Source organism: Phalacrocorax aristotelis, chromosome Z (genome assembly GCF_949628215.1).
Source record: "Phalacrocorax aristotelis chromosome Z, bGulAri2.1, whole genome shotgun sequence".
NCBI lineage: Eukaryota > Metazoa > Chordata > Aves > Suliformes > Phalacrocoracidae > Phalacrocorax > Phalacrocorax aristotelis.
Genome location: NC_134311.1, coordinates 65,982,642 through 66,204,400, shown reverse-complemented (window position 1 = coordinate 66,204,400; position 221,759 = coordinate 65,982,642). Strand labels below are relative to the sequence as shown.

At 40.5% G+C, this 221,759-nt stretch overlaps 5 protein-coding genes and 2 long non-coding RNA genes across 14 annotated transcripts; 3 read left to right on the top strand and 4 right to left on the bottom strand.

Annotated features, from left to right (window-relative positions):
• Positions 1 to 4,396: 4,396 nt before the first annotated feature.
• On the bottom strand, positions 4,397 to 16,966 carry LOC142050636 (uncharacterized). The gene is made up of 3 exons (XR_012658080.1): positions 16,025 to 16,966; positions 11,032 to 11,126; positions 4,397 to 7,196 (listed from the first exon to the last, which is right to left on the bottom strand). It is a non-coding gene; the product is annotated as an uncharacterized LOC142050636 (long non-coding RNA).
• A 537-nt stretch (positions 16,967 to 17,503) lies between these two features.
• On the bottom strand, positions 17,504 to 21,960 carry LOC142050635 (uncharacterized). The gene is made up of 2 exons (XM_075079532.1): positions 20,981 to 21,960; positions 17,504 to 20,798 (listed from the first exon to the last, which is right to left on the bottom strand). The coding sequence occupies exon 2, from the start codon at positions 18,894 to 18,896 to the stop codon at positions 17,892 to 17,894; it is 1,005 nt and encodes a 334-aa protein (XP_074935633.1). The 5' UTR covers positions 18,897 to 20,798; positions 20,981 to 21,960; the 3' UTR covers positions 17,504 to 17,891.
• On the top strand, positions 21,706 to 152,914 carry GHR (growth hormone receptor). 3 transcript variants are annotated; one of them, XM_075079530.1, is made up of 10 exons: positions 21,706 to 21,963; positions 65,197 to 65,282; positions 82,489 to 82,568; positions 135,787 to 135,916; positions 138,392 to 138,552; positions 139,570 to 139,748; positions 144,705 to 144,876; positions 146,945 to 147,035; positions 149,777 to 149,846; positions 150,103 to 152,914. In XM_075079530.1, the coding sequence occupies exons 3-10, from the start codon at positions 82,499 to 82,501 to the stop codon at positions 151,063 to 151,065; spliced, it is 1,836 nt and encodes a 611-aa protein (XP_074935631.1). In that variant the 5' UTR covers positions 21,706 to 21,963; positions 65,197 to 65,282; positions 82,489 to 82,498; the 3' UTR covers positions 151,066 to 152,914. The 3 variants fall into 3 exon arrangements, with proteins under 3 accessions (XP_074935631.1, XP_074935632.1, XP_074935630.1); XM_075079531.1 differs by lacking the exon at positions 65,197 to 65,282; XM_075079529.1 differs by lacking the exons at positions 21,706 to 21,963; positions 65,197 to 65,282; positions 82,489 to 82,568 and adding an exon at positions 134,812 to 134,926.
• An 8,437-nt stretch (positions 152,915 to 161,351) lies between these two features.
• CCDC152 (coiled-coil domain containing 152) lies at positions 161,352 to 178,927 on the top strand. Of its 2 annotated transcripts, none has more exons than XM_075079658.1 (10): positions 161,352 to 161,589; positions 163,176 to 163,331; positions 164,104 to 164,220; positions 165,163 to 165,268; positions 172,843 to 172,911; positions 173,972 to 174,036; positions 175,509 to 175,611; positions 176,317 to 176,444; positions 177,415 to 177,501; positions 178,015 to 178,927. In XM_075079658.1, exons 3-10 carry the CDS (start codon positions 164,134 to 164,136, stop codon positions 178,135 to 178,137), a joined length of 768 nt encoding a protein of 255 aa, XP_074935759.1. In that variant the 5' UTR covers positions 161,352 to 161,589; positions 163,176 to 163,331; positions 164,104 to 164,133; the 3' UTR covers positions 178,138 to 178,927. The 2 variants fall into 2 exon arrangements, with proteins under 2 accessions (XP_074935759.1, XP_074935758.1); XM_075079657.1 differs by having other exon boundaries at positions 163,155 to 163,331.
• SELENOP (selenoprotein P) lies at positions 178,228 to 186,022 on the bottom strand. Its single transcript, XM_075079656.1, has 5 exons — positions 185,747 to 186,022; positions 184,093 to 184,296; positions 182,567 to 182,779; positions 180,924 to 181,041; positions 178,228 to 180,038 (listed from the first exon to the last, which is right to left on the bottom strand). The coding sequence occupies exons 2-5, from the start codon at positions 184,281 to 184,283 to the stop codon at positions 179,550 to 179,552; spliced, it is 1,011 nt and encodes a 336-aa protein (XP_074935757.1). The 5' UTR covers positions 184,284 to 184,296; positions 185,747 to 186,022; the 3' UTR covers positions 178,228 to 179,549.
• A 625-nt stretch (positions 186,023 to 186,647) lies between these two features.
• Positions 186,648 to 196,117, bottom strand: LOC142050683 (uncharacterized). 2 transcript variants are annotated; one of them, XR_012658086.1, is made up of 3 exons: positions 194,270 to 196,117; positions 193,088 to 193,292; positions 186,648 to 187,551 (listed from the first exon to the last, which is right to left on the bottom strand). It is a non-coding gene; the product is annotated as an uncharacterized LOC142050683 (long non-coding RNA). The 2 variants fall into 2 exon arrangements; XR_012658087.1 differs by having other exon boundaries at positions 194,288 to 196,117.
• Positions 196,118 to 198,185: 2,068 nt separating this feature from the next.
• ZNF131 (zinc finger protein 131) lies at positions 198,186 to 220,609 on the top strand. Of its 4 annotated transcripts, none has more exons than XM_075079650.1 (8): positions 198,237 to 198,353; positions 201,885 to 202,023; positions 203,435 to 203,536; positions 207,380 to 207,524; positions 210,475 to 210,838; positions 210,941 to 211,163; positions 215,637 to 215,767; positions 218,299 to 220,609. In XM_075079650.1, exons 2-8 carry the CDS (start codon positions 201,900 to 201,902, stop codon positions 218,956 to 218,958), a joined length of 1,749 nt encoding a protein of 582 aa, XP_074935751.1. In that variant the 5' UTR covers positions 198,237 to 198,353; positions 201,885 to 201,899; the 3' UTR covers positions 218,959 to 220,609. The 4 variants fall into 4 exon arrangements, with proteins under 4 accessions (XP_074935752.1, XP_074935751.1, XP_074935749.1 ...); XM_075079648.1 differs by adding an exon at positions 201,131 to 201,250 and having other exon boundaries at positions 198,242 to 198,353; positions 210,475 to 211,163; XM_075079649.1 differs by lacking the exon at positions 198,237 to 198,353 and adding exons at positions 199,997 to 200,128; positions 201,131 to 201,250 and having other exon boundaries at positions 210,475 to 211,163.
• Positions 220,610 to 221,759: the final 1,150 nt, after the last annotated feature.

Genomic DNA, 221,759 nt, shown 5'->3' with positions numbered 1-221,759 from the left:
CTGCTGTATGCAAACCCAGGTTATGGCCTAGTTTCAGTGTGGTACAATTTGAATGGCAAATATTGTCTTCTTGATGATAAATGTTAAGCAATTGGTTTTCAAGGTGTGCCGGAGGTTGCCTGTGACTTTAACCTCTAGTCCTCAGCTGGTGTTTTAGGGTCAGCTTGTCTTTGCAAATTTTGTCTTTATATTTATTTGTCCATTTCCAGTTAGTCATTGATTTATAATGACAGTGGGAGTAACTGTCCCTCATTGCCAAGTGCTTCTTGTTTACCTGGAGCCCAATGAATTATAAAAAACCAAACAAACAAACGCAGCAAAATCACAATCGTCCTTTCTCAAATGATGCACTGATAGTCCTTCTAACTTCTTTTGGAATGAGCTCCACCTTTTTGGCTTTTTACCAATACATGCAAGGGAAAATAAGTGTTTCTTCAGAGCACAAAATATGTCAGCTGCCTCTTGAAACCAAGATTTTTTTTTCTCCTTTGCCTGAAAGAGAAGGTGGAAATACTAATAGGAAAAACTACCGAACACCTTCAGTACTACCTTGGGCTGTGAAATACTCATGTCCAATTCCCTGAATCACTAACTACTTCCTCTGTGGTTTTCAGTGAGAAATCTGGGGTGATCTAACTCATGTTTAGATGTTCTAGTTTCTGCAGTTATCAAGGGTCCCCCCACAGGCGGTGGGGATAGACAAACGTGCCCAGAGGGTGAACCTTTTTAACACTCACCCTCTGGAGGTCTCAGTTCCCATCTACAACCAGGAATAAAGCACATTGCTGCATCAGAAATGTATTCTGAGGATAAATGCATTGAAGAATGTGAGGCATTTGCACTTTGACATTACAGCTGTGTCAGCGCTGGAGACAGACCATGTTACTGAGGCTTTGCAACAGAAATGCTCAGAAAACTTACTGTGCCAGGGTAACTGTGTGATAGGAAATGGAGTTTGGCTTGGCCTGTGCTTCTACATTTCCTTAGGCATTTGTGATGACTGAAGATACAGAGTATCTGTACACTTACTGTACTTATGCTGTACAGTCAGTGTAAGTAATTCTCCTTCAGCCAGAGAAAACCTGAAAGCATATTTTTGCTCAGAGATGAGCAAAGTTCTCAAAGGCAGATGAATTCAGACAGAACACTAAAAGGGAAAAAAGAATGGTGGTGCCAACTGATCATAGTCACTAATGAGGGTTTACAGCAATAAGTAAGCTGAGTAGAAAACAAGCATTACTGTAGAGCAAACAACAGCTCTTCTCTACAAAGGCAAATACATCCAAGTGTTAACAGCCTGACTTTCAGAGGAAACTGGAGGGAATGTGGTTTTTGAAGATTGACTAAGAAATCAGTGTTCAAAGCTCACAGGCTGATGTAATCAAAGTAACTCACCCATTAACACCTGCTGCATGTCCCAAGTGCTTTGTATCTCACAGCATCTCTCCTCTCCGGACACAGAAGAAAATTATTTTCTCTATAATTTTGTTAGTGATGAGTGATCTTATACCAAAAATACCATCAGAAAGCCATTTATGCCTCACTTTTATGCTGGTGTATGCTTTTTTTAGTGGGTTATGGGTTCTGCTTTGTTTCTTTCTTTTTCTTCAAGTTGAGGATAAGATCTGTGTTATGGACCCTTGTGTTCATTCCATTTCCTGTTCTGCTTCACTTTCTGAACCACGATCCAGGGCTTCTCCTCACCATGGCAGGATTCACATACCTATCTGTTCAGGGAGGGTGGACTGCTCTGCACTGGCAGAGCAATGGGGCACTGAATAACAGCATCCTACAGTGAAACCCTGTATTTTTCCTAGAGCTTAGACACTGATGAAATATAGCTGGCCACTGTGAAATGATATTGGAGGAGATGTGGGACATGAGTGTGATAGGACACACCTCCTGGGTTACCTAACCCTTGGGAAAGGAGGAATGATCAACCAAATCACTCAGATTGGCAGAGACAAATGCAAACATGAAGTTTGTTAAGGTTAAAGAGCTCACCCCACCCTACTGAGGACTTCTGCTTTGCCAGGGGAAATAACTGTATTCGCCATTCCCTCACAGTAAGTGTCAGAGATGCTGTAGAACCATCATGTAGAACAGCTTCTAGTAGGGAAAAATAGGGAGATAATCAACAAGTGGCTAGTTGGAGAAGTAAGGACCTTGTTTGAATGACCTTCAGCTGCTATGAGTCTGGCAGAGCCACATTCATGCTACTCCCAGTCAATGCCCAGACCTCCGGGTCATGCCACAAACCCTGCTGACCTGGGAGCTCTGCTGGTATTTATCACTCAAGCAAACAGTACACTTTCCAGCCCAATGAATTAGGTAGCCCTGGGGTGAAATTGCAACACATGAGACTCATTACCTTATTGTGAAATAAGCAGAATGTTATGAGATAGCACAGATTATCAGAAAAGGATACACAGGACCAACATCCCCTTTGACCCTGCAGGGATTATCATCAGGTCATGACATAACTTTAGCAAGTCTTGTTACTTCCAACACTACAGGTACATAATTGCTCTAATCACCTTATTGTTTAACTAGTTTTGAGGTCCTGATTTGCTTGAGCCTAGTGGTAGAGCCAATTTTTTATGCTTACAGAATAAAGAAAAGAATGAGTACTGTGATGGTTACAGCACCACTTAATTTCTGTTTTTCCAAGCTGCATTTCACTTTCAATACAAACTTATTGGGTTCTGCTTTTAAAGTAGAAGATGGGAACCCCATCCTTCTCAAGGATGAAGGTCTGGTTTATAATGAAAAATCTACATTAACAGGTGGAAATCAGCTGTTCTGCACTCTTGTCTGCCTATAAATGACGAGGACACTGATAAATAAATAGCTGTCATTTCCAGAAATTAGGGAATTGTTTCTTTCAATAGCTCAAGACATTAAAAAATGTGTTGTCAGGCTAGGTTATGGGCAGAAGAATAGCTGGATACTTTAAAACGGAGTTGAAAAGCAGTAAGAGGTACAATAGCATAGCAAAGGATGTCCAGGGGGACTTCCATAATGTCTGCAGACACCTAAGTATTTGGCAGAGAAAACATAGTAACCATGAATGGAGTTGGCAGCATTCAGAGGCAGAAAGAACACAAGCATGCTCTAGAGAAGGTAAACAAGACCTTAATATTAAAAATGGGATGAAAGATACTGAGCATAATAAATCTGTACTTCGGAGTGTAGTGATTCAACACTTACAGGATAAATGATGAGTGGCATATGTCTGAATGCTGCAAAGAGTCTAAGAAATACAGAGGAAAAGTGATCATCCTTACTGAGAGGCAGATTGACCATCTCATCTTTGAGCAACATTAAGATGATCCAGCTTATTTTTGCTGGAGAAAAGACTAAGTGATTCAGTGCATCTACTCTAGTGTTATCAGTAAGAATCAAGTCATTCTCATCTGTTGTAATCAAATGTAATTAGGTAAAAAATGAGCAAGTGAGTATACTTCAGGCTTAGCCTGCCAGCATTGGATTTTGATTTAGACTTGGTTCTGCTGTTTTATCAGCTTCACATGCCTTGAAAGAGGCCATTTCAGTTTGTGACCCAGGATGCTCTGCAGCTGTTTATCATTCCCATTTTAGCAAAAACACAAGGTCTACAAATAAAACAGCAAGAGAAAACAGGAAGCAAAACTGTGACTAACAGCAATCATTAGTTCATTCTGCTGTTAATGAAAGCACAGTTTAACAGTAATATTTGTTTTTTTGTTTAGTTCAATGACAAGTATTCCCATTAGACTCAACTTTTACTTTTGTAACAATGATCATGATCTTCATGTTGCTGGAAAACGGAGTGTGATTATTACCACCCAATGGGGCCAGATGGGAATTAGACTCTGCTATATACAGTATTATGTATATTTGTAAACTTAGCTCTTCTCTTTGAATAATTCATGACCAAACTGACTTGGAGACTTCATAGACATTATGCAAATGGGACTGGCGCAAAAGTTTTTGTTTGTTTCTTTTCCCTCTTGTCCAATTGCCCTGTGATTCCAGAGCTCACCAGGGTTCCCAGCCCTGCTTTTGTTATCAGACACCAAGTCCATTCTTGGAGTTGGTGCTCTCAGACCAGACTCAATAGGTTGTAGACAAGGATCAAAAATGTTGGCAAGCAAGGAGCCCTGTAATTATTTACCTTATTAAGTAAATGTCTTCGTGCTTAGTGTTATATCTTCATCTAGAGGCCTTTATGCCTGAATTCAGGTACTGCGTTTCTTGCTGCAGCTTCTGTGGCCAGCAAAGCTCTCGTGAGTATGTGAACGGTCATGCCCTGTGGTGCAGCCATTATTTGAGACAGGCAAGAAAAACCAGTGAATATTTCAAACAACAGAGTTCAGAACAGTATCCACCTCCAAGCATTAAGAATTCACTGATTTTATTTTAATGATATAGATGAGTCAATTCAGAATAGCATTAAACCTTTGTTTCTGACAAATATCTTCACTGTCTCCTTTCCTTTAACATAGTTATTCAAATGGATCTTTCAATCATATATCTGTAAGAAACTTGCAAAAAAAAAATCTTGAGAATGGGAAAAGGAAGATACTTTCCTCACCATGCAATAGGGAAGGGGTTAACTGACTTGTGATAGCAGAAAGGTCCCTGAGTCCAAGGTATTGCAGTCAAGGGTGCAGAGACAAATAATCAATTCAGTGACCAGGTAAGAGACTTTTCCTGCAGCAAATCTTTGAGATTTATAGTTTAATTACAGGAGTGAGCTGGGAATGATAATAAGGAGCCTCAGCCTCCCAGGAAATAGTATGCTGAACTGAAGCAGAGTTGTGCAGTTGACAATGGAGAAGAAGAGAGGTGGGACCTGAAAATGCTGGCAAAGGTTTGAAAAAAAATATTTATATAAATAAGCATTAATGTTTTTCTTTTACGTGGAACCAACTCCAGAAAGTGAAGCTTCATGCAAGATGCAGCAGCTGAAAGGGGCAGCTGAGACAATGAGGACAGCTGCTCTAGTAATTTTAATTCCAGCTGTGTACTTCTGAACTGTAATCTCCAGAAGCTGTGTCTGGGTGGGGGGCAGGGGAGTTGTGGCTCGAGATCACCAGCTGGGAGGAAAACTCTCAGAAGTTTACACAAAGCACCATTTAAAAGCTGAGTGCACTGGCTCAAAGCAAGCTTTTTGGGTGGGTTACATAGACAGAAACCTGGAAGTTGTTTGGAAAGAGTATAATAAAAAACCCCTTGTTTTTACCCTACTGAGTTTTAAATTATGGAAATTAATTAGAGACAGCCCAAGGAGGCAGATGACCATGGCTACATCTGTACTACTAAATGAAACAGAACCAGTCACACATGGCCAATGCCCACACTACATAGCTTTTGGCCATGGGTTTCCTCCGGGCCCCCATCCAGCACTTGTATAGCATAATGATTATTTCTGTGTGGTGGCTAAAATTGTGTGAAGGCTCAGGTTTCAGTCTGCCAGACCACTGTTTTCATAGCGTGAAACTGAGGGCATGCGTTGCGTACGCCTGATGCGTACCATGCTGCGTACCTGGGGATTCAGACGGTGCTGGGATAGTGCTGAAGGACTGTGTGAGAGCAAGGAGCTGGCCCCGGTGGTTTAGGCATCTCCACACAGTCTACTGGAAGCAGTCCCCAGCAAGTGTTATCCCCCCTGGCATTACTTAGGACTTATTGACTCATGTCAAAATTATGCCAAGGAGCGTGTTAAGTGATGTGTGTGATTTAGGGTTCAGTGGGTGAGCTCATTGCATCATCCTGTTTATTTAGTAATACAGTGGAAATATTTTCATTAAAATAGAGAAGATGTGATTTAGTACAAGATGAAAATGGGAATGCAGAACTAATGATTGGAAGTGGCTTTGTCAGCTATGTTTAGGGAATCAGGGTGCATGCATGCTTATACTCCTGTTAGGACCTCCAAATGCACTGCCTGTCCTGCTCCTTATATGGTTTGGCTTCTCTTCTTCCCTAGTAGCAGTGGCCTCTTTCCCCAGCAACCACCAGCTCCATCCAGCACTGCAGTGACTGTAGCTTGCTTTAAAGGAGGGACTATGGGCAGGGAGATGTATCAGATGAGATTTTGTATGGAGATAGTATTAATAAGACAAAAAAGATAATCCACTGAATGCTGAAGTGTGTGATCTGAACTGTGCAGGCTCTGAGGAGCCTCAGCAGAACCCAAGGCAGAGTTGAATTTCTGGCAGCATCCTAGAAACCAGACACTTTGCTCACAGTAGGTTCAGCAGACAGATCACACCAGGACTGATGCTCTGTGACTGGGATTTCGGATTCTGTGACTCCAGGACAGCCAGATCCAATACATGGGAGCAAAGCACCTGAGTTTCCCCCCTCCAGCCAAAGCCACAGCTTGGGACCTTGGGCAGTGAAACTAAGATGACAACAGATATTCACATGGAAAGATTTTGAATGACATTATCAGAAATTCAGTTCACTGGAAATTTCAAAATGTCTGCATTTTGGTCAAAATCAAAACAAAGCAAACCAAAAAAACAGTAAAAAATAAAAGTACTTCCATCAAACTGGAAATTCTCCTTTTGGTCAGCACAGCAGCAGGATTATTAGAAAAAATGAAATACAAAGCACAGTCAGGGGAATCTCCATTCCTACTAGAATCAACCATTGTGGCAGCCTCCTCCCTGAGAGGAGACTAAACCAGTTTGATAAAAGCAAAGTGAAAGCTGAGGTAAGAAAGTAACTACCAATAAACCGAGGGAAAGCACTGGGAATGAAGTGAGTAGTTTTAGGTAAAGAACAATTCTGACACACAAAGAAAACAATTTTTCAGTCCATAAATAAATTTTAAGCTGACATGAGACAAATACTCATAACTTTAGAGAAGCTGAGTTCTGATGCCCCAAACTCAACCTCATGTTGCTTAATACAGAGTTTGAGAGAGTTCAAGATGTTTATATGACACAATGGCTGGAAATATAGTGGACTAGACCCCTGCAGTTCAGATGCATCATCCTTCCCTCTCTGCCATGAAAGCAAGCAGCTGGGCGTCAGTGGTGAGTACATGTATCTCATGTCACCCAGCTGTCAGGATGTATGTAGGCTATATACCTGATCCTATAGGTTGGGGATGTCTGTGTTTCACTTTTCAGCAGTTATTAAAAACTTTCCTCCCATTTCTGGTTTTGTTGTCTCTGTAAACTTGATTAAAATTGGCAGATCTGGGGAAAAAATAAATATGGGTCAGTCCCAATGTGGGAGTAGATTTACAGCCACAACAATATTTTGTTGGAACCACTGAAATATGTACATACCAAAATATAGTAGTCTTACCATCATAATCCTCATTCCACCTGCCTCAGCCCATCCTACCCAGCTGTACTTTACTCTGAATTTCTCCACTGCAGATAAAGGGAGGGGGCTTGGACGTCAAAGTCCTTTAGGCAGCTATGAAATCTCAGCATTGAGGTTCAATTTCTGTAGGGTGTCAGAAACAGTGTCTCTCTTCCATGAATAACAGAAGCTATACTTTCTCATGTGATACGTTTCCAGAATTACAAACTTCCCTTACATTTCCCTGCTCTTGGGAAAGTTAATATTTGTTTCATATTTTAAATTAAACTTGAATAACCTAACAGGAATATTCCAGTGGCTCTTCTGTGCAGAGGTTTTGGCCAGGCACAAATTGATCTGGGAGTGAAGGCAGAGGCAAACAGACCTTTAACCCTTGCCGTGTGATGGAGGCCCAGCCCTGGCTGCTGACCTCTTTGTCGTGTCAGGTCTACGTCTGCCCCAGGGGTAATAGCTGAAAACTACTTAAAAGATTTAATTTACAAAAATGGGAAACAGCAATCTTGTGACAGTTTTTGACTAGATAAAGTACAAGTAAACATGTCATGAAGTGAGTATATAATATAGCACACATGAAGTCATGAGCAAAATTGCTGGGGTGAAGGTCGGTGGTGTTCTTGCTAAACAGCATGCATGCAAGCAGCACAAGTCTCTTAATATTACAGGGGACTCTTCTTGGCTGTGCCAAATATTTTATGTGATTATTTCTGTACAGGCTATTTCTAGATGTGGCCTGTCAGAGTTTTCGGCTGGCTGGATATCTAAGCATCTGTTTACAAGTGTCAGTATGGATGGAATGTTATCAAGTACAGTCAGAGAGAACAGGAAAGGGCACATCTGCTGGTGTTTCACTTAGGTAGGGGCTACCACTGTTCTGATTAAAAATAAAATTAAGAACCACACTAGGTAAATGTCACTGCCATTGTGTGGAGCCATTTAAACATTGCATTTGCAAATTACTTCAGGGTTGATATCTAAAGTGCACTGGGCTCAAGTCAACAATGACAAATAAAAACACAATTCAGCTCCATCACCACAGAGAAGAGAAACATGGGACTGGTATAGAAGTTAAAAAAGACCTCTTTTCTGTTTGGCTTTTTGCTCTTTCTGTTCTTTCTGCTCATGCTGTCAATATTATAAAAATCCCTTAAAAATAATCTTCAAAGAACAGGGAAAAAGTGACATGCTTACATTTAATTTTTTATATCGTGTGTCCCACTGTATGTATGCGGTCACTTCAAATGCATAAATTATACCTGAACAAAATTTAATTAAAAAAAGACAAATGTGCAGATTGGAGAGGATTGCAACAAGCCAAGTTAAAATATGAAAGAATGCAAGAAATCAACAAGAGGAGTAAGGACACCTACAGCATGGCCAGAAAACTGACCTTGTAAGCAAAACACAGACTTTTGAGTATGATAATTCCTATAATAGGACTGTGTAATTGCAAAGGCTATAGCTCTACACTGATCCTGACTGGAGTAGTCAGGGGAGGAGGTCAGACTTGTTGAAAGCCTCTGGGTGATGGTGAAACAAGAGGAAGACAAGACTGCTACTGTTGTTAGACCAAAACACCTGAATAGGGAGTATCTTCTATGGAATAATTTTTTATGAAAAACATGACAAATGATTCAACGCACAGGACCAGAGAGTCACAACAGAGTTTAACTGTCCAAAGAATGGTCAGGAAAGGAAAACATCAGGACAGAGATGCATTAGCAAGCTGTAAACTGAAAAGCATTTGTCACCATTTCTGGTGAAGTAGAAAAAACAGACAGAGGAGGGGCTCTCCTGGATGTGGTTCTAACCAGTGAAGTGTAGTTGTTTGGGAATAGGACAAAGAAATGCAACTTGCAGACAGTGAGTATGAAATTACAAAGTTTGCAATCCTAAGAAAGAAAATAGGGGGAAAGGAGAAAACCATGGATTTGAAGCAGGCAAACTTCCATCAGCTTAAGTTGACAACAAAGTCAAAGGAAAATGTAATTAAGTTGTTGTGGCAGAAAACATAAGCTATTCCTACAAGAAGGGGGAAGTACTGAGAGATGAGTTTAGGTAAGCCAGAAGCTTTTAATTGATCTCAAGCTCACAAAGCTCCACCTGGGAAGTGGAAATCAGATCAAACTCTAAAACATATAAAATAACAGCATATATGTATAAAACTCAATCAGAAATCTAGGGCACAAACCCAACATACAGCTCGAAAACACTTCAAAAATTAATGTGCATTAATAATAAGAAGCAGCAAGGATTGTTGATTGTTTTTTCTGTCCATTTGGGGGAGTAGAGGGGCACGGCGATGAAATAACTGATAATCCCAAGAAGGTCAGATATTTAAAACCTTTTTTGCATGTCAGCTGCAGGCACATGACTAGCATAATTAAAATTTATGACAAAGGGTTAAGACTCAATCTAAACCAGAGAAGAAATAGGACAGGACAGTGTTACAAAATGTTCTCAAGTCAGCCAGAGCAGATAGACTACGGCCTGGGATATTTTAAGAATGAGGTGAATTAGCCAGATTAGCTATTACTTGAGAATTTGTGAAAGATGGCTAAGAGAGGTAAGACTGGGAAAGGAAAAAAATAACAGCTACCTTTTAAAGGAAGAGGGGAGAAAGCAGAGGAAGATGAGCCTGGAAATAAGAAACGAATCAATTTAACTTCAACTCACAGAAATATAATATCTAGTATCAATTAAACTATTTGCAAACAGTTGAAAGATAGCAGAAAAAGTAATAGAACAAAAAATAATTTGCTAATGCATATTTTTTAAACCCATTTACTTTACTTTGATACTGTCATATCACAAAATTAGGTTTTTACAAGGAACTTTATTCAAATTTATATTAACAATCTGGATAGCAGTCTTATTAAAGTTGCAGCTGAGACAGAGTTGGAAAGAAGTGCAAATATAAATGTGTTGGAAGACATAATTCAAATTCAGAATTATCTTCAGAAATTGCAGCAGTGGAATGAAAAATGGATGAAATGCAACAGGGATGATATACTGCAATTAAGTGGGAATAATTTAAAAAAAATTTAAAATCCAGGCCAGGGAATGACTTTTTAAGAACTAATTTTTCAGAGAACTACCTGGGAGTAATAGGTCACAAATTGAAGGTGTATCAAAACTAACTATTGCAAATGCAAGACACAATTAATATGTTGTGTTCTATTAACAGCAGTATAGCCCTCAAGCCTACTGTGAGGGTCTTGGGTAGAGGACTTGGTCCCTTTGCAGCACTACTCTTCAGAAAAGACATGGGCCAACTAGAGAAAGCGGAAAACAGTGCAAGTGATTAGAGGTAAACAGAATGCAATCTATGATGAAAGATTTTTAAAATAGAGATTATTTGACCTAAGACAGAGAAAAGACTGAAGTGTAGACGACAATTCTTTTAAAACACAGAAGAGAACAATCTGACCACCAGAATTCAGAAATTTAAACTGTAGCAAGAATAAGGGTTAGGCATTATGGAAAACATTCTAATAATAAACTTGTGAATTTCTGATGTAGGTGCCTTTGGTAGGTAGAGGGGTCTTTACCACCGACAGTTGTTAGAAAAGTTAGTCAAGAAGATACCAAGAACTAGGTAGGGACAGTTAATCCTTCTCTGGGACACATGAATGAACTACATCAGGAGTAGGTAACCTGTAGGTTTCAGCTGTATTTGGCTCCTCAGTAATTCAAATTGCTTACCGTGTCAACATGATGACACATCAAACATGTCAAGTACCTGGGGAGCAGGTGGTCTGTTCTGGTATGGGAACTACTGCTCAGTCTTGAGTCTCCACCTATGAAAAGAAGTAGTCATCAGGTCCTATTAGAGGGAGGTAATCTATTTTCCTGGAACCCAGCTTTATGTTCAGCTTGCCCCTCATCCCATGATGGAGCTCTGGAGTCCTGTAAGAACGTTGTTGTTCATAGAACTCCTGTTTCTTGGCCTCCCTAAGACATGTGGTGTGCATCGCATGGCTTCTGTCCAAGGTAAAACATTGTTATGCAGCTCCATTAATCAGAAAGGCTGGACACTCCCTGAACTGGATGACACTTGAGGTCATTTCTCTGTCAGCTGACTTTTGCCCTCCCTGCCTTTCAGTACTGTTATGAGTAAGTGCTGAGAATCGTTAAAGTACAAGCATGCAGGATGAAACTCGTTTGAAATAGCCTTGTGCAGCAATTTCACTGAGGCAGTGGCTGGGAGCCAAAGGACAAGAGATCGTGTGGATGGACAGCCAAACATTTTTCTCCATGGCAGAATCCCATGGGCCTGTTGAGCAAAAAAAAAAAAAAAAGGTCCAGAGATCTGCATTTTGACTGTCAGGTTGTTATGGCTCAGTTACGATTTCTGAAGGGAGAAGTATCAGTGTAATCCCATCAGCAAAATGGGCTCTGTAAGAGGGAAAGCTGGGAACTACAGACCAGTGGGTCTGATTTTTCAGCTCATTAGATGGATGATAGAATATAGGGTTGGAAAGCACACAAATGAACATGGTCCTTTGGGAGAATCAAAGTGTTATCTCACATCATCTTATGAACTTCCACACATATAACAATATTCTACTTTGAAAGACACTACTCTGCAGAGAAGTTGAATAATACTCTAACAAAATAATACTAAGGCAAGATTTTCCACTACTGATGTTATGTTTTTCTCAAAACAGTGAGTTGATGTAGAAAACCAAGCTCTTCAGAAAAAGGTTGATGTCATCCTCAATAGAAAGTGTATCAGTTATGTACAGAAGGCAACAACATGCATTCTGTCAGCCTGTCTGTCTTGACTCCCTTGCCATCACATGCACTTAAGACCTGTCAATTATAGACTTCAGGCTGAATCATAAATTAAAGGATGGTAGTGTTCGTGGAACTAGCAGACTTATAAAAACAACAAAGTTACTCTGTGGTTTTGTTTTCATTCTTCAACTAGACCAAGAAATTTAAATCTCCTGCTTTATACACTTGGTCAAATTCTATTTTGTTGTCTTTTGCATGGTAATACTAGTGTTTTAGCTTACGGTGAATTTGAGTAGCCAAACAATCAAACACAGTCTCTGTTCTAGATTCTGTGATCTTTTTTCCATCCAAGTCTGTCAGACAAAAGAACCTGGGGACAAGGGGGGAAACATGCAGCAAAAGTTGCAGAAAAATGCTCATAAAATGTGGGAGACAAGAAGTTCATGATCTGAGCAATAAAATGTAAAATACACTAAAAAGTGAACCAGTTAGGCCTCTACCATATTGGAATTTAGGAATTCAAGTGCAAGAAAGCAATCCAAGAAAACCTTGTTTAATGTGCTTAAACCTTTGAGACACTTTAGACATTAGCATTCTAATTCTAATTCTAAGGCAGAACCTTCAGTGGACAGCTAAACTTGTGCTGTTGGTGGAAGGAAACAGAGGACAATGTGGACACATAGGTGTGGGAAGTGGTCTCGGGCTCTGCGTATCAGTTTTGCAGTAAGTGCCTGGCCGCAATCTTCAATAAGCACTGGAAAGACTAAGGATGGGATTCAGTTAAGATCCACAGGGCAACACTTCCACATTACTTATTTTAAAACTGATTTATGATTTTCATTGTTTATTTGCAGTAGTTCTGCTGGCTAATGTACCTGTAGGATGCCTATGTAGTGCTGGAAGCAGGCCAGGACACTAGGTTTGAAATTCCTTGCCTTAAAAAAAAGGGCACTGAACATACTGGCTGAAGCAAAACCTCACCTCTACTCTCCTCCATCTCCCTCTTCAGAAACAGAGCAAGCAGAATGCCTCCATTGTCACTCTTCTCTTCTCAGAGAACCAGAAAGTCAATGTATTAATTACATAGTCTGATAGGTTTTCTTTTTATATTAACTGTAGGTAAAGACATAATGGATACCTTATAAACAGCGAGAGCAAGAGACTGCAGGCTGGTGTGATGTTCCCTCATTTTCCTTGCTCACTTTCCCTGTGCCTTCCTCTCCTGTATGCATGTCCATATTGGCTCCTTGGAGATTAGTTCCTTAAAGAAAATTTTCTGTTTCCACAGGTATTTGTTGGTTAGGTAATTATTCTGCTTTCATGTAAAGTATTCAGGGGAGCTTTGCTCTGTAGCTTTAAAGGAAGTAACCCAGACAACCCACAACCTAAAATTTTCCACATATTCAGAGGCTGAGAGCAGAGCAGCTATTAAATATTGTTTTTATTTTTGCATACAGCAAGCACTGTGCATTCCCAGCTCTTGGTACAAGTCTGATCATGGTTGGAATATGCATTTTATTAGTGTGGTTTCTTTTCATGGCAAGCAATTGTGTGCCATAACAAAATAATCTAAATGGTACTTTTTTCTGCAATTAAATTTATGATGGAAATTTAGATTTAAAAGTACTTCTTTCAGCTATTCTTATATCTTAGATGAATAGAGAAAATTAAGAAGGTAAAGTGAGGAAAGAGGAGGCATTCACCTACCCACCACACAGAATTTTGACTTGCTTCTATCCTATGAACAGAAATTTTAATGAAACACATATTATGCACTTAAAAGATTGATTTGCTCCCTATAGAGGTTATCACTTAAGTTTCACACAGCACCAATGAACTTTTTTTTTTATTTTCTCAAGTTTTCTAAAGTCATGACATAAAAAGGGAAACACATATTTACATGAATTATTCTCTATCTTATCTATAAAAGATTAATATGTTCCTTTTACATCCTCCACTTTTTTTTTTTTTTTTGTTACCATCTAAATAAGATCAGTGGGCATCACTTGGAGAAAGGTGTTCTATTACTGAAAAAGTACAAATTTGTGGCTCCTGTGCCTGGAGCCAGTAACAAACGGAGTACTATAGGATTTGTACTTGTCCTGTTTAACGTCTGTACCAATGACATGGAGGAGGTAATGAGCACTCTCATCAAGTCTACAGATAACACCAAATAGGAGGAGCCAGTCAATACACTCAAGGCAGGGCTGTCTTCCAGCAGAACCTCGACAGGCTGGAGGAATGGGCTGATGGGAACTGTGTGAAATTCTGCCAGGACGAATGCAAAATCCTGCCATGTGAAGACAGAAGCCTGTGCAGTAATACAAGCTGAGGACTGACTGTGTGGGGAGCAGTCCTGCTGAGAAGGACCTGGTGGGCTTGGTAAGCTGCCATGTGCTCCAGCAGTGAAGGCCAACAGAATCATGGGCTGTGTGACCAGGAGCACATCCAAGAGATCAAGACAAGTGACAGTCCCCCTTCACTTGGCAGTCATGAGATGACTGGAACAGGCTGCCCAGGGAGGTTATGGTGTCTCCTTCTGTGGAAATATTCAAAACCTGCCTGGACGTGGTCCTGTGCCCCCTGCTCTGGGTGTGCCTGCTCAAGCAGGGGGCTTGGACAAGTTGATCTCCAGAGCTCCCTTCCAACCCCTGCCATTCTGTGATTCTGTGACATCTTGCACACTGCATCCAGTTTTTCCCCCCTCTCTACAAGAGAGACATTGCCAAACTGGAGTGAGCCCAGTGGAGGGCCACCAGGATGGTTCAGGGGCTGGAGCATCAGCCCTGTGAGGGGAGCCTGAGTGATGGGGCTGCTTCTGCCTGGAGAAGGGAAGGCGTTCGGGGCATCTCAGAGAAGCTTCCCCCTTTCCCCTTGCTACAGGCAGGTCAATGAGAAGACAGAGCCAGGCTTTCTACAGCTGTGTATGGTGGCAGGAGAGACAATGAATGTAAGTTGAAATGAGAAGTTCAGACTGGAGAAGAAAGGAAACCTTTTTCCCCACAAGGACAGTGTGGCAGTGGAACAGGTTGCCCCAAGATGTTGTGCAGTCTCCATCCCTGGAAGTTTCTGAAACCTGAGTAAAGCCCTGAGCAACAAGGTTTGACCCAGCATTGAGCAGGAGGTTGGATTAGGGAGCTCCTGAAGTCCCTTCCAAGCTGAATTTTCCTGTGATTCTATGCTTGATAAACACAAAGCAAAGAAAATAGATTAAAACATAGATTTAAGCTGCAAGTAAGATTATGGAATATGAACTATGTTGTGATTTAATTTCAGTCTCCTGCAGTTTTTCATGCAGTTTTGAAAAATAAAAACTTTTTGTAATTTAATGTAAGTAGTTCCTCACTCAAGAGAAACACATTCATTTCCACTTAAATGGGAGTTTCAGACTACTCAGACTAGAGCTCAGAATCTCAGGCCTTGTCTAAAAGCTCAGCAGGTAGAGCAATATCAATTAAGAGTGCATTTTGCAATATTGTATTGGCAATATGCTCAGCAACAAAATAGTCACTTTGTTTCCTTCCAGTATAAACTCTACCAGCCAAAGAAACCCTTTTTTTTCAAGCATGGACCCTTCATGTGGACCCCATTATATTGATCTAGAAACGTATATATTAACATAGCTTTTGCTGAGTGTAGGAACTACTGCCTGCTAAATCAAGCACCCAGAGTTTGATGGGCGTAAATCCACCTGTGGTAGATTTTACCAATACAGCTACCTTTATGCTGCACAAGCACCATCAGCCAGTGCTTACAATAGGCATTCACAGCTAGTCTTGCAGAAATTACTGCCAATCGTAATATAACATGCACTGGCTGTGGCCACTTTAAAGGGAAGGAACCTCTTCCACATGAAGAACTATTATGAATTGAGCAGCTGGAATTCTATCTGACATGCTGTTAATAAACATTGCATTATATAGTAACATAAACAGAGAGCAAAACCAGATTCAGCCACCATTTTGTCTTCTGGGCCTGGCTCCAGAGCATCACACTCAGAAAGCAGAGGACTTTCAATATGCTGTTTGGAATGGACAAAAACGGGAACCACCGGTACAGCAAAAAGAGTGTTTACATTAGCTGGTGTTGGTATTACTGGGTATTATGTTAGAACAAATGGTCAGAATTCAGCTACCCTTAATAAGTGTATTTAAGCCAGACTTGTATTTCTAGGCTTTTTAAGTGGGTTGAAGGGAAACTGGAAGAGTGATAATACAGTGTAAATTAAAAAGGGAAATAGATAGGCATACATGAAATTATACATAGTTTGAAAGGTCGATGTTTCCTAACAGATGTATAAAAAAATGTAATCAATTCCTATATTGTTGCTGTGGTAAATTTAAGATTAGTGCTCCATAAGATATCAAACTCAGATATTTTGAAGCTAATTTTTGTTGATTAATAAAATACTACCACAGACTAGAGGCATAGAACAAGAGTATTATAATATCCCCCCAAATGTTCCAATGAAACTGAGTATACTCATTCTTAAAAAAAAGACAGATTTTTTTTTTTTTTAAATAAAATACAAACCAAGAGACCATTGACCATTTATTATGCAATTTGGTTGTATTGCAGCAATGAAGAAAATCCGAAATATTTGTCCTACAGATGCATAACACTTGCCCTTGTACTTTTGCAGCCCCAGGACTAGCTGTAGACAGTGTGGAGACTTGAAACCTAATTTAGGGGTGAAGTCCTGATTACAAAAAGAAAAAAAAAAATCAAATGATCTTGTTTTCCAACTTCAGAGAACCTATTTCACAAACTTTCAAGCCGCTCCTATCTGTATACTGATCCCCTTCACCACTCCAAAGCCCTTCTGCCACCCCAAGCCAGGACCCCAAACTAGACCCTATCTACACTCCTATCAGTCTCCTGGCTTCCCAGCCCCACCCATACCCCCGCAAGCTCTCCGACTGAAAACTACTTTGGCTGCTTTTGCCTAAATCAGGTCTCGTTGGCAGGGGACTGTGTTTGACATTAATCCCTGAAATTAAAACACCTATGACATGAATAAGTAAAGCACATTATCTAGTATGCAGAAAATGTGGGGAGGTGTAAGTCCAGAATATATAAATCTACTGATTTATTATTATCTATGCTTATTCATACATATAATGAGGGAGCAGTAAAGGATTTACAGAGCACGTGCGGGACAACCAGGGGATCGGGCTCAGCCAGCACGGGTTTATGAAAGGGAGGTCCTGCCTCACTAACCTGGTCTCCTTCTATGATAAGGTGACCTGCTTAGTGGATGAGAGGAAGGCTGTGGATGTTGTCTACTTGGACTTCAGTAAGGCCTTTGACACTGTCTCCCACAGCATTCTCCCGGAGAAGCTGGCTGCTCATGGCTTGGACAAGTGCACTCTGCGCTGGGTTAAAAACTGGCTGGACGGCCGAGCCCAGAGTGGTGGTGAATGGAGTCAAATCCAGTTCTTGGCTGGTCACGAGTGGTGTTTCCCAGGGCTCAGTGTTGGGGATGGTCCTGTTCAATATCTTTGTTGATGGTCTGGATGAGGGGATTGGGTGCATTTGTTTAATACAACTTTCCTGTAACAAAATAAGATCTGAGATTATTAAAAACTATTTTGTATTGGCCAAGTAGCAGTGAGAGTTGAACATCTAAAATACCACATAGATAAACCGGGAAAATAGAATCATAGAATAGTTAAGGTTGGAAAAGACCCTCAAGATCATTGAGTCCAACCACTAACCTATCACTGCCAAGTCCACCACTAAACCATATCCTCAAGCACCACATCTACTCTTCTTTTAAATACCTCCAGGGCTGGAGACTCCACCACCTCCCTGGGCAGCCTGTTTCAATGTTTGACAACCCTTTCAGTGAAGAAGTTTTTCCTAATATCCAACCTAAACTTCCCCTGGCGCAGCTTGAGGCCATTTCCTCTCGTCCTATCGCTTGTTACTAGGGAGAAGAGACCGACCCCCACCTCGCTACAGCCTCCTTTCAGGTAGTTGTAGAGAGCGATAAGGTCTCCCCTCAGCCGCCTCTTCTCCAGGCTAAACAACACCAGCTCCCTCAGCCGCTCCTTATAGGACTTGTTCTCTAGATCCTTCACCAACTTTGTTGCCCTCCTCTGGACACGCTCCAGCACCTCAATGTCCTTCTTGTAGTGAGGGGCCCAAAACTGAACACAGCATTTGTGGTGCGGCCTCACCGGTGCCGAGTACAGGGGCACTATCACCTCCCTGCTCCTGCTGGCCACACTGTTCCGGATACAAGCCAGGATGCTGTTGGCCTTCTTGGCCGCCTGAGCACACTGCTGGCTCGTGTTCAGCCAGCTGCCAGCCAACACCCCCAGGTCCTTTTCCTCCAGGCAGCTCTCCAGCCACTCCTCCCCAGGCCTGTAGCATTGCATGGGGTTGTTGTGACCCAAGCGCAGGACTCGACATTTAGCCTTGTTGAATCTCATACCGTTGGCTCTGGCCCAACGATCCAGCCTGTCCAGGTCCCTCTGTAGGGCCTTCCTGCCCCACAGCAGATCAACACTTCCACCCAGCTTGGTGTCATCTGCAAACTTGCTGAGGGTGCACTCAATCCCCTCATCCAGACCATCAACAAAGATATTGAACAGGACCAGCCCCAACACTGAGCCCTGGGGAACACCACTCGTGACCAGCCAACAACTGGATTTGACTCCATTCACCACCACTCTGGGCTTGGCCGTCCAGCCAGTTTTTAACCCAGCGCAGAGTGCACTTGTCCAAGCCATGAGCAGCCAGCTTCTCCAGGAGAATGCTGTGAGAGACAGTGTCAAAGGCCTTACTGAAGTCCAAGTAGACAACATCCACAGCCTTCCTCTCATCCACTAAGCAGGTCACCTTATCATAGAAGGAGACCAGGTTAGTGAGGCAGGACCTCCCTTTCATAAACCCATGCTGGCTGAGCCCGATCCCCTGGTTGTCCCGCACGTGCTGCGTAATGGCATTCAAGACCATCTGCTCCATGACCTTTCCCAGCACCGAGGTCAGGTGACAGGCCTGTAGTTCCCCAGATCCTCCTTCCGACCCTCCTTGTAGAGGGGCGTCACATTCGCTAGTTTCCAGTCGTCTGGGACCTTCCCGGTTGACCAGGACTGCTGATAAATGATGGAGGGTGGCTTGGCGAGCTCCTCTGCCAGCTCCCTCAGTATCCTCGGGTGGATCCCATCCGGCCCCATGGACTTGTGAACATCCAAGTGAAGCAGCAGGTCGGTGACTGCCACGTCTTCAACAACTGGGACTTCATTCTGCATACTAGCTCCATCTCCCAGCACAGGGGCCTGACAACCCCGAGGATGACCAGTCTGACTACTAAAGACTGAGGCAAAGAAAGCAATAAGTACCTCAGCCTTCTCCTCGTCTTTCGTGGCAAGGTTATCTTCTGCATCCAACAAAGGAGGGAGATTCTCCCTGGCCCTCCCTGTGTCACTGGTGTATTTATAAAAACATTTTTTGTTATCTTTAACGGTGGCAGCCAGTTTAAGTTCCAGCTGGGCCTTCGCCTTCCTAATCTTTTCCCTGCATAACCTCACAACATCCTTGTAGTCCTCCTGAGTCACCTGCCCCTTCTTCCAAAGGCGGTAAGCTCTCCTTTTTTTCTTGAGGTCCAGCCAAAGCTCACTATTCAGCCAAGCCGGTCTTCTCCCCCGCCTGCTCAACTTACGGCACAAGGGGATAGCCTGCTCCTGTGCCTTTGAGACTTCCTTCTTTACAAACATCAGCCTTCCTGGACTCCTTTGCCCTTCAGGGCTGCCTCCCAAGGGACTCTGTTAACCAGACGCCTTAACAGTCCAGAGTCTGTCCTTCTGAAGTCCAGGGCAGGGGTTTTGCTGACACCCTTCCTTACTTCTCCAAGAATCAAAAACTCTATCATGTCATGCTCGCTGAGCCCAAGACAGCCTCCAACCACCACATCACCCATCAGGCCTTCTCTGTTCATAAACAGCAGGTCCAGCGGGGCACCTCCCCTGGTTGGCTCGCTTACCACCTGCGTCAGGAAGTTATCTCCCACACACTCCAGGAACCTCCGAGACTGCTTTCTCTCTGCTGTGTTGTATTTCCAGCAGATGTCTGGTAAGTTGAAGTCTCCCATGAGAATAAGAGCTAGAGATTGTGAGACTTCAGCCAACTGCTTGTAGAGTACTTCATCTGTCTCCTCATCCTGGTTGGGTGGTCTATAACAGACTTCCACCAGGATGTCTGCCTTATTGGCCTTCCCCCTGATCCTCACCCATAAGCACTCAACCTTATCATTGCTGTCGTTCAGTTCTAGACAGTCAAAACACCCTCTAACATACAAGGCTACCCCTCCACCTCTCCTTCCTTGCCTGTCCCTTCTAAAGTGCTTGTAGCCATCCATTTCAGCGCTCCAGTTGTGCGAGTCATCCCACCATGTTTCTGTGATGGCGACCACATCATAGTTTCCCTGACGTGTTCATCAAACAGCAGCAGGGAACTCGGGTGAGCTACAATTTTCTTCTGTTCTGGGTTAATTTCAGAAAGGACTCTGCATTATGGCTTACCAAATGATTGTGAAACTCTCACAACACTGACTTGCGCGGCTTTGGTCCCACCTCTGTTGTACGATGAAGCCAGATGCTGAGCCAGCATCTCCTAGGCAGGGGCGGGGGGTGCATGGCAAGGGTCTTAGAGATCAGAATGTCACTGCTGAAGTCAGCTTTGCACATGTGGGTCCCTCTCTGGTACTTTGTCAATGCAAACGATGCCTAAATAAAACAAACCAATGGCGCTGTGCTCATTTTGACAGTTTTCTTTCCTAAGGTGTCTCTCAAAAGAGAAATCTGTATTATTGTAAGAAAAGACGCAGCAGTCGTTCTCCCTCTTGCTGCAGCTGGTGTCTATGCTCAGGCTGCTCAGCCCCGCGTGTGCCCTGCCCTGACAGACACACCTGGCCGGGGACGGTGCGCCCCGCTGCGCCTTCGGCCGTTCGAAACCACGTCGTTCCTACCTGCCGGCCGCAGGCGGACACCCCCTTCCTCCCTGAGACGGGGCTCACCGGCCGCCTCCTTGGGAATAAACGAGGGCGTCAGCCCTGCCCTCACCGCCGCGGGCCGGGGCCGGGACCCCAGCCGCGGCCGCCCCGGGGGAGCGGGACACCCTCCCGGCGCAGCCCCCGGGCGTCCCGGGAGGGCCCATCACCCCACGAGCCACGGCCGGGGGACGCGCTGCAGTGGCCGCCGCCTTCCCCTAGACGGAGCCCCGCGGCGCAGTGAAAGTGACAGGCGCCGGCCGGGGCTGCGGGGCGGCCGGGCGGGGAGCCGCGCTCCCGGGGACGCGCGAGCCGGGCCGGGCCGGGCCGGGCCGGGCCGCCCCCGCGCCGCCGGCCATGTTTCCCCGGCGCGCCGCCGGTCCCACGCCCTGACCCCCTCCTCCCGCGGCGGGCGGGCAGCCAGCTGCCGAGCGGGGCGCGGCGGCCATGCGGAGAGGAGGAGGAGGAGAAGGAGGAGAAGGAGGAAGAAGAGGCGGCGGCGGCCGCTGAGCGCCCCGCGCCCAGGCGGGCAGGCGCGGAGCAAGCTGTGGGTGGGCGGCCAGCCAAGTGAGTGCTGCTGGTGGCGAGGGGAGGGAGTATTGGGGTCCCCGCCATCCCCCTCCCCTCCTGGCCGCCCCGCCCCACTCCGCCCCGCCCCGCCCCGCGGGAGGGGTGCGGGATCAGCCCCGAGCCCGGCCGCCCTCGCTCGCTGTTTTGGGTCGTTGTCGCTTCACAAGTCGGGGCCGGCCCCGGGCGGAGGGAGTGCGATGCCCGGCAGTGCCGGTGCCGCCGCGGCGGGCGCTCGCTGAGGCGCTCCCATGGTGCCGGCGCCCGCCGGGGGGGGCCGCGCCCGCCGCCGCCGCCGCCCGCCGAGACCCGGGGGAAGTTTCTTGAGCGAGTCGGTGAGTACCGGGCGGCGGCTCTGCGCCTCTCCCAACCGACCGCGTCCCGCGTGGGGCGGTCGCGGGGCGGATTCCTCGCCCCCAGCCCCTGCCAGCGGGCCGGGGTCCGGCTCCTCCCGGGCTTCGCCTCCCGCCCGGGCGTGGCGGGGGCGGGTGGTCGTGAACAGCCCCCGCGGCCCCGCGCGGTGTCGGAGCCCCTCCGGGAGCGGGGGGCGCCCGGCGTGTCCCGCCGGCGTGGGCGCCGGCACGGGCAGTGGCAACGGACCCGCGGCTGGCGGGGTGCAGGCCTGGGGGCGGAAAGTTGCGTGACCCCGCGGGTGGTGGGTGATGCCGGGGGCGGCGCGGCGGGGAGCGGGGCACGGCCTCGGCGGTCTGGAGAAGTGCTGTTCTTCCGAAAAAACTCCTTTTCTGCGTGGACTTGGGTTTAAAACGCGGAGCGAGAGCGGTGGATGAGCTGCCAGCGTCTCGCTCTTCCCTGCTGCAATGGACCTCGTCCGAGTGTCTCTTCTGTGGGGCTTTATTCCTGTTTATACAGTGTCGTCTGTCTCCCCCCCTTTTTTTTTCTTTAACTTTTCACGCCGTTAATAATGGATTGTATTTGTTAGTGTGCGGTCTGCTGTAAGTATTGCACGGGAGAAAAGCTGAAGAGAATATTTTTAAAAACAAATACCACAAACACTCTGAGCAGAAGTATACAAAACAGGGTGTTACTGCAGAGGAATAACTAGTGTTTTCTCACAGCGGCATCTTCAGTGATATTTGTTGCAAACTCTCATGGGGCTAATTCTGGAGATCAAGTGTGTGGATGTGCATTGGTTACTCATCTTTTCAGCAGCTTATATCTCATTAAGAAATCAATGTATTATTAACTTAGTGTATTTAATCACAGCTTTACTTTCCTCTTTGTGTACCAACTACAAAAGGCCCGCAGCTGGTCATATTTCTGTTGGTGGTTAAATCAGAAGTAAGAACCGAGCAATTAAAAAACTGTGGCCCACTGCTTTACTTGAATCCCATTTTGTAAATGCTTCCAACAAGTGTTTACTGATGGGAAAAACTGAAGTTATTTACCAGGTAAAGAGGTGCTTAACTTAAATCTGAGAGACTCTTAGCTATAATATAGACTTCGTTGCTCATATATGTGATGAAAATGTAGTTGGGAATAGAATCGATACAAGAAGACTTGGTAAGATTTATTTAAATACCAGCATGTATTTAAAAGGTTCTATTTTAAATATTGAAATTAGAGTAGATTGCAGCTGAGATGTTTTGTGGCTCTGGGTGATGCATGTAAGTATTACGGAAAGTTATTCAGGCAGCTTGAAATGTTTAAATAGGAATGTGGTGTCTTTCATCTCCATCACATCTCAGTCTCACGTTGCTAGAATTGCTACCGGCTGTGTTAATTCAGGACGTTAGCATGTTTTAGTAACTGTAAAGGATGGACAAACAAGATAGCTTGCAATGCTTTTGAAGAGTAGTTTCTGAAATTGCCTCTAAATGTCGGTGGTACTTCTATTAAATGCATGAAAGTAACTGCTGAAACTTACTGTAATGTATAGAGAAGTCATAGACACCCCTCAGGTATTTTGGAGGCAAATTCTTTGAGTGTGGTCAAGCATTGTTTTCATTACTTTGAGCTGTTTCATTGTCTCCCGGTGTTGACGTATCTGCACAGCACAGTGCAGCGCCATGCAAATATATAAACTTGGGGGCTCTACAGAGGGGTTAACTTTCTGTCACACCGTGCAGCGTGGCAGCACTGCTCCCAGTGTCTGTGCCACGCTGCGTGTGTTGGGGAGATGTACAAAGCTCATTTCTGCACGTTTTTACTGACTAAAGTAGTATGTGCTACTGTATGTGACCTCTTGGGCCCATTTCCAGTAGCTCAAATAGCTCAAATAAATCTCCGATGGCAATTCTCCTGTTTCTGGGTTGGTACTGTTCTTTTCTGTGATCTGGAGGCTGAGGAGACATCATATATATTGGCCCTTTTAGGGTATAACTTACCCTTGACTATGTGTACATTTCTGTTAATGTGTATATAAACTAGAGTTAGGCCTTGCTCCTATCAAATGAAGCTTCCTTGTGCTGCAGAAATTGTTTTTTTATCAAAGCTAGTATTTATCTTGTGCTACTAATGGGAGCATTGAGCTGAATAAATATAACACTGTGTATCTTATTTGAAATACCAGATTTCCATGGACAAAATAGAATCTGTAAATATTTGTCAGTAAGAAAGCAATGTAGGCAGAGATGCTTTGATTTTTTTTTTCTGATTTGAAAAAAAAATGTTATCAGTAAAACAGCACTTGCATTCAGTCCAGCTGAAGCTCTTGAAATATTAAGGTAGGTGTCAAAATATTTTCAAACCATTGCAAATAGATAAAAATGGTAGGAGTAACAAGAAGAGGGGATAAAGCTGGTGGGGAAAGGAAAAGCAAGGATACCAGCAGTGCAGTAATGAGTACCCTCAATCCATACGGGCGTCCATATGGGAGTCCCTAAACAATGGGTTCACTAGAGAGTCAGGTTCCCTTTAACTAAAACGATCTTCCTTATTTTTTCACCAGATATTGATCTGATGGAAAGATGAATCTTTGGCCCAGCAGAGCTGGGATGGTAATTCTGGGAAGAGGGCAGTGTGAGGAGAGCAGGCAGGGAGGCGGTGGGGCTGCCACTACGGTTGTAGTGAAGGCAGAAGGCTGACGCAATGAGATACTAGCTTGGCAGGAACAGATTAATGTCAGGACTTGAAGGAACACTTTGTGCTCAAATTGTTTATTGCAAGGGATATCTTTCTTTATTGTATATGAATCCCAATTTAAGTTCTTTGAGTGAGGTGGATGTTTATTTACGCATCATTTTAATTTGTGAGAGATAGAACAAGCACCTTCTTACCAAAGAGCTGTCTCTCAATGTATGAGAAACAATTTTTCCCAGTAAATTATAAAGGCTGTTTCCTGACAGAGATGGATGTTGTCCATATTGCATTTACTGCAGATTATGAACTGAAAATACATTTAAGCATGATATTTTATTTACATTTTGAAAGCAGGTATTCGATTGAAAGGAAAGCCATCACCAGAAACTTTATATTTTTTATTAATCAGTTAATATGGTCTTCAAAAACACTTCCTGGAAGCAGGGTGGTTTGCAATAGGGTGAGACTTAATGTCTTAGCTAAACAAGGTCATGTTCCTTACTGTTTGCTGAGCATTTCAGAAGTACAATGTTGTGGGGATGTAACAGACAATTACAGTTATTTTTACTGAAGGAATAACTGCTGGTAAACGCCCTTGTCCGGTCTTCTGCTTCAAGCAGTAATGGTCACTAGTGCATGAGATACTGTATGAAATATGTGGGTGCACACACGCTTCCTTCAGAGTACCTTTCAGGTGCAAGGTTGTCCCACTTTATTTGTTATCCATGTAGTCAGTAGCTCAAGGATTACAGCAGTAATCAAGCATTTATGAGTTTTAGAACTCCGTCTGCCATGCTATTCGTAATTATCACGCTAATCACATTTATGTTAGTCTTTTGACTTTCCAAAAAATCCATGGGCTGTGATGCAGACATCCGTATCTTCTAAATCATGCTTATCTTTATAACTTTGAGTTATTAAGGTACTCCTATGTGTAGTGACACGGTCTGCAACATAGCCTGTTATGTGTCTGAATTATCAGTTACAGTTTGTGGAAGGGATCCGCTGTGTGGGGTTGTGGTCGTACGGGGGAAGGTCATACAGGGCTGTATGGAGGAGGTTGGAGATGTGGTGGAGACAATGAATTCTGCACTGAGAATGCTGGTGGAAGGATATGGAGCTCTCGTAAATTTAGCAGAAGATTTTAACCTCTCTGCGTTAAAAGAGTAAACATAGAACCCATTCTTCTGGTATGGAAGGAGTTATGCTTTCCCATCTCTCCTTTACTGTGGCCATTTAGAGAGACGTGCAGTGTTAGGGTAGCACAGCGCTAGACCTGCTAGGCCTGTGCATCAAGCATAGGTGAATAACTGGGGTGGGTGCATAATGTGGGAAACTGAACTCAGAATGTGCAAAGAGAAGATGCCTCACCACCTTTACACTGACTAAGGCAGAAGATTTCTGTCTCTGATCACTTAATAAGCTTACTGCTCAAAATCCTAGAATAAAGATGATCTATGAAGACATAAATATGAATAATCAGTTGCATTTGGGTGCCATTTAAACACTGGGCAATAATATGGGTGGAGAAAATGAATGTTTAGAGCTTCAAAAGTTGTTTAAATACTATCATAAATCCATTACAGTGTTCAAACTCAGTTTATAAGTAGTCAGTCCAAACATAAATATTTCAGATGCTCTACAGAGAAATTTTGTGCAGTATGGATTTTTCAGCAGCTAACACACAACAACTCTGAGGGGTACTTAAAAAGCATTAGGTTCTTAATAACAACCGTCATGTTGTATCATTCAAGTGCTTAAATTGAGGTTGAAGTTTTACCGCCTCCGGAGAAAATAAGAATGGTAAAACTTGGTCCTTCAGTAGGAGGAAAATAAAATCCTGACCCATTATCAGCAGCTGTTCCAGCACCGTGCTCACTGGTTGTTGGCTTGCGCTCCAGGCTGTCGCGGCATTGCAGTCCTGGGCAGCCTGGTATAATCACTCAGTACTCCAGCTTTAGCAGTGGTGCTGGTTCAGGTCTGGCCAGCCTAGAATTTTGGGAGAATAGAATTATTTTTGCCTGCTCTTTTCCAGGTAGGGACATCCAAAAGCCTTGAAAGTCTGCTGCACCTATAAAATGCTGGGTTCATTTGAATCCCAGTGGGCTAGCTCCATATGCCAGTAGATGTCTAGGATGCAATGACAGTACCCTGCAGGTAGAACCATACCTGTGTTAGTTCTGTGAACAGATGTCAGTGTGCCTACAGCAGCTTTGGGTTTTAGTCTGTATGTTCGTCTCTGCAACGTTATTGGTAGAGCCAAACAACTCCTCCTGTACCTGTTGGAGTTTGGGGACTGGGTAGTGATAGTCTGACCATGAAAGAGAGTCTGTAAGCCAGGAAAAACAGACTGAATGAACCAACAAATTTTATTTCAGCTATCTTGGTTAAATGAGCATGCTTGTCAGTTTTTGCTTCACTTCACAAACCGCGTGCCTTATTCCCAGCTGCTCTCAAATGTTCAGCTAGCAGCCTGATTTCTGCTATATTTCATGGTGGTTTTCTTTTTTTGCCTGCCTTTTCCAGACACACAGAGAGGAATTTATGTCAGTGTTACCTTGAGAATGGATTGGTGCAGTGGGCTCTCCTTTACCGCATTGCTGCAAATATTGTTTGATATTTGGTACCAAGTGCTTATTAAATTGTGCTTGCTCAAAAACCATGTTATGAACCAGCTTTATAATTGTTTTGAGTGATGCCTTGTATACAGTTTTAATCAAAAAAGCTTGAACTGTTTGGTGTTTTGACTGTTAATGAGATTGCTAGTGGCTTTATGTGATGCTCTAAAAAGAGTGAAAAGAAAGCAGGATTCAGAGGTAGTGGTTCTTGTCCCTTCCTTCACATAGGTTGAAGAGGACTGATTGTGGTTACACTTGGGACCAAGCTTTATCTGTTCTGCCTAGACTAAGGAGGGTCTGGGATGAGGATTGAGAGGAGAAAAGCAATTAGAAGCAGTGAGCTTCTGTATCTTTGGATTTGATTACTTTTTATGGCTGAGCCTAGTAAGGTGTGTCTGGGGAATGCTATGGAACTTTAACTTAGAAAGAAACCCCCAAGAAAACCACCACTTTTGTAATGGCTTTGACAGTTTGAACTCAGCCACAGAGCAGCTCGAAGGACTAAGTCAGATGTTAAGTAAACAGGGCAGAATACAGCGCAGTCAGGACTCCATGAGCCCATCTGTACTTCACAGTATGTCCAGACCAAGCCCAGTGAGCTGTGCTTATACTGGGGCTTCGGCCTTCCAGGGTGAGTCCTGTCTTTTGTAGGGCACATACTAGGGCCATGCTTTCCACAGTGAGTTGGGCCACTAGAAGGAATGATTTGCAGTGTGCAGTGGGAAATCCTGCTCTGCATCCGAATCTGTTTGCAGTTTTTCACTCGTCCACACATGTAAGTGAAACACATGCAGCTAAAACTTTTTGGACTTGGCTTGTGCTTGTTCCAAACAGTGCCAACCTGCTGGTCCAGTACATGTGGATGAGCTGTTCTTACTTGTGACCGCAACATTACTGCAATAGGATCAGAGTGAGCACTTTCAGCTTTTCGGCTGTGATTTCTGACCTTTGGAGAGTGGCAGTGAGTCTCTGGGTCTGATCATCCTGGGTAGGGGTAACAAACGCTGCACAGGAGAGACACTTGTTATGTGATACGGTCACTGCTGGCCTCCTGTATGCCAGCCAGTTCTCCTGGTGCAGGACAGCGTGTACGGCATGGAGGGACTGCAGCCTGGGACGGGGAGAAATAGCCCCTCGGCCTCCCTGTGAGTCAGGCTATTTTTGTGGAATTGTATGATGAGCTCTGCCATCTTCCAGCACTAAGGTGCATTTAATAAGCGTGGCCATACCAATTCAGAAACTGTTTCAGAAAAAGCAGTCACTGTTGTAAAGCACTCTGTGCCTCATTACTGCAGGTTCTTAGTTGAGCATTTTGCTTGAATAGCTAATTTCCTTTGAATAATAGCTAGCTTTGAGAGAACAAATTTCTTTGATTGGACTGGGTCCAGACACACTCTTTTCACTTGCATGTAATTTATCCACCACAAGGCACACACAAGTGTGTTAACTACAGTGGATACCGCTTGATCATTCTTAAGGTTTTCGGCTGGCCACAGCAATGCCAGTGGTGACATTAAGGAAGGATGGCATTCATCTGTTTAAGTGGTGTGAGGGGCCTGCCTAATTTCCATCAAGGAAAGGAGGAGAACAAGAATACTTGCATGAAGATGCTTTATACATCATTGCTTTTTCAGGCTTATTGTGTATAACTGTGTAGAACCAGTATCTGACGTACAAGAGAAATAAGCAATACATTGTGCCTATGTATCTTTGATCTTGCTTGTGGCACAGATGAATGCTCTTAATGCCATGATGGAAAAAGTAATGCTGTTTACTGTTGCACCCATGCATTTGTTGTAGACTGTTCTATTGCTTTTTTCCAATTATAAAAAAGTTAATGTTTTATTAAAGTAAACAAAAGTATTGTGAAAATCATTGCAGGTCCCTTTTCCTTTCTGGTTCTACTACTGCAGGTAGAGGGCTTTCTCTGTAAGAGCCCAAGGGATCTTTAGGGATGCAGTGGGAATGTCTGTCAAAAAAAGAACGTAGGATTTAGGAAGAGAGACTCCTCCTGTCTAATTGGTCACGTTGATGTTGAACAATATAATGGAAATCTTCATAGAGAAGCTTCTGTAGTCATACTCCTGTTTTGTATGCTGAGGTATGAATTTCAGTTATAATTAATTTTTTTAAGAATTTTTGCCTATCGTTTGAATGTTATTTCAAGCCTAAGGAATCCAAGAGCCTGGTTAACCGCAGGACATCTCAGAGTAAAGATGGAAGAAGTTTTCCACAGTGGGCGAACATGTTCTACAGGTGTTTCAGTTTGCTAAATCATGCAGAAAGGGAGAGGAGGTTTTATGGTGTGAGGGGTAAAAAGCCAGGGATTGCATATAGATTGTGGATCGTTTCTGAAACAAAATGGAATATGTGTGAGTAGAAAGACCAGGATGTGAAAGCCTGAGGAATTGTTGGCTGGTACTGGCAAGACAGAATTTACAGACTCTGAACTACTTGGTTGCACTATCTTAAGGTGAAAACAGGATGTTATGTGACCAGTAATCAAAAGGACATGTTTAAGTGTAACAATTTGTTTAAGAATGTTTGAGATGGCTGGACTAAAACACAGAAAAAACAGACCCTCAAGATGATTTAAAATTTTAAATGTAACTTGAATTGCACCCAGAAGTATGTTTTCATACTGTTTTTTTTTTTTTTAAATTGTTATAATAATGATTATGCCACTTTATGGGTAGATCTGCGTGGTAAGAGTAAAAATGTTTTGGTAGTGTAGGACTTGTTTTGCCAGTGGCTTGCGTTGCTTTGCTTTCCAAATGGCGTACTGGTTGCAGTATTTTGCAGGAGCCTGTCAGTGTAGCAGCTCGTAACAAAACACAGGGAATGGAAAGATGGTGTTTTTGCATCAAAAAACTGATGTCTGTCACCAACTCATTTTATATGTGAGCAGTTGGTACACATACTGTTTATTGTATTGCAGTGTTTGTTTTATTTACTGATGCTGAAGTGTGAAAAAAAAAAAGTAAGATGTCAATAAAAACGACTGGCACCATTTGTTGTTAGGGCTGAAACAGAAGAGGTACCTCTCACTAGTTAGTTATTTGTCTGGATTTTTTAAACTGATTTTAAAAGGTTCCTGCCAAGGAACCTGCTCTGACAAGAGTCTGTGGCTTGGTAACCCTGTTTGTATGAAGCAGCAATGTGCTTCGCTCCTGGGCAAACGAAGAATTGTCCCTCCCACCCTCTGCGCCTCGGACACCTGTACTGGCCAGATATTTCGAAAATTGTCACAAGAAATACATTCACTCCTGTTCGGATTGAACAGTACTACAGCGCAGCGACCTCAGCTGTGGCTTCTGGATCAGTAGGTCACACAGCTGTCTGTTCTTGGGGGTTTTCGTTTGCTCCATTGGAGGTAGCCAGGCTCCTCTGCCCCAGCAGCCATGTGCCAAAACCTTCACTCAGCTGAGAGAGTGAGCTGAATAGACTTAGTCAAATAATTTTTTAGAATTATTTAGTTTTGAACCCTTAAACACTTTCTAGCAGGGTACAAATAATTTTAGAAATTTCTTATGTTTATATTACAGTATGTATAAACAGTCATTATGTTGTAATTTTTTATATGCTTTCTAGGTTGAAAGCCTCTGTAACCTACTAGGGTCACACTCGTTAGAGTTACTGACTCCTTTTCTGGGGAAAAGTTACCATGACCCGGCCTCCCACAGAGGGTGCAGTGGCAGATGGAGGGGGGAGGGAGGAATATTTTTAAGCTCTGCTGTGTCAATGTCAGTACTGGCCGTGAGGGAGAAGGCAGCAGATAACTTGCAGAGGCTTCTGTAGGAAGCTTTCTTCTTTTCTCCTGAGTGTTTTTAAGGGGTCATCTTAAATAATTGACAAAGCCAAATACCAGAATGGTGATCCACAGCTTACTGGACCTATAGTCAAATTTCAGCACATCTTTAACAGAACAATCCATAAAGAAGAAAATGCATCCAGATTATTGAACGGTGTGTTTCCTTTTTGTATGCGATCTGTGTTGAGCCTCATGTTATCGTTATATTTAACAGACTGAGCAAAGTTATTTCCTTTGCTTTATTCCAGCTCTTGTGACTGAAAGTTGGCTTTCAGTTTTGGGTAAGATTTTCTGAATTGCACGGCTTAAGAGCAAAAGTGTGGAAGGACTGACAGAAGCTTCTTTTACAGGACAAATGAGCAATCTTTGTCTCTTGCCACTTCATTGTGCTTTGGCAGGGTGGCTCTGGTGGGCATGGGCAAACCCCTGTGTTTGTGGTATTGCTTCATATCCTTGTAGATTGGCATTTTCCGGATGCTCTGATTACTGCCTACCTTAACAATACAGATAGGTGCTCTTAAAAAATGTTATTAAAATTCTCAGTCAGAGCAGCACAGTTGTTCACAAGCTGTGGCTTGTGGAGCACTTCCAGGCAACACAGATTGAAGCCAGCTCGGGGAAAGTGCTGAGCTGTGCTCGGCTGGAGGAGACGGCAGCCGGGGCTTCAATTGCGCATTCAGCAGCCTGTGAGCACAGCTGCCTGTGCGCCATCCCGCGTTCCGCCCCGTCCGCTCTCCCTGGGCCTCTGCTGAGCAGAAATGGGAGCCTCCCTGAGTTTGTGCTAATGTATGTAAACTCAGTGATTGGTTTCTTCTGATACCACTGCAGGAGAAGCAGCAGATGATAAAGCCCATGTGTTTATGTGCCCCTAAAGAGTAGAGCTGCAGAAGCTGGTGGACGTTTGCCACTCGTGGAAACTTGCTGATAGAGAATGGCGGGAAGCCTGAATGAACAACCGTGTTCATTATGGCAATTACTGGACAGAAATAAGGCATCTTCTGGGGTAAAATGGATGTTAATCTGCGTTTTGTTCTGTTGGTGTAGTTCGTAGCACAGCTGGCAGGCAATCATTTGTAGGTGCTGTAATCATGCAAACAAAAATGGAGGAATTCAGGCATTTGAAAAGCGACAACAAAACAGCATCAAAAGCACAATGGGCTACCATTGATTCTTTACCTAGCATAAGTTTTCTGGGATGTATTAAGAGTCTGAGACATGAAGGGTAGGCAATAATCCTAACACTGTAGATCAAGGATAAAGGGTATGTACTTCTAAGTGAACAGTGTGGACATTTTTGGATGTTCTACATTACAAATAGTTGCTGATCAACAGCTCTGGCTTTGGGCCTTTGACTTTTGACCCCTACTTCTCTTACCATTCATTCCTTTGTCTTTGTCTTAGCAGAGCACTTCAGTTAGTACAGAAAATGACTAATGCCATTTATTATGTTGTTTGGTTTTACTCTTTTGAATGACAAAACAGAACCATTCATATTTCCTCGTTTTTCTTCGCAGACTCATGTTTGTCTGGTGGGTGAGGAATGATGCTTTCAAAACTGTCCTGGTAACTCCATTCTGAGGAGTGACATGGGACATTTACAGGGCCATAGGTAAGGAACTTTCTGCAGACAGCATCACAAACTTTGAATGTATTTTATGTAGGGTTAGTATTCTGGCCATTGTTTGTCTCAAAGGCATATCCATGGACAATAAATGCTGGCTGCTCTTCTTACCCGTATTACCATTAAGTCACTGTGTAGAACACAGTCATGTAATTGTAGTAAATTTAAGCAAATGTTGAAATGGTAAAGAAGTGCTACATGGATCACTAGAAATAATTATCATGGGATCAAGAAGACTGACAACAGTAGTGTTTCATCTTCAGCTATTATTAATACAGTTGGGCACTGAGAAGTTGTGAAGGAAATTCAAAACAATCTCTCCAAGTTTTGCCAAGATTACTCAGTGGAATCACTTGTTGCCAGATGCTGATGCTGAATGAGACCAGTCACCACTGGGGGGATTAGTTTTCCAAAATTATGCAAAGTCAATTAGCAGTCTAGTTGTTGTAGGGGTTTATTAATACTCTATGGACTATCCTGCAGTTTGAATGACAAGCGAGCAGGTAGGTGTCTCACCTATCCTGTTAGCTCTGGGAATGCATACAGCATCTTTTATTTGGGATTTTAATGTAGCTGTGAAAAAGGGATTGTAGGATAGATTGTAGGATCAGAGTGAAAGATTTGGTCTACATTTCCCAAGCAGTAGCTCCTGGAAGCAATATACAGCTTGTGGCTAGGAACAGGGCCATATCCCTGGCTGTGACTGCAAGAGAGGCTCTGCAGTGAGCTCAGAAAGACCTCCCCCAGACGTAAGCCTTCAGAGCCTGCGCTTGTGGCACTGGTTTCCACAGGACCGCTACAGCTGTTCTCCCCCTCCTTGGAACAGGGGAATACTTGGTTTAGTGTTTGGATGTTGCTTGAACGTACTGTGCTCTTAGTTGTTAGGCAGTCTTGGAATTAGTATTAAGTGAGGTGCTGCTTGTATTTCACGGGTGATACATCCAATGTAAGACTCTAGGGAACCTAAAACCAGACTATTCGTTTTCTTTAAGCCATTCTCTATGGTAGTATTATGATGTCCTGGTTTCAGCTGGGATAGAGTTAATTTTCTTCATAGTATGATAGTATAGGGCTATGTTTTGCATTTGTGCTAAAAACAATATTGATAACGCGGAGATGTTTTAGTTGTTGCTAAGTAGTGCTTACACTAGTCAAGGACTTTTCAAGCTCCCCGTGCTCTGCTGGGTGCACAAGGAGCTGGGAGGGGACACAGCTGGCACAGCTGACCCCAACTGACCAAAGGAACATTGCATACCATAGGACGTCATGCTCAGTACATAAGGCTGCAGGAAGAAGAAGGAAGGGGGGAATGTTTGGGCGATAGTGTTTGTCTTCCCAAGTAATGGTTATGCGTGATGGAGCTGGGCTGTCCTGGAGATGTCTGAACACCTGCCTGCCCATGGAAAGGAGCGAGTGAATTCCTTGTTTTGCTTTGCTTGTGTGCGCAGTTTTGCTTTACCTGTTAAACTGTCTTTATCTCAATCCATGAGCTTTGTCCCTTTCACTCTTCCGATTCTCTCCCCCATCCCAGCGCAGGGGAGTGAGCGAGCCGCTGTGTGGGGCTTAACTGCCTGTTGGGTTAAACCACAACACATGAGCTGAAAGGTTTACATGAATTAAAGATTCATGGCTGAGTATGAAGTCAGGCCATTAAAGTTATCTGCTGATCAGACCCTCTTGAGCAGTTGGTTAATAAAGAAGTGAAAATCCAGCATTATCATGACTAAATATATGTAACTGCTTCAATTGTAAGTGCTGCTGGGAGGAATCTAGCATCCTTTATGGTCTCTGTTTTGTTGGTTATTGTACGACCCAGTTGGCAGCAAGCCTGTCTTGTGAAGCACAGGACAATAATATCCTTCACAGCTACTTTTGCTAAGTAATTGAAATACAATGCCAAGATTATTTTGGACAGATATGTATTCACGAACCTATCGCTGCCAAGTTGCATGATAAAAAGAACAACTTTTTTCCATCATAAAACTTTCTTTTATTGTTCATCAGCAAGCTGAGCCTGAGGAACTCTGTTTCTGATAAGACTACAGGGAGAGTTTCTAGTCAAGGTGTCAACAGGCACGTCCTTTCGCTCACCAGCAGATCTGCTCATTCTGAAGTTTTCTATACCATACTAGAAATGTACGCATTTGCTCAAAATGCAGCATACTTTCAGAAAATTCAGATTGTGGTGTCAAATTTATTTAAGAGTTACTTACATAAATGCAGAAAAATTTAACAAAACACCACCAGCAGGTATCCTCTTAGATAATCTTAATTTTGAACTCTGGTCTCTGCCATGTGATGTCCTATCTGCAGGCCACGAGCACCTCTTCACCAATCTCAGAATGGCTAAAAGCTCGCTTTTTAAGCAAAAATGGGAATCTGGCAGGCCCCAAGTGCAAACCAGTCTCTGTGGAGACTTAGCTGCAGGCCCTCTGATATACTTGTTCTTCCTCTGCAGAGTTAATGTAACACTTGGTGTAGTGAGTCTGATCTTCTTTCCTCTGTTCGCATTTCTGTTGTCTGAACTCTGCCTGAAAAGTAGATTGGCACATGTTTTGTTATTTTTCAAATTACTTATGCCAGCTATGCATAAAAGAGCTGCAGCAAAAGCATTCCATATCCATTGTTAAGTGTTTTATTTTCCAGACTAAAAACTGAATACTTGGAGCTCACATGTCATTATATGCTTGTCATTCCTAATTACTCTCTGGCATGTTCCTGAGTGTTTTGTAGACAGGAAAATATATTTGATTTTTTTTTTAAATACACACTGAAACGTGTCTGTAAGTAAGCCAATAAAAAAACCCTCAAAATACTCTGAGAGGTGGAAAACTATTGGGAGAAATAAGTGTGTAGACATATTAACATGTTCCTTTCCAAAAGAGTAACTTGCTTGGTCTCTTATTATCAATAAGCATTTTGTCCTGAAGGAATGAGACTGTTACATTTCATAGCAGGAAATTAGTCATCAAGCGTATTTGATTATTTTCAGAGCAGGTAAGTGTGTGATTTTTCCCTGCAGGTATTCTGTATACTGCAGCATGTTTTAACAAAGGAAAATGTGGTGTCTGCATACCAGATTTTGTACACACAAATTCATAAATGCACGTGTGCACAGAAGCAGATTTGCAGTTCTGACCCTTGAGGTACGCCACCAGTGAGCTGCAGTAACACCTCTGAGGCTAATGGTAGATAGAAACCACATCAGGGCAAAAAATGAGAGTTTCCCAGCTGGCATTCCCTTTGCTTCTTGGGATTTTATTCTCTTGACTGTCAGTTGACAGCTTGACTACCCTGGCAATGTCCTGGAGTATCAGAAGCCTGTTATGTCCCACAAGAGCTGCAGTTCCTGAGTGTGAAGGTAAATCTTCAGAATCGCCGCAATTGAAGAGTTGATGCAGCTTTGTGAAGCACGTATCAATTCACAAGCTACTTAAAGATAGATTTAGATGTGAAACACATTTGAAGGCAAATATATTCTGTGTAAGACTGATTAACTGGGGAGGCTGTCCTTTCTCTGCTGTGGGGCCTGCAGCTTGCACTGTGGTGTAGGGTGCCCAAGCTGCATCCCTGGTTGGGAGTAGGGTTTTCACGGGCCTGATGCAGCTTGTCCCACAGGTGTCTGGTAGCAGGAGAGGGAAGCAACCCATGGCAGGGGTCTGCCTTGTCATCAGGAAGGGCTAGTCAGCTCCTTTTGGCAGCAACCCACAGTCAGGTTGGTTTTGGCCAGGCATGAAGCTGCCTTTCAACAGCCCCAGGTACCAGATGCTGCCAGCCTTGTTGCAGGCCTGGAACTAGGGGCAGCCTTGGGACAGCTGGAGCCCTGGGCAAAGGGGGGCATTGGGATCTGCTCTCAGTCACCTGCAAGGTGTCCCGCATTCTTCATGTGACCCAAAGGCTTGTGTATCCAGGGGCAAGGGATCCGAGAGCTCTAAAGCCAGGGCATTGCAGTCAAAGACAAATCGTGGTCAGACAGGGGTGGGCAGGGTTTAGCTGTAGCGGCGGATGAGAAACGTGACCTAACGGTGGCTGGTCTGTCTGGGCGATATCTTTGAGTTTATTAAAGTAGCTGAAGAGTACTCACGTGATGTAATATTAAATATCTGCACTAGATAGCTGAATTATTCACCTTCTGTAAAGACTCCACTGACTACGATAGGCCGAGGACCTTAATTCAGCCATCTCATCTTAGTGCTTGCTCTTCAATGGTATGTGCAGAATTTCCCTGGAATGCACTGTCAGCTGTGATAAACAGGAGCAAAGACTCTTGCTTCAGGTGACAATAATTTATTACTAATAAAGTGCCGTAGCCATAGTTTGCAATTCAGTCAACTGTGCTAAACAAATATGACGATATCTTCCCTGGAGAACTGGCAGGCGGCATTCAGAAATGGCAGGATAATTTACTGTGCCGAATGAAACAAACACAGTCACATGTGGCTGAGCTGCGTGCTGATTCCTTGTGCTTTTAATATGTTTTCTGTTGGCCATATGCCTGCTGAAATCTGACACTCCCCAATATTAATTGCCTCTCTGTGCCTTGCTAAAATAGCTGCAGGAAAATATTTTTTCTGAAGTCTGAGGTTTTAAGGGATTTTTGAATATAGCCTGATGAGGCATGACAGTGAAGGAATCCTTGAATATTTAATTCAGAGTGAAGATAATTAGTCTCTTCTGTGCAATAAAGTATATAAGCTTTTCATTATAAGCTTGCCCCTGACTGGATGAAATAAAGTAGTAATTTTGGTGTAAAACCAGAGTTTTCAAGAAACCAAGCCAGTTAAAAGTTTTGGGTAGTACCGGACTAATAGTTTTATCTCTTAGAAGTACTGGGACTATATAACTCAAAATGTGGACTGGTTAAACATATTTTAAATAAAAATAAATTTTTTTGACTGGAGCATGATTTTAATGAGTTGAAAAGAGCTAAACAAAAGTAATTTCAAATACATTCCAATAATGACTTCAAATACCTTTCAAGTGTATTCACATAAATAACTTTTGATTTTGTATTCATATGACAATACGAATTGACTGGAAATAAAAATTTCAGTCCTCCTGTCTAATTATATATCAATATGAATGGAGCCAGTTTTTTCATCACACCAAAAGAGTCTGTTACTGAACTGTTTTTTGCTATTAGGCTAACTGCTGTCAGTTTTCTTTTATTGAGAAGCCAGTGTTTTTATGATGTTCATGAAGATATTAAAATGCCTTGAAACAGAATTTTATGAAATTATTATTTACTGATGCCAAGTACTGATTGTGCAGGATAATAATCTCAGGTAAGGTTTACGATGGACATGACGCTGCTGCTGCTGATAGTGTGGTAGGCACTGAATGGACACATGTCCATGTCCCTGAAGAGTTTGCAGTGTGGATAGGAAAGCTGGCACCCCTCATGTGGACAGGACTGCAGAGCACCAGAGCGTCTCTGGGTGAGCTCCACAGGGTCTGCGGAGGCTCCCCAGTACTGCAGGGTTGTTGCGTTTCTTGATTACCTAGCTGGAAAGTTACTAAAAGAAACCTTCTGTGCTTGTGATAGCACGTCAGCCGCGGCGAGCTGCTGATCACTGCTTCCTCTGTAACAGCCTCTCCAGGCTTGAAAGGCTTTGTGCTTGCCTCTTGCCTCCTGCTCCCCCAAACGTCTCTTCTGTAGGCCAAATGGCACTCTCTAAACCTTTCTCCCCTGGTCAGGTTTTCTGAACTTCGGATCTTCATTGCCCTCTTCTGTGGACTCTTTGGTTTGACAACAACATTGGAAAGGAAGAGCCCAAAGGGAAGGTGGTATTTAGTAGCACCCAGGAGTGGGGCAACTATCACCCCTCTCATATGTGCTGCTCCCATTAATGCGCTACAGAATTTCTGGTGCCTGTGAGACAATGGCATTTTGTCACTGACTCACACTCAGTTTGTGGTTTACCCCAACCACCTCTTCCTGGTTCTTTTTTTTTCTCCTTTAAAACTGCTATCTAGCCTGTTACTCCTTAATTACATTGGTCAGTGGTAGAATGTGACACTCTGACATTTAATCTTGTAATAAAGCAATGAGAAGACTGTCTTAAGTCATGGGAAATCCCTAGATGCAATCACTTTTTTGTTATGTTTTTTTTTTGTTTGGTTGATTTTTGTTTAAACACTGCCCAAAATAAATGTGTGTTAGAAGAAGCTTCAGACTGAAAAATGCTTTTGTGAAATACACAAAATCCATCTTTATTTCCAGGTTAGGGGTGGGTGTAACAGGTTTTGCTGTGGGTCTGGACAGGTCCCATGGCTGCATTGGCATGGCATTGGTGCCCTGCTGCTGACACTGTCCTGTGTCAGAGCAAACGCTCAAAGTCCTGTTTGGTGTGTGGTCAGTAAAGATCCTGGTACTGCTTTTTTGATGGGTTAAGGTGATAACTGCGGTGGCCAGACTAAGCTTCTGATAGAATAGTTTCCCCTTTGGCCCTTATAAAACTTTGCAAATACAGCTTCTAAGCTGGAAGGCTGGTTTTCTTCAGCTAGAGGGTGAGCCCTTCGAAGAGCTTTTCCTCTCCCTGAGGTTTATTGCAAAATGAGAATGTTCCCTTTGTCTCTGGCATCAACTCAGGTTTGTAAACTTTGTTAACCAACAAAATACTGAGTTCATATTCCAGAATACTTGGAATCTGGTTGTTGACTTTTGGGTACACAGGGCTGTTGCTCTCACTCAGCACAGTTTTGCCCTTAAACTTGCAGATGATCCCTGTACACATTTTCTTGTTTATTCCCTTTTCTGTCAGAGGGCTTGTTCCTGGAAAATCAAACGTGAGCAGAGTTTCCAAATTGTGCTGAGGGTGATCATTCTCTTTTGCTGTGAGAGTGCGTGGTGGGACAGATAGTGGACATTTTTCACGTTACTGATTTTTTAGCACTGCAGATGGGAATATTTGAGCTACCAGAGACAATGAATGGATGGAGTGCATACCTAGAGAGGGAGATTGGCAGGTAGGATGTGGGTGTGGGGCTTAGCTGGGAGTTTCTGCCTGTAGGGTAAGTGGGAAGGGGTGGTAGCTGCGAGGGGCTGCAGCAGGCAATTCTTGCTAGTAGTGATCTCCTGACCTTCACCCGCTCTCCTTGGCACAGCTTGCCCCCCTGTCCTCCAGCCCGCCTCCTTCTCTTGGACATCACAGCTTCTTTCTTCCTTTAAAGTTAACCCTGGCTGCATGTGTGCCAAAAGGTGAGCTCCCATCGAACAGTCTGCTGCTTTGTCTTGGCTGGGCTCCCAATCCGGGTGCTGGGTTATTTTATCTTTTAATTGTTATTTTCTTGGTTTTGGGGGGATGGGTAGGACAGAAGGCAGTGCCAGAGTATAAGGACTGGTTTACAGAGACTTTGAAGGCAGAGCTGTTCAGTATTGAGGAATAATGTTTTTCCTTTGTACAGCATTAATCAATTTGTATTCCATTTTTGCTGTGATAGCTCAGGTATAATTACTCCACACCATGGGCTACTTAAATGAGTACTGTATATTCAAGTGAACTTTTCAACCTGCTAAATTAATCACACAGAGGAAGTTAATGCTATTTATATTTAATTAAAAATTTGCAAATGAGGCAGGAGGGAAGAGCGTACACAAAAGCAATGTTACCCTTTACGTTCAAGCTAGTCGAGGGAAGCCTGGTGTCTTTTTGAGAGATGATGAGTATGAGCTCCTACTGTATGAGCTACGGCCAATTGACTGTAAAAAAGGGGTTGATTTTTAAAATGGACACTGTCCACTTGAATATTGTGAAGCTCAGTAATATTAAAAAAAATGCCTGATTGGGGGTATAGTCTCTCTCTTCTGTTTAGTCCTGCTTATTTCTTGATAATGTTATCTTCAGAGGGTCGGGGGCGGGGCTGAAAAGAGGTGATTACATATGGCAAGGTTCATTCTGTCTGTTTTACTGCCAGTATACCTCCCTGTCTATTTAGCACCTTGCTAGAGATTTGATCTTTCACATGGTTCTATGAAATGCCTGGAAACGTTAATTTTTAAAGAGGTGCAGTATGCCTTCTCTTGCTTTTAATGAAAGTTTATAGCCTTTCTTGTTGTCTACAGAATTCTACAAATATGAATCCTAAAGGCCAAGGCCCCAGAAGAAATAAGAAAGCTCATTCTTAAGTACATTTTAAGCCAACCTCATGAATGTTGAATGCCTGTGGTAAGCTTGGCAAGTCAAGTATCTTCTTAAATACAGTCCCATTCACTGTTTTTGATGTATGAATGCCTCAGCTACTTAAACCAAGGGACTAGAAACAACGTCTTCGTGTACATCTTTCTCAACCTGTGAGCAAGCTGATGTACAGATATACACGTTGTGTATTAGTTGCTCTCTCTATGTGGACGCTACTTAGGACCCAATCATGCAGTGAGATTTCTTAGCAGAAGCCACCGTTAAAATCACTGGTGCAGGATGACAAGGCATATATCTCTCTGAAAAGGGCTTGTTTCATGTCTGGGCAGTGCTGAGGGAGAGCAGCAAGGCATGTTTTAGCTTGGAAATGTTGGACAGCCTGTTTCAAGTGCAGGGAAGGGACAGGAAGTTCTTAGTAGTAAAACTACTGTGTAGGACTGAGTCACACTTGTTTATATATAAAAATGAGTTTTCTTGTTAAAATAGCAGTTGTGTTTGCTTGCTGGAATTATCTCAGTTAAATCATTATTTTGAGAGAAAGAGTGTGCTTCTGACTAATAGGAGGTTACCCAAAGCACTTCGCAAAGTACAGGAATTTCAGAGCATTTCAAAGTTAAGCAGCTTCTAAAAGTGAAGAAATCATCTTGCCCTCTCTTCTTTCTACTGTTCCCTTAGGTAACAGTTAAACCATCCAGCTCTCAATGCCACTTATCATTGGAGAGATCTGAGTACAGAGCTGGAAAACAGTTTTGCCCTTTGCAATTTATAGGCACCTTCAAGTTGTTGATAAATAGCCTCCATTAAAAAGAGAAAAAAAAAATGTTTAATTGTTTGCAGTGAAGGGGCTTTTGCCTTTTTAATTGTACCACCTACGATGTTTTTCCTCCTTAAAGAGATGGAAATATTAATTTGCATGGTTTTTCCAAGTCTTAGTGCAAATGCTAGCAGCATTCTACTTTCACAGGGAATGGTGCCATTTATCTCCTTGTTACCTGTAGCTCTCATTCTTGGTCCCAAAAGCAAATCCTTTGTGTCCTGATTACCCAAAACAGAGGTTTGGTTTCTTACTGTGCAGACCATCAGCACTGGTAGCTAATAGGCTCCCTTTGTGCGTTTGAATTCAATGCAGCTACAGCGAAGCAGTGATATTCCTGTGGTTTTGTAACTTGCATGCTCTGTAATAATCAAAATATCAAGACAACCTTTTGGAAAGTACAGCTGATTTAATAAATATGTTTCTGATGTTTGTATCTACTGGAAGAGGCATTTGGAGAAGGGAGGGGAAGGAGTTATTGAGAAGGAAAGAAACGACTCATCAGAAATATTGTCCTCTTTCCCGTGTTTGGCTGTTTTGGAAACTGTGGAGTGGTTGATGCCTGTCTGAGTGTGATTGAGGATGCGAGATAGCTTTCAGAAGGTGAAATATTTTGCAGTTTTTAAGCTCCTTCATTCCTTTGCTACATTTAAACATGCTAAAGGCTGACAAAGTTTAGTAACTGTGAACAATGTTTGTCTAGTTTACACTAATTCTTTATGACATCCTGCCTTTTTTTTAAAGAAAAGAAGAAAAATGAACAGTGTTTTGTCTCATTTCTGAAATTGCTAATGTGAATGTGTATATCCCATGCTAGATGATGAAGATGTTGCTTTCCATTAGTGGAGAGGACTGCATGGCACTTAATGAAGCAGCACTTAGCTTTGCTAACGTTGCTCTGGAGCAATACAGAGGTTCTTTTAACACATGAGTGGATTCCCAGAACTCTTGCTTTGTAAATAAGGTCTGTTCCCAGCAAGTCCTAATTGATAACGACAGTTAATGTAATACCTGCTGGCTAGACCTGGCCTTTACTAAAAGAGTTCTTTGAAACTTATTTGCTGATTGCTACAATCAATTTAGTTAAAAAAAAAAATTGGCCTCAGTTTTTTGATAATTTTTTTTTCTTTGTTTGATTTGAGTGCATGAGATTAAAGTCTCAAAACCCTTGTCTGCCTTTTTAGTTGTAAAGCATTTGGTGGTTTTGATTTTACATGTGATCATGTCCCCAGGAATTACTGTTATAAAGGTATTAAATAAATGTAATTTCCTGTTCAGGTTGACCAAAGGCTGTCCAGAAATAGAGACACAGAATTTGCCTAACTCTCTGTATCATCAGTTCTTCATAAACTAATTATCGTTTACTTACCTGTGCAGAAAATGGGGCTTAGCTGCAAGGCAGAGATGGCATTCCCCTCTGTTCTCAGAGTCATCAGTACTTTATATTTGCGTGGTACTGCACTGACATCAAGTAATGAACCCTTGTCCCATGGTACTGACCTTGGCCAGCTCTGCTGCTGTCTACAAAAGTGGTGGCAGTTGTGCTTTGATCCTTCTTACCTCTGATATTCTCCTAAAAGTCAGTTTGATTTCATTGCCATTATCAGAGAACGGATAATTTTAGACTTCAATCATCCAGCAGTGACATTCACCTCATGTGAATCACCTCATGTCTCCCTCTGCATACATTTCAGCGACTGGATTCTTAGTGCTGAATTACTTAATGGTTGGAAAGTAATCAGCTTTTGAAGGGATAACTCTTTTATTTTTTTTCTCCTCTGTGTATTTTTACTTCAAAAGTGATGTAGTTACCATTTTGTACGACTGTCACTAGACACCTAGGAATGCTCACTGGAATATGAGATTTGTTACAAACGACCTGAAAAATGGTAGTTCCTAAAATAATGCATGAAAAAGATTTAATTAAGAAATAATCGTTATTCTCTTTGTATTGCTGGATGTTGTTTGCTCTGTGCTTTTTGATTGCATTTTAGTATCATTTTTAGTATGTATGGCACAGTTTTATCTAGGACTATGCCAAGGGAGACTAATACACTATGGAAAACTAGGAAAAATAGCTATACAATTTAGCAGGATATTTTAGTTGGGGTTACTTAAGTTTGTAACACCTTTTAGTGAACTAGATTCTGATTTTAATGCATCCCCTTAAGAAGGGGTCATTTGCTCTGCCTTGGAGGCTGGTTTGTGCCCTTATTCACTCTGCACATCCCAGTTTTACCTTGGCAGGACAGTTGTACTCTGAACCTTTTGTTAGAAGCTTATCAGCTAGTTGGAATCATCTGTCAGTCCTGGGATTAGAGTGGTTCAGAATTTATAGCTAAACATGCACTTTACAAGTGACTAATCCAACCAATGGAGGGATGCTGTAGTTATAAATGTTCTAAGGCACAAGAACTGCAATAAAATAATTCAGCCTGCAGCCAGTCCATTAAAAATTAAACATCAGTTTAGTATAGAAGTCTTGTCCTGGCATATGTAGTCATAAAACCAGCAGAACAAATTACACAATGCGCTTTTATTTTACCATTGCTGTGTACAAATGATAACCATTATTAAGCATTTCTCTCCCAGAGGTTTTTACAGACCAATATACTAGTCTGTAATATATTTGGTGAGAAATATGACTAATAAAAAAATCCCCTCCTTTACAGAAAAGTACTTCAAATACATTAGAAAATTGTAAACATTTTGTAGCTCTTTTGTACATCCAATGGTATGGTAAACAGAGTTTGAATTTAGGGATTTTATAGACTGTTAAAAGTCCTTTAATGTTTATCATGCTCAAAATTTTGCATTTTGCATATTCTGTGGTCTGCTGCTCCCACCATGCCCTCTTATGGATCTCCACAGTTTTAGTCTTTTTTAATATTAATGGGTCTGCACCTCTGCTGAAAATGGCTTGACAGATAGTGTGATTGACAGTATTCAAAACTGGTAGAGATTTTGCATTTTTCTCCTGATGTTAAAAATTATTTTTGTCTCTTCCACACTGCAATTCCCCAACACTTCACTAGAATGCCCTCTTGACAGCATGGGATTGTGCTGATGTTAAGCAGGGCCAGGCAGTACTGTATGGTCGTGCATCCTGCCATGCCAGAAATATGTTCAACAAGTGCTTTTGCTGAAGACTAGCTCTTGGTTTTTCTTTTTGTCCTTTCTGCATGGGAGCCTCCTTGGGTGATGTATTTTCGGGAGCCACAGGATTATTGGGAGTGGGGGCTGAGAGAGGGAAGGCACGGCTATAGCATTCCTGCCGTCTTACCACAGCCCCTTAAAATGGCATCGCAGCATCCCCCTGAGATTGGTGTCTCCAGTGGGTGGGAGTGGCTGCCTGGGAGATAAGTACTGGTACCTTAAGCACGCCTGGGACTGTTCCTGCCATAGGAACCAGCTGGTGCAGAATGGCTGCCTCTTTACTATCAAAATGTTTTGCTCTTAAGTCGTGCTTAAGAATTGTTTTTAACTCTGGTGATTGACCCAAGGCAAGGGTCTGCCAGGGGTCATGGTAACAGTTTAGCTCTAGAGATAACCAAACTGCATGGGAACCAGGCAAATGCTTGTCCAGGGACAATGTGCCTGGGAACATTTCCATGCACTATTATTTAATTTGGACCCAGACTGGTTTTAGACCCAGCCCAGATGGGCAGATGTGTCCTTTTGCTCCTCTTCCAGCTTTCCATACGGAGGTCAGCATGGCTTCAGCAAGCCAGTGGTCAAGACGTGGACAGGCCTCTGACATTCTGAGTGAAGAGCAGCAATCATCGTGAGTCCCAGTGATGTCTTGTCTGAATCATTGGCTGTGGTTTAATCTATGGGGCAGGGACCTGCAGTGGAGACATGTGGGGGGGTTGGTGCCAGTTTGTACTGCTCACATCACCTGATCAATGCTGTGTGAGAGTACACTGAAGAAATGGGGGTTTATATTTAGAAACTACGTAATTGGAGTACACGTGCCTAATATTCTTACTAATTCTGTGTGTCCACTTCCTTTTATTTAAATTTCTCATATTGTTTTTCAAAGGTTTGCTATAGGAACTTTTTCCACCTGAAATCTGGATCCTGCTGTCCCTGCTAAATTTTTTTTTGCTTAATTTAAAAAATTAGATTGACTTCCACAGCCCTTCATTTTACAAATTTTGAAGTTAAGCAGATTATATGGGAAAATCTACTGATTTCCAGTGACATCCTGACAGCAAATAGTTGAACTTGAGAGTTCTTGATTTCCTAGTATCTGTAGGCATCAAAAGAAAATTAGCTTTTTGTATATACTTCAAATGTTGATTTAAATTAACTCAGTGTTCAGTGAATCCACTGATCACCTGCAAGAAATAAGATTCCCCCTGCCCCCTCCACTGATGTATAATTTGGCTTCTAAATTTTTTTGCCCTTGCCTAAACCTGGAGGTGAGCCACAGCTAAATAGTGTTACATTAGGTGTACTGCAGAAGTATCTGGGTGGCTGCTTGATGTGTCTTGCTCAATATTAGGGTTAGGCTAATGAGGGAGCTATTGGAGAAGAAGGATGTTATAGCATGTTGTGACTGTCTAGGCATTTTCACCTAATACCTAATTTAACCTAATTTTCACCCTGTCTTTGCAGTTCCATTATCACATCTACACTCCTCCTCTTGATCAAGCTAAAAATTCCAAGTTTATAGAAAGCTGCCTAGATTCCTTTTACAGTGATTTCAAACATCTTGCCCTCAAAATGTATTTTTCTGTAATGCTAAGGCATAGCTCAGTGTGCTTTTACAAAGTATTGCCACTTATGTAGGGCTTGTAAAGAACGTGGTTATGGTCCAAGAAGCTTCCTTTTTGTAGTAACCTGGAAACTTACCTGCAGTTTTTTAAGTAAGGTGTTGTACAACAATTTCATAATCACAAAAACTGCTGCTTTTAATGTCTTTCCAATAGAGACATCACCCAAGGTTTTTATTTTTATTGTCTTGTGCTTATTATATTGTATAATTGGTTTCTGGTACTCTCAGACCACTAGGAAATCCCTTTCAGTAATGTAATTAATCTCCAAATATTACAACACAGTCTTATTAAGGTCTGCTTTCCCAGAGCCTCATATTTAGCAACGAGACGCTTTGAATTGTGTGTGCACTTTGGTGTTGTGCTGTAGTTTTGGCCCTTGATGCAGTAACGTGTTCAAATCGGAATACCTAGTGCTTGCTCCACTTCTGCTTTTGATTACCAGCACTCTGTCACTGGGCAGTACTTATATCTAGAGTTATAGATCGTAACAGGATTCAAAAGCATATAAATAAATAGCAGCTTCATCAGGACATTTGTGGACAGTCCAACTTAAAAATAAAACAGCATCCAAACTAAAAATCTCCACGCTTTGCTTTAATGGTCCAGGATTTCAGTACATGAACTATAATTGCTTTTATGCCTATTATAGGCAGTAACTATATAGCAGTAACTACTGCTACTAATAGAATATGCATATGTAGCATCTATATGAAAAAAACCTTTGACATATGTTGAACCTAACAGGTTGCTCCTTAAAACATCATGACTGGGTTAAGTGCAAGCTGTATTCAGCAGCATGAGTTTGGAGTGGGAAAATACATTAAATCAATCAAGTTTTTGGAGCATACCTATCAAAACTCATTGGAAAATTGTGAAGAAACCTTACTGGGACTCATATCCTTATGCACTGTGTGTAGGCCACTTGCTGTGGAAGCTGACAACACTCTTGATGTCTTCTCTGGCACCTGATACAAGTGTTGTCTCCATGTATGGACCAGGGCTGCCAGCACCTTCCCCCAGTGCAGTTTAGGGAGAGATCACTGTGCCCTGGGGCAGGTAGTGCAATACTGAATTTTGCTCGTAAGTGATTCAGAGGATGGAGCAGCAGTAAAGAAATCGTGCAGTTCTTGTTGGAGTGTTGGAGCTATTTGGTTATCACAAGCCTCGTCTCTGGAAATGGTGATAGATCTCTGCCTTTCAGTAAGCAAGTACAAGTTGCACAGAAGGTAAATACAAGAGATGAAAGCTATAAGTGGATTCATTCTGAAGACTCACACTTAAAGAACATTTCTCTGTTTAAATAGAAAGGGGTTTTTTTGGTCTCTCTTCAGCTCAGTTGAATTGAAAATGAATTTGTGCTTTTCTGTAAGTAGTGTTTCATTTCTAAAGCCGGCAACTAGCAAGTAATTCACTTTCAAAGCAGGATGGCATAAATGGAAAGGACTATCTAAACAAAAAAAACTGATTTGTATTAATATAATATTGAAATATTAGGGGTTTTTGAGGGAGTAGAATAGACCTGAAAATAATTGTGGCTAATATTAAACCAAAGGACAAGAATTTGCATCCCTGTGGAATGCTTTTCATATGCTTTTGAAATACCTGAAATACATGATCTCAGCAAAGGATGAGTACCAGGAGGTTCTTCAAAATTTGGGCTAGAAATAACAAGCCCAAGAATTGCAAGTGTTACTGTAGAAAACCACTGATAGTTCTGTGGGTATTAAACCTTTGTCTCCAGAAGCCTAACAATGTTTGTTTATTATTTGTCAGGTTCTTGAGCTGCACCTAAGCTGCATAATGCGTATGATTGTGAGACGTTCTCCTCTTTAATATTATATACTCTTATTTTTACCTGAAGACTGTCTAAGTAGATCATGGGTCCCTGATACTCTCATTCAGAATAAAATAAGTATATGACACATATAGAAGAACAAGAAAAGACCAACTCAGTTCACACACTTTATGGCCTGATCCTGTTCATCTTAGACCTCTGCTTTATCTTAAGCCACTGTGGTAGCTTCAGCCTTCCCCTTTTTTTTGTAACTGGAAGAACAAATGCCACTTTCTAATTAGGGGGACAGTGGATAACTCTTTCAAAAGTGGGATAATAGATTATTTCAACCTCACAGAAAGTTCAGTACAGTGATACAATTCCTTAAAAATCTGTTAATTCAGAAACGCAATCTTTCTGCTCATTCATATTATCTGATTTGCTTCCAATACATAATTTTCTGTCTGTGCCTTTGCTGACAAGTCCTAGAAGATGCTAGGCCTGTGCAGCAGAGTTCGAATTTATAGTGCTATGTAACTTGATGTTTTTCATGGTCATGCAGATTGTTGGCTTTTTGTTTTTGTTTTTTTGGTGCAGGCTTTTTTTGAGTCTGGAATTACAGTAATTCAGTCTGACCACCTTAAAAGCAACGGCTAGAGAAATGTAACCCAGGGGTCTTTGTGCTATGCTTTTGATGTGTTTTTTATGGCTGCAGTGTGTCAAGCACCACATGTTCAGCATCAGGGATAGCAAGCCTCGGCACACTCAGGACAGGCAGGACAGACTAGACACAGGAGAAAAGGGACGTGCAGGTGAGGGGGCCAATGGCTCAGTGTGACACAAGAGGTCATGACAGATTCAGTCCACAGATGAGCCAATGTCAGCTTGGGTGAATGGCCAGTGTGCTACACTGCTGCAGGCCAAGGAGCATTGTGGGTTTGAGATGTCTTTCTGATAAGATGCTCACAACTCCTGATACTCAGATAAACTTTGCCAGTAACCATGTTAAATTGTTAGTCTGTATTGTTTATTTTTTAATGTAGAAACATTTTATTCTGTAATTTGTCAGACAGTTTTAAATATATTTTACTACATGCTACTTCTGGTAGCTTCTGAGGTAGAACTTGTACTTCTGTGGTTATAGTAGATTTTATAAGCAGTTAAACTCATTTATAATAAGGGAAAGAACAGTCATGTGCACTCATGCCGAGTGACCATCTTCACATTTCTTACCTGCAGCAGAAGTGCAAGGGGTATGTTCATCTTTTGTTAAGAAAAGGCAAGGCTTACCTTCATCATTAGACCTTTTTCTGAATGGTGGGAGTATTGTGGTTCTTTTTCCCATATTGACTTCATTTTTTTAAACTTTACATTCATGTAAACTTCTTAAGTATTTATTTTCTCTGAAGTTTAAATATATAAAGGAAATTTACTTGAATTCTTCATGCTTCACTTGAAGACTGTTGTAGCAAAGCCAGCTAGGTTTGTATGATGTTTTGTGTCTCTGTTATAATTTCAGCTGAGTAGAGATCTAGTCACAACACATTCACCCTCTACTGTAAACCCAACTGTTTCGGGCTTCTCATGCACTTAAAGCCAAACTGAGTATCTGTTGATGCTTTGAAAGACAGCAGTACTCTCTAAATGAGCACTGTGTTTCTGATAGTGGTGGTTTCAAGTACCAGTTTGATTTTTGTGGCAGACTGCCCTGCTCACGCAGCCATCAGCATCAGGGAGGTGGTTGAAGAGGCTGGCACTGCTCACGTGATAACCTCTCATGGCAGTGAGGTAACTGCTCTTGAGTGTTTGTAGTTTATTTAATTAGAAGGCAATTTTTCAAGAAATAGAGTTGCTGCTGCATTTAAGTAGTAGCTAATAGCGATCCTGTTTGTAAAATGCTCATTTTACTGCAAGACACATTTCTGCAATTTAAGCTGTGTAAGGACTGTTGGTCTGGGCTGACCCCTTAATGCTTTAGGCAGACGTAGCTTGGGAGTAACAAGAGCAAGCTGCAAGGATGGCTGGATGAAATGTCAAGCCCAGAGTAAAGTAGCAAATATACCTCTGAGGAGTTGGTGTCTCTCCAGGGTCAGAACCACAGTAGGACAAACCTGATTGTGAAGGCAGGAAGGATCTGAGCAGTGAGGGAAGATCTACATACAATAGTCAGCTCACTTTTCACCCACAGCTATGCGGGACAGTGTAAACATGGCTGATTGTGTGCCAGCGTTGTGATGCCATTTTAGGGTTCCCCTTGCTTATATAGGAAAGGATCTGATTTCTCTGAACCGTCAACTTTCTTCACTGAAATTCTTAAATCTGTTGTTCATTAAACATCCAAATTCCTTAGTAAAACTGCTGGGTGACCCCACGTTTTCCTTTATTTTACAGAGTAAATACTGATAGGCTGTTCACTTGGTGTGATTCATTACTTTCTCCCTCAAGGTGATGCATAAAGCAAGCTTTCTTCTGCATCCCTCTTGCTGTGTGTAATACCACAGTGCACAGGAATTAAGTCATGTTTATTGTGATGTTCTGTATGCTTTGTGTCAGCCACATGTCAGTAATGTGGAATTAACTTATTAACGTTGCTGAAAAATCTCTCCACAAAAATGAACGTAATATAAGCGTAAAAAAAGAATTCTCTTTTACAGTTCTGGCTGATTCATCACACATGCACTAAAAGGTGATCTTGCCATAATTCACAAACCTAACTTGGGAAAGAAGCAGGTATCTGGCTGGTGTTAGCTTTGGCAGTAGGAGTCTTTGTAGCTTAGAATATTAAAGTTTTAAGGGCCTGAGAGATTACTTAAACATCTGTGCAATTATCTTAGTATTCAGGAATTTTATGTATTTATTTTTAAAGACTCTTCTTTTCTAGGACTGAAATGGGAAAGAGTGGATTGCCATAAAAATTTCTAAAATTATATTTCTACATTAAATAAGTATTATGATAAAGGACTTCTTACTGGGGCTCATCTTAGGAATTATATTCAGAATATTGTTCCTGTTGCTATTCCCTGCTGAATTTCTCCATCTGGTAATATTACTGTTTAGGAAGTGATAACATATGCATGTAACAAGTTAATTGTAAAAGCCCCAAATGGGTAATTTGATTATGCTACTAAAACAATAGTAGTCAAGTACTCTGGTCTGCGGTTGCCAGCTTTAAATTATCACGATTGTTGTAAATCATGCAAGGGGATTATGGGAAATAGAGCTTTCAGCTTTTCATTACAAATCCCCCATTTTCTGTCCAGTGATCTAAAGGAGAACAACATGCAGCCATCTGTCTAATAGACTGCAATGGTGCTTTACAGCCCATTACTCTCAGCGCTCCAGGGAAATAAGAGTGGGAAGAAGAAACATGCCTGAATATTGCAGTATCTTTGGGATCGTAGTGCTTCTTACTACACAGATACGTAGCTAAAAATTTAGTCCACCTCTCTATGTAACTTGCATAAAGGGGCACTGGCAGTTTTCCTTGTAGGAACTGTGCATATGTTGCACATATGCATAATTAGCTAGTCAGCCCTGGAAATGAGAAGAGCATTTTATATGTGTTCTTCTTTGCTGTATGAGAGACATTTCTCCTTTTTACCTTTCAGAAGTCAAATCCAACTCCAGCATACCCCAACTAATGTATTCCCTGCCCTTGTGTAAGTACACATGTGTACAGTCATCGGTGGGTGGAACAGGACCCCAGAGCTACCTGTATAAACACTTTGGAGAATCAGGAAGGGAAAATGTTCTGCTCTAAAGACTTCAAGCAGTGTATAGAGGGAAATAAGTTTTAATTTAAAAATGAAGTCTTAATACCTTCCATTTTCAAACTTTTCATTTTACATTTTCAGACATTATCTATGTAGTTATCCATAGGATAAAGCACAGGCTCTTCCCTGGAAGTCCTGCTCCTATTGTAGGTACTCTGCCCTTGCTGTACAGTGACTTTGGGGGTTTCACACTGCTTCCTGGGGCTGGTTTCCTCCTGGGGTGTTTAACAAAGTAGCACCAGAAGATAATTATTCTTGATTAATGAGTTCTGAGCTAAGAAGAAGGAATAATTTAGTTGTCAAGTGACTGAATTGCTGGCTCAATGTCGAGCCCTACTACATTGTTTCCCCTGTCTGAAAATGAGGGAAGGTTATATGAGTAATGTCAAAATCTATTCCACATGGTATTTGGGTTAGTGTCCTTTGCCAGTTATAAGACATTACTAATTCTTAACTCTGCCCTGATCCTTCCTGTGACATTTGTACTACTTGAGAACATCATATGGCCATGACGTGTACGTGTTAGAGTTGAGATTCTGAGAGGCTGGTGTCTACATCTGTTGCAAATACATGAAATGTTCTGGGGTTCCTACTCTCTTGTTTCTGCCTACCACACATCACTGGCTCTACTTTGTGCTGTACTCTGTCTTCTTTTCTTAAAAGAAAAAGAGATTGAAGATTTTTAAAAAGAAAATCCATATTAAATGGTACTCTGCAGGAATTTATATCTGCCTAAGTACATGGCATGGAAACATGTTCATCTCAGAGGAAAAAATACAGCAGTCATTCTTAGAGTAAGTACGAATTATTATGAAAACAAGGCAACTGCAATTTTATATTCATAAATCCATATTTAGAAATAGCTTCCAAAGAAGCTATAACTTGCTTCAGTAAACAGTACAGTAATTGATAAGTTTTGATTAATCAGGAGCTAGTGTGATTTTGTTCTTAGTGAGGAGAAGGCTGATATCTTGTAAAAACGTTATCTGTTTATGCCTAATCAAAGTATAAGCAGTGGTGGTAAAATCCCTTCTGATTGCCCTGACTTACTGTTATTTTGGCATCAAATAAAAGTAACAAAATAACTTTCAATAAAGAAGTCTTTATTTCAGGTGGAGACTCTTCAAATTGATACTGTCTCTGATATGATACCAACCAAATTTGCCTTGTTGTTCTTCTGTGTTAACGTGGTAGTAAAAAAAAAAAAAAAGAATTCTGAATTGCTTGAATTATAAAAAGGGGGGGATTAATTTAAATTTTCTTTGGCCTTTAAATGTTATCTTTGACTTTCAAGTGTCCTTGAACCATTAAAAATAAGGTTTAGGTAAAATTTAAAATACAAAAAATGTCTTTAAGCAAAACATTGCCTTTTTTTTAATAACATTGGAGTAGGTACTAAGTTCAGGGGGAAGAAAGAAAAGTTCTTTGCAGACATTTTTATGTCTTGGTTCTGTGAAATTCAATTTGAATTTACAGTTATTTTTTACTTATCCCAAACTCTATTTTGCAGTATGACAAGAGAAATGGATTTGGAATAAGAAGTAGGAGGAGCATCCTCAGCCAGAGAATTTTGCATATCAGTGAAGATGGTCTTTCTGGGTGAGATTTCTGAAAGATAAGGGAGAAGGAGGGAGCACTGTGAGTGGAGAAGTGAGAAGCTCCATGGAAGCAGTCACAGAAAACAAGATTTTGGGACTGCAGTCGGAAGAGTGAGAGAATGATACCGAGGGTGGAGTCCAGATTCTGAGTTTTGTCCAAAAACAGATCTTGAGAAATTTTATTGAGATGTAAAAGATCCATCCTTCAGAGTCAGGACCCAAACTGGAAGGTTAGACCTCCAGAGAGGTAAAGCACTGTTTGAGTGTGAGGTAGAAGTTGTGGAAGGACTCATTATAGTTCTGGGCTGAGAGGCCAGAGGATTTTGTAAGATTGGAAATACTGAGCACATCTGTAATGGGGGTGGAGAGGCAGAACATAGTGGAAGGTCAGAAGAAAGCCAGAAGGAGAGGAAAAGAGGAGTAGTAGGACAGAAAGCAAGAGAAGAGCGCAAGAGTAAACAAGAAAAATATGTGCAGCCACTTAATACTTGAGAGAAATCTTTAGATTGTTTCAGCATTAATCCACTCCTTTTTTTCCTTCCTCAAGAATAAAAGAAAGCAGAATTCATCATTCTTAGATTAATTCTTCCAGCTGGTGACTTCATGGCCACATTGGGACAGTTGCCTGTCTAGAAAAGCTGTTAGGCAGCTCCCTAGTATCTTTTATCTGTGCTGCTCGGAGATCTTTCAGTAAGCAGAAGAATGATGTGGCCCAAAATTACCTTCTTTTTCCAGGGCTCTGCCTTAGAATAGCTTGAATATTGGGACGTAAAGTGAACAACAAGTTGATTCAGTGCTCTGCCTAATGCCCCTGAAGCACTTTTTGGATACCTAGGAAAGAAGCCGGGCCTCTTGTGGGCTTGCCTGGCAAAGGAGGTGTCCTTACCTTTTGGCAGAGCAGCACCACCCATTCTGTCTGAATGATGCTGCCCTTGAGTCATTGCCCCCGTGGGGATAGCCAGCCTGTGGGTAGGCCTGGAGATGGGCTGTTGATTGGTACAGACTGCGCTGTCCTGCAAATTTTGTTGCTCTGTTTTGGATCTTTCTTGGTTATTTTGAAGATTTTACCATAGACTTTCTGCTTGCGCATGGTGAATGAGACGTGCAAATTTTGGTACATGACATCCAGCCTTCTCACTGATGTTTCCACCCTATCAAGCTTTTCTTGTCTTCCCTTTCACCCTGCCTGTGTAGTCATCCTTGTCTCTTTGAACTAAATGTTCATAGTGAATAATGTTTTACTAATCTTCTAATTTCTCTCCACATGTTTCATTCCAGCCTCTTCCTGGGCTGTTTTAGACCTCCACTCTTAATTTTTCTAAAGCATAGTAAGTGTCATTTGAGCTCATTCTTGCACTGCAGCTTAATCCGTGCTCATTTAATTATGTCCTTATTCATGCACTACTTTCCTATTGACAGTATAGCTCTCGGAAATGCGATAGGTCCCTACTCACCAAGTCCTATTCATCCAGTGGCTGAAAGATGCTTAGGAGCCATTCATCAAGAGTATGAACTCATTTTGAAAGACAGGACTGAGGGGCATGACATTTAAAGGTATCTGCTAATCTTGACATTGTACAGTCATTGTGGCAGCTGGGACACACTGAAGGAGAGTGCCTGTGGTATGCTTAGGGAAAAAGAGGATGTGCTGTTAGCCTGGTGCTTGAAAATTGCTTGCTTATGTAAATTATCAAAGGAATTCTGTTCTTTGTTGGAGGAAAACTCTTCTGATTTCTCTTGATGGTTCTCATTTCAGCTGTGGTTGCAGGATTGGATTGCTTCTGGCAGGAAAAACTAGCACAGGGAAAATCTCATTCTACTTCATATTCTGTGAACTGGCTTTCATAGGTGGATTGGTATAGCTGACTCGATTTCTCTGCTGGGCTTTGTGTAGCAGTCTAATACTCAGAATCAACAGATTCATGGCACGGTAACTACAGCTTGCTTTGGTATTTGAATCTGACTTTGTGATAATTTTCATAGAAAAATCATGAGCTTGAACAAAAGCACTCACTGCAGTGAGAAGCACTGTTAGCTTCTTACACTGTTGCAACCCAAGTCGCTGGAGACAGTTTCTTTCTTTTTTTAGATCTCTGAGTAATAAGCTACCAAAGTAAGATGTATTTCATAAAAAGGTCAAATCATTGATCTCTCAAAAGTTACAAGTCATAAAATTACCAAAACATTCTGATATCAACATGTGGTCTGAGGACTTAGTGCTACTTTAGAAGGAAACAAAGCACCATGCAGATTGCACAAATCTTAGCTTATCTACGCATTTTTTCCAGATCTGTGACCAAATGCTGAAATGATACTTTTATCTTTATAACCATTGCTGTGAGTTTTCAGTCTGACAGTGACCGATTGAATAACTCATGCTGCCCTGGCAATCTAACTGCTGTCCACTGTTCTGATTCATTATTTTTGGCAAGGCAAGGTAGCATGCACCAGAGTTACGCAGAACAAGTTGAATTGAAGTTTGTTTGAAATATGCTTTTTTTTTTTGTTAAAGCAATGTTTCTTTTCAGTATAACTTATTTTTTGTTTATCTGTATAGATCATTCATGTTTTTATTCTGAGTTTGGTATTTTGTTTTTAAAAATCATGTTCAGGTTTTATTTCCAGAAAATAGACTATTTTTTTTTATGTCCAGTATGAAACTGCTCACAGAAATAAGTGCTTGTCGGTAATCTTTTCAAAGACTCCCAGCGTAACAAAATGAAACCCTTGATCCCTTAGACTAGATTCTTAAACACTGACAAGATAAGTCAGAAGTCCATTAAATTAATGATTCAATAATTAAAAAGGAGGATTCAGAGGAAAGGCTTAGAAGAATGGATGAAATATAAATGAACGCTGCATTAAACTTCCCGTTAAGCGGAAGAACAATGAATCATAAATTGTATCTCTATAAATGCACACACTTCTGTGGGGAGACAGTAATTATTAAGCCTAGGAGCATTCTCTGTAACATCTCCCACTCAGTTACTGTCAGCATCAATTAGTCCATTAGGATGAAAACTTCTGAAATCATCTGAAGTTAAACAGAAATGAAAACCCCAAATCTCTTTGCTTTAGTTTTTTTTCCTGTTGTAAATAGTTGGGAGGCACTGATAACTTGCAGCTCTCTTTTATACAGAGGCAATTAAATTTAAAAACACACTGGTAAACATACCTTAGAAGTGCAAGAAAACTGCAAATCCCTTCATTTTTTAATGATGCCATTTACCATCAAGTTATAAGTGTTTCATAAGGAAGCTGTTAGAGTTTATCTGATTTGGCTTATGGTGATGTCTTCAGGGATTCCTGGTGATATCTGCATTCTGCAATGGGAAGAGGAAGCACTCTACATTTCATTTAAAGCGTTGAGTGCATCTGATTCTCTTTCGCAATTACTCAGCATTTCTGTCATGTACCATATAATCAAACATGAGAGAACTGCTAAGAAATACTTAAATGTGTTATTACCTAAGTGTATATATGTACATACATAAGTACGTTTATATTCCTAATATAGTCTCTTATTGGCTACAGGCTGGAAGCTGTTTGAATCCTGCCATCAGTGGTGCTCCTGCCAATCCCTGAAAATAGGCCTCTTTGAATTCCTGAGTCTGATTTAAGATTGTTGATTTAATATTTTTAGAAGAGAAAACAAGCCTAAATCAGCAGAGAAGTAATTGGCTGAAAATGTGAATTGCACAAGAAACATGTTCTCAGTTGGCACCTCAGGGAAAACACGCTCTGGAGGACTTCTCCACCCCACTCCTGTGTTAATTTTGACCACCCCACCCCCCAGAAAATTCCTGCCACAGATACTTTCTGTTCCCTAGTTAGCCACAAGTAAAGAAACCTTAATTTTTGATACAGATGGTCTTATAGTTGGACTCTTGTTTTGCATCAGATGGACAGCATGTTGTCTTGCACCTTTCCTGAGGTGTATCAAAAAAACTTCAATCTAAAGAGGCAGTGTGGATGCAAAATACACACGAAAATCAGAAACAGGACTTAAGAGAAAGTAAATGACAACCATGACAAGAACCACACATTAAACAGATGTGTGATACAAACACATATCGTATGCATAAATCCTATAGTTTAAATGTATACATATATGCAAGCCCAGGCAGTCTTACGAAAGATGGGTGGAGGGGTATGGAGTAAATGCTTAGATTCCTCACTGTGCCTCATTGTGATTTACTTGCAGGGAGGTACTCTAGAGCTGTGTTCCTTTTTTTTATTGATTTGACTATTAGCCAAAAGCAAATGGTGACTGCTTTTAAAATAGCACTGAAAAAAAAAAATACAAAAGCACCTATATAGTGTCATTGCTGTATAGGGGCCAAAATCTGTGGCATGGGAAATCTCTTCTGGGTCTCTATTTCCTTGGGTGTTATAGGCCAGTAATGCCATGTATAATCTTCATTGAGATAGGGAGTGGGTTTGAGATGAAATATTTGACTCTGAAATAAAATGCTGAGTGCCTCCAGCTGAGCACTTTAAAAGATTTGATTTTTTTTCTGATCTAGTAGCTTTTTTCTTTTAGGGTCATTCTTCAGATTCAGATTTTAGAAACTAGAAGTATTTGAAAGCGTGAAAAGGAAGACTGAAATCAACAAGAGATGTTTCTACTTAAGCAATTTATAGAGTTTGGAAAAGTGCTATTAAAAGTCATAGTGTATATGGCTCCCAAGGCTTTGTTAAACAGAGAGCTCTCTAACATTAAGGCTCTTTGTTATCCAAAATTGTGGAGGAGAGCCAGAGAGAAATATATTTAGGGTATGAAAATACACAAAGTACATGTGTGGCTTGCAAATAATTAATCACAGAAAACTAACAGAAGGCAATGAAAAGCCACAATGAAGATGTAAATTTTAGTGATTCTTTTTGCCTTTTATGAGATCTCATTAGGGATTGACGATGAACAAAAGATCAATATTTGATATTAATGTTTATTTTTAACATTATTATTGCATTCACTCATATTTTAGTAGTATATGAAGCCACAAGTAGCTCTGCATGTTGCAGGAACAGCCCATGGCTGGGGATCTGGAGTGGTTGGAGGGGCTACGTCTTAGCCGTTCAGCCCTGTGTGCATATGTGCCTCCCAGCTGCACTTTTCACTCCTGTTGACTTCAGCATCTTCCGTAGAAAACTTCTGTAAATCCCTTTCTTTAATGCTTAATCCCTGTATTTAATGCTTAACTAGTCATGCTGACCTTCAACCTCTACGCTCAGAGGTCTAGGTTTCAGGTATTGCTCTGCATAGTCAAGTGATGTCCAGATTCGCTGACTCTGCAGAAGGGCTGAGGATGTGCAGTTCAGGACTGCAAAGCTTAGAACCATCTAACTTCAAAAGTACAGAGAGGAGAAGAGAGTCTGTTTTGCACATAATTTTGGGTGCTCATGATGAGTTTTATTTTCTTTTTGTTTTGGGGAAAGCTGACCCCTGCTAAACTGAAAGTGAACCTATACAATGATAACCATTGGCTTTTTGGGGAAACAAAGTGACAGAGCATTCAGTGAACCTTCAGTGAGGCAGGAAGTGGAGTACCTGTTTTGGGATGTAACAACAAACTCAGCTTTTTGGATTTGCTGTTGAGTGACAAGAAGGTTGAAGAAAGTGTCCACCATCTTAGTTCACTGGTAGTGCTTTTTTGAATGTGAGCCATCTGTGGAATTTGTAAAGCCAGTCATTTAAAAATGAAGACCTTTAATAATGCTTAGGATGGCAGCTGCAACACTTAATGGCCAAATTAAACTCAAATGTAGCAGTGATGGAGATTAGGTAAATTTGCTGCTACCCATTAAATTTCTCTCCTTTGTCCTTGAGAGCACTGTACTAAGTGTAGATTATGCGAATTCCAAAAATGGGGAAGAAATTAGAGCAATGGAGGTTTTAACTTTGCCCAAGCTACATACCAAGGCACCAGTAAGCCTAAAACAAAACGTCTATCTCTGAATTTTAAGCCCTGTACTTTAAAGCATTGAACTGTTCACCTGTTGTTCTGACTAGTCATGAGCTTTTTTGATCCAGTAAATTTTGTTTGTATGTTTCTGTATCAACAGTTTCCCAAATTGTCCCATATGCTGTGTTTTTTCTTAGAGCAGTGACAGTTTTGGCAACATGCATTTAATAGTTGGTTTTCTTAATATTCTGTATCTCCTTTTAGAAAAAATGTTTTCTTCTACTTTCTTACAGTCCGATTTCCTTGAACCACAGTTTTTATCCTTGCAGTAGTTTTAGTCTTTAGTTAAAATTAACAGCTTTGTTTTCCCATATCCTGTTATATTTTATTTGCATGTTTAGAAATGTTTAATCAAAAAGGAGTGGGAGATGATGAGAGGAGAGGGAATCATGTTATTCAAAAGCCAGACTTTCCACTTTTGCAGAAAATCATCTGGAGCTGGCTGATCATGAGTCAACAATGCCATCCTCTTATAAAAAGACAGACCTGAGGTAATCTTTTCAGCTTAGCTTGATAAAGCTTCAGATAGACAGCTCTTTCAGACTTGGGCTAAGAGAAGTGAGTCCAGAGGAAAGCTATGAGAATGGTCAGTGATCCAGAAAACTTAGCTGAAATATTTTTTTTATTGCATCGAGAGAGGAAGGGAAATATAACAGTCTTCAGGTAAGTAAAAGACTGGAAAAAGAGTAGGGAATAACCTATTCTTCATACTTATGGGGTGCGGGGAGGGGAGAGTAGAGCAACTGAATTACATCAAGGGAGACTTGAGGAGCATACTAGAATAACCTTTCTAGTGGCAAGAGTAGTCATGTATTGGGATAGATTGCCTGGGGAGGTTGCAAAATCTTTGCAGGTCGTCGTTGGTCTTTACAACCCAGCAGGCAGAGATAGGAGTCAAGCAAGAATTAATTGTTCTGGCTGTGTAGAACGCAAGTGGGTCAGATGATGTCTGACAGTCCTGCCCAGCCATATTTTCTGTAGTTCTGGTACACAGGTTGCCAGTTACTCGTACCCAGTAATCTGTTTTGCTTGAAAAGCAAGTTGAAGTGATGGAGATTTTTTTTTTTAGTTCCACCTCTAGTAAATTCCGATTTTCACTCTATTTCAGCCTTGTAAAAGATTTTTTTTCCTCCTTATTTCTTTTGATTTCTCAGTATCTCTTCTACTTTATTAAAGAGCAATATAGTGTTTATAGCTTCTTCCCCTTATGGGTTATTACCACATACAGCTGAGTAATCCATTACATATTCTTCTCAAATAAACTAGAGCTATTATCTTGATTATAAAAAGATGCCCCAGACTTTGAATAACACCTGTAGGTCCTTGCTGTTTTGAAGTTTGTTAGTCTCGTAAGTGTGGACATGAGAACTGGCTACAATAATCCAGTAATACATCTATCTTCTCAGCTTATACTTGGTATTTCCCTGTTAATTTATCAAGAAAATTTTCCTTTTAAGTTATTATTATGTCAGCAGCAGTAGAGTTCTCAATTTTCAGCTGCCCAGATCTCAAAATACTTTACATGAACATTGACTAGACTATTCTTCATAACATTCCTCCAGCTTAAGTAGATAATTAACTGTAGCTGGAAATATGGCATGTTTCACTCATGGAAGACAGCCGGAATTCCTGGATACCGCAAGAACTAACTTGCTGTGAAATTGCTACCTAGTTAGAAAGTTTGGACTTCTTGTTTGTTTGCATCCTTTACAATGCTGATGGTTTCTTTTATAACCCAAAGAGGTGTTACATGTGGCCTTGGGCTGCAGTGCAGACCTCCTGAGCTGTCCTGTCCACAGATATACTTGTAAGTGTAATGCAGTGGAAAACATAAATTAAGCTTTCATCCCTACTGCAAGTGCCAAAACAAATACCAGTTGTAACTCAGCTTAGTGCTGCTAAGAGAATGATCCGGTTATTATTATGTCAAAGAGGCAAAGGTGACCAAATCTGTAAGAACACAAATGTGGTTTAGTGAAGTGTTTAAAACATGACGAGCAAGATCTATTGTTAGATTCCTAAGGATATGAAGAGATTGAGAGGGGAAAAAAAAGGGCTCTGATTTGGAACTAGAATGTGACCCCTTGTCCAGGGTATGCTGGTGAGGCAAGTGGAAGGGTTAAAGGAGGAAAACAGGTTAAAAACGTTAGCTATCTGAATAGAGGGAAAAAGGGAAGGATGATGGAAGGTTCTGATGGGTTTTGAAAGAATTTAGGGAATTGAGGGAATTCCTGTGCGGAGAAAAAAAGTTGGTAGGAGAATTTAAAGAGGGAGCTCACAGTTGAAAAATGGTATTTCAGCTAAGGATGTAAAACCTCATTATATTAGAGAAGTAGAGTTTGAAGGTAAGAATTTTGAACCTTAGAAGGATCATAGAATACCTCAAGTTGGAAGGGATCCATAAGGATCATCAAGTCTAACTCCCTGCTCCTTGCAGGGCTACCTAAAACTAAACCATATGACTGAGCGCCTCATCCAGATGCTCCTTGAACCCTGACAGGCTTAGTGCCCTCATCACCTCCCTGAGGAGCCAGTCCCAGGGACCAACCATTCTTCCAGTGAAGAACCTTTCCCTGATGTCCAACCTGAACTTCCCCTGATGCAGCTTCATTCCATCTCCTTGTGTCCTTTTGCTGGTTACCAGAGAGAGAAGAACAGCACCGTCACCTCCGCTTTTCAGTTCTGTATCTAAACATACAGAATCATGGAATCACAGGATTGTTGAGGTTGGAAGGGATGCTTGGGATCATCTAGTCCAACCCCCAGAGTGGGGTTTCAGTAATGCAGTTGCTGTGGGTCGTGTCAAGCTGGGTTTTGAGTATCTCCAGACTCCACAACACTCTAGGCAACCTGTTCACTGATCATGTCTTCATGGAAAAAGGTCGTTAATGAAAATATTAAACAGTATTTACCCTTGGGCTGCTTCATTAGTGACTAGCCCTCAGCTGGTCTTTGTGCCACTGATTGAAACCCTTTCAGCCAGGCATTTCAGCCAGTTTTCAGTCTACTTCACTGTCTACTTTTCTAGTTTGCACTTCAGCAATTTGTCAATGAAGATTTTACATGGGACGGTGTCAAAAGCCTTTCTAATTTTTTTTCAGTACTGGGACGTTGCTTTGATGCTCTTTTGAAGACCAGAATATTTTTTGGCACATTTGTGTCCATCTCATCTTCTCCAGTTTATTATTTCATGGTAGGTTAGCATGGGACAGACTGAGAAGATACAATGGGCGCAGATCCTCATATCCTAATCAAGGGAGTGATGAGTCTGAGTCTGTTTCTTAGTTTGCAAAGCAAACTAGTCCTGGGTGGGCCCTATCCTAAGTCAGTGCTGCAATACTTTTGTTTGCCACGTGGGCTAGAACAATCAGAAGTGTTTCTAAGAATATGTCTTTGAAATGTGTCTCTGAAAAAGCCTCACCTCTATAGTTTGTTCACACAAACCTATGTTCTCCTTTTGCTGAGCTTGCATTTTTTCCAAGAATTATTTAAAAAGTGGCTGTTTGGCATTTAAACATCTAGCTTGGTACCTTATGTGTTGTAGTGCCTCTTTTTCACACAGAGTGAAGTGTCAGAGCCAAGTGCAAATGTAACTTTCTTCATGCCTGTGTGGCTTGTTCTAAACTGCAGTACTGCAAATAAACAGTGTCACTGCATGCAGTCTTTGTGCTATCACCACTTGCTACCAAGAGTGAAACAAAATGTTCTGAGTACGATTAGGTAATCAGAAGTTAGGACATTTCCCTTTTGTTGCCCAAAAAGTAGCTAAGTGATCTCTTCTGCTGTTGAGCAGGATTGCAAAATATTTTGGAAAGACTCCTGGAACAATTTTCCCTGTCCTATTGTAGTAGGATTCTGACTTTGTGACATGGAGATCATTTCCACTTGCTGATACCCTAGCAAGCGTTTTGAAACAGGAATTAGTCAGTAGTCCTTGGTAGCTCACTTCAGTCAACAGCTGCCTTAGGCTTTACAACTTTGCTTCAGTCTAAGCTGTCCCTTTATTTTTGGAAAAGAGAGAGTTGTGGCTCACTGGTCAATTACTGTCTCTGAAATTAAGAGTTCTTTTGAAAATCAGCAATTAAATCAACATACGACTCCTTCTAGAACTATATATAAAAGGGACACACAAGCAGTTTAAATGTGAGCAGGCTCTTTCTGAAAAGTGGCATAGTAGAACTTGGCTGTGGATATTATGGGGTAGATTAGGTAAAGACTGACCACATATGGACCTGTCTAGTCCTCTTGTGAACCAGGAGAGAACCCTGCTTATAGGTTTCACTTCAGCTAATCACACATAAGATAATTTATTTTAACCTTGATTGCTATTGTGTATTATTATTGCTTTTGCATGGAAAATGCCGTTTATTATTTTCAAATGTCTGTTTAATTTTTCTCTCTGTTCAGTTGAAGGATTATCCCTTTTGGTAGTTGGGGGCGTTGCTTTGTTTTATTTTTTTGATATAAATACAGATGTGACACATAGCATTTTACGTATTGCACTGAAGAAGGATTCCTGAGAAATATGATGAAATTTTCACTCACAATCATGTTTTTCTTTCAGTTATTTGTTGTTTAGGGTTCTATCCATACATTAAGATGATACACATAAAAGGAAGAAAATCCTATTGGTACAAATCAATTGGCTCTTTCTTAAGCCAATGCTAGTACTCCGTCAAGGAAAACTCTCTTTTAAAACATTACTTCTTGTTAAGGCTAGGGCAGTGTGGTCTTAGGCATTCAGTCTAAATTTGTACAGCATTTTTCAAAGAGTTATTTGTGGGATTTTGCAGACTGCTTTCTTTCCCTGGTTATTTAAAGGGCCTGATACTGTGAAATCCAGTCTTCTTTTCATGATCCCCCCCACTAGAAACCAAATTATTTTGAATTATTCAATTAATGTGGGCACCAGGCTTAAAGCAGCTGACTTGCATCCTTGGGAAGAAGTAACCTTCCATGTAGAATTAATGTTATTTTTCTTTAAATATAGAAGTACTACTAATTCAAAACTGCTTTAGATGCTGCTGCTGTGCCAGATATCAATGGAGTGATAATGTGCTTAGGACTTCTGAGCATAACAAATTATGTACTACCTTTTTTTTTTAACAGCATGCATCTTCCTGAGTTACACACTGTCCTTTTAGAGAAAAATGAAATGTTACTTTCTTAAATTTACCAGTTTATAGGTTACTGCACGGTAATTTATTGTCTAAAATTGTAGTAGTGAGATACTACTCATCAACACCCTCTTCTTGGTGATTCAGAGTTTACGCCCAGTCCAGCTGATTTCCGCTGTGGATGTGCGTTGAAAATGAATCTTGATCAGTCACCCTGACTTTTCTTTGCCATTTAAATCTGTGTTCATGCATTTTAATGCCAAGGTTAGCGTGGGATCCTGTGGCTTGGCAGCCCCCAGTGACACAAGGGGTTTCAGGCAGCTGCTGCTGTTTGAGTGAGAAGCCCAGGTGCTCTGCTCATGGTTGTTGTGGAGACTGCCCAGCTGGTGGCCTTCCCTGAAGGACAGTGGGGCCAGGATGCCCATTTGGGTTTTGTTATGTCGCTTTCCTGCTGCCAGTGACCTTTGCTGTTCCAGAATTCATCCCTTGTCTCTGATTCCCTTGATTTTGTCTAGGTGCTGGGATGGCTGGAGAAGGTCACGATTTGCAGTTGAGCTGAGGGAGGTGTTGAAGCATCATCCATCCCCTGCTGACATTTGAGGTAGTGTGATAACTTTTATCTTACCTGCAAGTGACTTTATTGTGAATGTTGGCTAAGCAGAGGGATCAATAGTATCCTGTAGTGCTCTGCAGATAATTCTCACAGATGCCATGGTCCATTTGTACAGAATGTGATAATGATAATATGCAATATACAGAATTCTCACTGAGATCCAGTCGTCATATTTTATTACAATAAATCAATCAAACAATAGAGATATTTCAATTAAGGCTGTTAATTTCAATCCTGATGTAAATTGATGGCTTCAAGCCCATTTTTACCAATCTCTAGTGGCCAGCATTTGAGACTAAGGGCTTGTAACTGATAGAAGTGCTTAAAAGCTATTTTTCCTTGTTAGAGAAAAATTATTATACTGTATTTTAATGAGTCATTTCTCATTTCTAATGTTACTTAAAGTATTAATTGCCTGACTTTTTAAATGCACAATGAAACAAATGGAGAAGAAAAATTGGTGGTTTTCCAGGGAGAGAGAATGTGAAAATGCATATCAGAACATTGTAGATACAAATCCTGGTTTATATTACACTTAAATGACATCTAGTTTGAATGTATGTATTGGGTCTAATTCATACCTGGAGTGTATTACTGAAAGCTTAATCAGATTAGAGTGCAGTAAATTTGAATCAAACATCACAGAAATACACTGTGGTATAAGATATTTAGACCTATGATTGCTCAAGCTGTGGAACTGGAAAGCTGTTATCTGGTGTTAAATGGCTGCATGAGACTTTACAGCTGCTATCTGTGTACTATAGCAGTTTTATGAAACTTAACTGGCTATTCCTGTCTAAGTGTACACAAACATAATGTCATCGAACAGAAAAGAAAATCTAGACACTTTTTGCTCTGGTTTTTACAACAATAGGTAAAACTTGCCACCTTATGTCCATGTTTTTAATGTTTCTGAAACCAGATGGTGGACCTCTAGATGCATTTATGGCACCATGGATCTCTGCTTGGGAGACTTGTCTAGGGATATACCAATTCTACTAAGTAAATAAGAAGGTCAGAACACTGAAAAGTTACTTGTAAAAATGCTTGTAAAGTAGATGTAACTTGGAGTCATTAGGGACCTTCTCAACCAAAGTTGCCTTTGTTGTGGTTACTGTGCCTTCTCATACAGAGTTAAGCACACCTGAACAACAATTTATTAATGACTTCTCTCATTTTATAGCTGAAGCATGGCAACGCAACCATACAGAAAGCTGCGTCTGTGCTTTGTTTTCGTGGCTTTCCATGCCAAGCGAGCCAGTCGATCCCTAGCTAAGCTGCCCATTCCCAGTTCCTCTGCAAGAAGCGGTGCAAAAAGCATGCCCGGCACTGGGAGCATACAGCTTGAATGCAGGGTCTGGCCTCACTTCTGAGATCCACTGTGGGCTCACTCAGGGGTTCTGCCACACTCTGTAACCTCATTGTGTTTCAGTTCCCTATTTGTAAATGAAGGCTAATGATTCTTAACTTCTGGAAGGGACCAAAGCATCCTGATCCTTCGGAAATGCTGTCACTCACACAGCGCTGGTCATATTTGATGTGCTATTGACACTGCATTCAGGGAAAGTACAAATGCTTTGCATTTAAATGTGACTCTGGGCTTAGAAATTGGTAGTGGATCCCTGGGTGATAAAAATAATTTCTGTGGTGCTTTCTTGCTTGGTATTTTCCACTCACTAGAGATAAAGAACATTTTGGCACAAAGAAGAGCAACTAACTTAGACCAAGGATAACGTGACCATAAGGGGGGTGGGGGGGGAGATTTCGCTGACCAGATATCTTGAAAATGACATGTCTGTAATTTATATTACTTATGCCAAGGTAGTTTTAGATTAAGAACTGGAAATGTGGTAACTGTCACCATGTAGATCAATTAATGGCTTAGCAATTATATATTTGCCTTTCAGTACATGTTTGGCAATACCAGCCCCAGACTCAGTCATCTGGAGGCAAGGTTCAGCTCTTTCATGAAATTGAGACATTTGATGCATTATGCACAGTGGGAAATGCTTATCTGCACATTTTCTAGGCTGCGATTAATAAAGTAAGGTTTTTGGTTATTCAAAATGAACATGTTGCATTTTTTCCTTAAAAATTAAACAGATACATTCTTATTTCAGGTCCGGGGTACTTAAAGTGACCCATAGATGTGACAAAAGTCGTTTGTGCCTCATTGACATTTACAGTCCCAACAGAAGATAACACATGAGGCACAGCTTTAACTAGATTTTGACAGTGCTTGTAGTTTTGCTGAATATTCTGGAAAAAAAAAAAATACCTGGCCAAAAGTTAAATAAATTTTTTGTTAAATAACTGCTGTAAAATATTAAAGTAATCATAATTTCTTTAACTGTTAATACTTATCCAGCTACCAGGTCAACACACCTCTCTGTCCTTTAAATAAAGCTCTGTTAAGTTCCTTGCTGTGGAATACATTGTACAGAGTACGGAAGCCATTTCTGATGCTGTGAGAACCTAAGAAAAGCTAAGAGCATGGAAATAAATTGACTGTTCCTCTACAGTTTGGAAAAAAATTACATGAATACAGGGCTTTTGAACAGCCTTCTAAATTCAGGGAAGGACTTGCCTACACTGAAAATGTCAATAGCACAATAAATGTATCCATCACTTTAATATCAATGTGCTCTAATACTTTTCTCACTAGGCAACTTGTTTGGTGGCTACCACAAACTAGGTATCTACCATGTGTGGGTTATGTCCACTAGTTTGTGACTGGGATCAGATCCAAATCCTTCGATCAACAGTGTTATGAAGGGATCAGAGACATACATACTTAAATTAAAAAAAAAACAACAACAAAACACTTTTTTTTTTAAACTTTATGACTATTCCTCATACTTTTGCTTTGTCAGTTCATCATGCAATTTGAAGGGTTTGCTTTTTAGCATTTAATGATACAGTCATCAGTAGGACAGTTTAAAATAAATTGAGCTGAATTCTGCTGTTGAGCCATATGTTACTGCAGATTTAAAATCAAAGTTAAGATTCAGTTTGAACAAGTCTGGCAATGTCAGGTATTATGTCCTGGCACAGGGCTACAGGCAGTCATATTTTATTAACTACTGTGCATAAAATAAAAAGTAAACTAGGAACGTCAACATTAAAATATACTGCACAAAGTATTTACTTAATGGTCTTTTATCTTTTAAAGACAATACTCTGCACTCATTGGTAGCCACTTTTATTCTGGGTCTTGCTTCTGAGTAAAGTATCTCACAAATATGCTGTTTGAGAATTATTTGTCAAAATAGATTTTCCAGACTAAATATACTGTACTGAACCAGTGAGAACGATCAGATTAGATAAATGTGTGGAAACCTATCCTCCCACACATGGCTCAGTGTGCTTTAAAAATGCACTCCATCAAATCAAGTCTTACAGTGTAGATACTATTGTAGGGTTTATTATGCGTGAGCAGTAAAAATATGTCCAAATGATCCTATCTTTGCAGTAATATGTGGGAAGTAAATCTGGATTTTGGAAAGGCTAAGAGGAATATTCCCACTTAGCTGCAGGGATCCCGCTGTTAGTTCAGCAGCATCAGACTTTCTTATCCCATTCACCCTCTGTGCCCTCTCCCAGGGGAAGCAGCTCATCCTTTTCACCACGCTTTGCAAGCAGCTCTCCTCTCCCCATCTCTTTTCCTCATGAAGGCAGTTGCCCTTCTAATTCCATCACTACCAGACCTCAAGAAATAGGGAAAAGGAAAGGAGGGGAGTAAGTGGCTTGTAAAGTGCAGCTGCCTATATCACCCTGCAGCAATGGCAGCAGGAGGAAGCCAAGCTCTCCTTTGGGCTGTGGCTGCCAAAAAAAACCAAAAAAGCTGGGGGGTTTAGGCAGCCTTCATGGCTTTAAAGGCCATTTCTCATCTCCAGGCAGAATTGACACAGGCTCGATGGCGTCGTTTCATGGGCTAGATCTGGTTTATGAACTACGTGCCATAAATAAAAGTGTACTAAAAAAATACAATTTTTGTCAAAGAAATGCTAGTCCTCTTTTTCAGATGTTCCTCTGTAAAGCTGTACCACCATCTCTGTTAATTTTTGGTACAGCTCCTAGTAACAGCTTCTTGTTACCATATCAGATGACTTTCAGCCACACCAGTAAATAAAATGTACTGCTCCCATCAGGACAAATTATTCTTGGAAAAAAAAAAGCTTTTGGGTTGTTTCAAATAGTTGCTTAAAAAAAATTCACATATTGCATGATATGTGATTCTAACACATGTGAATTCCTAACATTTCTGTAGATGATACTTCAATTTTTCAGGCTCGACAATGTTCTCTAGATTCTTTATCAAACATGCTTGTAGGTATACATAGTAGTATCTGTAGCAAGATCTAGAACAAGTATCTATATCAAAGGAATGCACATATTTTAATTAAGACTTAAAATCTTTAAAAAAACCCAACTAACAAAACTCTTTAATATAGAACAAGAAGACATGGGGAATTTAAAACACAACTGCAAGCTCTGCATTTTGCGGACTTCCCTACTCTGCAAGGGTACAGCTGTTAAGTACCTTCCTACCAGCTGAGCTATTCAGGAGAAACCTGGCTGACCCACAGTATGTGCTTTTTCTGTGAGTTTTATATGTCTACCATAGAGCATGTCTAAAACTGGAAGAAAGCACGCTCTCCTAGGAAGATAAAACCTCAATTCCAGGCCAGCCAAAACCAGACCCTTTTTAGCCAAGAAACTAATTTATAGACCACCGAGTAATCCTGCAATTCATTGTTCTCTGCAGCCCATAGAACAGCTGACATCTGGATTCACTTTCTAAGCTATGAAAGGACTACAGTCTTTGAGGGGCTTAGTTTTTTTTTTTATATGTGATTAAAGCATCCTGTATCGATTTTTATTCAGAGCTAACTGGTTGGTAAACTGTCAGAAATCTTTGCAGAATATAACTTTTAAAATCTTTGAAAGCAGCAACAGAAAAATACCTTCCATGAATGAACTATACCAAATCATTATTCTTTTTAGTGTAAGAGTCCAGTCACCCCTTATCAAGTCTGATTGCTGAAAAAAAACTTGTATGGAATAGGTGAACTTGTAAATGAATGAACAAGTAGAACTCAGGACTAATTTATGGTTCAGGGCAGTTCAAAACTCAAAGCTCCATCTGCTGTGATATTCCACAGTTTCGGTAATGTTGGGAAAAATTGTAACCTATGCGGAGTGATTTGTCTAATTCTGCTGTGCACTTTGTAGTAAACCTAAGAGCAATCAGTCTCATCATGCTCACTGTGAATATAGTTGCTTACACAGGATTCAAGTGTGATTAATGTCATACATATTTTAGGAGCAGATGATATAATCATTAATGACTTCTTAAAAAGAAAAAAATATTTTTATATGGTAAGGTTTTACTGAAAATAGAAGCCTTTTATCTCTCCAAAAATAAAGTTCCCTGTGATACTGAAGTTATTCAGTGTGAGAACCACAAAAAGGAACAGTCTCTTTATCTTCTACAGAGAGTTTCAACACATGGTCACACAGGTGAGAGTACAAAAACCGCAGTTTAGTCCACACGGCCCAATATTGAGTGTGATGATTACTGATGCACTGATTAAAGGGAGATAGACAGTTGCTAAGACTTTTGCTGACAGGCTCCTGTGCAAGCAGCCTTCCTCCCTATTTCAGTATTAAAATGGGTACTGAGGCAAGACTGCTAGTCAGGCTTCAGAGAAATTGGGTATCGTGCTAGACCAGGAGAGCCCCCAGCAGGCTTTTACAAAACTCTTTGTGGCTACAGTACAAAGTTCTCCGCTTGCGTCTGCTCATTTTTATTGTATTGTGTGTCTAATGTAAGTCGTGAGATCTAGCTTGCTATGGGATTTATTTTTGTGACTAGCCCTCACGAAATGGGTTTGAGTCTGAGCAATACTTGTGGTAATGGTGGGTGAAGGCTCAGGCTCTCAGCTGCTCCTCAGGGCAGATATCTTGCGAATTTTTTCTGTAAACATCTATTTCCTCATGGCCTTGTGTAAAATAGCAATAACAGCAATAGAGAAATGTGAATGCACTAGCCTGTTTTAATAAAAAACAGTTGAATCTGCTCAAAGTTTCACTTTCTTAATCAGATAGTTGGTAATGTAATGGAGTTCCTGCAGGGGAGTGAGTCTTAACATTAGTGGAGGTGGACATGCTCTCCGTCGGCCAGCCAGCTAGCCTTGCACTGAGCAGCTCTGCTGTTTGTAGCACCCATTGCAGAGCATCCCATTTTGAGTTGATCAGTTCGGAGTTCATGTATTTTATCTGTGATCTCTAAAAGCAAAGGTTGCAGTGTAGAACTGTGGTTGGTTTAGTCTCTGACATTTTAGGAGTGGTAAATGTGAAGGGAGAGGTTTATATCCCCTACACTGGGGTTACCATAGCTAAAGAGCTTGGTTCATTCCTATTGTTTGTAAAATAGAGCTACACACTTACTAAGAAGGTTTTGCTAGTTGCTTGAGTATTTCAGATGAGCTGGTCTTTCTCTTAATTGTAATTCTTTCTCTCTTAATGCAAACTATCAGTTTGTTGGTTTGGGGATTTTTTAATCCACTACAGCTTTGTTTTGTGACGCTAAGACAGCTGGCAATAAATCCACAAGACTCTAATGTTCTGTGGTACGTAAGATATTGGAGAGGGTTGCTGTTCATGCCTTACTCTGCTGTTAGGCTGTGGTATAAATGCAGGCAAGCTGTTCCTCCTCCCAGTGTCTCCATCTCCCGGACTGTGAAATGGGTAATGTCACTGACCCCACTGCAGATTGCTTCAGGATTTGCTGGTTCAAAACATTGGCAGCGTTAAAAGAGCTCTTTAGAAATAGATTTGGCAAATCATCTTTAAAATTAATATGGCTGTTTCTATTGCTTATTTTACAGACACTTCTTAATTTCTTTGTTGGTAGGGTTTTCTTAGAGGAAGTGTTGGGCATTGGGACTGACTGAGCTCTTTCTAATGTGAATTTCTAATTGCAACCTGGCATCTCCTTTTACCTTGCTTATTCTAGAAGATAGCCTTCCTTGTAGTGCTATGCCAGCTGCAGCTGCCCACTTGGAGATTAACTGGGCAATTTTCATCTTCACTAAACTAGTAACTATTCAATGGTCACTAACTATAAAAATTATAGCTGGCTGTTCAGTTATTCCCCTTAAAAGTCAGGTTGGCTTGATTACCCACCGTGCAATCCACTTGTTTCCACTACCTTAATAATTACTCTCATCTGCAATCCAATCTCCAAGCCTGTCCAGGATCCTGTGTCACATATCCTCTGACCTCTCCAGTGAGGAAAAGGCATCCTTCAAGGCTTCACGTACTACTTCCTCATCAGATCTTTTGTACCCTGCCCTGTGCTCACCTGCCTCGTGGGGTGGCACCTCCCTCTTTCATGGTAATACAAATAATCAGCTGAATACCAGTAAAGTTATGCCTTCACATTTCAGCAAAACACTCATGCATGTGTGCCTGTGTTCAGTGTGTGCAAGAGCATACACAAAAATGAAACCCCACTTCTGTTTCTTCCCTGTGAAGAATTGTTTCAGGACCTGTGATAATTGAAAGAGTAGGAATAATGCCATGGTATGATTCAAAATGTGATCTGGAAGAAGAGTTGCTTGAAGTCCTTAAAAAATAAAGCAATGTACCCAGTATATACATTACATTGGCTTCAAAAAAATTCAGTTAGTAAAATGAGCTGATTTGTCTCCCTGTGTTTGGAAATACTGGACACACTAACCTTGAAAAAATCTCTGAGTAAAACAATAACTCAACCTTTTAAGTTAATTCCTCATTGGAGAATTGATCTAACATCCCTCCTGTGGCTCTTTGCCTAAAGGTGTCATCAACAGCTGTATCGTAAAAATGTGTATCAGAAGTGATTGGTTCATTACCAAGGTGTTAGAGATCCTGTTTGGATGATATATAAAAATGCTGATGTGTTTTTAAGCCACTTAGATAAATGTGGGCATAGTCTATTTTTGCATGTGAGATGCTTCATCAAAACATACTTTAAACTTAAAATTTGGGTTTCTTAATTTCAGATCTTACCAATGCACGTGGAGGGAGAAATTATCTGATTTTTTTAAGAGTTAATGAAAGGCTTGAACAGAGATCAACTTTTCTTCACAAGTTATTACTTACCTTATAAAAACTTCTTTTGGCAATAGTGCATTTAAAAATCTCTTAAATCTCTTTCAACTTTGTGCTGATTTACACAATTAAGGACCTAGCTCAAAATCTTTGTCTATGGCTATACAAAGCAATTTATGCAGTTGTTAAATGCAGTATGCTACTTTTTGGTAGGTGCCCACAGCTTATATATTCAGATTTGTATGGACTTCAAGCACCAGATCAGTGGAGAATAGGGCCAGGGAACAATGCTGGTATGATCTTACAGAGAACACATGGAAAGCAGTTGCAATAATACTGTTTCTTTTTAACAGAGAACTTCTTAAACAGAGAATTTTACTTGCAATTATTTTGAAAAACAGTTGTTCTGAATAGATGTGCTCATACGCTAACTCTACATCAGTTTAAATGAGATTTAAAGTTAGCTTCAATTTCTAAATTACAGATGCAAATTAAGTAAATATTAATAATATCTTAAACTGATACAAACTCAGGACATACAAAATTGCACCAATTTAAAATGCACTGTTTACTGTTATTAATCTTTGTATGTTGACCAAGTGATAGTAAATATGTGAGTACTTGGAGTCATGAGTGGCCATCCAGAAATGCTGCTCAAGTCCTTTGTCATTTACCAGCTTTCACTTAATCCACTATTTAAGTTAATTACTTCCTAAATGCCATACAGGCTTTGTTATGTAGTCTTTAATCTGATTAGGAGCACATGAATAATTTAGCATGCAATTAAACCCTGTAATTAATTTGTCCCATGGTAATGGACTGTTAAGTGGTTCCATTAGTCTAGGATAAATATCAGGGTCTTGAACTTAAATTTTACAACTTCTTGAAGATGTTTTTCCTGGAAGAAATGTTTTTTAATATACAAACCCTACTTGAAATGAAAACCCTGTTCCCCCTGATTTCCTGAAATTGCTCTTTGAGGTCTGAAAGACATGTTTGGGTTCAAGGTGAGTGGAAGAAATGGAGGATGCTTTGTCCAAAAACAGTTGGCTATAACCAAGCCGTGTTTCAAAATGACCTCATGTTACAGAAAAGCTCCAAGAGATCAGATGCAGATTTGTGTATAATGTGTGCTGAAGCCTAACTGACTATATTTGCCCAAGTACTAGGTAGTACGCTGTTTAATTCAAGTGGTACGCAGATACTAGCACTTAGGAGAAGCCTTGCAAAGACAATGCCAACTGGAACAGTGGAACTCACCTGCTGTGCAGTGGCAATCCAGCAGCACATATGAAAAAGTTATTTAATATTAAGCATATCAATAATCCTCTTTTTTTTTTCCCTCATGTTCCAGCCTCAACTCCTGGTAAAGTCACATAGGTTACATTCCACCATGACTCCTGTGCTTCATCATTTCTTCCTAACTTCTGTGAGGTGCTAAGCACTCTGGCTGTGCTAGGGGAATTACTTAGCCATGTTAAATATATAACTGTCCTGTTTTCAGCTGAGATAAAGTTAATTTTCCTCCTAGTAGTTGGTGCAGTGCTGTGCTCTGGATTTAGTATGAGAATAATGTTGATAACACATTGATGTTTTAGTTGTTGCTAAGTAGTGCATACACTAGTCAAGGACTTTTCAGCTTCCCATGCTCTGCCAGGTGCACAACAAGCTGGGCGGGAGCACCGCCAGGACAGCTGACCCAAACTGGCCAAAGGGATATTTCATACCATATGACGACATGCTCAGTATATAAGCTGAGGGGAGTTGGCCAGGGGGCGGCCATCACTGTTCGGTGACAGGCAGGGCATCGGTCAGCAGGTGGTGAGCAATTGTATCGTGCATCACTTGCTTTGATTCTGATTACTATTATTACTATTGCTACCACTACTACCGTTTTACTTTATTTCCATTATTAAACTGTTCTTATCTCAATTGGTGAGTTTTCTCACTGCTCTTCTGCGTCTCTCCCCCAACCCACCTGGTGGGGGGAAGTGAGTAAGCAGCTGGGTGACGCTTAGTTGCTGGCTGGGATTTAACCACAACAGTAACCTTGCCTGCTTAAAGCCAGATGTCTTTAACTGCTTTGCTGGATTAGGGCCACACTGCTGAGTCCCGACAGGTTTTAAACTTTAATGCTAGCAAGACACTGAAGAGTTTCGGGTTTGTTTTTTTTAACACTGGCACAGAAATGTTTTACAGCACTGGAAATATAATTTAATCTCTTTATGTAAAGTGTGAATAATTATTTCAGTGAAATGTTTTTCTTTGAGTAAAACTACTTTTTTTGATACAGTTTACTGGGGTTTAGTTCTCGATACAGACTCAGACAATTCTTTTTTCTTATGATATTTGACATTAAATTGATGCATTGTACTTCAAACAAACTGGAATATACTTTCTGCTCATACAGAGGAATTCTCTCACTTTTTTTTGTGGTTAATTGTACAAATAACAAAGCAAAGAGCTGAACTTCACCTTTTGGATGATTGTTATCTAAGCATTAATAATAAAAAAAAAAAAAAGAAGAAAAAGCCTAGGAAAAATTAGCACTGTAGTTGAGAAAAGTGTTTATAGCCTGAAAAAATTACCACTGTGATAAACAGTCCTGGATCCTCATCCTTAATGATAAAAGTATATGTAAAGCTGCGTATCAGCTCAGCAGCTCGCATCTGCACAATAGCATCTAAATGTTGCAATTTATTTCAGCTGAGATGCATGTATTTTGCTGCTTTAATGTGTTTTGGGGGCTGAAAGGCAAACAAAGCAATTAAGTCTTTTCCAGTTACAAAATTTTCTATCTATGCAGTAGACAGAAACTTAGGACTGTAAGTTCAGTTTTCTTCTGGCAACTGTCTTCTGACAGAAATGCTCTGCTAGTCTTAGATATAAGATTCTCCCTCTGCATATCTAGTCTGTTCGGTTACTGCTGTCAATGGACAATAGATTTTATTATACATAAAGATTTCACACATCATATGCCACAGCCATCCTTGGACGTCGTAGCCCAGTTCTTGGGATGTGACTTTATAAATGGATTAACCTAGAACAGCTTTCAGTACAAGCCCCGAGCAGTGTCCAAATTCTGGATTCACTGAAGGGCTCCTTAACCACATCCAAGAACAGATAACCATTTGGCCTGTGTTGTGGTTTAACCCCAGCTGGCAACTCAGCCCCACGTGGGCACTCACTCCCCCTGGTGGGATGGGGGAGAGGATCAGAAGAGTAAAAGTGACAAAGCTTGCACGTTGAGATAAAGGTAGTTTAATAAGCCCAGGAGAGCACGGCTCCATCATGCATAACAGTGACTTGGGAAGACAAACACCATCACTCCAAACGTCCCCCCTTCCCCCTTCTTCCCCCAGCTTTATGTGCTGAGCATGTTGTGATATGGTATAGAATTGGTTGTGGTATGGTATGGTATTGGTCAGTTGGGGTCAGCTGTCCCGGCTGTGTCCCCTCCCAGCTCCTTGTGCACCCCCAGCCGCTCACTAGTGGGGTGGGGTGAGGGGCAGAAAAGGCCTTGACTCTGTGTAAGCCCCGCTCAGCAACAGCTAAAACATCCCTGTACTATCAACACTGTTTTTAGCACAAATGCAAAACGTTGCCCCGTACTAGCTACTGTGAAGAAAATTAACTCTCCCCCAGCCAAAACCACCACAACCTGCTACCAGTTTATATGCAGTTTAAATCAGAGTAATAACTGACACATCTATCCATGGGAAAACAAAATCAGCTCTGGCAAAAGTATTGAAGGTGCCTATTACAATAGAGATACAAATAAATTCAGTGTTAAAATGAAGCTTTCATATAGCCTCTATTCCAAAATTTAAAATTTGTTTAGGAAAAAGAACGAATCAATTTTTCTAAATCCAAAGTGAGCGCTTATTTTAATGGATTCCATTTTCAATTTTAATACTTTTTTTAGTTCATGGTAATGATGTACCTTTTAATAATCCTCAAATTTGTATCAAACCATGCATAATAAATGCAGCTTTATGCCAGAATCCTTCATTCTTTTCTAGTGGTACTGTCTTGTGGTTTTGGGTCTTTTGGTTTTTGTTTTTTTTTTTCCTAAAACGCAGTCCTTTGTGAGATACTGTTTTTTTTAATTTACAGTACATAATTTGTGCTTCTATGGTTTTATTTCTTTTTTTTTTTTTCATATACCAGATAACTACACACCCTAGGTGAATGGTATGTTATTCATATCAACTCTGGCAATTTGTTATTTCTGTTTCTTAACATGGCGGAGTATGTAGCCTTGACAAGGGTTCTATAAAAACAGGCATTCACCCAAGTGCTGCTGATGACTCAATCAAGCTGTAATATCAGCAAGCAAGGAAAGAAGTCTTTAGGTCCGTGGCAGTTTTGGACTGTGTTGATTGGAAGGGCTGTAACTCATTTCATCTGCAGAACGGCATTCAGGGGAATGAGGGTAAGCAGGCAAAGTGCTTTCAGCTATGCATGATCAGCCAAACTGGTGTGAATGTTTTTATGCGAGCACAGAAAGAAGATTTCCTCTTGATTTCACTAATCTTGCCATGAGATAGATTGTAAGAAATACCTGCACTATGTAAAATAAAGGCCTTTCACCCAGAAAAATTCTGGAAGGGTATGTATGTACGTATTGGTAGTTGCATAAACAAGATTCAGGACAGATCTGGAAAGCATAGAGTTACATTTTCTCCTCAGCACTTGTTGTTACTTGGTGGTGCATGTATTGGTGTGTGCTCATCTGCATTGCATATTCTTGTGTCGTTGCCGGTTTACGGTCTGATGGAATGACGAAACAGAGCAATGTACAGAAAGGCTCCTCAGATTAATCCTTCACTCTGTAATTTTGTGGTTCAGTTTGCAGCAGAGGCCACCTTTGTTCTGGATTAGCTGCACGTGTACTGCTTTGGCAAGCAATGCTAAACTGGACTAGGTTACAGGGGGAAAAACTCTCATATCTGGAGTACAGTTAGTTAATGGACATGGCAAAAGCAGAAGTCCTTTCACAGCCGCAGTTTAATGAAGTGTTACGTCCTTCTTCCTCCAGGTTCTTTCAGGTTCAGGAGTTATCTAAATGTAAACATCTTACTTCAAACAACAGTTTTGTTTATAAGCAAAACTCCTTATCGTTTACTCTGAGCATTAACATTGTTACCTGACCAGAGTAGATGCAAACCACTTGGTATGCTGTGAATAAGCTATTTCTTTTCTCAGGGGTTTTCTTAGCCTCGTTTTGCCTGTTTATGCTGACTATGTTCACATCCCACTGGAGAGATGTCATGTTTAAATTCACTTGTGATTGACCTTACTCCAACATCACTATAGAAAAGGGCCAAGAATTTTTTTTATCCTTTTTATAGCTCCTGGCTCCCTTTCTGTACTGAACCAATTAGCCTGAGCTGACCTTTAGCCAAATGTTCCTGTGGTCAAGTTTCAGCTGGCTTGAGGACAGTCAGCTGCTGTATTTTTTTTTTCTGGTTTTAGCTCACTTCATTCTTCCAAACTGCTGGAGATGGGTAAGATACAGACTATTATTCCTTAGAATAGTGTATATTACAGACACTGAATTTTTTTATCTGTTAAATAACAAGGACTTTATTATCATAGAATCATAGCATAGTTTGAGTTGGAAGGGACTTTTTAAAGGTCATCTCATCCACCCCCCTGTAATGAGCAGGGACATCTTCAACTAGATCAGGTTGCTCAGAGCACTCTCCAACCTGATCTTGAATGTTTCCAGGGATCGGGCATCTACCACCTCTCTGGGAAACCTGTTGCAGTGTCTCACCACAAAAATTTCTGCCTTATATCTAGTCCAAAAGTTTGTCCTCATCTTTCTTATAAGCCCCCTTTAAGTACTGAAGGGCTGCAGCAAGGTCTCCCCGCAGCCTTCTCTTCTCCAGGCCGAACAGCCCCAACTCTCTCAGCCTGTCCTCACAGCAGAGGTGCTCCAGCCCTTGGATCATTTTTGTGCCCTCCTCTGGACCCGCTCCAACAGGCCCCTGTCCTTCCTGTGCTGAGGGCTCCAGAGCTGGACGCAGCACTGCAGGTGGGGTCTCACCAGAGTGGAGTGGATGGGGAGAATCACCTCGCTCGACCTGCTGGCCACGCTGCTTTTGATGCAGCCCAGGGCATGGCTGGCTTTCTGGGCTGCAAGCGCACATTGTTGGCTCATGTCCAGCTTTTCATCCACCAGTGTCCCAAGTCCTTCTCTGCAGGGCTACTCTCAATCCCTTCATCCCCCAGCCTGTATTGATACTGGGGGTTGTCCTGACCCAGGTGCAAGACCTTGCACATGGCTTTGTTGAGCCTCATGAGGTTCACATGGGCCCAGTTCTCAAGCTTGTCCAGGTCCCTCTGAAAGGCATGTGTCCCTCTGGTGTGTCAAATGCACTGCTCAGCTTGGTGTCATCTGCAAACTAGTGGCATTTGTCTTTCATATGTGTACAGGGCTGGATGTTGGAAGGTAGATATTACTATATTGTAAAAAGTCAGTTTTGTCCTAAAGCTGACACAGAAGCTGTCTCTTGCTAGATTAACACTGCACACTCTGAACAATACTGTTCTTGTTGGCAGTGAACTTTCAAGAGCCTTTTAGAGGAACAGTGGCGGGTGGTAACAAGACAGATCTGTGAGAACTTTCTGCAAGGCAGTAATTGTCTGATGGTGGGGCAGATGGTGCTTCAGAGGACTCTTCTCTCAGAAATCTTATTCTGTACTACCAAAAGCGGTATGATGATGGGGCAGCTTCTACTTTGCACCAGATTTTCTCCCACGAGACTGGAGCTGGGGCAGTGTAGCTGCTCTCCCTTGGCCTCCAATACCTCTAGAAGTGGTAGTCGTGCCTGCGTTAGCCTGTGATTTGCTTTATGAACTTTTTCCCAGCCCTGTGCACTACAGCAGCTGCAGCCTTCACTGCTTTTGGTCCTGCTCGCCTGGCTGCCTCACCCTCATATCTCCCCAAATCCTCACTAATGTGCCTCCAGCCTCACCATACCCCTTCCTTCCTGCCTGCCCACTTGAGAACAGTGGAATCACCTTTGGAGAGACCCATGTCTCCGTGGCATGGGGAAAGCCCTGCCCTGCCCTGCACCTGGCAGGCCCCCAGAGCTCCTCCAGCTTTCCTCTCTGTGCAGCTGCCCCATGGCCACTCAGACTGGCCTCAGGGTGCCTGGATGGTGCAGCTGGGCATCACCACAGTGGTGTGGGTGTGGTGGCGACCATCTCCTGGCTTGCCTTTGCAGATCTGGGTTAGATTCTGATAGCCTAGAGCAGTTGGAATAAATGCCTCCTGTACTGAGCCTGAAGCTTGAGAATTACTGAGCAGTTGTGTTGATGAGGGTGTAAGAAATACTTTCTGATTTTCAAGTTTTATACTAAACAGCATGAATGAGAAATCTGGAGTTCATAATAGTTTTGGGTTTTTTTTTTTTGTAATGTGATTCAATCTGTTCTCTTTGGGTAAGAAAATTAAAGAAGGAATTATCTCTTAAATTCAGTGTTACCATAGTTTTACATACTTAGCATGCTTGCATTTTACAGTTTCTGAATAAATTCAAACTTTGCTAACTCTACTAGGAGACTGGCTAGTTTTTGATACCCACATTTGTCAGCATTGGTTGTTATTCAGTAGCACCCACTTAGAGATTGTTACTTCTTACTGGGCTTTGTTGTTTGGACACTTGTGATTTAATGTCCTGTTAGATGAAGAAGGAAAATGTCTAAGTGAAAACATTCCAGTGTAGAATAAAGGTTTGTCATAGCAATGTATGGTCAAATATGAAAGTGCAGGTATTACTTTCTCTCTCTCTCCGCTGCCTCACTGAACTGGGGTGTTAGCGTATCTTGGCAGTTTTGTGCCACAGAACAAGAAACTGCTGCCTCTTTCAGCATTTGCGTTCGTTTTGGTTTTGAAGGTCTCCAGTAACCTCTGTGCTTCATTGGCATGGTTGTAAATGGTCAGGTAGTAATCCACGCTATGTATGTTTTCCCCCTACAATATATGGACACCTCATGAGCTTTTGGGGGCACAGTACAATTTTGTGCGGAGAGCTGTACTGCCCGCAAGTCCAGTGTACCCCAGCTTCTGCCCTTCCCCATTGTTATCAGATGCTGGTGATACTGGCAGGAGCAAAGCAGTGTTCCTCAAACAGGATTGTGTGACCGGGTTGTAGGCTATGTGTCTGTGGCGCAGGTGAATTAGCGACAAGGAGGAGTGTGCTTTCTGGGGAGGTTGTAAAGGTTGGTTTGTTTGGACATTGTAAAGGCTTGTGTGGATATGCCTAGACCCATTGGAAGATGCCTACTCAGAAATGATGCAGGTAGAAGTTTCCAGTGTGGGACAGCATCCATGCCAGCCCCAAAGAGCAGCATGGCACAGCAGGGGCAGCGAGGCAGGTGCTCAGGGTTGTGCATGGTGCCGGTAGGGGACAGACCAGAGAATTAGCCTGGGTTACGCTTGTTCTGCTGCCCTGTCCACTCCTGGAGTGCTCCCTGCCACAGGCAGTGGCCATAGGTACTAAACCAGTGTTTCTCTGCTAACAGCCATTTGTCTTCCTCGCATGGGAGCTGGCTTATTAAACTGTATTATTCCTCCCAGCTTCACTGCACATATTCCCAGACCCAGGAAGGGTTATACACGGCATGCACAGATGAATACGGCTTCAGAGGAGCATGAGCTGGAAAGGGGATCATCATATCTTGGTTCCGTGAAAGAGATACTGTTCTTTTCCTTCTTTTACATTTAACCTAGGCTAGTCATTGGGATCCATCCCCTAAAGGCTGCTGTGGGAGGAGTGTGGCTGCTCCCCGGAAGCAGACTAGAGATTGACAATACTTGATTTCCCACCCTCAGCTCCCCCATACTAAATGAACTAGAAACTCATAAGCTAGTTCTCTTGTGAAAATAGTATTTACTGTCAGTCCTAGACAGCAAGATGATGTATGAATTTATAAGGCAAAAAACTGTAAACTAAATACAATTCTGGTTTAAATCCAATCAGAAATTCAGTAAAGCTAGATAATAGTTTAACTGTCATGTCGTTTTAGTTAGTAATATTAGTTTATAAAGAAACTCTCTTATTGTCTTTTGTTCTTACAGAATTAAAGGTATGGATCTTCGGCATCTGCTGTTTACTTTGGCACTGGTCTGTGCAAATGACTCACGTTCTGCAAGCGATGGTAAGTTTTAGGATACCGTTCTGTGCCTTTGTGTGTCTACGTATATATAGCTTTATATAAAGAGTATTTTTGATTACATGTGTCAGGACTATGTAAGTTCCTTGATTACAGTTACCTGAGTACATAATGTGAAATGTGAAAAATATATCAGTTAATCTTGTTGTAAAGATAGTGGATGAGATTGAGACATGTCGCAGAATTAAGGTGAGTTTCATAGACAGCATTAGATATGTGATGTGTAAACAGGCTAGATCAACACTGCTGTTAGATATCTGGATTTTCTTTGCTCAGGTACTGAAGTTATGAAAGAATTGTATGGGGTTAATTTTTTTATAGAAACTGGTGGGTTTTTTCCTTAAAAAGCTGGAAAGCTGCCTGGAGGAAGAGGACCTGGAGGTGCTGGCAGACAGTTGGCTGAACATGAGCCGGCAGTGTGCCTAGGTGGCCAAGAAGGCCAATGGCATCCTGGCTTGTATCAGGAATAGTGTGGCCAGCAGGAGCAGGGAGGTGATGGTGCCCCTGTACTCGGCACTGGTGAGGCCGCACCTTGAGTACTGTGTTCAGTTTTGGGCCCCTCAGTACAAGAAGGACATTGAGGTGCTGGAGTGTGTCCAGAGGAGGGCAACAAAGTTGGTGAAGGGTCTGGAGAACAAGTCCTATAAGGAGCGGCTGAGGGAGCTGGTGTTGTTTAGCCTGGAGAAGAGGAGGCTGAGGGGAGACATTATCGCTCTCTACAACTACCTGAAAGGAGGTTGTAGTGAGGTGGGTGTTGGTCTCTTCTGCCAGGTCACCAGGGACAGAACAAGAGGAAGCAGCTTCAAGCTGCACCAGGGGAGGTTTAGATTGGATATTAAGAAAAATTTCTTTATTGAAAGAGTGGTCAGGCATTGGAACGGGCTGCCCAGAGAGGTGCTGCAATTCAGGGCATGGTTTAGGAGGCCTGGGGGTGTTGGTTTGATGGTTGGACTTGATGATCCTATAGGTCTTTTCCAACCTTAATGATTCTATGGTTCTAAGTCTTTTTAGTATATGTTAAATGTAGAACTATTATGTTATGCCTAACATAGTAACTATTAAGTTTTGTCTGCTTTTTAGTATATGTTAAGCATAGAACTATTTGGAAGTACAGAGAAAACGTTTTAAGACTTTACACTTTGGGTCTGAGGCCAATATGAACAAGTTTCATATGAAAGCCACTTAGAAATTCTTGAGTAGAGGTTATGAAAGGGATTTGAAAAGAGCATGCACCCTCAGCCAGCCAGCTGGCTGTGGGTAGCCAGCAGAAGCCTTTTTAGCAAGGAGAAGCTCTGAATGCACATCCTGTAATGTTCATAATTTGACCAATCTGCCCAGGGTTCACATCCACTGAATGTACCTCCAGCTTTCCACAGTTGTTCTCCTTCCCATCCTTTTTCACATCAGTTCTTCCATCTTCTGAATTAAATGCCAGGCTGGAAAGTACTTGATCCAGCTGAGCTTTCCCTGATGCTGTTTCTTGTTGCAACAAACAATGATTTAGATCCATTTCTCTATCACCCAGAGGTTTGTCCTGACTCTGGTGGGTCCTCTGGGATGGGTCTTTTACTCATTTAGAATAAAAAATTCCCATTAACTCCACTGGGAGTTTTACATTATGTCAGACAGATCTGCTTACGCTAGTTATGATCTGCTCCTGTAAAAAAATGCAGCTTAACCTAGCCTGCTCTGTCTTGTTCTGGCCTTTGGAGAGAGTTTTCCATAATTACTAATTTTATGCGAACATGTTGCCACTTCTCCCAGAGCTACAGAGCAGCTGCAGAAGGGTGGCTCCTTAGGCTGGTGCCCCTCCTGTGCTCCCAGCCAGTGTCTAGTGTCTAGCCTAGTGTTAATAGAGAAAGTCAGAGAGGGCAGTTTGATGCATAAATTTAGATAAAATAGAGTGGAAACAGCTTCCACAACAAACTGTAAATAAACTGATAAAATTTGCAGTGAAAATTTCTGACATATCTCAATTTCTTTTTTTTTTTTCTTTAGCTTAATATTTCAGTGTTACTGAACACAAATTACATACCTGTAGAGTAGCAAGCCATGTTTCATTAGCCTTTCTAGTGTTAGTTTTAGAATATGGCACTGAACCAAAGGGCTATGGAATAGTTGCCTGTAGTCATAACTGTCCTACAGTTTAAAGGTGTATTCATCCTCCTTCGCCCTGATACAGTTCTGTGTTTTCTGGGAGTTGTATACCTAAAGTTTCTAGATATCCATTTTTTAAGAAGCACTGAAGAGATATAAGGAGTATTATCTTGCTGTTAATGGAGACATTAAGTTGAAATAAGATATAATTAGAACTCAGATTATCAGTTTTCAGAGAATTCTTCCATAAAGTTCATTTTGATTATTAAAAAGTTTCTGTTTATTAAATAAACACAAGTTTCTGTTTATTTTCTTGAATGTCTGTGGCTCAGACACTTTTCTTCTGTGTTACCAGGAAGAAAATCTGTAAGATTCTCTTCTCCCTTGTTAGTTAAGACTTTAACATTTACTGGATTTAGTTTTGAGTTCCTACTGTATCTGACCATTGAAGGCAATGAATGAATCAAGTTTTCACTTCTGTTCCCTACTTTCATTTCCTACTTGCAGCAGTACTTTCATTCTGCTACCTACATGTCCATGGGAAATGAGTGTGCCTATTTAAGAAGTGTATAAGGAAGTATGGAGCAGTGGAGTGTTTATTTTGGTATTAGAATTGGGCTGAAACAATGTGGGGCCTTTATTTAATGTGTTTTGAGTCCTTCTCTGACTTCTTCTTTTAACCAAAACAGAGGTATTTTCTGATAGGTGTTTGCAGAATAGAGCTATATACTAATTTTTCCTCCCTTGTGTACCAGTCTCTTTAGTTAGACCTATGAACTGCAATAAAACTTGCAAATTCTTCCTTGGTTCTGCTGATATGTGGAAGGTCGGTATTTCATAGTGAAATACGATACATGTACAAGCTTCTATTCATTGCCTTGTGCAGAATGGTCGGTAGAACAAAAATGAATGTGTCCTGGCTTGATCCTTCCCCTCAGTGTCTGCATTTTACAGTACATTCATTCAATAGACAAAAATAATCCCTGCCCCGATGCAGTCTACTGGACCAACTGACTTCTCTCTCAAGGTGTAAGAGCACATGAGCATTTTTTCATTCTTGGCCGTTGAGGTGTGGTCCAGATGTCCTAAGTTCAGTAAAAATCTGTGTTATAAATAAGACTTAACCACAACATCACCTTTGTGTGACTTTGTCTATACTGATAAAATAGTAACTTCCATGAACTTACCTTCAGAATCAAAAAACGAAGAACATTTAAATTCTGTTCTGGTGCTTAAATCCAAGACACAATACTAAATATATATGTCCTGATTTGCTGCATTATTAAAGAATTATGTGTGTGAAGGGAACAGAGCTTTGTTGTCCCAACAATAAATTTCTAATCACTGAACTGCTTCTGATGCTATAACACATCTATTCTGAGTAGTGGAAATGCTCAGCTGAGAAAGTCAGTTGAGAAAGTATAAGACAAACAGGAATATTTGAGATAACAGCATGAGAGAACATCCGTTTGGCATTCTTGCTTGATTTAGGACAGAGTATTAGATGAGATCTTTTTATTAGCCATTTTGCTCTTTTTCTTCCCCCATGTGAATGTGCTTGTACCTGCAAAAGTTCTCGTGAGCATCCAGCCCCACTCAAGTGATGAATCCTGACAATCTTAGAGAGCTCTGCCCAGCACAGTCTTACTGAGGCCTTCCTATAAACTTAATTAGATGTGCTGCATACCTGTACCGTATCTGATATGTTGCCCAAGGGACTGGATCTACAGCATCACAGTTCCCTAAAAAATCGACTTCAGTAATTGTATTTCTCCTGGCAGCACATGAAAAAATTACACGTACTTGCTAATCTTGCACCAAAGCACGTTACTGAGACAGTGTAATACTGACTTGTACATGGAAGACTTCTACGTCTTGAAAGTAAGTAAAGTTTGTGTTAAGACTTACAAGAGCCTGTCTTTGAGCTGGCTCCGTGCCTTGGGGCCGGGTCCACCCTTGGCACACAGTGAAATCCCATATGTGTTTCCTCCTGGCGGGAGAGAGGGTGTGAGGCCAGCTGCTGGCCAGGTAACTGCACAGCATTCAAGACCAGATATTGGACATTTAGTCACTTTTTGGCTGTCTCCAGGCTGGTGCCAAGTTCTGCTGGAGGCTTTCCATTGATTTAGCTTGTTTTCATGCTCTCCTTTTGCAAAGAGCTGGCTTGACAGCTCCTTAAACTGAGGCTGTGGCTTGCATGAAGCGATGAGGGTGCCCACCATCTCTGAGACGGTGATGCTAAATGTGACCAAGCATGTCTACTGCACCAGGTCTTCAGGTATCATTCAGACCTGAGCAGGCCTGGGACTTGCAGCCTCCTACCAGGGTACAATGACCCGCATGCTGTCCGTGTCGTGGAGGTGTGATGGTAAGGGCAGAAAAGAGGCAGTGGTAGAAAGAAAGGGTAAAGGCTACAATAACAGGAAGGTAATTTCTAATAGGTGTGTAATTACCACAGGTAAATGGGTTTTGTGCCCTAGGGACTGGAAGACTGGCCCATTTCACAGGTAATGAAGACATTTTGTTAAGTCAATGGAACTTATGCTTCTAAGAGTTTAGGTTGCTTTGAAGCTGGGGAATTGTGTGATTTTGAAATTTTAGTTTAATTTAGTTGATTAGGTACACGAACAAAAAAAGAGTACTGCTTCATGAGCAGATCACCTACATCTGTGCAATATTAATTGTTGTTCAAGAAAAAATAAGAGCTTATATTCATGTACATATACACAATTTGCGTTTGAGGTATTTACATTAATATAACTGCGGTGTTTCAAATACATATCCAGCATACACCTAGGTATTTTGTTTTAGTCTACCTGCTGACATCAGAAGCGGTTGAAGGGAATTGCTCCAGACACCAATTGCAAAATGTTTAGGAAGCAAAATAAATTTTGTCTGCTTGTTACTTCTCAACAACTGATGAGTGTAGGTCATGTAAGGACATAGAGGAATAAACTGGGAATTAGTCCCAGTTAATAAAACAATGCATAAGCTCCAGCAGTTCCAAAACTAATTTCTTCCCAGTGAAAAGAAGTGGGAAATGTCTTTTATCATTTTTTATACTAGATCAAAGTTACTTCCAGACCATTACAGCTATGCTAATTTATGCTCTGATGCAGGTTTAGAGAGGCATTCATATTTAATGAAAGCACAATAAAAATATATTGAAGTGAACTGTTTCTGTACAATGATAGTTTTAAGAGCTACAAGCTTAATTTATTGTTCATTTTATCTAATGTGATTTTAGAAATGTATTTATTCTTTTCCATCACAACTTTTTTTTAATTATTGTATGAAGCTGTTACGCTCAAATGCTCTATTTTTCTCACTTCTGTGTAAGAAGTAGGATTAATTATTTTCCCTTCTGAGACATGTCAAATCTAATTTTCACTTCCATCGCAATGTCCTTTTTGTTATGCTGGTGTCTGCTCACTTATTGTACTTGGATGCTTTGTGTGTGTCACATATCCAGATTAAACCATCTAAGTATAGGTGCGCACTGGATATCAAAGCTCCTAATTACAGAGCTGTAGATTGAATCCATAACCCATCCATAGGGCTTTAAAGACACCCCTGGGCACGTGAGACATCTGCATGGGACTCACAGCAATGACTCATGGCCTGCAGGACATCTGCATCATTCTGGAATGGCCAGGAGCTTAAAAAGCTTTATAAAAAGCTTAAGGCCAGGCATCTCATATGTACCTGAACATCTGTTTTCAGGCAATTAAATCAACTCTATCAGCTGTTCTTTGTTCTAGGGACTGTATTGACTAGTTTTCCATTGACTGTTGGGAGCTTGGACACCTAAGGATGAGATTCATCCATGTATGAACCATATGGGTATCCTCTAGGTACCCAGAAAATCTGCATAGGTCTTGTAGATAGGACATTTGTGCCTTTTGAAGCAGAGGCTGGAAAGCAGGCAGAATATCCTACGTAGTCTGAGATAGCTCCAGATGTTTAGGCAATTGGATTTTGCCTGCCTTGCATAAAGAGAGCTAAATATAGGTGTCTTCATTTTGAACTGAGCCTCACCCTTATGGCTGTCTTGTTTGGATATGCATAATTCCGCATGCTTTTTTCTGGGTAGTGTCATAGCTGCTCAGCCACATGCTGCAGGTCTTCTGCTCCAGCCAAGAGTGAGGGGTCTTCTCACTGGATTGGCAAGATAGCAGTAGGATTCCTGCTGTCACCGTGAAGTTAAGTAGCAGACAGATGTTTTCTAAAGGCATGGATTTGAGTTTTGTCACACACAGAGGAGGAATTCTTAGTCAAAGCAGGAAGGTGCCGTTGAATTGCAGCATATTCTGCTGAGAAAGGGAAATTTGTCTTATCTGTTCATGGAGTCAGGAGATACCAGGGACTTCGTTGCTTGGCTTGAAATATTCAGAAAAAAGATCAGTATCTGTCTGGGGTCTTGGCTGAATACATGTTTTGTGATTTAGGTGAACTAAAATTTTATAGATTGCAGTCAATGTAGTGACAAGCTATTTCTCACACTTAAAGGCTATTCTTTTATTTTTAATTACTTTTTTTGATGGTCAGGAAGACTAGACATATTTGCATATATAATAATCCTAATCTTGTTAAGAATTGACAGAAGATAATGAGTAAGGGCAGATTCTTCCTTAGCTTAAGCTGCAAACTCTCTTGCCTGCTCTTGGTAAATAATAGTGCCCGAATATAGTTGGTAGTCATTTGTTCATTGTGGTCATTTTTTCTTTTTAATTCTTCTAACTGGTGTGTCTTCGCTATGGCCTTTCTCTCTGTTACCTATTTTCTCAGTTAGATGCAGCTATCTAAGTACGGAACACAAGCCAAAGCAGAGCTGGCAGTAAAACCTGAAAAGCTCAAAACTGTGATCAGTTTAGTGCATCCTGGTTTACGTGGACAGGAGCAGAACTGTCGAGACTGTGGATTTAAAACTTTAACTTGCAGGCAAAGCCTTTAGAATAGTTGCCTTATTTCCAAAAGTTTAAGTGTTTCTGAGCGAGAAATATGTTCCATTATGTAGAAGAAATTGCTATAGAGCTGTTCCAGGAGCCAGGATCAGAAAGCTTGGCACAGGGAAGTGTAAGTTATACTGCTCTGATCTGGCTAACCCATTTCGGCTGGAGGGAAGCTTCATTTTGGCAGAGAGCAAAGTAGTATTTCCATCATCACTTTCCATTGTGATTAGGCATGGCTTTGATGGCTAGCAGAAAAATCTGAGGGAAGGCCGTGGGTCTGTGCAATTCTGAGTTACTTTTACTGCTCTTGCTTCCTAGCAATTTGTCTGGGCCAGTGTGACAGTATTTATGTTCTCACATGGAACAAAACAGACTTCACCTTGTCTTTCTACTGTGTTGGGAGCATACATGGTATTTTAGCAGCATGGGATTTAAGATTTCTAAGAGTGGACGACACATGCTGGAAATGAATTGTGGACAGGCCTATATTTTGTAAGAAAACACAGAAAATAAAAGCCTAATCCTGAAATTTTCAGGTATAGTAGCCTTAAATTATGCCTCTAAAAATGCGTGTTTCGGCTTGTAATTGAGTAGATCCAATGGTTCAAGTGCTAACCTGGTGTCGTGGTTCAACCTGGCAGGCAGCTAGACACCACACAGCCATTTGCTCACTTCCTTCTGAGTGGGATGGGGGAGAGAATAATAAAAGAAAGGTAAATCTCTTGGATTGAGGTAAAGACAATTTAATAGGACAGAAAAAGAAGGGAAAATAATAATAATGATAACAGAACATACAAAACAAGTGATGCACAATGCAGTTGCTCACCGCCTGCTGTCCAATGCCCAGCCAGTGGCCATGTCCCCCGGGCCAACTCTCCACAGTTTTTTTGTTCAGCATGATGTCATATGGTATGGAATATCCCTTTGGTCAGTTTGGGTCAGCTGTCATGGCTGTGTCATCTCCCAGCTTCTGTGCACCTCCAGCCTCCTCACTGGCAGGGCAGTATGAGAGGCTGGAAAAGTCCTTCACTCAATGTAAGCACTGCTCAGCAACAACTAAAATATCAGTGTGTTGTCAACATTATTCTCATACTGAATCTAAAACACAGCACCGTACCAGCTACTAGGAAGAAAATAAACTCTGTCCCAGCTGAAGCCAAGACACCTGGGTTGCCAGTGGCTTGTCTCTGTACTTTCCTCCAAACCACATCTGTGACTCCAGCATTTACTGAAGACTTTCAAGACATCAGATATCTTCACCCACAAGCCTGCCAAAAAGATTTCATGAGCAATCAGCTTCAGTCAGACACCCTGCAAAATAATGTACGTGCCATAGTTATTCCATCCAGTTATCTCTGTTATCTTTAACATTCCTGCGATTGTCTATATTTCCTTCGTGGCTCTTTAGTTGCCATCATATTTTCTTCTGTTTTGAATGCAACTCTCCAATTTGCTGTCCTCTGATTACTGGGTCATTTGCAATGTCATTTGCAAGAACTAGCCACACCTCTGCAGTTAGTGCCAGGTGTAGTCAGCAGTCAATCTTTCTGCCTCTCAGCTGCAAAGCTTGTAATCCAAGTGTATGTCTTTGCTCTCCCAAGCAGACGTATAAGACCATAAGGCCAGGAAGCGACCAGCACATGTGCTGGCCCTCCTGTGAACCCGAATTGTTCCTCCTTTACCAGGGCTGAGCTGCACCCAAAACTGCTGGCTAATGGTGGTCATTTGTGGCTTGCTTTTGGAGGAGGAGCTGTGAGGCCAGTTTGAAACATGCGCTTTTGCCCACACGTTCAATTAAGTCCAAGTATTTGCGGGGGAAGGTCAGATGACGGAGATGATGTAAAAATGTTCACGAGTTTATTACCACTATCTAAGAAGCTAACAATGAGAAAATTCCTAGTTACAGTTTTTACTTTAACTCCTGTTTTGATATTTTAATTGTAGTTGTATATTTCATGTGAATTATTTAAACAGTTTGTATTGCACTAGCCAAATGGACTTACTTAATAAACTGGCTGCATCAGGGGAAGAAAAAGTAGCTCAAGTGTAAAACACTAATCCATATTATAAAAGTGTATTGCATGAGTTATAATGAGTCATTCCATGCAGTGGAACAAATGCAGAGCAAAATGCTTTCAATACCACTCATCTGTAACAGGAAAAAGAAAAAGAAGCCCTTGTTACTGCGCATTCATAGTGTACAATGAAGTGACCATGGGAAGGGGTAACATTTTTTCATTAATTTAAACAATGATGGGGTTATCGCGCAGTAACTAGCACTGCTTTATTTTTAGAACACAGAGGCTGTGTGCAATGTTGCACCTTTTCTTTCCATGCTGCTGTCTTCAAAAGTGGCAGTCAGGATCAGACTGGAAACAGTTTAAAAGTGTGACTGGAAACTGGAGAACTGTCATTGAACAACACTGGTTCCTAGCAGTATAAATGTGGGAGCACTGTTTGCACCTCGGCAATATTTTGGCACACCTGCATGTTCTCTTCAGCTGTTCCAAGGGATCAGAAGTGAAAGAGAAACGTTTTAGAGTAGGAGTCTACAAGGTGCCATCCTTGAATCTCACAGAGGGACTCTAAAAACTTTGTGCTGGTCACCACCCTTGGCAGAACCAGATGATTCTCAGGGTTGCAGTGGTGCTTCCAACACACTTGGGTACTTCCAGAACTGGAGCCACCATTTGGAGGATGGCTGGGTCCAGCCTTGCAGAATTCTGTGCCAGCTGGGCTCCAGAGAGTCCCCCAGTTGCTTGTTTCCAACCTTGGCTGCTCCCGCAGCCTTCCCTGTTACACTCCAGCAGAGTGCTGGTACCCAGGTGGTTATCTGCTTCTGAGGATGATGGAAAGGGGAACAGGAATGAGATAGTGCTGGGGAGCTTGGCCATGTGTAGCCCTCCACAACAAGGCTCTGGCAAGGTTCCGCTTGGGCAACAGAAGCACTTGGCTTAGGTTGTGTCCCTTCTCTGCTACTGGAGAGGTGCTCAGAATAAACTATGGAAGAAGAATAGATTAGGAATGATGCTGTAGGTGAGAGGCAGACCTATAGACTACCGGCAAGAACTCTCTAGCTTCTGGATCTGGAAGAAGTCCCGGTACTTAACAAGACAGAGGTTTCTCTGCTTTCTTTTCCCACCCTTCGTAGAAGCATGCTCAAAAATTAAGCAGTAACAGCAATGGTTAGTTTTCTGCAGATCTTCTAGAAAATTGTCACGCTGCTAGAGATTTTGAATTCTTCTTGCATAATACAGTGAAGACTTTCTTTTTCCTGCAGTACAGGATTATGGTTTGAAAGACAACTGAAAATCTTTTACAGCATAGGTAGCTCCATGCTAAGGGGTGTAGAATAGCTAGAAGGTATGCTGAAAGAGTTGGTGTAATACCTAAAGAACCACGCATAATGTCCCGTGTTTCATTCTTATTAAGCTGGTCAAGGAGATTTTCCTGGTAGTTTCAGAGAATGCAACAGGAAACTGTTAAATATTGTGTACTTGGGAATTTATCATTTGTATCATCCTTGTCGCTAATGAAGTGGCATGTAGCAAACCTGACACAAGTTTTAAAACAGGACTCAAGGAAATTGCACATCAGAAATTTGTCTTCTGGGCAAGGGAACTTGGAATAAACTTGAAAAAAACATAGAAAATGCATCAATAATTATGGTATATTTGGGAATATGTGTAAGTCATGTTTCTTTCAAAAGATACTTGGTGTCTGTCACCCATAGCTACTGACTCAAAAAGAATTTCAACATGCACATGGAAAATGGTTGTTCAGTCCCTACAATGTGGATTTTCAGACAGCCTTTGATAAAACACTGTAGCAAAGGTTCCTTAAAAAAATGCTGGGGGATAAAATTGAAGGATTTCCATGGATTAAAAAGTTATTCTAAAGGCGAAACAAAGGAACAAATGATCAGCTCCCACAGCAGAAACATCCAGGGATATTTCCCTTCTACAGATCATACAAGCAGAAATAAATCAACAAGATATCTTCTGCTTGGAAAGCTCTGTGGTGGGATGGGACAGAAACCAGTGCAGTCCTGCATGGTGCCAAGGGAGTGAAAAAGAAGGATGTGAGTGTGCAGGATCCCTCCAGGGCTGCTGGAGATTGGTGTCTGTGTGTGCAAACACTCAGCTCTGTGCTGCTGGAGTCATGGAGTGCGGTCTGCTTGGGGAAACACGAAAGATCCATCGACACCAAGAAGGGTGTCTTTTGTGGGCTATCCCTAACTGCTACCAGAATATATTCAGAGAAACATGCTAAAAGAAATACGTTTATTCTGTATTTGGTGTGGGATTTTGTTTGTTTATTTTTCCCCTAGCAATGTGTAGTCTCAGCTTTAGGGCTGACACAGAAACTTTAGAAGCAAATTTGAAAACTCACTTGGATCTGGAGTTTACCCTTGAAGCCCTATCTGCTAGAACCCCCTGTTTTTTACTTCATTTAGCAAATGCCATGTGCATCATGTATCTTTTAAAAGGCACTTAGTGTTTGTTGCCCAAGCCTACTGTAAAACAGGAAAACTGTTAATATTTAATAAATATTAAATCTTAAACAAGAACAATGTCAAAATAAAATAAAGTAATTACACCCTTTGAGTTTGTGTTCTGTCTCTTCATCACTGAAGCACAAAACAATTAATAACTTGATAATTTGATCAGGAAATTGCAGGTATTAGCAAAGCAAATGTAGGTAATAACTATAAATGTTAATATGGTCTATTTATTCTTTGCTGTTAATGATTAAATAGTTAATACTCAATATAATTACCTCAGTGAAAATGCTGATGTCAACTGTAGTTACTGTTGTATAGGATTTAATTCAAACCATCTGTTTTAATCCACTTGTATATATCCCGGGTTGATCCTTGCTTGCAGTTTTTCTGGAGGTTAAAAGTAATTATTAAAGGCATGGAAATTATTAGTGGTTCATGGTTTGGGAAGGAAAAGAAATGCCTTTTTAAGTTCTTAGTGTCTGTTTTAGAGGGCTTCTACACCAGAAATGGTTGAGGGTGGAGTGTAACACAGAAGTGTTTTCTGTCATAGGCTATGTGTTGATATTTGGGGTTCATCCCAGTGAGGTGTTTCGAAGAGTAAGTCACTGCTCTGATTATTCTCCATGGCTTAAGTAAGTCCTTTATTTCATAGGGCAAAGGAAATATGCATGGTTTATTAAAAAGGAGTTATAAAACACTGCTGAACAATGTGGAAAAATGCTGTTGTGTGTACGTAAACAACATAATTTATTTTCTGGTCAACTGTTTCATTCTCCAGTGTGTTCTTCAGCAGGTTTGTAAGGGATATTTGGTCATGCTAACTAGTTTAGTTAGCTTTGAATGTAACTGCCTTGTCTGATGTAACCAGAAATTGCCCTGTTATCCAAGGATGCCTCCACTTGGCTCCAGAGCTCAGTTCTTCGTGCTGTGAAGATCTATCAAGCCACTTCATAGGAAGAACACTTGCATCTAGGGCAGCTCCACAATAATGAAATGGATGTGAGATCAATAACTTATTAGCTTTCCTTTCTGACTCCACAGCATTTGCGCAGTAGGAAGCTGTAGAAGTTAATCAGAAAAACCTAAGGTATCTCCTGTTACTCCTGGCACATGCCTTTCAAGGCACCTAGGGCCTTTCAGAACTAAATTAAAGTCCTGGCTGGATTATGCCACACGTTACAGAGGTAGAAGACAAGACTGCTCTTGAAAAGGATGCACTGGGAGCCCTTCAGGCTATCCAGCTGTCACAGCTGGGACTGTTTAACCTCCCATTCCTGACCAAGCCAGTTAAGTAGAGTAGCATCCTTGTCTACAAAAATACTTGCAATAATATTATAGAGCCCTCCTGACCAAGACTTTATGTTAAGAGAGGTAGCAAAGGCAAAACCAGCAGAATTTAGTGTGGTTGCCCAAAATGTCCAGCTGCTATTATCTGCTTTCCCAAGGCCATGAACGCTGCTCATTGTTTGAAGTAGATTTTTCTCTGGGTTGCCCTTTCTTTCCTCCCCAAGTCAAGAAACATTTGTTTTTTACCAGGAGGAGCATGCGTTACAGAATCTGGCACGTTTGCATGTAGTACATTCTTGTGAATGTTTTGTTGAGATAAGTGAGTGACAGCTTCCAGTTGGTGTTCTGCAGGAGGTAAGGGCTTCTTTCCAGAAGTGCTATCATCTCAAAATAACTATATTCTCTTTGCAGAGCTCCCAGTCTGACATGTTATCTTATCCCCGCAGTACAGCAGGCTTGATATTCTGCTACACCAGTTTATCTAGCTAATAGACTTCAGTAGCAGTTCTGGTTACAGGAAAGGCTGTGCAAGGATTATGTCTATCAGAGTTAGCACTTGGTCTGTTTTGTCCAACTTCATAACAGAACATTTGATTCTAAATTATTGTTAAACGCTGTTTTTCAGTTATGAGATCTTGTTACCACTGGAATTCAACATGTTTTTTCTCCAATTCGTTAAACCAGAAGTGCAGTTTTCTTAAGAGACTGAGGCTTTGTTTTCTTCTTGTTTAGCGAAGTATCAACAGTTAAAATCTTGCTATTTAATTTCATTATATCCCTTGAAATCCCTTAAGAAACATGAGTTAGAGCAACGACAGTGCTTTGCACTTCATGCGTTCTACATCTCAGCAATTTGTAAAGATGTGTGAAATACAGTTAAGATCTTCAGTAATCCCAAGGTATCTGTATATACACACCAGCTTTCTAGAAACAGCTTTATTTTTCCCAAAGTCATAGCTATCCCTGAAGGAAATAGAATATTAGACTTAGTATGTGGCTCCTAACCCTCTTTAAGAGTAGAAGTGGGGACCAATAAAATTGATACATAACGTACGTAGATAGGACTCCTGGGTTTAAACAGAAATGGTCTCTGTATGTTGTTCTACTTGCCTGTGGGAATCCCATCATGCATTCAATTGCAGTTTATGAAGAGCTGCTATAGCCTTCTAACAAATTACTTTTAGAAAAGCCCTGAATCCATCATGTCTCTATTTTACTAAAGGTAAGCTGCCCTGACTTCTTATATAGGTGGGGAATTCCTATGGCATTTCCTGGTTGTTAACATAACATACTGTAGCTTTTAAATGCAGCATGTTAGAAAGACACAGCATTTTTACAAAAATGCATAAGAAGAAATCCTCCTTACTTCAAATCAGGGCAAGGCTTAGGTCATAGATAATGAATAAAAATTGTTCCCTATTTTGGATGGCTACAGGATGGACATGTCCCTAGGAGGAACAGAGCTGGCATACTGAAATCCTTGCAGCCCAATATATGGGATGAGTCAGGAGAACTGCTGTGCGGAGTGCTTAGGCTGTCCTGAGTTCTCAAGTGTTAAGATTTTGAGTGCTATGATTTTGAGTGAGATTTGGTTTACTGATTAAGCCTGGGGGTTTTTTTATTAGTAGGTGCTTCCCATATGATTGGTGTGAAATTGCCATTTTCAATTTTATTGTTTCCTGGAGGAAACATGCCCCAGTTACCTGAGTTGTCACTAGCAGTCATACTTGTCATGGGTCTCAGTAGAAATGCAAAAGGGTGGCAGCCCTTCAGATGAGCCCTTCAGATGAGCTGAAGCATGTTGGTAGGAGCGGGTGAGCTTCCAAAGCCACTTACTTGTCCTAAAGTAGTCAAAACCCCCATGACTCCAGGAATAGTAATAGTTCTGTAATAACGACATTGGTCTGAAACAAGCTTTCAGTGTCTGGCTGTGCCACAGAAATTCCTCTGTGTCCTTGGAAAATTGATTAATATCTGTGTCAGCTCCCCAGCTGTAAAGTGAGAAGGCACTTTAAGGATAAACTCCTTAATTGGTTTGAGTCAATCAGATATTATGGTGATGAAATTGCTGAGGTTGTGCAATATCCTCTGTCAACAGCATTGCATTTATTGTGCAGAGCAAAATGATAGAAAAATATATCTGTTCTTCCAGTGCTCACGAAGCTGACAAGCTGCCTCCTCCGCCAAGGCAGGCGAAGGTGGCTGTGTGCTTGTCAGGAGGTAGGTGACACCACCACCAAGAAGTGAAAACACTGAAGTTTCCTCCAGTGCATATTTATTTTCTGCATAAATCTGCATAGTTGCAGAAGCTGTGCTTTTCTTCCAACAGGCAAGGACTTGTGCTAATGTGGGCCCATAACTAATTGTTGCCATGGGAAACTCTGAAATGGCCACCCACACTTCTATATCTGAATGGAGCTTGTGTTCAGATATACTCTTCAATCTGTGTGTCAACATATGCACATAGTGTGTATACATGTTTCTTCCCTGATGTAGCATGGTCAAGTTGAGATATGAAAGGCTGCTTTTAATATTAAAGATTCTGGTAGCGTCGGCAGCACCTGGAACACTTTGTCTATGCTGCTCAAGCAGCTGGGGTGCCCAGAGTACCACTTGCTGTTGCTTCAATTCATTGATATGCTCTGAGCATACAGAAAGGCACAGCCAGTCCTAAGAATTTTTCACTTTTCTTTCTTTAGTTATTGCCCATGTGATCCTGTGGCCCTTCTTCCCACAGAATAATATGATCCAAACATAAAAATGGAAATGCTGGAGCTTTTCAAAGAAGAAAGTATTTTGTTTTGAAATATGAACCTATTTTCGCCTTTTCTTGTGCTCAGGAAAGGCTGTATTGTCCTGTGTGAAGTTCTCTGAAATACTTCTGTCATGAGACATACATCTGATTTAGAAAATCTCAAGTCATATGACTTAAGTCTGGAGAAGCTGTAAGCGACCCAGATGCCGATGGTGGCAGGTAGTGATGGAGGTGTCTCTGCTGGGACAGGAGAAGGTGTGCCGCTGGTCCATGGTTTCTGTGAACCAGCAGGTGCTTGTGGAAGGTACAAGCAGGTGCTTCTATCAATTCTAGATCTCTTTGACAGGTTAAATTTGACTTATTTTTAAGCTGCTTAGTTTCTGAAAGCTTTTAGGTAAGCTATTGAAGCCAAGCTTCTTACTAGCAAACTGCATTAGAAAATTACCATGGTCAAGAAATACAACTGTTTCACTGGTAGTGTGTTAGCACAGCAAGGATTTCTCTAAGTGTAGCTGCACCACGGCCTTTCAGAGAGGATCTGTGTGAAGCACGTTGTTGTGGTTTAACCCTGCCAACAACTAAGCCCCACACTGCGCTCGCTCACTCCCTGCGAGTGGGATGGGGGAGAGAATTGGAAGAGTCAGAAAACTTGTTGATTGAGATAAAGACGGTTTAATAAGTAAAGCAAAAGCTGCGCACAGAAGCAAAGCAAAACAAGGAATTCATTCACTCCTTCCCATGGGCAGGCAGGTGTTCAGCCATCTCCAGGAAAGCAGGGCTCCACATCATGCGTAATGGTGACTTGGGAAGACAAACACCATCACTCTGAATGTCCCCCCCTTCCTTCTTCTTTCCCCGGCTTTATATGCTGAGTGTGACACCATATGGTATGGAATGTCCCGTTGGTCAGTTGGGGTCAGCTGTCCCGGCTGTGTCCCCTCCGACCTCCTTGTGCACCCCCAGCCTGCTCACTGGTGGGGTGGGGTGAGGGGCAGAAGAGGCCTTGACTCTGTGTAAGCCCTGCTCAGCAACAGCTAAAACATCCCTGTACTATCAACACTGTTTTTAGCACAAATGCAAAACGTTGCCCCATACTAGCTACTGTGAAGAAAATTAACTCTCCCCCAGCCAAAACCAGTACACATATTAAAACATATTGATGAAATATTGTGGAAAAGGCTGCATTGTCACTGGCTGAGCTGCACATTTGCTTTGGACTGTGAATTTGGCACTGTTCAGTTAGACAAAAGAAACACCAGCACTAGAGTACAATGCTTGGCTTCCTCCCTACCTTCAAAACAGTCCAACCCGCCAATTCCTTCTGCATACCCAAACACTGACCGGACTAATATAAATGTCAATTATAGCATCATTTAGGACAGCAAGCAAACACCTGATCCTGTCTGGCACTTCTGTGGTGTGCATGAGCACCTTTAGCACCCGTAGGTCCTTTCCTAAATAAAGACAAGCCACAGGTGTCACATGAGCATGGGCCTTAGTGATCCCTTAACTTGGTGTCTTTTATTAGGTTGTTCCTTTGCTCTCCTCCCTTTTTTGTTTTGAGTGGGTTTTTTTAGTCTGAAAAGATTGAGACCATACATAATATTAATCTGATTCGATTATGATGGATGTACTAATGTAGACTTGGATTTTCAAGGATGATGACTACAGATTACTAAATAGTGGGATTTTGAGAAGTGATAGACATTTAATTGCCATACTATTTATATGCTTGTATTTCCTTAAATTACAATTTTAATTTAAATTTTAATTTAATTTAATTTAAACTAAGAGACCTCACATACAAAATCCTCTACTAATCATTGTGAAAGTAACTGCTAACAGTATTGAAAGTGAAAGTAGCAAATTAAAGATCTCGTTATGTAGCTGCCTATTGCACATTAAATCACTTTCCTCATCTGAGTAATTTAATAATGACAAAAAGACATTACTGGAAGCATGTGAATATAAAGCATATTTTATAAAAGTTTTACTCTTTTTAAATGGTCTTAAAGACTTTTAAGAATTAGTTAAACCGAATTGCTTCAATGCAGGCAAGAAGACTATTCAAGCTATAAAAGATTTTAATGATCCTAGAAATTGTCTTTCTCAGGGAAATACCAATATTGCAGATTTAAAAGAAGAATAATTCTAATTGTTATTCCACCCTGAAGATAGCATATCTAGCTCTTACCTGTATTTTTGATGAGTTACCTTAATATTTTGTATGTGCTACGTGGGCCACTTAAAACACTTTTCTTTTTATAGACCTCTAAGTAGATAAATCTCTGGTTCCAATTCCTTGATATTACATAAAAGTATTCAGATATTTGTCATATTATAGTTGTGACTGTAGAACCGTGGGCACAATGGGAGTTTCTAACTGACTGCATTTTTCCTTCACTTTGTAAAATGCCTCACTGAAGAAGATGGATTCTTAGGAGCATGGTTTACTTTAAAGCATGAAATGTAATACATAAGAACATATTCTAGATGTCATATTTAATCCTTTTGCCAAACTTATCTTTTGAAACATGAAGAAAAATTTGTAATAAAACAGGCTTTTTTAAATAACTGAGAAAATTGCACTTAGTTGTCTTTTCAACCACAAAATTCCACTATTTAAAGGGTTTGCAAAACTGTTGTATTGAATTTTTTTGTTGTAGCTTGTTCTGATTTGTTTTTTCATCCATTACTGTGAACTTTAATCGTGTTGAGCTTAGCCCAAAGGTTTCCTGTGTTCCAGCTTTTTAAGCTGCCTAACCTGTGTAAATACATTAGGGCAGTGCTAAACCATTAAAAACAAGAGGAGATGGATGTGTGCAAAGTTCAAATGTGTTCTGCTGGCTTTTATCATCAGTGTGAATCATGTGGCAATTTAGCTGCTTAAAATAGTTTGTTGTTCATAAAACACAGCAAAATACAGCAAATGAAATCTCTCTAGAGGAAACAGAAATATATATTGGGCATTTCAGTTTGGTGTTCTGGGAGGTTTCTTACTGGAAGGAGCTAGGGGTTTTTTCCATCTGTGTGTTTTCATTTTTATTTAAAATTCTTTTTGGTGTACTTGAAGTGGTGTGTGTTGAAAGCTGTAGAAACTGAAATCCTTCTTCCATCCTATTTCAGAAATGAAATAGTATGGGAAGTTTAAAATATGTGCTTCCAGGACAAGGTTAGATCATAACAATTTCATGAAACAGAATTCAGTCTTCCTGCTGAATTAGTTTCTCACCTCTTTCTGCTATTTCCTGAGACCTCCAGCTTAGTTTCACATTGCATGCAGAATCAGTGAATAGAAGTGTTTAGAAAACTTATAAATCCCAAAAAATTACATTTCTTGGGCCAGATACAGAGCCTCCTCTCTGGAAGGAGGCTGACAGCTCTTCCTTAAAACCAGTAGGCACAGTGTGCCAAACCAGCAAAGCCATGTGGAAGAGTACAACAGTTCAGGAAAGTACATAAAATCTAGTTCATTGATTGTGATTGACTGGATTTTTTTTTCATCTTGAATTATCATCAGCGTGAGACATAGAACATCAGATACTTAAGAAGTGAGCATAGTTCAGAGGGAATCCATCCAAATCTGTGCAGGGAAAAGTTAATCCCATAGAGGTATAAGGGAGGCAGTACTTGCATGGACAAGCAGACTAGGAAACAGCAGGATTCAGTGAGAGGAGTTGAATTCTGTGCTGGGATCCGTTCTTTTCTACATATTCATAAACAATCTCCAAAGGAGGCGAATGCTGAAGTTTGCAAAACAAGAAGTTTGCCGCTAAACCGTGAAGGGCCAGCTGAAGAGCTGCAGAAATTCCTTACAAGGCAAGTGCCTGGGTAGTAAATCAGCAAATGATACTTGGTGTAGATAAATGTAGAATGATGCTTGTAAGCAAAATAAAACCCTAACGTGGCATGTAAATTCACAGGCTCTGAAGGCTATGACTCAGAGCTGGGATTTTGCCATTGCAGCATGCTGTCCCCTGAGAAGGTCAGCTCACTGCTGATCACAGCTCTGCTCGTCCCCACCCCAAAAACGTCCAGCAGAGCTGGGAAAATGCAGAGAAGGCCAACAAGATTGAATGAAGCTCTGGAACAGATTCTGTGGAGCTCTTCCTCGGTGTCGTGTTCCCCAAGCTGTTATTCCTCAGATGCCTCTAAAATTGATGTCCTGAAATGAAGAACCAACAGCCTCAACAACAGAGGTGTCTCTCACGTGCACTCTCACAGACTGCAGCTGTGCAGCTGGGATGCTGGGTGCAGATACTGCCTGATGGCAGCGCACAGGTTGCATCAAGCCATACCCTGCAGGGAAGAAGCCCACTGGCGTAGCTGATTTTACACTGTGTCCCAGCATGTGCAGAATAGTGAAAGTAATTCTGGTTGGGTGTAGTCCACATTATACTAATTATTGCATCTCATAGAAGCTTTCTGGAGTAACTCCATCAGAAATAGCATTGAGACAAATACTACACAGCGAATTTCTAAAAGAAAGCAATAAAAGAGTAAGGGCCTAAAAAGTCTTTCTTTTCCATGGATGTTTCCTTCACCAGCCAACCTTATGGTAGAGTTTAAAGGCAACATGCCCAAATGATAGTTCAGTTACTGAGCACAAATAATAGACATGTAGTGCAGAATTAGGGCAGCTTCTATGTTGGTATGTCCTCCTGCATTCTGGTATTTGTGCTATTTCTACAGAAAATACTGGAAATAGACAAGTTTCTAGTCAGCCTGAGAGAGTCCTTGGCTCCTTCTCTGCTTCTGGTAAGAAATGAGTACCATTCCAGTTAGAGTTTAAAGAAAAAAATAAAAGAGGAGGGGGAAACACCAGAAGAAGAACTTCGGAACATTGCAGAACAAGGATGGGCAGCACTCACTGTCTCTTCTGGTAGTTGCTTCTGCAGCCAGGTTTTTCCAGCTGAGGAGGCCTTGTCCCTCCTCAGGAACTGCAGCCATGTCCAAGAACACAGGCGCTTGGCAGCAAGCTGGTGCCGTCTGATTTAGCTGGAGAACTGAAAATAACTCTTCTAAGGGAAAAACTTCAGACATAAAAGACTTTAGGCGTAGCTATCTAATGTTGTTAGTTTCTAGTGTATTTTGTGTGATTAGACAACTGGAGGTTAAGGGAGGTTTTTTGTGTTGTTTGTTTTCTTTCCTGTCAAAAATAAGCAGCTGAACAGTTTAACCACAAAGATAATAGAAGACGCAGTGAATTTTATCAATCCTGCTGTTACTTGTGAAATCCAAATTCTCTCTTTGCCTTTTTGAGTTATGTGGAAAAAATTAAGTCATTGAAATCAATGTTTGGTCTTTGTTTTATACTCTTTTGTAAGTGCAGTTGGCTTATTTTCCAATTTCTTCATTTATGTTAAAGGCAAAGTTGTATAGCTAACCATAAGGTTGGATAAATAGTTATCAACAAAATCTTATCACATTTGGTGAAAAAAAATTAAAGTTGTGGAGTTTGGATCACCATGTTGTTTTAACAGGGCAAGCTGCTTTCAAATAACCATTTGCAGTGGCCATTAATTTAAACCAATCTCCCCAGCTGCAACTGTGCAAGGATTATGACCTAGTCACCCGTCCAAGGCAAGATGCAATGTAATTTAAAAACATAAAATCCCTAACCTATACTAGTGTTACAATTTAATTTAAAATAAGTGAAATGGTTTAGTAGTAGTAGTAGTAGAATAATGTGTTACAATAAATGACCTTTAGAAAGCACCTGGCGTTTTCAAATGCAGTGCAGACTACTTGGTAGCAGAACCATATATATGGATAAAAACGACCACAGTGTATGCTTCTTATGGAGGACTTCACATTTGCAAATATCAAAATACTTAATAGGGATTTAGTATAGAATCACAACATGTTTCATGAGTATTATTGTCTTTTAGCTGCTGAGGGGTACAGAGATACAGAGAAACAGTAATTTTCCAGAAATCTCAAGGGGAGTGTGATATTTGAGAACGTGATGGCTTGGCAGAGAAAAAACCCTAGAATCCTAATAGAGAGCCAGGTTTCTCGTTTTACTGGGGTTTGCACTTTTCTATTATATTAGTAATAAAGATGATGTTTTTAAAGTATGCACTACGCTGATAGATTAAGAGCCACTAATACTGTGAACAACCTTTTTTGACTTTTCAGTTACTGAAAGGGAAGATCAACAGATCCTTGTGTTCACAAGTCAAATCTGATGCTTTGGGAAGGGGTGGAAGAAAATTTCTCTTGTGTTTGTTTTTATTTTATGTTTTACTTAACTTCAGATACTATTCTCCTAACTGAAGGCATGAAGTGGAGAGATTTTGTTTGTAATGCTGGTATCACTCTTCAGATTTTATTAGCTTAGTCCACTGAGATCAAAAATTCCTGACAAGTAACATCTTGACAGTTTCACTTATTTACCGTATATAAGTTATGAGGATACTTCGTCTTTTCTGAAACTGAGAGATGTGTTTACAGAATGATATGATGGATGTCTGAAACCTGAAAAAAATACACAAAATATGGAAAGAAAAAAGTGTTACTGTATGGATCGTGCTGTTTAACAATGGTGAATTCATGAAGGTGTGCTTGGTACCGTTCCTCACACCAGGGTGCTTCTTGAAAGGCTGTTCATTGCTGAATGAGGTAAGAGGAGACAGAAAAGCAGAAGAGGTGGATGGTGATGGGTGAGATCAAAGGCTAGCCACACAGTGGACTGCACTATTGAAAGCATTGCAGGCTGGGCAATGGAGGACATCATTCTCCTCTGTTCCACACTGGTGTGTTGTGTCCGGTTTTCTTAACGGTGTGGGACATCCCAGCAGAGGACATAACAGCAGACCAGGATCTAGCGGATGGCCACAACACACGGAGGGCTAGAGCGCTTGGTGTACAGCAGGCTAAAGAAACAGGGTTTGTTTAACCTGAAGAAGGGGGGTCAGGATTCTGTTTCCTGTGATCGTCAGTACAGCAAGGGCAGTTAGGTGTAAGGTGGAGCCGGTTTCCTCTTGGAAGTACACACAGAAGAACAATGAGCAGTGGTCACGAGCTGCAACAGCAAACATCCAGTTAGACATAATGAGAAAATTCTTCCCCAGCAAGTGGCTGAGCACTGGAGCATGCTAGAGAGGCTACAGGAACCCTGTCTTTGGAGATACTCAACTTGGGCTTGGGCAAGAGCCTTAGAAGCCTGATCTAACTTTGAAGTTGGTCTTGCTTTGAAGATGAACTACATAGCCACCAAAGACATTTCCCATTTAAATTATTCTGTGCTTGTGTGATCCCAGATGGGCTGAGATGGTGGGTGGTCAGAGGTGACTTCTATTGATGACCTGATACCCAGCCATTTCATAAATGAGAGCGAGCCCTCTGTATAAGATGGAGTTGCATGTAGATATGTCCACACAGGTTGCAATACTCTTTTAGTAATTGTAATGACAACTACATCATCTGATGTGTATTAAATTGAAAGGTAGAAACAGCATATCTGCATTCTGAATGAACATTCAGAGTTTACAGATTTTTAATTGCATTAGTATTTAAATACTTGTAGGAGCAAATTTTCCTAAGTGCTCTGTACTACAGTTTACAGTCCTGTAAAGGTAATTTATTAATCTCTGAAAGAACATTTATGTTTCGAAGGATTAAGTATGGCAGTTAGGCCCTAATTTCATTCTGTAAGGAGCTGAGAACCCTTGGCACCCAACAACACTCAAAACTGAAGGCTCTTCCTGGATTTATTTTACTGCTTGGCAGAAAATTGCCAGGATTGTTAAGTGGTTCAGGGAAGCTAATGCTAGAAGAACGGTAAGTTGTGCTGAAGGATACCAATTCTGCCAGATCCATGGCTCTGAGTGCTCACTGAGCAAAACATGGACATCCAAACAGAGAAAATACTGGAAGACAAGAGCAATTAAAAAGGGTGAACAGAGTATGAAACTTTCCTGGAAAAAGGAGGGATAAGTGAAGAAGGGTGATACTGCTTTTCCGTGCATATGAATGCAAAATGGGTTCCAGCAAAAAGTATTTTAGGCATTTTCTTTTCTAACGGAAAAAAGGAATTTGTAGCAACTACATATTTTTAACATAAAACAACATGACAAGAAGACAGGCAATATTTTTAGTTAATGAACAGGCAAAGCTCTCTATATGAGCTGTATACATACCACAGTCAGCATAGGAACCCATTCCTATAATTTTGAAATTTGAGTTGCAAGACATAAAATGTGTTAGTGTTTTGAGTTAGGCTGCCTCCAGAAACAAGAAACACACTCTGTTCAGGTTTAGGAAGCAGTAAGTTTTTCACCATGCTAAGTGAGTGATTTGACCTATCTGCAGTCACAAGCTGGACAGTCTTGTGTACACTTTGGAGAATGATTAAGGATTTTTATTAAGATGATTCTCTAAAAAGTAGATATGTTCCACTCTGAAAACAAGTCATGGCTTAAGTCCATCAGGCTCGTGACGTCTTGACATGATCTTATGGGTAGACACAACTGGAATCCACATGCAGTATTGTCATGGAAATTGGAGGTGTTGGTTTCTATGTCAGAAGAGTGAGCCTAACTCTCTGACAGTCGTAACTAATTGTTGATTTATAATGTTTGTCCTGGATGTGACAAGCTGTTCCATTTGTCAACAGGACTCAGAGTTCTCATAATTATGGCCTTCTTAATGAGCGGCACCATTTTTACTGACAGAGGCACAAGCATTTAAAATAATATTTTCCAGATTTGTTTTCTTTTGTGAGGAATAGTAAGAGGTTCCAGGGAGACAGTCACATTTACTGTTGGAAACACTCTTGGTTGGTTTAAAGATGTGCAATGGTCATTTTCCTAGTCTTGTTACCTGTTTCCAAATGTTATTGTGGTGAAAAACCTGCAGTAAATCAGAAGAATTTCGTACATTGTTCTACAAATATCCATTTTCTAGCTCTGTTGTGAACTGTGTAAAACTCTTCAGAATAAGACAAAAAGTAGACTAGCGTATGGAAGATTAGGAAAAATTAAGCATCATTTGGCCACTAGATGGAAACAGAAGCAGCAAGTGTGTATATGTGTGTGTTAACTATATGTTTTTGCATATTCACCTGAATATTTTAATCTCTTGTCTTCACATGAATATAGAGGGAGTAAATAAAGTAATTGTCAGTATTGCAGTTCAAATCAAGAATGAACTTGACAGCAGAGTATGGCTGGAGTAAACTAAAAATGCCTAAAAGACCTGAAGTAAGAAGGGGAAGTGTAAGAATACCAATACGAGAGAATTCAAACTCAGGGAAGCTCTAAAAAATGCTGTACACCATTAAAAACAAATAATGCTGGCTCACCAAGACAGGCAGAGTCTGTAAGATTGTCTTCTCTTTTTTTTCCTAAGAGTTTACCAATTTTGTGTTCCTATGCAGCAGCACGGAAGAAATCATCTTGGGTCATTGAATATGTCAGGAGTGATTTTCTGTGAGGAAGCCTTGCCTTTGAAAAGCCTTAGAGATCCCCACCACATCTCTAAATATTACTTTTTTCTTCCAAAGCTGAATCTTTGAACCCCGTATTATTAAACTAAAGAACCACAGCCTGCTTAGTTAACAGTTAAGCAGCTGTTCTACATGGTCCTTATTGAGTAATGGAATCGTTTGGTCACAGAATAGTTTAAATCAGAAGAAAACTCTTCGGGTCTCTAGTCCAACTGCCTGCTTGCCCACTGGCTTGTCCAGTGTCTGCAGCAAAAAAAATTGTCACCAAGGGACTTAGGTTGCCTGGATTTTGAAAGTAAATCTTCCTTATCTAACATTTCTGAGGAAATTGTAGACATCTGTAGCTAGAAATGCTTGACAAGACAGATTGATGGTACTTGACAATTAATAATTGACATATTGAATTGGCATATTGACAATTGACATAATTAACAAATAAAAGACAGGCACACTTCAACCCTGATTCAGCTGATCCTAAAGTAGATGTCCATAAAATGTTACGTGGATTACACCTGCTTCTTTCCACTGATTGTAAAGGCTGCTTACTGTACTATGTACATCATGGATATCTAAAATTGAATTAAATGAACCTCATCTTTGCTGACTGTTACTCAGATGAGGGCCATATTTCTGTTGCTTGTGGATATCAAAATCGTTTCTGAAAGTCAGGGTACAAACTCACTGAATATTACAGATTCTATATTGTGAAGTACCTGTCCTTTAGGGGAATGTTGTTGTGGCATTAACAGCACCATATTTACTGACTTAACATTCTCAGGAATGTACTTTAATTTAGTACAACACTTTTATTGGCACTACATATCCTATTCCTTTGGTCTGAAAAGTTTGCAAAGCTTTTTAAATTGATGTAGGATAGAAGGGCTTTCTCGTCCATTGTGCACATTTGCTGACGTGTTGATAACATTGTCTGCTGTTTCTGTTCCACAGTGACATAATATAATTTTCAGCTGGATTAGGCAGTATGAATTTGCAGTTCAGTCTGTGCAAGCCTAGACAGAGTTTTAACAACTGTTATTAGAAAAGGTCTGTCATGGACAGGTATGTGGAAAAATGCCAATCTGACTGGGAGTTCAAAGGAAACCAAAATAAATCACTTTCCAGCATCTTGGGAAGAAGCCTGATTCTGTTTGCACAGATATGCTGGTCTTCTGGAGAAGGTTCACAGGTTCTTTTCTTTCTGTTTTGGTGTGTATAAAAATTAATAGAAATGGAGTAAAAAGGTGTTTTTAACTGGCAGGCCTCCTTTCCCTGCTGAAGAGCCTCATTCTCAAACCAGGCTAAATATCCCTCCCTAATTAGCAGCAGATGCAGCAGTACGTGCACAAGCGTTTGTCAAGAGGACATTTGGAAATCGTAGCAGAAGGTACCGTGCCAGATAGGAAAGGATTATGTGAAGCTGAAGCAGGGAGTTGTTAGGAGAGTTCAACGGTTGTTTTGTAAAGATAGGGAGAGAAAGGGGACAGCTGTTATGGGTTTTTAGGTAAGGCTACAAATCAAGCACATGATCCTCACTTCTCTTCAGTGGCAGCCTTCATCCATTACTTAGATATGTCAGAAATGCATAGGAGTTAGAAGAGACACCTCCATAATTGATTTTAAAAATACGTTTAAAACATTTAAAGATTTTCCTCCTGTCCCCAAATCCAGAAACTTTTTAGCAGTAGAATGTCCACATTTTCATTTTCCATTTTTTTCTCTATCACATTGTTGTGTAAAAGAGGCAGCCCAACTGCAAATATATTAATGACTTTACCAAGAAAGACAGAAAAACTTCCTGCTACAAAGAACATAGAGGCAGACAGACTTAAAAAGAAAATACTTTTCTATTACCTCTTTTAGCAATGCTGGTACAATACTTTTATTATTTTTATTACTTCTCATGATGTTAAAAGTATAGTAATAGACAGTATATGTTTAATTGAAATTGTTATTGGGCTCTTAAACATACCTGCACCGATCTCAACATACTTAGCCCTTCGATTTCAAATGCATCATAATGCTAATTCTCAAAAGTATTTTCTTGTTTTGGTGTTGATTATTATTATTATTTTAGAATAGTACCACTGATAAATATTTGGAGTTCCATTGCAAAATTTCTGTCAGTCTCGCTCAACACCATGGCTACAGTCCTTTATGTGCCGGATAGACTGTGATTTACAAATACTGATGTTTTCAGTGCATTTTTTTACCAGCCTTTCAGACTAATCCAAAATAGTTTAATTTTATTATCTGAAAAATAGATTAAAAATGTATTTTTAAATATAGTTGGAGAAGTAGGGTAATCTTATAGGTCATGAGTGAACATTGGAGTGCAGAGCCTTCAATGGGCACTTGACCTACAACAGCATGACCAAGGGGGTGGAGTGGCACCTCTGGTGTCATATGGGTAAGTAGCATTAAGCAGTTTTGATGGAGCTCTTCTGTCCGCTTCCCCTTCTGAAATGCTCTGTGAAGGAAGGATGCTTCTAGGAAACCTGGCTTTGCATTTTCCCACAGCCACTAACACAGTTTCTGGTGTCAGGAGTAAGGGAATGAGGTTGGCAGCCCTGCTACTTTCAATTGCAAGCATTGTCAGAAATACACAGTTTTTATTCTCCTTTGGGAATATCGTAACTGCTTCCACATGGTCCCTGCTTCCCTATTGTTTCTCTGCATAATGAAAAGAGTGGAGACAGACTTCACAAGGGCAAGGAGAGCTCAACTGCTCTGACAAATCCATAAAACTCCATGTGAGGGCTACAAAATAGTGCCATAGGATAAGGCAACTGCCGTCGCTGTGCTGGAGAAGTAGTCATCAGTTGCTGTGTCCCAAGGCAGGGCAGGGAGGTGGTGTGGATAATTTGGAGAGATTCTCTGTAGACATGAGTTGAAACAGACTGACCTGTGTTCAGTCACAAGGCGTGTTTCCAATTCCTAAGTGTAGAAAGTGATTAATGAAGCTTTCTTTTCTGAAATATTTTTCAGAAGTGCATCAAAGCCATCTTCGTTCACCGAAATATGTGGCTTTGCTATAAGTGGAATAGTCTAACAGAAAGGAATTACAACGGAAAATTTTTAACCTGTACTTTCACCAAACGTGCTTTCAGTTATTTCTTTTTAGACTTACCAAACTCCTCAGGACATTTTCTACCTAATATTTATATTCTTGCATAAGCTTTATTTTTTAACCTTGTTGTAGAACATGCCAGCAGAAACTGCCCTGTGCTCTGCTGTAATTACTGCCCAGATCTACTGCTTTGCTAGCAATCATTTTCTGTAATGAATTGTGAAGGATCTGTAAAATGTATTCATAGTATTTATTTTACTGTTGTTAAGTCAGTGTGTTCTTGCAGGATTGTGCAATCTGGAGAGCTTTATAAATACTTACAAATAATGCTGACAAACTGGAGGCAGTCCATTGGAGGGCCATTAGGATGGATAGAGGGCAGGAGCACACGATATACGAGGGGAAGCTGAAGAAACTGGGTTTGTTTTCCATTACCTACAGGAACTTTTATGGACAAGCCAGTTTATTCTGAGAGTTACACACAAAATAATAAGGGCCAATGGTCACAAACTGCAACAGGAGATGATCTGTTTGAGCGTAAGGAAAAACTTCCCTTATGAGTGGAGCAGGTTTTGCTGAAGAAGCTACGGGATCTCTGTCTTCAGTGATACTCAGAGCAGGACAGGGCAAGACCCTCAGCAGCCTGATCTAACTTTGAAGACAGCCTTGCTTTCACTGTGAGGTTGGACTAGATGACCCCCAGAGATCCCTCCTAACTTAAATTATGCTGTTATTCTCATAAATAAATGCATCATAAATAAGCACAACTTCGTGTGCTCCCCTGCGCTTCCAAGCTCGCTGAGGATGGAACGACTGTAGGCAGTGTTGCTAACACTTCATGTGATTACGATTTCCTACATCTTCCTGTTGAAATGTTTCCAGTTGCCTGTAGCTCACCAGGGAATTGTATTTTACTGTGTTTGTGAAAATGTGCTCAGATTTCAGTACTCTTAAAAGAATTCTCAGTTTCATGTGTGTGTGTGCGCTTAGTAGAAACTTGCTTGCACTTGGCAACTAAAATCTCCAAAGACCCTGACGTCACAGTTTGCTTAGGCTGTCCTAGCAATTAGCACTGATGAGCCTGCACGTGCTGCCAGCGGAGGATGTCTGAGCACGCTCTGTTCCAGGGCTGCAGAGACGAAGCAGAATTTCTCTTAGCAGCCACAGCCAGCTGCTGCAGGCTGGGACGTGGCCAAGCCCTGGAAACGAGAGCAGGAAGCCTGTCTCTTTTGTGCGTTCAGTGACCCCCTTGTTGGTGCCAAGGCAGTGTGGAGGAGGGAGTAGGTTCAAATTTAGTGGGGACAAGAACTAAACTGGGGGAAAGGAATATGGGTAAGGGTTGTGTTTATGCAGCTGTGTAGATGTGAGCTAAAAGAGTCTCAGTGGCCCCATGAAGCCTGTCTGCATTACTTGCCTGCTTGTATGCCGTTGGGGCTCCCTCCTAGACCCTCTCTATATTCCAGGAGAAGCTTCCTGAAAGTATTGAAATTTTGTTCAGATAGTCCTTTAGAATAAGCTTACCTGCAGTGCAGTTGGATCCAGCTCTCTGTATAGCCTCTGCTGGCTTGTTAATATCCTGCAGATATTCGCTAAAGGAGATCTGGCACTGTGTAACCTCAGGGCAGATGAGATAAGAAGCAGCTATGGTCCCTGTCTGGCTGGCAAGAGACATAAAATACACTCCTGCATCCAGGTGCATGCTGCAGTGCAGGACAGCAGGTGGGATCAATATGAAGCCAAGGAACTAGGTACAACTGGTTTAGACAGGGTGGAAGACAAGGCGCCTGTGCAGCAGGTTGCTCTGTTTTGGAGGACCACTGTGGTGAGCAAAGACAAGATTAGGGTTCTCTGAATGGAAAAAGTGTTACTGAGCACAAGAGCTTGAATCTTGTGATAAGGACAAGTCAGAAGCAAATGACAGGTTTGTGATACTGAGACACAAGGGATCACGCTGGCAAAGAAACACACAGAAAAGCTCTGCATAAACCTACAGCCTACTTTCTTCCAGAGCCTGAGTTAGAACTGGTTTTCTTTGTCTCATTGGTCTGCTGCTTCATACCAGAGATGCAAATCTTACTGGCAAAGCACATGTATGAGCCAGCTATGGAGCGCCAGCAATTAGGCCTTTCCAATCCAGGCAATGTTGTTTCAGTTGGCATTCAGGAAGGTTGGCTCATATTTATTACATATTTTCTTCCTATGTACATACGTCTTTTTTCCACTGTGCACTAGATCTGCAGAAAGAAAACATAAATCTGCCGCTGACTGAGATTCATCTAGGCGCTGCACCAGAAATGCACCAGTTTGGTCTCATTAGAAGCAACAGATTAGCATTTTAAGGCATTAAAAAGGGAGCATTTTATTACATTTCTTTTCTCAATTTAATCTGAACAGGCCTGTACTGCATTTTGCAGACGGGTCTCATGGGGGAATTGTCTATGTACACCCTGTTCAGCATGAGTAAGTGTTGTAGAGCCAGTCCCACCCTCTGTTCATTTCATAATGAATTTGTGTCTTTTTTAGTGCAAGTGATAGGACTTAAATTGCTCAGGAGTCACTGTTATCCTGACATTTTTAATTTCTAAGCCAGCTCTCTGAAAAGTTGTTGAAATGTTAATGTCTATTCAGTGTCTCTTTCATGTGAACTTAGAAGATGGTTTTCATAGAAGGAATTGCCATTGTCTGTGTCAACAAGAGGTTTCTCACCAGGGCGCCTGTGACAAAAAGTAAATCCATTTATAAATTCTGTAACAAATGGCTAAATACTGCAACAGCTGCATTATACAAGGATTGACAAGGATTCTGTGGCAGCAGTTTGGAAGGAGCTTTGCAGTATTTTAGGGACTTGATACCTTCTTTGTAATACTTGTGAGGTTCATTTGATGTGTTTATTGCTGCAGTCTTTAAACATGCTTTGGTAAGTGCTTATGGTCACATAGCAGAGCTGTAGTTCTCATCAGCCCTTCTGGACTTGAAATTGAAAGAAATCACACAAATGTTCGCCAAAATATATTTTCTGACTTTTTAGGTAGTTGAGTTATGTTGTCTCGATAGCAAAAGCTCAGTGTTCCCTGTGGAGTGCGCAGCACAATTGTCGGATGCACCCTAATTGTACTACTTCAAGATGCCAAAGTAGATCACTTCATAAATCTTCCCACCCCCACCCCCCTGCATTGAGCTGAGCTAGCCAGTTTCCACCCTCCCACTTCAGGAGGTTTGCTGAGAACTTTTGGCCCTGAACACGAAACAGGGCTGTGCCCTGGGACTGCACCGGGGTCTGTCCCTCTGCAGCAGCCTGCTGTAGTGGGCATTCCACAACGGTGCGTCACGCTTCCACATTCACCCATTGGGGGCAATGTTGAAAATCAACTCAAGAGTTGCAGTTAAAAAGTGTGGGATATCAAAGAGAAAAGGAAAGAAATTAAGGGTAGAGGGAAAGCACCTTGAGGAAGGAGGCAGGGAATTCATCAGTGGAAGCAAAGAGCTCAGGGAGGGAAAGAGGGGATGAGAAAAGAAAACAAAAAAGGAGAAAATGAAAAGTACAAAAGGATTTCTGCCACTAGGTTAAGTGATAAATCTGAGATCCTCAGTGCTCTGAAACAGCATGAAAGGGAATTTATTCTCTGATCTTCCCATCATGTGAGTGTTAGTTATTCTCTTTTTGCAAACTGGACTTAAAAAATCCAGTGTTGCCTTTCCTTTGACTCTTGCGTTCCTAGCAGCCTGGCATAAAGCATGCTTGGTTTCCACTGAAACATATGAAAGTTAATTGTGCACTTGCATTAGATTATTCCACTAATCACATTTTCCTACTAGTGTGTCTTTGGCCCTGCCACACTATCACACATTGCTCACAAGCAATACCACACATTTGATCCTTCAGAGCTTGAAAATAAGTATTTTTGGCTCTTCTCACATATTACAGACTTTCAAGCCATGATGGCCCCTTCCCTTTGTTGAGCCCTCCTATTAATGTCTCAGACTGATCATGGTACATCATTAATGACTAGGTCCCAAAAGCGATGCATCCTCTGCCTGATCTTCATGTGTAGTGTAGAAGTCACAGAGAGAGTTAATGCTGCAGGAACTGCTCAGCAAGGTTTACAAGGGGGGTGGGGAGGAATGACCATAACCTGCAGTAAATAAATCTTTTTTGATCTGTCTCCGGTACAATCTCAGCAGCCGAATAAGCATATGGCAAAGGTTCAGGAAATATTCTGTTCCATTCTGGTAACTGGAAAATTAATAGGAGTTTTTTTCACAAGGTCGGGAATATCAGTCTTATTGGTGCTAAATGACTGCATTTTGAAGGGCTTTGTTAAGCTGCCTTTCCTTACAGTTTGGTGTATCGTCCCTTAGGACATTCTGCCTTATTTTGTAAAAAAAAAAGAGTAACGAAATTACTTTGCCCAGGGCCTAAACGGGATGTAGTTTAGACCACCCCATGTTTGGCTGCACTACCAGACTGGTGTTTATATAGTAACTTGTAAGCGAGCCTGAGAGGTGTCATTTACAGACAGGAGACAGGGTAGAGTTCAAGAGAAAAGGACAGGACTTTACACTTTCCTAAACCATTAATTTCGTGCTCTCCTTGCCATATTCCTCTTTCTGAGCTCACCATATATACATTATACATTACTCAGGTTTACTTGTGGCAGTAAAATGGAATAGCAGTTTTTGGCACAGGGCTATGAACCGACATGAGCTCACCTGGTATTTTTTTGACCTTGTATCGTGTTTGTGTTACATAGCTAGTCTTATTAAGTTTGTCACTACTGACCAGAGATGACAAAACTAGGCTGACTGATCAAATGCAGTCTAATTTATTTTGTAGTAGAAAAAATATTTTAAACCACCACTGGTTGATACTCATGTCTATCTTCCTTGCAGGCGTCTCTTTTCAAAAGCATTGTAACACAGTAATAGCTGTGTGAAGGAAGACATAAGATTCCTTTAGCCTTGTAGCTTATCTCCTGTATCTTAAATGGTTGCTTACCAAATGCACAGTGAAGAGCAGAAGAATGGAGCCAGCACTGAATATTCTGCCTTCCTCCACACAGTGTTGTGTGTCTTGGCGGGGTTTGGAGACAGAGGTGGTGCTTTGGTATTTATTACCTTTGAATATTTTTTCCTGTAAAGTTGACAGTTGTACTCTTGAACATACAGATGTATAAACTCTTAGGATCATAAATGCCATGTAACAGGGTCTTTCACAACCCAAACATAAGTTGAGTGGAGAAATGTGTCCTTTTGTTCCTATTTACTAGTTGCATTAGCTGCCCTCCCCCTTTTTTTTTTTCCAAGAGACAGTGAATAATCAGTCCCATGTCACCTCTTCTGTTCTTTCTAGTCTAAGCTGTCTCTTTTCCAGGCTGGAAAGTCCTAGCTTATTTAATCATAAAATCATTAAAAAATATCAGTTCTTAAGCTCTTTTGATAGCCCTGTCTGAAAACCATTTAGGATAGGAAATAATTTTCCTTTCCAACTCCACTGAAGGGGAGAAAGAGATGTGTATGTGTGTCCATGCATGCGTACGTACACTCCTGCCCTCCACACCATGGTGGTTTCATCCTCAGAGGTTAACTCCGTTGTAGGACAGTGCAGCTGGGGGAGGGCAGACCAGGGGACGAGAGTCCCATTATGCAAATCCACTGCTGTCAAAGGTGATGGCAGCTGTTTGGAAAAAGTTGACAGGCTCTCTGCAGTAATAATGGGTAATGGCTCTTTAACTTACCTTCTGCAAAGCAGCATTAGAGATACTCCTTTGTAGTGCTGCTCCTCTAGATGCTTAAGCAACTGATACTTTAATCTACTCCTCAGTTAACACGGTTTGAAAAGGGCTTGGCACTTTTATGAGAAAAAGGATCCTGATTTTAGCTCAGAATATTTGCTGAGTGATTTCTAAAAGAAGACGACTTGTAGAAACATATTTGATTTATAGTTTGGTGAGACATACTAGGCATGTTCAGGGGCCAGGTGTAGATTAATCTGTCAGCATTTTGCCACTGTCATAGGAATTTCCAACATGCGCCACCATGTTCTGTGCCCTCAGGATTCAAAAGGGTTCACTCCTGGGCTTGGCTTCCCAGCTCAGATAACAGCACAAACATCTCACCAACAGACCAAGACCTACGCTGACCTACAATAACATTATATAAGCCGTCACTTGAACAAAAATAATAGGCCTATGTGCGTCTCATGATAAAATTATGCCACATAGAAGGGGCCAGTGCAAATTTTGGCACAGTGTGAAGCCCTCAATATGGTGCATAATGGAGTTGGGGCAGATTTCCATAAGATGGTGGTGTGTTCCTAATTGAAAAGCTATTTTCAAAATTAAGAACACCAGAGTACTTAGCATGAGCAAACCACTTTCTCTAACCTGCTTAGGAATAGCTGAATGGTTTCGGATGGAGATTTCCTTAAAAGGCAGGTGCCCAACACTGAGATTGTCATCTCAAATGAATAAATTACAGCAAAGCGTCAAGCAATTGGATACCAGATTTTGTAGTGGGATGTATAGGGAGGACTTAGCAGATGGCATTGTTGGCTCTGCTACCGATACATATTTTATTTTAACATGTTTCTGGCATCCTTTATCTCGGTTCTGTCATGTGGACACTGTCTGCCCACTCTGCTCTCACTATTCTTCCCACCTTCCAACATTTTTTCTCTCTTATGCTAAGAAAAGGTCCCAAAAAATACTGCAGTTTTTGAGTTTTGTTTTACAGTTATAACTACCGTCTCTTGATTACCATAATTTTCCTTTTTTCTCCTTTGAAATGTTGTGATATAAGTTGGATGCTTACCTCAGGCTTAATCATCTAGAAATGAGCCTGAAAATTTTATAAGGTGTACGTCGGTATTTCCCATGTTCTTTGGTTCCTGGTTTTGTTGGAACAATTTATACTTTGAAATTCATCTTTTTAATGATAATTTGACATTTCCCTGTATTCTTGCTGGTAGAACTAAAAGGTACAGTTAAATAAAAAAAAACTGAAAGAGTGAAGAAAACGCCTCCAGTTTTTCAGATTTCAAACAAAGGAAAGCTGGGTAGTAAGCTCGTATAAAATTTCATGCTGTTGTTATTTCCTGAACTGGCTTTCTTATTCCTCTAATTTACACGTATCTCAGATTTGTTGGAGCCAGAATTGCTGGAGCTGGTTATACTGTCAGCACAGAGATGTTATCCAAAATTTCAGGTTCATTTAATCAATATAAATTACTGTCTGTAAGTCCATGTGTGGCAAGTACAAACCATGCAGGCTGGTTTCTTTTGTCTTTTTGCTCATTACCGCTGCTGGAGTCACACAAGTCAAGACAAGGGATTGACTGGATTTCTGTTTGAGCCTCTTACTCTATGCTATGTGCCCCCACATCATTTTTAAGCTGTGTGGAATCACTGGCGCTCTGCTTTAGGCACCTCATAAGGAGTAAGCGTGGGATTTTTGTTTTGTTTTTCCCCAAAATAAGCACTTAATTGCCAGTGAAAGAATTGGGCTCCTCTGTGCCTGGCTGCTCGTTCCCAAACCGTCACTGCTGCCTCGCACGTGCTGGCTCAAGCTTTTTTGCAGTCACATGAAAAGCTGGTTTGAGGAACCAAATTGGCTGGAAAATACTCCTTTTCTCCCTTCCCACAGTGTTAGCTGTCAGCTGCTTCCCTTTTCTGGTCCAGCGTACCACCTGGCCATACAGGCTCTTGGCACAGGAGAGAGCAAGTGGCCCAAAAGCCTCCTTGGTCCTGTGGCACCCAGCCAGCTGTGCCTGCTGCAGGAGTTGACTGAACTACAATCAAGGAGGAGAGATCAGTATCTTCAGATGGCAGATCAGAGCACCTTAACTCCTTCCTTCAGGGCATGAGCTAAGCTCTTTGAAGTTAGGAGGCAAGAATCCATGTCTTTGCACCCAGAAAGCATACCAAGGAGCCCAGGGAGAAGAGAAGTGGTAGAGCCCACCCAGAACAAGGAAGGCTTTGGGGCAAGACTAGTGGCACCCTTCCATAGCATCCTGGGAAGCATTTAGTGGGGGGAGTTTTGACAACACTGTGCTGGGATTATTAAAGAAGAGATGCCGGGCTTGTTTATAGAGAAGAGATCGGACACAACAGATTGCAGCACAGAAAGATTCCCTGCACTCTCTTGCTTTGATACTAGCAGACAACTCACAAAGCGATTATACAGCCTGTAGCTATTGTATATACTATCCCTCCTGCTTAATGCAAATACATTATTTTAGGACATGATTTGATTTACTGTTTAGGTTTCTTAGCTATATCTTGATATGTTTAAGGAAATCTCCGATAGCATTGGATCCTTCTTGGGCAACCAAGGGACTGAACTAAGCAAGGTCAGTGTCAATGAGGTTCTTGGGAGCCTGACATAATGATAAAACTGCATCAGACAGCTGTATCAAAACCCACTGCTGATCCTGTAAGTGTGAAGAAGGGCTTTGTGAGGTGTGGATTGTAATTGCATGATTAATTTTACGTTTGCATTGCCCAAGAGCAGCAACGTGTAGTCAGAAATCCCTTGTAGCACCAATTCTGGCCACATGTGCTGCAGCACATGAGTTGTGGCTCCTGAGCACTGTCATCAGGATTGCAACCCTTCACATCTTGGTTGTCCGCTCTTCTCACAACTGTTGCCGTTTCTCTTCTGCTGTAGCATCTGGAGACTTTCACCAAGACAAAGCATATGAACAGCAAGAACCTTATGAAGTTCAACAAGGACAAGTGTAAGATCATGCACCTGGAAAAACATAATCCGGGAGTGCAGCACAGACTGGGATCCCCCTGGCTGGAGAGCAGCTCTGTGGAAAGGGACCTGGGGGTCCTGGTGGACAGGAAGCTCAACATGAGTGCCCAGTGTGCTGCTGCGGCCTAGAAGGCCAACAGGATGCTGGGTTGCATCAAAAAGGGCATCGCCAGCAGAGAGAAAGAAGTCATTATCCCACTCTACTCAGCGCTTGTCAGGCCACACCTGGGGTACTGTGTACAGTTCTGGTCCCCGCTATAGAAAAAGGATGTGGACAGGCTGGAAGGGGTCCAGAGAAGGGCCACCAAGATGATCAAAGGACTGGGAAGCTGCCATATGAGGATAGGCTGGGAGAGCTGGGTTTGTTCAACCTTGAGAAAAGGAGGCTCAGAGGGGATCTCATCCCCATGTACCAGTACTTAAGGGGTAGTTACAAAGAAGATGGAGACTCCCTTTTTACACAGAGTCCCATGGAGAGGACAATGGGGAATGGACACAAGTTGCTCTTGGGGAGATTCCGGTTGGACACCAGAGGGAAATTTTTCACAGTGAGAACAGTCACCATTGGAATAATCTCCCCAGGGAAGTGGTTGACTCGGCCACGTTGGACACTTTTAAGGTTTGGCTGGACAGGGTGCTGGCCCATCTTGTCTAGACTGTGCTTTTCCTAGAAAGGTTGGACTAGATGATCCCTGAGGTCCCTTCCAACCTGGGGTTCTGTGATTCTGTGGTTCTGTGAACAGCGTGCCTGCACATCTCTTCTCCAAGCCCTGAAGCCATAGCATCTCTTGGCTGGATGGTAAGAAAGGGAGCAAAGAGAGGAGTTGTAAAATACAGAGGGAATTTTATGTGTCACCGGCAAGGCCTCTGTGTGTGTGGCAGTACCTCTTGTTTATTATGTTGCTACTCAGGGAAGAAGGATGAGCTTAAATATAAGTTAAAGGACCACTACTGGTTATATCTACTTGGAGATTATTTTTTTTGTAAACAAAGCTGATAGGTATTTCAGCTCCCTGTTGGTTCAGTAAAGATTAATTTGTTAAAGAGATCTGTGTGATTGCCTGGACAGTGTCAGATGTCATCCATGGTTTTGCTTACCTTTTCAAAAGAAACAGCCTAAGAGCAACTGGAGGAAGAAAGGTTTAAAAGTTTCTTAAATTGCAAACTGTTATTTCCTATTTGGAAATTAGAACAGTTAGTCTTACTTGTATTTTTATTCCCTTGGGCCTGAGTCTGTGCTGTGCTAGGCCTCCATGCAGTAGCTAATCATATATCCTAAAACCATATCCTGTGCAGACATAGCAGAAGTTGTTTGTATTTTATTTCTGGGTTAATCGTCAGAATATGATGCCTCAAGTCATTCAGTATAGTGTTGTCTTGGTCAGTGATATAAACAAGATAATAGAAACACTGAGGTTGGCCATAAATTCAAAATTTTCCAGATTTCGATGCTGACTTGAGCCTTAAATAGCCCATGTGCAGTTTGCATATGGAGATTGATCTTTATATGCCACACAGTGCTGAGTGTTTCAGAGTAGGTGGAAGCAATCAAGATAGCTTCTCTAGGCGTAATTTTTTTTTCCAAAGCATAACTAGATTCCCTGTTCTAGTGTTACTTTTAGCCCAGCTATAAAAGGAGGGTGCTGGAAGTCACAGGAGAGTCTTGCTCAGAGACTTCCAACTCAGCTTTGCAGACCATGGGGCAAACCCTATAACACTTGCCTCGCTAAAGCCAGCAGGATTGCAAGCTGAAGAATTTGTTTCTAGAGATGCAAATATGCATCCACACTTTAAGTGCTGAGCTCAGCTTTCCTGAGGTTAGTCCAGCACTGTGACCAGCATTCAGCGCTAATGAACGTCTGCTGATGAAGGGCTTTTTAGTGGAAAAAGTGTTGTTCCTTTAGTTGAGTCTTTATGGCAATGTTTTAGGAGACAAAGCCATGTTTTTCACAGCCTGCAAGGTTCAACTTCAGCAGTTGTTATAAATCTGTCTGACTGTTCAGGATTGTTCTGGCTTCAAAATCAATGATGAAGAGCAAAAATTATGGGCTTTCATTAATGAGTTCACTTCTTAGACATGTCAATAAGTGCAAGTAGGTCTGAAATGTTGCAACACGCTCTATGGACTGTTTGTTTGCTTTTACCATCTAGTCTTTTTCCTCTGTCATGAGCTTTCTGAGATCTAATCTTTAGCTGCAGCATCACCTTTCTGTTGTGTTTCTTGGTTTCTTGTATGTCAACCTTCCACAGTAAGATTTTGCTCTTTTCTTCTATCTGTTTTCATTAAAAAATAATTTTGTAGCTACCCAGAATAGCAAAGATTGAATCTTCTGGAAGAACCAGCGTTTGTTCCAGATGAGGGCTTTTTTGGCTGTAACTGGCAGCTTGTTTGTGAGCCTAGCCTGGTTCTTAAGGCAAACACCAATTTGTGCAGGTTCTACATTCTGACTTTTTGGAAAACCAGAATAAATATTAGCCATGGCTGTAATACAGAATAATTGGTATCACTTATTTCAGTTGGATAACCACAAATATAAGTTTGCACATGGGCTTTCTGTTCATCACCAGGTGTATGTCGCTGAAATCTTACCTTATCTTCTTATGTAGAATTATTTAGCTAATCTCCTGTTTTAGCTACTGGCCTCTCTGACAATCAGTCAAGCACTCAGCCAAGTGTTTGTTTCACCAAGTAAGGCAGCGGGGAGTGCTGGCCTCCCTCACACTGCCGAGTTTCTGTGAGGCTGTCTCTCGCTGTCCAGACTTGGAAATGGCTTCAAATCTCCTACCCTTGGGATCAGCTTGGCACCGAGCAGCCATTCCTCATTCTCTCAGAAGCGTCCCATCGCCTTGCGCCACTGCTCTGTGTGGTGTGAGACAGAAGTAACCACTGCGTGAAGCTGCAGTGGGGTGTCCCGGGGGCAGGCAGTGCCCATCCAAAGTGGGGGGACAGGGCGACTCCCGGCATGCGTAGGAAACCAAACACCCTTCTCGTGCGGGGATGGGCAGCTCTTAACCCAGGTCAGGCAAAAGCAAACTTCTCCTTGCACATATGGCACTTGGAGATACAAAGAGTCACAAAATTTAGGTTTCTTTTTAGTATCTGTTCAGCAGTTGCTTTCTATAGCATACATTTTAAAAGAAGCAGCTTCCAAGTATAGGTGTCATTAGGATTTATAGTTCATGCTTTGGTTTTTTGTCTTCTTTCTGTGTGCCTTTTTTTCCCCTGCTTTTTCTGCTTACTTATTCTGGGCTGCTTGTAGCTCTATGTAACCTCTGAAGTGACTGAAAATACAAGGATATTTAAAGATTAGATGAGGGGTTCAGCACTATAAATCTCGAAGTAAAGACTCTGCAATCATCTCTGACAAATTCTGTTGAAACACAGGCCATAATGTATAACTCATCTTACCTTTCCAAACTTACACAGGCCCTGCAGGGCTATCAAGATTCAGGATTTGCTTAAATACACAGAGACAGTGTGATTTAGTGTAGAATCAAGAATTGGATCTAAGTAAAAGGGTGACATTTCAGAAGGTCACTCTTACCAAAGCAGCTGTCTGTGCAGTAGAAGAATAGGTACAATTAAGAAGACTTTCTGAACCCAAATAGAATTGCAATCAAGAAACAGTGCTCTATGAGAGATACGCTAGGTTAGTCATCATAAACATTAGTTTTTCCCTTTCAGATATTAGTTTATCATTAAAATCTGATCAAACATGTAATTCGTCTTTTATTTCAGCAGATTTTGTTTTATTTACATACATTACTGACAATGAGCCAAAGCTGCTTAGTTTTCCCTTCATTTTTCTTTAATATATTGACATTGCACATGAGCTGCTTTAAATCAGGTGTTTGCATTTACTTTTTGCCCTAACATTTTCTAATTGTAGTCTTCTATTCACTCTGTTTTCTTAGATTATATGAATATATCTTTAGACATTTCTTAACTTACATGACTAAGAATAATACTATCCATAACATTTCAAATTTAAGAGAACTGTAAGACAGCATATATTTTTTTAAAAAAATCACAACTAGCAAAATGGCACAAACAGTTTCTCTATGTTACTGCTTAGAGTGTCTCAGACTTCTGTGAGCAACAAAAAAATGTATAGTTTATATTCGCCCATAGGGATTAGCATCTAACAGTTTGTACCACTGGAAGCTCCATACTTAGTATGATGGTGAAAACCTGGATTTCAAAAATGCAGGAAAATTCTATGATCATTCAGGAATGGTATTATAAGAATGAATGTACACTTACTGTAGATTACTAAATTCTACCCTTTAAAACTTCGGAGAATATTACTGTCAAAGTCTTCCTGTTGAAAAAGAAGATAGCATCCTTCTTTGCTGAGGTGCACTGCATTTGGACCTACCAGGACTAATGCAAAAGACCTGTGACTGTGTGGCATCATAACATCTATGAAACTTCCTTAAAGACACATTCTGAGGCAATTTCTTAGAGATTTAAATATTCTGAGCAAAATTGATAAACCACATGGGATGTGAAACAAGGCTGCCAACATTAAATATAGTAGGAAATTACAGAAAGCTTTCTACCCAAAATTACACTGGATCTCAGTTTTGTCTCTCTTACACTTCTGTAAATCCATTTTACCTGCTGATGTTGATTCATACAATAGTAAAAGCAGCACCAATCAGAGAGGGATATTTCACAAAGCAGAAAAAATTCCTGTAAGTAAAACTTACCGTGATCACTCAGGGGTGTTCTCACATTAATTACCCTCATAGCTATTTCTATTTATTGGTTTGAAGACAAGACTAACTCTCTTGCACTTACAATGTTTTTCTGCTCACCTGTAGAGGGGGTGAATGAATCACTTAATCCCATGTGCCTCCGTGTGCCAAAAATGTAGTTCTGGTCATTTGTATAATTACAGCTTGCAGTTGTTGCTGAGGAAATGGTGTGATAACTTTATTCTAGAGACCTGTCTGAGTAGCGAACTCTTTCTCTTACTGTGCAGGGGTGTAGATGGAATCACAGCTGCTGAGACTGTACTCAAGATACAGAAATCTTGCTAAATGCACCCAAGTGATGTGTGGGCCGTTGTAAACTCAATTTTCTCTTACTAAAGCATTGGAGCAAAATCAGGAGAACGACTGCCGGCTTAAATGATGCATTTGTTGACATTTACAGAGTAGCAGAGGGATACTGAGAGAAAAATTAAGAGAACAAGGAAAGTTGGGCCAGAAGCGAGGTGACACACGATCACTGTGGCAGATGAGTTCTGCAGTACCTGCCTTCAGGCTTTCCAAAGAAAGCTACAGGGTCTCCAAAGCAGGAAAGGTGTATCTTCTAGTAATATCTCGTGTCAATCTATAGCACATATATCAGTGATTAATACCTGCATTTAGAAACCTGAATCTAAATGTAGCTTCCTAACTGGCAGTGCAGTGTCTGACACATTAAAGCAAGTTGCTGGTGCCAGGATTTTCTGACTAATCATTTTGGCTTTGGCAACTGTTCTTCCTTCCCACTTTTTAAGCTCAGTCGTGGTTCACATAATGAAACTCTCTCCTTTCCCTGTTTTCCCACTGTGAAAAGCAGAGAAATGCATATGTCACAACAATTTTAGGGAGATTATGTGTGGTTGTTTGAATGATAGCTTGAATGTGCAAAGCTCTTAATGCGTTGTGGGTTGAATGTCCAGAACCTGCTGGCTTTAAGTGCATCTTGGAAAGCTCCTAGAGAAGTAAGTACTACTACAGATGGTAAGTAAGAGGGGGTTTTGACTGACCTTTGTTTCTTTGAATGTTTTAAAGAATCATTAGGTGTACCCATATACAATGCCTATTAGTCTTTTTGTTAATCTAAAAAATCCATTGAAACTGTATTGCTTCTGCCTGAATGTCACGGAAAGAGCCCTTCCTTGGCATAGTATCCATGCTTTTGTCAGAAGTGGAGTCTTCTTAGGCATGCTAAAGACTAATATAACAGCAATTCTAGAGACCTAGGTTGGTCTTTAGTTAACTTGAATGTTTGCTCTTTGTTTTGTCCAGTCAGGAAATGGTTGTGTTTTAAAATGAAAAAAATCAGGACTTCCCTCTAAACTCCTCCTATAGTTATTTGAAAAGGCTAGTTTATGAAAAGACATTGGAGGAAGATGAGAAACAAGCCAAGTGAGAAAGGCCCATTTTTCAGTAGTGCTCAAAATTCACATATATCTCTGGAGCCTATATTTCAAGTATGGAGAAGAAAATCCCCCACCACCTCTGTCTGTGACTCTTCCCTAACTAAGCTCTGAAGCCCAGGACTGACAACGCTGGGTTCTCACAAAGAGGGAATGGGTGTTAGAGAACGTCAAGGTCAGCAGAGGATACATACAACTTAAATAACCCCTGGCTGGCTGTCAGAAAAAAAAAAAAAAAAGATACTTCCTTTATAAATCAGTCCACTGTGCTTTTGAATATGATTGTTTTGTCCAAATCTCCTCTGCAATAGTAAAATAAGGATGAGTCTGGAGACTTCAGGCCATTCAGCACTGTACAGATGATCAGAAGACTCTTTTAGGCTCATAGCCAGATCACTGAAATAAAAGCTGAAGGAAAATATGTATTATTCTGTGAGCTCAACTCCCTTCTGAGTCATCAGTGCTCCCCATTTGCGTGTTCTCTAGTGCTTTGTTCATCCTAGCACTGAATCGCCCATACTTCTGGGGGGTTGTTTTTCCACTGCTAACTTAATTCCATCAGTCTAATATCATTGGCATGATTTCTCTCTCGTTTGGTATTTACATCATCCTGAATTTCAGAGTAAGTTAAAATGTATCCAGCTCAGCAACTTTCCCATTTTGGGAAGAACATCAGATACTCCCTGTTTGTAACTTTAAATGTGTCACATACATTTCCTTTCATGTGCAAGAGTCCAGCTGGGATGCAAAGCGTGTATGTAAGTCATGGCCTTGAGTGCTGTGGTTGGTTGGTTGTTTTTTTTCAAAGAAAACTAGTTTGTAAATTAGCAGGATTTTTACATGATACATCACAATATTGGCTTCATTTCTGACAATGAAGAGTGGAGATTGTTGCTTTATAATTACTATTAAAAATACAATCTTGGTAGGTATACAAGAACTCCACCTAAGTGGGAGATAGAACTGTTGTCATCGTCATTTTCCTTTTGAAACCGACTAGAAAGGATGCTGTTACAAGAAAACTGCAAAACTGCAAAGACTCAGGTTCTTGCTAAGTTTGAAGATAAATAGAGTGGAAAACAATACTTATATTCTTCTCTAGTTTGTTTTTAAGATTTCACTGGATCTTCTTTGAAGCTGGTAACTCATAGTTCATGATTCATTGCAATAATAAAGCTCTGAATTACTGAACGAGTAAACATCCTGGCTACAGTAATAAAACAGACACTTTAAAAAGCACAGGAGAAATACTGCATGCCAGAATGTTCTAAAATACTCAGATCAGTTCAGTCTTCTTTGGGACCCAAGAAAAGATATTATGGTCCAGATGTGCAAAAAGTGAAAATACTGTATAAGGCCCTGTACACTTCACAAGCTCTGTAAAGGTGAAATTCGGTGGTTTTCATCATGAAGAATTGTGAAGAATCAGCATGACTTGCAGTCTTCAAGTATTCAAAGCCACATATAATTTTCAGTCGTCACTGTCACTGATCAGAGTACAGGAAGTACTCCTCGGATTGCTTTGAGGACTCAACTTTTGTTTGGTGCATGTGCCCTTGTTGTGTTAGGCAGATCTTGTAGCAGAACTTCTCAGAGGACTCTCTAAATGACAGGTCAGTAAAGTCCCTTGGAGTTTCACTCCAGGTGTGGAAGGTAACAAGTGATCCTCCTACTAGCATCCTCTGGACCTTTTTTGTCTTCTTAGTTTTATATTGATATGTCGTGACTGTAATCGGGAACTTCTCTCTGGAGACAGTTGTTCTGTGGATAGAACTGATGTTTTTCCTTCACTTACTTCACTTGACTAAAAACCACATCAAATTCTACTACATTAAATTTCAAATGGAGACTGATAATTTGTACACCATGAAAATCTCTGTAGAGTATGAGGTAGGATTTTTCTGTCATGCACGCAAGTATTACTGCACTTAAATCAGGCAGTTGTTATTTTGAAAAATGGTTAAAACTGCAGAAACCAGAAATAGCTTGAAAGTTCAACAATCGGAAATACAGGCATTTACAGCTTGACTCTGGTCTCCCAAAAGCAATGTGAATTAAAAGGACTGAATGTCAAGAGCAAGGCCAGACTGAGGGCCAGTATCTTCATGAGTTACTTCATTCAAATGTAACGAGGGTGTGGAGGGGGAATAAATCAAAAGAAACATCAGGGTGCATCTGTGCATAACCAGCACTGTTTCAATGATGAAATACAGAGTTTGGGACACAGTGTCATTGGTAATTGACAATACACAGCTGAGTCTATCTAATGAAACCTGGCAAATTCATGGCCCTGCTTTTACAGAGCGCTGATTATACTGGACCTAATGATTGAAACCTTGTTAGATTTGTAAGGAAGACTTCGGTCTTTCTGTTGCGCTGTCATATTCTGTAGGTGTCCTTAAACAGAGGTGGACTGCGTCATTGCTTGCTTGTTTCTTTTCACACTGTTCTTACAGCCACCTGCTTTCTCCTCCAGTCTCTTACCTCAGTATCTCTTTTGGGTGATCCCAGATACATGCAATTTCTTCTCTGTGCTATCAGGATATGTATGTGTCGGGTCAAGGAATTGTCATCTTCACCATTTAAACTGAGTGACAGTGTGATTGCAGGTTTGCCATCAGTTCCCACATTTCAGTTTGTCGATATTATGTTTCTTCTCCCTGTACCTCAAGTCTTTTGCTACCCTTTTCTGTCTTCCTTTCAAACGCACTTACATGTCCTCCTGTGCTTTTCTTTCCAAACGTGTTGTCTTTTCTCATCCTTTTTTCCTCCTGTGTCTTTGTCCCTCTTTATCTTGTGCTCCCTGCTATTGCTCCCTTTCTCCACTCCCACTGCAGATGTTAGCTGCGCTGTAACTTTTCCTTTGTAAAAACACTCTTCATGTTCTCACGTTGGCAGTTCTGTTGTTTGCTTCCTTGCCGCCACTGTGCAGCCGTTTGCTGCCACCGGATGCAGGATGTGCTCGCTCAGTGCAGCGACCTGCCCAGCGCGGGGCTCCGCTCGCCCCCAGCCACCTCTGCCTGGCTCCAGGCCCCAGGCATGGTCCCCCCCTTCTCCCCCAGTCAGACCAAAGCATGGCAATATTGTGTGAGTACTCGCTCCAGTGCTGTCCAAGTGCCCCCTCTGCACAGCTTTTTGCTTATAGGAGATGAGCTAATGTTAAAACAAGGGAGGTGAGTTGTCAAACTTAGGCAGGACCATCAAGATGTGCCCTGGTGTGACTTTTCCGTGAAGGTAATCGTAAAGTTGTAGTTCTTAACCTAGGTTCACACCTTGCAGTCTCAGTCCCCAGACCCTCTGAGTATTTTTCCTCTTAGGGTCTGGGGAGGTGAGTGTCATCTTGGAGCCCAGCTTGGGGATGCCAGATTATTCTTGCCTTTCTGGAAAAATGTTGGTCCTGGTTCTGAGCACCCATCTCTGGTAGGAAGCTGGAAACTTTGGAGGGGCTGTGTCGCAGCTAGGACATCCCCTCACCACTGCGTGGTGGCTTTATTATGCTGCATGATGGTGCGCAATGGGCTTGCTTTTAGACAGCATTTAGCTTTGAACTGGGCTTCAGACTGGAAATAGCTACCACATGTGCAGGGGAAGGAAGGATATTGGAGATTTTTGTCAGTACTGTAGAAATTTTTTGCTCTGAGAAGGGCATAGAAGACCTTTCATGATGTTTGCTTATATCACATACTGTTTGTCCATGGGACCCCATTTGTGCTTCCATATTCCTCAAACGCCCTACCACATAATGTTAGTCACTGCTGAACATCTACAGCAATGGCTGTAACAAATAAAAGCGTTATTCAGTATTGGTTTTGTATATACTTTCTTGAAAACGGAATTTCAATTTGATTTACAACTATATAAGCAATTAAGAGATAATTGGAAATGGGTTTGTTATTTACTGCCTTTCATTTAGAAACACTGTGCCCTGTGGCTCTGCTTCCCTTTATATATGTTATGTACGTAGGCAGGCCAGTTGATACAGCTTGCCTGTAACAGAAATCATGCGGTTCCACCACTGCACATGCGAGGGCATGATTTGGAAAGCACATGTGAAAGACCATGGAACATGGCACATGTCCACATCCTTGCTCATCCCTGTACTGTCTCACGGGCAATAGTACTGAGTAATGTTGCATGATTATTTTTCCCCCAGTCCTGAGCTTTGTTTACTTAATTTTTGTGTGTACCCTTGTGGAACCACATTAGTAAGCCACATCAATTTCAGTTCTGTGGATGCTCAGTAGCACAGCATGGGAAACCAGCACAGCCATTGGACTTTGATGCGGTGGAAAAGCTCTGCTTCTGCAAGGCTTTTATTCTTTTAACTACATCAACCTTACTTGACAAAAAAAGGGAGAAGTTTGTTCTGAAAGAGAACAACCTGAAAGAGAGAGCTGTTGCCTCTTCAGTCAGTGTTACCAAGCTCCAGGTTTGGTTTTTTTATTTTTTATTCATGGATCATGTTGCAAACTCCCTAAAAAATGCTTCTGGCATTCCCCAAAATACCTTGCACAGCCCCCATCTGTTATGTGGGGATGCCTACATGTTACTGCACAAAGTAGCAGTCACCAAATTAGTCTTCAGTGCGAGATGAAAACATATTCCTCCTTCATGTTCATCAGCAAAACACCTGTATTTATCAAGAACCATTTACCAACAATATTTAGACTAACTCCATGGGCAAAATACTCTTATTCAGCATTTCCCTCCAGTTTTCACTGCAGTATAGCATCTGAGAGTTACTAAACTTCGCTTTGTTTCTGCTGAGTACTTTATGCAAAAGGATCTTACATATTACTGATAGGAAAAAAAGATTCTCTTCTTTTCCCCAGAAGGTGGTTCTAGAACTTTACTGTTGGCCCTGCATGGACAGGTTGTATCTAGAGCAAAAGCTGAGTCAGACTAGCAAGCAGCCTGATGAGGAAGTGACCTGGTTTTTGTCTCCACTTACTGCATCCCACTCTCTGTATATGGGATGTCTGACAATTTATTAGTGCTAGACTGTACCTATTTAAAATAACATCCAGTGACAGCAAATGTTGTTCATTTTGCTGCACAATTTGAACAAATCAGAATTTCCTGGTACCAGAGAAATCAACCTGCCCTTATTAAAGTAAATTGCCCAGCATTTGTGGAGCTTGGTGGATTCAGGAGCAGAACCTAATTGATAGGGCATTCACTTTCAATGTACAAATTGAGCTACAGTAAATAACACTCCAGGTCTTCATAACTGTTTCCAATTTTATATGTAGATAATTCACCTGTTTACATTTCAATTTCCATCTTTCTCCGCTATGCTCTAGCAATGACGCATTGCGTATGCTTTGAGAGTGGATTGTATGAAGATATATACTGTTGCATAAGATTTCTTCTATCATTGATTTGCATATTGGATCACGTTATTCCACAGTAAGTTTAAATTTGCTCTAGCTTTGATAGGGAACATAGGTTCAAATAACTGATAATTCTACATAACTCTTCTAAAATTACCACCACAAGAAAAATTTCTGTTTCTTCAGCAAAAATACTCTTTTTTCATCTTCTGTGTAGTTAGCTTCATTTTTTTTTGATTATTCATAGCGTCATTACTATTTCACCTACGTAAATCCCAGACTAGTAAGAGATGTTTCTGTAAAACTCATGTGCTACACCGTTGTTCCTGCAGAATTACTAGAGCTCTGGTGGCAGTAGGACTTTCCCCAAGATGACAATAACCTATTTTGTTACACCCCAGTTTTAAACTTCAGTTCCTTACTCTTCTACACTCACAGCTAGCTCCCTTTGAAGTTAAATTTTATTAGAGGGACTTCTAAGCAAAAAAAACCAAGGGAACTTAATCTCTAAAGGAATTAGCCTTCTGACACCTCTAGTTTCTAGGATTTTGTTGTTGTTGTTTTAAAGTCCATCTCCATATACCTTCCAATAAGCTGCAGTTACAGTACTGTATTCTCTTTTTAAAGATTTAAGAATATACAGCATTGAAACTATGCTAAATGAAGAACTGCAGGCTGGTGACCCACAAACAAATGTAAGCAGAAGAGATGGCATATCTGCATTCCTGATTCTTTCCGTAAACCTCACTATTGTTTTAGCTGCTGTTTTGGCACAGTTTCTTCTGGCTGAGCCAGAGTTTAGACCATGGCTAATCTGTGGTCATAACATAACAAGAGCAGAATGTGAAGAGATTTTACTCTTTTGCAGCACAGTTGTGGCAGCTGAACACTGACCCTCAGCTAAACGCAGGGGCAGGACTAGGAACTTTTCTACCAATACTTCTTAGCAGACACAGTGGAAGCCACAGATTTACCATTTTTCCCATGTTTTCTACTGTTGAGTGTGCATGTTCAGCCAAGCCATTATCCTGAATTAAGTGAGTGGTTTTATTCATGACAATTTGACCAGAACTTATTGGATCAGGTAGGAAAAGAGCAAGTATGTATCCATGTTTGTTGTGCTTTTCTAGTCTATTTAAAATCTCAGTTTGATAGCCATTACTTTCAGTGCCCTGCTGCCTTTATGCCTAAATGCATTCAGCTGAGCTATTGTATTCATTTATCACATTCTGGTACAGTTTGTTCAGGAGATGGAGCTCACACAGGGTCCTGTACAACGCTGATAATTGACTTGTGTGGGAAACAAGGAATTCAGGAGATCTACCCCAGGGGTGCCAACTCTTATGCAAGTCAATATGACAAAGTTTTCTCCAGTCATTCACAAAAGCCTGCAGTTTTGAAGGCTGGAAACTGGAAACAATCGATCAAAAGATAATTTTTCTTGCAAATGGAGCTGGTCATAAAAATACATATAGAGAGATGTAGTTTCCTTATATGGTATATATGAATCCCAAACAAAACTGCTCCCTGCTCAGAAATCCTTGTGCTTGTTGAAGGAGCACCTGTGAGGCAAAGAATTAAAAGTCCTGTCATGAGCAAGTGGAAAAGAAATTGGGACCTTAGGGATACGTTCCTCTGAAGTTAGGGTGTAAGAGACCAAGTCTTAATCCGTATTCTGTGTGCATTGCTAATCCTCTCCATTGTAACTGGTGCCACTTCTGGCTGTGCTGTGATCCATTTTCCTAGAAGAGTTTGTACACCATACAGTCCTTAATTTACCTTGTATGTAAAACTGGTGGATTCAACTGAATTCATTATTGAGATGTTGTAGAGCCTATGTCTAAGATCCTGCTGGACCTCTCAAAGTGTAAGTGGAGTGTGATTCCATTCAGTTCATTTCATCATGTTAAGAAGTGACAGTGTGGCTTTATTTACCCCTGGAGATGAGGACATGGTCTGCATGGGCTTTAAATATTGTATGTTCTCCCTATAAATATGGTGCAGGCATCAGCAGAAATATTCTAATTTAGGAGGGTGTTCCAGTATATCATTTTCTCAAATTCTTAACCTGTTTCAGTAAAAATAGCTATATTTGTCCTTGATGCATGTAGCTGAGGATGGAAACAGGAAGAGCCATAACATGCACACTATCTGTTTATAGAAGAAGGGAGAGACTCGTGTCTTGTTGATTACAGGTATTATGCAATTGAGGCGGTTTTGCTCATGTCTTTGGAGTAAAGGCACAAATTTTTTCTATGTTTTGTTTTTAAACAATGATTTGATTTTCAATTAAATAGAAAAGAATGTTCAAGTTTGAAAGCTGGAACATTCATACACTTAAAAAGTTATAAATATAATACTGTTCTTGAACCTTTTATTCTCTTTTATTTTGGGTCTATATTATGATAGTTTGCAATTTCATGATCGTGCCGTTTTTAACAAGGATTTCTACCACATGAAAATTGCTTGATGTATGATGTAAAAATGTGTAAAAGCTCAAATCAAGGTCAATTAAAAGCATTTTGGCATTTAGGCCAAAGCTGTCAAATATTGAATACCCTACCAAACAAAATCAGGCACAATAGTCAAAATGGTTTGTTTCAGGATTTTCAGAACAAGAACAGTATCATTTTTTCCATCTGCTGCAACACTTCATTTCAAAATTTGCTTCAATTTTTAAAAGAAATGTATTTAAAGTCCAGTGAAATGGAACATGCTGGCTAAGAAAGAAAAAAAAGCCCTTACTGTTAAATCTTTCCAGTCAAACATCAGTTATTTCAGGCTGGCAAGAGGAATTCTAAATGCTTGGGTGGGTGGGGGTGGGGGTGAGGGCGAGGGGTGTAAGCCACCCAACCTAAGAAATCTCTTATTTACATACATATGTTCAGGCCTTGTTCAATGTCTAAAGTATGAAATGAGACAATTATATGGGATGAGCAAAACAGAAATTCATAACATTCATGTATTACTGCCTGATGTGGGTGCTTGGCAGTGTGTAATATAAAGCACAAAAATTGAACCATTAAGCCCAAGAAATACAAATTGGTCAGGCATTGAGTGGCTGTGTCTGTCTGAGCCATAAACAGAGTAGTTTACATGTAGGGAGGCTACAAAATCCTCATGCATAGGAGGAAGGATCTGGTACGTGTGGATGTCTGTACCTTAATACTTTTTCCAACCTGGAGTATAAATATTTTGCACGAAATATTATAATAGATTCATAGAATGGTTTGGGCAGGAAGGAACCTTTAGAGGCCATCTAGTCCAATGCCCCTGCAATGAGCAGGGACGTCTTCAACTAGATCAGGTTGCTCAGAGCCCCGTCCTGCCTGATCTTGAATGTTTCCAGGGATGGGGCACCTACCACCTCTGGGCAACCTGTTCCAGTGTCTCACCACCCTAATCGTGAAAAATTTGTTCCTTATATCGAGTCTGAAATTCTGATACTCACAGTTGTGTTACTGCAAAAACATTTGCAAAGAACTTTGCATGCAGAGTCCAGTAGGATCATGTCGTTCCCTGGCCTGGGATCATTCCACCAATCATAAACACCTGACCAACATATACATTTTAAGTGCCTTATGGAGAAATTTTCTTAAATAAGTGATCCTATTTCCCAGATATTCAGTGAAGAGAGGTAGACAATTCCATGTGCATGTAATCTCACTCTGGAAAGCTTTCCAGGCCAAAGAGGAAACATTGGCATTAGACCTGTAAAAATCAGGAAAAAGTTAAGTACTTACTTTGAAAGCAGTGAGTCATACCCACAACTTTTGTTTTTATTTTTCTCACAAGGGTTGATGAGGCTGACTAATTGTAGGAGTCATTTCATGGCCCTACATCACTTCAGTTTTGACAAAGAACAGAAATCATTAATAGAGAATTGGCATGTGGCAGAACAGGCACATGCTCAGAGCTGTCCTTACATCTCTCAGAGCAAGGTTCTGTCTACACAATGTCATACACACAAACCTGAACTCAGTTCAAGGTAGATAATCTAATGAGCAGACACATTGCAAAGCTGCTCAGCTGGGTAAATACTAAGCTGTAGTTACTCTAAATCTGAGCTCTATGGTACCACAACTTCTTTAAAGCAAGTGTAGGGGTAGTTCAGGTATATCTGTACTGAACTCATCAAACACAGCACAGCCATCTGGTCAGAAGACACAGTTATCCCACTGTATTCAGCAATGGTGTGGCCTCACCTTAAGTGCTATGTGCTGTTCTGGGACCCACAATTTAAGAAGGATGTGAAGGTCCTTGAATGCATCCAGAGGAGGGCAACGAAGCTGGTGAAAGGGCTGGAAGGAATGTCCTAGGAGGAGCGGCTGAGGACTTTGGGTTTGTCTGGTTTGGAGAAAAGGAGGCTGAGGGGCGACCTCATTGCTCTCTGCAGCTTCCTGAGGAGGGGAAGTGGAGAGGGAGGTCCTGGTCTCTTCTCCCTGGGATCCAGTGATAGGATACGTCACAATGGTTCAAAGCTGCACCGGGGGAGGTTTAGACTAGACATTAGGAAGCATTTCTTTGTTGAGAGGGTGGTCAAACACTGGAACAGGCTTCCCAGAGAGGTGGTCAATGCCCCAAGCATGTCAGTGTTCAACAGGCATTTGGACAATGCCCTTAACAACATGCTTTAACTTTTGGTCAGCCCTGAAGTGGTCAGGCAGTTGGACTCAGTCATCATTGTAGGTGCTTTCCAACTGAAATAGTCTATTCTATTCTACAACAATAGGGAAGAAAATTTAATTTTTCATTTAAAATGCTGAGTTTCATTTTAACAGCATGTTAGTCTGGCTTATGGATTTGTTTAATATGTCTCCTTTTGTCCCCTGCTGTTTTTCTTGACAGACCTTTTGCAGTGGCCACAAATCAGCAAGTGCAGATCACCTGAACTGGAGACATTTTCCTGTTATTGGACTGACGGAAATTTTTATAACCTCACTGCTCCAGGAACAATACAGCTATTGTACATGAAAAGGTAATAATATGGAAAGAACAAAAGAAAGAGGAAAAGAGAGAAGTTGTACATTTTGCTATGCTTGTTAGCTCATTGCTGTTAATTTTTTTTGCTATGATATGAGACATACTGTTTTTAAGGGCATAAAACTGTGTTTTAAGTGCATATTTTTCAGTGTCAAAATCTGTTGTTAATTGTGAAGTAATTTGCAGTGACAATTGTTATTTGGCAGATAATTAAGAACATATTCTTATTAAATTTAGGTCCAGGTTGCAGGATCCAACACTGAACACTGTATGGCTTGGGAAAGGAGTTTTTAATAGGGAACTTCAGTTTATTCCTTGTCAGCCTAACTTGTACTCTGACATTTGTTATATCTGTGCACAGATGTGGAGTTTGGATACAAGCCCCTTTCAGATTTTTATTCAAATTTTATAAAGCTCCCATTGATCATTGTCTAGATTAAAGTCTGAACGTGCAGGTCCAGGTGGAAAAGCTGCTCTGAGTCTGGGGATTATGTTTCACTGAGCCCTGCTCAGTTCTGATTCACATTCCACTTCAGCTTTCAGGTTGTTAAAATGATTAGCCTGAAAGAGGACATAGCCATTACCAGTAATGGCTATTAATGAAAACACGCCTTTTGTTCACATGAATAGGAGGATGTGAGTTTCTGTTCCATCTAATGTACTGTATTTCAACCTCTTTGATCTACAGACACTTTCTACTGACGATGATACATTTGCTGAGCAAACAAGCCTAATGGCAAGGTTGGCTTTCTTACTTACTCTTCTGAGACCTCTCAGAAATATAGGGATCCAAGTTAAAGCCACTATTTAAGTGTAAATACTTAGCTGACAGTTGTCAGTGGTACCTACCACGAGGGTACAAACTTTACAAATTATAAAACTCTACAGTTAAGCAGTACCACATACGTAGAACAGATCGCATATTTCATCTTTGTGCTAGAAATTAGAATGCTGCAATAAAAGATGCAAATTGACCATCCACATTAAAACTATTTCTGTTTCAATAGGCAAGCAATATTTAAGGCTCAGGACTGAACTCTGTTATCTAGCCCAGTCTCCTACATAACACAAACCATAGTATCTAACCATGTACACCTTTATCAAGTCCTGACTTGGTAGAGCTACAGCATTTCCTTTAGAAAAGTGTCTGGTCTCATCAGCTAAGCACAAGACGTGTGCTTAGTGGAAGAAATGATTCTTACTCAATTTCTGTAACGTGTGCTTTTTTACTTCTTAAGCACCCACTCCAGTATTGAAGGCTGCACTTGGCATAATTGAATTAGCTTAATTCTCATTCTGTACAGCTTCAATGCCTTTTAGTAAGAAAATGCATTTATGGTATATTTTTAACAAACCAAGACTGTACTTTTTGAAAAGATCCCTGTTCATTCTATATTTGGGCTGACAGGTAGTATTGAGATAAAGAACAGCAACAGCAGATCTGTTTGCCGTAAGATTTGTTTGTCTAAAGTGACTTCAGAAATACTGAATAAATGTCTGTCACTTTTCCTGTAGATGAGTTCTAACAATTTGTTCATTCCCATTTTGCTATAACTGAAGACTTTTTTTTGTTTTGAGCCTGCTGAGTAGTCTTAGCTTGGCCATGTGAAAATGACCCTACACAAGCAGCAGTGTTTCTAAGTCTGAGAGGTCATGCCACTCTTTGTAACTCTGCTGGTTTGTCTTTTTTTAAGAGATTAAATGAATGTGATATTTCCTGCTGCATTTCTTTTCTTTACAAAGAATATTTATGAATTTTTGAACAGAGTAGAGAAATGTGAGAGGTTTCTTTCTAGTAGTTCCAAGTCTCTGTTTTAGAAGTTCTGTATCCCGAGGACGTTAGCCCTTCGTCACTCACAGCACTGTGTTTCTTCTCCCTTTGTTCACATCCCACAGTCCTGGGTTGGTTTGTGCCTGGTCTCCTGCAGCATCCACCCTTGGGCACTTTCCCGTGTGAGTGATCAATGCTCCAGTGCCTATATCCCAATTCATCTCCCCAGGGCAATGCACTGCCCTGTCCTTGGCTTTGCAGGTGGTGTAGTACTGATCTGCTGTACGGACTGGCTGTCACTCTTTGAGACTCATTAGGTAGATGGGCATCTTACTGCAATTTAACTTTGCCTGAACAGCAGTTGCTTAAATGCATATCAAATTTACCTAAGTTTGTGCTTGCCAGTAGTCATTAGCACCCACAAGCACAGCAAGACGTGCTCTCTAACTTTTCTTTTGGAAGCACCATCCAAAGCATAGAAATGTCATTCGCAGTACATGAGAACCTAAACTCATTTATGCAGGTTGCGTGGATGGTGGTTTGGTTTCATTTTAAGTCACGACCAATATTGACATGTTTTTCTCCCTCCCATAAAAGTTATGACTTATCAACAATGTGTCTTGTAAGGTCTAAAATTTTTACTTTATAAGATCTATAAATCTCTCTCTCATGTATGTTACATTTTTGCTGTCATTTTAGGAATGATGAAGACTGGAAAGAATGCCCTGATTATATCACTGCAGGAGAAAATAGCTGTTATTTCAACACATCCTACACCTCTATTTGGATACCGTATTGTGTTAAGCTTGCCAATAAAGATGAAGTATTTGATGAAAAATGTTTTAGTGTTGATGAAATAGGTATGCTTCCATTATGCATTTTACTTCTATATTTTTATATCACAATAGGTGTGATGCTATAAGCTTTCATTTTACTCGTACTGTATTTAAATTTTCCCTCTCAGAAAAGTTAGGTTCTAAAAGATATATATAGGAAGGGATTTAGTTTTGTGACACAGGTAGTGTGATCCATATCAGAAAATATTGTCCAGATTGGAAGAAAGCTAGAAGAATAAAAGCAAATACATGGTTTCTCTTTCAGAATACTGGTGGTCTCTCAAATGTGTGTTTGCCCTTGCTGTCACTCTGAGCCCCTTCTAATGGGTGCTACATCCCATTGTTCAGTGTGAGCAAGGATGGCGTTAAAATCTTGATTCTGCGAAGTTCTGGAACCAAACAGTTTTTTGTTCCTGAATCAACACTAATCTACAGAATTAAGATGTTTAGCATTTCTAAGCTAGAATTTGTATTTTTTGCTATATGAATTGTGACTGTCTGGGACTTTGCAGATGTTATCACTTGATGTATGTATATGCAATTCATTTATTCCTGCAAGCGACTAGAATACCTACCAATCTCTTTTCTTCAGCTGAGCAAAATTAGATTAATTTTTCAGATACCATAGTTTTTCAATTAACTTCTATATTAGTTACTAAATATTTAATTTATCTTTCTGCGTTACTCCAATTATTGTTTTTATTTCTAGTGGGAACTCTAAGTTTTGATGGAGAATTGTTTATGTCTCAGTGTTTTATAAGCTGCTATTGGGAAATGTAGTGTAATAGGTAATATATTCTTAGTCTTCTTTATTAGTCACTCAGGTATGATTTATGTAGCACATATCTACCGCCAATGGCAGGGTGCCTTCTTGTTACCAAACCTGTAGTGATTTTGCATTGACTCATAGGTTTAGATTTTAATCAGCAAATACATGGTTAATATGCTTTTTTAGTCCTGAAATCATTGAATAGTGTGTAGTAAGAATGATAATTCACATTGAAAACTGGCTGTTTTATTCCAAATACTCTGTTTAAACAGTACTACCTGATCCCCCTGTCCACCTTAACTGGACTCTGCTAAATACTAGTCAGACTGGGATCCATGGGGATATCCAAGTAAGATGGGATCCACCACCAACAGCAGATGTTCAGAAGGGATGGATTACTCTGGAGTATGAATTGCAGTACAAAGAAGTTAATGAGACAAAATGGAAGGAGGTATGAAGCAAATATTTATTATACAATAGTCATAGTACAGTGCAGGCTTGTTCTGTCCCTAATATTTTTGTACTTCTATGAAGATTTTATTATGCTAATTAGATGATACCTTGAATCTTAAACAATATACCCATATTCTTCTGAAGTTTTCTAGTAAACATTGTAACTTTATATGTCAGGATAGTTGGTACGCAGGATAATAATAACAAACCCTGAAATCCCTGTGTTAGATTAGAAAGTATAGGAATAGTCACATATATACAATTTTTTTCAAGGATAAAATATTTCTATATTGTTTTCCTAAACCTCAGCTATTTGAAACAATGCATGGTATTTTTAGTAGTTGGAACAGGAATATTTTGCTTGGAAAATGTCACCATGTCAGTCCAGATTCTTCAGGGTACATGTAAAGTTCCAATATTTATAATTATCAGGTAAAGTTGTAATATTTACAAATATAATTTCAGTAGATTAAAAAAAAATTAAGAAAAGCTTCAAGTTATAATTTAGAATTTGATCCAATAAGCAAATAAAAATAAGGCAGCATAGAAAAGACATACAGACTTCATACTAGACAGCAATTTGTGACTACATGGATAGTGCATGAAAATATAAAATATACCTACCCCAAATCTTTTAAGTTTTCTTCTGAAAATCACTTAACTTCTCATGTAGTTAGTTTTCCTATTACAGAGAAGAAATTGTACCCAGCTTACCTGAATGCATGGGCTTTGTGCCAGTGTGTTGTGGCATATTTGCATATGGAGCGCTCTCCATTTGCATATGGATTCACTTTTCCTGAACACCAGTTCAGTGTAATAAGAACATTATTTCAGAGCAGAAGCCTTTCTTTGTTTTCTTATTAATATGAACTGAGTTAACTGACAGAAGGGAAGCAGGTAATAGTTATGAATTTGCCTTGATATACAAAAGGCAAACTTGCCAGTTGAAACATAGTCAAACTGATTTGCTTGCCTTTGTTTGTGAAAGACCTTGGACCCCTCCTCACTTCTGATCCTTCTCAATGTTAGCATTTTCTGTTTATAGTACTCCTTATTAGTAAGTCTACAGCCAAACAGGCCTATAATGTCTGTAACTTTTCCTAATACTTACCTGAACTTCTCTCTATACTGTCTTAAGCTATGCTTACTGTACAGACTCTGAAATGAGTTAAGTTCAGGCAGTAAATCAACGCTCCTTAAGAACCTGAAAATCTGCAGAGTATTTATGGGATTTACAAAAGCAGATGGCAATACGGATACCTCTTTAAAAATGCACTTTTTTATTTTTTATAAGCCTTTAGGTATCAGTCATATAAATACCTTAAGAAAGCTTTGTTCTTGCTCCAGTACCATCAATAATTTCAGCAAGCCTTGAGAATCATTGTTCTCAGGAGAGCAAAGGTTTGAAGATCCGCATTTCTTCTTTCAGAAAACAGATAAGGGATTGCTGAATACTATATTTGCCTCAGGAAAAATAGTACTATAGATTATGTTGTACTGCAGCTGTATATATTGTATGTTATTGTGCCTTTCAGCTTAAAAGCACAAACAAGGCATAATCCCCTGAGACGCTACCACATCACAAAAGAGAAATTTCTGAACAAAAACTTGGTCTCGCCTAAGACAATAGCAAAACTCTGAATAACAGCATTGCAGCGACGATGTCACCCTTTGCATTCTTTGCTACAAATATCTTCTGTAATGAGTGTTGAAGCAGTACAGAGATAAATGTCTAGTTATACTGTCATTACTAGTTTTTTAAGTAAAGGATGATCTTTGACTGCTTAAATACACCATAATGCTTTGTACATATAACTGAAACAAAAAACTGATCTAAAAATTAATTTTTAGTACTTAAATTGTACTAAGTCTCCTCCTTACTGAGACTTGTTTGTAATTTTTTTAGACGTTTTAGGATAAACCTGTTTGGTATTTCATGTATAACATTAATTTTTTTCAATCCATTTACTAACTGAAAATAGATGAGTTATGAATTGAAAGAGGACTAAAATATTAATTAGTCAAGTATTATAATAGTAAGTTGTAGTGATAAGAAGATCAAAATTATTTTCTGAGAAACTTCCTGAAAACAGTAAAATCCCCACCCTCATATAGCAGGTGTTCATGAGACAGATCCAAATGTAATCTGGCTCACAGTTTGAAAAAATGTCATTGTTGATATTAGCTGCTTGCTGGGTACCTTTTTAAAATTCTACCCTCTGGTCTTGAAGTGTCGCTCATTACATTCACTAGTCTAAAAGTCCATCCACTCTTACGTCTATCCAGGTTTACTAGTCATGACTAGCGATAGCTATACAGACGCTGTGAGGCTGCTGTGCTTTTCAAGCAAGGTGTGAAAACACACATCATCTGAGCCGTAGTGAAGAAAGATGACTTCATAGTGAAGCGTCTGTCTATGAAGTGCTTAAAATGTATCTGTGATAGGGAATCTTGGAAGTTTAATTTTCCTTTAGTTACAGGTCATATTTTAGATTGGCCTGGTCTTTTCACTTATTAAAAAAAAACAAACAAACAAACAAAAAAAACAACCAAAAGAGACAACCCAGGCCTAGATCCACCTAATATGGGGTGAAATTGGCGATCACAGCTTAGTCCTCAGTGAAGAGGGCTGGACCAGGGAGGACTCTGCTGGCTGTCATTATCTTGTTGAATTTTTGTTGGAAAAGATCTGTTTCACACTGTAGTAAAGTATGCTTAGGGCAGGGAAGCATGGAGCACTAACTCCAGAGCTGAACACCATCATTGCATCCATACAGCACTGTGGCTGTGATACAGGGCTCACTAGTTTGAGGGGTGTGAAACTCTCTCTCCCTGCACTGCACTGGATATACAGCCTAACATCCCCAGGTGTTGTATGGGTGCCCAGCCCTGTGCTATGCCTACCCAGGCTACCTCTGAATGTTTCCCTGGTACTGCCCATCTCCCAGTTTTCACCATTTTTCTGTTAAAATTGGTGAAAGCCATTGCCTTGGTTGCTGTGTTGCCTGTCATGCCCGGGCCAGCCTCTGCCTCTGGTGCCCCCGTCCCCATGGGCACTATCAGCGTCCCCAGGGCTCACGCTGACTAGTGACAAGCTGTTGCTCCGCGGTCTGTGTTAACCCCCTCTTACAGGGCCAGACTCATGCAGGCAGCGCAATCACAGAGCTCAGCATGACAGCAGGTTTGTCACGTTTCTTTAGTATGGCAATCACAGGCATCATTCTGTGTACACTGACTGAACAGAATGCGGCAATTCCAGCAACCCAGCAACCCCAGAAACTTTAAATGAGTTTGCTGTATGCTGTCATGCATTTTTATTAGTTATCTTTCATCATGCCTCTCTCATATGTCTTGTAATTGATTTAATCCATACAACAGATGCTATTAATCTATTCAGTTCATGCTGAACCTTCCCCAGTCTATACATCTTGCTCCATCCATATGTCTTACATAAAGTTTTGTTAGTTCACTGATGTACTGGAGACATCTTAGCCATTAATCAATTATCTGTTCTTTAGCAACTCTTGCAATTCCAGGTAAACGGCTACAGTAATTTCACCTCATATTTTTCAGGGCTCTGATTTAGCCTGCATATGCTTTTTCTAAGTGCCACCATTATTTGGGGTACATAAAATTTTGTGTGGTCCAGCATCCCTAAGAATCTCCACTAATTGTCTCAGAAAAAAGGGGTAAAAAAAAAAACCAAAAAAACCCAAAACCAACCAACTAAAAGAAACCCAACAACAAAAAACCTACCTGTAAAACTTTAGTGTACTATTTCTTTGTGGCCTCATAGAACAAAATAAGTGAGCTGGACCAGAATATACTGTATTCCCTTCCCAACACTTTCCAGCTGGATAGTCTTCACATGTTAAAAATCTTTGTAGCATGGGGAAACTGTAATCCACAATCTTGTGTTCAGCCAGTAGCAGAGAAAAACAGTCTGCCTGGCATCACTGCCTCCTCCAAAATCTGACTGGTTGGTTCTCAGAACGCTTAAGTCTGGAGCCACCACAGATCAGAGAACTCCACAGATCGTAGCTACCAACAGAACGTGTCTCAAGTTTAGATTATGCAGCTACAGTGACTATAGGAATGTATTGCTGAAGCTTCCTCCAAGTCCCCAGTGACTGCTGTTTTCCACATATTTTAATTCTTAGCCCATGACAAGTTTTGCCGGTATCATACGTGATTCTGAAGTAAAAGAAGAATATAACATCTGCCACATGGATTTCTATTATGAGCACATTTCCTTATTTTTATATACTTTTGTTGGGCTGTTGGAGCTAAAATACATTTTCTTGGAGGAGTAATAGAAGAGAGAGATGTCACATATTAAGAGCTCTAATGTGACTTCCTACATAGTATGATCTGTGGCAGTTATCTAAGTATTTTGCAGTTAATATAGAAATCTCAAGACCAGCAATCTGATGCCAGCTCTCACAGGTCTCCATTATCACACTCAACAAGTGGGATTTTGGGGGCTATGCAGTATTCCCCAAATAAATACATTTTTAAGATGCAATAAATTAGGTTAGAAGACCTTTAAATAATTTTTCTTCTTAAAATTAATTCTGTTGTGCACTAGTTTTAAGATTCCCGTGTTATTTTAACAAGGTTTTTGTCATTGTGAAGTCAGTAATGTCGTGTTCTAACAGTAAAAAGGATTACAACACCACCTACTTAAGCTATGTAATGGGGGGCAGCTGCCTTTCTTCACTGACTGTATTTACAGAGAGCTTGGATTCTCTGCTTTTGGTCCCCAGAATCACAGCAAAGCCTGATGGCTCCTAAGTCAAAAGTAAATTGTGTGGATTTTCTCTGAACTCTTCTCGTAGTATCCTTACAGTTCCAAACAAAAACGCCTTCAAATGTTTATTTCTGAAATCAAGAAGCAAGGTAAAACTGCCAGTACAACTCAAACAAATAAATGACAGTCCTTCTGTCTTTACAGCTAGAACCCAGGCTCTCAACAATGGTTCCACTGTACTCTCTGAAGACGGGAAGAGATTATGAGATACGAGTCCGATCAAGACAACGTACTTCCGAAAAATTTGGGGAGTTCAGTGAAATCCTTTATGTATCTTTCTCTCAAACAGGCATTGAATTTGTTCATTGTGCTGAAGGTAAATAAGTGAAGTGCAGCGAAGTGATTTTATAACCATGCTGTCTTTTTGTTGGTGGTGTTTTTTTTTTTTGTCTCCTTACCATTGATGTTCTATGCTTGAACAGATTGATAATTCAGCCTACTACATGAAAATCATTTGGTGAGATTGAGGATGTACAAGTTCCGTATGCATGTTCAGAAGTAAACTCAGCAAGACTGTTTTACAGCTCATCAGAGAGCAAAAATACAGATAGCTTTAAGAATGAGAAATAATTGCTGTTGCATCTTATAGAGCCTAAAATACAGTTAAATCTCATAATTCATCATCTAAAATGGGCACCCCGGTAGTGAAGAGAATAATTGTCACTTCTATTAAAGTGCTATACTGCTGGTTAAGTTTGTTATCAGAATGACGTGCTTTTCTGATCTGCCCAATACAATCAAGGACAGTGAGTGTTTTTCTGATTCTTGTTTCTGTCTTGTACTTGTTTTTAAAGTGCTATCAAAGACAGAAGAAGAAACAGCCACTGAGCATTTTTTCTATCAGTAGAATGAGACAGTGCCTTTTCCTGAAGCATTCTCAGGTCTGAGCTACTAAATTAACTATTTGAAATATGAGCTCTTCAGCAAATCATTTTAACAAGCTGCTTCACTTCATTTGCCACCCATAGCTCTTATCTTTCAAAATCTTCCTAGATTGTCCTTTTTAACTCTTTGCATTACTAGTTTTCATTCCTAATTTATATGAACAGCTAATGTTCTGGACATGTGCATTATTTTATTAACTCCGGCTGCATTAAGTTGTCAAGGTTTTCATATGATTAAAATTAAAATACTATGAAAATCTAAGGCCATCCTACAAGCACAGTTTTCTTCAGTCGCTACAACCCAGATACAGCAAGTTGATTCATATCCATACGTCTCACACAGCAGCAGTGATCTGATTGAGAATTTATTTTTGCTTGTTTTGTGTATCATCCTTAGGAACACAGAATTAAAATTTAAATTTTCTGTGTTTTAAAAACTTAGATTAGTTAAATTCAAATGCAATGTTCTGACTTTTTGAAGCACCTGGACATTCACAGGTCTCACTGACACGACAAGGAGTTACTGTTCTCCATTAAAATAGGAACCTGTCTAACACAGACATACCCAGATAGGACTATACTCATGCCTGAAAACATGTCCAGTCAAAATCTAAGCTGGGAGCACAGTCTAAAACTGGTACCTGAATTTTTTTTTCCCTGAAAGGACATATACTTATGTTCACGTGCAGAACTCTAAAGCTTTCTGTGCAGTATTCCTTGGCTCAAAAAATGGGTGAAGTTTGTATAGAAAACTTAAAATTGGTAACAAATGAGAAGAATCTAAGACTACAGCCAGAATAAATTTCTCCATATTTTGTATTTTGCACTATCAGCTTAACTATAATGGAAGTGCCAGTATTTAAAAGATAAAACATTTCGTATATCAGCATTGTTCTTCATTCCTACCAAATTGCATTTCTTGATGACCTAAATTCTTTGTAGCCACCTGCAAGGTAAATAAAAGGGAGAATTTTTTTTTTTCCAGTTGACAGTTCACAACATAATTTATGTTGCCTTTATAAAGAAAAGTAGTATGCTTTTTGACACCACCATCTTTTAGTTTCTGTGAGAAAAGAACAGTGTGCCTATGATTTAGTATGCTATTAATAATGTTCTCTCAGCTTGGGTGAACAAGCAGTAACATGGTCTGAGGCATTATACGCCGTCAGGACTACTGGTAGCACATTCCAAGCAGGAAGAGTGTTCCTCCTGGCTGGTTTTGCTACATATATTGTCTGTACTAAGAACTTGTTTATATTTAAAAACTCAGTCTGTTTTTGCAAGGAGTCTCAGTGGACTTAAAAATGCAGTATGGAAACTATTGAGACCAAAGGATGTTTTTATTTCTGCTTAACACAGACCTTCACATTTAAGTAACCAAAAACTCTCCTATCAGTTTCTACCACTTTGGAATCCTCAGGCAATGGAAGAGAAGGTTGAAATTAAAGATGCAACAGAGATGTAGATTCCTGCTAACATGTTTTTGCTGTGTTGTTTCAGAAATTGAGTTTCCATGGTTCTTAGTTGTTATCTTCGGAGTATGTGGGCTGGCCGTAACAATGGTCTTAATCCTGCTGTCTAAACAACCAAGGTAGAGAGTTTTTATTTGTCCGGTTTTATGTACTCGTAGCTTAAAAAATAGGGTGCTTCAACTCTTTCAAATCTGGGGGGCTAGAAACTATTTTGAGGACTGCTTTCCATTCTCATAAAATACATGGATGCTGGCATTTGTACGTACTGGGCTTTCAGCAGTGGGAATCTGATTATGTTGACAGCTCCTCTTTCTTTTGCATTTGTAGAATAAAATGCAGAACATTTTATTCTACAGTATTTACATAGCTAATTTACTTAGGCCTTGAAGGGGATTGTTTTTTAGTCCATTCAAATTTTGTAAATACTATTTTTACCCACTTACTATTCAAAAGTTTCACACAAACATATGTCCATAGTTTTGTTTTTGTTCTTAGACCATTCCACTAATCTCTGACTATTTCTTCATTGAGCCAAGGGAAAGAGCTTGAGTCATAGGGGAATACTTGGTCTCTGTGGATAGACTGCAGTTCCTATAAATAAAAGGAATAAAATAAAACAAAGCACAGGATTGTGCCATTTATAAAATTACACAGTTGTGTCATTTATAAAAATGAAACAATGACACATCTATAAAAATTACAAAATGGTCTCAAAGTGAATTCATCCCCTTATATGTGTGTTCAGGGATAGGTTTTGGCAGAATCACGTAGCTTAGATGTCATACCAATACTGTTGTAGGTTGAGGAGCAACACCATGGTCAAGTCCCCGTGCACACATGCATGCTGTCAGTGGTCTTGTATATACACTTTAAAAATGAACACTGAGGTGTTTTGCACATACCAGCATAAAGAAAAGCCTTTGAAATGAAAACAGCTTGGTGCAGTTGGAGCAGTTTTAAAAAAATAATTTAAGCAAGCAGCACTGTGCTTTGGCAGAGCTTAATTTCAGGAAGCTACTCCCTGCCATAGCATCCTGATCCCAGAGTTGAGAGCAAGGCTCCTGACACAATGCATGACAAAAGCTTGATTTGTTACAATGGGGCAAGAACAACTGGCATGTGGGACCAGGAGTTCACAAAGGTCAGCACACTGGGCAAGGAGTGCCTTGGTCACTGAAGATCCTCAGGGCTGAATCGTGTCTCTGATCAGAGCTTATTTATATCTTCCATGCTAATCATGACTGCTGGAGGAAGATTTTGTCCACTGAGGACCCTTCATCTGGAAAGGTTTTCTAGACCTGTGTGCCCGCACCTTTTCCTTCAAACTGATGCACATGGTGGTGGGAGTGGCAATATCATCTGCAGAAGAGCAGGCTGCATAGGTTTCCAGTTGTGCAGAATATCCAGGCTCGGTTTCCTCCTGTATCTGAAAAGATACTCATTAATATTTTCCTGAACTTCGATCTCACAAGATCTGAACCAGGCTCCCTAGGACAGATGCCACAGGGTTAGACTCAACACTTTTAGAGTTGAGAGACACAGGTGTGAATCATGCAAGGCTAAGAAAGGAGCAGAGTGTAGTTCTCCTGAATAATTTCTCTAGGCAGTGAGTGGTAAGATCCTTGGTCTGTTTCGTTAGAAGCAGTGCCCTATCCTGTCCGAATAGCTGATTTGTGGATTCAACTGTTAAGTGCAAGTCTGAAACCGGTACCCTGAGAGCCCAGCCACTGCACAGTTAACACAGCCCCTCCAGGGATTAGATGGAAAACTACTGGATTTCTGGCTCTCATTGAGGTTTGCTGGGCAGAACTTTGAGGGTCTGCCAAAAACAAAAGCAGCTGGGGAATCTGAGCCTTCCATCATTAAGCAGAAGGTGCCTAAATTTTTCTCTAGCACTCCTTAACACTCCTCTGATCCTCTCTGGACCTCACCAAGGTCACTAACAACGCAGCAAAACTAGTATTTGGATTTGGATCTACCATTCCCACAGCTTACTTTGTAAAATAGGCAAGTAACCCAGTATAAAGTTGAATTTTCCTTTTGGAGCTACATTTTACATGTTTGCAAGAGAAGCAGGGAGGTAAAATGGAGGAGATAAGCATGACTTGCTATTGTTGGATTATTATTAATGAAAAATCATCCTTCTGTTTGGGGTTTTTTTTTTGTCCCCTCAAATACTTAGAAATGCACTTTATGAAGGATTAGAATAGTATGTATTTCCAGAGTATGTACATGCATAAGCAATTTTATAGTCCTTTCTCTACAGGGGTAAAGCCCTGTCATGATTATATATTACTTGTTACATTAATAATTCAGAAAACAGAAGTGTCACAGAGATGGCAAGATACTAGCCTAAATTTTTGCAGTTGTGTTTCTGCTTTATTAGTTAGTTCTAAAGTAATTCCCTCTTTTCACCAAATCCATTTTTCCATTCCCCTATTTAAATTTACTGGGCTTATGCAAGACTACTGTGTTCCTGAATAAAAAAATCTGGGAAACTCACTCTGTACACTGAGGCTGTATCAGGTTCCTCTGAAAATTATGTAAAAAGGGAAACTATTGAGAGAACTCTAGGAATTTACTCTCTTTCTACAGAGCATTAAATTATCAAAGACCAGACTCCAAAATGGATTCTCACATAAATGTATGTGATTTGAACAAGGAAGGCTGCAGAAAAATTGGGATTTTATTTGCAATGAGAAAAAACAATCATTCTTTTCCTTAGGACCTTGAAATTGAATCTTCAAACATTTGGATTTTGAAGTAATTAAATATAAACGCAATGTTAGACTCTTTCTTCTTTCTAACTTCCTCGAAAAGGACCACTGTCAATTAAAAGCCATAATTTATTTTTTTCCAGGTTAAAAATGCTGATTTTTCCTCCTGTGCCAGTTCCAAAGATTAAAGGGATTGACCCAGATCTCTTGAAGGTAATAATGTGCCCTAAAATCTACAGTGGGAACCACTGTAGTAGTAACAGGTGGCAATTGTTGTCCCAGGCAGAAAAATTTTGTAGGAAAAAAATTATGACATGGGGGTAGTTGCCACAGAATTAGTTTTCATAAAATACTAGATGAAAAACCTTGCAATTATTACATCAGCTACAGTTAACTTTCCTTAACATCATAAAAAGCACAAGCATTTTTATTATTTCTTATATAACATTCATTTTTTCTTGCTTTATAGAAAGGAAAGCTAGATGAAGTGAACTCTATCTTAGCCAGCCATGACAACTACAAGACACAGCTATACAATGATGACTTGTGGGTTGAGTTTATTGAGTTAGACATAGAAGACCCTGATGAAAAGAACAGAGTCTCAGATACTGAGAGGCTCCTGAGCCAAGATCATCTGAAATCACACAGTTGCTTGGGAGTGAAGGATGATGATTCTGGACGTGCCAGTTGTTGTGAACCAGATATTCCAGAGACAGACTTCAGTGCAAGTGACACATGTGATGCCATCTCTGATATTGATCAGTTCAAAAAGGTAACTGAAAAAGAAGAGGATCTCTTGTGCCTTGATAGAAAAGATAACGATGAGTCACTTCCAAGCCTTGCCGACACAGAGACCCAACAATCACACAGGAGTACTCAGTCTGAAAACAGCCAGCCATGGCCACTTTTTGCAGACAGCATTGACTCAGCTAGACCATTGATCCACACCCAGCTAAGTAACCAGAATTCTTTGACAAATACTGACTTTTACGCGCAAGTGAGTGATATTACTCCAGCAGGCAGTGTTGTACTTTCACCAGGGCAGAAATCTAAGGTGGAGAGAGCACTGTGTGAAGGCTGCACAGAACAAAACTTCACCATGGACAATGCCTACTTCTGTGAGGCAGATGTGAAAAAATGTATTGCTGTGACTTCCCACGAAGAGGATGAGTCGCACGTCCAGGAGCAAAGCTGTAACGAGGATGCTTACTTCACCACAGAGAGCCTTACCACTACCAGTGTCAATCTTGGAGCTTCAACAGCAGAAACCCCAAGTTCAGAGATGCCTGTCCCAGACTATACATCTATTCATATCGTTCACTCTCCACAAGGTCTTGTGCTCAATGCAACTGCACTGCCCATGCCAGACAAGGAATTCAACATGTCTTGTGGCTATGTGAGCACAGACCAGCTGAACAAAATCATGCCGTAGCTCCTCTTTGACTAGGTGTGTGCAGTATTTCACAGCAGAGTCACCTTGGGGATGTATGCTGAAACCAAAATGAAGTCTAAAAGTTTCTTGTGGTTCTTATCATTTTCTCTGAAATGTTGCAACATAAAATAGTCATCAAAATATTCCTATTGTGTTTTGTAAATATTATCTATTAATTTGTCTTGAGACTGTTTTACTAGCAGTGGCTGTCTTGTTCTTGTGGGTGTTGATTTTTGTGATACTAAACATTGAAATTACTGTGTTTAATGTACAGTAAATCATGCATTTTGATAAAGCTAAAAATCAGGTGGTTTAAAGTATAAGAATTTAGTAAAAAACATGCTGTTGGCAGAGATCTTTATATCAATAATTGGGAACAGAACGTATAGGTGAAAAAAAAACAAAAGTGGCTTGAATAAACACATCTATTTTGATTTATATAAATTAGTAGAATATATTTTAATATTTTAGTCATAAAAACATAAATGTTTTCTATTCTACTACACACTGTAGTTCAATTATGATAACCCATCTAAGGAATGTAATTGCTGCAATCTTAAAAGTTTTCTGTTTTATAAAAGTTTTGTTTGCAGCAAAAAGAAAAAATAGATTTTTACAGAGCTATTTTATACCTCCAAAGAAACCTGTAGAGAAATTTTGAAATATTGTAGAAACTTAAAGTAACTGATTCTATTACTTTCTTATGGTACCTAGTATAGAAATACACATTCAATTTAAAGTTTTGTATAAAACTTCAAAATGTACAAAATATTTGGGCAAATTATTCTGTTCTTCATCAGATTCTGGTTAATGCTAATAATATACTTTTGTATAAGCAGAATTTTGTTGACCACAGTATTAAACAGTGTGCAACTGTACTTTCACTGAAAATTTTTAAGAACACATAAAAAAGCTCTGGTGACTTAGCAGCATAATCTCTTCACATTTGACCAATTTCTGAAGCCCTCCTACAGCCAAAGGTTTCACTACATTTATTAGTTTGTGCCATATAAAGTCTTGATTAAAAAAATAAAATAACTTCAGGAGTTAGCCAGCAGTTCATTTTTAAAGATACAACAGGATTAAAAGACTTCAGTGGAGCAAGGGAATTTAATACAGTATTGTTCAGAAGTGTTTTGTTTTTTCAGCCTAACAGCATCTGCTCTGACCGCGTTAGGCAGACTTTCAGAGGGAAAGGAGAGAAAAGTGAAACTCACTAGGAAAGCTCTCTTTATTCTTACGTGTATTAAGAACTTGATAGAGCTTTGCAATGAACTGTTATTGCTTCAGAAGTTAACCTTCCTAGGCCATGGTTTCATCGTAGCGGTGTTCTTCTTGGAAAGCAACACAGATGTTCATTTCTTTTCTCTGACCTGAACAGAAGTGCATGAAGTGCAGTGAATGCAGGTCTTACTCAACTCATGATGTCTCCCACTGAACTCACTGATGCTGTCTTTGTGACCAAGGGCTACAGGACTGGGCCCAACTCTTGGGTGGGATTTTTAAGTTTAGCACGTACTTAATGGTTAATGTGCATTAGATATTCTGCTAATTTGCTGCTATATTTTTCTAACAGCTACATTATTTAGTTTCATATAAAATTATTAGATGATAGACACTAATGCAAGTAATGCCTATGTGTGTGTTTGGAAGAAGTTTCTTACTCTGTTTCTATTGCCAAAAGAGTTAAATACCTCAGTCAAACTCAGAATGTCATTTTGGTACTTTACCGTTCACACAAGCCATTATATGCCGGTCAGAAGATGTGTCTTTCAGTTTCTATTTAACTTTCCTTTTGTCAGTGTTTTGTTTGTTTTTTCTCAAAGTTTAATAAATGTATTGTCTTTGATCTGTCCTGATGCAATGTGTTTTATTGCAGACAATTTTTTTATGAAAAATAGAGACTTTATTAGGAGTAATCAAGTATTTCTCATTGAGTAAAGGAGAATGCAGCTTTCCCGAGAATAGAAGCAATGCCTAATTAAATCAGTGTTTTAACTGATTGATATGTATATAGTTAAAAATAGAAGCACAGACCTAAATTTACAGATGGAGATAGGACATGCTGTACCCAGAACTGGCCAAGACATGTGTTACTGATTTAGCAGACCAGTTTACCTTTGGCCGGAACAGCCTGTGGTTGCAAATAAATGAGGTGCACTAGTTCAAGATATACACCTACAGTTGTATCCACAAATCAGACATTCTGACAAACCTTGATAGTTACTTGTAGTTGCTATAGTTAAAACCTAGCAGTATATGAACCCTGAAATGCCAGAAATGTCAAATACTCTGTCTCTGTGGAAGTTACGTGCTGTTGGTTAATGAGCTAAACTGATTCAGCAAAGTCCCGGATGAATACTGGGGAAGAAAGGCAGGACGACATGGCCAAGAGCAAAGGAAGGAGAGGCAATAGTGATCTTCCCAGGAATATCTTCTTGGCAAAAACAGCTCCCTCATGCAGCTTGCTTACGCAGACAAGAAACAGGAGGGATGCACAGCTCAAGGTAGGTGGATGTTTGCAGGGACATAGTGTAATGACCTCTTCTGGTGGTTGCTATCACCTAGGTCAGCCTAAAAGGACTGTGAAAAGCCAGTTTGAGCTCCTTCCCACCTCCAGCAGCAGTGCAGCTCAAGTAATCCCATGCCTAATGACTGCAGTCTGTGTAGATTTCACATGTGGGTGTTTAGAAAATAAATCTAAGTGCCAGATTTGTGGTTGTCTCTGAACTTTACATTTTATACTGGCAATCCACTGTGTTCCTACAGAACACAGCAACCTATTATTTCAAGATATGATGCACTTGCCAGATACAGAAAAGCTTATATTACATGATTGCAAAGCAACTGGTTATTTACTTCCACCTTTTCTTTGAAGTGAGAGAAAATACATCTGTGCTCTACAGAAATTAGCTGTAGGTGGAGCTGTAGGAGTGGTCAGTAGTATAATGGAAAGCAGATGCAGCTATTAAAATCAATGCAGCTATTAAAATCAATGCATCTAGTAAATTGCCACAAATGTTTGACAGGTTTAATTTTTTTCACTACAGGCTTTGGTATTTCTTCTGCATAATATGAACTTCTTTATCTTAATATATGAAATTTAGCTGACTAATGATACATTAGCTTCCTGAAGTTAGAGAAAGAAGAGGATCCTTCCACATCATGTTGCAAATTGTGAGAGACCATAGCTGAACTCCCCTCCTCCAGACTGGAAGGAAAAAAAAGTCTGCCGAAGGCTTAGTGAGAGTAAAAGCGAAGTTGAAGAGCTGACAACTTTCTGTAGCTTCCTGTCACAGGTGCTATGAATGATGCTTCCACTACTGTCCCTGGTCTGCTTTGAGCCCATGCTGAAGGAAATGAAATCTGTTCCATAAGAGCACCAGAGGCCTAGGCATGCCAGGAAACTGATCCCTTATACTTTTTTCTTCAATAGTAAATTTAACAGAACATATATTTTACATATTTTTTCACTTGCATATGAAACCTTATCATATTATACCAGAAAGACATGAAGTATAGAACCATACAGTGTCACAATCTCTAGTTAGAAACAAAGGAAATACCAACCTTGCCCTTCTGAATAGAAAACTTCAGGAACTAATTCTGTGAGCCAGCTAAATGTACTTTCCTTGGAAGAGTAAGGCACAAGCTTGGAAAGTTACCAAAGACAACATAATTCCTAGCAAAACTCTGCTACCAAATGAGTGGGTCCAACCCTTCTTCAACAGCCATCTGAGCGCCATATGCTTGCTACCCAGAGATGTTACAATCATTATGAGCACCCTGCCCTCCATCTGCAGCCTAGGTGTGTGGGATTCCTTAAGCTAAGTTTTTACCTATGTGTTAGAATTCTTTCTTTGTCACAGCATTTTTTTTTTTTGATGGAATCAGAAAGATTTGCTTGTGCCTTGAAATGCCATGAAAACTTCTAAGTGAAACTTCCTGAGCCAAACTACTGATGGAAGAATGTGGAACTCTGAGCAAGGACCTGTGTTAATTGCAGTTAGATTTGTAAACCTACGCTAGGTAGTAAATGCAATATTTTATTCAAGTGTAGTTCATACAATTTGTAGAAGTAGTCAGACTACAAGAACACACTAGCCAAAGAATGACCTATTTTATGAATAGCCCTAGGGACACAAAGTCTCTTGCTTTTATAGTGTGAATAATGCCAAAGTTGTGTCACTTTCTTCAGAATGTGATTAGTATTAATTAGCTGATTTCTATCAATCACCAATCAATTATAACAACCTTCTGAATTTACTTCACTGAGGAATGTATTAAATGACTACTTAGAAGCAAAATGCATGCTTTTAGCCTGGCACTGATAGTTGGGCACTGGCACAAACAGAAATACCAGAAAACAGAAGCATACATGTCTTCACAAGTTGTCTTTCTGCTTCCATAGTGTAGTAAACGGTGCTTTGGGCACAAGCATTCCTTTCTCACAAGACTACCTCACTATTTAACTTCCATAGAAGAAGGGCTAATAGTCAGTGGAGGGAAAAGTCAGAAACAAAAGAAAGCAAACAAAATACTGTCCAAACAGACTCATTTGGATAGGGTCAATTAGACAAGATTTGGTAACTCTGGAAAACATAGTCACTAACAAACAGTATGTTCTTACAGGGTACTAGATGTAGTTAAGAAAATATGCTCTGCCAATCTGACACATACGCAAACAGTTGTGTGGTTCAAACCCTCACTACCACCCTGATTTTTTTCAGGAGTACAAGAAAACTAGGTCAGAAGTTCAGCACTACTTTAAAAGTACAAGAGGTCCAGAATTACAAACAAGTTATAATAATATAAATGTTATAATTGAAAGTATAACAGCTTGACCCATCAGTATGTCAACAGAAAGATAAATCTGATGTAACTGGGAAAGAAAAGGAATGCAGGCTAGCTTACTTAGGAAGCCAGTGGAAGCAATACAATTACTTCTCTTGACTTCATCCTTCTTTCTCTATTGCTCTTCAACCCTAAGGTTCATCAGCCTTCTTTGTCATATCCTATTTAAACTGGATAGTATATCTACCTGCTAAATGCTTTGAAGCAAAGAATGTTTTCTGTAGTCTCACACTGTGACTTGCAGGACAGCTCCGCCATGGTTGGAATGCTGACATGGCTGCAGTATAAATGGTGAAGAGTAAATCGTAAAGTGAAAATCTTTTGAGGAGAAAATTATTCTGGTGACTTCAAGTTTTACAGAAGTAAATCGTCAAAATCAACAATCTGTTTTGCATAATCGTGTTCTCTCTGAAACTGACTCCAGATGACATTGATACACTCTGATGAAGAATGACTGCTGAAGAACTCCAGGCATAAGAATATCTGAATCTCCCTGTGTGTGGATAGACACTTTGTTCCCTGCAGCATAGATTAAACTTCTGTATTAATGTAGTTACATGATTCAGTATAGGTATGTGATTTCTGTTTAGGCATATGTATATGCTTGAGAAAATTTAAACAAGGTCAACATAAATGAGCACCTGTGTCAGACAAAGAGCGAACAAGCTGTGCTACAAATTAATGTTTTCACTCTGCTTGCCTGATGGTTGAGACTTTTAAAACAAAAATATTGTTCTGACAAGCTAAATGACTGCAAAGGTCTCTTAGGCTCTAATGACACGAGGCACTTTTTTCCTCTTGTAAACAGCACGTATCAGTCTGTCTACGCAACAAAGTGCTGGAACATGCTGTCTACCTTCAACACCATATGGCTAAATATTTTATTAAAAGTTATGCTGCACATGAACACAGGCTATTCCAGACAAAGACTTGTAGATAGCATGATACAGTGAGCTGGTTTTCCATCTGTAGTCATTTAGAAAGTTATTTCAGAAAGCAAACCAAAGCCCTTTTAAGTTGAGCATGTGGTACAGCTAACAGAGAAGATGATTGTGTGACTTTTAGATCTGACCCTAATGAGTCCTTCTGGAGATTATGAACTCCAGGTTTTTACGGAGTCACAGAACAATACACATTTTTTGAGATTTCATTTCCAATTTACCTAGTGTTTACCTTCCCTTTTTTCAGTTCATCCTGCATCACAGAACACTCCTGTTGAGATTACAAGAATCTGGGATTCATATAAGCAACAGCAGAATTTTACTGCCTACCAATGTCCTATTACAAATAATTAAACTTGTATTTTGATACATACTGTAAACACTAATGCTAAGCCATTATTTTTTCAATTACTGAAGCTCTAAAGCAAAGGTTAGGTCATCCTTTGCCAAGCAAAAAGCCACAAGTACAGAGGAGAAAAATACTTTGTGGAAGAACATTTCTGTTCAGTTCCTGAACAAAATAACATCTCTAGCACGTGCTGAAACTAAGTGGCTTTTTACGTTGTTTGATGGCTCCAAATATGAGGGTAAGGTCACATATGTAGTCTCTTCTTTTTTTTTTTTCCTAAGACCTCCACCCTAAGACTTAGGCAACAAACATGCATGAGTGACAGTAACATGCAACCAACTACTTTTACTGAGGTTACTTTAATGGCTATACTTATTGTTTTAATATATATGTTTACCTACACACTTATACATATTTCTTTACAAATTTAAATACCTTCAAATGTGTTCTAGTATATTAATCTACTTAATAAACAGGTATTTGTATGTATTTGTGTATATTTGTATGTTTTCATCCTTCGGAGAAATGTAGAACATTTTGGAGGACACAACTGAAATGGGTGCTTATATACCAAAAATCCCTCCTGACAGACAGCTTTCACCTCCTGAACCAGAAAAATAAACCCTTTTAGCAAGAGGAATACAGCATGGCAATCAGTATGCTAGTGCCCAAGATGCACAATAGTACAATTTATCCCCCCATCTTACTAAGCTACTATGCAGCCTGACACTATAGTGTGTTAAACACTGTGCTGAGTGCTCTAGCAGTCTAGGGCAGTCTAGGTTAAAACCTATGCTCTTCTTTCCATTTGCTCTTCAAAGAGGAAAATAATAATTTTGTAAACTAAGTTGAATCTTGCAAACCTTAACTCTGTAAATGTAGCTGACGTATTCCTCTGATATGACTGGGGTTGCAAGGAAGCATATTAAAGACCATCAAAATGTAATAATAACATGAAGATCGGTTTAAAAATTACTCAAGCCTATGTCTAACCATGAGATTTTAAACTTACACAGATGATGCTGTTTGTGAGAAAGAGAATAGGAAACATGGCTGGGACTGCCATGTCATCGGTCTTTGTCAGAGAAGCTGCTCTTACAGGGATGCTCATAAGGGAAATAAAAGGCAGTTATGTTCTCCATGTGCGTTGAAAATCCCCTAGGGGTTGCACTGCATTAATACAGTCCGCTTCTGCCAGAAAGGACCTCCCTACTTGCCCAATACATGGTGGCTGTCAGACATTTTCTCAGTGAACATCAGGCTCTTGAACTCTCTTGCCAGAGAAGTTACTACCCTATAAAAAGGCAAAAAAATAGCATGAACTCTAAACGAACTATAGAAAAACTCTCATGTTTTGGAAGCTTACAGTACTAAACTGCTTACTAGTTTAGCAGCAATATTTTAAAAGCTAAAACAAAAGAATATTTGCTAACTGCTAAACCTATTCTAAGTTAAATATTCTTCCCCTGTCTTACAGTAGTTTTGTTCCATGTATTTCTGCGTCAAAATCTGTCAGCCATTTTTCCCTCAAAGGTTTTTTTTTCTGCATTTTTTTCCCAGACTGGTCATAGTATCACCCTCCCAGTGGTTAAATGACATAGTTACATATGGGTCATTTAGCACAGCCATTACTGCAAATATAACATATGGACACAGGGTAACATTTTTGCTTAATCATGAGAATTGGATTTCAGTCTTCATTCCCTGTCTTACTGTGAATGTAATCTATAAAATAAAACCACCGCTAAATAATTAACACAAAAAACCAGTCTGCAGTACACTGTCGTTTACTGTTCATTAAAATCCTCAACACTCAGAGTTTGTTGGGTTTTTTTGACTTTAGAGCAATCAACAGTAATTGTGCATCTGTTTCCATGCCTAAGACAAGCACTTACTGCCAGGACATTTCACTGTCATAGTGCTATGACTAAAACACTGATCTAGTCTTCTCCAACAAATAACGTTATTAAACTTGGAAATTTTTTTTCTTTAAGTACCAAACCTTTTGAACAGGTTTTTGGTGGTACTGCCGTTTTCAAGGACAACCAAAAGTGTGTAACAGATTTAGTAAAAATTGGTCAACGAAGCAGGGAAAGTGAGCTAGAAGACATGAGCAGCATGTACTGAGTTCACTGGGAGATGACAGGAGTACCCCTTTCCCTATTAGTAGCCATCATCGTGACACACTTGGTGTTCCAAGTCTGGTCCATGACTATGACAGTCTTTTCCTCCTTGTACCTCAGCTGCAGATATTCTATCCACAAAAATTATTTTCAACACTTTTTCTATGTCTGTGGGTGGTGGACACCAACCCTCAGACATTCTGATAAAGCAGTTGCCTGCAAACAGCATTCATGACCATGACTGGTAAGTTATTATTTCTCTGGACATGCTTAGGCATGACAGGTCCTGCATGGTCCTATGGCTTCTGATCTGCATATCAGGCAGTTCTGCTCTTGAGGACAGCCTCAACAAGCATTCAGGATATAACATCTTACCTCTCCATTACAAACAAAACCAGATCATCTGAGAATGCTATGACATATTTAGCATTTCTGAGAACAAGTCTGTTTATTCTAGCATGCAAACGTGGCTCTACGAGTGTAATTCTACAGCCTGTTTCTGAAATAACCTAGTCCATAAAGTAAACTAACAATTGTTTCTGTCTAAGTCCATGCCTATAAAACAATTCCTCTTCACATTATACCATAAGACAATCTTTTCCTTGAAGATATTCCAAACTCAACAAGGCCATGGGCGACCCATTCTAGCTTTGAAGGTGGCCCTGCTTGAAGAAGGGGTTTGAACTAGGCAAGCTCCAGAAGTCCCTTCCAAACTAAATTATTCAGTGATTCTTTTAAGTATTACAAACAGTTGCTCACCCAGCGCTACCAACCCTGAAACCTAGTTATGGTCATTTAGATGACAGAATTATTCATGTTTTTCTGTGAAGTCTTCAGCAAGGGTATCTAGCGAAGAAGCCTGTTCTACAGTTGCAAAACTTAGGGATATGAACCCAACTGCTGAAGAGTTGCCACTGCCTTGGCACAGTTCATTTCCATGTTGAGTCAGGATATTAAACCTTACATTAGACAGTCCTAGCGGGATTAAGAAGAGGTTGGTACATCTTGAACATAAACTCAACTTTAGCCTAGAAAAGAAGCAATTTGTACCTGCTAAGGTGGGAAGAAGCTGTAGGAGGGGGAGTTGTTTTGTTTTCCTATGGGACCACAGGGCTTCATTGCCTGATTTCATGTGGATGTTATTCAGCAACCCAACGGGTCCCTACCAGTCCCACATGCCGACTTTAGAAAAAAAGCCTGGCAGGATACTAAATACATTAGGACAGGGTAATTTTAACAGGACTTGCTATGAAACTTCAGCAACAGAAAAACAAAACAATGACGTAGCTGGCTCCTTTTCATGTGTAGGCAGAACGACCAATTTCGCAGCCTACCGACAGCAGTGGCACAACCCTCTGCCTCGGCGCACTTGGCCCGCGGCAGCAGCCTGCCCGCAGAGGCGGCGCCGTCCCGCCGCGGCTGTGCTGACCGCCGGATCAGCAAGGAGGTGCATGTCCCCGGAAGTTTCCTCAGAAGCCCTTCGGCGTTGCTTCCCTCAGAAAAAGCAGCGATAGGCCCGGGAGTATCACTGCTCGGTAGCCATAGTTACAGGAGCAGTATAAACACTGCGAAACCAGAGCTAAAGGGAACCAGTCGATCTCTCTGTTCAAAGGAACGTCCATTCGCACATGAAGTGCCCCCTCAGCTGATGTTAATGTTGACCTGAAGAGCCATTTGATAAAACAATTCATGCACTACCCAGAGGAGTCAAATCAGGGCCTCAGCAGGCGCCCTGCTGAGGTGTCTGGGTCCTGCCTGGGTGTTTCTGGAGAGCCGTCGAACGTGGCACTGCCTCGGGGTGCACTGCCCCCGACACCCTGTCACCCTGACCCAGCGGACGGCTATCCCCTGCAGACTCGGGGTTATGCCAGAAGAGGATTGGGATGCACTGCCGCCGCCGTCCCTGTCGCTCTGCCCCCAGGCGACAGCTAGCCCCTGCAGCCTCCCTGGGAGGGGCCGGCCCACCGCCGGCCCCCGCCGCCCCGTCCCGGCGCCTCAGGCGACACCCTCCCACGGCTGGCCGGCGGGTAGGAGGGCGAGGCCACCCCCACAGGGTGAGCAGTGGTACGCTCCGCCGGCCGCGCGGGTTTCCCGCCTCGGGCTGGGCGCGTGGCTGTTTTCTCAGCGGGCCGTGTGGTGCGGTGGGTTGGTCGTGGCAGCCGTACCGGGAGCGCTGTCGTCCTGCACCGTCTGCGGGTTATGCCCACGCACTGCGGAGTACAAGGCAGTGCTTAGCGTGTCCCGTGCACCGTGAGAGGTCGTTACTTCTACGCAGGGCGCTCCTGTAGACTATAGAGATGGGAGAGGGAAGAAGGTGGCTAGGACTCACTGGGCGTCTTCGTGGGGTCTGTAGTGGTGCGTCTGGTGGTTCTGTCCTGTTGCTGTTGTCTGTGAAAGCGGATGAGGGGATGGGATTCACCCTCCTTGTGGGTGCCAGTTGGGTGGTGATAATTTTGATCTGCAAACCATGTTTTAAATGTGCTCAGGGTCTTCAAAGAGTGAGTAATTAAAGCAAGGTTATAGTCAATGTAAATGTGAGGTGCCTATTCTAAGGGTAGAGTACAGAAAAACAAGACTACTTGAAGTGCCTTTTATTGAATAATTATTATATTTAGTTGAGATATTAAGTTAAAAATAATACCTACTCATTTTGGTTATTAATACAGGTTTCACTGTTACATGAAGCAACAATGAAACCTTAAATCCCAAAATCAGATCATCAGCTACAATACTTAAAAAAGGATACCTACCGAGAGAGCATGGGTGGCAAGGGGTTAAAGAGAGATTAAATAAAGGTGTTGGTCCTATGACAGTCAAAAATACCTTTAAATGTTTAATTTTCCCCCTAGTTAAATAAATATCTTTCAAAACAGGTGGGAAGGTTAACAAAAATGCCTTTGGAAGACAAAACATATAAAATAATTATAACAATATACAGAGAAATAAAAGTGATGAGTTTTCCTACTGGAAAAATACAACAATAATACAACATACTAATACTAATTTACTGTTTCAGTTCAGCGGGAGTTTTATTCCTGGTGGCACTGTTGACTAATGCTGCCAAGTGCTGAGCACATCCTGTCTTCTGAGAGAGCAAATGACGCCATGGAATAAGGAAACACACAAACAAAACAGCACACAACATGGCAGCTCCCTGAACTCCCATCTTCAGACAAAATTTAGATGGTAAAACAGTTTTAAGAGCATGATGAAAAGAAATGGTGACTGGCAAACAGATAAGATACTGCCTGTGTTAAGGACTAGAAAGATGAGGGTTTGGCACTCATAGTGTACATTTAGATTATCAACTAGTAGAATATTAAGATATATAACTGATTTGCAAAATTGAATGTCCTGAATAAATATTTTAAACTCCATTTAACAAATCATTGCATTGTAATAACAGAAGTAATTAAGAATGTTAACTTATAAAAAAATCACTAACTTAGAAGCATTAGTTCCTTAATATTACATATATTCTTAAAAACTGTTGATTTAAAAGAAAAAGTTACTTAGCTTTAGCTAATGAATTAGTTTTAGTATCTCTGAGGGAACAGTGGATACAAGAGAAAAGTGAGTATTAAACACAATCAGTATCTTTATCTTACTGCTTTGCTAAAGAAGTTACATACACGTAAAGACTTGTAGATATTGAATGACTGAGAAAATAACTTATATTATCAAAAATAATTTTGATTCCTGCGTAGTAGTTGTTCATTTACATATCTATTTGCACCTATCTTTACCGTAAGTATCTCTGGAACCATTCACTTTCTGGGTAGTCTGCACATTGTAACTTCTGGTTCATCTCTCTCATTGCAGTTTTTTGTTATTTGTAAAAAGGCAGTTCACACATTACCACATAGAAGTGATGGTTTTGTAGAGAATACATGGTTTGTCTGGTACTGGAACTTCTGTTTCATGGAGCCTGATATTCAGTGATAGCTTCAGTATTTTTAGAAGCATTCGTATTTTGTCTTTGAGACCCATCTTGCAAAGGTATGTTGAAGATTCTGTAAGTAGAATTTCTACTAAAAACAGGAATTGTGTTAATAATCTGGAATTATATGATGCTTTTCAAATGCTGTCTTTTTACTTATATGATAAGGTTTATGTGCTGCAGTATATCACCACTGATATTAATGCAAATTGTTTATAAGAAAATATGTAAGTAACTTGAAGCCTGGGTAGTTAAGTATTAGAGCACCTACTCAGGTCTAGATCCTGCATTAATGTGTGTCTGGTAAAATCTCATTTACTTAAATAACATTTTTTAAGTTCATCAAACTTAACAATATTTCATCTGTTGCCTCTGGAATACACACAGTAGCGAATGAGTAATTGTTTCAACTGATTGAATTTCCTACTCTTTAAAGTGAGAACAGGAAGACCAGTCTGTTTTAGCAGCATATGCAAAGAGAAATTGGTCATATGTTTTAAAAGCATCCTATGTGCAGACCACTAATACATTTAGGTAAAATTCCACCAATGTGTCTATAGAAGTGGATTCAAGTTTGTTTTTTAATTGCAGCAAAAAATTCCAAATTCAACTGTATCATCTAACAGTTTGATAGATTTGGCTTGGGCTTTCTGACATTCAGAAATGCAAAATCTTAGGTTGGTTGAAGTTTAGTTTCACATGCAAAAATAGTTTTAATTAAAGAAAAAAAGTGTTCTTTCTTCTGCTTATATTTGTGCATATGAAATCTTTTGACATAGTATGAATGAGAAGTATGTAAATTTGTAGATCTGTTTTTTTAAATACATACAGTGATCACTGGATTGTATGGCCCAGAAATAAATGAGTCACAGCAGTGGAGAAACTATGAAGAAAATCAGTGTAGTGAACCTTGATAAACTTTTAGGTAACTTCTCAGAGATAGAAAAGGTAAAAAATGTTCAAACTGCTATTTATAAAATTTTATGAGATTTTAATGAGCTTTTCAAGTGAAAATTTCTTTGAAGTGGTATCAGCTTGTTAATATGCCTTGTAAACCCAACTTTGGGAAGCGTTCATATTGACTACCTCAGAGCGATATGAGTGACTTCTGCGGAGTCTGCAAGAAGCCTTTGCTTCTGTGCTAGAATTGTAATGGTGCAGAGGCCAATTTTGGCTGCTCAGGGAAAGTGTTGGAGTGTCCCTTTGTATCAGAACTTGCTACTGGAGACAACAGTATTGCATATCTTTGCTGGACTACCCTTTCAGAAATTGTTCCTTGTTCTAGAAAAATGCCATTGCCATAGCAGGAGCATCTGTTCTTATATTCCGTATGCACTGAGCTCTCTTTATGTGTATGTCAGTTCTTGAGAGATTGATCCACTGAGGGAAATCAGTACTGTATTTCTTGGTAGGCCCATGTTGGCCACCTCCCTGGTGATTTCCTGATCAGTAAATCCATACTAGATATAATACAAAAGGGGCACCTGAAATAAATTTAGCATTTCTCATGGAAAAAACATATTATACCAATTCCTATTCCCACCCATTACTCATGTTGGTGCCTGGCAAGGGCATTGACAGCCTCACATGCACACCAGTAGGAAGAACCATGCTGAGGATTGCTCCAGACTCTGGGCTGCAGAACTCAGAAGAAACCAATTTATAACTAGCGATGTAAGTTAGCATTCTTAGTTCTGTGGGGTAAACTTGCAATAGCACAGGCTCTCAAGTCTAGCATCATTCTTCTCTGTAGCAGAATTTCCACAATGGCAAATAATACAGGTTTTAATGCAGTGTTGTTAAATTTTATATTAATTTAAAACTCAAGATTTAAAGCTTAAATCAAAAGATATATATTAATATAACTTTAGATATTTTCCAATTTCCTAGGTAATATCAGAAATTAATGAAGCAAATAAGCTACTGGTTCTTCAGCTGGAAAAAAGTAACAGGTTGTTAACATTGAGCCAATTAAAGGAGGAAGCAGTAAAAGAAGGTAAGCTTTTTTTTTTTAAAGCAGTATGATTTTTGCATATATTCAGGAAATTCTGAGAAAAATTTCCATTATTTTCAGTCATATAAAATATAAAAATAAAACAGCAAGGATCTAAGACATTGTGTGAAAAACAGTAATTCTTAATCTTGGGTTCTGTAATGGAATACATCTCATTTGCATAAACCAGATAACTTCAGTCCACAGCCATATCTTGAGAGCTGCTCTAAAGTAACTATTTTCCAGTTGATGTTAATATCCATCCACTTGAAGAGATGATTGAGTGCACGCCATACTTATAAAAGAAAAGCTTTTCTTTTATATTTTCTTTCATTTTTTCCTCTTCATTTTTTTTGCTTTTGATTGCATTATCTCCTTTTCCAGGGAAAGAAAATATTGGCAGGGAAAGAGGTCAAGGATCAGATGAGCTTGGTACACCTGATGGTGTTATTGTGCCCAAATGTTTACCTTTCCCATCCATATAGGCCTCATGAGCTAGGGAACTGCCACAGTTTATGAAGCCAGCATTTTTAAGCAAACATCAGTAATTTTACTTAAAGTGCTAGCCTGTGACTTAGGTTAATCCATAAGCAGCTCAGATGTCTGTGTAGACCAATACAGTCAACTTTTGGGGAAAGTAAGGCCAGCACTCACACTACCGTGCCCCAAGCTGACCTGTTCCTTTGGTATCAATATGACAAATGTTATGTTTCACCTGGTCACCAGAAACATTTTGCCCAGTATGAAATGAGCCAGGTTCATTCTGAATGCCTATTTTGCTGCCTTCTGAAGTGTCAAAGCTTGACTGTAATTGGAGAAGGCATGTCAGACTGGTGGGACTGGTGTTCTGAGATAACATAATTATGTTTTTTAGCTACTTGTGTAATTTCGTTTGTTTAGGGGCAGTCGGATAGCCCAGTTTGGGGTTTGGAATACATTTTCCCTATACCATGCTAACTGTTACAGTGAAGTTTTAGTATTACTCTTTGAATTTTGCTCACTTGAATTAATTCTGTAAGGATCTTGGGTATTGGTGGAATCTCAGTGTCTTGTCTGCCTAGGCATCTGTTTAACTTCTAGAGGACTGAAGAGATATCCAAAGTAATTAGACTTTATCTGTGTGATATTAATCTCTGAAGAGGTCAGATTAAACAATGTGACAGCCCATTTTGTGTGTATAATGTCACCATCAAGATTTTATCTCCATGACATTTCCAACTTGGTTAGGAAGTGTAAGGAATAGCATACCATCCTTCAAGGTGGAGTTAAATTAAGCTGATACCACTGTTATAGGTTTATTCCATAGGCTGCGCTTGTGTTACTCTCAGGTAACTCAGGTGATCTGAGTTTTGGTCATATTTCTTTTGCTTTGTATAGAAGGTATCATTATGGTGCTAAATAGTTATGAATGGTAATGATAGTTTATATTAAGAGGATTCAAACTGTTCAGTGGAAGCTGAATGATGAAATAGCATTTACTGTTTTACAGATGGGTATTTTAAGCCTCTACATCATAATAAAAAAGTTTCCAACTAAAGGAGGAATTAAAGAGAAAAATATTAAATTAAGATTATTTTTTTTTAACCCTAGAAGGATATCTTTTCAGATGGATATTTGAAAAGAGAAATAATATCTAGTACTTAGCCTGGATTTGTGGTTGCTTATTCTTCTGTAGTTTGTAGAACAGCTGAAAAGTGTGTCTTTTTGTAGAGTTTTGGCCTCTGAGAAGTCAACTTGCTAAAAGTTAGGAAACAGGGTATAAATAAACTTAGTTTCATGCTGGAGTGAGGTTGCCAGTTGATTTCACTTAGATCTTCGCTGGGACTTAAATAATTTAGCATAATGGGAGAAGAATTGGAAAAGCTATGAAGTAAGTGAGCGAAGTTTGCTAGTGATGCCAATCTATGCAGCTATACCAAGAATCTCATCATATAGAATGACAAGTGATGAAAAGGAGAGATGGAAACCAGTAGCAGTGCCTATGGGATGCATTTTATATAATCAGCAGTTGGCTACTTCTCAAGAAAGAGGTCTTGGTGTCCTTCTGGACGGTTCTCTGAAAAGATCAGTGGTCAAAGAAGCAAACAGTTGATAGGTATGATTATGGAAGAAATAGAGAAACAAACATCATGTTCCTGTAAAGCCTGTGATCTTCGTGCAATGTTCTGGTCCCCACATTTCAAAACAGACATACCAGAAGTAGAAAAGATAACAGAGAAGGTGGCAAGGTTTGGTATTGCCAGGAGGAGCGAGGGGCTTGGAATGAGGAACGAATCATGTAACAAGGCCGACAGAAGTAGGGGCTTCACCAGCTGAGACTCACTCCCACCATACCCATGCAGGCCTTGCCCAATGCGGGCTGCCAGGGTCAGCCAGAAGTCCACGTTACCAAACAAGTACATAGGGTGGAGCAGGTCCAAGGTCAGGACAGAAGGCTGAGTCTGGATCAGGTCCAGAAATGATAACAAGGGCCAGACACAGTCTAGTGATCACTAGCAGGTCCATAGTGATGAGGCAGGTCTAAAATCAAGCCGGGAAGTCACGCCTAGGTCATGACCAGGATTTAGATCTACATGGTATGTGACTGCAACACAGCAGCAGCATAGCTTGAGGTAAGCCAAGGGCAAAAGCCTCAGCTTAAAAGCAGCTCCCAAGGGAAGGAGGGGCAGCCTTTCTGAGTCTTCTTCCAGCTTTCTTCGAACAGCTTTTTTCAAGGCCACCAGCTGTACTCTTTCTAAGTTGGTCTTGAGCTCAGCCAAACACCCAGGAGGTGGGTGGGGAAAATGCACTTGGGGACCTTACACGTTTTGTCACAACGCTGGAATATCTGAAGGCTTAGGTTGACTGGAAACTTTTCAGCCTAAAGAGAAGGAATGGCACTGATATGAATCATAGCTGTAAAATTATGAATGGCATAGAGAAAGTGACTAGGGAATGAATATTCACTGTTTAATGTAATAAGACAACTAGATGGAAGTCAAACTGCTTGACTGATTTAAAGCAAACAAAAGGACGAACTTCTCCATACATTACAAAATAAAGTTGTCAAATCAATTCCACAGAAGCTTGCAGATAACAGAGTATAGAATAGCCCAAAAAGATTAGAAAAATTCCTGTAACAAAACATAACAAATTTGTTAAACACAAAGAGTGTACCTATCACTCAAGTCTCCCTTATTCTTGTGTTTTGGAAGCTGAGAGGATATGTTACGGGTAGTGTTTATCCAGCTCTTTTTTCCTCTTTCCTGAAGCATCTTCTGCTGGGTATTGTGAAGTGGGATAGTGAACTGGATGGAACTTTGGTCTGACTCATTAGAGCCACCTGTTTCTCTATTAAGCACAGAAGACAATGCAGGACAGTCATTCAGAAACAGATCAAGAGGCTTCATTATTGACAAAACCAGGGAGGAGGGAGCTGATACAAAATAGATTTAAATAGGGGAAAGTAAAAGGTGGACAAAAAGAAGAAATTATGCTTACCGTAAAACCTATGGGATAAAAGAAAGCAGAGAAAGTGAAAGAGACTATGCAGGAAATCGGAGCAGCTGGGATGCCTACAAGGAGGACTGTGGAAGTAGAATGGATTGAAAATAGCTGAAAATCAGAAGAGGATCTGAGCTTTGTAAATAGTAGTGCCTTTCTTTGCTGAGATGGGAGTGAAATGATTTGAGGAGATAGGTATGCTGATGTAACTGAAGAGAAGTACTTTTGGAGTTGTTTTGAAGCAATGATGGAAAAAAAATGTGGATGGCGGAAGTCCAAATAAAAATACAAGAGCAAACAGCATGAAATGTGAACTAAAGTTTTAGAAGCAGCGATAATCAGGAAAAAACAAATCTCAGGAATACTGAAGTCATGGTAGTTGTACAAATTAGTACAGATGTAGATAGGAGACAGAATTGTTGGAGGCCAGGGATAATGGTCAATGAGTAAGTGAGATTGCAGAGCTGTTAGTAGAGGAAATGAAAAAAGTGAAAAGCAGGAACTTGGAACAGAGTGGGACGGACATCCAAGAGGTGATTCTGAAAGCTACTTGATGCTAAGAAAGTAAAAGGTAAATGAGAGATGCCAAAGGGATAGAATGTGTTTAGAAATTAAGACAGTCATGATGACTGTTCTATTAGGTTAATTAGCTTACCAGTAAGGTAAGCCAAGTATCATGGCATGAAGTGTTTATAACTGTGCACTTATAACTGAAGTGTATTCGTTAATGGTGGTCAGAGAGCAAAGTTTCACAAACCATCTTGGGCAGCAAATTGCCATAATCTGCAGTGGATGCTGTCAGAGGAATCTTCAGGTAAACAGCTACCATGTTGCTGGAGATCAGCAGTGACTGTGTCATTAAAAGTATTTCAGAAGGACATTATGGTTGGTGTAGTGATTATAAATTATAGTGAGTATACAATGTTTCTAAAGCATTTGGTTTTTCTTTTTTAAATGGATAGAAATGGTCTTTGCACCTTTATCAAATTCACCTGCAGCATTGACCCTTCAGAGGGGTAACAGCATGCTGTGTGTTCAGAATCAGAGCACTAGAAGTGTTAGGTCTAATAGTTTGATTCTTTGTAAAACCTTTTGAAAGTCAAAGCACTGTGGGACTGGAAAACCACTCTTTATGACTGATGGGGTTATAGAGGGGTCCTGTGCAGAACTGGAGAAGATCAAAGGGACCAAATGTAGCATTGTTACTTCCATTCTTACTGTGGCAACAGTTATTCCAACAGATTCTAGTTGTGAGAATGGCTTTTATACAGTGATGTTGACAACTGTGGCTTGGAAAAAAAGATTTCTCCTAGCCTTACGTCCCATGCTGCTTCCCAGAACCCAGCCGATCCACATTTCCTGAAAGTATAATTTAAAGAGTTGGTCCAAAGGCAACTGAAATTGCCGGGTTTGGACAGCTGCATCAATTTCTTGAAGAACAGTGTCAACATACAATCTTAGTATAGGTATATTCTCAAGTTAAGGAGTATTCTCAAGTTCGCCCTATTATGAATTTATCACAAGAGCAAATGAATTTACGGGATAGGTAAACAAGTCAGCCTTAGAATCTACGGCTTAGCAGTAGACTACAAAAAATTCACAGAACAGTTAAGGAAAAAACACGAGAGACCATATGCTGGTGAATGATTCACATACAATTCCAAATCAAGATGCCGCTTACAGAAGAGTAGCAGAATGAAAGAGTACTATGGACGGAAAGGCTGTTCTGCCTACCCTGAAGGGTTTGTGGCTGCTAGTGGGGTGGAGGAAGTGGAATTTTATCCTGGCTGAAGAACTCTTTGTTAGTATGAGAAACAGGAATAGAAATAGCATTTCGCACTGCAAGAAATATCCAACAAATATAAGTGAGAATCTCAGGGCTCCTTGATACCTTGATTGCCAGAAGTCTCTGCTTAGAACAGTTTAAGGTAAAAGAAGAGTGGGAGTGCTGAAGTACATGCAAAGGAAAAAGGAAAACTACTAAAGCTCAAGGGAGAGAGGACAGTGAAACACTTTAACCAAAGATAAGGTGGGAAAAGATGAGCAACTGGGCAAGCGTATACATGGTCTGAAAGGTCATAAATGAGCTTTGTTTTGTCTTGACATGTTCTTTGCTAAACAAAGGTGAGATTCAGGATGACAGTTTTTGTTTAGTGTAAATCCTTGCAGATCCAGTGAAGACGGATGCAAGCCTGGCATCCTCGTTTTCTGCTCCTAAGCATTGTCTGTGTTGATGGCTATACCTCCAAAGTAAAATTTACTGTAGTTTTTAAGAAGAAAACATTTGTTTTCTTCATTTTTCACAGACATTTTTGTCCATGGAATACTTAAAGTGGCCCTATTTAGCATCTTCAGGATTGCATATTTGTTGACTTAGTGTTTCAAAGGTGTTAAAGGAAAAGTGATTGATATAATTGCCCTATAAAAAAAAGCCAACAGCTTCCATTATAAATGCAGATGGAAGAAACTGGAATAAATTACAGATATTAAACACAGGAAAAAGCACTTAGGCTGTTTAGTCTTTCTGCATGTAGGGAGTTTTCTTAATAGGGAAGGAACCACGCAGAATCCATAACAGATGCTATGCCAGTGATCCAGAAAGCTGCAACCACTTAGCAAAATTTTGCTTTTTCTTCCCTAATGTAGGCAAGAAAAACTTGTGGGTTCCCAGAAATTTTTTTCAGTCACAACTGTAATTGCATAAGGGATTTGCCAAGATACATCCTTTAAGGATAAGAAAGATAAGCAGATATTCTTGGGACTGGACAGAAGAGTGGCTTGTGCTGAAATAGCTGTGATTGTTTACTCAAATGCATAGATGTCTTTCCAATTTGTGCATGAATTACAAGCATTTGGGTTTATTTCCATACATTTTCAAAAGGGAGAATATTTGTAGTAGAACTAGTTGCTACAAATGGGCATGCAAACGTAGTGCTTCAGATTTTGAGAAGGATTTTTCCACAAATGCTTTTGATCCAGTACAGGAACTGAGCACAGGGAGTGATTCTGTGCTGTTCGTGCTCCCTCTGCTGTTTTTTTGGAAGCATGGAACGGCAGAATACAGCTGGGTAATGTACTCGGCTGCATGAAAAGCGGACTTGATGGAAAAACAGACTAAAGGTCAAAAAGATTGAGTGGAAGACTGAATCTCTGAGCTGGGATCTTAATTCTTCTTCCTGACTCCGTTATTTGTAATGTAGTCTTGAACTATATCATAATCTACAATTTTCAACAGAGCTTTGGTCTTCTGAGAGGAGTAACCGTTATTTAGTGTGCTTCATCTGTTGCAGAAATTAAAAGCCCCTTAAGAAATGCAGGGGTACCCTGGAAATAGCAAAAGGTCTTAAGAGTAAGCAACATCATTTTTAGTGTCCCCCGTCTTCCCAGTCTTTGAATGTTTTGTAACTTTACTGATAAGGTTACAAGGAACATAAGGGATAAAAATACTATTTAATGAAACCAAATGTTGTATTACAGGCAGTCCATATGGTGTTCAAATATTAATACTATTTTTAAAAATAAAATTATTAATTCTAGATATGTAAACTGATAACAAGTTGCATATATATACATACACACATAATTGTTTTGTTTAAAATGAGATAATGAGGTAGCATATTCCAACCAAATCTCTACAAGTTTGTCTAGCCAGAAGATGAAAATATGCACTAAAAAAGGGGTGAGAGTCTGCAGTGAGAGGATAATGTTGGTTTTGTCAAAAAGAATCTTGGCAAAAGTGCTGTCAGGAAAGTAAGCCTCAGTTTCATTAATTACATCAAATTGCTGGAACGCTGATGTGGAAAACTTCCATTATTGCCCAGAAAACACTAACAACTTTATTTCCTGGCTAGAAACAAAGATGTAATAGTTTTATGAAATTCTTCATATGGCTTGATAAAATTGTTTTTAATCTACCATCAAACTAAAATCAAGCAGTAACTATGGAATAATGAGCTGAGTTATTTGTATAGTCAGTAAGAAGACTTAGATAATATTTAATGAAGATTGTTACAAAAGATGAGAAAGGTTTATAAATATCAACTTAAAATGGTACAGAAATTATTTGAAAATACTGGATATTTCACTTCTTTCAGAATGTACTACTCTACAGAAGGTGATACAGGGTCTAACACAAGTGATTGAAAACCAGTGTAACGTGAAAGGTAAAAGCAAAAATGTTCTCATATATATATACTGTTCTGTACTGTAATTTAGAATAAGCAGGCTTTAAATTTGCTGTTTATATTTACTGTTTTTTTCAGAGAGAGAAACTCAGTGGCAGCCAAACAGAAAGGAAAAGATTTTATCTAGAATCAATCCTGTGCAGATCTGGGAGGCCGATATGCTTAATAAATGCCTATTGCTATTTTCCTACTTAGAATCCACATGTAAAAGAAGTTCTGTCTCAATGACGGTTTTTTAATCAATAGTTGGGCTTCAAATTTGTTTCAGCATAGCAGAGGCAATTTTACAATAAGTGAGAATGTATCATTCAACTGTTGGACTGTTGTCTATTAAAGCATTTATGCATAGTTTTTATCACTTTATTAAACCAGAGTGTCTTAATCCTCAGTGGAATATTATTAAAATTTGGCTGTTATCCATAAATACTTGATAATTAGTCATTGCTATTTTAAAATAAAATATATAAGTATTTGCTATGTCTTTATGCCACAGTTCAGCTGTATGTAGTTAATTTTATAACCATTGTGTGTTCAAGGCATATTAGCATAAATATTAATAAACCTCTAAAAATTGGAAGTATATGGCTGCTTTTAATACTCAAAGTGACTTCTAATAATCAAAAAAAGCATTAGTGGATTTTTCTAAATTCTGTTTTTGAGATACCTAGTTTTTGGGAAACAAGTACTTAAAAAGTTGCATCTTCCAATTCAAAACAGTTGTAGTAGCCATGATAATAATCTTTTATTTTCTGAGCCAAAGAACTTTGCATCTAGGTTTTCTTGGATGGATCAGTTATCAGAAGGCTAAAGACAGTTCAAAGTAGTATACCAGGCAAATATTATGATTACATTATGATTTCTCTTGTTAAAAAATGGAGATTATGTAGTTCTGTAAATTATGATTATCATGTCTACAAAAAGGTTTCTTAGAGTTCAGGTAAGACAAAAAATGAAAGTAATTTCCTTATTCTGCTTTCATGCTAATACTATTGTCAAAATGTACCTTTTAGTGTATCATATATTTTTTTTATTTACATAGATGAAAATTGTAGACTGAAGAGTACCATTCACATCTTGGAAGAGAAAATAAAGGCTTGTGAACAGGTACATCACAAATGATCATTCTTTAAGTAGAGGAATAATATTTAATCTTTATTTTAATAGTTCATATATCTTTATATTCTTGGGTTTGCTACTGATACCATTATTGTTGCACTTCTCCTGATGTTTATCATGTGTAAAAACAGAACAGTTTTTCTCACAACATCAATATGAGAATGTGTTAGAGGGACTAAGAGTCAAAACTACCAAGTGCCAAGAACTCTGGCTTAATCGAAGATGCACTTGGGGCGTTTTCAGCTGTATTTAGCTTTCAATTAAATTTCACATTCTAAAATCTAACCCCTTGCATTAAAATACATTTTTGTGTGGAAATAAGGTTTTGATATTCACAATGCCTCTATACTGCCAGAGAGTCAAGAACTGTCTGAATTTTGTCTATAGTTTCTTTGGAAGTAAATGCTACAAAGAGAATAGGTTTCTGTGTCTTATAATAAATTCCATTTACCATCTCTCTGCTTTTTATCTCTGCTCCTGGCTTTTGGAAAGGAGGTAATGCTGGCAGGGCTAGTCACAAGTTGTGTTAGTTCCCTCTGCTAATATTGCACATTACCTGTTTAGGCCTAGGAATCTCATTGCTGATCTTCTTTGCCTGTGTTTTTACTACGAGTTAAAATTAAATTTTTGTACCAATAGAGCTGTTATCTTGACAGTTTGAGGATAAAATAAGTAATGCCTTCTGAAAGACATGACGAAACTATGATTCTATAAATGATATACATGCGTGGCCATGGTGGAACTTCCTACTGTTGTTCTGAAGGCAATTCCTTGACTGTCTATAAGTACTATTCACCACCAATGAGTAGCTGCCTTTGTGAGTGCCTCTGAGCGCGGCTCTGGTGAGTGGCTACCTGCCTCGCTGGGAGGCTCTGACCAGAGCTTTGGAGTGAGCACCTCCATGTTGGCAGCTACAGCCAATTCCTCAGTAATTCTGGAGTGCTTCCTGGAGCAAATGCGTAATAGGCATGCTCTGTCTGTTTACTTGAGTATCAGCATCACTACTGCTAATACCTCTGATGTTTCTACTGCTGCCAGTGTGAAGTTGTGGAAAACTTCATGTAAGCAATGCTAACAATATTCATACTTTAAATATGATTTTTGTTACAGTCAAAAATCCACAAAAGTAGAACCGTAGTCACTTAACTAACTGCAGCACTGTATCAGATCCTGGATCAGGCAAAGGAATATTACCTCTCCATTTGCCTGTTCTCCTAATAAGTACTATTTGTAATTTTATATTAACTGATAGCTGTAATACAATAAAATCTGCTATGTTTTTCATCTGTGGACATCATCCAGATTATGTAAGAAGTAATTGGGCATTTTGAATTTGCTCGATTGAGGACAAAACAAGTACTGAATCATAGAGTACGGTACATTTTGACATGAACACTGTGCTTTGCAGAAATCTAAAAGCAGACGCCTCAAGTTTTTTATGACACTTCTTACATTTGCAGGAATATAAAGATCAGATTGAGAAACTTATGATCAAAATTAAAAACAAAGAGGAAGACCACAGATTAGAAATTGCACAGTTGAATTTCAATATAAGAAAAAAACGTAAGTTCTCTGAAGACTGAATGCTATAGCTTTGGGTAAAATATGTTATAACCTGTAACTTCATCTAGGATAAGTACAAGTTCCGCTTCTTAGAGGAAATATGAAAGCTAGAAAGCTAGAAGTGGACAGTGTTTAACTTAATTTTGTCTTTGCTTAAGAGAGTAGACAGTGGCAATGAGGCAATAGTACAGCAACACAGGATGAGGAGAAATTCCCAAAGAGGTAGAACAGACATTGGAAACTTGGACCTAAGAATCTGAAAGAATGAAATTTTGGGTTAAGTGTTCACTGGAAAATTTCTTTGAACTATAAGCTAGACTGCTGTTAGAGTGTTCCAACTATGCTCAAGAGACTAGGACATTATTATCAAAAATAAATGATACTGCGGTGAGAAAAAAACTGATTTCAATATCTTTTTTTTTTTTTTCATTACTGTCATAGCCTTGAAGAGTAGGATTTTTTTGGTCATCCACTTAAGTGAAGAAAGCCAGATAAACTCTTTGTCTTTAAAGAGACTCCGTCTTACTGGGATGGGACAGGGTGGTTTTCACTTAGCTTTAAAATATGTTTTTTGCTTGAATGAAATTGTTTTCCCGTGAAATACTGATCTGCTGTTCAAAAATGTTTTAATATTTGGGAAATTATGTTATTTTTCTACCTAAACATCTTCTATAATCATTGTATTTGATGTTACTGTGTTACTAGTTGAAATAAAAGAGGCAGAGTATAGAGAACAGAGAGAGAAAAAAGAACTGGAAATATTAGAGCTAACTAGACAACTGAAAATTCAAAATGAAGAGAAGCAGAATGAAATCATTAAACTGCAGATAGAGGTATGCATTACAAAGCTGAGTTAAAGATCATTTGGGCATTGGGTAAACTTGGAAGGGACTGTGTGGTGAAAAATGTTAATTAGTACTTAACAAAATAATATGATGGACTTCAGGAAAATTAAAAAACAATTTTTCTTTACAAAGATCAGTGGCATGTGCTCCCATCCATAATGGTACCTGGGTTGCTTCTGCTCTGGAAACAGATGCTAACCACTGTATAGGATGACTGAAGTTTGCTGTGTTCTTGATTTAAATTTAATTATTTTGAAAATTGTGTTAGTTTTTGAGCTATAAAAATTTGAAACAGTGTTTTCTGCTTATTTTTATTCTTTTTAATTTCTGAATGCTGGGAAGATATATATACTTTTAATAAACTTCCAAAAGCTTAAACTCTTCTAATCCTGTGGAGACTAGAGTTACACAAGTCAACATGTATTTCATGGCTCATGTTTTAAGCCACTCTCACTACAGAAAAAGTTAAGGAAATACTTCAAATATCACATGTTAAAAAAGTAGTAAGGTGTGAAAGTGTTCAGGCTGAGTTATCCTTGGAACATCAGGGAAGGGTGGTGGTTTCAGAGGCTTTTAGCACCTTCTGCATTTTCTCCTCCTGCAGACATAAGGCTGTGGAGCCTTCAGCATTTTTTTTTAGCAGTCTCCTGGTTCATCTAAATATATTTTGATTACAATATTTGTACTATTTACTTTTTGCAATATTTTGAAACTTTTTTTGAACAAACATAGCTTGTAATTGCATTCTTTTCTAAACTTAAGTAGCTTCATTGTCCTAGGATAATGCTTACTATAATACTATGCTCTAATACATAGTAGGATAATACATAAGCTTGCTATTACTACTTTCAGGTACAAAATCCATTAAAAGAAAGAAGTTAATATTATACTTGTGTTATTTAACATATTTGTTTTCCTGTTGAGTTCTTAATGTTTTGTCTTTTCCTGATTCTTCCAGTTCAATGCTAAATTAGCAAGAGTTCAGCAAACAACAACAAGATCATTTTCACATACTTCTATCTTGCCACAAAGCATCTATCGGAGGGTATGTGCTCTAATGGCCTGCAGTCTGCAGATACTAAATACTGTTAAATCCTGTTTCACACAGCAGTTCCCTGGGGTTTTACTGTGTGTGTTCTGCAGCAAAACTTGCCAGGGAGTGTAGGGGGGTGGAGTTTCACGCCTTACGGGTCCATCTTACACACATCCCTCCCACCTCTAGATAACTAATTTCACATCTCTTTGCACTGATGTCGACATAGCTGGGTTTCCAAAAGCCTGCATGTGTAGTGATTTTAGTACAGAATTGTTAACCTGAGAACTTAAGACAGAACTGACATAAATGACTGTGACATAAATTATATATGTGCATTCTTGTTTTTCTAGGCTTGGGACTTTGGGATGTCAGAAAAATAGGATTCTGGGGAAGTCATTCTGTAATTTTGTGATCCAAGATACTGAGAAATATTCTTATTAGACTATTTCGTAATAGCATATTGTATTGTTACGTAATTCTATGTGGTGTTTAACAATTAAGCCTTTCCTTGCATTTTTACAGAAGATGCAGCATTTCCAGGAGGAGAAAAACAAGGAAATTGAAAGCCTCCGAAACACCATAAGAGACCTAGAGCAACATCTGCTTAATAACCAAGACCTGCCCCTCAAACGGAAGCGATTTTGAGTAAATGACATGAAGTATTTCAGTAGTACATACAATGAGAAACACAAGCAGTGTATTTCAAACTGAGCACCTGAAAGTAAAAACAAGAAATGAAGAAATACAGAGTATTTTTTAATTGAAAATGCTTGTCAAATATTCCAACAGCATGCCTTTAGTGTATATGCAGAGCTACTTTCTTGCTAACCAGCATTCACGATAAAGAGATTAAGGTTTCATAGAGATGATGATTTCCCTATTAAACCAGCATTAATTATGGTATACACTTTCAAAGCAGTCTTTCCTGCTTGAATATTCTCTTCTTCATCTAGGAATCCTTTGAACAGCTATACTTTTACTTCAACTCAGTTAATCAAAGATTAGGAATTCTAAGCTACAGACCGAGAAGTTATACAAGTGTAAGTGGTATATTACCTTACTAATCAATACAGATTTATCAAATTCATCACTGTTATAAACAAAGTTACACATTAAACCAAGATTAAATTTGTTCTGCCCCTCCCTCTGTTTGGTACTGATTCTGCATGAAGAGTTGTTAACATAGGTTCTCACTTTATGCACAATGTTACTGATTCAGTACGATTTTACAAGTTGTAGTTGTATGTATTAATGGACCCTGATACTGTATCTAAGGCACAAAAGTTAAGCATGCATATCTGTTACTTTCAAATAACAAAATTACTTTTTGTATCTTACGTTTGAGATAAAAAGTTGTTTTGGTACCTTGCTTAGGAATAAGCTTTTCTTGTACCTAATTTGTATCCCTAGGTTAGGAAAAAAAAAAAAACCAAAAGCTTTTTAATATTATTAAAAGTTAAAAATTGAATTAAATGTTATTAAAATTAAAAATCATTAAAATGTCTGTTTTGGTTATCTTCTATTCTTGATTGCAAAATATCAGACAGGAGCCCCTAGGTCATAGTTTATGCTCCTGTCCTCACAAATGCAAGCAGAACATTAGAAGAGAAACAAGAAAGACAAATTAATCAAGAATGCAGACACCTTCCCATTGCAACTGAAAAACAAACTAAGGTCAATTAAATTGGTTTAAAGTATGAAGCTTTTCATTGATGGAATTTGACGGGTATTGTATAATTCTAAAAGCACTGCTCTAAAAGTCGTCTTTACAATATTTTAACTCTACACACCTGTCTTAGCATAATTTTTAATTTAGGGCAATAAAAACACATAATCTGTTAATTTTTCCACTCTCACAACTATATGAATTTAAGCAGTGGGACTCCCTTGCATTTTAAAGGTGCTTAGTTTGTTTTTCAGGCTCAGTTTCTTGCCTTTTCCTGTCAGTGTCAGGTGTCACTAGTTTCACTTGTTGCTGGTGACTGTCAGGCAGCAGTGAGCAGACGTCACTGTCAAGATTCAGTGATGTCCTCTGCTGACAACTGGCCATGTCACCGTCAAGAATTTGGAAGTGCACCACGACACTGTCAAGTGACAGAATTTCCTAGCTGTTCAAACAAAAGGTGTCGACAATGACAGCATCAGCTACTAGAAGTTGAGTCTGATGCCGTCTGCCAGTTTCAAGTTAACTGGTTTTTACAGCTGATCTTCCCTTTTTTTCATAGCTTTTTATCTTGCGTAATTTCTACACTTTCTCCTGGAGGAACAGCGTCTACCTGTTCATGACTACCTGTCTGAACATGTCTGTTACGGCCAAAAGCTCTATGACGCTGACTGCTGTCAGAATGATGTCTTCGAGTTTCAGAAGGAGCCTGATGGTTCTCATTTTTGGAATGATGACTGCCCTCACGATGCTGGTGGTGTTTTTTATGTCTGTGCGTGTTGTGGTCATGTGAACGTTGACCAGTTGGGCTGGGTTCTATCTCTGCTCGCTTTTCATCTGCTTGTTTAGTGATGTTTTCACATATGCCATCAATATCAGGTTCCTGCAGAACAGAAGCTTGCATTAAATACAATGCATAATATTTAATTAAACTAGGTGAAAAATCCTAACTATCTTAACATTTTTCAGAACCTAAACCCCAATTTTAAATTATTTGGCTACTTTGCTGAAGAAAGATATGAATGTATCAAAAGAACCTTGTTTTACAACACCACTGATAACTAGACAGAGCTCTTAATATAAGCTTTTAGGAATTCTAATTCAAGTTATTGCTAATAAAAACTTTTCTTTTTCTAGAATCCCACTTATGACCTGCCCGAGGCCTACATTTAGCTGGAAAACTGTATGATGGGGTAAAAAATTATGCTTCTTCTCATTCAACTTTCATGACTATATATGTACGTTTCTTGATAATCAAAGTTCTGATCTTTAGTTGTATGTAAAACTACCCTTCTTTTATAACAGTAACAATAAAGTGTCACCTTGTATTACCACTTTTTAAAAGTAACTATTGTATACTGTGTTTAAGTGTAAACTGAAAGGAAAAGTAACTCAAGCCATCTCAGATCTTATTCCCAGGTTTTAAAAAAAGTTACTATTTGTTTAAGTATGTACCCATCCCCAAAAACTAGAGTAGCTAAATGCTCAGTAGCTGTACGTAACTCCAGAAACAGAATTAGCCTCCAAGATTGCATTTAGATTACAGAAAATTATTTGCATTTCTATCAAGGGCAGGAATTCAAATAACCAATCTGTTAAATACTAGATCTAATTCACTTCAAAAAATGTTTAAAAGCTCTCTGTCAAGACACATGAATTGTGCAAAATCTACATCATGTCTTTTTCAATTAATCCCACTGAAATAATTTTAAGTACCAGCCAAATCCAGTTTCCTTTCCTAGTTTATGTAGAATGAAACAGGAAATACCATGTAAGAGCAGTTTCCACACTTGTTTTCACAGTATGCAATCTTAATAGATTCTTCTACATATTGGAAAGACAGGTAGGAATAGGGCAGACCCAGATGATACACTAGACGGCCGCATCTAAGGAGAGAAGGAACTTTGTGGTTACATATACATAAACTGTACAGTCCCATGGAGAATGTTTCTGTCCAAGGAGTTTACAGGCAAAAACAGTATCTGCCTTTCAAACGTCTGCTCACTTGGCTGCATCGGTCAGTAGTGTGAAGCATAATTTCTGGCTGACCTAATAACTACTGGCAGAAGCCTCTAGTTCAGTGGCACTTTGACTAGCAAAGGCACACCCATTACAGACCTATCTTGCCAATGCGAAGGGCTATTTGCATAGTGGTGCCAATTGCCATGTGGTTGTTGCACCCTTACACAGAATGTTTTTATGCATTGTGGTGCACCTGCATTACTGATTTAGTGTGCATGAGGGGATTTTTATGGTGCCTATTCGCACCATATCAGTACTTGAGTGTTCTGGTATGCACTTAACTACCCAACTGGTACATTCAAAGGAGCTGGAGTAGACACAGAACTCATACATAAGGGCACCTTGTTAAGGACCCCGCTTGCAATGTCAACACACGGGGTCCTCCAGCCTTAGCCTTCTGCACATCTGCAGTGCACATCTAGGGCCAGCAACAGGCAGAGACTTCATGGCCAGTGAAGGCACAACAAGGGTGTACATGCCTAGAACAATAAGGGATCACAACCAACTAGAGTCAAACTAATTCATAGTGTAGGTGTATCCCCATGTGTTGACAGCACAAAACTGTTCAACCTTTCAGATGCTGCTGGCCAGACGTCAGCTTTGGGGCCCCTCCACAGACTACATACAGCCTTGTTCTGTTTGTCATATGACAGCAACCTTCCACTTAGGTGTATTTGCTGCTGTAACATGAAATAACTTTCTAAAGATCATTCCAGTGCTAGTTTCATCCCCCAAACCTAATTTAGCTAATTTGTTTGATTCAACCGTATTACCCAAAAAAGTTGAGTAACTTTCTAACTCTTTACTAAACTTGTGCTTCAGTGTGAACTGAGAATGTTTGTTACAGTAACATAATAGTAATTTGGATGGACATGGTAGAAGTGCAGGACTTGTTGAATAATTTCCATCACATCAAAACAGAAAAATCAAGATTTCAGTTAAAGAGTTATTATTGGTTATGCTGAAAGATACATGACAGTTTCAACAACTCTGGTTAAAATGTTTTCTTGAGAACTCAGATAGCTTTTCTTGTTTGATTCTACTTTGACATGCATGGATGTAATTGGAAGTTGTCTGAAAAGAGAAACAGCATAAGAACAGAATCATGCTATCAAATTCTACACTCAGTTATGTTAATCTAAATCCACAGTAATTATAAAGAAAAATTTATTTATCCCAAACTTACTTAAGCAAAGCACGCTTTTCTTTTGACGCTTCCTTTTTGCAGAAAATGCAAGTGCTTTACTTAGTGCAACTTAGAGTTGATTATGAAGTCTTTGTTGAGGGGTAATCAGGTTATTTGCAAATCAATGAAATAACATAGATATTTACAAAGCATTACTCTAAATACATGCAAATATTTTCCTGTGTTCCCCTCTAAACACAGACCTGTCATAGATGAGAAAGTCATCTTTGCTTCCATTTAAGGTAGTCCAGACATCAGCTTGCTGTTCATCTTGCTGGTAGACAGTAACATAGTCTGAAACACTTGCTTTCAGTAGGTGAATTTTCCTCTGGGAGCTAGTTCCCTGATGGTTGACAACCACATACGAGATATTGACCAGTCCCTCATTCTCTAACTTCACTCGCAGGTCCTCCAATCTAATGGAGAGTATAAAGAAGCAAGACCGTAAATCATTAGAGAATCATAAGATTTGCCACATTCAACAAAAGTTAATATGCTCCACCTTCCTTTTATTACAACGAATGTTATTTTCTCCTGGTTTTAGTCTTTCTCTTTGGCATCCCATCACAGAAGTCTTTCTTTGAAGTGGCTTTCTTGTGTATGATGTGGGGCTTTTTTTCCTTTTCATTTGTATCCTTCCTATTGAACTGCTGTAGAAAACTATTTGGGTATTTTTCGGTTTCAGGAAATAGTTTACAGCTTGAAAGACTCTTTAAAACCTTTCTAAAATATACAGAATCAAACCCAACTACCTTGAAAGCCAACCACAAAGCCTACTTTTGTCTTTGACGGAGCCAGAGATTTACCACCACTTTTTCAAATCTAGTTCTTAAAAAAACTTGCAAAGACTATGATAATATCAAGTTATGCAGCTTGGAGGGGGAAACTAAGATGTTATTACAGTAATTAAAATCAAGCTCTGAAACCAGTCCTATGAATCTTTAAACCAAAATGATTTCACAATCACTAAGTGAATCCAAGAAAAAGGCTGTATGCAATTCCTGGTTGGATCAGCTCAAAATTATTTTCTGGCTGCTGTTACTGTCATGATATGTAGTTATTTGCATAGAAGTAGGTTCTACAGACCAGAGCACTAACGTCCCAGGTCTTGTATGAAAATATAACACTGATGATTCCCTTGAATGGTTCATCTATTTTTTGAAAGGCTAGACCTTATCTTCTGGGCTGTTTATTATATCTAGGACATCTGAACAGGGGCTGGGAAGGCACCTTGAAAGCACATTTTGATTTGCCTTTTCCCCTACTGACTCAAATAACAAATGAGTCATCACAGGTCTTTCTCCTCCAGGTGTTCCAGCCACGTCAGGGAATTAGGATGTTTCTTGGCTTCAGCACCTTTGCTATATTAATCAACTGTTGCTAACTGAAGCATAGCTCTTGAGGAACTGTTTCTGTTGGGTTTCCATGTGTTTTGGGTTTCATTAATGTCAGGTTGATCATACTTTTATGTTGTAAATACAATCTGAGGAGATGATCTGTCAGTCAGGACTAAGTAAAGAGATGAAGAATCTGAGCCACTGGCATGGAATGCTCCTGCTGAGAGTTAACCTGGCCATTGGGTCACACATACCAGCTGGGCTGGCGGCATCTGAGGAAGCCAGGGTTCACTGACTGTGTCTGTAGTTGGGCACATGTATTATCCTTGGATGGCATTAAAAAATTGACCAGTCATGCTCTAACAAAAATTGGGAAAGAGATTTACGCTTACCTGGAAGCCTGCAGCAGGCACAAGTATCAGCTAGCTTGTAGGAGAGCCACCACCGTCACTGAGCCCCTAGAGTTCAGCATTGGGTTCTCTTCCCCGATACGCCATTCTGGGGGCTCCTTGCAGTTCTGGATCTCTGTCCCTCCTCCTGGGAGGAGACAGAGAGCCAGAACTAGCCCCAGCCCTGCCCACATGGCTGGGCTTTATCTGAAAAGAGAGAAAATAAACAAAATGTGATCAATGCCTAAACAAAGTTCTGACTTGAAATTCCCATAGCAAGACACAGCAGTATATTGGCTCCATTCAGTTAAAAAAAAAACCAACCCAAAACTGTAAGAATAAATTTGATCTAGTTTGTTTACTGCTTGATCGTATTTCTTTCATTTTGCAGTGCAGTTCCCCTTTAATAAATAGGCAGTATTTTAGTTGTTGTTGTATTTAAACAGCCGAAAAGTAAGCATTCAGAATAACTGGATTTTCTTTTAATGCTACTAATCAGACTATGTTGTTCCTTCCTCTCTGTAATTTCTTCTTGACTGTTTTTAGCACTTAAGTGCTAGTGGCTTCATTTCTTATGTTTTGAAATCATTTGTACTGAGGCAGTTTACACCACCAAGAATCTAGACCTGTTCACTCCAGAATCCAGAGTAATTCCACTGACTCAAAAATACTTGCACCAACAGTCTATTTTGGTACACAGCAAGCATTACAGAACCTGGCAGAAATTAAAAAAAAAAAAAAGTCTTAAAGATTTTTACAAGTCAGTCTGTAGTATTTGGATCCCATTGAGAAAACTCTCTTAAGAACACAGGGACTAGAAAAAATTTTGCAAAAACAGGAAATTAAAACTAAGTTTCAGAATTCCTCAGATTTTACAAAATCTCCTACCCACACGTAGTCCATTTAATGTTTATGAAAATCAAAGCATATGGGAAATTATGTAATTACCTTTTCCTTTTATTGCATTAATGTAATAATTTTGGCTTAATATGTTCAGACAACACCCATTATCGAGAAGTATATAAAATTATAAAACTGCTCCCCAACATGTCCTAGGTTGTGGAATTGTATAATTTCACCGCTCACATCAAAGTCTGACAGTAGACACAGAATGTTTGGGAAACACGAAGTTCTGATAAACAACACACATTTCATCAATTTTGTCACATTTGAAAAAGGCATTTTAACAATTGATATTTTAAAAAAAGAGCCAGCTACTGCAAACCCAACATCATTTGTGAAATCCGTCTGTCCCTAATGTTTCTTCCCTGCAGTTCTACCAAAAGCATTTTAGTTACAGTAATTTGAAAGTTAAACTGTGGTCCAATAGATATCAGCAGGGCTTTTTTTTTACTCCTTCCATGCATCTGGAAACCTGCCCACCTTTATAGCATTATAAACACATGAAACTCATATGACATCTTGAGATCCTTCTATGCCTTTACAGCCTTCTGCAGCACTGGCATCAGCACCCAGTAACAGCTGTCTCGCCCTGTGAACCAGATGAGAGCTATGTTCTGAATTATACTTCGCATTTCAACTTTCTAGTTGGTTTCCAATGGAAATTTCCAGTCAGCCTTTTCAGCCAAAGAAACACACAGACACTCTGCCAAATCTTAAGTCATGAAGCTCTTTCATAGAAAACCAGCACACTTACCCTTTCCTGCCCCCCTCCTTGGCAGCACTGCTTAACTCCGCTGCAGAAGAAAACAGTGTAGGGAAACGGGCTGTGGTATTTATATGGCTCTTGTTTATCTCACTTTGCAGACATGGTTCAAAGTTCAGGGAGCATATTCTGAACGACCTTGCCAGCAAAGCAAACCCCTTTAGCAAAAGTAGCCAAAATATTTCTCCATTAACTAATCCCAAGTGGAAACCATCTGCCGTGCACAGTGGCAAGGTATTTTTAATGTAATGACTTTGAATATCAGGTTATGCAGTTTGTCTGTCACCCCAGTCAGCTGGAGGTAGTGGTACAGTCAGAAGAGGAGGGTGGGCCAAGAGTCATTATTTTCTGAACACAGCAGTAACCACAGTGAGAGGGGGAAGGTACTTCTCTATTTATAAAAATGCTGAGCTAGCAGGTTTTTCCTCTCTTATGCTTTATCTGATATTTGCCTTAGAGAATGGTGTACCCTGCCTGGCAGAGGGCATGTGCAGGACAGAGCTCCTTTGGCACAGCTGCACTCAGCTTTAAAACTTACTTCTGTAGAACCTGCCAGTGTATCAACTTCTGTTGAAGGTTAGAGCCCAGATCTTCAGCCATTTAAGTCAATGTAGCTACATGGAAGCCATGAAGCTCTACCAACTGCCAGCAGCCACCTAACTCTCTGTATTACACTGTTACATTTTCTTAATGCCATCATCACTGAAGTATCTGCAGACATTTGGGTTAAACCGTTCCCTTACTCTCTTTCCTCAGTGAGAGAATTGTTTATGCATGGTGTGTTTTATTTTGACAGCAATTTGCTTGACTTCCTTCAATGTACATGTTATGTGTGTTTGTGGAGAAATAAATGTTTAGAACCTTGGTGTTCCCTCAGAGTTTAAGGTGGTGAGATTTATACTGCTTAATTTTATGGCCTGAGACTGCCTCCTGCACAGATGAGCTTTATGCTGCTGGTTGGGTGCAAGAAACGGAACTGCCAACCTCGGCGTTTATCCTGTAGAAGTCCTATGCTCGAGTCAGTGGAAAAAAGGACAAAGATCTGAAGTTTTATTCAATAGTCTTGGAGGACACGGTGCAGAAAACAGACAGAGATTGGACTGGGACTGATATTTTTTTAGAGGTGGAATGTGCCCACATTCATTATATTTTTAGGGAAACAGACCCTTGCCCTCTTTGCTGGGTTGGGACCCAGCCCTCATATCTGTAATGATGTCCTTTACTATTCCAAATGATAGATTATTTGCTGGGCCTCCTGCCCTAGGATAGGGTGTTGGTTCTCAGTGCTAATAAAGCCCGGCAAGGTTGGCTGGAAGTAAGTATTTGGTATGCATTATGTCTGTCAATTCCTAAATGAGCACTGAAGCAGCCAAAAAGAAATTAAATGGGATGAGATCTATAAATAGGGAGAGGAATATAATGCAGCTCTGTAGTGATTGACAGTTGGTGTCTTGCCAATTATTGCAACAGAGGTGGAGATGCTATCAAATAAAGGCCAATATTCCATTCCCATTTCTTTCTCAGCTTTTTAGACGGGGATGTGGACATGGCTTGATTAACAAGTGCTGAGCCTGTAAGCTATTTGTAATACCACTGAGTGCTGCTGAGACTAGCAGCTCACAGGTACTGAAGAATAAAGGGTCCAGACAGAGTAAACCCAGCTGAGGCAGCTGACTTAGGAAACAGTGACCTTGCTCTGGAAAGCACCGAGGATGGAAGCGAACAGCCGTCACTACTGAAAAGTTGGTGTTTCCTCCCACGTAGCACGCAGAGACACCTGCAGGCCCTCAGTCCCCCTACAGAGAGATGATAAGCAGCTGTTGTTAGCAATTATCACTGTGCCAATAAATTATATTTATTATATTATTTGTTAGTATATTACATTATATCTATTAGAGCCTTTATCATATTAAGGAGAGCTTAACTACATTCATATTGATAAGCAATAAGCATCTTGCTTTATAACATTCACCGTATCTGAGATCATTGTTCTGCCCCAAGATTTACTGAGGAAAAAAGTTTCTCTGCATTAAAGCAAGTGTAGGGAATATTATAATGTTGGCTGTGGCTTTACGTAAACCTAATTCAGTTGTTTCAGAAATGTATAAACCCTGAATATGTTTAATCTTCAGCCTGAAGCATTACCCTGGGTGAAAAAAAATCCACTTCCACATGTTTTTACAAACAGTGGAATAACGATGTTAATGATTATTAAATTTACAGTCAAAGAGTCTGACGATTCCGTTTCTTATATTAATCCCCCTTGAATTCGTAGGCTTCTGTAGCCCTTTGTCCACAGCTTCTAAAGAAATAATTGACTTAAATCTTAATTTTGCTTTCCACCACAAGTATTTTCATAGCCGTTGAGTATGTTCCAATCTCACGGCAGGAGGCAGTTATGAACTCTAATTTGGACAAGTCTTCAGTTTCAAACAATAATTTTTATAATCATCATCCTGTTTCTACTCACTGTCTTTCTTTTTTCGGGGGAATAATGGTCCTGGTGGAAATAACAGCCCCCTTCCCTTCTTACTGAAGATAAACTATCGCCTTTTTTAACACGTTTCAAACTTTTCAAAGCATCACAGCAGAGAAATACCAGTGTCTTTAGAAATTAACTGATGTTTGTTATTTCTGTTATCTAGACTGGTAACATGTACATCTCTTGAAAAAATCTCACATGGCCATGGAATTAAGAGGCTGTCAGTAATTATGTTCTGGTAAAGTCTGCTGTAGTGATTTGCAACATGTGCAAATAATGAGAGGAGGGAGGCAGAACATGGATCCAGCACAAATTCTATCATGAGACCTTAGGACTCCAGTGTCTGTTTTGCTCTTGTGACTGAAGGATGTCACAAACAGGGAATTCAAAGTCCACTGGCAGATCATAAGTCTCTACTGAGTCTTCTCATGCCTTTTCATTTTATAATGGTGTAACTGTGTCAACTCGGTGGAGTTACTCATGCTTTATAGTGGAATAAATTGCAAAAAAACAGGCTGTTGAGGCTTATTTAATGCTTACATAAACAAATTTCCATTTGTTTATGAGGCCTTAAACTCTTGGTTAAATGCTGAAAATAAAGGGTGACTTAAGTAAATGTTAAGGTATATTAAAGTAAATTCAGCAAAATAATTAGAACCATAAGCTCATTAGTTGAAGTAACTCCAAAACGAAAGACATATTGGTCTTGTGCTCCTCTCGTGTGTGATCCAGGGCAGCGTAAGGTGAATAAATGCATACTTCTCAGAATTCAAATGAAGCTACAAAAGCTGACATCCTCTGATATAGGTCTGTGGATGAAGGAATAACTGATACATGCAATTGCTTACTTAAAAAACAAAATGAGACTTAAAGGAGCTCTGATCTAGTAGGTAAATGTTTTTGTTTTCTGTTTAGAAATTCCATTATAATAATGAAGCATCTTTTTCTATGTTAACCCATCTATAGCACAGTGTAATTAGCAAGGAAAGTCTTTTATCAGGTGTGTCCTAAATCACAATCATCACACAGATTACAAATGCAAACTGGCTGAAGCTGCTGAACACCTGCATGTATTCTGAGTTCCTTATTGGCTCTGTTTTACTTTCTGCATTTATCCTGCAATAATTCTATCAGCCTGCAAATTCCCCGTCACCCCAGTGGGTCTAAAACCAAAGGCCCTCTATCATTTGAAGGAAGAACAGGTTACCTGATGATACCCAAGAGGTGGTTAAGAAGACCATAACTGTACAACATATTCTGCACTTTTGTATTTTTCAGTGTTTTTAGTAATACTTGGCAGTCCTGTGATTTACAGAAGAAAACTGAAAATGCCTTCAGTTCTACAGGAATGATGCAGGTGCACCAGGATTTAGCAGGCAGCTTTAGGCTTTGCGGTACGGTGCACTGAGTTACACATAACTGAAGTGATTAAGGATCTGGACCAATGAATACAAAGGAATTTACACAAAACCCTTTCTTTTTTTCTGTATTCAGACGGTTCTCTTTACATTAACAGAACAGGTCTTCAGGAGGGTGTAACTGTAACCATAACTTCAGAAGTATCATCAGCAACATATACCATTCCCACTGAGGTCTTTATACCCAATAAATCTCCTTAGGAGATGTGGAGAAAGGTGATTCTGCAGCTAAATCCACAGCAGTTCATTTCAGGTGACTTTAAAGGCTTCTTACCAGAAATACCTGTACAAGCAAATTCTTGTTAATGATTTGTACCAGGTCATCCAAGCATAGTTCATTGCACTGAACCCTAGCCAGGGAATGGAAGTTACGACAGCACAATACATGGGATTCCGTGACAATATACAGTGACAGAAGTTCAAGTCTTGTCTTTGCTTATCTGTTGTAAAACACAGGAAAACTGGAGTGAAATCTGCGTCCAGATAATGTGTTAAGAGGAATTTTTATTAAAAAGTTCTCTTTCAAGAATTGTTGTATAGTGATTAAAAAATTGATGACATATTTTTGGTTAAATTTCCTTTGGTTAAATCCTGTGCACCCTTCTTAGGGCAAGAGTGTGTGAATGTGCCGCCAGCACCAGTAATGAAGGTATAACTGGCTAAATCAACTATTTTTTCCTGTTCTGTCCATCTTAGAAACTCAAAAGCAGCTGCCATTTCAGCATCAAAGCACTTTAAGTAACAAATTGTTTATGAGCTGCTGAAATAATTTGCAGATAAAATACAAAAGCAGATCGGTCTAAGTGGCAGTTTTCACTCAACAAAATATACTTTGCTGCTGCAGCACACAGGAAGCTGAGATTGATAGCTATCTATTCCCACCATGAGTAAAAACTATTTTCACAAAAAGGGGCCTCCCAGGACTCCCCAGGGAGGCAGTCATGGTGCCAAGCCTGATGCTATTCAACAAGCACTTGGACAACACCTTCAGACACATGGTGTGAATTTGGGGTTGTCCTGTGCAGGGACAGGAGTTGGACTCAATGATCCTTGTGGGTCCCTTCCAACTCAGGACATTCTATGATTCATGACCATAGTGAACTTCAAACATAAGTACTTAAAGTGGTTGCTCTAGATGAAGAAATACTGTAAAGTAAAATAGACCTTCTGAGGACCGGTGGAAGAACTGAACTGTTTATTAAATGTGTTCTATATAAAAGCAGACGGAGAGCTGTGCTGATACGTGTGCTTGCAACAATCAAATCCTGAACAGACTGACTGCTGCCTTCTGGCTTTGGAATGCTGATGGAAGTCTGGAAGAGCCAGATCTTTATCTGATTTGTATCAGGAAACATCCTTTGATGTGTGAGGAGGACTTATAGCAGCTATTTTACAGTAACACCTCTCCTGTTGTTGTCAGTGCCGTTACTCAGAGTCAGCCATGGTGACGAGCCTTCAGCCCCTGCCTAGATTTGATTTCTGTTAACAAAACCACACTGGCTTAAAAGTCGTGCCTTCAGCAGACAGCGCTCTGCCACACGTTCAGCAGCTACAGTACCTGTTACCAATACATAGCTACTTGGTGCCTGCAACCCACGCTCGGAATGCAACAGGCATGCCTAGTCAGCTGGATAACTGCACACTTTCTAGAAGCGCTAAATGCTTATTGATTGATACTAATACTAGAATGAATAAAACTAGAATGAATACTAGTAAATTCATACTAATTGGTGAAAAAAAAAAAGAGATAGAAAGGCCATTACTAGCTTCAGATTTCCCAGTATTTCCTGTTCTCCGGAAGAGTTCACATTTTTGCTGAAAACTATAATTATTGCCTAAAATATATTTCTTTTTGTGTGTTTTGGATGAAAAAAGTATAACAGAAGTCCCCAATCTTCTGGTATTACAGTCCTACATTTTATTTTCCACAGATGCAGTCCTTGAAGGTAACAATGGAGCAAAGTAAAATTTTGAATACAGAATATTATTCCTGTATTATGTTGACAATGAACCAGCAAAGACTGGAGACCACTATACCTGACAAACACACTAGCCCTACCTTGACACTGGCAGTCTTCCTATTACTCCTACAGCTTTGGCTTCCTAGGTTTTGGCTGGTTGAGGGAGAAGTCAAAATCAGAGTGGCAGAACTGTAATAGCATTCTAGAATAAAGGATGCAGAATGTAACACAGCGGAAATAACTCAGTGTTTGAAAGAAAGAGAAGTGAGAGGAGAGAAGATATGATGAAACCCTGTGTGAGGACACCTTTGGAGTCACCTCCACAAGCCATCACACTACTCCACATCACTGCAAATAGCAAAGACATGAGAAAACCTGCTCTGCAAAATTCAAGCAGCCACTATTGGTAGCTTCTACGCTTCTATTCTTATTTCATATGTTCACATGTATCTGGATGGACCTCTTGGCTTGTCTGAGAATTCACACTGAACAGGCTTCATATCATGTTCTCTAATTACAGGCAATAATGGCAATACCCACTTCTGAGTCTCCTCACCCTGTTCCAAAACCACTGGCTCAACTGGTGGAACTTGAAAAGGGAGCAAGTCCTGGCCCTGACAAGAAGTAGTCATCATGCCACGCCTCAGCGTCTCTCCAAACCTCAATAAAGGTTTGCATGCTGCTCATTTGCAAGGACTCTTGTTAGAACTACAGGAGAGATGGGTCCCAGGTTTACATTTTACTTTGATAAGTCTCCGTCTCTAGCTGACCTCTATTTTCCATTTTTTACTGGCTGTCTGTTGGCAGGAAGAGATGTTCAGAATATTACTCATGTATGCCTTACATTATTTAGTAGTTATTATTTACATATCAGGCATAAAATAGTGCTGGAATTGTATTTAAGGAGATGGTAGCATCTCCAGTAGACCCCAGAGTCGGTGCCTCATGGTGGAACAGCTGAGCAGCTCCCACACCTGTCTTTGACCATCAGTGGTTTATCCAGCCCTCTAAACTGCAAGCTGAATTTCTCTGAACTTTTTCTTGTCAGCAAAAAAAGAAGAAAAACAAATTAGGGATTTGTGCTGATCCTGCAACACAGTCATTGCCAGATTTCCTATAAGAGCTCAAGAAGAGGAAACAAAATATGAAAGTAAAGCAAAAAAAAACTTGTAGCACTTTAAAAATCATGGCAATAATGCTGTAGAACATTCTCTCCAACACAGCTAGCAGGCATTCAGAAGGACAGACAGACCAGAAAACTAAAGGCAAAAGTGATCCCATGACTTCAGTAAGAGTAATAATTAACAATAAATGCTATTTAATTATATTGCCCTTTTTGTGAAGACTTTGTGACGTCTTGCTTGTAAATGTTTTAAGTTAATGATAAAATTTTTGTTGATTCTTTAACACAGACATGTGCCTGAGGTAAGTTACAAAATATATAATTAAAGGATCGTGTAGGATTTCAGACCTCTAGTTGTCCTGAAGCCAAGTGCAGGACTTCATTCTCCATTGTTCAGGTAAATCATTGTGCAGGCAGTGGCTCAGGCAGTGTTTGAGGCTTACAATGTGGATCCTGCATCTGGCCGGTCTTAATAACTTAAATGACAGAACAGAGAGAGGCCGGGTGCTCCTTCAGCAGCACATGTACCTTGGTAGCTGCCCCATCCACGTGCCTGCAAAGGGAGTACGCAAGCTGCTGTTGTCATCGGCACAGTTAGAGCCAACGCGCCATACAGCACACAAGCTCTTGCACGGGTGGAAGATGCTCTTAATGGGTGGAAGGCTGTGCTAGAAAGAAAAAAGTTCTTGAAGGAAAAAAATCTTCCCCTACATACTGGGAGGAATTATTTCTAGGTTGCCCAAATTTCCAACTTTCTATTGCTCATAATATTATCTTAATTGCATGTGGAATATTTCCCTTATTGTCTCCAGGTTCTGACGCAAACTTCCATCTATAGTGAACATTATATGAACCTATTAGTCAGGTGTATTTTCTCCCAGCAATAATATAGTCTATAGGTCTACAATTTTCCAGGAAGATTACACGGCCTGAAAGCAGCAGTAATCTAAAATCATCTGTTAATGTTTCTGCATGTATAATACCTGGAACTGCAGCACTGACAGTGGTTTAGGTCAGAACCTTTCTGCCAGTGTAGCTTTAATCCTTTCCAGACTCTGTAGATTTCCATGGATTATAAAAAAGAGCTGGAAAAATCACCACATTTCATGTCCTGATGTGGCTGTGTTCACTGCCGCTTATCAAAAAAAACCACAAACGTTTTGTTGCAAATCAGGTTACAAAAGATTTGCTTGTGAAAATCTGGGTTACCTCTGAAGAGGTAATATCTACATATACAAAATCTTTATAAACAATGTGCATGTCTGTTATTTCTACTTCTGATGCACAATGCATACCCATACAAAAATGGCATGATACATATTTATTTTAACAATTAACATGGGTAACTTTTTAACAGGGGTTTTCCTTAAGAGGTTTCCCAGACAAATACTGACTTAGCCAAGGCCTGCTAAATTTATACTGGGGGCTGGACTAAATGATCTTTAAAGGACCCTTCCAACCCAATCCATTTTATGATTCTGTATTCTGGGTTAAAAGGAAAAAAAACATAGCAAAGTACTTAACACCTACTGTTATTTAAGCACTAACCCGCCACACAAGACTTTTCAGCATGCTTCTCATAATTCTGCAGAATTCAAACCACTATGATATATGAAACTGGTAGACACAAAGTTCTTAAACTTGCTGCTTGTTTCAGACAGAATGCTAGAATTCAGCCACCTGCTTGCAGTGTTCACCAGGCACTGACTTCCCTGATTTCACTAGTCAGCTGATCGTCATGGGGTCACAAAAATATGAAACTTGCACTCAGTAGATAAGATTTGGCATGGAGTTTGTAGGGCAGCAGATAATGCTGAGTAGATATAAATGCACATCCTGTCCTAGCTGTGCATTTCTTCTGAAAATACAGAGATAAGAAAAGAACAAGCTGACATCTTTGTGTCACAGGCCTTAAGGTCTAAGGATTTTAACCTCAATTCACAGTTCAGCATGTTACAGTTTTCAAGCATTGCATTCTACAGTTACCACTATCATTTTGACTTTCGTGAACTCCTTTTATCTTCCCTTCCCATTTGAAATATTAAAGAGATGAGGAGGATTAACAGAACAGCTCTCTGTCAGAGGCACAACCCATATTTATTTACCTTTAAAACTTTATAAACAGTCACTGGTATTGTTTTGCTAGGCATACCTATCACAGGGGTTCTACAGAAATGTTTTTCTCTTGCATAACAGCACACATCTGGCTTGCTCAAGGCATGACAGTAAAGCCCTTTCAATCACACAACAAGTCATTGTGCAACAGAGACTTTGCTGAGTCGTCTGATACAAAGAAGATTTCTTGGAAATGGTTGGTATCAGGAATGAGCAGCTGATTCCATAAGACTTGTTTTAATAGAAGAGACCAGAAGCATCGTAGCTACTTGAATTCTGCACCTCCTTGGTTGAATCATTTGATCCTGATGTGGGACAATGCGGTGGGAGATCTAGGCGTGTTGTGAATGCACTGAGAGTTTTCAAAACTGTTTGGGGAGCCAGACAGAACCCTCCCACAAGCTGGATGTAGGTCACAGGCTGCCAGGTGGAAAGCCTGGCACCAGATAAGCTGATGGTTCCTTTTGGCCTTCATTTACAACATTAATCAACTGCTTCTGGAAAAGGGTTGTCTACTCAATCCTGCACATAAGCATGCCTTCTGAATTCTTGGTTTCATATCTGCAGTTTATCAGTTCCTTCGGTTTTTCAGACAGGAGGGGTTTTCTTTATTAAAGAAGGGAAATGTATGATTCATGCTTTTCTATGGTCAGTTCAGTATTAATTTTTGTCACAGCTCTCCCTGGGAGGGCCAGACCAACACTCGGTCTGGCTGGATGTTCCCTGCCATCTTCAGCACTGCCGTGAGAAGCCCAGAGCTGGAGGAGAACATCTATGCTTTGGTGTTGTTCCCAAACTCGGCTGAATGCTGTGTCCAGAATGCTCACCAGGTTACCTTAATGAACACAGAATTCTCCAGAGTGTCACTGAGGTGATTGTGGGAAAGGGAAAAAAACATCAGGAATTGTTAGCCATACAAAGGAATAATATAGATAGAGATCATCTGGATGTTTGCTTAACAGTTTTTTCCTAATGTAAATAAAATCCACCATAAACCAGGTTATTTTGAGACTGACAGCTAAATTGTATTTTTGTAACCTCTCTCTCACAAATCCTAGTGGTAGTGCTGGGAAACACCAGACCCAGCTCTAAGAGAGGAAAAGGAGAACCTGAAAAGTTATAGCTCAGTCAGCCTAATTTATATTTGAAAAGGTATTGGGACAAATTATGAACTGTTCATTTAAAAGTGCCAATCTAATCTGACAGTATAATGAGAAGGGTGAAGCCATACAAAAAAGTAAAGAAAGAAACGCTATGGAAAATGCCATGAAAAAAAAAGCAAATAGTCAGAAAAAAATAAATTACTGAAAAATAAGCAAACTACCAACCTTTTCAGGACAGGTGGAAGGTGCTGGAATGGAAATTTTACAGTCTTGTATAGTATTTTGGTCCTATAGTGGTAACTTTAGCAATATTTCAATATGAATTACAAGCTATTGGAGATACAGTTCAAGTAAAAAATAGATCTATAATGGTTTAAAGTGAGCATTTGTATTTTTTAAATGCAGGAGGCATTAACATTCCTAATGTACTGCCTTGTACCAGAAAGCAAGAATGGGTGTGGCAGACAACACCTAGATTGAAGCCAATTGTCTGAGCAGACCTCCTAACAAGAACAATAGTATTGTTGCATTAGCAATGCCCTTAAGCAATAACATGGGGAAATAGACGGGACATAAATCTGACTTCAAACTTTTGTATAATTACATTACAAGCCATCAGTACTGATAAAACTTTCTTGTATTACTGTATTATAAAACACTGTGCAGCTTTAGGAATTTATGTATTGAAGAGTATATAAAAATTAATTTGAAATTGACTGAATTACTATTACGTTTTGTTTGATGTTGTAGGACTTCTATGCTGAACAGCTGCCTTAACTTCATAGACGTTTACCTTTTTAGTTGAGGATGAACACAGCAAAAGTAATCACTTAGATCTGGCACTAGGGCAAAGTGCTGGAGTTCACAAACAACTTAACCTACAGGAATTACATGTGAAGCTTGTAAGAACATACAGCCATTGCATGCAGCAGCTCTTCCGTGGTCATGATTGACAAGGAGGCTGTCAAAGGGACAATCACTGTGTCTGTTTTGACAAGTTAAATTATTATACTGGTTTATTTGGATGAACAGGTTTTCACCTGGTGACAACACAGGAAGCCTGGCTAATTAGGGATGCCCCTGAAGACTCTGCCCTGGAAGAGAAACCTGCATTTCATGTCAGCAGCGTGCACACAGGATAGCACCAGGGCTGGCTGCATGCTGTGCTGCCCACTTGTTCCCTCTCCTGCTCTGCTGCAGCTGTCAGGTGCTGCTTGGCTGCTCTCTCCCTCAGCTGGGGGGACTGGAGCTGGTGGGGCAGAACTGGGTGCCACGCCAGGAGTGGTAGCCTTGCTGGGCAGTATCTCTGCGCAGCTCTTGACGCCGCTCCACACCACTCATTTCAAGTTCTGTTCAGTTTAAATGATAGAAGGAAAACCCGACCAGTGCAGGCACCCTGCATGTCAGAGCAGGTGGAGGGAGGTTATCCTCCCCCTCTACTCTGCCCTAGTCAGGCCACACTTGGAGTACTGCGTCCAGTTTTGGGCTCCCCTGTTCAAAGACAGGGAACTGCTTGAGCAAGGCCAGTAGAGAGCTACGAAGATGATCAGGGGACTGGAGCATCTCCCTTATGAGGAAAGGCTGAGAGACCTGGCTTTGTTCAGCCTGGACAGGAGAGGACTGAAGGGGGATCTTATCAATGCTTAGAAATATCTGAAGGGTGGGTTCCAAGAGGATGGGGCCAGGCTCCTTTCAACAGCACCCAACGACAGGACAAGTGGCAACCGGCACAAGTTGGAACACAGGAAGTTCCAGCTAAACATGAGAAAAAACTCCTTTCCATTGAGGGTGCCAGAGCAGTGGCACAGGCTGCCCAGGGAGGCTGTGGAGTCCCTTCCCTGGAAACATTCAAAACCCGCCTGGACGCGTTCCTGTGCCCCCTGCTCTGGGTGTGCCTGCTCAAGCAGCAGGGTTGGACGAGATGATCTCCAGAGGTCCCTTCCAACCCCTGCCATTCTGTGGTTCTGCATAGCGGGGGGGCCTGGTTCTGTGTCCAGGAGGGCTGGAGCTGTGCCTGCTCCCGGGCTCCGCCACCACCGGCTTCTGGAACGTTCTGGCACGTGGCATTAAGGAACGTGGTCTCCGGCCGGACCCGCCCGCGCCCCCAGCACGCCTGGGCGAGAGACGCGCGTTTTCTTTCCGCGCGGAAGCTGGGAATCTCTGTATCCCCCTCACTACAGCTCCCAGAGTGCACCGCGTCGCCGGGCCCAGCCCCCACCCGCAACTGCCCGCGCCCCCGTCGTGTGAAAGGTGACCCTCTGCCGTCGCTTCCTGTCCGCGGTGCAGGCCGGGAATGCGAGTCGCGATTGGCCGGCCCCCGCCCCGTTTTCCAGCCTGCCGGAGAGCAGGAAGCGGTAACGGCGGAGCGGGCGCGGCGGGGCGAGAGGCTGCTGGCGGTAAGTACCCACCGGGGCCGCCCTCCCACCCCGCGGGGCGCCGCGCCGCCGGGCCGCGGCCCAGCTGGGAATTGAAAAGGGATCGATTTAATGCGCGCTTTGATGACGTAATAAGGACTAACGAGGCGGCTGTGCTGCCCAGCGCGCGGTTCGGGCCAGCGGCGGCACAGGCACCTGCCCCTCCTCGGGGGCGCCCCGGCCGGATGCCGGCGCCCGCCGGCCATGACCCGCGCTGCCCTCGGAGCGCCCGTGCTCGGCGGGCCCTCGGCGCTGGCTAGGCCTTCCGCCTTCTCCCGCTCCTGGGATTCGGCGGGCGCCCATTGGCCCCTCCGCCCGGGGCGGGCTCTGCCGCCGCTCTACGATTGGCGGAGTTTGCGCTGACTGCCATCGGCACTCGCCAATGGGATGCGAGTGGCTGTGGCAGGCCGCGGGTCGCGAGGGCTGAAGCCCGAGGGAGGTGCGCACAGCCGTGGGGCTTGGCGAGGGGTGGCGGCCGCCTGTCATGGCCCCCCCGCGGTGCTTCATGATCTTCCACGGGCCCTGATGGCTCCGCTTGGCCGCCGTGGGCGGCGGGAGGCCTCGGCCCGTGGCTGGGCTGCCTCAGCAGCGGGGCAGCGGCTGCGGGGAGCGAGGGTCTGTGTCGCCTCCTCGCTCTGCGGTTGGCATTTCTGAGGAAAAATGTGCCGTAGAGTGTACGAGAAGTTCTCGGCTCTGCGTTACCTGGAAGCAACCGCTGCTCATATCCACCAGGCCTCCCCCGCATCCCTCGCGCCCCAGATTCCCCTTCCCTGAGATGGCTGCAGCGACATGGCGTCGTTTTGGCCACTGCTCAGACTGCACTTCTGGGCTGTAACGCTCCTCTGCCTGCCTGCATCCGTGTGTGATCTATGTAGGCAAAGACAACAAAAGTGTGCTCCCTAAAATATAAGGAGTTCCTGTTGAAGTCCAGGAGGATAGTAAGATGGCTTCATTGAGGTAGACTTATAAAAACAGACCTGCAAATCATACGCATATTGTGTGAGATGCACGCAGTGTTACAAGTCAGTAAGGTTAAGTCAGTAGTTGACTGCATCTTCCAGGAAAATCCCAGTAAACTGAGGTAGTCCAGTTTCCATCACTTGTCTATGAGCCTACTCATAACTGGCAAGTTGGATCACTTCAGCCTGCCTTCTTTGGCTTCTTGGTTTTCTCAGGACTGTACCTTTCACTTCTTCCTCCAAAGTAGTCGTGCTCTTATTGAATATATGCTGTTCTATTGGGCTTTTGTCTGCAATATCCCTGAGTTTGTAAAATGAGACTACTCAATGAGTGCTGCAACTGCATTTAGTTACCCAACCAATTCACGCTTTTTACTAGCTCTATGTTAGTTCCTGGCAATAAACTAGTTATCATAAGTTGTATGTTTTCTCATTCGTGTTTTTCAAGTGTTCCTAGAAAGAAGCTTTTTTAACTTTCTCAGATTTGGTAGGGGGGAGGTAACTCGTATTTTTAGGGTGTTTTTTGTAAGATATCCCTACAAACATCCAATTTGGAAGTAAATGGGGGGGGGGGGTTGGTGTCAAAATTTTGTTTGTTTTAGCTTATAAGGAATTATGGTTTTAACTGCAAGTCATCTGTCCTTTTATGATGTGCCAAAAAATGGGCAAGAAGAATTAAACAGTGAAGTAAATAGCTGACAACTTCCCACATGAGACTTCCTTTGTGTGGAATACCAGATGACAGAAGAAAGGCAGGAGCTGCTGGTCATCTGTGGTAGACCCGTCATTACAGATGAGGTGAAGTGAATGCAGCAGCCACAGCCGCAGCTGCTCCCTTCCACCTCACCTTCCCCCTTGCCCTCACATGCTGGTCTCCTCTGTCCTCTTTAAGACTCTGACAGCTATTTCAGCATCTGCATGGCAAAGCAGTTATAGCAGGCAGAGCTAGACTAACATAAGCGGTTACTTCTGCTGTTCTTTTTTCATGCTCTTGGCAAAATGACTTCTCTGTGGGTCAGTTTTTCCAAAATGTGGGAGAGAGTGTGTTTTGTAGTGAAAACAGGAACACCACAATTTCCTTTACTTGTTGTTTGTTAGTCATAAGAAAATAACTTTGCTTTTATCACAACTCGGTAATTCTCCTCTCTACTTCTACTGAACCCCATACCCATATATGCGTTTGTTGTAAGCGAGGTAGAATTTACGCAGCTGCACAGGGGAGTTAGCAAGCGTGGTGGCATCAGCTCTGATGTGGTTAGTACACGTAAGGAACAGTTTTGGGCTCAGGACTTTTCCAGTTCCAATCACATGCAAAAAAATTCTGCACCAAAAGTCAGGGAGCATCTGCCATCTGGTTTCTTCTAGCACTCTGAGGAAAAATGCTTCTTTGCCACACCAGAAATTTCCACGTCTATATTCAGTGATTGGTTTGGTACAAGCTGCTCTCCTGACTTTCTTCCTTTTGTCCATATTAAGTATAACAACATAGTGAAGGCTATGTGTTACATTCCTTTAAAACTCATTCAATCCTAGCCAGAAACCACAGGTTCTTCAAAGTGAGTTGACTGTGAAAAGAACCAATGCTTCTGTGCTAATGTGGCTTTGAAATGTCTTTGCTTTTTCTACGGCATTCTCAGTGTGACCTACATGAATGTGGGAGTCAAAGATGGGTGCTACTGCACAGATCTGAAGTCATTTTGCCTGGAGTTAATTTATGAAATACTTTCATTGAAGCCCTTGGACCCTCTCCCAAGGTTCTTTTGCATAAACAGCAGACTGACATCTGCGTCCGGTCCACAGGCACGGTGTTCTGATATACCTCTTTGGATCTGAGAACCTCTGCTACTGCCACCCCCTGCTATGCTTATTACATAAGGGAGGAGGGGCCATCAGATTACAAGCATATGGGTGCTTCAAAAGGTTGGCAAAGAATATTTCACCTTGCAGGGGAGAAGTACAAGTAGGCTGGGAGAGTAAGACAGGTGGTCTTTGCTCTTGGGTGTGACAGCACATTAAACCCCTGGCAACTCCTATGTACTCAGATGCTGAAAAGTGCTGCTTTATTACATCCATATTTAAAGGAAGTAAACATCTCGTGTTCACTGGGTAAAAAATGTGACGTAAAGATAAAAATCTTAAGAACTGTTTTTCCAGGAAGTGGATGGGTGGAATTCTGAGAAATAACTGTATAAAGATGGTAACATTATGTTGCTGAGGTATTGTTGAACAGTTAGCTGTGGATATGTTACATCCCAGCAGTATCTGCCTTGAGGGAGGTGGGTCCCTGCTGAATCTGTAGAACAAAGAATACACTTACCCACTTTGATTGTTTTTTCATGTGTATAAAAAAGGCAAAGTTCCATATCATTAGCCCTACCGTTTCCTACCTGTCAGCTAATTTCAGGTAAACCTGTTACAGAGGCAGTTTAGTGTTTCTATTGGTTTTGTAGTCCCTGAAAAATGCTAGTCAGTTTGTGTTTGTATACTAACCTGATTGTGCGTAGTATTTAGCAAATGGTGCAGTATTCTTACTCTCATACCACATCTCTTACAGATTAGTCCTTTTGCCATGGAAGCCGAAGAAACGATGGAATGCATGCAGGAATTCCCTGAACACTATAAAGTCATTTTGGATAGACTAAATGAACAACGTGAGCAGGACCAGTTTACGGATATCACTCTGATTGTCGATGGTATGTACAGGCCTGAGAACCAGCTGGTATAGAGAGAATTCTGAAAGCTGTGCTGGGAAGCCAATGTGTTTGTCACAGGTCAGCTGTCAAACCAGGCTGCTAACAAATTCTTGGTCCTGTAACGCTGTGCGAGTTGCTTGCAGGGTTTCATATAAAATCTCAGGGTGAACAGGGTCTCCAGCAGGAATGAATAATTTTGCTTCTGCTTTTCCAAACAAGGGGCTAAATATTTTCAGATAGAAGCCCATTTTGAAACTGCTGTGCCACATTTAATATGTTGTCTAAGGATTTCCAAAACATCGTTAAAATATTTTCCCCTAAATTGAGCTGACTCTTTGCATGCAGAGAAGTTGTACAGATATTGTGTTTACAAAAAAAACCAAACCCAACTTAAAATAAGGTTTACTTTCTTCTCTGGTATCTTTCTACTATTTTAAAATACAGTTAAAATAAGGTAGAAGCACTCACTTTTCTTTTTATATGGGTTCTAAGGACATAAGCATTAGTTTAAAAGGATGACAGATATAAGTGCTTATGATGTCCTTAGCAAAGCTGGTGTTTGATAGATCACCTAAGATGGCTTCCCAAGTATGCCTTGGAAAAGATGAGCACTTCAATGAAGACAGGCAGTGTCCACTAGGACAGACATAGCTAAAGGAGTACCACCTCACCTTTAAAAGGATAGCAAGGACTCATTTGAAGGAAAAGGCTTTTACAGAGCCCAGATTAGAAAAAAGTAAGCAAATGAAGCAAAAATTACTCGTCAGGAATCCTGTAGTTTAACTGACAGCACTTGCACAAAACTTATCCTGAACGTTTGTTCCTGCTCTGGTGTTTTGTCTGTAGCTGTGTAGTTCTAACACAGCTATGTAGTCCCCTTCTCTCTGCCCCATGGAGTCTTATCAACGTTTGTGCCTGTGCCAGGGAGAAAGTAACGCAGTGAGGGGGAATACACAGTCTGGGAAACAGGAAGAACAGAGCAGAATTGCTTCTGTTCTGCAGTGGTGTTCATGCTGGCAGAAATGGTGATAAAATACTTGAGTCTGTAAGGGCAATAAAACCCAAGTACTACCTGGATAAAAACTGATAGCTAAGCCCAAAACATACAGAAAAAAGTTTGCATAGGAATTGTTTATAAGTTAAATATCTGAAAAGAGAAGCACTGGAGTGAGCAAGTCCTCTGGTTGATTGAGTTGCAGAGCTTCAGCAAGGCCGGTGATATCAGCATGGGCCTGCATGAGATGGGATAGGCTAGTTGCAGTAGTATCCCATGTTACAAGGAGACATAGTGACTATATGCTGCTGGAACAGATTTGTAGACTGGATGGTCTCTTTTCTGCATGTGCACTTATTGTGCACCAAGAGTGAGGAAGGTGTTACCCTAATGTAAAATTTTTGTGTCTCTTTGTAGGTCACCATTTCAAAGCTCATAAGGCTGTTCTTGCTGCCTGTAGCCAGTTCTTCTACAAATTCTTCCAAGATTTCACTCAGGAGCCCTTGGTGGAGATTGAAGGTAATCTGATTTGTGCAAATAAAAACCTTCAGAGTTGTGTGCCCAAGCTGGAAATGAAGACAGTATCCTTGGTAGGGGCCTACATAAATGCTTGGTCATATCAATTAGCTTTCTAGATCTCAGCTCTTGAATTCTGAGGCTGCTACCACCACTGGAAAAAGAACTCCCCTTGAAGAAAAATTAAAAAGAAGACCAGCCTTGAATTAAATCTTTTGGAATGGAAAGTGTGAGGTTCTGTGTGTGGTTTTTCCCTTTTTGTTTTTTTTCTTCCCCCCAGTATGAAGGTCAGGCAGACCCCGCATGTCACACTGCTAGTCCTAAAATCGTACAATCTTTTGCTTGATAACAGCCATTCTTGTCAGATGGAAAAGGCTGCCAGTGACAGCTAATGGCAGATGCATTGGCTAGGATGCAGAAACAGGATAGGCAGGGAACAGGATAGGCGGTGGAATTTTGGGTTTTTTGATCATGGGGCAGTTTACATGACACGGGCCTGCTGGAGACAGCTGGGGTTCACCTGTCGCAGAGAGGAAAATGGATTCTGGCTCAGGAGTTAGCTGACATCATTGAGAGAGCTTTAAACTAAATATGAAGGGGGAAGGGGATAAAACCAGGCTTGCTAGGGATGAGCCTAGGGGTGGCATGCCTGTGTTGGAGATGAGATCCATAGATCAACTGAAGTGCATTTACACTAATGCACGCAGCATGGGCAATAAACAGGAGGAGCTGGAAGCCATTGTGCACCAGGGAAACTATGATGTGGTCGCCATCATGGAAACATGGTGGGATGATTCACACAACTGGAGCGCTGCAGTGGATGGCTACAAGCTCTTTAGAAGGGACAGGCAAGGAAGGAGAGGTGGAGGGGTAGCCTTGTATGTTAGAGGGTGTTTTGACTGTCTAGAACTGAATGATGGCAATGATAAGGTTGAGTGCTTATGGGTGAGGATCAGGGGGAAGGCCAATAAGGCAGACATCCTGGTGGAAGTCTGCTATAGACCACCCAACCAGGATGAGGAGACAGATGAAGTACTCTACAAGCAGTTGGCTGAAGTCTCACAATCTCTAGCTCTTGTTCTCATGGGAGACTTCAACTTACCAGACATCTGCTGGAAATACAACACAGCAGAGAGAAAGCAGTCTCGGAGGTTCCTGGAGTGTGTGGGTGATAACTTCCTGATGCAGGTGGTAAGCGAGCCAACCAGGGGAGGTGCCCCGCTGGACCTGCTGTTTATGAACAGAGAAGGCCTGATGGATGATGTGGTGGTTGGAGGCTGTCTTGGGCTCAGCGAGCATGACATGATAGAGTTTTTGATTCTTGGAGAAGTAAGGAAGGGAGTCAGCAAAACCCCTACCCTGGACTTCAGAAGGACAGACTCTGGACTGTTAAGGTGTGTGGTTAACAGAGGCAGCCCTGAAGGGCAAAGGAGTCCAGGAAGGCTGGATGTTATTAAAGAAGGAAGTCTCAAAGGTGCAGGAGCAGGCTGTCCCCTTGTGCCATACATCGAGCAGGCGGGGGAGAAGACCGGCTTGGCTGGACCTCAAGAAAAAAAGGAGAGCTTACCGCCTTTGGAAGAAGGGGCAGGTGACTCAGGAGGACTACAAGGATGTTGTGAGGTTATGCAGGGAAAAGATTAGGAAGGCGAAGGCCCAGCTGGAACTTAAACTGGCTGCCACCGTTAAAGATAACAAAAAATGTTTTTATAAAGACACCAGTGACACAGGGAGGGCCAGGGAGAATCTCCCTCCTTTGTTGGATGCGGAAGGTAACCTTGCCACGAAAGACGAGGAGAAGGCTGAGGTACTTATTGCTTTCTTTGCCTCAGTCTTTAGTAGTCAGACTGGTCATCCTCAGGGTTGTCAGGCCCCTGTGCTGGGAGATGGAGCTAGTATGCAGAATGAAGTCCCAGTTGTTGAAGACGTGGCAGTCACCGACCTGCTGCTTCACTTGGATGTTCACAAGTCCATGGGGCTGGATGGGATCCACCCGAGGATACTGAGGGAGCTGGCAGAGGAGCTCGCCAAGCCACCCTCCATCATTTGTCAGCAGTCCTGGTCAACTGGGAAGGTCCCAGACGACTGGAAACTAGTGAATGTGATGCCCCTCTACAAGGAGGGTCGGAAGGAGGATCTGGGGAACTACAGGCCTGTCACCTGACCTCGGTGCCAGGAAAGGTCATGGAGCAGATGGTCTTGAATGCCATTATGCAGCACGTGCGGGACAACCAGGGGATCGGGCTCAGCCAGCACGGGTTTATGAAAGGGAGCTCCTGCCTCACTGACCTGGTCTCCTTCTATGATAAGGTGACCTGCTCAGTGGATGAGGGAAAGGCTGTGGACGTTGTCTACTTGGACTTTAGTAAGGCCTTTGACACTATCTCCCACAGCATTCTCCTGGAGAAGCTGGCTGCTCATGGCTTGGACAAGTGCACTCTGCGCTGGGTTAAAAACTGGCTGGACAGCCAAGCCCAGAGAGTGGTGGTGAACGGAGTCAAATCCAGTTGTTGGCTGGTCACGAGTGGTGTTCCCCAGGGCTCAGTGTTGGGGCTGGTCCTGTTCAATATCTTCATTGATGGTCTGGATGAGGGGATTGAGTGCACCCTCAGCAAGTTTGCAGATGACACCAAGCTGGGTGGAAGTGTTGATCTGCTGGGGGGCAGGAAGGCCCTACAGAGGGACCTGGACAGGCTGGATCATTGGGCCAGAGGCAACGGTATGAGATTCAACAAGGCTAAATGTCGAGTCCTGCGCTTGGGTCACAACAACCCCATGCAACGCTACAGGCTTGGGGAGGAGTGGCTGGAGAGCTGCCTGGAGGAAAAGGACCTGGGGGTGTTGGTTGACAGCTGGCTGAACACGAGCCAGCAGTGTGCTCAGGCGGCCAGGAAGGCCAACAGCACCCTGACTTGTATCAGGAATAGTGTGGCCAGCAGGAGCAGGGAAGTGATGGTGCCCCTGTACTTGGCACTGGTGCGGCTGCACCTTGAGTACTGTGTTCAGTTTTGGGCCCCTCAGTACAAGTAGGACATCGAGGTGCTGGAGCGTGTCCAGAGGAGGGCAACAAAGTTGGTGAAGGGTCTGGAGATCAGGTCTTATGAGGAGCAGCTGAAGGAGCTGGTGTTGTTTAGCCTGGAGAAGAGGAGGCTGAGGGGAGACCTTATCGCTCTCTACAACTACCTGAAAGGAGGTTGTAGCGAGGCGGGGGTTGGTCTCTTCTCTCTAGTAACAAGCAATAGGATGAGAGGAAATGGCCTCAAGCTGCACCAGGGGAAGTTTAGGTTGGATATTAGGAAAAACTTCTTCACCAAAAGGGTTGTCCCAGGCTGCCCAGGGAGGTAGTTGAGTCTCCATCCCTGGAGGTATTTAAAAGAAGGGTAGATGTGGTGCTTGAGGATATGGTTTAGTGGTGGACTTGGCAGTGATAGGTTAGCGGTTGGACTCGATGAGCTGAAGGGTCTTTTCCAACCTTAATGATTCTATGATTCTATGAAATTCCTGGAGCAATATTTCAGCCTCTAGTAACTTGCTGCTCAGAGGTCTCTTGAGAGGGAGGTTGAATTTTTGTGTTTAAATCTGTGCTTTTTATTCTTCAAACAGGTTTTTGGCCATCTTATCCTTCCTTTTATCTTTGTCATGGCATAATTCTGTAGTTGTTCCAGACTTACAGGATTCTACAGTAAACCTTTTATTCTAACGTGAGCCTTTTAAGGGTGTCATCTTTATGAAACTGGCAGCTACAGTACTGTGAGGAAAATGGTTAGCAGGCAAGTGTGCAAAGTTCATCAGGTATATGAGACTGAGGAATTGCTGAAAGAAACTATTGTTTTTCTTGCCCGTATACAGGTGTAAGTAACATGGCATTTCGCCACCTAATTGAGTTCACCTATACAGCAAAACTAATGGTCCAAGGTGAGGAAGAAGCAAATGATGTTTGGAAAGCAGCTGAGTATCTGCAGATGTTAGAAGCAATCAAAGCACTTGAAATCAGGTAAGTACATAATCCTCTTTTTATTCCCAGTGCTGAAATGTAGAGTCACAATAATCCTTTTACAAGAGCTGGCTGCCAGTATTTTGGAGTGCTGTTCCTTATCCTGTAACCTTCTAAACTTGTGTGGGATCATATGCTCTTCTACTATAAGATACGGATCAGAGCTATACAGGCTAAAAAATTCTTTCGACTGGAACTCGGTACAAAGTGACATGGCTGGTAAATGTTGCAGACGTTGTAGGGCTGTGACTTTGTGGTAACTAATACCAGGTCTCTGTGCTGTATGACTGCCCACACCTGATTGTGGGTGTACAGTGCCTCAGGTGATTAGGCCACATTAACGAACCTGTGCTTGTGTTTTGATTTCATGCAGCTTTCTGCTTTCTGAGAGAATAAGCAGTGATATTAAAACTTTTTGCTGCAAAATTAACCTCTCGGACTCCTTGAATGAATGTAACTGTTACAGTCAGTTTTATACAGGATCAATATGTTTCAAATGTTGCTATGTCACCATTTATCCAGTACCAGGAACTGTACTCCATTGCCAAGCTCCAACCTGAGAAAAGCAGGTACCAAGTCCCATCATGCTGTTTTTCTTCCCCTTCCTTCCCTTTCACAGAGTGCTGTCACATTCTCATTCCTCCTGCATGCTATGCTGTTCTGCTGTCATGAAGCAGAGGGAAGGGCAATAAATGCTCCCAGGATTATGGTTACTCTTACTTTCTCTTCTAGACTGGCTGAAAGGTCTTTGTGTTCAGGCTAAGGAAAGACCATTGCTTCCTTTTTATCTCCACATAGACACATTAGCCAAGGAGAGGGGCAATCGTCCCAAGTTCCTCTAGTAGCCAGCTAATGTTTTGTTTAAAAAAAAAACAACACAAACCTCCATGACATGAGACAGTGGAAACTTGGTTTTCAACATCAGCCTTTATTTCCAACTCAGCTTATATGGAAGTGCTTATTCTGTGGATTGGCAGAAGAGCTGAATAAGTATGTAATTTTTTTTTAATGGGAAAGATAGGGGATTGTGCATTTCTAGTCCTACGCTCCAACCCCACAAGCACCCTTTTTTTGACATTATTAAGATTAAGCATGGTACCACCAAACTTTTTTTTTTAAATTCAGGAAGGAAAGTAGACCTTAACTGTCTGCTTGATGAATTTAAAAGAAACTTGAATCTGAAAAAGTATGTTCTAATCCATATCACTCTGAGCCAGTGTACACTGGTAGAGCTGTTGAACCAGGATTCAGATCTGTCCATCAAATTAAACTGTCCACCCTGCAATTGTTTCCCACTATTGTATAATGTTATGCAGTTTGTTGGTTATGCATCACTAGTAAAGACTGTAATCCTTACGTTGCAAGGAAACTAATGTTTTGCTTAACAAACGCACATGCAAGCTAGTCTATCTTAGAGTTATTTCAATTGTTCATTGATTTTGAAAAGTTTTTATGGGGGTTTGTTTGGTATTTTTTGGGGTTTGGGGGCTTTTTTTGTTAGAAAGACAAATTGGAGTACCACTGCCAGTCTGTGTTTTCTCCTCCACAGTAAGAGGGGGAAGAATTGCAATACAGTGCCTCAGTCAGAGCTTTGACTGAAAGGGGTAAGCTTCAGAAACTTCAGCTGAAGGAGAGATGATTATAGAACTAACTACTTGTATAATGCATCAAATAGTTATGCGTTGCATAATCTAGACTAGAAAGAAAACAACCAGCTGTTATTCCTTAAAGCGCAGTTGTGTTGTATGTGTGTATCCCCATTCAAAGTTTCACACGATGTGCTCAAGGACGGTAGTCTCCTCTTTGCTGAGCAGATTATTCTTTTGATACGTAATCCTGGAGCTCCTTGCAGTAATGTGCAAAGTAACTGTCAGCTTCTAGACATCAGAAATCCAGGCTAGATGAAACTGTAATTTTAGCTGCTCTGTCTTCCTGTGTCCAAATAAAGTAAGGTGCAATTTAATAAGATGTATTCTGCATGAGATCATTAGCCACACATCTGACATATGACTTACAGATAGTGGGCAAAGCCTTAGCTCTCCTATTACTAGAAAACATGAAAGTGATAGGGAGTAAATTACGTGAAAGGATTCATCAGGCTGCAAAGCATGGTAAAATCACGACTTATACCTGTCAGTCTGATTTGAGGGGAAGATAGCCACTCATTTTCAAAACTGATAACCAGTAATAAAACCTCCAGCACGTAAGTGCTGTGGATGCTCTTGTGGATGACTTGAAAGCATTGGCCCACTTGGCTCTGTCTGTGCTTGGGGTGACGTGCTGTCCTGACATATTGGAGGATGGGGCTTGTGTGTGTATGATGCAGGGAGAACAGGAGCAGAGCTGGGGGATGTGTTTAAGCCCAGAAGATTAAACTGGAATGCTCTTTCCACATCCCAGTGGCTTTTATTTTTACCTCAGTTGTTAGATGTGTGCTGTTCTGAAGTACAAGATATTATGATAATCATTGTGTGAAGTCACAGCTGTAGTGTTTTCTAACAAGCTGTAAGGAGTGCAGGCAATAGCACACAGAGCTTAAGAGGTGAATAGCATAGAAGGGACTTGAATCTTTGAGTTGGCAGGCCAAAGAACTACTTCCTTTGGGGAAGTTTTCTTTCCAAGTACAGAATTTCACAACTTTCTTAGATAAACCTATGTCATTAGGTTAACTGGCTTTTCATCTTGATAGGTGCTTTGATCATTCAGAGACATTTAAAACATTTAACCTTGTATTGAAGGCTCTGCAGCTTTAACCATGCTATTTTACAGCTGAGGAGTATGGATTAAGGGCAAATGAACTTCTGACATGCATGCAGGTTATGTGGTCATTCGTGATTCAGCTTCTTTGAGAACCCACTAGAGAGTGCTGGATGCAGAAGCTCAATATTGGGCTGGAATTGTTATGTCAGTGCTTGTGGATCGTAACCATATTTATGCAAATAATTTACAGGAACAAAGAAAATTCATCACCCTTCGAATCAAATCAAGCACAAGGTAAAAATAAACCCAAAAAGAGGAAGATAGCTGAAACCTCTAATGTTATCACAGAAACACTGCCATCTGCAGAATCGGAGCCTGTTGAAATTGAGGTTGAGATTGCTGAAGGGACGATTGAAGTGGAAGATGGCAGCATTGAAACACTTGAAGAAGTAGCTTCTGCAGAACAATCCATAAAGTACATACAGACAACGGGTACATCAGATGAATCTGCTCTGGCTCTTTTGGCAGATATCACCAGCAAGTATCGTCAGGGAGAGAGAAAATGCCAGATCCAAGAAGGAGGTGATAGTACAACTGATCCCTCGTGCAAACAGGTAGAAGGTATTGAAATTGTGGAACTTCAGCTGTCGCACATGAACAATTTATTCCACTGTGAGAAATGTAACCGTTCGTTTAAATTGTTTTACCATTTTAAGGAACACATGAAAACACACTCTACTGAGAGTTACAAGTGTGACATATGCAATAAAAGGTACCTGCGAGAGAGTGCTTTGAAACAGCACCTCACCTGTTACCACCTTGATGAAGGTGGTGCCAGCAAGAAGCAAAGACCTGGCAAAAAAATACATATATGCCAGTACTGCGATAAGCAGTTTGACCACTTTGGACATTTCAAAGAGCACCTTCGAAAGCACACAGGTAAGAGTACTGCTATAGTCCTGTCCTTGTGGCCTTGGCTCTCACGTTTTGGGTTTTTACATGTTTTGGGGAAACAGAGAATATGCTGAAGAGAACATGAGTCCTGAGTACTAGAAACACTTGGCTTCTCATTACAACTAAAATGATGGTTTGTCTTTTTGTGTGTTCATTTGTTTGTTTTCCATTGTTGTAAAATTTGAGGGATTGAGGTGGTTAAAAATAGGCACCTAAAACCAGAAAGAGCTAATGAAGCTTCTCTCTCAAGTCTATTAAAGATTTTTTTCAAAAATAATTTCTTAAAGCATGTTTCCTTCTTCAAAAGTACCAAACTGAGGAGCTACTTTTATATTCACAATTCTACTACTAAATGTTTCTGTTGAAATTCATCTGAACTGTGAGCTTCTCAGTGAAATATGGCTTAGATGTTTCTTTATCTGACAGAACTTCTGAGCAAATGCCTATTGATGCATTAGGTATAAAACACACCCTAACAATTCTCTCTTGTACCATCTTTTTTGGCAAGTTTCACCCTTGCTCTTGACATCTCATCTATGATTCGATTTTTCGTCATTAATTAACAGAGTGAAACACCTCTAGTGACTATAGTACGCTTTGGTTTTTGTTTATTTTTTTTACTGTGAAATCTGCCTCTTTGAAATCTGGATAGCATCTTTCGAGTACAAAGTGCCTTCTCTTCCTTCTTTGTTCTTTATAATATGGGAGGTTAAGATTCTACTGCTTCATCTCACTGAAAAGTCTACTATCTGAACAGGTACTGAGCATTATACAGTTAACTCTGAGTGTAAAATATATGTGGTCCTGATCTTCCCATTGTTTTTGTTTAGTATGTCAGTCATGAGTCATCAGTAAGAACTAAGTGGAGGGTAGCAGTTTTATTTCTTTCACAGCTTCTTATTGTTAAAGCCTTTGAATTCGAACTTTGTTGAATCTGTGTATGGAACTGCTGAGGACTGATATATGACACTGTGTCCAGTCTGTTCCCAATAGCGCCTTAAAATTTCCGTTTATAAAGAGTCTTTTGGCAAATCCTTATCCCCTATGAAGCAGGGAGCGTTTCTTGTTACGAGCAGTCCAAATACAAGCTACTCAATAAAGGTCTTTTGAGATAAAAGTTTGTAGCAGATAAACAGAGTAACCCAAATATCACAAAGGATTTTGGGGACAAAGCAACTTACCATATCACAGGAGGTACAGCATACCTTCTAAATATATACTGATACAACAAATATAATGCATTGAATCTAAGTACTTCTGGTTTAGCATTTTTAAAAGCCTTAAGACTAAAATCAAAACAGATATTACCATTTAACTGTGGTCTCCTAAGGTCAGTGGAAAAAAACCCATTCAGCCAAAAGCTTTCTAAGATCTGAATTCTGTAATGCTAAAATGAAATTAAAAGGCCTGGGAGAAAACATCCTACAAAGTGTTTGATCCTGTTGCTGCTTAATCACACCACCAGCAATAACATGAAACCAGCAATTGGGGCAGAAACAGACACCTTATCAGTCTTGGTAATTCTTTTTGGTGTAGGAATTTGGCATTACCAATGGCTATTAACTTAGTCTCAATAAAAGAAAGGGAGGAGATCTGTGGAGTTTCTTTCTCACTCGTGCATACAGTGCCTTCAGTAGCTTCTGTGTCTCTGGAAAAATACCTCAAAAATATCTTTCATATCATGTAACTCTGAAAGTCAGATGAGATGACGGAGTCACTCCAGAACTTACAAAGAGGGAGGGGTTTTGGTCTGATATAATTATTATCTTTTTCTCCTATATGAGAATGGATGAGATTTCACTTGCCAATCATAAGTAACACACAGGACAAAAATTCTGCAAGGCTGCACTTAAGTACTGTATATCTGTTAATAGCTCTAGTTTCTCTTACACAAGAAGAGTGATTTCCTCATACAGAAGTCAATCTTAGAATGAAGCTTCTGCTCTCAATATGCTGGTCTAATCCTGCTATTTTGCAAAGTATATTTCGTAGGAGAAAGAGACACTGAACAGCTTTGATTCCCTCTGATTTTCCTGGGAATTTTGACTGCTGAATATTTGTCAAAGTTAGGCCTTCTTGATTATTTTTTTCCTTTTATGGAGAATGTGTGTGTGTGTGCTCGCATGAGTGAAGGTGGAAGTGAAGGAGTCATGATGTGCTCCAGACAGCTAAATTAATCTGCCCTTGTCTGAAAACCCTGTTACTGAAGTAATTTGTATACAAATTTCTTAGGAAAAATTAACCAAGGTCTCTGCCAGTCTTGGTAAATATAAAATGTTTTACAGGAAGTGAACTTTGAACTGCAAATAACATCTTCCACAGGAGTGAATAAATGGACTCTATGTACCTTGAATAAATGATCCCAAGAGCTTCATTTGATAAATGCCTGCCTTTGGTGTGTTTTTTTTTTGGGGGGGACACAACATGCACCAAACCCTAGGTTTACTATTTCTAATTAAACCCAATCTAAATAATGATATGGTAGCTTTATGGTTATGGTGGAATTCCCTGGTATTTCTTACATATTAGGCAAATAAAAGTCACTGTATTAGTGGTTATGAATTTCTTTAGGTTAAAAAATATTTATTTGGGGTAGTCTCCTTCCTGTGACTGTTGGATCATAAAGGACCAACACAATATTGGACTATCTCTGGTCAGAATTTCTGTCCTATGAGTTATTTACAATTGGCAAGTGAAGTCACATCCATTCTCATAATGGGAGAAAAAGGTAATCATTAGATCAGGCCAAAAACCTTCCTCTTCTTAAAATCTCACTTAGATGAGGCTAAACTCATAGTTGGATGTCACGTAGGGAGAGAAGAAGCAAGTTTTCACCTTTAGCAGGGCAGTTTAGCCCCCAGCATGCTGGTGTGTTTCTTAGAGAAGAAAGAGAAGGCAGCTGGCACGCTCTGTTTTCCATCACTGCTGTGGCTGGTGCAGCCCAGGTCACAGCATTGATTTGAACTTTGCAAGAAGTCACACAATGTCTTTTGGCCTTTGGATATTGCCACCATTATCTCTGAACTGACTGCTTTCAGCAGAATGTGTTGGAGATTACTGAAGAATTTGAGTGAGAATAGAATAAATGTCTCTGACTGGTGCCTTGCTCCAAGTAACTATTTAAACTTGACCAGATCACAGGGCAGGTGAAGGTCTGTGGTGTGAGTTTTGCTCATCCATCCATTTGTTGTTTGGGCCAAGTCCATGATTTTTGACCTGCAAGACTGGTGGCACTTCAGCATCCTCTGCATTAGCTGTCCAACAGTCTCCAAAAGCATAGCATATTGTAACAATTAAGGGGAGTGTTCCCACCGTTTAACGTTTTTCTGTAGCCTTTATGTGTGCGAGAATTATAAGCTCTGGGTGGATTTCTTTTGAAAAGCTAATTAGAAACTTCTGAATCTCGTTATTTCTGAACAAATCATTGGCTGTCCATCTCAGTAGTCAATAACTACTGCATTCCTGAAAATGAAGGCTTTGAAACTAGCTAGGATAGATTATGTGATTCACTAAAATGTCTCAGCCTCTTTTGGAGTTCGTTAAGCCATTTGTTTCAGTAGTGATGTTGATGTCAGTACCTCCACAGATTAATTATCAGACTTTCAGAAGAAACACACGGTTCCTAATTTTTCGTACTTTAATTTCCTTGAATTCCATTGTGTTTGTGCATGATGAAATTAGTAAACAGAGATATCAGTTGTTCTTTGTTACTGCTTGATGACAGTAATAACAATAAACTACTTTGGACGAAGAAGAGAAAACTATTGCTTTTTTCAGCCTCCCCTGCCATTGTCCTTAGCTGGCTTCTATGTGTGGTACCAGGTGTGAAATGAAGTGGCCAAACTGAGAGGAAGTTTTATCTTGCTTGTGCCCATTTATGTCACCCTTTCCTTTCTATTCACTGTATTTTGGGGGGCAGGGAGTGTTGTTTGTTTCGATACTGATGCATTGTTATTTCATGGTCATTCTATGCCAACTTCTTTTTCTGGAGCTCAGTTTCAGCACTCAAGCATGAGCTGTTATTGTTCTTGAAAATAAAACTTTATATTATTTAAAAGCCTCATTCTTCAGTGTGTCACTTGGAACATTTACTAATGTTGATTCTTTAATTATAAATATTATCAGACAAAAAGAGAGAAATAGCTGTTATTTCTTTAGGATGTTGTGACAGAATAGTAGTCTAATTTCAATTAAAAAGCTAAATGTACCTTAAATGGCACTGGTAATTATTACATTGGGTTTTTTTCTAAATGAAAGTTGACTCCATGTTAGGTTTTTGCCCTTTTATCTACATAAATAAAGTTTATATACAGTCTTCCTCTTCTGTAGAATAATCCAGTTGGCCACACCTTTACAGCATGTTTATCAATTTACACAAAAGGAAGAGAGGGGAAGAGATTGCTGACAGAAAACTGGCTGGTTTTGTACACTTACAAATCCCTGTATCTGTTTTAACAGGTGAAAAACCATTTGAATGTCCAAACTGCCATGAACGCTTTGCTAGGAATAGCACTCTCAAATGTCACCTGACGGCATGTCAGTCTGGAGCTGGAGCTAAAAAGGGAAGAAAGAAGCTGTACGAATGTCAGGTGGGTAATGGAAGTAGCAGAGTCTGAGGCTAGGTACCTCCTTCCTGCCCTGAGGAACTTGGGAGTATTGAGCAGGAAAGGCAACGAGAGTGGGCTTACTTCTCCAAGAGCAACTTTTAGTAAAATAAATGTAAGGATTGCATTCAACCACAACATGCAGGTAAATCCTTATATCTATGTAGTTCCATTTAAAATATGGAATTACTGATATGATGCCTCATAATTCTTATAATCAGAGAGAGTCCTGCGGGTAGGTAGGTGTTCATCTGCATTTTTAGTAATCTGCCTGCTTCCTTTTCAAGGTTCTTGATGCACTGACCTAGGCCTTTCCTGATTTGTCAGCATGCTTCACTAAAGTCCTAAATAAAAAATACTATTTTATTTCCTGTTTTATTGATACCAGATAGATTGACTTTGTCTGGAAAGTCATTCCAACTTACTATGACAATCTGTAATGTCTTTTAAACAAATATAAATGCTGTAGATGAATAGCTAGGGAACTTGGTCGCTATGTGTAACTGAAATTTGAAAAGCTGTTCAGATAAATCTTTCATAGTTTTCGAAGGATGGCTCTGAAAAGCCAGAAAATACAAGAGCTAAGGTTCTAGCATTTTTATTTGCCATTTTGCTGCCCATTGCTGTGACAGCCTTAAATAAGAACACACTTTTTCTCCCTTTCTCTTTTTTTGTGTTGCCCACTCTTTCTCTTTTTTGCTCTTTCTCTCTCCCTCTTCTCCCCCTCTTTCACTGTCTTTTCCCTTAAGGCTCTCACCTTATTCAGTTCACAGAATGGCTGTGGTTTGAGGTTAAACTGAGTTGTGTAGTGAAGAAAACTGATGGTTATCGGCTTTATTTGCTCTAAAAGAGGGAGTGATCTTATTCACAGAAGGCACTGAATACTGTAGGAGATTAATTAATTTTGTATTGCTAATCTCGTCATTTAATCAGAAGTTTCAGTGATACTGTTGCAATGTTTAGTTGTTATGCTAGTCTGAAGTTAATTCCTGGGAGCACACCTTTGTCTTAAAGATAAGTTTGTTCTGAATGTGAGAATTACTGTATAAGCCTAGGCTATACCATAAAGTTCACAAACTTTATGTTCATAACATAAAGTTGTACCTAATAGCTTCACTGATAATCCTGTTTTGTCTTTGTGACCCTTCAGTCTAATCGCTTTGTGTCATAGCTTTCTCTTTCTAAATTGATACCACATCCTGTCACAGATGTTGTGAATGTGGATTAGTGTTTCTTCAGCCCACAGAAACTATAGCAATTCTTGGATAAAATTGTCTTGATTTTTTTCTCTTTAGAACTGGATTTGAAGAGTGCTCAATAAATAACTTTTGGCTTACTGAACAAAGTGGAGAAAAAACACACGTGTGTTTCTTTGATGAGCACTTCTGGTGCCCTTCAGTGTATGCCTTGAGTACTGAATTAGGCTCCACATGGCAAGAACAATAATTATGTGCTTGGGCATTACTGATAGGTCATTACCTTTCTGTATGATGTAACTAATTTTGAGTGTTTATCTATACAGGTAGTATATTAAGAACTGTAGGCACACCTTCTTTCTGAAGCATAAGCCTCGAGTGGGGGTGGAAAGCATGGCACTAACATCACAAAACAGTTTTAACAGACTTCAACAGCAAAATGGAGATGTCTGGCTCCACTACACAGACCTCTTTCAAAACTATGTGCTAGCAGTGAAGAGGTGCTGAAATGTGTTCTGCAGCCAAGAACACTTGCACGGACAAAGACTCCAGAGCCTGTTTCTCTACTCTGAGCCTGACTTTACCCCACTCTTCTCTTTCTTCTACCCTGTACCTCATTAATTTCTGCAGTCTCTGTGTGTTGGTCTCAGGCTACTTACCTCAGTGCCAGCTGAAGGGAAGGAAGTGTGCTCATGTGCTTTGTGGAAATAGTGTGTCTGCTATTGAGGCAGTACTTTTCACTGGAAGAGAAATAAAGGCATTGAGTTTTAAGAGTTTTATTTGCTGAAATCATTCAAGTGTTTTTTTTTAAAATGGCAAAGTGGGAGAGTTCAGTCTAACCAGTTAAACCTCGTGATGCCTTGAGCAAATGAAAGCTGATAAGGAAAGGTTGGCTAGTAGTACTGTATCTAGAACTTCAGTAAAATGACAGTTTGTATTACACTTTCATTGTACAGTATTACTACATAAATAGCTTTCCACCCAAAAATCTAGCACCAGACATTTATCGGGGCATGATACTGTACATGAATTCCACGTAAGGTTAAAATCAGAATACTTTCAAATGCTGTGCTGACACATAAATTTTGAAGTACCCTGTGTATGCACAACTCCAAGTAACAGACTGTTTCTTAGAAAGAAATAAATACCAGGTCTTCTGTTCATCTGAAGCTGACTTCTCAGCTTTTACCTCTAACGTCTATGTTTGTTTAATCCAAGTAGCAAGAAGCTACACTATGTGAAGATGTGATGTGAAATAGGCATTATACTTTGTCATAGTTCTGTTGGCACTCTTTAATATACTGCATCTTTTTGTTTCAGGTTTGTAACAGCGTGTTTAACAGCTGGGATCAGTTCAAAGATCACTTGGTCATACACACTGGTGACAAACCCAACCACTGTACCTTATGTGATCTGTGGTTTATGCAAGGCAGTGAGCTGAGAAGGCATCTCAAAGAAATGCACAATGTTTCTGAACGAATAGTGACAGAAGAGGTTCTTCCAGTGGAAACTGTGGAAGCTGAACCAGTAACATCAATGACTATAATAGAACAAGTGGAGCAAGTCCATGTCCTACCAGTAATTCAGGTACAAGTGGATCCTGCACAGGTAACTGTGGAACAGATGCACCAGGATCTCATACAGGACAATCAGGTGAAAGGCACACAGATAGATGAACTGCAAGAACAGGTGCAAATTAGTTACTTGGAAGTTGAACACATTCAGACTGAACAAGGTGAAGTTCATGTGGAGCAGTTACATGTTGAGCACGTAAATCAAATACAGATGGAAGAAGTACAGGCAGAACTTATAGATGGAACAGACCTTGAACAAGTAGAATATGAAAGCATTGATCAAGGAGAAGCAGAAGAAAAGGAACCTAATCAAGTAGATGAGGCAGATAAGGAAGATCATGGACAAGCTGAAGTCTTAAAAACTCAACAGTTAGTGGACACACAGAATGAAAAGGCTGATGAGTAGGGCAAATAATAACACTGTGCAGGTTTAGGAACAAAATACCAAATTATTTTTGTTAACTTTTACATTGGTTTTTGAGCAGTCAGTGGTCACCTTTCCAATATGCTGTCCTTAGGAAGCTGGACAAGTGGACCAAAATTAGCTCTCTTCATGTACAACTAAACTTCTCTCATATGTGAAAAATAACTTTCCCATTCATGTAATACCATGGAACAGAAACTACCACAGACACGGACAGCTTTGTGAGGATTTTATTGATGAATCGCTTGTATCATTGTTACATCACCCCTGGGTATATATATAAGAGTAACTTCACTTCTTTTCCTCTTGCAATAGAAGCAAACTCTTGTTATAGATTTGCAGAGTGTCTGTGGCAGAAGAATCAGTAAAATATGGTGTGTTTTATTGTAAGTGGCAATTGGGTACCCATGAATTTTTGGATCAGATGGTTTGCTGTATCCTAACTTTCAGGCTGGGGAAGAACATTGTTGCTGGAGGTCTCTGAGCACAAACTGTGCCTTTCAACACTGACTGATTAAATTTCCACAAAGTTCCTAGAGTGTTCAAGAACCTAGTTCAGTAAAAGCCAATGTAGTAATGTTATAGCGCTTTATATTTTTGCTTAAAATTGTCAGCTACTGGTTTGTTGGGGTTGGGGTCGGGGGTTTTTTTTTGCATTAAACTTAGAGATGGGGGCTGAGGGAGGAAACAGATTCCAAATGGAGGCAGCAGGATACTCTAAAATGGACAGTTTAAAATGGGAAAAGCGCAGTAGAATCTGTGGTAAGCATGAGCTGGAAGAAATCTACCAGAAAACTCTCCTTTTATAAATTGTCATATTTGGAAATGAATATGTTTAAACATAAATACAGAGGAGACTTGTCTATTTGGTATCAGGTTCCTGTTATTTTGAAATGAAACTCTGACACTTGACACAAAGATATGCTAAACATAAAAGTAAAAGCCATAGGAATGAGTGCTAAACTGTGGACTGAGAAGTCGTGTAAATAATTTAATCAATATTAGACAATAAAACAATACCAACCATGAAATGTTGCATTGTTTGTTTCATCCAATAAACTGGGAGCAATTGAGTGGCTGGCAATTAGAGTGCCAGCTCCCAGTGGTAAGAATGGATCTAATTTCTAATAAGATTAATAGCTCTTTACTGTAAAGTTAGATTTGTTTAGAAAATAGTTGTGTAGCTCTGTGTTCAAGGGTGCTAAGGACTTCTGATTCTCAACTACTGCCTTGAGATTAGAGGTGCTCCACACTTCCGAAAACTTTCTTTTCAAAGCCTTAACTGAAGGGAGGAATCTTTGTAAGGACGTTCCCTAATGCTCTCGGTAATCCTGTAGCTCTTGGTTAAAATCAGGCTTTTCTATTCAGTCTTCTCAAAAGCAGAATTCTTCCTGGGATTTGTGCTTTTATTTAGTCTTGTTCAAAATTATTCATGTGTTTCATCGTAGCCTTTGAGAAACTGTTGCAAAACAAATATGGATCTCAATTATAATTTTGAACTATTTGATTAATGTAACTTGCATTGTTTTATGATGTTTTGTGTTTTCTGAGATGCAAGTATATGTGATGAGATTCTGTGCACAGGGAAGAATGTGGCCTAATGTTAATCATGAAAGTAAAAGTTGGCTATTTTATTTATACCTGGCTTCTGGTAAAAAGCTCATCTTTTGATGACACGGAGGGGACAGGCCTGCTTGCTTAGCTGCATAACTCTAATTTCTTTAGGCGCATTTGTGCATACAGACACAGGGTCTGTATCTGTGGAATTAAAGGAACAATCTGGTTGTATGTCTGACCAATGGAACTACCCTTTATGTAATTCAAGTCCAACATAAATTGAGCGGTTGCGAGGTATTGGTAGCAGGGCAATGGTTTGGTGAGCCAGTCGGGCTATTTCTTTGTTCTATTTGATCTCCCCTTTTCAACAGCGGTTCATGAATTTGATAGGAGAGAAGCGATGCTCTGTTGTGGTGCCCAGTGCTGCCCTGTCCAGGCTCCCGCTGAGCCTGGGTGGGAGCATGGTGGCACCGTGAAGAATCTCCTCCTCACTTGGAGGGACCAGGCAAAAGGCTCTCCTCAAGTTATAACTCCACTAGAAAGCCTGTCCCTTTGCATCCCCCTCTTCCCTATAATTTCTTTCGCAAATGTCTAAAGGCCAAATTGCTCCCACCTGTGGCATCCATCATTCCCTGTTACTGGGGGAGGGACAATTGACGGAGGAGTCAGAAGCTCTGGCTGCTCTCTGTAATGGGCACCAAGCCATCCTCTTTCTGCCCCAAACATAGACACACAGACCTCTCCCAACTCTCTATTACCTATGCACCACTGGAGGAGTATTTCCCTCTAAATACACATGTACTGTGGTCTCTGGAGCCCTGTTATGCATGTACTGGTCTGTGGCTTGCAGTGGGGCAGCACACGGGATGAATATTTGAATTTATGCCAAATGAAGCTAATCGGCGGAAGCAGGGGGTCTGGGAAGTAGGAAATGAAAAAATGGGAATGAACAAAGACCTGTGAGGTGTGTCTGGATGTAAAATAAAATTGAGGCTGAGGTTAGAGGAACATGTGTAGATTTATACGTGATATTCATGAGAGGCCATAAGCTGTTTCTGAAAATAGAGCAGGGAGCTGATCAATAGTTTGAGAGACGCTGAATTATTCAGACGATGTAAGAAGGAACTAGCTGCTTTTTTTTTTTTTTTTTTTGAAAAGAGTCTTCCTGAGCCAAAGCACATTTCATCTGCAGGCTTATGAAGATGAAATCGGATGTCAGTCCTGTG

What these genes read in the sequence shown, in the direction of transcription:
- GHR (XM_075079529.1), top strand. Translation starts at nt 134,827, where the DNA reads ATGTGGCAGAACAGGCACATGCTCAGAGCTGTCCTTACATCTCTCAGA. An exon ending in CAGCTATTGTACATGAAAAG is followed by an intron (nt 135,917 to 138,391) that starts GTAATAATATGG and finishes CTGTCATTTTAG; the next exon opens with GAATGATGAAGACTGGAAAG. An exon ending in TTGACCCAGATCTCTTGAAG is followed by an intron (nt 149,847 to 150,102) that starts GTAATAATGTGC and finishes CTTGCTTTATAG; the next exon opens with AAAGGAAAGCTAGATGAAGT.
- CCDC152 (XM_075079658.1), top strand. Translation starts at nt 164,134, where the DNA reads ATGAGTCACAGCAGTGGAGAAACTATGAAGAAAATCAGTGTAGTGAAC. An exon ending in AAATAAAGGCTTGTGAACAG is followed by an intron (nt 174,037 to 175,508) that starts GTACATCACAAA and finishes TTACATTTGCAG; the next exon opens with GAATATAAAGATCAGATTGA. An exon ending in TTTCAATATAAGAAAAAAAC is followed by an intron (nt 175,612 to 176,316) that starts GTAAGTTCTCTG and finishes CTGTGTTACTAG; the next exon opens with TTGAAATAAAAGAGGCAGAG.
- ZNF131 (XM_075079651.1), top strand. Translation starts at nt 201,900, where the DNA reads ATGGAAGCCGAAGAAACGATGGAATGCATGCAGGAATTCCCTGAACAC. An exon ending in GCCCTTGGTGGAGATTGAAG is followed by an intron (nt 203,537 to 207,379) that starts GTAATCTGATTT and finishes GCCCGTATACAG; the next exon opens with GTGTAAGTAACATGGCATTT. An exon ending in GCACCTTCGAAAGCACACAG is followed by an intron (nt 211,164 to 215,636) that starts GTAAGAGTACTG and finishes CTGTTTTAACAG; the next exon opens with GTGAAAAACCATTTGAATGT.
- LOC142050635 (XM_075079532.1), bottom strand. Translation starts at nt 18,896, where the DNA reads ATGAGAGGAAGGCTGTGGATGTTGTCTACTTGGACTTCAGTAAGGCCT.